The 242,359-nt window shown below is 44.8% G+C and overlaps 5 protein-coding genes and 1 long non-coding RNA gene across 8 annotated transcripts; 3 read left to right on the top strand and 3 right to left on the bottom strand.

Annotated features, from left to right (window-relative positions):
* Positions 1-45,954: 45,954 nt before the first annotated feature.
* On the bottom strand, positions 45,955-146,547 carry Dhx15 (DEAH-box helicase 15). 2 transcript variants are annotated; one of them, XM_037427394.2, is made up of 12 exons: positions 146,361-146,545; positions 137,376-137,457; positions 126,138-126,311; positions 118,809-119,201; positions 101,711-101,887; positions 96,418-96,672; positions 90,473-90,731; positions 83,399-83,590; positions 80,702-80,824; positions 69,123-69,313; positions 54,778-54,947; positions 45,955-46,291 (listed from the first exon to the last, which is right to left on the bottom strand). In XM_037427394.2, the coding sequence occupies exons 1-12, from the start codon at positions 146,411-146,413 to the stop codon at positions 46,171-46,173; spliced, it is 2,190 nt and encodes a 729-aa protein (XP_037283291.1). In that variant the 5' UTR covers positions 146,414-146,545; the 3' UTR covers positions 45,955-46,170. The 2 variants fall into 2 exon arrangements, with proteins under 2 accessions (XP_037283291.1, XP_037283292.1); XM_037427395.2 differs by lacking the exon at positions 80,702-80,824 and having other exon boundaries at positions 146,361-146,547.
* Positions 146,548-146,840: 293 nt separating this feature from the next.
* On the top strand, positions 146,841-163,862 carry LOC119176217 (transmembrane protein 127). The gene is made up of 4 exons (XM_037427393.2): positions 146,841-147,083; positions 149,337-149,698; positions 153,202-153,372; positions 163,397-163,862. The coding sequence occupies exons 2-4, from the start codon at positions 149,413-149,415 to the stop codon at positions 163,750-163,752; spliced, it is 813 nt and encodes a 270-aa protein (XP_037283290.1). The 5' UTR covers positions 146,841-147,083; positions 149,337-149,412; the 3' UTR covers positions 163,753-163,862.
* Positions 163,863-188,488: 24,626 nt separating this feature from the next.
* On the bottom strand, positions 188,489-195,810 carry LOC119176216 (uncharacterized). The gene is made up of 2 exons (XR_012886891.1): positions 195,441-195,810; positions 188,489-191,241 (listed from the first exon to the last, which is right to left on the bottom strand). It is a non-coding gene; the product is annotated as an uncharacterized LOC119176216 (long non-coding RNA).
* A 76-nt stretch (positions 195,811-195,886) lies between these two features.
* Positions 195,887-206,080, top strand: LOC119176215 (uncharacterized). 2 transcript variants are annotated; one of them, XM_075877264.1, is made up of 6 exons: positions 195,887-195,999; positions 196,085-196,173; positions 196,249-196,413; positions 196,497-196,610; positions 198,091-198,267; positions 203,548-206,080. In XM_075877264.1, the coding sequence occupies exons 2-5, from the start codon at positions 196,148-196,150 to the stop codon at positions 198,224-198,226; spliced, it is 441 nt and encodes a 146-aa protein (XP_075733379.1). In that variant the 5' UTR covers positions 195,887-195,999; positions 196,085-196,147; the 3' UTR covers positions 198,227-198,267; positions 203,548-206,080. The 2 variants fall into 2 exon arrangements, with proteins under 2 accessions (XP_075733379.1, XP_037283289.2); XM_037427392.2 differs by having other exon boundaries at positions 195,933-196,173.
* Positions 206,081-214,767: 8,687 nt separating this feature from the next.
* On the top strand, positions 214,768-217,233 carry LOC119176740 (neprilysin-1). Its single transcript, XM_037428099.2, has one exon. The coding sequence runs from the start codon at positions 214,768-214,770 to the stop codon at positions 217,231-217,233; it is 2,466 nt and encodes an 821-aa protein (XP_037283996.2).
* Positions 217,234-222,031: 4,798 nt separating this feature from the next.
* Positions 222,032-239,139, bottom strand: LOC119176214 (uncharacterized). Its single transcript, XM_037427390.2, has 4 exons — positions 238,878-239,139; positions 237,867-238,164; positions 234,715-235,652; positions 222,032-222,559 (listed from the first exon to the last, which is right to left on the bottom strand). Exons 1-4 carry the CDS (start codon positions 238,958-238,960, stop codon positions 222,325-222,327), a joined length of 1,554 nt encoding a protein of 517 aa, XP_037283287.2. The 5' UTR covers positions 238,961-239,139; the 3' UTR covers positions 222,032-222,324.
* Positions 239,140-242,359: the final 3,220 nt, after the last annotated feature.

Raw genomic sequence — 242,359 nt, 5'->3', positions numbered from 1 at the left:
CAGGAAAAATATTCACAGTATCCTCAAAAGGCACCAGCACTTGCTTGCCATGCTTGAAATAACCGAAATATTCTTCCGTTTTTTCGACAGAAAGAGTGCCGAAAACATACGACACCGACCGCTTGCGACACGTTCGCGCCGTCGCATATATTCACATTTGACCCTGGACTGATGAAAACCTTTCAAGACGTCTCACAGACTCATTTTGTATCTAGACTGCTCCATTTGAGACTAAATTCAGCACGCCTGAACTAAACAAACAAACAAAACGGCCGCAAGTGCAACCATACGAATACACGCGGAGACACGACACGCGCAGCTAGGCGGGTGGAGCTTCGCACGCTCCTGGCTTCAGTGAATTGCCAAACCACTCAAATATTATTTTTACGTTGTCGCCGCTTGACTAAAGGTTGAATGTGATTATAAAGGAATTCTTCAAAATTGTTTAAACCGCTCAAATTGTAATTAGCCAATTTGGTTGGGCATGTGAATTCTTAATTATGACTTGGTAGCAACTATGGAGGTTTATGGGGAAGACAAACATCTACTCGCCCTACCAGCTTTAGAGTCCAAATGTAGCATTAGAACTCCCTGCAGTCTGTTAGACGTCGGGACCTTGAGTCCCATGGGACGGCTTTAAGCTCTCCCATAGTAGAGTACCCTGTACTCTAAATCGTTACCCACTTTACCCATAGAGAAAGAAAGAGACAGGAGAAGACACTCCGCGAAACCTTGCCTCAGGAAGTGCGTCACGACTACGTATCGATTGATTGATTGATATGTGGGGTTTAACGTCCCAAAACCACTATATGAATATGAGAGACGCCGTAGTGGAGGGCTCCGGAAATTTAGACCACCTGGGGTTCTTTAACGTGCACCCAAATCTGAGCACACGGGCCTACAACATTTCCGCCTCCATCGGAAATGCAGCCGCCGCAGCCGGGATTCGAACCCGCGCCCTGCGGGTCAGTAGCCGACGACTACGTATCGAACTAGATTGATTGATATGTGGGGTTTAACGTCCCAAAACCAGCATATGATTATGAGAGACGCCGTAGTGGAGGGCTCCGGAAATTTTGACCACCTGGGGTTCTTTAACGTGCACCCAAACGTATCGAACTAGTGCTCTCACCAAACGTCAAAGGACGCAAGCGCAAAAAAAAACAGTTATAATCAATGCAACAAAATTAATTTTACAAAATAATAAATATACTCCCAAATTTGGTATGTTCTTTATACATAAAAACAATTTAGTCAACACACCTTACGCGATTATTTTTCTTCAGCCGTACTGTCATAAACACCATCCACCCAGCGACAAGCCCATGCATGACTGACAGCGGGAAGCGTTCGTCGCTTTCGTCAACGTCGGCTGCGTCGGCGTTTTCGTGCGTGAGATAACAGGTGAGGCACGTTTTCAAGCGAAGCTTGTTGAATGACATGTTGTTGGGCTTGTTGGGTCATTTTTTCAGAAAACGGTTACACCTGCGCGAATAAGACACCATGCAACAATCATAGAAAGATGCACACACACACGTTGCGCTTCGTGTGTGCGAGTTTGTTTCTTACGTGGCGTCTCATTCACGCAGTTGTAACCTTTTTCTGAAGCTTGTAAGGGCGGGGAGGTTCGCTAAAAAGAAAGTTTGCGGCTCTATGCGTCGGCTAGACGGGAACATTGTGCAACGTATGCAGTATAGCAAAGGCGACGCGTGCTGCGTCTGCCACGGACGCGAGCGTCTGTGCGCTGAGCATAGCTGGGCAGCTAGGTCATAGGCTCGGTGCAAAATATTGAGAAGCGTTCGCTGGGCCTCGCATGCTTCACGACGCGTTTCCCGAAGGCTCGGAACACGAATAATTCTTGGTGTGCCGGAGGCAAATCTGGACTAGCCAAGTGGCCATCATCTTCGTTTCTTCCCTAGCCTTGTGCCACTAGTGCAAGCTGCCCACAAATTTTTTTGACGTTTCCAATATAATTTTACCGCACAAATTTCAACTATGATTTTTCTTCCCAATGTACTGCTGATACTGCGTACGCACGAAGGTGTTCTAAAGTTCCCAGGCCGCGATGCCATTGCATTACAAGGGATAGCGGCCAAAAAACTTCTGAAGATCTTTGTACGTGGTCTTGACGTCTGTCTTTGTAAGTCAGAGTTTTATGGGTCAGAGATGTATGACTGGTTTTGTATTGTGCATCGATTAGCTAATCATTCAAAGGGGTTTGCTGGTACACTTATGACGTGCACATATCTTTTTCGTAATTTGACAGCGAAGCATCTACTTACTAACATTTTCAGACCACGCTGATGCCATGCCGTCCGGCGGTCCAAGCTACGGCAGCTACTGCTGTGTATCGAGGTGCTTCAACAATGGCAGAACCCACAAGAAGCCTGGGACGAGTTTCTTCCGCATACCACGGGACGGCAGGTGTGTTAAAGCTTTTGTATGGTTTGCATGTCTTTAGGCTTACTGTTCGTACTTGCTCATTGAGGGTAACAATAAAAAATTACTATTCAAGCACTTTCCCTTTCAACTGATAGTTCATTGCCAATGCAGGATGAAAGCATGGATGCAGTATGCTGGACGCGATGATCTCCTGAGTAAGCCGGCCAGCCTATTGTACGCAACGTACAGGGTTTGTAGCGACCATTTTACTGCTCAAAGTTTCATGGACCCTGGGCACACAAGGCTTACAAGAATGGCTGTTCCCAGTGTGCAACCATCTGCACCATGCAACCAGCTGCATCGAGCACCGGCTTTTCTTCTTGTTGGTGTTTTGAGAAAGTGGGTTCAACCGGTTGCTTTTACTACAGGGCACACATCAACACCATCATCTGTTATGCATAACTTGCTGGTGTTACTCATTTTGGAGCTTAGGAGCATTAATATTGCAGTGAAAGCAGTCATTTCTGACCAGGGCAGTTCAAGTGCAAGTCTCGCTAACTAACTATGAGTGACTGTAGCAAAGCCTTTTTTTGAAGTTAATGGTGAGCGGGTGTATTACATTTTTGATGTTCCGCATTTAATTAAAACAACGTGCAATAATGTCCAAGCACACAAGTTATACATTGGGGATGACATCGTTAACTGGTCGCACATTGTAAGCCTTCACGAATCCTCACATGAGTTGCGGTTGCGATTGGCTCCAAAGTTGACTGAACGGCGCAATCAACAGAAACCTTTTTCTAATATGAAGGTCAGCAGAGCAACTCAGGTCCTCAGTGCATCAGTTTCGATTGCTATCACGACAATGGTGTATGCGAAGGTGCTGCCTGCCTCGGCCATCACTACAGCTCAATTTCGTGATCGTATGGACAGGATTTTCGATGCCTTGAACAGCTCGAGTAAAAAAAGAACTTCGCAAAAGCTGCGGCATGCAATCATGAAAAATGATTCAGAGCTGATTGACTTCCTCCGAAGCCAGCTTCCCTGGATTGCATCATGGCAGTTTGTTGGCAGACGTCAACCACAAACCATCGTAGGTTGGCAAATTATAATTCAGGCTATTTGTCAGCTATGGGACGACCTCTCCAAAAATTACAATTTTGAATACCTGTTAACACGCAGGCTTCAACAGGATCCTCTGGAGAACATATTTGGCCACATTAGGCAAAAACAGGGTTGCAACACCAACCCCAATGTAGCACAATTTATTTGTGGCCTGAAGCACATCTGCATAAGAAAACTCTTCAAGCTGTCAGAATACGGAAATGTCGAGGATGATGAATGTGACCTCCTCCAGGAGCAGCTCTCGCCATTCTCCCTCACCAGTGCGTCTCTTGTGGATAATGAGGAGTGGGCACAGCCACAGCCTGACGACTTTCCCGCTCTAGACGATCTCTCTGAACTTGCGACCAACATTCACTCCCATATTATCGATGACTCCGCTGCATATTATGTAGCTGGTTTTCTCATCAAACACTTCCTTCGGAATGCATGTGACGGTTGCAGTTGCCCACAGTTACTGAAAGACGACAGTGAGACGCTTAAAGGTACCCACCAGTATTTCACAATGCTCAAAGCATACTACGTTCCCAGCAAACTTTTTGGGAATCTCGCTGTGTCATCAGAAGCAGCTTTTGCATATGTACAACAACTTGAATATCACTTTCTTGCCATGATTGAGGCCACTGCACATCACCTGAAAGTGTGCGATGTTTTGTATCACCATCTGTCAAGTGTTGGCGATTTTCATTTCTGCTCTGATGGGTGTCGCGCGAAGTTTCTGAAAATGTTTTGCCGGGTTCGTTTATGTTGGCTTGTGCGTTTTGTGAACCGAAACTTAGATAGGGTTAGGTTCCAGTCTTCAATCTCGGGCATACAGCTTGACAAGTTCAAAAGTTAGCAATTAGCGGAGGATTTACACTAAAGTATTCGAGTTGAGCTGAATCCTGCAATAGCTTCGTTATGTTATTACTTCGTTACAGCAGACTTCATTATGGTCTTATATGCTTATATTCAGTTCAACTGGACTAACCACTCCTTCGTTGCATACATTGTTTTGGTTACCCGCTATGAGGAGTAGGGACACTGTGTATTCGCTCGAAGTGATTTGCATAACCTTAAAAAGAATGTTGGGTATCCTGTCTGTATTTTTGTAGCAAATGTGGGCAAACTGTACACTTTACTGTGGGTCCCTTGGTCACTGTGTATGCTTTATCTCTCCAGCTCAAGTAATATATCGATAACAAAACCGCTTGTTGAAATGTCTTCGAGCGGGTAAGGAACACAGTATGAAGTGGGCACGGCTCACGTTATCACGCTTTTGGTATTTTAGCTTCTCATCAACCTCCTTATCTCGCCCATCAAAATTTTTAAAAGAATACCCAAACTTGTAGCGTTTGAAGAGGCTGCAGACGCTGCCATTTTATTTTCATATAGCTTGTGAGTGATAACGTACGATGTAGAGCCTTTGTGAAAAATAATGAGCCAAAGTGGTTTCCTTCTGCTATTTATTAGCCCTGTAATACCGCTCTCGTAGCACCAATTAAGGTCCACAATTCTGGATAAGTGATGACTACAATCTATTTTACCTCGCAAGCGTCACAGCAACACCCAGACGCAAATCATTTGGGATCTTGAGTTTTTGATAAAGGCGACGCATAAGAAGAGCCACAAGACCTGCCAGTGTTGTAGCATAAAGTTTGTCTTTCACGTAGTGAGCAAGCTGCAAAGCCCTACCTTTCTGAGGACAAGCAGGCATCAAGTCTGCTTTTTTTCATTTTGGGCTAGCTGTTCTTAACCCTTTCGGCCCTGGAATTTTTTCATCACACCTGCAATTTTTTCGGTGGGATATTCTGGTTCTTTACACCATAAAACAGTGGTGTTTATTTAAAAAATTTGCGCGGTTAGCTTAACTTTAAGTTTAGAACCATGTCCTCAAATGAGGACATCAGGGCCCAATGGGTGCAGTCGAGGCAAAAGTGAATGTTAGTGTAACGGTTTATTTTCCATTTTATACACCTACTTTGGTGCAGTAAAATAGTTTCTAGCAACGCGTGTAATGTTCAGTGACGGACATGAAATTCTTTGAAGCAGTTTCTCCCATTTATGATGCAGAGGTGGACATTGCACTTTTCACACTTGATTCTTGGCTTGCCCTGGCAGCCTTCCAGCATGCAGCGCTGTTGTTCTTCTTTCGTAACAGGCCAGTGACCGGTTTGGTCATACCTGACATCTTCCACTGGCCTTGGATTGCCACACTGAAGCTTTTTCAATGGCTGCATCGGGGAAGACGACGGTCTCCCGCGCTTTCGCGACGCAACAGCCACACCAGCTTTTGCTAGGGCATCCATAACTTGCAGCGTGAAATCTAGAAGGTCCATCTGATCGTTCACGCGTAGTCCTTGTTGCTCAGCATCGCGTCGATATTCCAGCCAGGAGTTCGTCACAGCCAAGTTCATGAAGTGTGCAATAACGCGAAGTGCCCATTTTCTAGAACGAATGTTGGTGCAGTATAGTGACACAAGAAAGTCGGTCTTGTCAACTCCTCCCATGCTCTGATTGTATTCTTGCACTATAGCAGGCCGTTTCACTTCAATGAAAGCACCATCTGTCTTACTCCATCGGGAGACACAATCTTCTTCTTCAACAGATAAAAAAGTTGGATGCCATGTTCACCGCGCGGTTATCCAACCACCACGTTATGGCAATCTTTCCATCACTGCTTACTAAAGTGTCATGGGAGCCTCTTCCAGCTTTTTTCAATTCTTTCTCCGATTTCAGTGGACACTTTTGCATCCTGTTGATGCGTATAGTGCCGGCAGCATATATCTTCTTCTTGTCGAGTTCTCGAATCACAGGCAAAGATGTAAAGAAATTGTCAAAAAACATTTTGTGTCCAAGTCCATCCGGAATTCTTGACGTCAAGTGAAGAACCAAAGCACCCGTGACACCAAATTCCTTCTTTTGGTCTGGATTCAGGCATGTCGTTGAACCTTGGTAAATAAGAAAATGGTATATGATGCCGGAAGCTCCGCACAACATATACACCTTGACGCCCCACGGCTTTGGTTTACCCTTGACGTATTGTTTTATGTCGAGTTTACCTTTGAATGGTATGATCTGCTCGTCAATGCATATTCGTTCCTCCATCGTAATATTGTGGCACCTTTGTTTGAAGTAAGTCAGCAGCGGTCTCACTTTCCAAAGGCGGTCACTGGAATTATTCTCTTTGGTCACGTCGACAATGTGGAGGCAGTTGCGCAGTTTTTCAAAGCGGTTCCTTGTCAATTCCGCCGTCGCGAACATTTTTGTTTTCAGAACAGGCTTCCAGTATAAACGCAGACGGGGGTATTTGACAACGCCCATAAGCAAATGCAGAGACATAAGTTTTCTTATTTCTTCTTCATTTGTTAGGACCGATTTGCCTTCTTTGAATATGGAATACATGTTCGCTTTGTCAGCCAGTTCAACAAAAACGCTCTTGGGCACGTAACGGGAGATATATTCGTATGGCGTTGGCAGCTCACCTTGAAGAGGTTCATTTTCATCGCAAACTCCCCTGAAATCGGCTGATGGCTTCCGAAAAGCTTTCCGGCACCACGATGTTTCTTGACATGCCTGTTCCTCGTCTGACTCGTCCGACTCATCTGACGCTTCCCGCGTTTCAAGGACTCCGTCATTGATGCTGATGCTGATGCCCTTTGATGGATGGCGCTTACCCACAAAGGGGGATGGGCCAAGAACCGGGCGGCAGGATACTTAAATGAAACTAAACTGAAAATGAAGCCAATCTGAAAAGTAGCTTAAAATAATACTACCAAAAAACAAAAATGTGTGCTGAGCAAGCGGTCAAACCATCTTTTGTTTTTGAAAGACATAACTACGAATCATAAACTAAAGATCTGAAAAGGTAGTGGTTCACTAGCATGGTAATCTTTTAGTTGCGTTGATGCAATGAAACACAGCGGAGCATACATCCCTGTGGCAGTAACCAAATGAAGTTCCGCCAAGTGATAAAATTACTGGTAAATTTACTTGTATTCCGAGCTTTTGTAATGGGGTTACTAAAAATCTTTTTCTCTGATAAGAATAACGATGACAGAATAAAAAGAAATGTTCAATTGTTTCAATTTCGTTGCACCAAATGCATAGCGGTGATGCCTTGAGCTGAGCTTTATTAAGGTAATAATTTAGTTGTGGAACTGCACAGCGCAATCTGGTATAAGTGACCTCTAACTGACGAGATACACACCACTGTTTATTCCAGCAATAGCTCAAATGCTCGAAATCTTTAAATTTATCGAAATTACCTTTTCCCCATTGCAGGCAAGCATTTCGGAACCTTAGCGTGGTTACGTAAGCCGTATCTGGCAAAACTGGGATGGTGGGCCCACCCAGGGATACTGCTGCTAAAGAGTCCGCCATTTCGTTCAAATATAATCCGCGGTGACCTGGTACCCATAGCAAATGCAGTTTTTTTACGTTTTTCGGTACTAAATGCCGAAACGTATTCATCAGCTCTGAATTTACTGCCGTAGAAAGTGCATTACAAACTGATAACGAATCTGTAATGAAACATTGCTCCCAGTCTCTTAAAAAACGAAGTCATCGTCTTCCTCATCATCAGTATAGCCGACATCCGATAGGTTGCCATTGTCCAACTGAGCGAACATTTCATCCGCGTCTTCGAGCGGCACGAATCGGGGCCTACGGGCTCTCGTTGCTGAGTAGAAGAATTGAGGTTTCATTCCGGCACCTGAAAAATAAGCAAAAGCAGCTGTACGGCCACGAGACGCCACACCATCACCTGCGAAACGTAGCAACCACCGAGCCCTCGTGTACTCAAATGAGGACAAATGCTCTTATGCACGCTATCACTGAAATGCGCATTTGCCGAGAATGTCTTGGGTGATTACATCTTCTATATAGAGTTAAAAACTTTGTGCTAAATTCTTATCGCGACAGCAACAGTGGGTTACGGGAAAAAAAATACAAAAATCCGCAGTTGGCCCAGCGCCCCGTTCGTCGTCTTCCATCTTTGTTGTTTCTCGCTGCTGCTCTGACCACTGTGGTGCAATTATATACAAATTCCAAATCCGGACGGAGGCGGTCTGTCGGTGACGTCAAAAAATGGGCGGTCCGCAGCGGTCGCGAGGACAAAGGGAAGTGAACAGCCAATGAGCGAAATGAAGCCTCGCGTCATCATTTTGACGTGGACTTCGGGACCGTATAGCAAAGTGAAAAGTGTTTGTAACGTGTTGAAAAATGTTTAACTACTATTAATCATTATCAAATTGTGTTGGCACAAGTTTTCAAACGTTTATTAAGGAATACGGCACAATATAAACATATTTTTCTTGTTATTGTTATGAAATAACGCTAAATTTAGCGGGACGGTACATGGTGGCGCTAAGTACAACCTCGTTTCAAGCAGTTACTGTTTTCATATATCCTCCACTATACAAACCTAAACGGCGCAACTTTCGAAGTTGTTGGCTCAGTCGAGCGCAATCGTGGCGGAGGTCAACTGTACCAGTAGTCAACAGCAGCAGCGGCTCATCGGCGTTATCCGAGGCTCAGCGCACGCTGGTGCTCGCCTTTATGGACGAACATCCCCAGCTCGTGGCGAATGCCATCGAGCTGCGGCACGGCGTCACTATCACCGACTGGTGGCAAGAGCTCAGCGACGCGCTGAACCATGAAGTGCCTTGCGCAGGAATGGCAGGCTTGGTGGCGCAGGCCGGTGCACGAGGCCCGCCGTGACACCGCCGCCATCAGAGACGCACAAACGTGAGTGACCGTCGAATGGCACGGGCAATTTGTTCTGTGACATTAGTGTATATTTCCAGGGGCACTGTAGGGGGTTGGCTGCCTGGCTTCCGCGGCCGAGTTCTACAGTTGACTGGAATGACACGCTTCAGTGGCGTTTTTGGTCTCACCTATCAACAGGTAAGCACTCTGCCGCCGCAGTATCACGGGTTCCTGAGCGGTACCATGACAGAGTTTGATATCTGAAGGGGTGCCTTTAGCAGAACCTTGTTAAACGGGAATAAAGCACAGGAGAAAGTAATCAAAAGTGGGTAGGTTTAACTAAAATATCAGTTTGCAGCCCTTGCAGTACAAGGGGTATTAATTTATCATAAAACACGCAATGACTGCGGGCAAGTGCATGCACTAAAATGGTAATACATGACATCAATGACCACTGAATAGCTCAGAACATTTTCGCAGATGTTTAGTACTTAAGGTTGCAAAATAGCCAGAGTAACGAATATCCACTTTCTGAAAGATCATGCTTACTACACTTTCCAGCAGGCGAATCTTCCCACTGCTGCAGTGGAAATGAATGTGGAGGCCACTGAAGCGGCTGTAGATGGCAGTGACACAGTAACACGCAAGCATCTGAGAACTTAGTGCTTTATTGAGTGCAGGACTGGAACCTTGAGCAGGGTGACAAGGTGCTCAAGGTGAGTAGACCCTTTGTTTACATTTTACATAAGGGGCATAAGCATTCTTCATGTTCTATTATGATGACTGAAACCAACTTGGGTTGTAAACAAGAACCATGCATTGTATTGAGGGCATGGTATCGGGTATCTGCAATGATAAACTGCCGGGCAAAAGGTTGGTTAGCCCTGGGGCTCTTTCATGGTGAGAGATGCATTTGAGGACATTAATAAAGAGCAGTTTCAACAAATGTTTGTAGGTCCGCACGAGGAGGGCATAGCTTGTACACAAAGCTTCCCACTTTCAAAGGATGCCATCAGGCCAGTTGATCTTCAAGTGAGGGGAAGTTGTTGTGTCCGTTGCAATTCTTGGCAGCAGGAGCAGCTTCCAGCCACGAGATGGTTAAGGGTTTACCAGCAGCTCACTTAAACATTTACACCATGACGATTCATCGCAGGTGCTGTGGGAGATGAAAAATCAACCACCCGCATCGCTTCTGCAGCACGGCGTGTGGCAGCGGCACAGGAGAAGGCGGCAGCGGTGCAGGAGGGCACTGGCCATGGCTGAGGGCTTTCTGCGAGAAAGGGATACGTAGTTTAGTTTAATTTTTCGTCATGTGTTCAATGTTTTTTCTTGTCATCATTCATTATAGATTTGTCGGTTTCAATGTGTTTAGGTGCTGCTGTTCATGTTCAATTTTATACGCTTCGGGAGACATACACATAGTTTAGTTTGTTTTTCGCCATGTTTTCAACTTTTTATCATTCATAATTGGTTTAGTGTTTTTTATATGTTTACGTGTTGCTGTTCATGTTCTATTTTATTCGTTTTTTGTTTGCATTTAGTACATATTACTAGATTTAGGTTAGCATTTACTTTGTATAAGGAGTGCAGCATTTTTTATGTTCGATATATGCATTTCTTAATGTATGTTCGAGCTGTTCTAGTGGCAGTGTTTTTTACCCACATTTCAAAGGTGTCTAGTCATTCACACGGAGACCACGAGTGTATAGTTGACATTTTCTGTTAATGTTTCTTTGATATTTGTATTGTCCCACTGTGTTTTCTAGCTCACTGTGATTTTTATTCAGCATTACCACATAGTGTAGTAATGTGATATCTTTTTGCATCACACTGTTTTGCAGTTCACTGTGATATTTTCATTTCAGCACAATGAGGCTAAGATGCAACAGCTACATTCCGAATCTTGTTTGGGAGCGCTAAGCTAGTAAGTGGTCATCTCGCACAGTTTCACAAAGGAAAATGGTCATCACAGCAACATGCCAGCGATTGATTTCATCTAGTTTTCATTGTAAACGACTCTATGCGGGAATAAATTTCGAACGTGGTATGGTTTGGGAGCCGCGAGATAACTGAGCGAATTATTCATGCTGTATGTTATCAAAACAACTCGCCTGTTGTTTGCCATCTTGATTTGCATGTTTTTTAGCATTGCAGCATGACTGCAGTCGTGCATTCAAATTAAATGTTATTTTAACATTCACACAATGTTTAGGACAATGAGCAAAAAAACAGCACAACTTGACAAGCACAATTGCTCGTCAAGCCTGGCGTGCACAATTGAATGCTTGTAGTCAGTCACTATGACAAGATATGGACTTATGTATCATGTGTTCATACAACATGTTACTAATAGAATCTCGATTTTTATGCGTTCTGGTGAAAAGAATTTTGAGACGTTGCTGCATTGTTCGCACAATTTTGTGATAGCAACATTCAGCACAGAGTGCCGCTCATATATGCTTGCTCCAATCTAGTCTGTTGTGACTGTGATCGCTAATATGGAAAAGGGTGTTTCTGTTGCATATTTCATGTGCCATTTAAAGAAAATGCAGCATTTTGACATTGCCACCTTGCTTCATATTGAAGCACAAGTAAGTACTTTGTGTATTCAAATGTGGCAAACACAGCCCTTTCATGTCTAGATGCACTAGAATCAGTGTAAATAAATTATGTGTGGGATATGAAAACATGAAAACTCACCGTTCCTGTGTACTTCAAAAAAGGTCCAAGACAGCGCTGCTGCCGTCTCTGAGCATCACGTTGCGTGGTGTGAGCATATGGCTCCCCCTTGGCTCTCCATCGTCATCCTCAGCTGGTGGCATGTCCACGACATACTCATCCAAGGTCCAGTCGCCTGCATGCAACGCAATGTTGTGGAGAGCAAAGCAAGCATAGATGATTTGCGCTGCCCGATCGGGGTTGTAGAGCATCGTTCGAAAGTGCTGCAAGCAGCGGAACTTGCTTTTCAACACGGCGATACACCTTTACACAACATTGTGCATGGATGCGTGCTGCTTGTTGTATCGGCCTTCGGAAGTGTTGCACGGTTGACTGCCAAGGACTGGAATTAGGAGCCATGGCTTGAGGGGATAGCCTGCGTGTCCTGCAATGTAAGCATAAAAGCTGAGTGCTCTGCCCAGATAGTACACATTAATACTTACCAAGCAGATATTCGCAAGGCTGTAGATGTGCAGCTAGGCGTGCACGCAGTGGGTTGTGTTCCCACACCCAGGAGTCGTGGCACGAATCTGGGAATCATGGGTATATGACAATTATGCGCAGCCACGCTTTGCACATCTGCGATGAGGAGCGATATAAAATAGTACTGCATTTATACTCAGAATAAATCCCTTTTTTCTACGCATATGCAGGAAACAATGCGTACTAGTACAGTCATTGGTACAAGGAGCTTCACTTAGAAGGAAACACAGGGTGTAGCACACTGAGGAGGGGGGCGGGTGGGGGCAACGACCCCACCTCTGCTGTACACATGGCTATGACTTCCACTGAATGATCGATAAGTGAAAAGCTACGCGTTGCTCTTGGGAAAGAACACTCATAAATACCAAAGCCAGCTCGTCCAATTGTGATTGTAAGCACTTTCGTGTTGGAAATACTTTCCTGTCGTGTATATACTTCTGCTACGTCTGCTTCCCATATTACCGATTACCTCTAAAATGCACAATTCAATTGCGTATGCATGCCAGTGCAAAAACGGCAACTGGCTCACGCACAAAACACTTGCCACTTATTATTACCGAGGCCTTGCGAGCCACCATCTAGCTCGCACCCAATTCCCTGCAGGTTCTTTTTCATTCGTTGCATTATTACTTTTTCCAGCTTTGGCGTCACAACTGAACAATTGCTCCGAAGGGCGAGTAATAAACGATCCTAACAGTACTTACGATCATGACGTTCAGGACATAATAGCCCCTTCTGGACATGAAGCTCGCCGTGTCGGCCAGTCTGAATCCCTCTGGCTTGCGAATGGTGACCAACGTGCCATCGGCACACGCCAGCACCGCTGGGATGCAACCGCGTAGCACAAACTCCACCTTTGCCTCATCCTTAGCAGCTGTTGTCAGTAGGAAGTCCGCCACCCTTTTTCTAGCAGCCGCGGTAATGATCGCCTCCGTCACCTCGTGGATGGTGTTGCTCACCGCCGGCTGAGACATGCCGATGTGTTCCTCGCGACCAATGCTCTTCTGGAAGCTACCGGTGGCAAAAAATCGCAGCGCGCACAACACCTTTCTCTCTGTGGAAAGGCCACTGGCTCGCTGGCATCCGATGATAGGGTCAAGTTCGTCGCACAAGCTACGCACTGTTCGTTTGGACAGACGAAAACATTGCCGGAACTCTTCTTCGCTGAACTCTTCAAATGCATCTTTTACCTCGCGTCGTCGCCTCTGCTCGGTTAAAGCTACCGCACAGGCAAGGCGAAGTACCGTGTCAGTGGGAAACGCCATGTTGTCTAAGTGCCCCGGTGCCGGAAAGTCGCGCATTTTTTCCATTTCAATCCAATCCAGGCTACCTTGCAGCCATTTCAATCCATCCGGTTGCTTTCGGACAGTCTCTCCGACCGTTCCATCGCCTTTCTCCGAAAACCAAAAAAAAAGAGCCACGTGACACCCCAGTCCACGTCACTCATAACGTCACAGCATTCGTCACAGCTTGTAAGGGCCAATCGCGTGCGACTCAATGGAAGAGACCGCCTTTGTCCGGATTTGGAACTTTTACATAATTGCGCCACTGATCTGTGGCTCTGACGAACGTGAGTGCGCGAGAACTGATGTCAATGCCACTGGAGATGTTTTGTGAGCGATACAATTTCGGTTTCAGTTTCGTTTTTCTTGTTGAAAGCGCCAGAAACAACTCTTTAGGACTTGTCCTCGTTTGAGGACACCAGGGCCCAAAGGGTTAATCACAGCCAGCACACTGCACCTTTGCCTTTCTGCTATATTGTGTCGTGTGGTTTCTGTGCGCTCTTTTTTTCTATGCGTTATTTCGGTTAACCCCAGGCGTGATTCGCGACTTCACAGTATGTCACTTCTTCCTTCTTCATCAGCATTGTGCGCTGTGTTTTTGCCATAGATCCTTACTTACCCACTGGCCCGGTGTGTCATACTTCACCAGCTTCTCGGCTTCTGCCAACTCTAGCGATGTGTGCGTTGTCTGTGTTCTCTCTGTATTTGTTGCCCCGCCGCGGTGGTCTAGTGGCTAAGGTACTCGGCTGCTGACCCGCAGGGCGCGGGTTCGAATCCCGGCTGCGGCGGCTGCATTTCCGATGGAGGCGGAAATATTGTAGGCCCGTGTGCTCAGATTTGGGTGCACGTTAAAGAACCCCAGGTGGTCGAAATTTCCGGAGCCCTCCACTACGGCGTCTCTCATAATCATATAGTGGTTTTGGAACGTTAAACCCCACATATCAATCAATCATCAATCTCTGTATTTGTTACAATATTTGTTACAATTTATTTGTAAGGTGAGATGCATTTGTTGTCTACCTTTGTCATATTGTGCTTTTTATATTCTCAGACTCTACCTTGCCTTTGAATAAAACATTGCGGATACTCTGTCTCTTTGACTGATATATACATTTATCACTTGTTCCAAAAGAAAAACACAAGCGCGATGAATAAAACCGTAGTGAATTATCATTACCTGCATCTCTTTTTATTATAACTTAATCGAAATAGAAATTACGTCACGACCAATTCGCACGAACCACTGAACAAAACAAAACAGGGAATCGCTAAATCAAAACGACCTACAAAAACTATCCATTTGGGCGATGAAAAGTGGTCGGAAATCATGAACTTCCGTCATAGCCAAACGTCGGTTACGCAAAGTAATTCAAAATTTGCGCTAGTGAAACCGAAACAGGAAGCGCACGCCACTTGCTCTCACCAACCACCAGGTGTGCTAGGGTCGAATTGGCCGCTGGGGTCTACAGGAGTTTCCACTCTTAACCTTTTTTTTATTTCTCTATGCTTTTTCCAACCCCCCCCCCCCCCCCCAGACGTCGGGACGGCTTTACGCTCTCCCATATGAGAGTGCCTAGCACTCCAAATCGATAACTTTTTTTAACACGCCAACCTTCTCCTAACCTTTAGGGACGGCTTTGTGCTTCCCAATGAGAGAGGGTGATTCTTAAGAGAGAAAGGAAGAGAAAAGTGAGCCCCGTAACTGTCTGCTTCAGTGAGCGACACCTCAACAGTAGCTCACAAGGGATGGGGGTGAGGAGGGATAAAAGGGGTAGGAGTAAAGGTGTAGAAAAGAGGAAGAGACGTGAGGTGGTAAGCCAGAAGAAGCGACAACAAACCGTGGGGATATGAGAGATAGGAAAGATGGAAACACGGTCACAGGAGTCCGAGCACGGGGCACCACTTGTGAGAGCTCTTGTCGGCGTCAGTAGATGGCGAAGAGCAAGTCAAGTCGGTCAGAGCTACACTGTCGTCGAAGGTCGTCGGCGTCAGGAGGTGACGTAGGGCGAGCCCAGTTGGCCAGAGCTACGCTGACGCCGGAGATCGCGAGAGAAGAGAGAAATAGACTTTATTGGGCAATCCTGCGTGGGGAGGGTGAGAGCACCGCGCAGGGTTCCGCACCCTCCTGTCTATTTAGACCTCAACGACGGCAGGCCCAGCGCGAGCTACTGGGAGTTTGCTCCGTTCGCTTTTGCCGAGCCAGGGCCGCGTCAAGCCGCTGGATGGCGTTGAGGGAGATCACGAGGGCACAACCGGTCGGCACGGAATCCAGCAAGCGAGAGCTTCCCCATGGAGAGTACGAAGTACTCTAAATCGTTGAGCATTCTTTCTGAAGACAAGAGCGAAGCCTATGGGACGGCTTTAATCTCAGGCATGTATATTTGAGTACTAAGTACTCTAAATTGTCAACAACTCTTTTCAAACTGCCCCACTTCTTCAGCAACATGTGTGTCACGTTTTATGTATTTTTTTCTGCATATTCAGTCGACTTGTCATGAGGTAGATGTGTTGTAAAATACAATAGTTGTCACATCAGCCGCTTTGATGCTCCCGTTAGTTGACCCGGCCCGCTGCACTCGCTTAAATTGTGTCTATTCGAGCATCGTTGCTCGTGTTTTGCATCGTTGCTCGTGTTTTCTGGAGGTCCATGCATGCTGGATTCCATGGCCTCGCAGTAAATCGCTTCGTTTCTTTTGAGCGTTGTTCGCAAGGCCGCTTCGCCTATCTTCTCGTTGTTGCTGGTACTCACTGTCTTTGGCACAATCACTGCGAGGGTGTTGCAGCAGGCCGTCGCGCTCTCTTCCAGATCTTGGTGGTGTTGGTAGTGTTTAGAAGAGGAAGAAGGTGCCTAATTTCTGCAGCCCGGTTGGAAGCACGCCGCAGCGCCTTCCCGGTCTTGGAGCGACTGTACACAGAGCTGCTGTGTGTTCCGTTGGAGGAGCTGTTCTTTCTAGGTGAGGAAGAATTCCTTCGGCACTCGTTTTGCCCTTTTGTGTTCACCTGTGAGAAACGCGTGAAGCTTGTTTTTCGGTCTGCCTGGTTTTGGTAGGCTAATGCTTGTTTAGTAACGGCAGAAATACAATGTAAATGCGTAACATATTCATGTTTACATTTTATTTCTGTTTTTACTTTGCCATGTAATGAACATAGGTTAACATATCTTTTTGTAACAAATTTTGGTGTGTCTGTACACGTTTTGTTCCGTCGCGATGTTCTGTTCGAATGATGATAATATGTCCACTGTTTGTGAGAATAAATTTCTCTAAACACGTCGAACTCTGTTTTTGGGCCGGCTTCCTGCCCTCCCGTAGTAGAGTACAGAGTGCTCTGAATCGTTAGCAGCTTTTTCTAAGCATATCCAAGTACTCTACGTGGTCACACACTTTCCTGAATACATTCATATGTGTTGCTAAACTCTTCGTAGGTTCCATGTCTCAGAAGTCGGACACGCCACTAGACTGTAACGCCACTGACCTAAAAGTATAGCAGTGCACGGAGGGAGAAATGACAGGAGAGGCAAGGCCCAGCTGGTGGACTGCGTGAGAAGTGTGGAGAAAACGACGTTATGACGGCCATACTCACTGGGCACCAAAGCGGCGTTGTTATGGTTGCGTGTTGTGCAGGCTACATGATCTAGCAGTGAGTGGCGTGCCGGCTGCCGGCGGCATGTGCCGCTCCGTATCTCGTAGTACGGGGGATTATCCAGGGGCGGAATGTTCAGGGTTCAAAGGGTTCAAATAAACCGAGCCTTCCGATTTTAGCCTCCCCCCCCCCCCCCGGGCCAGAAAAAATGATCAACTCCGCTGTTTTGTTCGAAAATGTTTATTCATCTATCTCTAGATTTCCCTGATAGAAACAACGCTTTGGTTTAACAGGAACGGAAGAAACACACACGGTGCTTGGACTGTACTACTTCTAAGTGTCGCATGCATTCCTTACTTCTCGCACAGTCTAGTCAACTTTCAGTATGATCCAACGAACCAGACAAATAATAATGCTGTCTGTGTGTCTTCCTCTCCAGATATAGTTAATTATTACGATGACAATCTCTCCACGTGCCCCGAAAGAAAATGCCCAGGTGATATTAAACACTCCGGAGACTTTGAATAAACGTGGTTTGTGTTGATTGCAGGTAAATCTAAAAAGCTTCACATCTCAAGCATGACCATATGCCAAGGCGGGAAAGGGGGCGGAGTGAGGTGCCCCCTTTATTTATTTATTTATTTTTTGAACCGGGCCTTCCACAATGGTAATCCGGCCCTGCTCGTACTGAGCCGTGGCGGACAATACTCGTGTCCTAGCTGTGCCACTTTGTAAGTTACGCAGTGTTCTCCCGGCAGGTATTGTACTCCTAGCAGCGTTTACAAAGCCTTTTGTTAGCCTCGGGGCCTCAATAGGGCGTAGAACAGGCGCATATGTACGGGCCGCATGACGCGGATGAAGTATTTGAAGTGTTCCGTGCAATTCCATTCGTGCACCACTACAAAGCGGAACCACAACGAACGCCTTGCAGGTCAGCGACGGTTGTGTTGTGTTCCTGCTTTTGACAACGGACCAAACTTTTGTGCCCAGCAATACGCAACGAGGACCATGTGCACATACGTAGGTTCGTGTTCGATATATGTGTACAATAACAACATGCACGTGCGTATTGAAACAAGTTGTCAGTTTCGCTTGCTATGCTCGCCCCTAGCATTGTTATCTTGGCGTTAGAGCAACCGCGTTCAAGTGTCGTGCGGAAAGTAACCACGGTTGCACAATGCTGACGCCAGTGAGTTTTACGTGGAACATGGGCACGGGCGCCGCGTCGGTCGCGTGCACGGTGTAATAGGATAGCTTATTTTTACACCGTGGCCGCGTGAGAGGCGAAATGCAATCGTAGAGGGCGGCGCACGGCCGATCACGTGGTCTGTACAGTGCGTGAACTAATGGCGTCGAAACGTTGACACCACATGTGATCACTAGCCGTTCTCTTGTGTTGGTGTCATTGTAAACGATACTCGCTGTTCGGTTTCTCCGACGGTGTCGTGCTGGCCCCCGCATGTTGAGCCCCGTTCCGATGGTTTCGGTTCTCCCCGACGCACGTGCTGTGCACGTAGTTTTCGCGCCGGAGAGTCGCACCTTCTGCTTCGCATTTGGATGTAAATAACGAAGGATAATTTGCCCAGTCAATATGGCCGCCATCCGGTATGGCTGCCGTGCTCCCAACTGGGCTGCAGAAATCATAGGTGCCTTCTTCCTCTTCTAACCACTATCACCGCTTCACAACGAGTGACGTCAGAGATCTCCTCAGCATGGATGATGAGGCACGGAGGAAGGAAAAACGTCCTTCATGCTCTTCAGTTGTTTCTGTCCTCCATGGTGATGAGCCTCTGTCGTTTTTATGTATGTTTGTTCAGTCAAAGGGCAGTCTTTCGGATAAAAAAAAAGATAGAATGCTGATAGATAGAGCGTAGGCCCTGTGCAGCATTCACCGGATGAACTCTTGATTGTTCACTACCAGTCAATTTTTGCCGCTGTGCGAAGGGTGGCCAGAGAACACGGATAGTGGTGTCAGTTGATTGACCGTGCATCAAGGATGCCATTCGTCATCTTGTGCTTGCTACGAAAAACTGCGCGAACTAGAATTGACGTTTGAAATGTACGGCACTAGCATGGGGTGATTCGCCCCGGGCCTGCCTGACGGATTTGCCGCAGTGGTAGGCCGCTACCGAGTGGCGCGCCATAGCGGCTGTATAGGACAGAATATTTAACATGCCTATGTTTTACAAGCATACTACGCCGTCGTCATTACTCGTGCTGTCAGCAACATATGGAGTTGCTTCTTCAACAGAACACACGTCTTCAACTTGCTCAGGCTCGAAGCGTGCGCAATTAACAGCGTGCACAGCCTTGCTCAGGCTCGAAGCGTGCGCAATTAACTGCATTCGGATGTTGCAGGTTTCATCAGCGCGACCAAAACAAGGATATCGAAAAGAATACACACGTATGCCTTTTGCAACGTAGAAATTGCGAAAATTTGTCGAACAACAACACTTTTCTGAAGGTACCGGTTGTAAAAAAAAAAAAGGATGTAAAAAAAAAAAAAGCCTAGACACACCGCTCGTCTGCTAGGGAAGGTCGTCAAAGCCGATCAAGCACCAAAACACGTGCAAAAGGAGCCCCCCCCTCCCCCCTCCGCTAAGTATATCGGAGGGGAAAAAAAAAAAAACAGACCCAGACGCTATGTTTTGATCGTGCGTGTGTGTCGCAGATTTGCGTTTCTTCTTAATTGTGGTGAAGGCTAGTGTGTATTTATCTTTAGAGAGTGCAATGTTGTGGATTTTGCTGCTGGATGGAACAAACACAACGTAAACACGTCTTCAGCTATCTGCAAGCCTGTTCGCTCGTCGGACAAAAGACTGTGCATGCATCAGCGTGCAGGTGAGTGGCATTTCCAGCAACATTTAATGCTCTTACAGTGTGGGTAATTACAGTCTAGCATTGGTTGGGGCGTTTTCAACCCCAAATTTATGCTTGTTCACAGCTTGTGAAAAATGTTGAGTTCTAGAACAGCTGGCTCATTGTTTTTTCTCCAAATACATTGTTGAGTGGTTGTGCTATCATGAGAGAAATGGTTTGCTCTTGCTTATTCACCGTATCCATTGCTAGCCATATCGGACTAACTTACGTCTATCATTACCGCCTGCGTTACCCTCTTGCTTCCTCTGTCATCACTGCAGTGCCAGTGAATTTTTCGGTTGGAAGGTCCTTTCGCAACAATACCTCGCTTGAAAAAACCTTGGGGCAGGGTTGTAGCTGCCTTCATACTGGTACTTTTCTATCATTGGCGTTATGTAACGTTAACGGCTGGGTGTTGCGGCCTTCGGCCGCATTTTTTAGAGCTGTAAAGTGTATGTAAATCAGTAAGTGAACAAATCATTGTCACATCATTTCACTAGCATAGCCAGGCGGTGGCGCACAGAATTTTTTTAGGCCGGGCGTAAGGAACCCCATATGACGACCATATTTGCTTGCCCGGCCTCCAATTCAGATAAGCGGACCCCCCCCCCCCCACTCCCCGCACGCCTAAAAAAAAAAAAAAAAAACTCTACCTACATCACTGCGTCACTTGCTTGACCTGTACGCTGAACGTATTATTCTATAAGCGCGAGCACTTTACATATGGCCAGAACAATGGGAGGGGGAATGACCCAAATCTTTCAGATTTCTTTAGTGATGCAAAATCTTCGCAAAACTAAATATTCTGAAAGACAATCATAAATGTTGTAGGTTCACGTTAGAGTTGTGATTATTCTGCATCATGAAATCTTTATATGCGCTGTGAAAACATGGCTAGCCGATGAAGTCACATTTTGACGTTAATACCATTCGACGAAAATTTCGACAACCTCAATAACGCCGTTTTGGATTTGCCGCATGCACATAATTAGGCTGATTCCCACTTGGCTGTTCTTAACCAGACTTCATTGCTACCAAATAAAACAATATTTGATGCATGTTCTTCACTACTTTTTTTCAGGTGTATGACACAAATTTGGTTATACTGCAGATAATGATTCACCCAATGATGCTAAAGTACAGAAAGCAAGTGGATTTTGGTAAGTGCAGACTTTTTGTACTACGTATATGAAAGCATGGCGTTTTGGGAGGCAAACTGCAAATGTGTTGGCCAGCGAATAGTCTATCATGCCACATGGTTACACTGGCACTGACAATTTGACATGGCTCTGCTGGCCCGTGTGTGTGCTTACACTGTTACCGTTAAAATAAAATGTTTATGTTTTCATTGCAGGGATTGCTGTTTGTACTAGAAAGCCAACTTCCGAGATTTGTTTACGCTGGTGCTACTAAAAGCACGCTTTCCCTATTTACACGGGTTTCGGCTTGCACAAAGCATAACACTTGGGCCTAGATTCACAAAGCTGTCCGTGCGCAGGCCTTCATAACAGCGTTTCTTGACTCGCCTTTACCCTGTTTTCTGCAGATGTTTCGTGGGTTTAAAAGTGCCACAGCATGTTAACCTCTCCCACTCTGAAACATTCTTCACAAGAGTGGGCTTAACTTTCTTGTGCATCTCCTTGCTGTTGTTACTAAAGGTGGCAGTGTACCTAATGTTTGTATTTCCATCACGTTGACCAAGTATGCGATGTTGGCTTGAATGGTAGCACATCCTCAACAAATGTCTTTGTGGCACATGTAAAAGGCAGTACAAAATAAATAGGCAGACATTCACACCGGGCGCTAACTTCTAATAATGCTTTTTTTTATGGAAACCACGGTGCGCTTATTCCAATTTGTCTAACAGAGCAGTAACCTGTTTGGCTGTGAACCAACGAGACGTTGAACTAATAAAAGCTTCACATATTGTTGCGCTCAGATATATATCTATCAGCAAGCTATCTGCGACACTGTCAAACAAAGAATCAGAGTATCTGTGCATGCCTTAAGATATATTGCTTCATTCACATATCTCGTGGCTGTGACTCGTCAACCGAGTGAACAAGTGCGCCCTAGTTTCCTAAATTTAAAGCATTTTTTGAAGGTAGCATGGTCTACATTTATTTGTCTCTAGTTTTGCCCAGCCGTTTGCGTCAAGCACTATGAAATATACTGAATATTATCATGTGGCCTCTGCAAATGGTTGCTTTCAAGCAGGCTTTGCATGCTTGGCTTGTGCCTACAGGTATTGCACAATTTAAGACGCAGCAGTGTATGATAGAACAGTAGAATCGAGAGCAACTATGTGCATGAGCTAAATATGTATTTTAACATGAACGGACGGTACCTGTTATTTGCCACACACGTGATCTCTCTTAGAATGCCCATTGGTGAATGGGCTCATAGAAATGTCACTCAGCTGTGTATAGGAAACAAGTTAACTGAACCTAAGGGTATCTTTAACTGCTTCAAATATGCCTTCTTGAGGTGCTGCACATTTTCTTCCAGAATATTGCTATCTGAGACATCATGTGAAGAGCGTCTACCACATCAGCATTTATATGGCTTGCCAAGTAACGTTTCGCCGAACCTGTCATTTTTTTTTCACATTTCATTTTGCAGTAGACATCCTAGAGTGTAAGCGCTGCTGCAGTGTGTGTGACTCATTGTTATGTATTGATTCTGGCATGTTAAACCTCACACTTCTATTTTTAGGGGCGAAGCTCCTTAGGGCGTGGGCTGTGCGTCCCCTGTAGCCTGTATGTAGCCACCTCTCGTTTAGTTCTTGCAGTGTCCACTAGATGGCGGTACCGTCTCCTGTATGTCGCCTCTTCTCGTTTAGTTCTTGCAGTGTTCACTAGATGGCGGCTCCGTCTCCTGCATGTAGCCACCTCTCGTTTAGTTCTTTCAGTGCTCACTAGATGGCGGGACTTGTAGCTGATGATGAAAAGATGCAAGATGTTATAAACTAGACGGCGGTACTTGTAGTTGATGATGAAAGATGCGAGATGTTATAAAATAGGAATGATGTCACATATGGCACGTGTCATTGGTGGAAGGCAATCGTTCGATTTAGTGCGGCGACGTACGCTAGGGGGAGCATTGTAATAAAATCGAGTAGGCAAAATGTACGGAAGATTCATGGTTTACCAGGTTTTCCTCCAGAGCTTCGCCCACTCATCATCATTCACTTCGTGGATATGGCGGCACTTTTTTTTTTCTTGCAGCAATGAGATGCTTCACATATGCCTGCGGTGACATTCCGCTGTGCTAGCCCGATGGAAACACCAGCGGCGAAACTCGAGTCCTTCAGAAATGGAGAAGTTGCCCTTCTCTCACGAATGATGACACAGACTGCCCTATGCTAGAAATTCAAGACTGTTTTTCCTTGGAAGACACAGAAAACCTTTGATGGCGCTTGAAAACCTTTTTTGGCGCTTGTTTAGTGCTGGCTGTGGTGTGGCGAAGTCTACTTCTACGTGTGCTCACACGTCGCCTCAAAAAAGAAAAGAAAAAGAAAAGAAAAACAATAAAGCATTTTTTTTCCTTTCAATATTGTCCACATTTTGTGTTAGAAGCACCCAAGCAGTGCTCTTCCAAGGAGGTCTCGCCATGTGTTAAGCGTGTGACAAGCATACTCGAGATAAATAGTCATTTCCACAAGGAGTAACTGAAAGCATGTGCAGTTGGTCCTCGGAGAGTAACTGCGAACACGCGGGAGGAACGGTGAAGAGTAACCGTTTGTCTTATGGAAGCAAATGGTGGGAGTAACTGTTCGTCCACAGGGAGCAACTGGATGGAGTAACTGTTCATCCCCCAAAAGAGGAACTGAAAGGAGAGCAACGGTTTGTCCCTCTGCAGTTACTCCTTTTAGGGGAGTAATGGAAGTGGCAATTCAATTGCTCCCTGAAAGGAGCAACACCTATACCCCCGTTGCTCCCTTTTGGCTTAGAGTGAGGAGTGTAGGCAGAAATTTATTTCGGGGGGAGCGTGAAGGCGATTCCTTGATCGGAAGGTGGTGTTGGGCAGGTAGATATATATGTTCGAGTGTGATTTTGTGTTTTCAATGCCATGGCAATAAAAAATATTAAAAAATAGGGGAGCGGAGGCAATATCCACTCTCCAAGGGCGCCCTGAGAGTAAGCTGCCATGATTCCTTTCAGAGATTGTGACAGCCCTTTGTAAGATTATGGTTCAAAATTTTTCGCTGTCAATAATGTTTCATCGCAGTCCACTCGGCTTAATACGGTCCGTATGCCGGATGATAGTATGGTGGCCATTTGCAAGGTCAAAAGAGGCGTTCTCGAATTTGTTGAGTTTAGTTCGTTGAATGCTCTTTTTTTTTCTTTCAAAACAACCTGGACTTGACGAGCTTTTTACAAAATCAGCTTGCTGATAGAAAATATTCCTCCATTTCTTTGTCTTTGTCAGGCAAATGTTTTCAGAATACTGTCACAGTGGTCATCGCAGTTCCCCAAGGTCAATTATTTAAAAAAATAAATCTGAATTGACCATCTTTTTCATGAGTGGTTTGAAAATGTCCAATTAATTTATGTGCGAAGAAGCTATATAATTATATGCGTTGTCATGGGATTTTCTCGAGAATTATTTCGTGGTGCTCACTTTCTCACAACTAAAACTAACTTCTCTTACTGTGCAATGCAAGTAGCGCTGGAAGTTCGGCGTGAATAAGTGCGAAAGCATTCGTATATCACGTCACTCAATCCACGCACTAACATATATGCATTAAAACTTCGCAATTTATGAGTGCCGTTTTATATGGCTACTTCAGAATCCAAACAGTAACCAGAAAGAGGCACCTCGAGCACGTGCCCCCCCCCCCTTTTTTTGTTTTCATTGTGCAGAGCCCTAAATGACACTCGATCCCTTCTGGCCGCCCAGTCTCCGCTTCAAATCAAAAAGGTGCCCCCACCCCTCCCCGAAAAATACATTAATGTTCATACATACATACATACATACATACATACATACATACATACACATACACACACATACATACACACACGCATGCATACATACATACATACATACATACATACATACATACAGACAGACAGACAGACAGACAGACAGACAGACAGACAGACAGACAGACAGATAGATAGATAGATAGATAGATAGATAGATAGATAGATAGATAGACTTCGTGAGGCGTTGCCTATAATCATGCTCAATTGTGACAGCCGAATCGCAGAAGTACTGGAGATTAAAAAAAACCGCAATTAAAGAGCAGCGTGTGTGGTGGTTTGTTCTTGCACTATGAGCAGTTAGCGAAACTCTTCTTTCTTATTCCGTCCATATATACTTCGTCACGGGGCCGTGACGCGGACAAAGGAAGCAGTCTGGATGTTCTGATTAAATTATTTATTCGACCGAACTTGTGCCCACGTAAAAGGAAAGACAGATTACAGCAATACACGGACACTGATAGCGGCAAACAGAGCGTCGCCCGTCGATCAACTGACAAGCGGTGAAGCGCGTCGGCATTTATACAGGTGCTGTCGAATATTCTGGCGTCATGGCTAGCGTCCACGTAGGTTCCAGAATAATCTGTAATGTTCCCGAAGTGGGAGTAATCTTAACAAAATGATCTACTGCAGTTCCGAAGCTTCTCGAATACTGCAGGCGCGGTTTATGGTGAGAACTACTGACAGTCGAAACGGGGCGATAACAAAACTTGATGAGTTAATGTGGCAGATGCGCCTGGCTAGATGACGTCGACTGCATCATCGGGCTGTAATCGAACCCGTGGGTGGAGGGAGCTTGCCGTGCGTTGCGTAAGACACAACGTTGCCGAGGATTGCGTCAGCCTGGCTCGCTCGCTAGTTTTGACGCTGGTTGCATTTGCAGAGGCAATGAAGTTCGATTTAGACTCCATGTCATAATAATTAAGGCGCACGACATGGACAACTTCAGGTCGTGCACGGCGCTGTTGAGAATCGGTAATGTCATCGGGAACATCATAGTCGAGTGTGCCGAGGTTTCGAACTACCCTGTAGAGTCCGAAGTATCGTCGCAGAAGTTTTTCACTGAGTCCGCGTCGGCACATAGGCGTCCACACCCAAGCACAGTCACGAGGCTGATATGCCACGAAACTTTGTCCAAGATTGTAATGACGGCGGTTGGTCGCCTGCTGATTTTTGATGCGCAGGTGGGCGAGTTGCCGAGCTTCTTCAGCGCACTGATGGTAGGCGACGTAGAGGTTCTCTTCGTCCGCGACGTTAGAAAACATAGCGTCGAGTGTCGCCGGCCTCCTTCCTTAGACCAACTTGTACGGTGTCATCTGCGTCGTTTCTTGGGCGGCCGTATTGAACGCGAAGGTCACGACGGAAGGATGGCATCCCCCGTCATGTGCTCGACGTCGACGTAAATGGCCAGCATATCGGTTATGGTCTTATTAAGACCCCGGTAACCACGGATATCCACTGGCTGTCCATTATGAATACAAATGTCCGGCCGTATGGATATCCAACACAGATAGCCAATAGACGTACTGTGAAAATCCATGTCCTGTGTGGCTGTTTTCTGGACACTTGAACTGGAAGTCTGACCTGACATTAAGTTTTGAACGTTGACTGGCTGCCATATAAAGACGTGCCAAGAATATATGTATTTACTCGTCAATTGTTGTAAAATTAAAATGTAGTGAAAACATATATAGATCTGCCAAATCCCGGGTGACAATCTTGTAAAATTTCATTAAAAATGCTACTATAAAATTCATTCAACTTCGGCACACGCATTTAATCCCAGGATGCCAAATAACTTCGCTTCATGCGGCAAAACGATCTGGTTCATTCAATATGTATCGTATGTGATAAGAAACAAAGTATTTAGTGTTGTTATTATCGCATATGAACTGACAAAAATGCAGATCGAGCGCATCATAGCAGTCATCATGTAGGCAAAATTTCACGCGCCAGCCTCGACACTTCTCAACAAGCGGTGCACCGTAGTTGCTCAGATTCCTCGAACGTACACGTTATGCATCCATCATCATCATCATCATCAGCCTGACTACGTTCACTGCAGGACACAGGCCTCTCCCATGTTCCGCCAGTTAACCCGGTCCTGTGCTTGCTGCTGCCAGTTTATACCCGCTAACTTCTTAATCTCATCTGCCCACCTAACCTTCTGTCTCCCCCTAACCCGCTTGCCTTCTCTGGGAATCCAGTTAATTCCCCTAATGACCAGCGGTTATCCTGTCAACGCGCTACATGACCGGCCCATGTCCATTTCCTCTTCTTGATTTCAACTCCGATATCCTTAACCCCCGTTTGTTCCCTAATCCACTTTGCTCTCTTCTTGTCTTTTTAAGGTTACACCTACCATTTTTCTTTCCATTGCTCGCTGCGTCGTCCTCAATTCAAGCTGAATCCTCTTTGTAAGTCGGTTTCTGCTCCGTAGCTAAGTACCGGCAAGATACAGCTGTTATATACCTTCCTCTTGAGGAATAGTGGCAATCTACCTGTCATAATTTGAGAGTGCTTGCCAAATGTGCTCCGCCCCATTGTTATTCTTCTAGTTACTTCAATCTCGTGGTTCGGCTCCGCGATTATTACCTGCTTTAAGTAGACATAGTTTTTTACAACTTGAAGTGCACTATTACCTATCTCGAAGCGCTGCTCTCTTCTGAGGTTGTTCTACATTACTTTCGTTTTCTGCAGATCAATTTTAAGACCCACCTTTCTGCTCTCCTTGTCTAACTCCGTAATCATGAAATGCATGATTACGGTCATGCATCCATGCCCCTCTAGATGTGTTGGGAGAAAACACACTCCATTGTGCCTATTGTCCCGAAACCTGCTTGACCAGCAGCGTTCATAGGGAAGGAGCGCGGAAAAGGAGGGTGTTCGTGTCGGGTCGCACGTATGCATGAGAGTTGCTCGGTGGATTTCAAGCTGAACGGTTGTGCCGCCCGCGATCACCTACGCCAGCATAGCTTTCAACGGCTAGTTCGCCCTCCGCGACCTCCTGACGCCTTTTTTTATTAAAAAGAATATTGATAGTTGTGTTAGTTCACCGTCTATATCACTGCTAGATTGCGAAATATCGTTACTGGACGACACCTGATCAAGGTGGAACCTTCTTCCCAGTTGTTTCCCTTTCTCATCTTTCTGGTATATAACTTCTCTGAATAAACTGAGTTTCAGTCTGCGCTTGTTTGTCTCTTCTCTTGTGTCCCGTTGGTTTGCGCTTCCAATTATTTCATTATAAATTTGTACCAACTAGCCCGCCTGTCAACCCTACTGCAATTTAGAAGGACGACGTAAAGACGTGCCGCGGTTATTGGCTAGAGGACTGCCATCTTTTTGCTTGCTAAACTATGCTCTCTATAAGAAAAACTTTTCACCAACCGGTAACCCGGACTTGCTCGTCGTGCCTGCCTCTCTTCGAAAAGAAATTATGGAAGCGTGTCATGATGAAGCAACTTCTGGTCATCCAGGCTACACCCGAACATTGTGCCGACTACGATGCAAGTACTACTGGCCAAAGTTACCTGCTGCTGTTAACAATCACGTGCGAACTTGCACCGACTGCCAAAGACGCCAAGCGCCTCCCAGCAAGCCAGCCGGTCTTTTACATCCAAGAGTGGCGATGTGGGCTTGTTGGTGAAACATTTGAAAGAAATTTATGTAGCGCGAGGCGAAAAAACGAACACAGGAAAGAATAGACTGAGAAGATCAGAGCGCTACTAGCAACAACATGTTTATTTTCGACCTCCAAGCCGCTTTTAAGCCATAATCGTCAGGCGAGCAAGCAGATAAGCACGTGTAATTCAGATACATGCACGACAATGCCATCTACCTACAAGAAAAAACGATAAATAGGACAACAAAAAAAACCTCACAGATAAAATCACCTATCACTGCGTACGCAGGAACGCCAGTTCCTTGGGTGACAAGGCAATTGAAGGCTTGCTAATACGTACATCTCCAAGAGCATCAATAAGTTCGGCTTCTATGATCAACCGAGTCATCTCATCCTTATGCCGACCAACAATGATTGTACTGTGGAACAAAGGCCGGCAGCCACACGCGTGAATATGAAGAGCGAGAAAACCTTCTGGCGGCAGTTTACCCGCCTTGTAAATGGAGGTCGAAAATAAACGTGTTGTTGCTAGTAGCGCTCTGTCTTCTCAGTCTATTCTTTCCTGTGTTCGTTTTTTCGCCTCGCGCTACATAAATTTCTTTCAAATTTTACATCCAGTCGAAGCACCAGAAAAGCCGTTCACCCAGATTGGAATGGATTTCTTGGGTTCCTTTCCAACTTCCGCAACAGGGAACAGATGTATTATTGTGGTCACTGATTACCTGTCTCGTTATGCGGAGACTAAAGCTATGCAGCGCGGCACAGCAGCAGAAGCCGCTCAGTTCTTCATTGAAAACATCGTCCTTCGGCATGGCGCTCCGACAACAGTGATCACAGACAGATTGTGAGAAGAGCCTGCACCACTACTGTATCGCAGGTAGTGATCACAGACAGAGGACCTGCCTTCACCGCAGAGCTTTTGGAGTCGATTCTCAGATTCAGCGGTACAGCTCACCGGAGAACAACTGCATACCATCCGCAGACAAACGGACTGACGGCGGCGCCTCAATAGGACGCTTACAGACATGATCAGCATGTACGTTGACACGGAACATAAAAACTGGGATCAGATATTGCCGTGCGTGACCTTTGCTTATAACACCGCTCGACAAGAAACCACTGGAATGACACCGTTCAGTCTGATCTATGGTCGCGAAGCCCCAAGAACATTGGACGCCATGTTGCCTCATGAGTGTGACGACATCCATGTAGACGCCGAAGAATTCACTCAGCGCGCCAAAGAAGCCAGACAGCTTGCGCGCGTGCGCATCTGTCATCAGCAGCGTCAAGATGCACAAAGCTACGACACCCGACACAAGTTTATTAGCTATACACCAGGCGACAAAGTGTGGGTCTGGATTCCGATACGTCGACGTGGACTGTCTGAGAAACTTCTAAGACGGTACTTTGGTCTATACAGCGTCACGCGACGCTTGAGCGACGTGAACTACGAAGTTGTTCCCGACGCTGATTGTAGTTCTAAGCGCCAAAAGCATTTACCCGAAGTCGTGCACGTCGTGCGTATGAAACCGTATTTATCGAGTTAATTAGCTCCCGGTTACCGTTTTCGTACGACCACTTCATACGCCTGGTAGAGCACCTAAGTTGCGCATTGGGACGATGCCTCTTTCGGGGGGAGGCAAATGTCACGTGCTTGCTCAAGAAAGACGATGACCGTTGTGCATGTGCCACGAAGGACTACGAAATGATCGAAAAAGAAGAACTCGCTGGCGCGTTCTAATTAAAAGAGATCGACCTGCTTCTGGTGTCTCAATCTCTGCGGCAAGACCTCTGTTTTGACGTCGTGACAATACATACATATTATATATATATATATATATATATTAATGAGATCTAACAGACAATAACACCAATGAATATATAGGGGAAGTTATTAGAACCAATGTAATGTAATAGAGAAGAAAGAAAAGTGGGTGAAGAAATAACTTGCCGTGAGCAAAAATCGAACGTACGACCTATGAATTCGTAGGTCATTCGAAGGTCGTAGGTTCGATTCCTGCTCATGCCAAGTTATTTTTTCACCCACTTTCTTTCTTCTCATTTACATTACATTGGTTCTAATAACTTCCCTTATACATTCCTTGGCATTATTGTCTGTTAGGTCTCATTAATATTGTGTCAAAAACACGGAAAAGCGAGCCCTCAGATATACACTTCTTTCATATATATATATATATATATATATATATTTTCTCGGAGGGCCTGCCAACGTCCGTGTTGGCTGTCCTAGATGGATGTCGAGCGAACGTACAAATTTGTTACCTTTGTACATCTGATGTACGTCCATTGTACATACAGTGTACATCCATGAACATCTGATGGATGTCCGGAACATCTGAAATGTACGTTTCGTCGTATCCCTACCGGATATCTGTGGTTATTTAGGGACGCTCAGTGAGGCCATTGGTCTTTGGATGGTAGGCAGTGGTTCGGCGGTGACTTGTCTGACTGTACCTTAGGATTGCCTGAGTTAGGTCGGTCGTAAAAACCGTATTCCTGTCAGTAATAAGGACCTGTGGAGCTCCGTGACACAGGACGATGTTCTCAACGAAGAACCTTGCTACGTCGACGACAATGCCTTTGGGCAGGTCCCTTGCCTCGGCGTAGTGCGTGAGGTAGTCGGTGGATACGGCGATCCATTTGTTCCCGGAATTCGACGTCGGGAACGGCCCCAGTAAGTCCATGCCGATTTGCTGGAACGGCCGGTGAGGTGGCTCGATGGGCTGGAGAAGTCCGGCTGGCCTGGTCGGCGGTGTCGTTCTTCGTTGGAACTCCCGGCATGACTCCAGATAATTAATGACATCGGCAGTAAGGCGTGGCCAGTAATACTTGTATTCTCGCGACCGTTCGGGAAACGCCGAGGTGTCCAGCCACCGGGTCGCCGTGTAGTACATTCAAAACTTCTGGACATAACGCTGAAGGTACTACGACGAAGCAGTTGGCCCTAAGTGGCGAGAAGTTTTTCTGCAGGATAACACCGTTCCGCAAGAAAAAACAACTCCTCGTTTGAAAACTTTTGGGACAACGGCGGCCTTGCCCTCCAGGTATTCTACAAGGCTCCTTAGTTCCGGGTCAGCTTGCTGTCGCTCGGCGAATTCGTCGGCACTTAAGGTTTATAAGAAGCAGTCATCGTCCGGGTTGTTCTTCGGCGGTAGTTCGACGGGGGCACGAGACAGGATGTCAGCGTCGGAGTGTTTTCTTCCAGACTTGTAAACGACGGTAACATCGAATTCCTGAAGTGTCCGGCTCTACCGTGCGAGGCGACTTGAAGGGTCTTTCAAGTTACCTAGCCAACACAAGGCGTGGTGGTCACTCACAACTTCAAAGGGGTTGCCATAAAGTTAGGAGGGGGAACTTCGATGTAGCCCAGATTATTGCAAGGCATTCCTTTTCTGTTGTAGAATATATGTAGTGTGATTCTGCCTTTGATAGCGACCGGCTAGCATAACTGATGACTTTTTCCAGTCAGTTGGCCCTCTGCACAAGAATAGCGCCGATTCCTACACTGCGTGCTTCGGTGTGTATTTCTGTCTTGGCCAATTCGTCGAAATGCGCAAGTAGCGAAGGCGTCTGCAGGCGTCGTTTCAGTTCTTGAAATGCTCCCTCCTGCGGCATTTCCTACTTAAACTCCACATCGGTTCTGGTAAAGTTAGTGAGCGGATCTTCAACACCGGCAAAGTTTTTGACGAACCAACTGTAATCGGCGCATATATCAACAAATCGACGAACGAACGACATGTGGGTGGGTGGCGCGAAGGAGGCGACGGAAGCTGTTTTCTGTGGGTCCAGGCAAACGCCAGACTTGCTAATCCCGTGGACTAGAAACAAGAGCTCCTCAGATGCAAAGCGGGCCCCGCCAAGGTGGTCTAGTGGCTAAGGTACTCGGCTGCTAACCCGCAGGTCGTGGGATCAAATCCCTGCTGCGGCGGCTGCATTTCCGATGGAGGCGGAAATGTTGTAGGCCCGTGTGCTCAGATTTGGGCACACGTTAAAGAATCCCAGGTGGTTGAAATTTCCGGAGCCCTCCACTACAGCGTCTCTCATAATCATATGGTGGTTTTGGGACATTAAACCCCACATATCAATCAATGAAATCATAATCGTATGCGAAACGGTACTTTTCTACCTCCAGGTTGAGTCCGCAGTTCTTGATTGCTTGAAGTACAGTTTCAAGGTGCCGGAGGTGTTCGTCGAAGTTTGAGGCAAATACCACGACGTCGTCCAGGTACACAAGGCAAGTCTGCCACTTTGAGCCGGCCAGTATTGAATCCATAACGCGTTGCAAAGTCGCGGGTGCCGAGCAAAGACCAAAGGGCATGACCTTGAACTCAAACAGGCCACCCGGTGTAATGAAGGCAGTTTTTTTCTCGGCCTTTCTCGTCGATTTCAATCTGCCAATAGCCGGTCTTGAGGTCCATAGAAGAAAAGTACCTCACAGTGAAAAGTCGATCTAGGGCATCGTCTATCCGGGGGAAAGGACACACTTCATTCTTTGTGATCTTGTTCAGGCAGCGATAGTCGACGCAGAAGCGTAGGGTTCTGTACTTCTTTTTGACTAACACAATAGGTGACGCCTATGGAGTCGAGGGAGTGGCGTAGATGCCTGATGTCACACATTCGACAAACTTATTTCTGTGTTTTACTTGGCAGTTGGCAACAAACTTATTCTTCCCGGGTTTTGACTGTCTGCAAAGATTGATGCTTAATAGGCGCTGAGAAAACAACATCAGTTTCGCTACGCCATGCAATTTTATCTAGGTTGTGCGACAACCGGTGGATATAAGAAATCACTGCAGTTCGTTTTTTCTCTCGTTCACAAGTTTCTTGCCTTTTTTCAGGGTTACTACCTTTTCACACTTCATTCAATATTCTGCTCGGTCAGACTTCAATATTCAATATTCCACTCGGTCTGACCACTCAGTCAGAGAGAGAGACGAAAGGACCGGCCTGCACACTACGTTCCGCGAACTGTGCGAACGCACACAATGGTGGCGCCGTTCGGCTGCGGGGCTCCTGCCATCACTGCGAGATGAATACGCTGTCCAGCGTGACAGCCGTCCCACGGACTCTAATCCTGATGGATGGGTGCCGATACACCGGCTGTCCTCACGTCGCCCGCCGGCACTTTGCTGGTCGGGGACCACCTAGCTGGATGTCAAAATCGGCGACCGACCGCGGTCTTCTTGCCAGAACGGGCGCCCTTAGGGCCGTCCCACGCGCTTCCCGAGCAGCCGCAACGCACGTGCCGGGAACCCTACTGCACGCAAGCGGGGGACAATTAAACCAATTGGCGACGATGCGGAGGGTGAAAGAGCGTCGCCAATTGGATCATTTGTCCCCCGCTTGCGTGCGGTAGGGGTCCCGGCACGTGCGTTGCGGCTGTGCGGGAAGCGCGTGGAACGGCCCTTATGCCGAGATTATCGTCTCCCGAGAATCGGCTCTTGGGGAAGCGCACCCTTTTGGGACAAAGAAGACTCAGTTCTAGGTGTCGTTGACTCACCCGCTTTGGCCTGTGACGCCAGACCTTACACGCCCTTCCAAAGATTCGCGCAAGCGCTCAAATGCAGCTACACGAATGCCCATAACATAAAGGGACGGCGCTGAACGTCCCCAGCCCTGCGGCCGCACTTCCCAATTCCTTGAACGCCAGAGGCGTTTCTGCAACGAGTGCAATATTCTCCCTTCTTAAACCTTGGGGCCCTACCAAACCGGCGGCAGAAGGAAAAGTGTTCGTTGTGGCGACATCATTTATGCATCGACTCCTATGGACTGCCGACGGGGAACTGTGAGTTTTTCGTTGAAGCGGCGTTCGTTGTAGCGAAGTTGGACTGTAGCTGTAGTCGCTTTTTCCGTTTGTTGGCCACAAGTTTGGTCCATACAAACAGTTTCACCTTCGGTCTATAGTCTGCTCTCTTCATCCACATCACGATCCCGTGACAATATTGTAACGGACTACTAAAAGGCAGAAAAAAGAAGGAGAGGGAGACGAAGAGTCTTGGCACGATTGCAGTGCGCTGCCGCGAGCGACCGTCGCTCACCTCTTGTAAACAAAACCATTTCATCACAGCTCGCTGTAGCAGTTGTGCTGGACGTGCTTGGTAATTGACACCCGAAGGCGGAGGTTGAACCGCAAGTTCTTCGACGGAGCCGTCGCTTTGCTGGACTTCCACCGAATCCATCTGGGCTGGACATGTCCCACAACGCAGGTGAACACCGACCCCTCTCGACTTCTGTGCCGACCAGTTCGGCTCCACAACTGAGAGATGCTCGTCCCTTCGCCGGCAGACCAGATGAAGACGTCGAGGCTTGGCTCATCCATTAAAAACGGGTGAGCGCCGCCAACAAATGGGATGCCGCTTCTCAGCTTTTGTACGTCACATTCTTTCTGACGGATACTGCATTAATGAGGTACGAGAATCGGGAGGAAACGCTAACGGTCGACGTGGGACAGATCTGTTTCCAAGATCAAAGAGCGTTTCGGCGACCCAACAACGAAAAAGAAAATAGCAGAACAGACGCTAATGCAACGCGCTCAAGTGGGAGGTGAAACTTGCTGGACCTACATTCAGGAAGTCATAAAGCTATGTAGGATCATTGACTACGGAATGTCTGAGGAAGAAAAAGCCGGGCACATTCTAAAAGGAATCGCCGAGGATGTTTACAGTTTCCTCGTCGCGAAAGACACCTTGACATCTGTCGCCGATGTCATTCGCCATTGCCGCACTTTTGAGCAACTAAAGACGAGGCGAATCACGCCGAAATTCGGCAGGCTAGCCAATGTGACGACTGTCGCGAGTACAGACAGCAACCAGGCGCTTGATCTTGCATCAACTATCCGGCAAATAGTACGTGAATAACTCGGCCTGTACGCGCAAGTGGCACCCCACCCAAGCACTTATCCCCCCTACCTGCCACCAGAGTTCGAGCGAAACGTTGCTTCATTCTCCTAGCACCGAGTGGCGGATGGCATTGAGGATTCTGATGTCACACCTCAGTATCAGCCACGTCTCTACGATAGAGGCCCTGCCTATGACGCTCGATCACGACGAGGACAGCCACGTTCTTATACTCGGGAGTCGGGACTCTCAGCCGGACTACGTCTTGCTGCGGCAAGGACAGTACCGACCCTACTACCAAGATGCAACTTACGACGAATACAATGGATTCCAGAGAGTGGCAGAAACCAGTTCTTCGCGTGATAACGAACTTCTCGCCAACAACAGCAGCGCAGGATTCGTTCCGATGAATTTAGTATAAACCGCGACCCTCCCGCGTGCTACAACTGTAGTTTCTCTGGGCATATCGCTGCCGCCAGTCACAAAGGACACCAGCCATGTCTTCGCCACCAAGACCCGGTGCTTCATATGACCTGCAGACAACCAACTTGTTTTCAAGGGACCGTTTTTCGCGCGAGACCAGACGCAGCGATTCGCCAGCATCCGAGCGGAGTTTGACACCACCATCCAACCGTTCTCGTCGCTCGCCGTCTCCTCTGCGTCCTTATTCTCCGCCGCCGGGAAACTAGCATCCGCGGCCAATGGAGGTGAGGTCGCCTGACGGTCTTTATAAAATATACCTCTGCCTATTGTTATGCTAAAAAACAAAGTGAATGTGATGATTGATGGAATACCGACGATGGCGTTAGTTGACACTGGGGCGACTGTGTCTGTGATGAGCTTCGCCTTCAGAAACCGCTTAGGTCGCAAAGTTATGTTTTCATGGGACGATACAATCACCTCCACTGTTGTGTCACTTCGATCCATCTTCCCGGACTGAGGTAGATCCACACGGACGCTAGTGGCATCGGCGTAGGAGCGGTGCTCGTACAACGTCACAATGGCGCAGAGCATGTCGTGGCATATGACAACCGTTGCCTGAGCAAATCTGAACGCAATTACACAGTTACGGAACAGGAATGTCTGGCAGCTGTTTTCGCCGTACAGAAGTTTCATTGTTATCTTTACGGGAGGCCATTCAAGCTAATTACCGATCACCATTCGTTATGCTGGCTCGTCGGTTTGCGTGACCTCTCTGGCCGCCTCGCACGTTGGGCGCTGCGACTTCAGGAATACGACTTTACGGTGTCGTACAAGAGTGGTTGTCGTCACGCTGACTGCCTCTCCCGTATTCCTCTTGCGACTACCGACTGCGATGCTGAGAATTTTGACGACTGCCTTGCTGCTGTTACAAGCACGTTCCCCAACGCGGCTGACTTCCAAAGATAACAACGCAACGATCTCAACCTGGATCCTCTTTTTGCCACCGCACGCGCCTCCCAACACAGCGGTCACTTTACGGTCCGAGACAAGTTGCTCTATAAAACTCCTCCAGACCTGGAGCACGTTTTCTTCTAGTTGTCCCCGAGAGCCTTTGCTCCGATGTTCTACGTGCTATGCATTACGATGCGACATTCGCTCATTTCGGCTTCATACGAACGCTGAACCGCACGCAGGAACGCTTTTACTGGCCCAGGATGTACAAACAACGAAGCGTTACGTCGCTAGCTGCGAGACGTGCCAACGTCACAAGCGCCCGGTCACCGCTACACCAGGTCCCCTTCAGCCATTAACACCACCCAGCACGCCTTTTGAACAAGTAGGAATTGACATTATGGGTCCATTTCCGTTATCAACAATAAGAATCGTTAGATAATCGTCTGCGTAGATCATCTTACGCGGTATGCCGAAACCGCAGCTATTCCCTCTTATACCGCTGCATCCGTGGCCATCTTCCTGCTCCACTCCGTGGTCCTTCGCCATGGCCCACCACGTGTTATTAGGTCCGTTCGATTCACCTGCACCACGAGAACCAGTTCACGAAGTGCTGCACCCTACCGTTCGATTGAGCGGTGCAGCCTAGAGCCCTCTGCACCCTGCCGTTCGTTTTAAGAAGTGCGAGAGAGGTGCAGCCTTGGTTCACGTTTTATTTCGCGTTTTTCTGCACCTCTGTTCGTAGTGGTGCCGGTACAGTGCCGGCGTGGTTCAGCGTGCAGCGCAAGCAGACGACGCAGACGATTGCAGCAGCAGCAGTTCTGGCATCGACGATGGCGGTGAGAACAAACTTAGACGGCGTGGAAACGCTCCTGACACCCATCCTTGGCGAAGACGGAGGCCGAATTCCACAGGGCGACGGTTTTGCCTACAGTACAACAGGTAGGCATACACCTGTTTAGTCTGCTGTCTAATTATTATTAATAGCGCCTGGGATAATAGAGTTCAATAAATATGTGAACGTTTCGACACCAAATTAGGCTGGATGCCAGTGCGCTACTTGGTGCTCGGACGGGCGTGTAATGTGAATCTCGCACATTTTGGCACCACAACCACTTTGCATGCACTCGTGTGGACAGCATTTGTTAACACAAGGCCATTTCACAAGGCCTTAAAAACGTGAACTGTGACGTGTTGCGTACGTTTTATCGCCTGTGCATAATGTTACTACGGGCATGTTGAGAAGTTTTAATGGCCACGTTAGAGATTTCAGGGTAAGAAAGTAAACCCTGAAATATCTCGCAAGCACGTGTACGCGGTCAAGAGTTTTGATGTTGCCTTTCGTCGTCTTAGTTTTCCTTGCATTTTCAAAGCCTTTCAAATCATTCCACTCTTCACGTTGCGACAGATTGTTAGGTCCTCCGTATTTTTTATCCAATATATTCGCAATCTTCACAATGTTGTGTATATTAAATGGCGGTTCAGTGTGTTAAAGAAAGAAGGTTTCTCCATGACCACATTGCTTTTTTTTTTTTCAACAAAATAATGCTCGCAAGTCAAAAGCAGTTCACTTACCCCAAATTTAGTATGCAGTAATACAAGTATTTAAAGGTGCAAAATATAACATTCTTTTAACATTTTGTCTTTCATGCACATCTGAGGTTTCATTGTTTCCTACAAGATGTACAATTTTATCAAATGAAATGGCATCATGCAACCTTTCAATCAGCAACAAAGCTTTCTTAAAGCACGACTCTTGCTACATTTTCTTTATAGATGGAACAGTAATCACATTGGTTTTTGAGGACAATGGGCCACAGCAACAAAACTCTGATGATGACCATGACTTTGCTAGTGTACTTTTGTCCAGAGCCTGAGCTGTGGAGTGGGCAAAAAACACGATTTTTAATTAACAAATACAAGAAGCTCAAGGATCTTGTCAGCAAAAAGGGTGGCTTTCGGTAAGTGTTATTTAGACTAATTGTGAAATGCACCACATATCTAACCTATACATGTCGTTTCTAACACATTCCAAGTCTTTCTGTTTGTGATCATTGTATTTTTACACGTATTTCTTGCAGCACGAAAAAGGCCCTTTGGCAAACACTTGCCAAAATGATTTCTAGAGAGTTCGAATCTCCGTGTAGCCCACGGCAAATACAAAACAAATGGAAAAGTCTCAAGTGGGCGTACAAACGCACCAAATAAAAAAATAACTCTTCAGGCAGTGAAAAGGTGTCTTGCGTATTTGAAGAGTGAGTACAGGTTATATTCAGCTATTCATCACCATACTACCAATATATTTTTATGTCTAGAGAACTGAGTGATGTTCTGGAAAAAGAACATCGCATCACCACGACGGTGTTGATCACCCCAGGAAGGGTGATTAAAAAGAACAGGTGAAGTTATTGTACATGAAATGCAAATATTTCATGTTTGTGAGGTTACATTCATTTCACGGACAGCCACGATGCAAGCAGGCTAATGATTGTCCACCAGTGAGTGCGCCTCAGGATGCACAACCTGCCAAACCAGAAGGTGTGGATGCTGCATATTCTGGTTAAGAAGAACCTGCCGAACATGAAGACCCAGCTGCAGCTGAAGAATCAAGCTAACAGCATAAAAAAAGGAAAAGAGTGGATGGCACTCCAATTCAATGTCTCCTTCAAGAATTTTAAAAAAGCCGGAAAGAGAGGGAGGAGCAGTCAAAGGCAAAAAAGAGCCTTCTTGAACGCCTAGTGACTGCTTTGGAAAGCCAATGTGGAAAAAATTGCGAATAAATTGAGATGAATCAAAATTGTTCTTCTTAGACAACTATATAGTCGACCCTTGAATACCACAAATTCTTCACAACATTCTCACTTCACACTATCGTTCATAAAATCCTCATTGAGGCACTAACAATGCTTTTGAGCAATGACCTTTCTCAGACATTCACTGTATACAGCCAAACTTCGGTCTGTGACATTTCCAACTTCTTCAATCTCTGCAGTTTCCTAGAGCTCAATAAAGAAATCCCTCTCTTTATTGCATATGTTGTGCAACACACAAGCAGCCATTACTATAAGGCAGCACTGTTTGATTGTAGCAGCGTCAACAAAGTAAAGCCTTCGAAACCTTTGTTTGAGATGACCAAAGGCATTCTCAATGGCAGATCTCTGCTGCGAGTGGCACTTGTTATAGCGCTTTTTCCATGCTGGAAAAGTCTGTTCATTATCCCGGTATGGTGTCAACAACCACGGAAGCAAGGGGTATGCAGAGTCTCCAAACAGGTAACTGTCTGCACACTTCGTCTGAGCTACCACGAAGAAAGGGCCTTCACGAAGCACCCTGGCATCGTGTGCAGATCCAGGAAATCCTATTCAAACGTCAATGAACTTGTTCCTGTCATTGCATATTCCCTGGAGCACCACAGATGGAAACTTCTTGCCGTTAAAGTACGAATGCGGCGACTCCTCCGGCTTCTTATTCTCTATGTGGCAACCGTCCACACAGCCTATGGTGTTGCGCAGACCTTTACCTTCGCTCCTTAGCAAAAAGCCAGTCTTGATCTGTTCTTACTCACGGCTGTCTGGCCATGAAATGACTTCTTCGCTTATACTGTGTAAAAAGTTCAATAGGCGCTCAATGCACGTGCGCACTGACGACTCAGATATGTCAAATCTGTCGGCAAGGGAGTACATACTCGACTGGCTACCGAGGTAGCTCAGCACTATTAAGCAAGTCTTGTCTGCACTAATCCGTGGGCGACCACCAGGAGTCTGGGAAAACATGGACGTCTGGTAGGGGGCAACGAGATTACCGAACGTTTCCCGTGACAGACAAAACATCCATTTAAACTCAAAACCAAAATACCTGTCAATAACGTCCTCACAATACCTTGGCATGCGATTTCGTTCCAATCTCGCCGATTTCATTGCTATTGCTGTGACTAAGTCGTCGTACTCTTTGTCACTGTCAGAATCCATCAGTTCCATGGCGACATCCATGACAGTTGAAAGTAGGCCAGAGTTCATCTCGGTAGAGAAAAGCGGCAGGCGGGAGAATGTTAATTCACAAACGAAAACAACACACACACAGGGACGCACACCTGACACGACACACATGCACCCGCGCCCTTGTTTGGAACACAGCAGAAGACATGGCACAACAACTGCACTTTGGCATTCGATTCTGCGTGGCGCTGCTATCCGGCTGTGTCGGCACCGCTGCTACTCTTCTGAACTAGCCACCCACCCATCGTGCACCTCTCGGGCACCAACCTAAACCGGTTCCAAGTAGTGCAGGTGAATCGAACGGACCTATTATTAGCGACCGTGGCCGTCAATTCACTGCTGATGCTGTTGAAGAATTACTACGCATGTGCACGACACAGTTCCGTCATTCCACACCGTACAATCCGCAGACGAATGGCCTTGTTGAACAGACAAACACAACGCTGACCAACATGCTTGCCATGTCGGTCTCTTCCAATCACAAGAACTGGGACGAAGTGCTGCCTTTTATCTCGTACGCGTACAACACGGCGAAACATGAAACAACGAACTTCAGCCCATTTTATCTGTTGTACGCCAAGTTGCCACTAAGCCCTCTAGACACTTTCTTACCCTTCATTCTACACAATGACGACTCTGTATCGAACACCCTGTGCCTCGCGGAAGAAGTCTGTCGCATCGCTCGTCTTCGGACTCTTGCCTCTCAACGTCATTCGAAGGAACAATACGACGACCTTCACGAACCGGTATTATTTGAAAAAGGCGACTTGGTGTTACTTTGGACACCGCAACGCAAGCGTTGATTGTGTCAAAAGCTTCTGTCACGATATTCAGGCCCATTTGTAGTTTTGGAGCGTCTCAGCCAGCTCGCTTATGTAATAGTTCGTCTTTTGTCTGATGGTCGACGATCGAGCAGAACGCAGCTCACACACATTGCTCGCCTGAAACCTTTCTACCCTCCTCGTGCATCATAACCCGCCCTACTGGCTTCGTCTGCTTGCGGGGGAATGTAACGGACTAGTAAAAGGCAGAGAAGAGAAGGAGAGGAAGACAAAGAGTCTTGGCACGATTGCAGTGCGCCGCCGCGAACGACCATCGCTCACCTCTTGTAAATAAAACCATTTCATCACAGCTCGCTGTAACAATATCATGAGCCATGCAAAGCAGAGAGATGGCTGCCACAAGCCATCTGCTGTGTCGAGTTCTAATGTCAATTACTTCACCTACCACAATGGGTTGTTGATTGTCATTGTAACAAAATAACCGTTAGACGGAGACGATCCGTTTATTCTGCATGGAGCCCAAGCTGTCCATTCCTAGCGCGTGCCTATTTCAACTTCGTCCACTTCGATAGTCTGGCCCGCTCTCAGAGAATATTCTGCAACATCCTCCCAGGGGGGCCAAGATGACTCGCACACTTCGATGAAGTCTGGACCCTCCAGGTTGCTCCGATCCAGATTATTATTCAACATCACCCCAGGAGGGCCAAGGAGAATTGTACCCACCACAAACGCAGTTTGTGTTGAAATGCACTTGCTTTGCTACCGGGAGTGCCCGTGCACTACGACCGTTGATTAGTTGCTGTCGCACTCCTTGCTGTCTCCTGGACCGATGCTGATGAGATGGAGTGTGTTCTTGACGTGCGTTACGCTGTCGTGCTTGGCAAGCAGAATTACGAAGACACGATGACTGTCGTGGTGGTCGCCCAAAAGTGGCTGGTATGAGACGAGTTGTTCAAGTACTGCGTCAATATGGACACGCTGGCGCTGACGACGCACACGGCAGTGACGAGCATCGACGTGCTTGTTTGGCGGCTCTGCGTCTTCCAAGTTCCTGCCGCGAGCAACCGCGTAGTCAGGCTGATGGCACTTCTTTCTTGAGGAGATACCTTGCTCCCATACAGATAGATCGTGGTGCTTGTTTGAGGTTCGTGAATGCCCTTTATCGCTCCGGATGGCACCAAAACGACACATCGAAGATATGTCTGTGTGTGTTGCAGAAAGATTGTGGCTCAAGGCGAACAGTGTGCTAGACGGGCGCTGGATGTTGGGGCGCTGGATGTTGTCACATGACAAGAGTCCTTGCACAATTCAGCCAAACATTGTCTCTATCGCTGTTAGCGTTTTAGTCACGCGGTCGATTTTGCCGGTGGTGACCTTCCGATAGGCGTCGGATCCTATGGTCACACTGATCTCGTCCGGTTGTCACGTACTCGGTTGAAATCGGTCAGCTGCGTTGTACTTCCGTTCACGAAGTAGGTGCGAAATGTTGGAGTCGAGTGGTGGGCTTGTGACAGAGCAAATTTCAGGGATCGTTAACGCTTCTAAAGTAATCGCTGAATCGTTGAACTGACTTCGAAGCCGCACGTTGACACGCTCGGTGCAGAGTTGCCTCCGTGACTTGGATTCTCCAAAAGTGACAAGGGAGAGCTCTTCTTTTCCCACAACGGAGCACTGAAACAGCCTTGCCATGTCTGTACAAATGTAGGTGCGCTGACTGCCGCTGTCCAGCAGTGCCCGCACGAGAAACCGGTGGTCTCCAGGCTCTGCCCAAATTCGACCTGCCTGTAACAATACGCGCGTGAACTCAACGTGACACTGGGCGGTAGTGACCGTTCACGTGGTTAATGGCGGTGATTGAGAAAAGGCTGGGGATCCTGCGTTGGGGTGTGGATCTTCGGCTGGGCGTGACAACTCGCAGAGTATGGTCAGGTGGCGTCGCTGGCAGGTACCACACCTAAGATTGAATGACTTCCTGCACATTCTAGCGATGTGCTTTCGTGTTCCACAGCTGAAGCAACAATTGGTGTTCTGTAGCCTTGCCCGCTTCTCTTCAGCCGATAGGTTGGCATTGCAAGCAGCGATCATATGATCCTTGCTGTGGCAGAGTGGGCACGCCAATCTAACAGGCAAGGTAGACCCCGTTAGGGCAGACGCTGACGGTATGATTTCTGTGCCGTACGTTTCTTCGGATATGTGGGTTCTGGCTTCGTCTTGCGCCACACGATGAGACTAAGCGGCCCTCTTCCCGGATTTCCACTTGAATGCGGGGAAACTTAAGTGAATCCTTGGCTAGCCGCATCGTCTTCGGGCATTTCGGCGGTGCTCGAGGCGCAGTTCGATTCCTTGGACTTCTGTCTATACATAATGGCGAGATCCCCCGGCAGACATCGCATTAGGACACGGTTTAAGACCACAGTGTACCGGTCGGGCGCAACCCCTAGGCCTTCCAAGGCACTAACGTGGAACTGCACACTATCGTACAGCAGACGAAGCCTTCGAACGTCCGACGAGCTTTTCAGAGGGCTTAGCGCAAGAAGATTGTCAACATGATCGTTCACAAGGAGATCCTGGCGTCCAAAGCGATCTGTGAGGGTCTTTATTGCAAGGTGGTAATTTTGCTCCGCTAGACGAATGCCTTCGACAGCTCGCTTCGCGCTCCCGGTCAAGTAGGTGAGGAGGTACTTAAATTTTTCGATGCGTGGCAGCTCGGTATTCTTGTGGATGGTAGCGTCGAAATGGTCCCAAAAAGACTGCCATCCACGGAGACTACCATCGAAAGTCGGTATCTGTAGCTTCGGTAGTTGAACTGAACGCTGACGGTGCGCTCTCTCACCAGGCCTGCTGCGTCCGCGGAGTTCGGAGATGCGAGGTAACTAGGCCCAAGCTCAATTGCTTGAACCTGCGTTCTGGCCGTCCTCTCACGTTCTTGAAGCCAGCACTTGGCAGGCGACATCGCGTAGACAATTTTCTCGTATTCTTGTGCCGTTCCTACTTCGTGGTCGAGGATTTCTTCATCTGTCGTCACAAGGATGACGTCATCGAGCTTCGACAGTGCTGCTTCTTTATCCTTCAGGAAATCCATGTGGCCGGTAATTTGGGAGGCATCAGAATCTGGTTGCTGTAGCAGGTCCGATAACAGTGCTAGGGCTCGGGTGACACCAGCTCTGATCGAGGCGCGCTTCTTCCGAAAATGGTCAGTGGTCGCCATGATCGTGACGTTCAGAGAAGTCTCCGAAGGGGCGGATCCCGGGTTTCGTGCACCAAATGTAATAAAATAACCGGTCCGCAGACGTTAGACGGAGACGACCCGTTTATTCTGCATGGAGCCCAAGCTTTCCATTCCTAGTGCGTGCCTATTTTCACTTCGTCCTCTTTGATAGTCTGGCCCGCTCTCAGAGAATATTCTGCAACAGCCATTAACACCTGTTTCCAAATTGGAAGAGATGTAGCACTATAGGTCAATGCAGTTTCATCCACATAAAAGGCTGCCATGCTGGTACAATTTAAATACACCTTGTTTTCAATATTTGTTTTCAATGTATTCTCGTAAAAGAGATCACCCATCATTTTTTATGCAGCATTCTTTCACTTCACTGTTCCACTAATTTTGTTGGTCCAGTGAGCATATCATTCCCAGCCACATGCACCCGATCCAGCCGTTCATCACCCTCTCCCCTAGCCCTTTGCTGTTCTCGCCCATTGCCTAGCCTTTGAGAGTGATTTGCAATCATGAGGAGAGAGATAGCCCATCATATAGTGTCTCACAACAGAAATCATATGAATTTTTTGTTCAGTTGTGTACAGATCCATGGGGTGGTGTCTTGAATTCCTCGTGTTCATAATGTTGGCTGTAAGACTGGCTCTGTAAAATATACGATGTTTTAGGATAGCGTGTTGTCGTTCGTGGCGCTATGCAGGCAACCAATGTGAAAGCGTCACTACAATGCTACTGCATGCGCTGGCTTTAACAGCGATACGATGCAGCAGTGGCATTACTTTGAGCCACAAATATGAAGCTAAAGAAAAAAACAAATCTGACAGACGTACGATATTGAAGTGGGAAACACGTCTATTGCATCGTCAAAAGAAAGGTAGCATATACAGTAACTCAGCTCATCGTGCCGCATCACACCTCCCTGAACTAAGGCGGACCAACGGCTCCTGTTGAGAAGCGTGCGTTTGCACTGGCATTGAAAAAACACTCATAGCAAATAAAGACCCCTGTGAAAGCCATGTTTATTAAAAGCAATACACAGGTAACCTTAGAGGCAAGCAAGGGTAGGTACTGGCAATAGGCCCACAGATAGAGCCAGAGTGCAGGTAGAACAAGAGTGAAAAAAAAAAAAAAAAATGATTCCATGATCTATGAAAAAAAAAAAGAGACAGCCATGAATAATCATTTTGTACAGATGCCAGCTGTGCACTATGTGCTTTAGAATCCTTCTTGGTATTGCACAGTCTCCATTTTGGCTATGAGAAATTCCAATTGGCGCTTTGCTTCACACTGGGGAAAGTTCGACATGTCATAGTAGTTGGGTGCAATCTTGACCAACCTGCAAAATGAACATTGATTAGTTTGCTGTTCTGATACATTGATAAGAGGGCACACCACACACCCACAATCACAATGAACCTGATATACACTGAAGAGGTAGTGAATTGAAGTCTGACAGCTAGACATTAAGAGGAGCAAAATGGAAACAATCGTTTAACCCTTTACTGCACGGCGTCCCATATTTGGCACATACCGTTTACCATTTTTTTAGCGGGTATGGGCTCTCCATTAGAGAATGTGATACCGTCGAAGTAATTTTCATAGTTATATGAATTTATAATGAGAAAGTGATTCCATATGTCTTGAGCGATAAGCAAAGCAGGGCAAGTGCATTTTGATATGCGACATGCAACTCGGAGGGGGGAAATGCGAGAAATCGGTATTTTTTTTTTCTATGTACGTTTTTCCCTCACAAATAGAGAAAAAATATTTTGGCATACTGTATGATCTCATAAATTAAAACCAATTATTAGTTCTTAGAAGTTGTTTCGCAACTACAGCAGAGAACCTGAAATCGGTGTGTGCCAAATTTAACACGGTGTGAACTTGCAAGACAAAATTAGTGTCGCAGTGCCATCTGTCCAGTAAACGGCAGGACAAATATATGTAATGCGCAGCCTGCGAGCTTCGGTAATTCAATTTCCTCTGCGACTGCGGCTCAGTACCGCAAACTAGCAATTACCATGCTGCAGATAGTAGGAAATTCAAGGGAGGGGATATAGGTGTCATGCGGTGAAGGTGTAGCACGGCAGCACAATGGATGCGTCTTCGTTATCACAGGTCACTCTACCACAAGATGGAATTTTGTCGCTCAGTATGGTGAGGGCGAATAGTCAACCAAAGTGCCACCTGAAAACCGAAAAGGAACTGAAATCTAAAGGACGTGGTGTTTCAGAGGAACTCGCAACCACGATATTTGATATGGAGTTATCGTGCGTGTGCTAGTACGACACTCATTTTCTCTTAGCCAAAGAGTTCCGTTAGAATGATTGCCCTAGCGTAGAAAAGGTCTACAACAGACACATGGGCAGAGTCTACCTGCTGGACTGACTGCATGGACTTCATCGCATGCATATCAAGTCGAAGAAGTGGCACTTTCGAATTTTCACGCATATGCTAGGCTTACCGGTAGTAGCAGCATGGCTACTGTTCCCGAATTCAGGACAGTGCTGTAAGTGCCATCTGCCCTCTTCTCTTGAGAACGAAACGAAACCAGTCTACATGGCACAGCATTTCAGGTGCTGGCTACTGGTTTTAGCCCTCAATCGACTATGAGTTCACAATTCTTTGTCACAAAAAATTTGATAAAGTGTATGATTACTTGAATGAAAAAGGAAAGCACTGATGCGAACCGGTTTTGTCAACAAGATTGACACGTGCAAAAGCACCGTCCTGCCTTCGTTCTCATTCTCCCATAGTTTACTTGACTTGTCAACAATATAAGCTTAGGCTGAGCGAGCGAAATTTCTATAGGCCCATTTCTATTCACACAGCCATTGCCCATATGTGACAGCATGATCAATGCACACTTGTGTACATTGTGCTCATCAATGTAAGCAATGGTTTGTGACAATGCGCATAAGACATAGTTGACACCTTAAATAAGCAGTGTACTAAATGTCTGTGACAAAGAGTTTGCCATGGCACAACCACATCATTGCCATTGCTGGACCAGAATGCTATCCAGTTTGTGATAAGTACATGTAACAATCCGAGTGCTCGACAGCTAGTCCCTTCAACATATACACAGCAGTCAACTATCAACCCAGCCTAACTACCCCATGTATGTCACATCGATCAGATACAATTGTGAGTGGCTATCATTACTGGCATTAATGGCATCAAAGAACTTTTTTGTTTCACAAAACTCGCCATGCCTTCCTCAGCATAGTTCGCCATCTCACTGATAATTACACTCGTCTTAATCAGGGTTCGTGCAGATTTAACAGGAAAAAATTCAAGTATATAGATTTTCCAGGACCTATCGCAGATTTTTCAAAACTCAGAGCCGCATCCAAAGCTGAAAATTTTCTCTCTATAACTTTGATTGATATGTGGGGTTTAACGTCCCGAAACCACCATATGATTATGAGAGACGCCGTAGTGGAGGGTTCCGGAAATTTTGACCACCTGGGGTTCTTTAACGTGCACCCAAATCTGAGCACACGGGCCTACAACATTTCCGCCTCCATCGGAAATGCAGCCGGGATTTAAACCCGCGACCTGCGGGTCCTCTCTAAAACTTTCAAAAATGACTCATTTACAGCATTCACAATAAATGAATATATAAATTATAACACAAACATCTAGTCTCTCAAGATCACAACATACACTTAAAGCTCACAAAAGTAGTTGGGATTTTTTCCAGCAAGGGCATGAAGTTCCTCAAATATATTCAAAATGTCCAGTGTAGTGTTATTTCATTTAGACAAACATAAACGTACACCTCAATAATTAAAACAATGAGTAGCCAGGATCACTTTCAAAGTCTTAAACGGTAAAAAAAAAAAAGAAAGACGCTCGCGACGCACAATTAACTCTTACAACAGTTGTTGAGATTTCTCTATGAGCACTGTGAAGTTTACCAAACATAATGAAAACATTCCACTTAATGTTATTTCACTTATACAAAGATAAGTAAATGTATAAAAGGCATGAACTTGACATCATCTGATGGCGGAGTCACCATTAGGCAGGTTTGCGCACCAGCACGTGAAAAAAGCATGCAGCAAGCACTTAAGCGCGTGCGTTATATATATATATATATATAATGTGTACTTTGAAAGCAAAATGCAGGAAGCTATCAGAAAAGTGCAAAACATACCGCTAGAGAGGTTCAAAAGCTATAAGAGCTCAGCTTTCACCTTTACCGCAGGTCTGTCTGGCTGTTTCAGACCTGGCAGCAGTAATGACATCGTGAGAAGGAAGCATGACTGATGCTGAGTGACAAGTTCGGTTGGTTCATTTAGCGCCCCTCTTCAGCGTGCACTGGACCTTACTTCTTTGTAGCACGCTCATGCTGCTTAAACTGAGCATTTCAGTGGTTACCTTCCACAGGTGCGGTGCTATGCACCTACACTGGGTAACCGTAGTTGCTCAACTGAGAGAAAAGACATCTCGATGTTACCACTGTGTGCACAGCGTGTTAAATGCACATTACGTTGTTGTGTGGTTCTAACCCGATCATTACTGCTGCACACAATGACCTGGACCTGACACTTCCATGTCAGTGGGACACCATACAGTAGCTCTATGTCGTACTGAAACTGCAGTGGCTTTCCTAGCGCTTGCATGGGCTTCCGTGACGCCTCGGTTGCAAGCGGCGCAATGTGGTGGAGTAAGCGATGCCCACTCGTGAAATTACGCCGTCTCCGTGCGATCGGGATAGCTGAAGAGAAACCTCCTGTCCAACAATCTCAGAGGCCATGCTCCTCAGTTTTCAAAAGCAAAAAAAATTCAGGAACGTTGGATTGTGCACAGTCGACACTTGCAGGGGTGCAACAGTCAAAATAGAACTTGGAGAAATTTTCGGAGCAGCAAAATCTTGCTTTTGCAGCACTAAAATCCAAATTTGGAGCTGGTAACAGGAGAAAGAACATTATACTTTTATTGCGAAAGATTAAATTTGGAGCAGTTTGGGAAACAGGCATTACATTCAGAAAAAAAAAAGCCATTCAACATTCCATAAATTACATAAAGGGAACGTAAGCACTGCCATTTCAAAAAACTAGTATTTTTTTTTAACCACCATACTCAGCAAACAATGATGAAGCCCACATTAGAATTTTCCACGCCTGTCAAATAGTTTGACAGGCTCAGAAAATTCAACTATGCATCGTCTAAGATGGTGACCTTGAGATTCGGGTGATTCATAAAACTGGGGCAGGGATGGTGAAAAAACAAAAAGAAAAAGAGAGCTGGTGCACAGTGTTGCCACAGTGTTGTTTGATTTGTTAAAATTGCACAAATGTTGTGCAGTACTCCAAATGATTGCCAGTTACTTTAGACACGAGCGATCATATTAGTACTCACGAACTACGCGGCGTATACACACATAAGTGTGTGTATATGCCGCGCAGTTCGTCCTGTGTCTACTGACTACTACTACAAGCACCTTCTAAATCTTAAAACGCTTTTCCGCAGGCCACTGGCATACTATGGGCAAAGGTGGCTTAAGTGTCATTCTGCACCAGGTTAGAACAAGGTCAAAAAATTTTCAGACCACTACCTCCCCCCCGCCCTTTTTTTCACAAAGGGGTTAGGTTTAGAGCACAACTTCTCAGCTCGCTTGCAAGGCGCATTTGACCAAATAAATTAATAACGGCATGCGCCCATTGGCCTGACAATGATACCGGATATCTATTGCTTGTGCCATTGCTATGGCAACGAACGTGGTCAACGCGTCGAGTTTGTACGCTTCCAGCTTAAGCCTCTAACATGCCATACGCGTTTGCTGACTAGGAAATTCATAGTTCCCACGAAGTGTGGTTGGCTACGGCAATGCATTTTTTTTTTGAAGTTGCATTGTCCTGCCGATAGATATCCGCTGCGGTCAGCGGACCGATGTGATAAAATCAATGCCTAATCATAATGTGTGGTGTCACCTCACCCGAGTCACATCTGAGAACTTCTGATAATTCAAACTTCTTGATAATTCAAACAAAATTCAGAGGTCCCTTCGAGCTCGAATTAACCAGAGTTGACTGTACAGGGCGTGTTTTCAGTTCTTCATTCGCTCACATATTTCTTGCTATTAGCCAATAAAAGACGCACTCATGATTGGTGCCTGTGCACGTTCTTTAGATGCATGTGCTACACAGGTTGTTTTTTCTCCAGTGCTTGTAGTATGTGTGCACGTATTGCAGTTACTAGAATACCACTGTTATAAACATGCATGAGCTTTATTTATTACTAATAACCTAATTTATAAAACCCGCAAAAACCAATTCTTGCCGCCGAAGAAGTCATCGCACTTGAATGCAATAGGGCATTGAACAGTGAAATCTTCAAGATTATGTCAAGACTTCCCAAGTGCAACTGTGGACTGACTTTTGTGTTTCTTATCCTTCATGTATAAGTTAAAGGTTTGACTGTTCTTAAAAGCCCGCTTCGCCCCCATTTTTTGAGAATTTATTTGCAGTAGAAAAGCTGCCGTGGAAAACAGACAGGCCTCCAAGTAGGCTGTGTGGGTATGTCGTACACATGCAGATTTCTTCAATATGCACTAGCTACATATACACAAACACATCACATATATCAATATATACCGCATTTACTCGCATAATGAACGCACTCGCATAATAAACGCACCTCCAACTTTAGTCGTCAAAATCTGGAACCCCCCCCCCCCCCATGTAATATATGCACACCCCTACATTCATTGGCTGTAGTCTCGCTAACCAACACATGGAGGCTTCTTGCCCCCTCGCCCGCTACTACGTGCCACATTTTTTTTTTTATCTGTGCGCAGCACGTCTAGACTTTTTCAATTATCTATGCGCCAAAGTGGAGTTCACAAACAGTGCGAGTGTAGAGACATCGCAGCTGATAAGCACAAGGCGAGTGAAGGTCACGAAACTGCCCGTGCCAACCGACGGCCACTTCCTGCAAATACGAAACATCAAGGCCCAACCACAAGCATGCAATTTTCGAGCAATGACGAAAGGATTTGCTGTCACCATGGCTTCTGAAAAACCAGAAAAAAAGAAAAAGCCTGTCCCCCAGAAAAGGTCGCGACTATTTCTGCAACATGGCCGTACCCGATTCTTGCTTCGGTTGCAATTTGCTCTTCATGCTTGTTATCCGCACATACTTCAAGAAAGGCAAGATGTAGGCTACCGTATCTTCAGTAAGTTTATATGTGGACAGCGAGGCGGCGTCCGTTTTTTGTCATTAATCTTGATATCGACGAAAAAACTTTTATATGGCGTGTGCGGGCGGCACGGAGACAACTTGCAAAAGATAGTGCCATCAACCACCGAAAATAAGTGAAGTGCAACATAGAAGCTGTTTCCAAACAGTGTACACTTACGTCAATTGCAAAAGGCTGAGCGAGCTAACTTTTTTCTTTTTTGCTCATCCAGAAAAAGTTTGCATAAAATTTTCCCCACATAATAAACGCACACCCAACTTTGATCCAATTTTTCGATAAAAAAAGTGCGTTCATTGCATGAGTAAAAAAGACCGATGTCGAGTGAACAAATTTGTTACCGTTGCACAACTGATGTACAGCGGACGTACAGTATACGTTCATAAACATCCAATGTCCAGAATATCCAAAATGTACGTTCCATTGTATGCCTACCGTATCCGTAGTTACTTGGGACACCAGGTGGGTGCAAGGAGTAGAGGCATAGAGGAGACTGGCTATAGGTGGGTAAAAGAGCGGGCATTTATTTGGGCCACAATCTTTCCGAAAACGGGCAAGACTTCTAATTCTAAGCCCTAGGAAGTCCCAAGCGGCAGCGGAAGTTTTCTCACGAGCACTTAGCTATGTCAACAGCTTTCAGTGCGTGCAAGTTGCTATACCGTAATTATTCGAATCTAACGCGCACCTTTTTTCCGGTTAAGAGAGTTCATAAATCGCATGCGCGTTGGAATCGAGTACGAAAAAAAAAATGGATACGGTCATTCTATTGCCGTCGGCATTTTCAAAATGGCCGCCCCCTACCTGCGTTGGCATGGTGCGACGGCCATTTCTGCCTATGTGTTTCCCATATGCAGTACTTCGTACGTGTGCTGAGGAGTTCGTCATCTTGTAGTGCATTAGCATTGACGACATGGAAGGGCCGACTACAAAAACTCGAGTGCACGACGATGCCGCTTTTAAACGAAAAGTCATCGCGTATGCAGAAATGGACAGAAATCGGGCCGCATCGGGGTCGTTCAGAGTTCCCGAAACGTGCGTGTGGGACTGGCGGAAACAAAAGCAGAAGATTGTCGACAGCAAAGATTCACGCAAAGGCTTCAGTGGACCACAGCAGGGTCGGTTTCCGCAAATTGAAGAGCTGCTTCGCGAGTATTTGATTGAGCAGTGAGCGGCACAGCGGCTCGTGACGACAGAACTGCTCCAAGTGCAGGCTATGCAGTTAGCCTTAAAAAAAGGGCTAATGCGGAGCCAGTTTAAAGCGAGCAGGTGCTGGCTAACTAACTTTACGAAGAGGAAAGGCTTTTCCCTCCGAAGGCGAACGGGCATATGCGAAAAGTTTCCAGAGGAGTACGATTAAAAGCTTCACAGTTTTCAGAGGTTCGTCCTAAACTTGCGGCACAACAACGGATACCTACTCGGGCAAATCAGGAATGCCGGTCAGACGCCTCTTTACTTCGACATGCCTAGCACCACAACCGTCGAGAAGAAGGGGGCGAAGCAAGTTCGCGTGCTGACATCGGTCCACGGTAAAACTACAGTGACGGCAATGCTCTGTTACACGTCAGGTGGGCACAAGCTTCCTCCGTACCTCATATTTAAACGGAAGACGCTCCCGAAAGGAGTCGTTTTTTCGAGTGGTGTGATCGTGTGGGCCAACGAGAAAAATGGGTGCGCGTTGCAATCGATGTCTTACTTTTTTTTTTTCGTCGTCGAAACCGGGTGCGCGTTACAATCGAGGGCGCGGTTGAATCGAGTAATTACGGTACTTTTCTTCTTGTTCATTTCACAATGAACTGCTTATGTAACAAGCAATTATGAGGGTATGGAGATACATGTAGCTAAAAAAAAGAGAGACCCAAAGAGACAAGAAGAGCATTGCATAGGTTGCACAGAAACAACATGGTTACAATCTCTGATGGGTGTTTAAAATCCCGATGGTTACTAAGAAGGGAAAGTATTTCACTGGATTCCACATTTCTTTCTCAATAGAAATTTGGCAGACACATCTCCACGACAGCAAAGAATTCCCCTGAATACATATCTGAGGTCTAATGCATGTCACTAAAGAACAACAGTTTGATATAAGGCAGGTTGTAAATTAGTACACCTTCTGAAGTTGCTGTATAGATGAGTTTATAAGCAAAAAAAAATACTGGAACATTAGGTTCATGTCTATTTGTAGGAGCACAGTGAGATCTGCTGACCATTCACGGCTGGATGTCAATAGAAACCGCTGCATTTTCTTGGTCTGAAAGCTCTGCGAAAGACTACAGCAAAAGACTACAGCTCAGCTTCTGCGTAGCCTTTCTTTATGTAGATGCTAGCAGACAATCCTGCGACTTCACTAACACAAAATGACAAACACACCTCTACTGTTATTGGAGCACAAAGCATTATAAATAGCCCCTATCGTTTCATTATATATAGACACATACATACAGCACTACCTGGGACAGCCCCAAGAAAGTTGTAAACAATAAACCAAAGGCTTCAGAACACATGCAGAGAGTAAACAGGTAATAATTAAAGACACTTCGGCACACTCACATAAAGGCATTTCATTCCCCCAAATAAGTGCACCCTAAGCAGTTGAGTTTGCTGTGGGCAATACTCACCATTCAGGTTTGATGTCTGTGACGGTACGAATGTAATTCTTGGTGGTGAGGACAAACTCATTATACACCACCCACTCAGGTTTGTGATCCAAACAAGTTGATGGATGGAGCTGCACAACCTGGTTGTCTTTGATTGTCAAATAGTGGCCAGTCCTTTCCAAGTGGGCCACCTGCACAAAATTTGTCACAGTATAGGAGGGTTGCACGTGACGTCACCCGCTTGAGGCGCTAGCGGCTATTGCTTCTACCACCATTTCAGTGGTCTGGGCGCGCCCTTTTTAAAGCGGCGAGCGGCAGTGAGAGGATGTGTGCATTCCGTTATGTACGGTACCAACGTGGTTAAATGCTACTGAGTGCTTACGCGAGTGACTTTTGAAATCCGGCGAAACTTCGCTACGAACATAAGGTTCACCATTGCGGCAGATATCGACCCGTTCGACTTCAGCAGCAATGAAGCTGTCTGTGATGTGAAGTGTTATTCCTGCATCGAGTTCACGGACATTAAAGACCAACTTGTTGGCGGCACAAGCTTTGCAACAAGGGACAAGCTTAAAGCCTATGAATCGCTAGACACCCACAGCTATGTGACTAGCAGATGGGTCTAACAGCACCGAGTTAGAGACATCGGAGACAGCCGCCGCGTCGTCGTCAGAAACGTGACTGGTTCCCCTTGCGCAGTGCTCGAACGAATAATTTTTGTTATCGCGGTGGTATTGCTTCACGAATTCTTTGTGTGGAAGGGCTTCACCGTTTGCAAGAGCATGTGAGGTGATAAAATTGGCGTAGTTCGTTTGTGGTTGAGCCCAAGCCACTTGTGATCAAAAGTGCTCTTTGCTGTAGGGTCCAACGATGTGCGTCGGGCAGTTGTGCACCCAGAGATCACATATCGTCTCGATTGTAACTGATCGACGTTAATGTGATATCACCGTGAGTGTATGTGCTTAGCTGACCATTCTCTTAAACAGTCAGCGCCGCAGTATGCTTTCGTCAAAGCATGGGTAAACGAGAACGCACTTGCGGCATGACCGCACTGCATCGCTGACTGTTTACTAACACACCAAAATCAGTAACACGCCGCACTTACCTGAATGATACTGCTGATAAGCAGCGATCGCAGACATAGTGCGTGCGCTCGTCTTCTGCTGCGTACACAAAGCTTCATAGCACGTCGCGAAAACCTAAGGTTGCAGTCAGAAAAGCAAACATCTATGATGTTGCATAGGTCCTCACCACTTACAGAAAATGAAATGTTTAATGTACACGCGGTACAGTGTGTGGCTGAGCCATCTAAACTTTTCCGATTGGTTCACAATCACTTTAGGTATGGAAAAAAAGCCGACATCAGACACATTCTGATGACCAGGCTTCTTACTCGAGTGGTTGTAGCAACCAAATACAACACAGTTCACCATTATGACCACAGGACTCTCGCACGAACGCCCGTGCGAGATTTCTGTGTCCGTGCAGACACCCGTGAGTGTACGTTCTGCGACTGCCGGCGACGGCCGGGAGAGAGACCACAAAGATGGATACGCTATCCCTTCGACGCTGGTGCCATCTCGTGGGGCACGCCCCTGCGCAACCCTCCTATAAATTACGGCTTGCAGCTGCTCTACAAGCAAGTCAGCGGAGAATCAAATGAATAGCATGGATGTTACCTGAAATAGGTGAAGCAACTATACCTTGCTGCAATGAGTATTTTTAATGTCTATTTGTTGCTACCTTTTGTCACTTGATCCTAGAATGTATATCAGTGAGCTTGTGCACGTGATAAGAGGTAAGGGTTCACTTTACACTCAGTTTTAAATAGCTGTCCTCAATGAGCAAGATAAATACAATAATTTAAATTTGTTACAATTGCTTTACACTAAACCACACTTTTTTAACGCTCTACACAGTGCTAAACTTGACTGCATATATTACACTGTACATGACGTGCACTCTACAGGACAAAATAAAACACTATAGACCTTTTCGCAGGAGAAAAACACCTCATTTGAGGGTTGTAGCACGGGAGTACAAAGGCGGATGTTGCAGCCTCGGCAGTGCATTTTTGGGGAGTCACGCCTGTTTAGCTCAGATCAAAGGGGATAATGGCTACGCCAAGACAGCCTTTTATGGAAAGGTGTATAGAAACTTAAGCATAGCTGCCAAGTTAAAGGATTCTGAATCCGGGAGATTTCCGCAACTGGGTGGGGGTCTGAAAGGCCGCTTTTCTAGCTTTCACTATGACTGTGCTGTGCCTTCCGCGCAGGCCTGGCGTTTTTTAGGCCCCAAAAGAAAACAACAACAAAAAAAGATATTGTGCAAAAACAAGAGGGGGTGGGGGAGACCCAATTGCAAGCGCCAACATCGGCATTGCGGTTTTATATTGGCTTGGAATGGCCGAGCACACGATCGAGGTAGGTTTCCCACTAAGGAGAGAGTCTCAAAAGGGAGCGCAAATACTGCCTAAGTTTCGCGTCATCAAAACAACTAGCAAAATTTATTTACTTCAAAACAACTCACGTGTGTCTTCCTGGGACACACATGAAAGAACGGGACGGCGCAGTGTCAAAACTTTGGCTTTGCTCGCTAATAGATTCTTTGGACAGGAACACCAAAATGTTTCTACCTTTTTTTTTTACGTCTTTACTGCCTTTAATCTACTGCTGCGTTAGGCACTTGCCCTCAGTGTTGTGTGCGGCGATTGTGGCCAACTGTAGTTCCGCTTTCAATCCGTGTACATTGGTTGCGCACGTGCCTGCAAAACTAAGACGCTTTATGCTATCTATGATCACATATGCCGCGGTCTTGTCCACAAAGTTTGCGGAAAGAAGCGTTGCCTTGACTGGTTGAGCGTCGGACGTGCGCACACTTTCGGAGTACTGTCACCGCGGTCGTTCTTGACATGATCATGTCAAGAACGACCGCGGTTTCGTACACAGAGGTTGTGGCAACAAACACATACACTGTAGAAAACAATGTGTGCACTAGTCGCACGCGTTCTTCTGAAGCTTCGAGCATGCTGCTCTCAATCAGCTTTCGTTGGATGGTTTTGGTACACAAGTTCATATCACACGCCGCGTTTTGAAAAAGTGTTCAGAACATTAGAATTTTCGCCCTATGAAAACTGAGTGGCAAATTTACCAAATTCGTATCTGCCACAGTTTATAATCCCTGAGACTACAGATGAATGCCTCCTAAATTAATTTATAATAAAATGCGGTGGGTTCGCAAAAAGCCTGGAGCGGACTCCTGGGACGCTGGTCTTTCAATGAGCAAAATCATTAAAAAAATCAATTTTTTGCAAGCATCATTTCTATCTAATCCACAGGCATAAAGTACTGACAAAGTTCTACACACTTTGGATTGATATTCTGGCCATAACAGCAATTTGTACTACCAAGATAGCCTATACAGTTAAACCCCTTTGAAAAAGACATGCTCTAGCCAGTGATTCTCGTCTCTTATGTGAGATGTCCCTTATAAGCAGGGTACCCCGTATGCATTTTCTTATCAACCCGCATTTTACTGTAGGCACACAAGTGTCTTATACCCATTCTTCTCCTAGATCAGTGCCTTTAAGATAAAGGTTCGACTGTATTCTAATTGGAAATAAAAAAAGCACGAAACTGGGCTTATTCATGCTGTGCTGCTGCTCAATGAGGTATGCTACAGCAGTAGGCATGCAGGTTATATCTCTGGCGGCTTCTTATCACTCACTGAAAAAATCTGAACTTCTTGTGGGACATGAGGTTCAAATTCTGCTTTACTTATTTTTCTCAATTTTCTCAAGATTTGACTATTTTGCACTCTTTATAATAATAATAATTGATGGGTTTGATTTGATTGATTTGTGGGGTTTAACGTCCCAAAACCACCATACGATTATGAGAGACGCCGTAGTGGAGGGCTCCGGAAATTTTGACCACCTGGGGTTCTAATAATTGATGGGTTTAACATCCCAAAACCACTCTATTATTATGAGAGACGTTATACTGGAGGGCTGCGGATATTTCGCTCCCCTTGAATTCTTTAGTGTGCACCTAAATTTAAGCACACAAGTCTCCAGCATTCTCCCCTCCATCGACAATGCTGCGTACGGGATTAGATCCCGCGACCTGTGGGTCAGCAGCCGAGCGCCTTAGCCACTAGACCACCTTGGCGGGCGATTTTATACTCTTTACAACCTAGAATTGTAAATCTTGTTGCAGTACTAAGCTACATGTGTATTGTCCACAAGGGTAGGAGCAGATTTTTGTATTTCAGTTTGAATGTTTTATTGGTGATTCATTGAACTAATTAGTCTAATTTTGGACAGAAATCTTTGATATGCTGTACAATTATTATTAGTAGTCATATAAAAATTCATACCCTTGTGAGTTGCATGTTTTCTAGTATCTAGCTATGAGCTTAAAGCAAGGTTAGGATGAATAGTTTTTGCTCTGTTATTCCTGGAAACAATGCTAATTATTTTCATTATTTCAGAACTATAATTGAGATATCTCAAGAATAATTGCATATGTGGTATCCATGAAGAAAACTAAAGAGATATGTGCAGTTTCATTAGATCTGGTAAAGAAAACCTAGATTTTTAACAACCCATTTTCCCTCTTGAATGTTTAGCTGTATGAAGTGCACAGAAAGACATAGTGGTTCATGGGCTAAGATTTTGTCTAAGCATCCCTAAGCCCCTCTCTATCCTGTTTAACCTGTCCTGTGGACAGAAAGGTTTAGTGATGCTCGTACAAAAATGTAAGCCAACGAACCACTAAGCCCTTTTCGACCAATCATTGGTAGACGCTTTCATTCTGTGGTGGACATAATTACCGCAAAATTCGGAGTGAGTGCCCACACCCGTACAAGCAACCCCCCCCCCCCTCCAATCCAATCCTGCTTTGCACTGCAGCCTGATTGCTCCACGCTATTTATTGCTTTGTAGTTGCACTGAGAGGTCAGCTATGCCTATGCAGTCCTACCCAGTGGCGAAGAAAATCCGAGGTTATCCGATGGCATTGATAAAAAACTGAAAGAATGTGCACCAAACGCCTCAACATTTCAAGCTCGACTAAAAACAGATACAGGAATAGAATAAAAATTTTGATAATTTGCTGCAGCTAAACTATGGGAAGCCAAAACTTCGACGGAAGCTCAGTAATGGTGCACATGCCTATGCAGTCCTACACAGTGGCGAAGAAAATCCGAGGTTATATGATGGCAGGCATCGACAAAAATCTGAAAGAATGTGCACCAAACATCTCAACATTTCAAGCTCGACTGGAAGCAGATACAGGAATAGAATAAGAATTTCGATAATTTGCTGCAACTAAACTATGGGAAGCCAAAACTTCGACGGAAGCTCAGTATTGGTGCACCAGTGCTCAGCGAACCCGAGGAGGATCCACTCTGAGTACCTTGAGCCCGAAAGAAGTGCAGGGCGTGCCACCAGCAACTGGCTATTCACACCATCAGACAATGGTGCGAATAGCCAACCCAGCCAACAGGACGAACAACATGGTCGGCGAAAGCACTATACGAATTGCGAACTTTTGGTGTGCCCAGCGAGGCTTCATGGTTTGCCTAGCTGCTTGCGCCACCAGCCACAAGCTCCCGGCTTTCATTTGACAGTTATAGTATACCAGGCTTACCGGTATACCGGGCGTACCGTGATACCGGAATCGAAGTACGCATGCGCAGGCATGTACGTTACCCGCACCGCTTACTGTACGCGCAGTATTCTTTAGACTTCACGTTACCGTGGTAGCGTAGGCATACGTAGTGTACGTAAACACGGCGGCGCTCTCGGACGCCCGCTTCAAAGTGATTTTGGCATAGTTCTTGTAAGAGTCACCTTGTTCGCAGCAAACCACTGTTTAAAGTGGCTTCACTTGCCTTCAGTTAGCTTCGACGACCGAGTATTACGGATAAGTTGGCGTAGTTTTTGAGATAACTTCCCATTTTGAACGTGTCTAGGTCTAACAGGAAGATCTGTGTAAACAAATCTGCAAGGTAAAATTTTTTACTTTTGGGGCACTGTTGATATTTATTTACTTTTATTATTACTAAAATAAACTTGTAACAACGCTTCGCGCGGTGACGCAGGCAGACATTCTCGTTTTCTTGTTATTTCCACTATTCTTACTTCTCAAACCTTTAATAGGTGGCGCTACCATCTGATGATGATGATGTGTGGCACTTTATGGCCCAAGGGCCAATTCATGGCCAAAGAGCGTCATTTCAATAACTAGAGATGTGGACAATGATACGTTCCGTGGCTGTATAGGGGCCTTAAAATTCCTCGCGATAACGCGGGTAAAAACATAAGTATTAAAATCATGACAGTGGCGTGATATGTATAGTAAAAATAGGTGACAAAAGGTTTTGATAATAAAAACATGTGTAAAAATATTTGGCACTAGCACAAAAGTGCTTTTCAATGTAGCCACTGCAGCAGCAACCTCTCGAGAGGTCGCTCTACGCAATGCCAGGGTATATGACATGGTAGAAGCGGGCATCTCTTTAAAAAGCTAGCAACGATTTATGAGGGAACAGTAGTTTCCTACCGACGAACATTGCAGGGTGTAAAGGTATATGTTGTCGGTAGGGTAACGCAACCATCCGAGCTGGGGCACGTAAACGCTATTCCGCTAAACTATATGATGCTGTTTGCAACGAACGTTTGTAGCCCGGTAAAGTGCTTCCCTTAACTTTCATCATGCTAACGGTGAACTATAACTGTCTATTATCTTCAAGGAGCAAAGCCGGAAATATTCATACTAGAGCCTTTGCGAGCCTACGCTTAAATAATTTTTTTTTTATGGGGGGCGAGGGTCACATTGCCACCTAGTTCGTTTCATCACAACGCCAACTTTTTTTCCATTCAAAGCAAACCGAACCGAAGAAACCAAACACGAGGAAAAACGGCTGGATGACATCAGATAAAATGCAAGAATGGCTGCCACGAGTCTGGGGCCCAAACATCGATGATGTGCACCGCTTACTAGTGTTGGACCAGGCGTCCACCTATAAGACACAAGCTGCCATATATGCCTTCGAGGAGTACGACACTGACGTGCTTTATGTGCAAATACCTGCCAACCTGGCAACAGAGAAAATCAAAGAAGGAGGGGGGGGGGGAGGTTACCAACTTTTTTTTTTTTTAAATTTGTAGCTGTGATAGATTTGCCTTTAGCGACAAGCATAATCATGTTTTGCCACCACCATAAGACAGATCTATGAGCTGAATTATTTCCCCCCATTTTTGGCAACAAAAGAAAAAACAACACACATAATAACATCGCAAAAAAAACAAGAGGGGAGGGTCCCAAACGCAAGCACAAACATCGATATTGCAGTCTCATGATGGCTTGGAGTGGCCGAACACACGAGGATAGGGTTTCCCACAAAGGTGAGAGTCTCAAAGGTGGAGCGCAAATGCTCCCGAAATTTCGTGTCATCAAAACAGCTAGCAAAAAAATCTATTTCCATAAAAACAACTCGCGTATGTCTTCACACAAGAACGGATGGGACGGCGCAGCTGGCTGCCGCAAAAGCGCGGGTTGAAGCTTTCTCTTTGCTTGCTACTAGATTCTTTGGACAGAAACGGCAAAGCACTTCCAGCCTTTTTTTTACGTCTTTACCATCTTTAATCTACCACTGTCTCAGCCACGTGCCCTCGAAGCTCGTAGATCACTACTGCATCGTGGTGAACAGTTTTGTGCACGGCGGTTGCGGCAAACGATAGTTTTGCTTTCAGTCCACGTGCCTTAAAGACTAAGTCACTTTATGCATTCTGGGATCGCAACTGCCTTGGTTTTGTCCAGAGAGTTTGCGGAAAGCAGCATTCTTTTGACTGGCTGGGCGTTGGCCGCCCACACACTTCTGGAGTTCTGTCAGTAACGTCGTTGCCATACATGATCGTGTCGAATGACCGCGGTTTCATCCACAGCGGTTGTAGCAACGAAAACCACATGCACTGTAGAAGACAGTGCGTGCGCTGGTCGCATGCGTACTTGCAAAGCTTCGAGCACGCTGCTCTCGATCGGCCTTCATTGGACGGTTCCGGAATTAAAGTTCATATCACACGCCGCGATCAGGAAAAGTGTTCGGAACATTCGAATTTTGGCCCAATGGACACATGAATTTGGCTGGGGAATTTCATGAATTCATATCTGCTGCAGTTACGTTTAGATTAACACCTCTCAAATTCATTTATAATAAAATTCGTTGGGCATGCAAAAAGCCTGGAACGAACTGACCAGCATTTTTGGCAATGCGGGCAGATCTTGCACACAAATTTCAATTTCCAGGAGATTTTCATGGCAACTACACAAATGGAACAAACGGTCGGAATCCGGGAGTCTCCCGGACAATGCAGAAGACTTGGCAGGTATGCGTGCCTGTGAGATGCACGAGATTCCTGCAGCCTGCTGACATGTACAGTTAAACCTGTAGATAACGAAATTGATAAATTTGTGGAAAAATTCATTATCAGAGGATTCCGTTATGAGGAGGGTCGGTATGAAAATTTGGAAAATAAACGTACATACCAAACAAAAAGGGGGACTGAAGGCAGAGCTAACCCAAAACACTTATTTAGCAGTAAAAAGCTGCACTTCTTCCTCGAGCGGCCGTATTTGCTCACACGAACGTTTTGTAGAAGTTCCGCGACATTGGATCCAAGAGTTGGCTGCCAGCCTTACTTTGTATAACATTACAATTTTCGATATCACACTCATTGCATTGCATTCAACGCAGCGAACTAATCGGTTAATTGCCAAAGCCACAAGTCTGCGAACTCGCGGTGCGATGCAAGACGGAAGCGCATGACGAGTCGACCTCCAAAGATTCGTTGTCACCATGGTCTCAAAGAGCTTCTATCAGCGCCCAATCTGACATCCCCTCAGTGGTGACAACACAGTTGTCCACATTTATATATAAAAAAAAAAGCAAAGCTGAACGGCGTCGGGGGCCACACCATGCAGGTGCGCATGGCATTGAAAACGAAGAGTGAACGACATGTACACAGACACGGATACTGCGGAAAACTATTAGCAGTGATGCCACCAAGGTCTTACGATTTGGAGCATTTTTTTAAGCAGCAAAATTTTCACTTCTGAGCACGTTGCAGCAGCAAAATTTTTCCTTTAGAGCACTTTGGAGCAGTAAAATTTGCTATTTTCAAGCACTTTGGAGGAGCGAAATTTTCCATTCTGGAGCAATCTGGAGCACCTAACTTCAAATCCTGGAGGAGAAGCAAGTTGCATTTACATTCAAGGACATGAAAAATTATTCTGAGGCTCTTGAAATATTTAGATTCATTGCGAATTTCACAGAGCCAATCATCTTAGAAGCACTCCCTATTTCAGTTGATGCAAGAATAATTGCATTATGCTGTTGAGCATACTGGAAAAACTTGTTCAGTAATTATTTCCATAACAAATCAAGAGAATACTGTCTCAATAAAATTTTTGTATTTCATGAAATAACAATATAAATACACTTATGTGGTTATCAGCAGATATGGTAGGCAAACACTGTGACGTACAACGCTAGAGGCTAACACAGTCCCAAATGCATTTCCTTAAGATGACTTCAAGAATAAAAAATGTGAAAAGCTATAAATATTTAGATTCATTGCAAATTTCACAGAGCCAATCATCTTAGAATCACTCCCTATTTCAGTTGATGCAAGAATAATTGCATCATGCTGTTGAGCATTCTGGAAAAACTTGTTCAGTGATTATTTCCATAATAAATCAACAGTATACTGTCTCAATAAAACTTTTGTATATCATGAAATAACAATATAAATACACCTATGTGGTTATCAGCAGATATGGTAGGCAAACACGGTGACTTCAACGTCCTCCTGCACTCATCTCTGTGCTGAAACTACACAACTTAATAAATTTAATTTTCTTATTGCAGCAATATTTTATGTGGCTAGCGCTTTCTGCCCATACCCCAAAAACCCTCTACCATGTCTTCTAGAAAGCAGTGTATAAAAAAAAAAATCTCACAGGGTACCTTGTGCATATGCCTAAGCCAACTTGAAGGCAAGATTCGTTTTGCTTTTAATGGGATAGCAATTATATGGACATTGTTTGCCGTTGCCAGGCGTGTAGCCAAAAATTTTCAATAATAGGGGGGGGGGGGGGGTAGCACTTTGATCTGAAGGTCTGAAAGAGGGGGAGAGCACACAAATGGCCGCCATTTTGCCCTATATATGCCATGGCGAAAAAAAAAAATTCGGAGATGGCAAAAGGCACGTTTTCGATGCCCCCCCCCCCCCCCCCCCCCCCCGGCGGCTACGCCACTGACCGTCATGTTTTGTGTCATGTCCCAATGGATAACATGCCCCGGCACATCACATTTTACATGCGGGTAAAAGTGCGCAAGCGGGGGCGACAAACATGGCTAAAGCACAGATAAGAAGAGCCAACCTATCTCCTTTGCACTAAGGGCGGATGCAATTATATCACCCTGCATGCCAGGCCTCCCATCTATTGTTACTCAAGCGGAGAGGAACCCGCCGCCCGTGTCCATGGAACAGGAAGGAGCTAGAAACAAGAAAGGGAGGGGAGTTTTTATGAACTTTGACTTTAAGGCTGTAATCGCTAGTGCCCGCCTAGTACTCTCAACACGAACAAACTGTGCGAAAAGTGCTTCGCTTTCTAGAGCGTCAATGAGCCTTGATTGCAAGGTGGCTACACCATCGTCGCGCCATTTCGGAGGTCGATTCATACGTGCCGTTTGTGCTGTACAGATAGAATCACACTGGTCTAAATGCCTGTCAACACCGTTGTTGAACGCGGCTTCTATCTCATATTAGCTACAAGCTACTGTTGATGCTTACATTACAGCACAAAGGTTTAACATGCAGTACGAACATGTTTAGTAGCATTACGGCGTCTATTTTTGCATATTTCTGAAGAAAACGCCAGCTGGAGTGGCTGGCTGGGTGCTCTAAACAAGTCTCATTCTATCTGTTCGTGCAAGAGATATTTCGAAGGTATTTCGAAGCCATATCGAACACCGCGCATGCAGCAAGTTGCTGCGAGTGCGCGGACCTTGGGAATGGCAACCCCGCTGCTAGGGCTTCTCACGGTTGACGTCAAGTCTCATTTGGTATAACAATACAATTTGTTGGTATGCCATTCACTCGTAAAAGCGCAAGTGAAACTAACACATTGTATCTTTTAGATCCGATATTGCGTAACTCAAAAGAACGCTGGCTAAAGGGACAATGATCACTCTAGTTGCCGAAGCTTTCGTGCTGTCAGTTACCTAAACCCGAAGCTGATGTTCGTAGCACCAAAAGTTCAAGAACAGTCTCATTATTCCTCGAGATAGCACGCGCCAGCTACATCAAGCGCCTCAGCAGCACCCCCCTCCACCCCTCCCTTCAAAACGAAGCAATAAATGTGATGTGATGATCAATTTTTTTTAACCGTCATTTATTGACCCTGGAAAGCGAGGGGCGGACTTGTAACAAGGCGTGGTCGCTTCACAGGCCTTCCGACACCAGAGCCACCAGCGATGGCCTCACTATGGCTGCACGTATTAAAAGCGAATTGCGGCTGCTCGGACCAGGAGGCATGCTTTTCTAAATGAGATCATATTTAAAAAGAAAGCACTCAAAGAGTTTTCAATTTGGATCCCAGCAACCTCGAGTTCTAAAGGGCAGGGTCTTTTAGGGGCTTTTACCGCTAGAGCGATTATAAACACGGATGTATGTGCTGGTGGACGGAATAATGAAACAGCTCTTCTGTATGATGATCCATGGATGGAGTATATTAGAGGAAAAGTGTCAACGCGTTCCCAACATTTACGTGTTCTTTTGCGGACGTAAGGCATGGAAAATTAGATTGAAATGTCCAGACATAGACGTGACAGACATTCTGGTGGCACGCGTGCAGTTATTGGTGAAAAGGCTTTATTACATGCCGTGCAACTATTCAAACAAGCTATCAGCTGCATTCCTAGAACGGACAGCGTCCGCCGATAAATCGCAACCAGTGTTACGCTACCAATTGGACTAGACGCCAGGAGCCCCTGCGGAGAGCATGTTTCGCCGTTAAGAAGATTTGCGCAACAGAGTTGCATCGGCACCAAACATAGCATCGTGGATTTTAGGAGCCACGCGCGACCGCTATTTATTCAGCGTAACAAAATAGGTACGCGATTGTGACTCTGGTGGCCCCAAGAACAAAGTGGACGTGTATTATTGCTGGTGATAGACCATCCCAAACCCGACTTTGGCGCAGTTTGGCACAATTTCTGTTGATATAATTAGGATGGCGCATTAAATCTGATTTGGCGCAGTTGGCGCAAGAGTGAGATCACTGCATTTTGCAAAGAGCCCTCTATAGGCAGCGCGGCCTCACATATGTGACGTTAACTAAAAGTGTGGCACTGCCAACGAAGTATTTTCTTTTTTGGTTTGCAGGAGGGAGGCACATCAGCGCATTCTCCCGCAGCGGCAAGGAAGGCGGCAATGCCAGCTTGTAGGGCGCAGGCTCACCTGACTGCCTCGCGCTCACCCACATGCAGCTCATGCACGCTTCTGCTGCTTCGTGCTTTATGGCAGGCTGAAAATGACGGTAAACACCTTATATGAATGCGGTTTTGCTTATATTAGGTGTGATAATGCCAGCGCTGCAAGAGCTACCAATACAGCTGAACTAAAGTAGGAAGAAATACTGTCCTCAAAAACTGCTGTATATAGATAGACATGTGGGGTTTAACGTCCCAAAACCACCATATGATTATGAGAGACGCCGTAGTGGAGGGCTCCGGAAATTTCGACCACCTGCGGTTCTTTAACGTGCACCCAAATCTGAGCACACGGGCCTACAACATTTCCGCCTCCATCGAAAATGCAGCCGCCGCAGCCGGGATTCGAACCCGCGACCTGCGGGTCAGCGGCCGAGTACCTTAGCCACTAGACCACCGCGGCGGGGCAATGCTGTATATACTATTCACACTTCACCAAATTGTGAAACTACCGGATGACTTGCCTACCATGACTGTTGATTGGATTTTTGAGAGTACAAAAAGCAAACTACTATAGTCGAACCCGCTTATAATGAACTCGAAAGTGCTGCGATAAATGGTAGTTATATCAGTAGTACGTTTTACATGGACCCAACCATAAAAACGTCCCCTCAGTGGCCAAAAGTGCGAACAGCCCCTCCGCTGACAAGTCAAGATTTTTCACATGTATAGCGATGCCCGTTCGCTCACAAGAGAATTCAACCACGTTAGCAATAAACTCATGCCGTTTCACTGTGGTTCCATTGAATCACGATATCACCACGTTGAACCATTCATCCCTGGCTAGTGTGTGCAGCACGTCGCTTTCTCAGCTCTTGCTGTCGCATGCCAGTTCGTTTGGAGACCAATGTATGCGCGCGTTCATGCTTTCTTCACGCATGTTTCACTCAAGATCATTCTTGGGTGCGGAGAGTAGCCTGTTTCTTAACACAAAGAATTTTGCGAACAACATGATCAAGCAGCCTCGCACAACGCGGTGGCGAACTTGCGAACAGCAGCATGACGCGCTTGTACCGCAGTCCACTGCGCAGCTTTCTGCATATGACTGTGACAAGGTTGCCGACGATGCAGCAATGGTACGTTCATCGCCACCGACCACCTCGGTATCTGTGCGGTTCTCGCCGCGGTCTACGATATCTTCCATCACATGTAAACTGCAGCAGGGCACACGTGAGCGCCCACCTATATGTTTTAGAATGCCTTTTTTAACACTTTTCTTTTCACTTCATATGCCACATATTACCACGACCATGTAGGAAGTGTTCGTTGTAAAAGTAGAAGGTTTTGAAAAATGTTCGCTTTATGTGGACTCAGTTTCAAATGGTAGCATAAAAAAAATCTTAAGTGCACCGAGATACGGTCATTATAACCGATGGATCGCTATATCTGGGATCGTTATAGGTGGGTTGGACTGTAGTAATTTAAGTGCTCACAGAGTTTTGCACCTTCAAAAATTGAACTTATGTATACATTAGGTATATTATGGCTTTTTCTTTCGTGATTTAATTTGTTTATGCTTGACTTTGAACATTTTAACAAATTGTGCATTACTAATTAAAATATTTTAAAAGTATGTTCTCTGTAGTATAACTTCTTGGCATGGGGCCATTATATAACTACTTTCTGTATGCAGACAACCAAATGTCACAAGAAGATTTTGCCCATGGTCAGGCAAGCTGCAATACTGGGCAAGTGGGTGAGTTTTACTTAGAATGCCATAATGCTTGCATGGACAAGGTAATTTTTGGACCCCAAATACAAAGCTAAAGTAACTTTCAAGTAGCAATGTTAGAGGAGATGCGAACCTGCATAAAGAAGCCGGACACAAGGGTCTTGCGAATATTGATGTAGTAGTCTTTGCTAGTGAATTCCGTAGACGTTCGACGAAGGTTGAAGCGGTCCATAATTCTTGACAGCTGCTGCCGCACATTGTCCGCACTCTTCATGGAACGGTAGTTGATGAAGTTGTCGTAGCACCACTGAGTGTCTTCATGGTCTATATCAAGTGAAAGAAGAGAACCAAAATGAACAAATATACAAAAAAGACAAAGAAATAGGAGGAAAGAGAAAACACAACACAAAACTACAAATCAGTCATGACAAAGAAGGTCTATTCATTGCTGCAGTACTGTGTGAAACACTCCAATCAAAGCCCCTTTTAGAAGCTCTACAATATTTACATATGAGAACTAATTTATAAATTAAAAAATATGAAGTGCAAAAAACTGGCACGAGAAGGAAAGACCATATCGGCAGCTTTCATTGATTTTTATGTCCCAAAGTAATCAAGCATTTTTACTAAAGCCAAGTGGATAGCCAACTTTTGGGTGTGAAGCGAATTCAAATACTTAAGTGTGAGTACGGATCGAATCGAACATTTTTTTAACACTTCGAAGCAAAATTAGAACAAGAAATGTTGGACAGATAGCTATGCATGTTCTTACAAAATGGCAACACGAAAGTGCTTCCTTTGGCTTCTTTTAGGCTGATGAAGGACGGAAGAGGTGGTGTTTCATAGTTGTCTCATCAAGAATGAGACAATGCAGAGGCTGAATTGTATTTACATACATGATTTGGTGCATACAAAGTGTTGCCAACATGTGAAAGGCAAAAAGTGCAATTCTCTCAGCTTCTCCACCTCTTTGAACTTCTACACAAGCCCAACTGACGTGGCCGACAATGATGTGCTAAATCTGTTTTATATATGTCAATACTATATAATAACATCTGAACTACTGGATGCTAAAAATCTTTGGCACTCTATTTTTTAGACTTCCTGCCCATACTTCATGCCCAAAGCGGCATTAATTAAGCCCCCACTTTTGCCACATCTATTATTTCCATGCAGAAACCAGTGGTTTCTTTAATGACAATTGTGACTTCAACGTGTGAAAGGCAGCTTTGCCACAATACAACGGGGTGATGGGGTGAAGCATATTGAAAATCTAAAGAGGCCACTTCAATTCGGATGCTGACTGTATTTGTCTTCGGGAAGTTGGATCACTTTGAATAGATATATTTTAGTGCGAATTGAATCAGAAAACAAACACTATTCGAAAAATATTCAAAATTTCGAATATTCGCTTACCCCTAATTTTTACTGCACCTCAATCTAAGGGTTTTGGCACACATGCATACATCTCAAAACAGCACTGCTGACTGTAGTATTACATCTCTTAAAGCGAATGAAGCTCAGCCAGTTGGTGTTGCATTATTTAATGTCAACATGGTCTTTATTGCAAACAGGCAATATGTAGAAAAGCCACACATAATACTCGACATGCGCATAACACAATGCCACATCAACCTGAGTGAAGAAAAAAAAACAAGAAAAACAGACAAGGCGTTAAAAGATGAAACTGGTTGATTCAAACCTTGAACACCATTCTAAAGATGCAATTCCTTTTCTACTAAGGGACAATGATGCTATGCCATGATGCCATTGATTGACCACACCTTGTGCAGATCACTTTCAATTTCGCCCTTGAAGTTCGATGATGAATATTTCAAACAACGTGCAACTTTTGAGATTTCTAAATCAAGATACGCCATAAGTTGGCACACACCACAACTTTGTAAAACCAGCCCTCAAGTCAATAATTAAAATGTAATCAACAAGTTTTTGTTCATTCGTCGTAACCATCATGTTACTTGCGGCAAAGTGCCTCTGCCTTGATGTGGACTTTGTGTGCAAAAACAATGGAGCCTTGTCAGAGGATTTTTACACAAAATCTGTGATGTAAAAAAAAAAATCCCAGCACCTCCGCGGAGTGAGTGAGCAGTGTAGTTTTGTATTATAAACAATGTTCTTCGGTCTTAAATGATATGTGTGTTGAGTTGTGCATTTCGTTTCCCCTTCGTTATTACTGCTTTTTGGTACATTAAATATAGAGCCAGTGGTTCTTTTATAAAATCTAGCCTGAAGTTGGAAAAGATGAGGTCTATGCACATTCCCCTGGTAGTTGTAGGTTGTTTCCGGTCATTCTAAATGCATCATAGAACGTATAGAGACATCATATACACTGAAACCTGGCTATAACGAAACATCGGCTTTAATGAAGTAAATGAAGAATAGTCTAGCAATATATATATATTGTTTGATTAGCAAACTTAATTTCGTGTAAGATGAAACTTCGTTACAATGAGGTACGAGTGCATACTGTACAAGCCAGTCATCCGCTTCCAGAGCTTTTGATCGTTTTTATTCATGGCAGAAAGAAAATGTTCCATGGCCGTCATCGGGTATTTTGCATGTGCTAACGCGCTTCTTTTTCATCGTCATCAACGTCATCGTGTATATGGGTACTGTGCATGTGCCAACGCACTTATTCAGCGTCATCACCAGAAAACGGATAAGTGCCTAGACCCAAAGGTGCTTTGCCTCTACAAAACACCCATAGCATGAAAAAAAAAAATCACCGCCATATCTACAAAGTGAATAATAATAGAGGAGCTTGCTCGGATATAATCGGGTAACCCGCAAATCCTTCGTACACCTTTCCTACCATCGTATATAGACGTACAATACATACACAATGTTTATTAATTTCCATTCCATTAAGGTGCACTACCGTATTTACTCGGATAACTTGCACCCTCGCATTATTTGCGCACCCATAATATTTTGCCAGCTTTGCTAAAAAAATATTTACTCCACATTTCGCGCTCCCCACCTGTCCAAGCCACCTCGCCGCCCACACCCACAAAGAGACTTTCCAATCCTTTGGATAGGCATGCGCTTCGCCGAGCAGACATGCGCAGTCAAACAGGCTGCAATTACTCAGTCCATTATTCGAAGACTTCCCCTGTACTAGGGTTTGATGGAAGTTCTCGTAATACCGTGCATGAGCACTCAAACCTACAGCTGTAGACATGTCGCAAGAACTGCTCGAGCATTTCCCTCCCTCTATCGCCCCATTTGTACCGCCGCGAGAATGCACGCTGGGGGCACGGCATGGACAACTTTCTGCATAGAGGCGTGCGAGTTCTAGGGCCTGTCGCACTGCAACACACGCTTGGTTGATTTCGGAAGTTTAGGTTTCACCATTTGGCCGCTGCGTTATCACGGTTCCCTTGTGATATGCTACAGTAACCATATAAACGAAGAAATTGAAGCTCGCTGTTGTAAATTTTGCTGAAGAAAACTGGAACCATGCCGCCGCAAAGCACTTCAAGGTGACATACTTCACCGTGTGACGATAGGCGCGATCGGTATGCGAAAAAGCATAAGAGTGCGCGCTTTCAAGTTTCCTGCTATTGAAGAAGGCTTTTTCAATTATGTGTGAACCATTAAAAAGCCAGTAAACAACCCCAAGGTCCAAGAATTGTTGTAAAGAGATATATGTGCACCTGTACTTCGTGAACATGCTGCCACAAGAATTTTGCGAATACGTGCTATATTAAGGAAGTTACAGGGGCTGAAATATCGCGCTCAGCTGGTTTCAAATTTTTGCGCGGTCTCACCACTCTTCCCCTTCAGAGGAAGAGGAAGGCATGGTCAGTAGTCGTGACTCCACCCACTTCGGCAATGTGACAAGACGTCGGCTTGCTGTCACGCCCGGTTGTTTTTCGTTCATTCGGTGCCGATGCTTCTCTGCAGACCAGTCGCTCGATTTGCAGCCGACAACGATTTGCAGCAAAACTGCGTTTTGAAACCCGGACATGAAGTTGGCCCGATTTTTCTGGAGTTCAATTTTTCGGGAGCACACTGCCACGCCATCTGGGCGCAGCAACACAAAATACAAATGATGCGTTTAATAGTTGGTGTGCTGGTGAATAGGTGGCACGACAATCTGCTCACTTCCAAAATCTGGGTCAGTGAAGTGTCCCGATTTCGATGCATGGAGCCTATGGAAAGTTTTGCAACTCGTATGATTGAATAGCTCTGTCGCAGCTGTGGGTGGGAACAGGAACTGTCGTTGACTTCATAACTAGTTGTTGAGACCTGGTTTAGACCAATCAACAAGCTGCATGCTGTGTCACGTCGCCGATCGTCGAGGTGTCGTCACTGTGCATGCAAGGAGCTTGGTCAAGCGTAGGAAAAAAGCGCGGGAATTGTTTTTCGAAATGGAGGATGTGTGCGGCGCACAGCTCTGTAATATTCAGAAAACGTGATCGCTGTGGTCTACTCTATGAATTACGGAGCTTGTTTGGGGGGTGTAAAAAAAAAAAAAGTCAGAGCCTGTTGACTGGCCTTTTGTATCGCCATGTCGTAGGATCTAGTTTCTCACACCATTGTTGCGAAGAGCTTCAAGGAAAGGGGTCAATCGAACGCATTTGACAGAACTCTGGATGATACACTTTGGGAAGGCGGTGACAGCAGCCGCAACAATGACTCTCAATCGGACTTCGCGATCAAAGATTCCCACTAGACAGCGCGTGACCAGATCTGACTGGTTAAAGCATGTGCCACTTCTAATGAATTAACAAGTACACTTCATTCGTGCTCCAATTTTTTTTTAGACGTATATACTGCATGCGTTAGGACTGTGACATATTTCGTACGCCCTCGCGAAATCCCTCAAAATATGCGCACCCCCTTCTCATGGCCCCAGAATTGCGGAAAAGTGTGCAAATTATGCGAGAAAATACGTTATATACAATCTATACCACTCTATGAGCTCTAGGACTCGTTTTCCTTTAAAGATGATTGGTTAATGATGCATGCACTACAATATACATTATACATACACCAAATTCCATGGGTGGCACTTCTGCCACAAAACCCCACTATTCATCATCATAACATACAAGCACGTTCCTCCACAAGCCTGGGGAGATAATTACTTTTTGATCACTAAAATATGTTGCCAAGGGATCGCAGATGATGGGACGCAATGAAAAGTTTGAGAAGGCAACATCGATACAGGTGCCCCTGATGGTGGTGGGGCGTTTGCAGTCGTACGATACACATCGACAAGCATAATGTGACATCATGTGTTAGACCAGCCAATCGCTTTCCATGATGTCAACGTTTATATCTCCGACAAATACAAAGGGACCATGTCTGAACTTGGTCCCGTATCAATGCATTGCCTTCATGACGTCATGTCAAGAGCGTCATCATGAACCAAGTCAGCATGCTGTCCGCCGACAACCTCAACATCATTGGATGCCCGCTCAGACACAGGCACAGGCTCCACGAATCCTTCAGGAAACTGGGCGTGATCATGTGCAGCGACTTGCATCTCACAAGCCAAGGCCGCGCTGCTGCTTTGGCTTCTGGGTTGTTCACGTGGCCGAGTGCTAACGATGATGCGTGTTCACAGCGCGATATCCCGGAGAAGAGAAAGAAAGCGGACGTGCAGAGAGTGGTGTGCGCTGCCACGAGCGGCAGCACGAAATCTACAGTAAAAGCTTGTTTATCTGGATCTTGTCAACTCAGAAATTCGGTCAACTCTGGCTCGCGGCCCAGTACCGGCAAAACTGCGTATATTTGTATGGTGTCAAAAGCTCTTTAATTCGGAGGGATTTAGACGTGCACCGATTAACTCCGCCGATATTCCAGAGAGGGCTATTGGGGCTCCATGCTTCCAGTAGCAGATTCCGGTTACTGAGAGAATGGTGTCTCGTCTCCTATGCCATAACCAACGGCAGAACCTAAGTTTCGGAGAAACTGAAACTGAACAAACAGCAGCAGAATATGATCACGATGATATAGTCACCACCCAGCAGAAGTGCTTGGGCCGCCGGTGTCTCCAGTGTCTGCGAAATGCGCCGCGCATGTCTTCGCGTGCGTTGATTGATTTGTGGAGTTTAACGTCCCAAAACCACCATTTAATTATGAGAGACACCGTAGTAGAGGGTTTCGGAAATTTCGACCACCTGGGGTTCTTTAATGTGCTCCTAAATTTGAGCACACGGGCCTACAACATTTCCGCCTCCATCGGAAATACAGCCGCTGTAGCCGGGATCCGATCCCGCGACCTGCGTGCGGTCAGCAGCCGATTACCTTACCCACTAGACCACCGCGGTGGGGCGTCGCATGCGCGGGAGACGGGACAGTTTACGCAGCCGCCGCTACTCTAGTTGCCCACGACGCCTACGCTGCTCATTTCTTTGTGTCGTGACTTCGCGCATAGCGTGTGCAGCTTGGGCACATAAAAAAAGTTGACTGATGGCCGAGTTGGTGCTTTGACATAGAAACCGTCGTTACGTTTTCTGGCTGTGTTTGTGCAGGTTTATAATGGTGTGGCCGTTACTGGTCTGCTGACTGATGATAGCATATTATCGCAAGTGCTTGAAGAGGATCGAAATCACTGTTCCGATGATGACATTCAAGGTGAGCAGACGCGACATCGCACCGTGCAGGAGGCCGCCGAAGCCCTCGCTGTCCTCGTGAAGTTCTGCATCAGTTTTCGGGACAGCGATCGTGCCCACCATCACATTATGGGATTGAAGATCCTTCTAGCACTAATTCCGATGACGAGCCAGACAAAGTTGATGCAGTTTTTAATGAAATAAAGGTTTGTCTATGCAGAGTATGTTTTCTTTTTGTTTTGATGGTCCATGTAACAAAATAACCGGTACGCAGACATTAGGCAGAGACGACCCGTTTCTTTGTCATGGAGACCAAGCTGTGCCTTATCACCGCGCGTGCCTGTCTCAACTTCGTCCTCTTCCACAGTCTGGCCCGCTCCAAGAGAATAATCTGGAATTCGCTTAAATCGAACATTTCCACCAATCCCGTAAGATCCGGGTTAACGAGGTTTTACTGTAGTGAGCATTCTCGAAATTATCGGAAAACTGACGCCTTGGGTGGTGGCCCGCAATCTAGTGGGCAATGTTGGAATTCCCAAAGACGACGCTGTGAGTGGTAACAGGAGAAATGTACACTAGAAACACAAGTGTACACGCCGGCCTTTGGACAAGCACGAGCATTAAAAGCTTGTCGAGCAAGCTCCTAAAGCTGTTCAAACATTACAGGATATTTTGACCAAATATTCTTAAAGCCCACCTCTGTAAATAGTTGTACCACACCAATACCATGGCAAACCCAAGCTCCCAAGTCTCTTCTCACAAGTGTATGACATCAGATATTAGAAATACTTGGCTAATTTTAAAAAGTAACCTGTTTTGTAAAAAAAAAAAGCACTAACGAAAACAAACTGAACATTACCACTTTGTGTCACACACAGGAGTGTACAAGCTCGGAAGGCACACAAATCATGCTGATGTGGCCAGTGCTGAGATTGCCAATGGTGAGGGCAAATGAACACTAAAGCAGGCACTGAACACGGTATTCCTTGACACTACTGCTTGCCATCACTGTTGCTAGCTAATCCACAGCATACTTTGCCGTGCATGCGTAGGTAAACAACAAAAATTATTTTGAGAAATGTCTACCCTTCACTTTAGTCTCTCATTTAACATAAATTATTGAAGTTTGCAAGGGACAATTCAGTAAATCTCATTAAGATCCACGGGCCTCAAAAAATCGCCGGGTTGACCTTTAATTTACAAGAAGAGAAACCACCAGAGATAAAAGTTAACCAACAAGATACAAAACAAACTTGCAAATGCAGTAGTGAATGCACATGTTTAATATGCAATGGAGCTAACATGAAATTTGGTCCCTGGTGCATGATCACCAAATGTACATCTCGCAAATATTGAACATATGTGAACTCTATCATGCTAACAAAAGGACATGAGTGAACAATTTTTATTGTACAGCACTTTTCTTGCTGCCCTGCAGCTTGTAATAATAAAACAAATAATGATTGTAAAGTTGCCTGCCAACTCTGAGAAATAAAGCAAAGTACAGTCAAATCTCATTATTTTGAACACACTTAATTCGAACTCACGATGAGGTCCCGCCAAAGCTATGTGTATTCCAATGGGTGAAAACGCCCGGTAATTCGAACGCCCAAGCACTTCTGACGGTTTATTTGAACATACCGTGCTCTGAAAATACTCTCAGCACCCCGTCCGATCCCGCGGCGGCATTTGCGACACGTTAACACCTTAACGCTGCCTTTGAAGGAAACGAAAAGGAAAGAAAAGGCTGCGGTGGAATGTTTGCTCTCTCTCAAATGCCGATCTGCAACGCGCCCGTGTCACGCTTCTCCCTTTTCCGTCTTTGCCACATAAAGACCCCACCCCTTTCAACGCTGCAGGCGAAGAGAGAGAGAGGAAAAAAAAAAAAAAAAGAAAGCCGTCACTGGGTTGAATGATTGTGTGGTTGAAGAAAAGGAAAATGATGCTATCTTCTGCAGCCCTAGTCCCTTGCGGGAGCACGGCTCTGCGCCTTGGGAAGGGGGGAGGGGGTCCTATTACACGCTGGTGCCACGCTTCCCTTTCCCTCCCCTGCCACGTAACCGTTCTCCTTTCAACGACGTGCGCTAAGAGAGAGATAAAAAAGCTGCAGCGGAGTGTTGGTTTTCTCTGAAATACCGGTCTGCTTCTCTCCACGTGGAGACGCTCCTTTCTCGTCACATGCTGGCCATGCTGCGGATGCGTAGCCGAGAGGCTCTGCTGCGCAGTCGTTGTTGTCGTCGTCTTTAGAAAGTGTCGGCGCTGGACATTTTCGCGCGCAACTTCTCTTGCCAGGAGAATGCTGAAGCCGAAGTAGAAATGCTTTGCAAGCTGCGTGCGGAATTGACTCGCTGCAAGGCAAACGTGTGCAGACGCGCATCACCGATTACTTCAATTAATAACGGATGTCCTGTGATTTGTGAATAAATGTAAGTCTTCTTAAACTTCCCCCTCGTGTGTTAGCTCAATGCACACGCGCCACTGCATGGAGATTCCTCTGTTTATTTAGCTTTCATTAATTCGAACTCCTTTTAATTCGAACAAAGTTTTGGGCCCCTTCGAGTTCGAATTATCGAGATTTGACTGTATTATTTTTTTAGGAAGGGGAGGGGCAGGCTTCAATAGACGCTTTTCGAAAAAGGGTGCCCCTAGCTCCGCAGACGCGAACTACAGTCTGCCGCCATTGTGAAGGCACCACAGTAGACGGCGCAGGCTGTGTGTCTCAGCGACGCTGATGCGCGTTTCTTGCTGCGCACATACACACCTCCTGCGTTCCTGCAGGACACGGACCGCGTCAGGAGGGCACGCCGACGAGAGTTTCTTGCAGGCCGGATCCATGCATTGCGAGTCATAACAAGCCAAACTGCTCGTCCAACACGTTGAAGGGCACAAAATATTGCTGATTGTGCAGCGGAAGCAGCTCAGAAATCTTATAGGAGAGTACTAGGAGCTTGTTCAAGCTAGAAAGCTGTGCAATCGCAGCGGATGATATGGAGAACTGCACTCGCTCATTTGACAGCTTGCTTTTCATACCCTTATGATGGCACTAGCTATCCCACGCTCCTTTGCGAAGCGAAACTGGCGAAAAGCTCACGGTCTGGTGGCGTATTTATGAAAAGGGTCTATTGTGAGCAGCGAGTAAGTAAATTAAATAAACTAACGACATTCACTTTGGCAGTTATTCTTGTGAGAAATTCATTTTCACAAAAAAAAATGTACACCAATTACTTTGCACAATTAAATTTAAATAAGTCACACATGCGCTTAAGTGCAGCCATTATGCTCTCTCTAAACTTGACAATTGCCGACAACGAGCTGCGCAGGATGTGCATTCATCTGCAATATCTGACTTTCACAGCTTCGACGATGAGCCTAGACTTCTCCTGAAGTGTGAAAAATTTGAGCTTTTCAACAGAAGGAAGAATCTTTCCAAAAGGAACACCGCAGCACATAAAGAGAGAGGGATTTAGGTGTGCACACGAAGAGACGTGCGGCAGTAAGTGGATAGGCCATCTACAGAATGACCGTCAGCTAAATATCACTTTCATTAAAGTTGTCACTTGAAATGTCCCGTGCCGATGTAGTTGCCAACAAAGGTGCTGCTATTATTATCATCTGATTGCATGTAAACACAGTATACTGATGCTTCTTGGCAAAAATGTATGTGCTCAACTTATCTAAAGACCATTGCCGCTATTTTTGAACTTCTGGGTTCCCAAGCAGCTCATCGGTTGAGAAAAAAGCATGCTGCGGATGACCACTTGAAACTTTCATTAGTGTGGGAGTGCTTTTTATATATTTTTTTCACTGGGGAGAGGGAGCAAATGCCTTGAACTCAAGGGACATTTGTCGGGGATGCCAGGTTTTTTTCATTGCCACAAAAATTTCATTCTTGGGAGCTTTTGTTATTGAGGGGTTCAACTGTAATTAAATCCAACTTCTTGAACCGCAGATGTTTAAAAGAAACATGTACAGAAGTTTGCACAAGACCCTTGAGGGAATACCGTATTTACTTGCATTATGGACGCACTTCCTTTTCTAAAAAAAATCGGAGCAAAGTTCGGGGTGCGTTTCTTATTCGGGGCAAATTTTATGAAAACTTTTTGTATGAGCAATAAAATTCAGTAATGCGAGAAAAAAAAAGTGAGGTCGCTCAGCTTTGTTACACTTCACTCATCTTTGGTGGTTGAAGGTGCTATCTTCAGCAAACTGTTCCCGTGCCACCCTGTGCACGCCATAAAAGCGTTTCACGGCTATCTTTCCTTGCAATCGTTTAACCACAACAGTGGTATCTGCTGCGATCTTAAGGGGCATTCAGAAGCGTGCGCTACAATGCCATGACGTATTTTGCCAACTTTGTGGCAACCTCGCATGACGACCGGGACGCCGCTGTTGACATTGTAGCAAGCAACCAACATTGCAGCAAGCTACTACCGAAGCATCAAAACAAACCATTAATCACAAGATTAGCGACAGAATACGGCGGCCGTCTCGCTTGCAACTAAAGCGAGAATAAGAGACCATGTTGCAGAAATAGTCACGATCTTTTCTGAGTGAAAAGCGGTTTCTGGTTTTCCAGAAACCTGTGATGCGATGGCGACGAATGGCCCTTCGCGTCAGCAAATCGTGTCGTCGCTCGAAAATTGCTTGCATGTGGTTGGGCCTTAAAGTTTCATATTTGCAAAAAGCCGGTCGTCCGTTGGCGCGGGAAGTTTTGTGACCTACGCTCGCTCTGTGCTTGTCAGCTGCGATTTCTCTACAATCGCATCCTTCGTGAATCCCGCTGCAGCGCATAGATATTGAAAAAAGACAGGGTATTGCACATGATAGAAAGAAAAACTATACGGCGCGCCAAAGGGGAAGGAGCGAGCAGAGGTGGCCGAGGGGTGGGTTGGAATAATAATAAAAAACAGGAGTGATTTAATGAGCAAAGGAGGTGCCAGGTGTCGGTTAGTGGGACTGCAGCGGACGAATGTATGGGGTGCGTTTATTATGCGGGAAAAGAAAAATCCAAATCTTGATGACTGAAGTGGAGGGTGCATTTATTATGCCAGTGCGTTCATTACACAAGTAAATACGGTACTTATAATAGCTAGAATTTCTGAATGAGTAGGTCAAATCAACTCACTCTGCTTGAAGGCGTGGTACACATTCAGCAGGGTCAGGTGGTCTCCATCAATGTGGGCGAAGCGCATCTTGGACTCGTCAGCAGCCTTTTTGGCCTCGTTGGGGCGCACAAAGCACTGCGGAACTGAACAGTGTCGGATGGGGGGGGCCGCAGGCGGGCACAGACGCAGCCCCACATCCACCTCTGCTTAGTTTCGTGCCACTAGGCTCACCCCAAACACCTCCCACCAGGGTCCCATTTAGATGCCCTTCTGCCTCACCTTAGCACTTCTAAAGCTTCTTGCAGAAGCAGACCTGGCCACAAAGTACTGTGACATTGGTTCATGTCATCTAAAATATTCCATACACTACATGATGCCCCAACTTCAAGAAGACTTCCCGCATCTCTCAATTTCTACAAGGTTTTTCAGCTACAATGAGACAGTCAGTTCCAAAAAAGCCACACCAGAATGACTACACAAACACATTCCCATGCACTGAAATAAATATTTACTAAAACTAATGCAATGAAACAGACTTTTATTCCCCAGATCATTTCCGAATGGAGTGCTGTTCCCAAATGATTTTTGAGAAAGCATAGTAAAAGATGTGTAGTCTTTTTTTTCTTGCTGTAAAGTATGTACTACACATGCCGTGATATACATACAGAAGAAGCTCATTACAACAGACCTCCATTGCGAAGAGTATTCCGCATTCCCCTGACGTACCTGCATGGGAATGCGGAATAGCTATGCACTAATCGTAGTACACATTAACCAGCAAGTACAAATTCCTGCAAGCCCCATTGCCGCCAACAACGAAATGAGTGCAGTGGTACAGCACATATGCCTACAGCGCCAATCACAAAGCTATTTCTTTCTTTTTACCAAAATGTAGAAAAGATTTTCAGATTCTCACACGACAGTCTGATAGCATGAGGTGAAGATGCCAAGGAGCATTTTAAAACTATACAGGAATGCGTGCCCAAGAAATGCAGTGACTGACACACCAGCAGAACGAATATACAATCGGCTGTCCGTGATACATGCGTACCGCGATCTGCATACTTAGCAAAAATAGCCTATACCCTGGTACGGTTGCATGCAGCCGATCGTCTACTGGCTAATTGCATGCAGCCTTCTCGACACTCGCCGTGACTGGCGAGCCACTTGCTGTACAGTACGTCCACTTCAGCTCAGAATGCATATATGCGGTGAGTAGCCTGTTGGGTTAACACGGCGATGACTATAACTGTCCTGACTGCGGATGGAGGTGAGCTTGGGCTGCTGCCTAATACAGTCGAACCCCTTTATAAGAGGCACTGATTTTAAGAGACAAATGGGGATAAGAGACACCAGTGTGCCTACAGTAAAATACAAGTTGATAAAAAAATGCATACAAGGTATCCTGCTTATACATTTCATATAAAAGACAAGAACTGCTGCCCGGAGCATGCCTCTTATATTAACGTTTAACGGTAAAAGCATGCAAAATGATTACCACAGCACTACGCTCACTGTGCTGCATGCGCGTGCTTAGCGCGATACCAACAATGCACCGGAATTTCTCTAGGCTTATAACCCACAACGCTCAACTCCGCGATAGCGAGCTGCTTTTGTTTTTGCAAACGCGGTGTGTGCATGATCGCGGTCCTGCACAAAGAGGCTGCAGCGATAGGCTGTCTAACACGTTGAGGTAGTCTCCTCCTATTAAAAGCGTACAGTAGGCTTAAAGTGGCGCCACGCTACAAGCATGCTCAGGGGATGTTGAGGATAGTTAGCGTGATAAGGCTTTTTGTCGAAGGTAAGTCTTATGGGTGCATTTGTTGGTGGTCACCACCACGCCTTCGATCTCTCCCTATGATTACCCGCAAAGGCACCACCGCAATCACGCGGAAGTTGTAACAATTGACCGACCGATCTTCGCACTTTCTGAAACAACAAAAAACTGTTTGCGGCACGTTGCGGCGTCGAAAGTTCAGCGACGCAGTCAACTTTTATGGCACAAGAAGTGATCGCTGTGCGCAGCTGGTACGTACTAACAGGTAGGCGTAGGAAGTGACTTAATTAGTCACGAAAAGCCCTAATCTATATGGTCGGGGATTCATCACAACTATGTTTTAGCCGTTAGTATGTTTAAAGCAGGTACGTATTAACGAGGTTTGACCGTACTTTGCTGCACAATTGGTAATTCTTAAACACTCAAGACCACTTCATTGCTACTATGATTGGTTACAACATAATAATAATAATAATAATAATAATAATAATAATAATAATAATAATAATAATTTGGGGAAAAAAAGCTCCATCAATGGCACCATGGCATGCCTGCTTTCCACTTCTGTATAAAGGTCATGCCAGCTGGTTCCAGTTCGAATTGTACATTATCTTGCTTTTAACGTCAATTCCAGGCATATTTGAAAATAAAAGTTTATCTTTGCCAAAATATTTTGCCTTGCTGAGAATTTATCTCTCAATTTCAGAAAAAATTTTGACCAGTAGCAGGACAAGCAGAAAAAATTGCAGCTAACACAGCTAGCTCACAAATCTACCTAACAGCTACCTAAATCTCTCCCATGGCACATGTTTGTGATCTCCTTAAACAGATGCTCAAGCCTGCATTCCTAGAATAAAACAATCGCTGTAATTGAATTCTGTGTTTAGAAGTTTACTTTACACATTCTCAAAAGTAGTAAAAGCTCACCGAAATTCCATACCTGATAACATAGCAGTGATGGAGAGGGCTTCATTGGAACAATTGTATTCACATGACGTGATTAACATCTTCGCTAGTTGAGGATCTAGGGGGAACTCTGCCATTATGGATCCCAATTCAGTGAGTTCACCATTGTCATCCAAGGACTGTAGGTAGTTGAGGAGCTCTAGCGCACGCATCAATGTTTCAGGAGCTAGAACAGAAAACAATATCGAAGTACTTTAAAAAAATGCTATCAGTACTTTAGTCTGACAATTTAAGGGACATTCTCATCTACAAATACTTATGTTCACAATATTTCGCACATACTACACAGAATATTGTGCATAGTCTGGACTTTTCAGGTGTTCAGGCTTTGGAGGACACCCCTTAAAAGTGTCCCACTTGAGATTTAGTTTTTTAGCACATGATATAACTGAAATAAATGCTAAGTGTAGCGCAATCAACTTTTTAAAAAGCTTTTTATCTTTTACTGCGTACCAGGGTTAAATGCCCCTCAGCTGTGTGAACTATGAAAACCGAAAAAAGATGAAAAAAAAAGAGACTGAATAGAACAATGAAATTGCTCGAGCTCAGACCCTATGCTAGTTTTTTTCCAAATTTTACTTGAAAGCATGATTTATTTCCTATATAAATAAAAATAAAACCCTTATTAAAATACGAATTTGACACCACGGCCTGATATATGTCACCCCTTGAGATTTTTCTGGATTTATGCCATTGAGTAGCATACTAGGATGGTAGTGTATACAGCTTCCTTTTGGTTTCACTTATGCTCACGGGATGGTCCCATGGTTCAACTTCATTCTTTTTAGCTTGCGAACGTTATTTTGGAGCAGGTTTGGAGCAGTTACTAGCAAATATTGCACTTTGCAGCAGCATGGAGCAGCATCTCTCTTTTGGAGCAGTTTAGAGCAATTGGAGCAGCACTTGCATAACTGCAACAATTTTCACACATGGGCTACAAAACAACTAATTGTCGAGCACGGGACGGCGCAATTGTGAACAAACATTTTAGGCACAAGGTGGCCAGCATTGCTACATTTAGAAAATGCGTTCTCGATTGAAATAATTTTTTAAAATCCTTAGTTCACTTCAGACATACTTAATATATATTTTTTAAACTGCACAATGAAGATTCACAAGAAAAGCAACTAGAGATGCAATTAAGATATTTCTGAGAAAATCAAACAGCACCAGCTGAGCCCCTTGTGGCAACTATTACAACTTTGTCATTGCCGTGTGACATTGTCACAACTCCATCTCCGTTGAACTCCCAAAGGGAGATTTACGTTGACGGAATTTCTCTGAGAGAGTTTGATGGTGGCCTGGTCACAGGGGTATAAGAAGTTCCATGTTGTGGTAATGTCAGGTGGCACTTTTATGAGCTTTAAATAGAAGCCACAAGGGGCATTTCAGTGCTACCTCACTTTCGCCCACATGCAATATTGGCTATCAAATCACACTGTAAATATATTGTGTGCCATACTCATTTTTTCATAGATCCCAATTTATCATACTTCAAATTGTTTAGGTTCATTAACACAGAAACATGTATGTGTAGCATATTAACAGTGGTCTTGACAGGAATGCTGGCAACACTGCACTTTTGTTTTGGTATGTATTTTCTGAACATACCAAACATATGCATTCGACTCAAGTAAAGGAGAGACAAATTTCCATCTATTCCATTATAACTCCAAGAGCCAAAGGAGCCACTGAAATTCTTGTTGTCAAGTTCAAGTCTGGCAGAGCTCAATGCAGTGCCTATCGGCAACATTACTTTTCAAACACTACAATTACACGTACAGTAGACTCTCAGTAAACGGAAATCTGTTAAAAGGAACTACTGCTTAAAACAGAACTACTGCCTCTGCAATGCTTGGTTTCGGGTTTGCATTCTGCACCCATGTTCACCTCTCAGTAAACGAAAATCCTGTTAAATGGAACATATTTTCCCGGTCCGTTCAGGTTCCGTTTACTGAAAGTCGACTGTACTATGTTTACACCACAGCAAGGCATAATGTGATGTCACCCATTTCAGTTTGTGATCTCAACCGTTTCAGCAAAAAGAAATAAAACCAAAAATCGATAATTGAGGTTTTACTGTACAGTCGATCCAGGATATATCAAACTCAAATATATCAAATTATTGGCTATATCGAAGAGCTGAGAAAAGCCCTTGAATTTCCCGTGCAAAAATATGGGACTGTCGCACCCATACATCGAACTTCCGCACAGCGGAACATTGGCTATATCGAACGCTGTGCCGCGCCAAAGCCCTAGAAGTGCAATTTCTTCCGATCAATAATGATAAATTTTTGACCGTGTTCTAAAAAGTTTCGATCTCTGTTCGCATGCAGGTGATGAACAGGCAATGTTATTCCATCGCGCTGAGCTGCTTCGTTGCGCAGCGCTTGCGAGTGCACAGGTATGTTTGATGCGCAATCAGCAGGCTTTAACACGCGGCATACAGTCGAATATGAATATATCGAACTTGAAGGAGATCGGGAATTAGTTCGATATATAAAAAATTCGATAAACAAATAGAGCTTACCTGTAGCGGATCATCACCTACAACATGCAGATTCAAGAATTACAACTGATTCCGCACACACTCCGCAACAAAATGACTTATTTGCGTGAAAAAAGAAATTGCTAATTTTGGCCTTCTTCTTCGTTTTTGAAATGTTGAAGACGCTCGTCTCGATCTTATCAAGGCTGTCCAGGTGAGACAGCCCGGTTCCTTCCATATAGCCAATACAACGGAGAATGATGCCGAATGCTGCCGCCACTTCAGTGGCGTAAGCGCGTGTAGCCAGCCCCTCCTCCGGACGATCCTCCTTGATTGTTGCATGAGTTGTGGGCCTGGACATTGCAGTTCACTTCCCCGAAGTCGTCCACAGACACTTTATGTAGAACTGCTACCGGGAAGCGGGACGACAACTCTTGAAAAGCATCTATGCGCTTGTCATAGTTGTCTTCACCGGCTTTCGCAAGTTCCGCTGTCTTGAATCCCGCCTTGCGGAAACAGTTGACCACTGTGTCCGTCTTCACGTCTTGCCAGGCATCGAAGATCTCTGCGGGAGAAACCTTCGCGGAGATTTCCGGAAACAGTTGACCACTGTGTCCGTCTTCACGTCTAGCCAGGCATTGAAGATCTCTGCGGGAGAAACCTTCGCGGAGATTTCCGGCCACTCCTTCGCCTTCAACTGCTGGATGTCCTGGCTACTGACAGCTTTGCTTTCGCCAGAATTGGTTTTGCCAACGATGTTGTAGCGCTGCTTAAATCGGTAAAGCCACCCGGTGTTGGCGGTGAAGTTGTTTCACTGAGTGCAGTGGCAAACCATTTGGCCTTGGCGATCAGCATCAGGCTATCGACCGGAATGTTCTTCGCAATCACTTATAAAAACCAGGTATAGAGTGCCTTTTCTACATTCCCGTGGGCAGAAGCGTGCACAAGACAGGCCCCCGACATTCGCTGCTCTGCCACCTTCACCTTGATATCTGCCTTGTTTTTCAACAAGGTACTCAGAGTGCTCCATGGTATCCCAAAGTCGTCCGCGACGGTCAAACGTTTCTCGCCCACCTCAACACGCTGAATAGCTTTCAACTTCGTTGTAAAGCCAAAGGTCTTGCGCTTCTTGACGCTGGCCAGAGCTACACCAGAAGTCGACAATTCAAGGAGTCCGCAGCGGCTTTGCACACCACACACGCAAAAGAGAGATGCTGCACATGCAGTAGTACGTAGGAGACACGACAGCAGAAGCAACTAAGCGCTCGTGAGGCGATGTCCACCCGCGAGGGCAACAGCAAAAGACGCGCGCCGTGTGTGGTTGGGTGATTAAAACTTGCAAAACAGCAACAAAAAATAAAAAAAACGAAAGGAGGAGGATGTCGGCTCCTTCGTTTCTGCTCTCCAAGCCGATGGGTTTGCGGAGAAAGCATGAGAGAGAGAGAGAAATAGAAACGGAAAAAAAAAAAAGAAAGAAAAGCTGTTCCACAAGTGAGAGATTTTGCAGTCTGAGCCTTCTCACCTTTACCTTCAGCGCACCTTCAGCTCACGCAGCCTTCGATATATCTAAAGGTGGGTATACCGTATGATATAAACATGCGGATTTCTATACTTTTACAAAGGAATTTCAAGGGGATAACTTGCTAGTTCAATATACCCGAAAATTCCATATATGTGGGTTCGATATAACCGTGTTCGACTATAGTGTTTTTTTAAAAAAAAAAAAAAAGACATTGTCGAGGACACAAAAATCAGAATTTGAAGTGACTTGGCGATCTAGTTGCGATGTTCGCATTCCCTTCCTCATTTATTGTCGCACAATGGCATGCCAACTTGAAAAGCATGGCCTTGGATATCTGCAACCTTGTAACATATTTTTGTGTTTTCGGTTTTAGAATGCATGTCTCTGAGGCTACGCTTTTTTTTTTAGCTTTTCGCATCAAAGCAGCTGAAAGCAGCGGCTGCCTGCTACAGATCTAAAGGTAACAGCGATATCACCAACATGTCGATGATGGAACTCGGCGTTTTCTTTTGCACCTAGTGTACTTCTCGCCCCGTTCCTGATAAATCCTCATTCGCGAGTTGAACTGAATTTTGACTCGCATGTAGCGCTAAAAAATATGACTGGTGCTGAGAGTGACGTCAAGTAAGGCACCGTTGTAAACTTTCCTTGTGGGCCAGGTGATGACTTCTGGTGAGTCGTGAACGCCAACAACGACATACAGTGCCTCTGTGAATGCTGGGACTACGCGTTTTCGGGCATCATCTAGGACAGTGGGTAGTGAGCAACTACATTGGCACAGATGAAGAAGTTGCTGTTTTGGGCTGCATCGATGCTTCTATCAAGGCTGCCGTTACCGGTGCCGCGGATGTGTACTCGTTCGGTTTTGCATATGCCAACGCCTTCGCTGCCGCCGCTAACCAACCTTTTGCTGCCCTTCAAAGCTTGCATCGGCATTCTGCATCAAACAATGCTGTTGTGACTAAAGGACCTGAATTCGCTAATTTGAAAAGCTTCAGTGGTATTGAGGATGACTCGGACTTAATGGCGCGCAAGAAGCAAGACAAGTTTACGGACTACAGTCGAACCCTGCTACAACTAAACTGACGGGGCGCGGAAAACATTTGGTTGTAGCGAAATGAAAAAAAAAAAAAAATAGAGCTGATCTGAGCTAGCAAAACAAAGGAACGCTTGTACTCAAGATTCAAAAAATGTACACTGCTTCTTATTCTTTCCCAGCAGCACCACACGTCATTCTCACCAATGCATAGCGAGGCCATGGTGAAAAGCACGCTGAAACATGCCTAAAACTGCCTTTGTGTTTGAACTAAACAGTTGCATTAACACGTTAACACCAGCAGTTGTCCACCGTCAAAAGTACCTGACAACGGCGAGATGAAAGCAGGGTATCGTGGAGCGGCGAATTTTGCATTATTCTATGCTGTTCTTATCATCCATCACTCGCAGCTAGCTGATTTCGTTGATAATGTGGACAAACAGCCGCTCTGATTAGTTACCACACTAGCCAAGCGCGAACATTATAATAAGCATCGGAATCTGAAAAGGCATTGTTCCGTGGTTGCATCCAGCAGCTGCGTGAAGGAAACCATGAACTGAGCGACTGAGCTTCAGCTTCGGATCGTCTGTGGCTCAAAATAAGCCAGTGGCAAAAGCAGGGCAGTCTCATTGCCATCGCTATCGTGAAATGGCAGTGCCCATGGTTGTTGAACAGCGGCGGTTTCTGGTGGTGCCAACGCGTATTTCAGAGTATTTCATACTCTAAACATGCATCGAAATGTTAAAGATTGGGTGTACTGCATAGCAATAAGTACTGAGCCTGGAATTGCAGCGTAAAATTTCGTTGAAGCGGGAAGATCGAAGAAAGTTTTCGTTATGGCGACAATATTTATGCATCGACTCCTATGGACTGCTGACAGGAATCACGAATTTTTCGTTGTAGCGGAAATTTAATTGAAGCGGCGTTCGTTGTAGCGGAGTTCCACTGTACAACCCCAGGTGGTCGAAATTTCCGGAGCCCTCCACTACGGCATTTCTTATACTCATATGGTGGATTTGGGACGTTAAACCCCCACATATCAATCAAGTTTACAGACTACAGTCGAACACGGTTATATCGAACCCACATATACAAATTTTTGGGTATATCGAACTCTCGAGTTATCCCCTTGAAATTCTTTTGTAAAAGTAAAAATTCGCACATTTATATCAAACGGTATTCTTACCTGCCTTCGGATATATCAAACGCCGCGCGAGCTGGAAGGTGCACTTCAGCACTTGCCCCCCCCCCCCCTCATTGGCAAACATCGTTGGCAAAACCATTTCTGGCGATAGCGAAGCTGTCAGCAGCCAGGACATCCAGCAGTGGATGAAGAACGAGTGGCCAGAAATCTTCGCAAAGATCTTCAATGCCTGCTGAGACGTGAAGACGGACACAGTGGTCAACTGCTTCCGCAAGGCAGGCTTCGAGACGGTGGAACTAGCAGAAACCGGCGAAGACGACGATAACGAGCATATAGACGACGCCTTTCGAGAGTTGTGATAAGATCGAGACTAGCGTCTAGAGTCTTCAACATTTTAAAAACGAAGAAGCAGGCCAAGGATAGCGATTTGCTTTTTTCATGCAAGTAAATCATTTTGTCGCGGCATGTGTGCGGAATGAGTTGTAATTCTTGAATGCGCATATTGTAAGCTCCCGGGGCCTCTATTTTTTTATATCTAATTTTTAATATATCGAACTAATTCGCAATCCCCTTAGAGTTCAATACATCCGTGTTAGACTGTATCAACGTGTGAAATAAAATACAGTAACTTGCAGTTCACTTCTTGTTCATTGCATCATTGCACTGGTCACAAATAGAAATAAGATGTCATTTTGAAGATTAATGCTGCTATGAGCACTAGTTCATGAACTTTTTGGACAGGCTGAGTGCAGCACGACTTGCCGAGTGCATGCAGCATGAAATAGCAGCCCCAAAAACGTCTTTGATGGAATTACCAACAATTAACATCACACCAAAAGCACCAGAAAGGTACATTACCTGGAGGATCCATGAAATCAAAGTGCACTAAGTCATCAATGCCCAACTTCTTCAATTGGAGAACAACTGAACCAAGGTTTGAACGAAGAATTTCAGGATACGTTTGGTCCTGCATCTCTGTCTTGTACGCTTTTTCTGTGTAGAGTCTAAAGCATTTGCCTGGCCTTGTGCGGCCAGCACGGCCTGCTCGCTGCTGTGAGCTGGCCTTGCTAATGGGCGATACCAGGAGAGACTCAACACGGATGCGAGGATTGTACACCTGAAAAACATTGCACAAGTTCACTACGGGCGTTCCTCTACAAGACCACATGAGATTCACCCTAATTGATGGCACACTGACAAGACAGTTAAACAATGCTACCAACTGAGGCAAACACACTAAAACCTCATACACATATTGTAAAAAAAAAAAGAAACTTATCGTACAGTAACAAGAGAATGTTGGTGTTCGGGTGAAGGAAGCATTCATAGAAACAACAAAGCATTTTTCTACTGCAAGAAGTAAGGCTGGTCCTTTTGCTTCTTGTAATAAAAAGCCAATGCAGCATGTTAATGTCTGTCATTACAGCATTGTGACACAACATTACTTTAAGGTTTATGACCTCCGTATCACGCCAAGAGATATCCTTTGCTGCATGCTCAAATTAGATGCCAGCAGCCTTGGTTGAAGCAGACGTAAGCTACACAGAACCGAATTTCCAAATTGAGATAATTAGGGTGTTACGGCTCCAATTGCAGCTATTCAGTGCTTCCTGCTTTCAGCGTGACATGTCACCACCGTTTTTCTAATATTGCCGAGCGAAAACTGCTTTCTAGGGCGCAATTCTCGTGGTGTCCATCTCGGTGTAGCACATTCGGTTACGGGCAAAAAAAGAGAGAAAGTTGCGACATCATGGCACTCTTGACCACATCGACGCACTGAACATGCTAGCACAATCCCAGTGTAAAAGAGAAAGAAGGTGCACGAAATGTACAGTAAGAGTACTCTTTAAGGGCCAGTAATTAGCCCTGATGTTCAAAAATTTTTTAAAAGAGATATACATGCAGTTTTTTTTTTTTTTTTTTGCAAACATGCTGCCACAAGAATTTTGCGAATACGTGCTATATTAATGAAGTTAAGGGGGCAGACTGCTCTTTGGGACCAAAAAGTGACAAAAAAAAAAACCATTTTTTAAAATTGACATATTTGGTATCAGCAAGTATTTCGCTATCTCTCTGCAAATTTTCACACACCAGGAAGTGGTAATTTTTTTGTAATGTCATTCTAACTGTCCAGATACTCGGTGCTGTTAACATGCAGAATCTGCAAAAAATGGGGAACCAACTTCGAGGCCTCTTTATAATTTGCTGGCACATGTGTTAAAAGCTCTGATACGAATTTATGAGCACTTTTATGAGGATTGCAAAACATGCACACCATGATCGTTGCTTTTTGAAGAAGCTGTGTGTTTTCAGTTTTTTTCATTTTTTTTTTTCAAAAAAGTAAATTTACAACTGTTCAATTTTGAGGCCTCAACATCTCTGCAGCTAGGGCAGGTACAACAATAATTCTTTTTGCAATGGAAACCTGTATGTGTGCAGGGTGCAAGTATGGGAGCAGAATTTAAAGAACAAGCCTTTTTAATTACTCATCAAAATTTTAACACAATTCCAACTGCTTCTGAAAATGGATAGTTCATTTTGCTGTAAAATAATTAAGAAAGGCTGAAAACCAAAAAACTCTTGCATTATTTCAATCTATAGTCATTAGTCTATATTGGGATATTTTAAATATCACCTTTAATTGAGCACTTTTTTTGTATGACGGCCTTAAACAATAGGGGATGAACTTAAGTTATTTCAGGAATAAGATGAGTTACAGTAAAACTAATTAAAAATTTGAAATCAGCAAAAAAAAAACTGCATAATTCTGAGCAGTTTGATCACGATCACTGAAGAAATAAACAAAAAATGTCTAAGAGCAGTCTGCCCCCTTAAAGCGGTTAGAACATCGTATTAAGCTGGTTTCAAATTTTCGCGATGCCTCGCCCCCCTTCTCCCTTTCACGAAGGGGAGGGCGTAGCCCATCATCGTGACTCTGCCCACTTCGGCAACGTGACACATCAGCGATTGACGTCATCTGCGAACTCGATCAGTCGTAACGCACTTCCGCTTGCTGCGAAGCGTGGTTGTTTGTTTACCGTTTGCCGCACCAGCTGCGGGTCAACCGTGTAAGAGTCAGGTGCAAAGTGTCGGCCACAAACGATAAGGTCCCCGACGTACGTCGCTGGATTGCCGATTCGCTTCAGCCATGCAGCGCGCAGGGCCCTGTAGTGAGGCACCCGGTGCCAATGCTTCTCCGCTGCCAAGTCGCTCGATTTGCAGCCAACGACAGAGCAATGCTTTTTACCCGTGTTGCTCATGTCAAGGGCGAAGTAAGTTTGTACGTGCGCACAGGCGCTGTAGTTGAACGAGGAGTGTACACGTGCACGCGACAATAGCGAGGCTGGTTCTTTCAAGCAGTGACAAAAAAAACAAGGAGCAGTTTCGTAGCTGTGGGTGGGAACAGGAACTGACGTTGACTACACTACTGTTTTTTCACCCCTGATGCAGATCAATTGGCGAGCTGCGTGCTACGTCACGTCGCCGAGTTGACGTCACTGTGCGTACAAGGGGTTCGGTCAGGCGTAAGAAAGATGCGTGGGAATAGTTTTTTGAAATAGAGGCTCTGCACGGTGCGCGGCGCTGTAATATTCAGAAAACGTGGTCACTGCAGTCTAATCTACGAATTGCCGAGCTTGTATGGGAGGGTGTAAAGAAATGTCGGAGCCTGTTTACTGGCCCTATAAACAAACTAGACAGGTCTGAACTTGCGTATTAACATGCAGAGATGCTTGAAGAATGATGCAGAATATGCACGCAGACCTTCCACGTGTGTCAGACAGGTGACCACATTACACAAAATGGAATGGTTAACATGATTAGAGTTGATGCGTGACCTCAGAGATGTGCGTCCAAGAGCTCTGGAGGAAGCATTTATAGAGGCTAAACGCACTCAGTCTCTCATTTGTGCAGGAGAGTTGTGAAAGCTGCATGCCGTCAAAATCATGTTGCGGAAGAAAGACCGAAAACGGGTGCCGCGCTGCTTGCCGAGCTCCAGCCAATTAGTTGAGGCCGAAGTGGAAATATCCACTCCATGGACACCACGAGAATAGCACCCCCCCATAGTGCACAATGCACTGTCTTCGCTCAACTCACTCAACAGGCCTAACCCAGGCTGCAAACTAACAACATTTTGGATTAGTTTTGTCTGAAACGAAAGCCTACTTGAATGCTGTCATACTAAGCACATCAAACAAAGCTTGCCTGGAACACCCATGCAGTGTCTGAAACTCTGTTGGTCAAGAAAGACATCCCACAAACCGGACATAATTTGTTACTTTGTACTGCCATCAGTGTCGGCAAAGCGTGAAATGATATTTTCCCCCCTCCCCTCTGCTGTGGCTCTTGTGCCGATGCATGTGGATCATGACGTAGGACGCTTCCATCAAGGCATTGTGCAGCGAGAATTCACTTGGGATTGAAAAGTAAGAAAGTCTCTACCAGCATAGCCCTCCAAGTTTTCTGTCCCCTTTTTGGAGCTGTTTGGTATGGGAAGTATAACGAAAACAAGGGTGTGACAAATGTCCAAGAGCTTACATGGAGCCATACAAAGAACACTCTCTTCATTCCATGGCTTTATCAGAGCCAGGTAACAGGAAACGTCCGCCCACTTTGGACTCTGTTCCAAATTTAAAGCAACTGGAATGCTTTTGGCTTCTCTACACATGAAGGTAAGGTTTCCCACTAAGGTGAGAGTCTCATAGGGTCAACACAACTAGCAGAATTTATTTCCTTCAAAACAGCTCGTGTATGTCTTACTAAGGCACACGTGAACGGACGGAACGGCACAGCTGGCTGCCGCAAAAGCGCGGGTCAAAGCTTTGCTCACTCCTGTATTCTTTCGACAGGAACGCCACAACGCGTCTGGCCCTTTTTTTTATGTATTTACTGCCTTAAATCTACAGCTACGTTAGCCGCGTGTCCTTGGAGCTCGTAGATCGCTATCGCGTCGCCGCGACCGCAGATTTGTGCACGACAGTTGCAGCAAACTATGCAGTTAAACCCCTTTAAAAGAGGCATGCTCCACACAGCAATTCTTATCTTTTATATGAAATGTCTTTTATAAGCAGGATACCATGTATGCATTTTCCCATTAACGTGTATTTTACTGTAGGCACACTGGTGTCTCATGCCCCTTTGTCTCATATCAGTGTCTCTTATAAAGGGGCTCTACTGTAGTTTTTTTTTTCCATCCCCGTGCGCTTGGCTGCGCATGCACCTTCATCGTCTTATGCCATCTACGACTGCATCTGCTACGGTTTTGTCCGCAGAATTTGCGGAAAGCAGCGTTGCTTTGACTGGTTGAGTGTTGGAGTGTGCACATTTTCGGGGTTCTGTCAGTTACGTCCTCGCCATACATGATCGTGTCAAGAACAACCGTGATTTCGTCCACAGCCGTTGTGGCAACGACAATCATATGCACTGTAGAAAACAGTGCGTGCGCCAGTCGCACGCATACTTCCGAAGCTTCGAGTATGGTGCTCTCAGCCTTTGTTCAACAGTTTTCGTACTAAAGTTCGTATCACCCGCCGCGATTAGAAAATGTGTTCGGAACATTCAAATTTAGGCCCAGAATTTGGCTAGAAAATTTCACTAATTCGTATCTGCCGCGGTTTCGCATCAGTGAGATTCTCTGTCTAGATGAACGCTTCTTGAATATATTTAAAATAATAAGGGGTAGGTACAAGCCTGGAGCGGATTGAGCTGCTTTCTTGTCAATGCAGCCAGATCACGCACAGAAATTTCGATTTCTGGGAGATTTTCATAACAACCATACAAATGGAAGAAACGGTCGAAATACAGGAGTCTCCCAGCCAATCCCGAGACTTGGCAGGTATGGTGATTGAAAATATTTTTAAAGGAACTGCTGCTCAAACAGAAATATTGACATTAATATGATTGGTTTTGATTTGGCTTTCTCACTCCGACCTCTCTCTGTAACTAGACCACATTTTTGCGGTCCCGTAGGTTATGCTTAACGTGTCTACTGTAATCGTAATACAGTTAAATCTAGATATAATTAAATTGATAAATTCTTAAAAAGTTAATTAAGAGGATTTCGTTATATGCATGTCTGGTACAAAAATTTGAAAAATAAGCGCACATTTTAAACAATAGGGGAACTGAAGGCAGAGCTAATCTAAAACACTCATTCGGCAGTAAAAAAAACTGGGTTATCATTAATGCGATAGCAATTTATGGACACTGCCGGTGAGTTGTTGCCATCGCCACCATGTTCTGTAACGGGGGGGTCTCGCGCGCCGATGCCACGCTTCCCTGTTTTCCGTCCCTGCCACGTAACCCTCCCCCTTTCAAAGATGGGTGCGAAGAGAGCAAATAATAATAAAAAAAAAGCTGCCGTGGAATGTTGGTATTCTCTAAAATGCCGATCTGCTTATCTCCGCGTGGAGGCGCTCCTCCTTTCTCGTCACATGTGGGGAAAGCCCCACTCGGTCGTTGGTTACATGGCTACGACGTATCACGGACGGCGTGTTACATTGCCGAAGTGAGCAGAGTCAAGGCGACGGGCTACTCCTTCCCCTCTCTATGGCAGAGAAAGGTGGCAAGCAGCAGCGCAGAAATTTGAAACCGGCTAAAACGGATGTTTTAACCCCTGTAACTTCTTTACTACAGCATGTATTCGCAAAAATTCTTGCAGAGAAGCATGTGCACATAGCAAAAGTGCACACATTTCTCTTCATTAAAATGTTTGAACCTCATGGTTGTTCAATAACCCAGTCCAGGGTGCAGCTTAAGCACTATGAATGACACATCAAAGAGAAATATCATAAATAGTTAGGTACCTTTTGCTTGGCAAATCCAGGGTCAATCACGAAAACCACACCATCAATGGTCAAAGATGTTTCAGCAATATTTGTTGAGACAACCACTTTTCGCCCAATGGCTCCATTAGCCTTGGCAGGCGGCGGTGGCTCAAAGATACGTTGCTGCAGATTTGGTGGCAATGATGAGTAGAGCGGAATGCACTTCATTTCTCCCACATCTGGTCCCAAGTTGTCAATTTCCCTCTTCAGCCTTTTACATGCTTCCTCGATTTCCTGAAACGACCAGAAAACATGCATAACCAGCTCAAAAGAAAAGACTAGCAAGCTTAGTGAAGTGCAGCCTTTCCCTGAAATAACAAACATAACAAAATTATTATATACCTCAGCAATGCACTTTCTCAGCTATTATGTTATTTTCGGCCATTTTTGGCATGGCTCCCACGGAATTAGCAATACTACTGAGAATCTGACTGCTGTTACACTGTTATTGTGGAACCGTTCCCATATATACGTTGAGAAGCAAGTTCTGACCTGGCTGAGAGGCCATGTGCCCTTGCATGAAGCTTGGCTTCGCTTGACAATGAAATTAGCTGTACAAGTGATAAGCGACACACGTAATGTACCTTTGGATCTTACAAGAACATGTAGGATATCTTTGTTGCGATTAAACTAGAGCGGGCACATGGCCTGTCTCCTGCTTTAAAGAGAGCGTCAGAATTGCTTTTTCACTTCCTAAGTCTACAGTTATCTATGCTCACTGGTGCACGTCTAACAGGCTTTTGGATACAATAGACCATTATTCAGAAGTGTGGTCTGTGACTTAAATGAAGGGAGAGAAGTTTGCTTTCAAACGGACTATCGGCAACAGACAGTGCAAAAAATTAGCGGCCTTTTTCTTCGAATCTGGGTGCATCAAGCGTGCTTTTTCTGCGTTGACAAAGGTTAACTTGATCACACCCCTTCCTGCACAAAAGCAACGTTCATTTCAAGTTGCAGCTGGCAACATTGGTAGCTTCTGGCCTAGCCAAGCCTCCAGCCAAGCCTGTCTGACAGGTGGTTGGTCCTGCCAATGGTTCAAATGTTGCAACTGACTGAAATGCAGCACAAAGTTATTACATCATTGCTCAAGGGTGCTCCCCATCTCTCATACGATTTTCTTTTTGAGCTAAGGGTAAAAAAGTTTTTGATGGTAGTTTGCATTAAATGTTCGTCCCTCATTGCGATAACATTGTTAGGCATCTTAACCAAAGTTTTGACAGTACGACGTTCTGCTGCTTAGAGCAGGTGAACATGTCAAATCATAATATTAATGTGAGATGTGCCTTGGTGCTTCTCTGGTCACTTTCAGACCAACTTTGGACCGTCCAGCGAGTTGCAGAGGCTGCACAGGAGCAAGAGCTTTTATTGACAAATAGGTGGCTCCATAAGGCGATATGCTTTCCCATTTGCACAAATATGAATGAATCTATTCCAAGGCGATCAACAGAAGTGGATGAAAAAACCTGCAGAAACGCTTAATTATCGGGCCAAGCTATGCTGCTGTACAGGGGCCACCCACATAGCGTCCCTGCTCTTAGTATAACCGCACTCACTCATCTATTAAAAATTATGATTCAATTTTGTGAATAACCACTGCTGGTGGTTGAAGACTTTGGTAATCATGTTGTGGAGTACACTGGGAATGTATCAGCGGAACTAGCCTGCCCCATACTGCTGAGTAAAATCGAAACAATTATAACACGGCAACGTGCACCTGTTTAGTTAAACCTGTTTATAACAAATCTCCATATAATGAATTCTTTGATATAACAGAGTTTTTCTATTCCCCGCCATTATTCCATAGAAGCATGTGTATCTGCAACCTCTTTTTAACAAAGTAGCAGGGGGAGAGAACTTTGATATAACGAATTTTCCCCACGGACAATCTAGGAATTTTGTTCCGCATTTTAGTATTTAGGTACGAGCATGCATCTTCCGCGGCTGCCCCGCCGCCGACGAAGCACACGGCGCACCTGGCAAGAGTGAGAACGCGGGTGAATGCGAGGCGGGCAGGAGGGCTTGCAACCCACAAGCCGGCGTTGCCGGCGTTCTCGCCACTATAGGCGCATGTGCAGGTGCCCCCCCCCCCGCTCCCCACAAAAAACTACTTTTGCGCGTTCACAGTGCCACACTTTTAGTTAGCCTCCCAGACGTGGGGCCGCACTGCATATGCAGGGCGCTTTAACAAATTGTTTTCCGCGGTGTCCGTGTCTGCGTCGTTCGCTTTTCGTTTTCGAAGCCATGCACGCATGCATAGTTTCACTGCGTGCGCATGGTGTGGCGCTCGACGACGTTCCAACCTTGCTTTTTTGTTTTTATTGCGATAGCACTTACATAAACAGTCTCTGCTCGTTTTTTGCCATCGCCGCCGCTGCGGCCGTCATTCCCCGTTATACGTATTAATGAAATCTCAAGAAAGAAAAAAGAAAGTCACTCGCACTTGGCGCCCAGCTCCTCATGATGCGCCGACATGAGCGCTTATCCTTCACTAGACAGAATCGTGGGCCTTTGACTTTGACCGGAACGACCGCGTTTAGTTGCCGGGCGCACAAAGATCATTTCGCTTGCTGGACCAACGGCGTTTGCGAAAGAGTGCGCTTTTCAATCACAGCGAAGTAACAACTGGTGCAATTGTTAGTTCGCACTCAAATCTGTACCTGTGATTACGTTTCGTGCCTCGTTTTTGTTTAAACAGCGCATTAAGTGTTCAGCGGTAAACAATGTTAGTTCCCTCTCGTCCTGTGTTTGTTGTTTTCACGCATCAGTTGTAAGTGAGCAGTGTGCTGCGTGTTTCCATCTGCTTGCCCTTCTCAGCATTACATTCCAAGTTTTGCCATCGCATACATTGCTTTGCCCTAGTGGCGAAACTGACTTTTCTTAATTTCGGACAACCAAGTCGTCATCACCAAGGGGATGTCAGATTAGGTGCTGATGGAAACTCTCCATGACCACTGTGATGACGGATCTTCGGAGGTCGACTCGTCACGTGCTTCCGTCTTGCGCAGCGACTTCGCAGGCTCGTAGCTTTGGAAATTAGCCAATTAAATCTGACAATAACAGTATGGCACGTTTATTGCAATGCAATGAACACGATAGCAAAAAATTGTTATGTTGTAAGAAGGCTGGCAGCCAACTCTTTTGGGTACGATATCGCGGAACTCCTACAAAATGCTGGTGTGAGCAAATACGGCCGCTCCAGGGAGACGTGCTCTTTTCACACAGTCCCTTCACGTTGAAACTGTACTGATACTCGCCGAGATAGCAAGTGTGCCAGCGATCACGACCGCCATGAAAATCTAAGTTCATTAAAGCTACTCAAACAGTACCCCCCCCCCCCCCTGACCTCCTTCGCATTGTTTTCGTTCAAGACGAGCAGTTTGCTTTCCGTTTGAGCATTCGTCAGCAGTTCTAACAAGCAGAAGAAGATGTTATTTTGCGCACTTTCCAGGCGATAGGAATGGGCCGACTCATTTGATCTCTGCTTCAACAGTGCTCACGCGCTTTTACCCGCTCTTGAAAGTTACGATGCGCAGGGGCACATTATCAATTTGGGTTTGTTACGGAACATGGCGGCGACGGCAAAAGCCTACCGATAGTGTCCATCTAATTGCTATCGCAATAATAACGCAGTATTTTACTGTAAAATAGGTGTTTTGGGTTAGCTCTGCTTTCAGTCCCCCTTTTGTTTAATTTGTGCTGAGTAGTATTGAAGACTGGGCAAGTTGGTAACGATTCATTTTAAGAGGTAAATAGTGCGGAAAACAAAGACAAAGAAATAGAAATACACAAGACAAGCACTGACTTTCAACAGAAAAATGTAATGAAGAAACATCACATATATACAATTATTCACACATGCTCTTGCATGGCAAGGAAACTAAACGAACTAAAAAAACGCTGCCTAGACACGAGGCATCTTGCCCTAACAACGTTAGTGGCAATAATCTAAAAATGATATTTCGTTATCAAGGAGAGCGATTGATGGTTCACTAATGCATTTTTTGCCTGCCTTTTGAATTATGTAAGCTTGAAACATTTCTCTTGTCAGCTGGTCACGATGACGGAAAAGAACCCTCGAAGTCGAAAAATCTGGAGTGCATCCGCAGTCCCGGCAGTGCATGGCCAAGTGAGCCGAAGGTGCGATACCCCGAAGAGAATTTGGTGCTCCCTCAGTCTATAGTTGACACACTGCCCCGTCTGGCCAATATAAACGCATCCGCACGAGAAGAGTACACTGTACACCACTCCAACGACACACTCTACAAATATATTTTTGTGCTTAATGGAGCATGCATTTCTCGTCAATGGGGCGGGGCGTTTTTGACACATTTTCGCACTGCCGCGCAAACATTGCCGACATAATTCTTGGCAGCAAAAACCACTTCAATGCCATGAAATGCACCCACTTCTTAAGCCTATGCGAGAGTTGGTGAACGTGAGGTAACATAACGAATTTCTTCTTTTCCTTTTCTTTGGCTGATGTTGTGTTACCTTTAAAGTCACTCATCAAACTGCGCATAAGCTTATGGCAAGCGAGCAAAACAACACTTTCTAAATAATTAGCTTCCTTTAGCCTCAGGGTTCGCGATTGTACACTCGCGGCAATCTTGTGATCACCATGACTTGGTTATCGCAGACTTCAAAGTGGAAAAGGCGATACCATTTTTTATGATTTTCGAATGTGCAGAACCAAAGGCAAGCAAGGGCTTGGAACTAAGAGAGTGGTATTGCCAGCACACTTGCTTGTCAATAAATAATAAGCTTAGGTCTAAGAATTGCAACGCACCTTGCAACGGCATTTCACACGTAAAATCTAAACCTAGAGCGTTCTCCCTGAGAGCTTTCAAAATGTTAATCACGGTGTTCATGAGGTTGCTCCTATCAATGAAAATGATATAGTCTACATACCTGTAAACCTTTCTCCCGAGCCCATTCAAGTTAGCTTCAATAGCCCTGTCAACCTTGGCCAAGACGATATAGCTGAGAACCGGAGCAACTTTTGACCCAATGCACACCCCCGATTTCTGTACATTGACGCTCCCTTTCCACTCTATGAAAGTGGACTTAAGGTGAAACGCCAGAAGCCAGAAGCTTAAGGAAACCTTTGACAGAAATGCTGCTTGAAAATCAATTTGCGCATTAATTTTCCAAATTTTCGTACCAAATCTGCATATAACAAAATCCCATGTATAACAAATTTTTCGGGAATTTATCAATTTCATTATATCCAGGTTTAACTGTAATACATTTGAATTATCAGAAAGTGACGCACCTCTTGGCCTGTCAGGAACAGCAAAATATCGCCTTCAATTTCTTCACACATATGAATCTGGATGACAGTCCTAATGGCTGCTTCAAGGTAGTCTCGTTCAGGTTCTGGTGTGTAGAATATTTCCACAGGGTGTGTCCGACCCGGAACACTCATCAGTGGTGCATTGTCAAAATAATTCTGTAAAGAGAATGATAAAAAAAGGTCAACAGCGCTAACAAATGGAAAGAAAAGGACAGTATTGTTACAAAGTAAACTATTTAGTATTCTTACAAGGTAATAACATCTTTTTACCCAGAACCTTCCACAACTGTTTTAGCCTCATAATAAATAATGCAGTATTTATTTCAGTAAGGCAAATGAAAAAATTATCAGTAAACTTAAGTTTTTTTTGTTTTTTGTTTTTTTTGGCACAGCAGCACTTTGGTTCTGTAGCTTGCAGGGTATAATAGGGACCCATGCAGGCCCCAGTCATTGCATATGACAGCACTCACACACGGCTGTTTGGGAGAGCATATAACGGAGGCACAACCCCTTGGGAAAGGAGGCTCTGCTGTTGGAAGAGGATATAGAAGAGAAAAGCACCGAAGCAGAGGACAGTGTCACTACTTTCTATATCAAGAGAACTTAGGTGAAGGTTCATCGCAGTGCTCCAGTCAGTACTAAGTCGAAGTATGGGACCGATTTTACACTCCCCTTTAGGTGACGATAGGGGACGGGGCTTCTCCCACTAACCCACCACCGTGTGCATGCCTATGGTTGAGTGATGAGGTCAAGCACAGAGAACGTGAATCATGAGTTGGCAAAAGTTCCTTCAACCGAATGGAGGCTACCCTGAAGACAATGTTAAGTACCTATGCTCTTTCATTCATAGTTGCACATATTTTTACTGTACAAAAGAATTAGGTGATTCTTTGAACTCCCCTTTGTATTTGTGAGACATCTTTCTAAAACAATATTTTAAAATATTCTCAAGAATGGCAAAATTCATTATGGTTTCATTTCTTTTGGGCATTTTTCATGATGAGTATACTTGTTTGCTCAGTAGCATCTGGCAACACTCAGCACAACTACGATTGTTGACAACTAAAAACTTTACCGTCAATCATTCAGAGCTGTTACAGCATTGCTGCAGCCCCGAGAAAAAACAAAGGCAGACATACACTAGCCCCCTTTTTTTTTTTTGCCACATACTAGTTTTCCACGTTTCTCAGCGATATGAATTTCGGATGATACGGATGTCTTTTGTGACCACACTATATTCATATCATCGATGTTTTACTGCAAACGGAAAATACAGCAGGCCAGCCAAAATTTTAAATTTGTCTGGCTTGAAACAAAGTGAATTATTGTGAGTCTATAGTACAAACATTCATATGAAAAAAAATATTGCATGCTGAGACAACAATGCTACTTTTTCAGGTCCATATTTGCATTACTCCACAATTTATTGGCTAACTCAGACATTTCCCAATGATTATGTCTGGCAACAATGCAATATGCATTGTGATATATTCTATAATTTTATAAGTACAAATGACAACTTTCGTCTAATTAGATTGTAGCTACGTGACGGTGTCTGACATATACGTGCCGTCATCGCTGGTTTAATGAAAGTATGCTATCCCAGTGTCACCAGTGCCACATGCAGGAAAGAATGAAATGACATGGGTGCCACGATATCAGCCAGGGTGATACATTACACATCCTCCAGCCAAAATTTCGATCTACTATAGAACGCCTACAATTAAAATGACAGGTGACACACTCGCGTACCCTGTCTCCACTAGCAGTGAAGATGTGTCCTGTTGTGCGGCGGCCTTACCGGTTTCTGCCGAAAATCATCGTCCTGTGTGGAGAGACATTCCAGGGCAGCTTCAACTACAGTGGTGGTGCGGCGAGAATGCTGGGCCCACGGACCTAATACCCTTTAGACACCAGACTACCCGAGGGTCGATTACAGCTGGACCTGCCGCCTCCTCTGGGTTGTACAAAGGACTATAGACCTCGCATCTGGACTTGTTCCGCGAGAACGCTTTCCACATTCCTGGGCCAGCGATCGTGCCTTAGTGCATTGTGTTCGGGGTCTGCAAGGAGCTAGCAGTGCCAGACGAGTCAACCTGAAATCTTGCCAGCCGGAGGAGTCTACACGAAGAGTTCCAGGTCATTGAACTGAGCCAGTGGTGCTGTATTGCTCTTCCCTGAGCAACCAGGTGTGCGTGCCCTAGCACTTTTCTAGAAACGGGTTTGACTGCCTGCTCGGGGGCGAAGTGGAGGAGCACAATCCTATTGGAGGGACCTGAGCTCGATTGTCTTCTCTCACAGTGAATCTTGGGAAAATGTGAACGCGGTGTGCTTCATCTGTTTCATGTTGTTCCATGCTATTCTAAACATGTAAATATTGTACATAAATGCTTCTTTTTATCTACTCCGGCTCCTCAACTCGTCTTCTCCTGAGACTAGGATGGCTCCAGCCAGGAACACACTACCCAAAGTCGCCACAGTCACAGACATGGTGGCATATCCTGACACCTCATTCCTAACAGTGAATGGCAGCTCGGTGAGATCGGCCAATGTCAGCTACCCTGGTGTGGTGAGTGCTTGAAGTTTACCTCTCGTAATGCCCGACCAATAGCACTTTTTGTGTGTAGGTTTTGGTATTGTAACTTTGTGGGCCGGCCAAGAATTGAATGATTCGACCGCACAGTTTCTGTAGGGGGTACACAAGGCGTAGTGAAGTGCTCATAAGTGCCTTCGCTAGGCCTCGGAACCAAGTAAGTGCCAGACCTAGCTAGCGCTCTTTGTTAGTAGGTTTTGGAACTGTAACTTTGTGGGTCGGCCAAGAATTGAATGATTCAACCGCACAGTTTCAATAGAGCGTAAACGAGGCAAAGTGAAGTGTCAATATGAACAAGTTCAAAGTGCCGGACCTTCTCTAAATTTGCAAGGAGTTGGGGCTTGCGGTTGGTTCTGCTAAGCGGAAACGGCAGATCATAGCATTTATGGAGACAGAGAAAGTGACTGTGGAGGAAGCCCAGGAATCTCTTGAGGACATTCGAGATAGAAGGGAAAGAGAGTGAGAGGAGCTAGCTCAGGAGGAGATTCGAGCTAAAGAGCAAGAGCGAGAAGCTCAGGCAAAAAGAGAGCAAGAAGCTCTTGAGGAAAGGGGAAAAAGAGAGTGAGAAGCTCTGGAGGAAAGGGAAAAAGAGAGCGAGAAGCTCTGGAGGAAAGGGAAAAAGAGAGCGGGAAGCTCAGGAGGAAAGGGAAAGAAGAGAGCAAGAAAAAGCTGCCAAGAGGGAACATGAGCTGAAACCAAGAGAGCTGGAAGTTAGGGTATCAGCTGGGAACCATGCTCCCATAGTGAGGGGATCAGGAAACACAAACAAGATAACAGACCTTGTGCAGCCATTCAAGGTTGGCAGAGACATTGCACTTTATCTTGTTCATTTTGAGGCAATGTGAGAAAATGGGATTCTCTTTCGAGGATTGGCCATAAAAATTGCTAGCACTTCTTCCCTGAGAGGCCACCGACGTGATAGCCAAACTTAGTAGAGAGGACGCAGAAGTGTATGACAAGGTTAAAGGGGCATTGTTGTGCAAATATAAATATCACTTGTCAACAGAGGCATTCCGACAGCGTTTCAGGCATGCACATAAGGCTAGCAAATCACACCAGGACTTCGCCTATCAGATAAAAGCTAACCTTGAAGAATGTGGCTGAAGAGTGCGGATGTCTATGGAGACCACGATAAAGCAATAGAATGCATTGCCATAGAACAGTATTACAGTGGCATTTCAGAAGAAACAAAGTTGTGGCTCCAAGATAGGCTCAGAGAAATATATTTGAGCAAAGCGGCTGAGCTTGCCGATGACTATGAACTGCGTAGAAATTTGTGCGGAAAGGCAGCCCAGCCTGAGAAAAATCAAAAGAGATTCGCGTCTAAGCAGTTTGAAAGAAAGAGGTTGTCTCCAAGAAACAACTTTCGAAAGGCATGCGCAAGAGCCTCCGAATGAAAGGCGTGAGAATAAGTCGAAAACAGGGGGTACTTCAAAAGCGTCTGCTAACGTGAACTGCACATTTGATGCGCAAAGATCCGCAGTATGCTACAACTGCAATGAGCAATGCCACTTTGCTAGAAGTTGCAAAAAGACAATCGCATTTGCAAGCATACATAAAACGAGAGCGTGAGACTTTTGCAGCAGTACACGCAGGAAATGCTTGTCTTCAACAGGGAGAGGAGGGTACTGCGCGACTCAGCCGCCACGATGTCGCACACTCAAGTTGCGTTTCTCCTTCGGATTTTACCAGGAGGACTGGCAGCTAACACACACACACACACATACAAATTGAGGTTCCTCGCCATCAGGTTGACTTGGCCAGTTGCGCACATGAAGGGCCGATCTCCCACTGGGTGGAGAATTCCAACAAATAAAAAAAGGAGTAGACGGACAAAGGCCCATGCAATGTGGCAGTCTTGATTCTATTGCATACGCTCCACAAACTTTACTGTCTGCGACATAAACAGTGCTCATGTAACAGGTTGAAAGCCGTGATAAGACCAAGAGGCACTAAATGCATCTTACAATATCTTGAGATGCTGCTAACTCGGATGAACCCACATGCTTTAAATTAAAGAGGCCATGACAAGGTCACTCAATAATTTGCAGTTTTCAGCAGAAAACAGGAGTACAGGGTCTATGATGTGTGGTGTCTTATGGCGCAGGGGCACGAGATGGGTACAGTTGGCACGAGACGTGAGCATGCGCAGTCGGGGTGTCGACGACCACGCCGATGCCAGATTTGAAAGTAGGTGGGACTATAAAATGCTTCACATTTAAAAGAAGCTTGCATCATGCCTGCACCTGGAATCCAGATATGGACGACTGTACATATGCTGAACAGGAATGACGGGACACTTTTGACAATGTACTCTGACTGCTTATGTCACGTATTTAGGCGTACTTAAGTACGCTGTGCCTTTCTTATTGCTTTTATTGTGAACAAGCCTCCCTCCCATATCGGGTGCCAAAACATCAGTAAACATTGTGTTCAATGGGTCGATGTATCCTTTCGCATTTACATGAAAAAAAAAAAAAACAGGTATGCAGTCTTTTTTTTTTTTTCACACCTCTTCTAGCAGCTCTCATTGTGGTTACAGTTGAAAGAGCGACTTTTTAAGCTTTTATCAATGGTAATGCTTATTTTTATGACGGTAGCACTGAAGTCCTGTCGGTTTCCATGACCTGGCCAGGTTTTTCAGAAATTCCCCGACTTTTACACGTTTTCCAGGTTCGCAAACACCCTGTTTTCTGCAGTTTCACGAATTTCGAGAGCGGTATTTACAGTGTCGTGACTGCTCTCTTGTTTCCATATTTGCTTGATATGTGGGGTTTAACGTCCCAAAACCACCACATGATTATGAGAGACAACGGCGGCTGCATTTCCGCCTCCATCGGAAATGCAGCCGCCGCAGCCGGGATTTGAACCCGCGACCTGCGGGTCAGACGCCGAGTACCTTAGCCACTAGACCACCGTGGCGGGGCGTTTCCATATTTGCGTGCGCTATCTATGTTTCATCAAAATCATCCCATCTAAACTACCATTACATTATTAGCACACTCCCTCATGTAATATCCTAACTGGGGCCTTTGAGGTAACAAAAATGGATGAATGAATGAATGAATGAATGAATATAAAGGCTTCAAGGGGAGATGTGGGTCGAAAAACGTGCGTTTTTTTCAAAATTACATATTTTTTATTTTCACCTGTTTTGATAAGATTAGTACCTCTACTGTTATGAAAAAAAAAAATACAGGTCGAGACTTAACTGAAAATGCTTTAAAATTGCATCTAAAGAGCACAAGGCGCCTGTTAAAAGGTCGAAAGTGTGCAGTCTTCGAGCACCTTGCTGCCGATAATGCGCCTCCACTCGCCATTGTTGATCGCATGAGTCAAAGAGTCAAGCCTCACTCTTCAAATAACAACAGTTTCTCTCGCTGATGCAGCACAAGAAATAATAAAAGGAAGCACTCTTCTGCACCTTTTTCGAGCGCTGCGACTGGCTTATCACATGGTACGAGTCTGGGACCGCCATTGGCCGCTGCGCGCCTGTATGTGCTATGAAACCTATTTGCGTAGTCCATGTCTTGTCGAGCAGCGCAGCTGAACAATGCTTTTCTCGTGTAATTATCTCCGTTGTGAATGAAAAAATTGGCAGCATATCCACGGAGTGAATGATGGAGAGTGGGGCGAAGCATTCGTCCGTCCATTCGTTCTTGCTTCCGTCCGTCCATGCGTCCGTCTGTGTGACCCAGAAACAGATGCCCGCCCGTCCGTGCGTGCATCTGTTTGTGCATCCGTCCATGCGTTCATCCAACCGTGCAGCCGTCCGTGCATCTGTCCATGCATCTGTCTGTGTGTCCGGTTGTCCGTATAGTCAGCACTCCAAGTACACCATCTCGCATCTTTTCATCATAAATTCCCCATATAGAAGCACCGCCATCTAGCGGACATATCAAGGACTAAACGAGAGGTGGCACACTTTCTTACGGCTTGCGCTTCGGGTCTACTTCCCACCTTTAACCACCTCGAGTTCATAGTATATACTAGTTCACTGTATTCATGGCACTGCGGCCCAACGCTCGCTAAACATTTCTAAAACCAAGGAGGTTACGCCCAGCGAGTATAACGTAGGAACCTTTTCCTGTCAGATAGTGCTCAATGTACATGCCAATGGCTGCTAATGGGAAATGAGAGACAGGATAATTCGGCTTTTACTTTCTTACGGCTTGCGCTTCGTATCTACTTCCCACCTTTAACCACCTCGAGTTCATTCATGGTATATACTAGTTCATTGCATTCATGGCAGTGCGGCCCAACGCTCGCTAAACCTTTCTAAAACCAAGGAGGTTACACCCAGCAAGTATAACATAGCAACCCTTTCTTGTCAGATAGTGCTCAATGTACATGCCAATGGCTGCTAATGGGGATCGCAACGTGCGCGTTAACTAAAAGCCGAATGCTCCTGTCTTTCATTCCCCATTAGCAGCCATTGGCATGTACATTGAGCCCTATTTTTTATTGTTCAACAACGCACAGAAGAAATCTCTCACCGGCACCATCTTGGAGGTCAAAATATTATACTTGTTACACACTACAATGGCTACGAGGGACGAACAAGTGCCGCTATAAGGAGCTTCGCCCCTAAAAAGGCATTGCTCGCAAGTGAAAGCCATTGTGCGGCGCGCTCTGTAGGACTAGGCTACGAGCAGCTGGTCCGATTTGCGGCAGTTATTGGCTTGCAAAAGCCAACAACTGCCGCAAACAACTATGCATCAAAAGTCATTCACACCTGTCAGCCGGAAAGTTCGTGATGCGACAATGACGTCAGCGCCAATCTTGAGAGGTCGAAAGCTCGCAGTGAGAAAACTTAGCAGGGACAACATTGCCATTATGTACGATGGTATGTGGCACAAACATGGCTGCAAAATGGCATGACACTAGACTTAGTTTCCATTTCGCAGTCCTGTCGAACTTCTTCCTAGCTTGCAATTGCGCAAAAAACATTGCTTCAACTCCCAGTACTTCTTGCAGAACACTTGTATTGCAGATGTTGGGGAGGACAAGTACTTGGGCCTCACTTTGAACTCTAATTTATCTTGGTCATCCCACGTAAAACGTATTTGTTCTACTGCATTTACTAAGCTGTGTTTTTTGAGACGAAAATTAGGACATTCTCCAAGTCACGTTAAGCTTTTAGCCTAAATGAAACTTTTGTTAGAGCTAAACTTGAATATGCTTCCGTGATATGGGATCCGCACTTGAAAAAAGATATCTACATGCTTGAGCTCGTTCAGAGAAAAGCGGTGCGTTTTACTTTTAACAAATATGGGCGTTACGATTCTCCGTCGAAGCTCATGACTGATAATGGCATTTAAACCCTAGCAGTTCGTAGACGCTTGGCCCGTTTACTCTTCCTCAACAATATTGCTACTTCTAAGGTGAAAATAACTCCGTCAACTATGATTAAACCGCTAAGCACAAGAAGGACCCGTCACATGCATGCTCATTCCTTTCAGCCTATCTTCGCCAAAATTAATCAGTTTAAGCACAGCTTCTTCCCACGTACAATTTCCGAATGGAATGCGCTCCCGGAAGCAGTGATACAAGCCAAAAATTTTTCCCAAGCGCTCCAGGAAAGCATCTGTTGCTAAGTATATGCATTGTATGGTGTGCTATGCCTTGACCAATATGCATTGTACTCCTTTTTATTGTTATTATTTTTATTCTTTGTATGTATGTGTAACAGTGTTATGTGTATTGCCAAATGCCCCTCCTGCTTGAGCCACAAACTGGCCTGCAGTATTCGCAATAAATAAATAAATAAATAAATAAATAAATAAATAAAAATTGGCACAAGGCTCTGCGAGATGGAGCGGAAGTTTGGCAAGCGTTTCACGGCCCTGTCTGTGAGCGAAATGTCTGTGAGGAGTCTGCTCGAAAAAGCCGAGAGGGACAAACTCATGGTGCTGGCGTATTTTAGTCGCAGTCGCCACTACAAGAAGGGTTGTTCTTTTTGGTGTGCAGATTTCATCTGATTTAATGATATCTTTCATAAATAAAAACTCAATTTTACCTTTAAAACTCGTTTTTCTAAAACACAAATTTTGCCATTTTTTTCCAATGTGCCCCTCTTTTTCCGGGCACTTCTAGCACTCGGATCTGCATGAAATTTTGCCCAATTTTTTTCCAAAGTATGACAAATGCAATTATCTAGTTCAAATTTCAATATTTTATAGTATAATAAACAAATTGTATGTATACCTTTACTAGGGTAGGTGAAATACGGACTTTTTACATCTATTATTTTTCACTCGTATTACATATTTTGTATATGCTTCCTAATTAGTTATTTGCACTCTACACTTTATTTGAAGCATTATGAACTATGAATAGTAAAAAATTACAGAAGTTTAGAGATGAAAAGAGGGGGGAAAAAGGATTAAGGTTTTCACTTTGTCATGTTGCTGAGCTAAAAGTGTGTAACTTGCAAGAGAAACTAATTATATATTTGAAATCAGCATAAAAAGTTCTATAAACGCGTCATGTTTCATTGCCCTAGGATCCTATTAAAAAAAAAGTGTCTTCAAGTAGCATTACCCATTAAAACATCTTCTGAAGATACACAGTCGAGCAGGTTATTCTATCTTGGCGTTTCTCGTTCTTTTTTGGCACTCTCGTCACTTCAGAACAGTGATTCATGTGACATGATTAGGGCAAATATTCTAGAATGGTCCATAGACGAGAAATACGAGTTGTAAATCGTTGCCTACCCTGCTTTGACATGCATTCCCCATCCGCCACCCCCGTTCTGCCTCGTGTCTCGCAGGATCATCATGCGCGATAAACTTGTGATTTCACTGAATTTTGTGAGTTTTCGATTGCGCAAGTAGAAATAAAAAGAGAGTAGCCGAGAAGTTAAGCCGGGAAGAACGAAACCAAAGGAAAAGGCTCCGAACTGTTTCATTCTTCTAACGGACGAATTCTTCACAGCGAAGACAACAGAGCTCTTGATAACAAAGGCCAGCCTGCTTCGACGATTTTTGTATATTTTTTGATTGCGAGAATAATTCTATGGACACACTCTACAGGATTTATTATCCATAACGTTCCGTATAAAGTTCAAATAAACTACTTTTGTACGCACACTGCATGCTGTTCCCGCGGATAAAATCTCACGAGCGCTATGGCGAGGAACACTGCTGAAGCATAGATGAAACAAGCTGCCCATCTCTATCGCAAGATGGGCGCATACGATAACATCACTCTGCGTGCAATAACATCAATTGCTCTCCAACTGTAAAAGAAGCCCTGTCCGTTTTTCGCTGGACGAAACAGTATGAAGGGAAACTCAGGTGGGTCTACCATGCCCTCCATGGCTCGCGGACAGCTGCATGACCATTTGGCATTATCTACACTTGAGCATGGTTTACTTGGTTTTCGGGTTTTGGTTTCAGAAGTTCTACAAGTGGGGAACAATTTAGTTGAGAGAACATTCTGCCAGCAACTCCCCTTTCTCCTGAAAGAATAACACTCCTCGTTCGTTTGTCACAGCGCGACAGACATCGCAGCTAAGCGTCGCTTCTAGCGGGCATCCATGTTGAATACTCTCAAACCGGTCTGCTGCCAGCGGACGCAGGTGAGCGCCGAATCTGCTGTCGAGGGTAATCCGGCTGTTTTCTCCTAGGACACTGTCCGCCGTGTGGATGCGCCTGCAGGTGGATCATCCGCGGATTAGCCGTCCGCGTCCACGACAAATCCGGATTCGGTCGGTCGTCTGAATGCACCATAAGCAACTAGACAAAAGAATGCGCACTGACAGTGCTAAGATTTTGGCCAAACTAGAATAAGGTTTGGTTGTTTGATGACCTCCCAACAGATGTGACATAGCTATGCGAGAATCAGTTCGAAAAAAACAATAAGGTTCATATTTTGTTGCTATGACCAGCGTTTCTTGTATACACTTCCAATGCACATGTTTTATCGCTGCAGCCCCTCTCGAAAATCGGCGCACTTGCAATCGTGTAATTCTGCATAAATAAGATGGTTCACACTGGTTCCAGCGTTCTAGCACACATATCCTTCGTTGCATCTTCTGCACACCATAAGGGGTGATTTGATCCTCTAAGTACTGTGCCTGTTAGATCAAGTAAGAATTGTTTTAGTTTTCTTTTGATTGTTGTTAGGTTTTCTACGGAACGTGCATTTTTGGAATGAGCTTGATGGGTACCTGTGCAATCGGTTCTGAGCAATTAGAAAAGAGAATTGCGTGAACATGTATTTTGTTAAATTGTATTTTTTAATGTACTGAGCATTTGTATTTACACCTTCTATACGCCTCAAAAAATGAAAAAGCAGCATTTGTCAATAAATAACATTAAGACAAGCTGCTCTTGGTTCATATTGAAGATTTTGTTGAAGCGCACTAAAAAACGGACGGATAGAAGAGGCTGACAAGGACAGTGTTTGCTTCTGTCCGTCCGTTTTTTAGTGCGCTTCAACAAAATTTTCCATTATGAACGCAATCCAACTGGCCCAACTTGCCATCTTGCTGCTATTGGTTCAACTGTTCTTGCCTTTGGGGGAAACAGTTTTTTTTTTTTTTTAACTCAAGAAACAAGTTGCTCTAACTCTTAAATCGTGATCCCACCCCCCACCCCCCCCCTCGCGCCGCGCTGCCGCCAATCCGATGGACCCCGTGCCCTTGACACGTCGCCGTCGAAGGTGGAAACACTGGCGCACCACCACCGGCAATTTTGGTACTGGCGCACAGGTCTGATTATGAGTGTATTATGAAATGTGTGTAGCAAAAATGAGCGGCAAACGGTTATGATAATGAGAACCTTGAGACATGGTTATGACCACAGATGTCTCGTGAACCACCCTTGTGTCTAAGAGCCACGAGACAAGTGCTTTTTGTGGTATAGCTACAGCAGCAGCGACCTCCAGTCAGAGAATGTGCCATGAATTGCCAGGATAAATCACGCGAAAACAATGAACATCTTTTAAAAAGGCGAGAAGTGAATCAAGCTTGAAAAGCGGATCCCTACCGATGAACATCGATTGATGATTGATTGATTGATATGTGGGGTTTAACGTCCCAAAACCACCATATGATTATGAGAGACGCCGTAGTGGAGGGCTCCGGAAATTTCGACCACCTGGGGTTTTTTAACGTGCACCCAAATCTGACCACACGGGCCTACAACATTCCCGCCTCCATCGGAAATGCAGCCGCCGCAGCCGGGATTCGAACCCGCGACCTGCGGGTCAGCAGCCGAGTACCTTAGCCACTAGACCACTGCGGCGGGGCTACCGATGAACATCGCAGAATGAAGAGGCATTTGCTCTCGGTAGGGTAATGAGAAGTGCTTTTTTCTTATAGGATTTAATGCACTGCACTAAATGAGGATATGAAGAACATTAGGAGTTTCGCTACATTTCTCACACATGGGTGGGTCACCACTGGACAATAGGTATGAGTGTGTAGTGTATGTGTGTTTTATTCTGAGCATGGTAGGTGTTAGGTGGTGGCCATTTCCAAGATTTGGTTTGATGAAATCTAGCTTATTTTGTGTTTGCGTGTCCCATGTGCTCTGCCAATTAGTTTTCAGCTTTCATTTTAGAATGGGTTTTAAATCTAGCGCCGAGTCAGCTATGAATGTTTCAGCAGCGTTTTCGCAGGCGGTTGCAGCTAGCTGATCTGCTAACACGTTGCCTTCAATCTCGCGATGCCCCGGCATCCAGCATATTACAATATGCTGTTTATATGTACACTCATACCTTGTTATAATGTAACAAGATATAACAGAATAATGATTATAACTAAGTAAATAAAGTTCCCCTTGAAAGCTCCATTGAGAATCATGCATTTTAAACCTCGTTGTAACGAAGTAAAATTGACCGGTAAATGGATATAACAAACTAAATTAGTCAATCAAATAGGCTATCAAAAAGAAAAACGGCCTTAGTGTGTTAAGTATATCATTTTCTGCAAAGTTTGACACTCGTTCGGCGCGGCTTTTTCAAAACTACCGCGCCGACCTTACAGCTACGCCACACACGGCCAAGAGCCGTCCTCCTCACACAGCCAGCGGAGTGGATTGCGGAAGCGCTCAGCGGGTCAGATGGCTGAGCAGCGCCGCGGTGCAAAGCGATTTCCCTCTCAGGACGGCAAAGACTGCGTCTCCGCTGCTACCCTCTGCACAGAGAAAGGAGGACTCTCTGCGACCGCTTTTCGTCTTTTTTTTTTCCCCTCTCTCTCTCCACGCACGGCCTTGAAAGGAGAAGGGTCTCTACGTGCAGAGACGGAAACGGAAGAAGCGTGGCACAAAAATATTGGCATTTGAGAGAGAGCAAACAATCCGCCACAGTCCTTTCTTTCCTTTTTCGTGCGCAGCGTTGAGAGGTGCGCCGCGGGATTGGGCATTTTGCTGGGAGTATTTTCGGAGCGCGGTATGTTCGAATTCACCGTCGCAAGTGCTTGCGTGTTCGAATTACAGGGGGTTTTCGCCCATTGGAATACACATAGCCTTGACGGGACCTCAGCACGAGTTTTTTTTTATTTATTTATTTATTGATACTGCAATCTTTTACAAGATCATAGCAGGGGTGGTACAAAAGCATAAACATCAGTAGAAACAGGCAAACAAACAATCAAAAACAAATGTAATACAAACTTGTGTAACTGATAGCTGCAGTGATTCTTCGAGACAAGAGAATATACAATGTATATTTGTGCTGGAGTTCGAATTAACCGGAAGTTCTAATTAAGCATGTTCAAACTGTCAGCGATGTCCGAATGAATGTAGTCAAGGCAAGGTTCAAATTTTAAGAAAAACTGTATTGTGCTATGTTACAGGTGAATCGGCAGTGGTTACATGTATAAGGAAACTGGACTCGGTGCAGGGGCTTGATCGGATACGTCCGACGCCACTCGCGTCTCGGCTCGCTCTGCGGTGCGTTGCTCTGCGGTCCCGGCTCGAATCTCGGCTCGTTCTCCCTCTCTGGCGATGCGTTGCTATGCGGTCTCGCTCGAAGGCTCACTTTTTGTTTTTTGAATGTTCGTTGAACCAATGGGCAACCGCGTCGAGTGGACGCGCTCAGGGCTCGGAGTCCACGTTAACGCAGTGCAGCGTTTCCCGAGCAAGCACGGAGACGCTCCCGGAGAAGGAGGCGCTGCCGGAGAATGAAACGCTGCCGGAGAATTCAGCTGTGCGAACTCGAGTGCCGCTGACAAAACTAATGAGGTTCGACTGTGTTTATTTTCTGTCGCACGCGTGGTCGCGTAGCGGTACATTGAGCCGCGAGACGGTTTCCTTCTTTGGATGCTTATAGGTGTGCGCTCATCTAAGCAAACATTGCCACAAACTGTTATAACTGATATATGGAAATAAGGGATATAACGAAAGAATTGTGGCTCCCCTTCAACTACGTTATAACAAAGTGAGTATATGAAGTATGCATAGCAGTTAGCAAGGTGAGACGATTGCAATGTTTTTGTGCGGTTCAAGAGTTTTCAAAGCTTTTACGACGCTTAAGGAGTCTGTATAAACAACAGTGTGGTATTAGCTTACTTCTTTAATGCGTTTAACTGCCGCCAAGATTGCATACGCCTCCGCTGTAAAAATGCTTGGGTTCGGGTGGAGGGCACCAGTAGTCGAAAAGGACGGACCGACTGCGGCATAGGATACACTGGCGTGAGACTTCGTTGCATCTGTGGAGAATTCGCGGCAGTTATATTTGTATATTTGTGCTGGAGAAGTACGTGTTGGCATTTCTCATTTCGTGTCCAGTTTCTTTTCTCATTAGTGTAGAGTTTTCTCGGTTGTGATGGCGTATACCTCCACCGCTTTTTCTCTCCACGCCCGGGGATCCGCGGATCCCTTGGGCTGATGAGAAGTTCATTTTTGAAGCATACATGGACGCACGCAAGCCAGAGCAGCAGAGGGCCCTGCTGCTTAATGCGTTGGGCCATGCCGACCTGAAACTATCAGATGCCGAGTTCCATCAACGCGTCAGGGACGCCTGCGTCGTCTGACGTATTCCAAGTCGAAGTCGCATTGTTCGATGACCATTACAAAGATGCATCCTGCGGTCATGTCGCGTGCCTCCGCCCATTGTAGACACTTCATAAGCGAGTCTCCAGTCACTATCCCTGTCCTGTGGGTTCGGTGCGCTCAAAAATGACATGATCAGGCACCAACTGTTTAGTGGTGTTGCACCCGTAAATGTTTGTTGCTGGCTACTTCAAATAGGTTCGTCCGTTACCCTCTCAAAAGTTCTTTCGATTGCACGAGAGGGTGGACTTGTGCGCTTGCGGTTAGAGCAGTTCACTCTGCTTTTGGTGCAGCAAATTTCAGCTGCGGGGCCTCATGGCGCCCATTCGTTTGGGGGGTGACGCCAACATGGCGGCCCTTCTTAGTTTCGTCGGGAAGGCCAAGATAGCTCCCCTTCTTCTCAGCTTTAAAGCGGCGCGCAACATGGCCGCCTCTTCACTTCACGGGGGCAAAGAAGCCGCCAAAATGGCGCATCCGTGTGTTTAACGTCGCCTTTTCAAGGCCAACAGCGAGCTTCTAGCTCAATGAAACCTTCTTCTGCACAGTCCCCACCCGCTTTTTGTTTCCGTTGTGGAACAGTTCGCCACTTAGCGAATTTCGCTCAGTGTCTGACTCGGAACCGAACTTGTCTCGCGTGAGGTAAATGCGGACATTATCAAGCCGTGTGCAGTTCTGCTCCACTTCAAGATGTAGTCTCTTCACCTACTTCGAGTAACGACCAAGCAAATACGGTCACCATTTTCAATGTGGCTGGTTGCCACACAATGTCTGAGCCTTCTCCTGCTTCGTCGCCCAATAAATAACATTCAATGTTCACTCGTGAACTGGGTTGTGTGCACGACTTTGTGAATGAAGTGGTGCATCCACCTGATGTGTGTCCAGTTCCTGCTTAGCTTCAATACCTTCCTCTATTGCTCCGTGAGGAACTTTCTGCATAACTGCGTCGTGCTCCCGATTCGCCTGCTCTTGACCATACTTCAGTTGAGCCAATGACCCAAGTTCCGGCTGTGCTTCCTACGAGTGGTGAGGACTTCCTGGAGACTGTTGCTGTTCTACATTCATCAAAAGTGCATCAGCCGAGCATGCCCGCTGGGCCTCCAGAGGCAGTCCCTACTCTGTGTGCTTCAGACGTGCTTCCGCCGGTCGCGTTTGCGCCTAGTGACTCGATGTTCGCTCCTCCGCTCAGAGTAAAAGACATCTGCGTCGTCTGCCACTGCGGCCGCCATCATCACTGCCGCTCTATACTGGTTTCACTCTGGCTGGAAGTGGTTCACTAGCTCAACGCGAATGGTTGTAGCACTGAGGAACGCAACATCCAGGCATACCAGGCTGAAGAAAGCGGCACGTGAGCCCTACAGCTGGGTGAAGACGCTACAGGCACTACCGCGGCCGCTGGATAAAAAACAAGGTGGGGCCTGTTATGTTGTGTCGCTGTCAATGGGTGAGCGTGTTTGGGCAGAGTTGACAGTTTTGACCACTTTTTTGGGAGGGTGTTGACACTCCATCAGTCGAGGCAGATGGCACTGCGTGTTTCAATGTGGTTGTGCGAGGATTTGTGCATGTCTGTGTGCTTTCTAGTGCTTATTTTGTGTGCGAGCGTGTGTGGGGGCAGTTTGCCTCATGCATACCTGCCAAGTTCAAGGATTCTGAATTCGGGAGATTTCTGTAACGGCGAGGGGGGGAGAGTCTCACCGAATTATTGTCCTCGAGTTTTTTGGCACCAAAAGGAAACAGAAAAACACCCTGAAAAATAAGAGTGGGGTGGGAGAGGGGGTGTCCCAATCGCAAGCGCAAACATCGGTGCTACGGTCTTGTTATAATGGCCTGGAGTGGCAGAACGCACGATGGTAGGTTTTTCCACGAAAGCGGGTCTCAAAGGGAGAGCACAAATACTCCCAAAATTTCAATTCATCCAAACAACAAGCAAAATCTATTTTTGTCAAAACAACTCGCGTATGTTTTCCTAGAACAGTAAACGAACAGGACGGTGTAGCTGGCTGCCGCGACAGCGCAGGTCAAAGCTTCGCTCGCTGCTAGATCCTTTGGACAGGACATACACATTTCGTGGGAATCGATCCAGCAGGCTAGTTCTGCTACAAAATTTTGTGTCAGCAGCTTTTAATATTTCCTGTATTTGTAAGCGTGTCAACCTCCTCCTCAATGCAAGTTTTGCTGTTTCTCATACTCCTGCTCCTACCTTTTCTGAGTTTCCAGAAATGCATGGTGCTGGTTCCATGCAGATGCTACTTATATACTCAATCCTTTTGTGATGGGCACATTACATAAACGACCTGCTAAATTTACAGCATCACAAATAAAGCACTGTGAAATGTGTGACAATCTTAATTAAAAAAAAATTCATGATCATCAAGGCTTTGCAAAAATTTCAGCATTTTTAAGGATGTCAAGGACCCGCATGATCCCTCCTTACACAGGGGTGTAACATAAGAATATAAAGTGTATGATGCCATGGTCTGCTCACCTGAAATTTACCAGCGTCAAGAGTGGCACTCATAACAACAATTTTCAGGTCTGGTCGCTGGGTGACAACTTGCTTTAGGACTCCCATGAGGATGTCTGTAGCTAAAGTGCGTTCGTGAGCTTCATCCAAGAGCACAACACCATAGGCTTCTAGCAGTGGGTCACTCATCGCTTCTCTCAGAAGCATACCATCGGTCATGTACTTCAACAATGTCTTCGGAGAAGAGCAGTCCTCAAAACGAATACTATAACCAACTTCCTGGCCGATAGCCACATCCATTTCCTCTGCCACTCGTGCAGCAACACTCATGGCTGCTACTCTTCTTGGCTGTGTGCATGCAACACCGCGGCGACCTCCTTTCTGGCGCAGAAGCTCCACACACCACTGTGGAATCTGCAAGAAAAAATTTAGTTATTACCAATGACATCAAATATGAAACCCCTATGACTCCGATTACAGCTCTAAATATACTCGCACTCAATGGTGCACCAAAGTTACACAGCAGTGAGACCAGCAGACATGAGAACAACATTGTGAGAGATATCACATTTCATGATGCGTATTTATTCGAATCTAGGCCAATAGATTTTTCAAATTTCTTGTTATCAAACTGTAGGGTCGGCTTAGATTTAAAAATTTTGACAACCGCATAATTCTTTAATGAGAAATTTGCACAACTAGCGCCACCTAGATGATACTGTAGCCATTATCAGTGGAGCCAACATCTGGTCTAAGTATACACGTGAGGCCGCCATTTTGACCTTTGTGGCGAGTGTCGAGGCAAGCCATTTGTCATTTCAAGTAGCACTTGGAGTGCTCTGTGTGTGGCAAGCTCAATGGCGCCTAACAGGCAGTGTCATTATAGTGCCACTTATAAAAGGAAAGGTGTCCTAGCCGCGGAGTCGTCGTACAACGTTCAAGCTCAGCAGGACTTGGACTTGGAAGGGACGAAAAAAATGTGCGTTGCTAGAGGGGCTGCAGCGTAGGATGACAAACCGCGAACTTTAATTGTGTGCTTTTTTATGAAGTGCGGCAATCCAATGAGCTTAATGGCACGGATGATTGCGCACTGTTTGAAGACGGCGACAAGAATTCAGCAACGAGGATTCAGAATGAGCCCGGCATCTTTATAAGCAGCGCGAAAAAAACAGGTACACGCAGAACAGGACTAGTGGCTGTGTTTTTCGAGTTATTTGCATTGTGAACCAACCGCTTTGTTTCATCTTTATGTATGTTGAATAAATGTAATCTCTTTGTAGACGCTGTCTTCGAAGTTTCATTCGGCCACAGCAAGCCGCTGTGGTGGTGGTGGAAGCGCTAACTATTCTATTGTCCGTGCATTCTGGTGGCCTAAGCAATTTTGCCAGGTGATAACTAGCACCACCTAGCCACTTTCCCCTCATTCACTATTATCATGATCATATTCTGTTGCAGTTCATTTGCAGTCCAAAAATATGAATCTGCCGTCGCTTACAGCACGCAGTGCTTGAGCCTCCAAGCCATCGGGGTAGCGCGTTCTAAAGCATGGAGTCCCGATAGCCTTCTCTGGAGTAGTCCAAGTTAACTAGTGCATGGCTAAAATTTCCTGGATTAACGAGCACTTGCATACCTGCCAAGTTCAAGGATGCTGAGTACTGAATATTCTCGCAACGGGGAAGGGTTATTCCCACCCACTTTTTTTTTTTGCACCAAAACAAAACATAGCGAAAAAAAAGGGGGGGTGGTGGAGGGCTCTGTGAACATTGGTGTTGCGGTCTTATAATGACTTGGAGTGGCAAAAACACGAGTGTAGGTTTTCCCAACTACAAAGCGAGATGCGAGTCTCGGGGGGGGGCAAAACTACTCGTATAAGAACAGCTAGCAAAATCTATTTCTGCAAAAGACCTCGTGTATGTTTTCCTGAAACACACATGAATAGACGGGACTGTGCGGGTCAACAGTTTGCTTGAGACCAACAGTAAACTGAATGCCAAAGTAAAGCCAATGTACACACATCGACAGAAACAATGTACACCATATTTACTCGTGTAATGAAACCAGTTTTTTTTCCTCGACAAATCGGAGCAGAGTTGGGGGTGCATTTATTACGCGAGATAAATTTTATGAAAACCCTTTTGGGAGGGTGAATAATGCGGTAATGCGAAAAAAAAAAAGTTACGTCACTTATCTTTGCGCAATTGACAAACGTGTGCACTGTTTGGGAACAGCTTCTTTGTTGCACTTTAATCTTCGGTGGTTGCATGAGGGCGCCATCTTCTGCAAGCTGTCCCCGGGCCGCCCGTGCACCCCATAAAAGTGTTTTGCAGCTATTTTTTCTCGTAATCGTTTAACCGAACAGGGGTATCTGCTGTGATTCTACTGCTGTGAGTAGTTCCGTTCTCAATCCGCATGAGCTGGCTTCACATTTGCTTCAAAATTAAGTCGTTTTTTGCTATTTACGATATCATCTTCCACAGTTTTGTCCGCAGCGTCTGAAGGTCTCTGACTGGTCGAGCCTCGGACACGCACACACTTTCAGAGTTCTGTCAGTTACGATGTCGCCATATATGACCATGTCAAGAGCGATGCTGTTTTGTCTACAGCAGCTGTGGCAACCAATAACCACAGTTCTGATAGTGCATGCGCTGGCCGCGCGCATCCTCCCGAAGCTTCGAGCCCGCTGATCTCGGTTTCCATATTCAATGGTTTCGGTTTTAAAGTTTATAAAACGCACTGCGATGAGGAAAAGTGTTCAGAACATCTCAATTTTGGCCCAATGAACATAGTCGAATTTGGCTGGGGAATTTCACGGATTCATATCTGCTGGTTTTGCATCACTGAGATTCTACTGTACGTTTAGATGAACGCCTCCTAACATTCATTTATCATAAAATGCAATGGGTTCACAGAAAGCCTGCCTGCGTCAGATTGAGCTACATTTTTGTCAATGCCGCCAGATCACACAGAGAAATTTCGATTGCCGGGAGATTTTCCAGACTACCGTACAAACGCAAAAACTGGTCGAAATCCAGGATACTTGCAGGTATGCATTTCACACAACTGAAGTACCGTATTTACTCGCATAATCCTCGCACCTTTTTTTTCGCGAAAGACGATTAAAAGTTGAAAGGTGCAAGAGTTACACGGGGTAAACTTTCTGCGAAAACGCACAGAGCCATAAGAAAAATAAGGAAAAAACAGAGCTGCGGCAAATCGGGGTTCTCACACCAGTATGGGATGTACTAATTCAGACTTACCTTAACAATAACACCACGGGTTCAACACAAAGCAAGATTTATTTGCAGCACTAAACCCACTAGCAAGTAAAGTTTCTTGGATGCAAATGAAGTCTCCTGGCCGAACTACTCGGAGTCAGAGTCAAAACTGGAGTCTCTGATAGCCACCTCATGCGAGTCACCGCCAGCTTCAACATAGTCTCCATCACCACTGTTGCGCACCATGTGGTCATTCGTCCCGTCTAAGCGATTAGAAATCCTAGTTGTTTTGAAACTGTGGACTATGATTTCTGGGGAAAGCCGGGAAATCATGGACCGTGCCTCCGTAACCCACGTGCGATGGAGCTACACTGACGGTTTCCTTATTTTGCCTCCAGGAGTGATCGCATGGTTGCCTTCGGCCATCCATTCTGCATACAGCCTCCGAACATTACCCTTGAACGGTTTGTTTCTAGGAAACGTCATGAGGCTGCAGCATCGATGTCAGGCCGCCAAGAATAATGGCCAAATGAGTCCGCAGCTCCTCCAGCTTCGTCCGAACAGAGTCGACGAGATGACTGAGGAAGCTGTCGACGACCAGCAGCAACGGGTACAGACCCAAAGTACGCCTGGGCGGCGTCCCCAAGCGGTTTTCGCCCAGCCAACGTCTTTCTTTTAAAAATTACAAAAGATGGCAGCTTCCGCCCGCCTGCTAAAACAGCGAGCATGACTGTGCGCCGCTGCTTTTCTGTACCTGTTGTCCAGATGTGCACACTCCGCCAACGCCTCCTTTATTAAGATGATTGACGAATGGTTCATGTTGCCAGCTGAGTCGCCCTGCCTGGCGCGTCAGTCGGGAGTTATTAGAAATGTGCACTTATGCACGACCATTTTTGGAGGCTATGCTAAATATACAGCTGATGCACCGTCTGCCACAAGGGGCGCTAGTGACCGACAATGCTCCAAAATGAAGGAGGGAAAAGGTGTGGCAGCTGTTTTAATTCTAGAAATGTACTGAAGCGCAACTAACGAGACAATACTATCGTTGACGCTTTTATTTATTTATTTTTATTTGAACATACTGCAGACTTTTCACAGCCCATGCAAGAGTGGAGACAACATACATACTAAGCATCGAAAGAAAATACATACCGGAAGAACAAGAAAGAAGATATAATGTCAAACAGCTCATAATTCAAAATGGACACAATGTATTATGTTCATAAATGATTGAATAGTGTTACAGCACACAATATTGTTGTCTAGTCTATTCCAATGGTGGATAGCCGACGGGAAAAGGGAATGTTTGTGAGCGTTAACACGACTGAAAGGTTGGTGGATAGTTTTGAAATGGTTCAGTCGCGATGAGTGTTTGGGCGGGTCTAGCAGGTAATGAGATCGAGATATGTGGAATTGACCATGATATAATAGGTAAAGAAATTTTAGTCGCGAGATAATTCTGCGATGCGAAAGAGGTTTTAAGTTTGCCCTTGCAACCAAGCCTGCAGAACTGGATGGCCTCGAGAAGTCTGTATATACAAATCTAACTGCCAATTTTTGAATTCATGCTTTGAAAAAATACTCAGCTTGAGTTTCTTTCAATATACATGAATAAATTAAAAGCTATAAAGAATACATTTCTGTGCACCACCAACGCCCGGCATAGGAAATACTACGTTAGAAAAATATCTAGATTGCTCACGCATCGCTAAGTTCTGTGGACAGAGGGAGTTAGTTGCTTGTGTGCGAGCGCTTATCCTTCGGTGGGGAGAATCGTGTGCTTTGGCCTTTCACCGGAACGATTGCGTTAGTTGCCTGTGCCACAAAGGTCACTTCACTCACTGGGCAGGCCCCGTTTGTGAAAAGAGCGTGCATTTCAAACACAGCGAAGTAACAACTAGGACACTCGTTAGTTCGCACTGACATCTGCACCTGTGATTACATTTCGTGCGTCGTTTTTGTTTAAACAGCGCGTTAAGGGTCGAGCTGTAAACGTTGTTAGTTTGCTCTCGTCTTTTGTATATTGTTTTCGTGCGCCATTTTTGCCTGAGCAGTGCGCAGCACGTTTCGGTCTGCTAGCCGTTCTCAGCGTTACATTCCAAGTTGTTGCTATCTCATTCATTGCTTCGCCCTTGCAGCTAAACTGTGAATTTTTTAATTTACAAAACAGCAACTGAAGATGATGATGATATGTGGGGTTTAACGTCCCAAAACCACCATACGATTGTGAGAGACGCCATAGTGGAGGGCTCCGGAAATTTCGACCACCTAGCGTTCTTTAACTACACCCAAATCAGTGCACGATGTTACAAAACAGGAAACACTGCCACCCTAACTGGAGGTAGTACTGCACTTCAGGTTGTCCCCTTCCTTTCATGCAATTTTAGACCACAAGTATTTTGTTTTTGTGGTGCGAGACAATTTTCGATCTTGCTCATTCAACAAAACAAATAGAAAGCAAGTGGTCAGGTTAGTTACACACGATAGCATTGGCGTCGCTCCCCTTTGGGCAATACCCAAGGTTCTGATGATAAGCCATAGGGGCAGGAGAGAAGATGGCTGCTAAACCCGCATTAAAACAGCATGTTTGGCTCGCAATTCTCTCAGTATAACATGTGATGTATGGGCACAGTGAAGTAAACTTTACAGGCGTGGCATCAAATCATCGCCACTGAACCTCATGTTCAAAACCTTTTTTTTTTGTTTTGCTGAAGTAAGTTTTCTCTTACTGCTCTAGTATTGTATTTACTCACATAATTTCAGCACTTTCACAATTCTGGGGCTTCGAAAAGAGGATGTGCAAATTATGCGAGGATTTCGCAAACGCATACAAAATGTGCAACAGTCTTAATGTGCGAAGTATATACATTCAAGAAAATAAAGTAAATTGGAGCACAAGCAAAGTGTACTTGTTTATTTACCTGAATTGGCATGTACTTTAACCCATCAGATCCGGAATCGCTGATCGAGAGGTCCGATTGAGAATCATCGTCACAACAGCTGCCAGTGCCCTCCCAAAGCGCATCGCCATCGGTTCTGTCTAGCGTGTTCAAATGTCCCATTTTCTTGAAGCTATTCTAGACAATGCTGAGAGAAACTAGGTCCCCCGACACGGCAATACCGGAGGACCTAAACGTTCGCACATAATTGAAAAGTCCTTCTTCAATGGCAGTAAACTTGTATCAGCAAGCGAGCCCTCTCTTTCTTCCATACCGATTGCGCTGACCGTCATACGTAGGAGAACTTCACACTGAAGTGCTTGGTGGTGGCATTATTCCCATTTTCTTTGACAAACTTCCCAACTGCGATCTTCGATTTTGCCATATATATAATTACTGTAGCCTATCACAAGAGAACAGTAAAAATGCGAAGGACGGATGGCAGAACCTAAACTTCCGAAATCAACCAAGCATGTGTTGCAGCGTGGATGCAGAGAATGAGGGGAACAATTGGCATGACAGGCCCAACAGACCCTTGCACGCCTCCGGCGCCGAAAGTGGTGTGTGCCGTGACGCAAGCGTGCATTCACACAGTGGCAGAGATGGAGAGATAAAGAGAGACAAACAGTCATGCAGTTCCAACGACTCGTCCACAAGCTTGAGTGTTCGTGCACGGTGTTCTGGGCACCCTAGTTTAGGGGAAGTCTTCGGAAGAAGTGACTTAGCATTTGCAGCCTCTTTGACTGCGCTCACCTGATCGGCAGGGTGTGCGCTTGGCATGCCCCTCCGAAGAGTTGAGAGATCCACAGTCTCTTCATGCGTACGCCGGCGAGCTGGCTCAGCCGGGCCAGCGAGCACAAAATATGCGAGTAAATATTTTTTTTTCATAAAGCTGACAAAGTATCAGGGGTGTGCAATATATGCGATGGTGAAATTATGGGAGTAAATATGGTATTTGAACAGTCTTGTGGCACTTTCCATGCACAAATGAATCCTTCATCCACTACACTTGGCATAAAAAATCGACTTTCAATTTAACAACTTTCTGAGGAACTGCTCCATTAAGCAACTTCAAAGTACTTAACTTCATCTGAATATAAATTTTGCAGTGTAGTAGTTCAACATTTCATTTAGTCGGAACTTGGTCCTGCATTTTTATAAATGAGCCGTGCTGTTCTTTAAAAAATAAAACTTACCTGAGTTGTTTTGCCAGATCCAGTCTCTCCAACCAAAACAAGAATTTGATGGTTGTTGAGGTACTGGAAGAACTTGTCTCGATATTCCCACACTGGGAGTGCTATCCGCTTACGGAATAGCTCATAGTAACGGTTTGAATAGGGAAGACCAGTCAGGGCATTCAACTGCTGCGACTGGTAAAAAAAAAAAAACAAAAAAACAGAAGTCAAATCATTGCAAAAGTACCTTAATTGACAATATATGGCCAATATATGCACAAGAAACTGCAACACAAACTATGAAAAAAAAAGTTCTATGGTGCTAAAGCAGCGAGACATTTTGCTGACCAAATTATGCAATCATAACACATATGTCAAATTAGCCATAGCACTACCATAACAGCAAGATTTATTTTGTCAAATACTTAAATTACTAGTACATATAAAACCAAGATGTGAATACAAGCGTTCCAAAGAAAAAAACAAAATCCAATGCACGTCAAACATTCGCTGAATTAAGTAGGTAGTCAATTTCATGCAAAATTGCACATCAGAATGTGAGCCTAGTTTCCAATCAGAACACACCCCACCCTTTGAACCTGGTGAACTTATATAAAATGTTTGGAACACATTGTGGAAAGGAATAGAGTTCCGGGTATAAATACACCATACAACTATACTAGGAGTGGCGATGGCGTAGTGGTTAGAGCATCCGCCTCGCATGCAAGAAGTCCGTGGTTCAAATCCCGGTGCCGCGCAGTTCCCAACCGGATTAAAAAAAAAAAAATCCGCGTGTTGATGGAACTGCATTAAGAGGCCTGGGGTGCGGCCTCACCGGTAACCATCGCCGGGAATGCACTTCCTCACCAAAGAAGGACTGGCCACCCTGGTGCAGTATCTGGCCACTACCTCCCACATGCATACGTCAATTAACTCACGGCCCTCAGTCCCCAGCAGCTAGCTGCGAAGCAACTGACCACGATGGCGGATCTGCAACGCAGCAGAGGGTGCTAAGAATCTCTGGATCCGGACAGGCCGCCATTGGAAGCTGAACTTGGCAATGTTTAACGCTAGAACCTTATCTAGTGAGGGAAGTCTAGCTGTACTATTCGAGGAGCTAGAGGGTTTTAAATGGGATATAATAGGGCTCAGTGAGGTTAGGAGGACAGATGAGGCCTATACGGTGCTACAGAATGGGCACGTCCTTTGCTATCGGGGCTTGGCAGACAGAAGAGAACTGGGAGTGGGGTTCCTAATTCACAGAAACATAGCTGGCAACATAGAGGAATACTATAGCATTAATAAAAGGGTGGTAGGTATCGTAATTAAACTGAATAAGAGATACAAGATGAAGGTAGTACAGGCTTAAGCGCCTACATCCAGCCATGATGACGCTTCAGTTGAAAGCTTCTATGAAGACGTGGAATCGGCAATGAGTAAGGTAAAAACACAGTATACTATAGTGATGGGCGACTTTAATGCAAAGGTAGGGAAGAAGCAGGCTAGAGACCAGGCAGTAGGAGATTATGGCATCCGTACTAGAAACGCCAGAGGAGAGCTACTAGTAGAATTCGCAGAAGGCAATAATTTACGGATTTTGAATACCTTCTACCGAAAACGAGAAAACCGCAAGTGGACATGAAGGAGCCCTAATGGTGAAAATAAGAACGAAATAGACTTTATAATGAGAGCACACCCAGGAATCGTGCAGGATGTGGAAGTGGTTGGCAAGGTACGATGCAGTGACCATAGAATGGTACGGTCTCGAATTCGCCTAGACTTGAAGAAGGAATGACAGAAACTGATACGCAAGAAGCAAATCAATGAGCTAGCACAGAGAGGGAAAGTACAAGAATTCAGAGTGTCGCTGCAGAACAGGTACTTGGCTCTAAGTGAGGAAACCAACCTCAGCGTAGATACAATGAATGATAATCTGACGAGTATCATTACGGAGTGTGCAGTGGAAGTTGGAGGCAGGGTAGTTAGACAGGACACTGGCAAGCTTTCCCAGGAAACGAAGAACCTAATTATCTAAGCGTCAAATCATGAAAGTGTCAAGTACAAGAGACAAAATAGAACTGCCAGAGCTTTCAAAGTTGATTAATAGACGTAAGGTATGCGATGTAAGAAGGTATAACATGGAGAGAATTGAACACGCTCTGAAAAACGGAGGAAGCGTCAAAGCAGTGAAGAGGAAACTTGGGATAGGCAAAAGTCGGATGTATGCACTAAGGGACAAAGAAGGCAAAATAACTACCAATATGGATAGGATAGTTAAAATAGCGGAAGAGTTTTACAGAGATCTGTACAGTAGCCGAGACAACCACGACCTTAATACTATAAGAACTAGCAGTAACCCAGATGACACCCCACCAGTAATGATAGAAAAAGTCAGAAAAGCTTTGGAGAGCATGCAAAGAGGCAAAGCTGCTGGTGAGGATCAGGTAACATCAGATCTGCTGAAAGATGGAGGACAGATTGTGTTAGAAAAACTAGCCACCCTATTTACGAGGTGTATCCTGACGGGAAGAGTACCAGAGTCTTGGAAGAACGCTAACATCATCTTAATACATAAGAAAGGAGATGACAAGGACTTGAAGAATTACAGGCCGATCAGCTTGCTCTCTGTAGTATACAAGCTATTTACAAAGGTAATTGCTAACAGAATAAAGAAAACATTAGAATTCAATCAACCAAAGGAACAAGCAGGATTTCGAACAGGCTACTCAACAATTGACCACATTCATACTATCAATCAGGTAATAGAGAAATGCTCAGAGTATAACCAACCACTATACATAGAATCAATCAGGTAATAGAGAAATGCTCAGAGTATAACCAACCACTATACATAGCCTTTATAGATTACAAGAAGGCGTTTGATTCAGTAGAAATATCAGCCGTCATGCAGACACTGCGGAATCAGGGCATAGATGAAGTATATATAAACATTCTGGAAGAAATCTACAGGGGATCAACTGCTACCATAGTGCTTCATAAAGAAAGCAACAGAATACCAATCAAGAAGGGTGTAAGGCAGGGGGACATAATCTCCCCAATGCTATTTACCGCGTGCTTACAGGAGGTCTTCAGAAGCCTAGAATGGGAACAGTTAGGGATAAGAGTTAATGGAGAATACCTTAGTAACCTGCGCTTCGCCGATGACATTGCATTGCTGAGTAACTCAGGGGACGAATTGCAACTCATGATTACGGAGTTAGACAAGGAGAGCAGAAAGGTGGGTCTTAAAATCAATCTGCAGAAAACGAAAGTAATGTACAACAACCTCGGAAAGGAGCAGCGCTTCGAGATAGGTAATAGTGCACTTCGAGTTGTAAAAGACTATGTCTACTTAGGGCAGGTAATAACCGCAGAGCCGAACCACGAGATTGAAGTAACTAGAAGAATAAGAATGGGGTGGAGCACATTCGGCAAGCACTCTCAAATTATGACAGGTAGATTGCCACTATCCCTCAAGAGGAAGGTATATAACAGCTGTATCTTGCCGGTACTTAGCTACGGGGCAGAAACCTGGAGACTTACAAAGAGGGTTCAGCTTAAATTGAGGACGACGCAGCGAGCAATGGAAAGAAAAATGGTAGGTGTAACCTTAAGAGACAAGAAGAGAGCAGAGTGAATTAGGGGACAAACGGGGGTCAAGGATATCATAGTTGAAATAAAGAAGAGGAAATGGACATGGGCCGGGCATGTAGCGCGTAGACAGGATAACCGCTGGTCATTAAGCGTAACTAACTGGATTCCCAGAGAAGGGAAGCGGGTTAGGGGGAGACAGAAGGTTAGGTGGGCAGACGAGATTAAGAAGTTTGCGGGTATAAATTGGCAGCAGCAAGCACAGGACCGGGTTAACTGGCGGAACATGGGAGAGGCCTTAGTCCTGCAGTGGACGTAGTCAGGCTGATGATGATGATGATGATGACAACTATACTGAACAGTTCATGGCTGCACACCAGCACAATTCGAACCAATATATGGTTTGAGCAGTTGGCAGGTCATTAAAACATTGCCAAACCACCACTGCCTCCTTGGTTGGCACCCCATAAAAATGTGCAGACACTAAATAAGTTGCAAGGTAAATGAAAGTTTCATTGTTTATCACGTGGTTCTTGGATGATGTGGTTTTTACCCCTCACTCCTGGACTCAGCCACCAGCCGAACTTGATCCAGAGTTGCTAGTTGTCCCCCTAGGTCCGAAATGGGTATGTTTAGCTCCTACGAATTATGTGTTAGATGGTTACTACTATGCTAACCTAATTTATATTTGAGCACTCGGGGTTCTCTGTTGCTTTTCCATGATATGTGGCAGTGTGGAGCTGCCCCCTCCAATGGCACATGTTTGGATACATGGCTAGTAATATTCTAAGGCAGCTGTCTCAAAACATGCAACCTGCAAGTGGCATGTGGCCCGGGGGACTCGCTTGTGCCCTGTGACCTTTACATGACTAGCTTCGACCCATTTTTTTAAAGACGATAGTCTTTCTTAGGGACCTTCGACGAAAAAATTTTGGTGTGTCTGACTGTCTGTACATTTGTCTGTTTGTCCGCCCTAACGATACCTTAAATGGCATTAAACAGCCAACCCCATTTGCAGTGCCCACCAATATTGCTCAATGTTTAGCTTTCATAGTTGTGAGATTGTCAATTAAAAAGCAATTATTGCACATATCTGAGGCCCCACAACAACGATTCGATGTTTTCTATGTCTGCCTTCATACTAGAAGAGGCAAACACAAGTAACTCTAAGGTGTGTAGAGTTTAATCGCGCTGCGCTGACAGTGCAACGCGATGCTCAAAAAAGTGTTTCCAACGCTTTGCTACGACGTCACGGTGTTGGCACCTGGCCGTCGCTTTGCGTTCTACACCTTATCACCTGCGAGACTGGCGGGCATCTTTCTCCACGGGCTGCACGCCTTCGTTTTCGAAGATAACTACCAGATGGCACTTGTGTCTAACGTACCTAGATGCGCTCGTTCCCCTCCGCCACACGCTGGAGGCACTCTAACGCAGTGCCTGCAGAATACCATTCACCGATTTTCTTGCACAGAACATCAAATAAACGTTTTGTTCACTCTCTCCAGACGCGAGATTATCGTCTTTCGACGACATTTACAGTGTAACATGTAGATTCGGGCCAATTTTTTTTCAAGTCTTCTTCATAGACTATCCATGAGCCGCACAGGCGTGATTGCTTTACAGCACTGTTTTCGTGAGGCACTTCAAGTCGTGAAACATAACTGAGAAACAAAAATTCTATTTCAGAATCATCATCGAAGTTTTAGTCATTTTGGAGATCAGTACCCACAAGTTGAAATTCTGGAACCAAATCTCCTTTAGATATGGCCTGTGAAAAAGATATTCGAAAGGATTGCGTTGACGTGGCAGTTTTCTGACAATTCGTGTAGACCTCACTTCCACACCATGCCGAGCCCTTTTACCCGGAAGACACACACTGATGTCCGCAACTCCAGCCACTTCGTGCAGCTAGCGTCAGAGGTGAGCATCGACGGTGACGAGAGCCTGGTCTCGTTCGACCAGGCTCTCGTCACTCGACGATTTCATTGCTCCCCAATGTGCCAGTGCCCCTAGCTGTGTCCTCTGCCCATGCTGCGCATGAGGGTGACGCAAGCCTGACTGAAAGGACTCCTATGGCTGTTGAGGAGCTCTGCCGTCTACTGCGATTCTGCCTATCTAGTACGTACTTCTCTTACAAAGGAACCTTTAGACAGAACAGTAGAACCGGGATGGGAGCTTCCATCTCCGTCACGATGGCAAACCTGACCATGCAGCACATAAAAGAGAAAACACTCATCTCCTTCTCGCCGCAGCCCAAGCTGTTTCTTCGTTATATAGAATATTGTTTCTGCGTCATGAAGACGTCTGGAATTTAAAACTTCAGACAGCATCTAAATTCCATGCACCCAGTCTAACAATTCATGGGCCAAGTGTGAAAGCGACCGCAGCCTGCCCTTTCTCGACGACCAGGTGGCAAGAAAGCGCAACGGCTTGAAGTTCTCCGTTCACAGGAAGTCAACGTACATCGGCCACTACCTTCAATATAATTCATCTCGTCATTACTCCAGTGACCCAAGAACATATGCTCCAATGACATGGAGCGAAAGAATGAAGAGGCCCACGTAATGGCACACCTCAGAAAAAACGAATACCCAAAAAACTTCATACGAGCAGTCACCCGTCGTGCAAAGCACAACCAAGGCTATGGAAAAACCAATCTGTATTGGCAGCCCTCTAAAACGTGTACCGGTCACATACATCCAAGGAACCAGTGAAATGTTGGCACAGGTCTTCAGAAGAGAAGAGGTTCGCGTCACGAATGTGCCTTCTTGTACGCTGGGCTGCCTTTCCCTGTCCTGAAGACCGGCGAACAGTGCACAGGACTCTCATTATGCACGCGCCTTTCTCGTACGCTGGGCCACCTTCTCCTCCGTCCTAAAGACCAGCGAACAGTGAACAGGAGTCTCGGTGTCGTTCACTAAATCCCGTGCAGCGAGTGCCCTTCTTTGTATATCGGGAGACAAAAACTTAACAGAACGACTCAAACAACAAGCCAACAATATCCGGAAGCTCTACAAAGAGCGCAGCGTCGTTGCCGAGCACTCAGAGGCATATGACCACCAGATAAACTTCGCCGCAACGACCATCCTTGAAAGCGAGACTAACTGGAAAAGGTTACTACTCAAGTCGTGCCATATACAACAAACAGCCAAAAACATCAACCGTTCTCTTGACACCCTTCTCCCAGTGTATGCACACGGACTACGCTCCACGGCGAAACGGAAGAAGGGGGCCTAGAGATGTGCACGGGCTGCAATTTCGCAGCACGGCCTATCCCGGGCACGATGCTTGCCGGAGGTAGGTTAGCTCGGCGTCTCATACTGAAGGCCTGGCCCGGCCCGATGAACGACACAATAAAGAACATGGCAACAGAAAAATGAAAATGCGTTTATTAGGAAAAAAAGCGTGCCGTTCATTCCTGTAGGCTTTTTTTGCATTGTTGATAAAAGTCGAGACTGAATGAAAAACCATTCACAAATTATCATGCAGAAACAAAAGGTTATCCATCGATCCGGGCTTCAATCGAGTGCGTCATTCCTGCATTACGAATCCTGCAGCCCTGAAGTTGCGCTCGCTGCTGGAGCTTGTAGCTGGAATCGCCAAGATCTTCCTTGCAAATTTGGCAAGTGTCGGATAGTTCTTTTCTTTCCCTTTCCAAAACTCGAGAAGTTCCGATTCGGAGCATGCGCACTTAGTGATTCAACTTCATCCCGGTTTCTTTCTAAAGAAAGCACACATATGAACTACAAGAATTCCAGCACATCATCTATATTTTTGGCTTTATTTGGGCTTTTCATTAGGCTCGAGCCCAGCCCGATAATTCAACAAGGAAGCTCGAGCCCGTCCTGGCCCGCGGGCCGGGCTCGAGCTTTCGGGCTACGCGGAGCCCGTGCACATTGCTAGGGGGGCCCACTAATCGTTCGTGAGTGCCTTGAAGACGCCGCTGCAACGTAGCCCCAGTCCCCCCCCCCCCTCCCCCTGAGGAAGCAACCAAGTATGTTCCGAAACGTTGGGTTTGCGCATTTTCACAAATTTTTTAGTTGGGAGTTAAAAACATTTCCCACTCGTTCTTTATTTCTGGCCAGCTGTGCTGCTCAGTTCCAAATGTGCTGGCTGGCCACTGGTTTAAGTTGGTTTCACGATCGAAATAAAGACGTCCAACGAGCACGGCGAGACCTGCACAGGCAGCAGTTTCACCACATCGTGTCAAACTCATTCAACGTGGGCATTTAGGCTTAGCTTTACTGTAAACATACCCAAGAATGCTGTGCAGCACAATTACGGGGCATCTACTTTTACTGGGAAATATCAAACTTTTGCACGGCGAAATCTTCATTTGTCTGAAGACGCTGTTTGCACTGCGCAATGCCAATAGCTGCAAAGGCTTGGTCGCAATGTCTACATAAGGGTACACGGAGTTACTCACAAAGGATAAAAATCACTTTTCTAGATGTTGTCGCCAGTTCCCTAGTGAATCAAAAGACTACAAACGGCATGCTAAACTTTCAACAATGGAGGCACATGTGGTGCAGCAATGCAGACTTGTTGGGCTGAATATAATGACAAAATGCGCGTCACTGGAACAGATCGAGGGGCATCAGTGGCATTATAAAAAAGCTCTATTAGTGTGTGTTGTGATCAAGAATATTTTTGGGCCTTGAACAATCCAATGCCATATAAACAGGTGGACTAGTGAACTTCAGTTAGTGCAAGCTGTACTCGAATGTGCGTAACAAGGCTCAGGAATAAGCAATTGTAGCAAAATGGCACAACTGGCGCAGTTGGACCACCACTGTGAGTTGGGTATGAGCTTTCTGGTTTTCACTGTGACTATAGCAACTGCCCTCGCATTTAGGGGATTAAAGTTGGTTTATATTAATACATAAGACTCCACTTTGCCTTCCCCATATGCCACAGATAATTGATTGATATGTGGGGTTCAACGTCCCAAAACCACCATATGATTATGAGACGCCGTAGTGGAGGGCTCCGGAAATTTCAACCACCTGGGGTTCTTTAACGTGCGCTCAAATCTGAGCACACGGGCCTACAATTTTCCGCCTCCATCAGAAATGCAGCCGCCGCAGCCTGGATTCGATCCCGTGACCCGCAGGTCACGGGATCGAATAGAGTACCTTGGCCACTAGACTACTGCGGCGGGGCTTTGTTCTTGCTTGTGGCCTTTATTCGAACAAATCGATGCATATTACAATGCTGTTTAGCACTCGTTTCATGCAATTTGTTTACCAAACAATGTGACTAGTTTTTTCCCTTTTTCCCCTGAGATGCTCCCTGTGCATTTTTTCAATAATGATGCTATCGTAATGTTACATCTGCTTTTATGTACTAGGTCCCCGAGCTTCTCGTTGAGGCAGTGCATGCTTAAAGGGGCCCTGCAACACTTTTTGAGCATGGTCAGAAAACGCTGCCAATCGGTAGTAGAAGCTCCCGAGAACACGCGAGCTAAATATTATAGTGCAACATGCAGCCTGGAATTCACAGTTAGCTAAGAACTCCTTATCTCGAGAAATGATGGAAGAGGCTCAAAAATCACATGTAGAAGGCCATCTATCAGCCATTGGCTGATTTGAACATGGTGCGCTCGGTCGTTACAGGGAAAGCTGCACGTTCGATCTCATGAAAAAACAACTGTGTATTCGAAGAAAAAAAAAAGGAAAAACTGCTTAAGGTCACGAGGTGCGTGTGAAGTATTTTCTTTGCCCCTGCCATGCGATTGCAGCGCATGACAATTCTTTGCAACTCCTCTTGTACGAGACGGGTGCTTAAAATTTTTGTGGCGTTGAGCTCATGAGGCAATAAGCTTTTTCAGTGAATCCATTCCGTGGTTACTTGAAAAACTGTTTCAGGGCCCCTTTAAACATAGAGTTTATTACACACTTACCTAGAGGTTAATGTCGCAGTGAGCTGCTGGATGCAAGGGAATGACAGGATATGTGAGCTTTGTTTGACCTTGACTCGTATCTGTTTACTTTGAAAACGCATCTGGCTTCGTGTTAAAATGATTGATTTCTAACTAAAAGAGCACGTAATAAGCTATTTATTTTTGTCATTGCACAGAAACGTGTTTTATCTAACACTGGAACCTTCTGCGTCGATGTACATTTTTACGAAGCCTAAGAAGGAACCAATGGCCGCTAAACTTCGCAGGCAGACGACAAAGCCCGTTCGCTCTGCCACTTTCATGTCATCTGTTTCTTTCACCTTTTGGTTGTGCTATCAAGGTGAGTCGACTTTTATTTTAGAATACACGTGAATGAGATCCGCTTTTAAACGTTTTGTTTTGGAGATCCTTTATTTACACAGTCGTATTTGCTTTTGAGCCGAAGCCTTGCTCAACAGCAGCCAACACAAGCCTTGCAGACACATATACAGTCATTCCCAGCGCTCCGAGGCCCTTTAAGAAATTCGCATAGACAGTGCATTCGCATTTAAGAAATTCGCATAGACCATCTATCGGCCTGGCACAAACAAGAACATAATCGGTCCCTACCCGCCAAGCGCTCGCTAAGCGGCGTTCACTCACCTAAAGTATTCTTGCATCGTGCGCACGCGACCGCAGTTTATTCAGCGAAATTAAATTGTGACCTTGGTGGCCCTGAGAACAAAATTCACATGTATTGACGCGTCGGCGTGGTTATTGCGGGTGACAGACGCCCTCAAATCCGACTTTGGTGCAGTTTGGCGCAATTTCCGTTGATATTATCAGGATGGCGCAGTAAATCTGATTTGGCGCACAGGAGTGGGATCACTGAGAAGCGATTGGCTCCTCTAATGTTTTATGGCGACAGCGTTAAAGAGCTTGTTTCGCACAAATTCCAGCATGAGCGTCGGTGTCGTTGGTTGTGAGCGAAAAATCATTCTGTCCATAACCAAAAAATTGAGATACAAATAAAATTTTTAAAACTAAAAATTTCTGTGTTCGAGTGAAGATCGAACCCAAACCGCCTTGCATGGCAAGCAGGTGTCCTACCACACAGCTGCGGGATCTGTTGAAACTGCTTTGAAAAAAAAAAAAAAAAAAAAGCCACACAGCTGCGGGATCTGTTGAAACTGCTTTGAAAAAAAAAAAAAAAAAACTACATGAATGTCATGTGGCGAATGGAGTCCTTTAACCCATTATATAGTGCTCAACAAGCGTAGAATCGCACCAGGCATCAAGATGTGAATTGAACAAGTGGGTGTTTCAAAAGCAAACCCACTACATAGGCATTCAGACATCCTTAATCATCATCAGCAGCAGAAGCATCAACAAAGTGAATGGCTGCAAAGGTTTGCGTGTTGTCCTGCAGCCACATAGTGAGCCCTTCACTGATTTGCAGAAGAAATACTCATAGCATAGAAAGCACTTAACAACAGTGCTTACAATCAGCATTCAATATTACTTTAAAACTGCTAATGTTACGAGCACAGTTGTTCGTTTCCTTGAGGCACGGTTGAGGCATGCACAGAGAACAGAAGCAAGATTGCAGTTCAGAAGGCAATGCGCACGCCTAATTACATTGCCGCGACATACTCTTTAAGGAAAAGCTCAAGCGTCTTCCTATTTTTCCCAATCATTATGCAATATTTATAAACTAGGTGACTACCCAGCTCCACCACGAACAGTAAAATACACACACAGCAAAAATAATATTACACAACACTTACCACTGGCACTGTCAGTGAATTATGGCAGTTGTCCACCTTCTCTTTGCTTCGGTCCTCCCGATCATAATCAATATCCCGATCTCTGCATTAATGGTGCAAAAAAATGAATATAAACTAGAAGTCACAGTACACTGCAGGCTGAATTCTTATATAGCGATTAACACGGCAAACATGACTTTTTAAAATTCTTGCACCTGACATTGCTGCTACTTTCGGATAACATGTTTTATCGATACATTTTTTTTTTTTTAAAGAGCAGCTGGTCAAAGGGATGCTAAAGGCAAATGAAAATTTATTTTTGATGCCTAAAACATGAATATTGCCAACAGCAGTGCTCTGCTAATCAAGAAATTAAGCTAAATATAAGACTCCATATGCACCATGAGTGGGACAATTTGGAATGATTCCAATGACGTCAAAAGTCCCAAACACAACTGATCATTTGTAATCAAACCAGCTACAATAAAAAAGAGCCTTCAGTGGATTTAGAGACAATAAAATGCTGCTTGTTCACTTCTGTTTGATTAATGGAAATAATAATGGCTTGGCGTAACCATAACAAATGGTGCGAGTAGTTCACGAGTTTCGTTTTTCCTGAACTATGCTTCACTCGCGTGTTCGCGTCTCAGTGGTAGTTTCGGTATCGCATACTGCTGCATGTGCTTTGTCCGCTCACTAAAGTCGCTGTGACAGAAAGTTCTACTAAATGTCACGTGCATGCGATGTAGCCAGACGCCAGAATGTTGCACCCCACTTGAGCTGCAGCAAAGAAACCAGCTTGACCTAATGGGTGCCACAAACTGATCCCCCACACTCCAAGGAACCGAGTACCATTCTTCTGTGCCAGTGTGCAAAACAGTCAAAAATCTGCATTTGTGCTTGGTGCACTTTTATGTGGAGGATTACGAGATCCACCGCAACTTGGACAAGGCTTGCAATGTGCCCTTCCAAGCAGTGCTCTGCTGCTACTAGTGTCAACAGCCACGCCGTAAAGGTGGACGTTGGGCAAGGACACTGCCATGCCAGAAGGCCTGTTGAGCAGGTGAGGTGAAGTTCGCTAACACCGTGCAAACCACTGAAACGATACTTCAACATAAACTTTTATGGAAAAAAACAGACTACGAGGTTCCTGGACCTCGATTTCCACAATCAGTCTACTTAATATTTGCCTGTCCCTTGAATGAGCAATAGCATCAAACTTACTGATGTCAAGATTTTTGCATCCACGAGTAGATATCGTCTTCCTAGTAACAATTTATGAACCAAAACACAACTGAGGGACAAATAACTATTCGTTTTATTGATTTATATCCCCGCTATCTAGCAATATTCAAAACGGCTGGCAAGCCCGCCACATTTAGTGCCGACAGTGCTTCCTCGCGGTCACCTCTAGATCATGCCCCAACTACCTTACCCCAGCTGACCCCTTTTCCACAGAAAGGAGTGACGTGAGGCTAATATTTCATCTGCTAGGTGCACATGTCCAGTTATTCCTTGTAACCAGCATTGCCATCGTCTATCAGTGTTGAATACGACAGTCTGGAGTTTGAAATCGCCGTGATTTGCAATGTCACGAATCATTTTTGCTTCAATTGACCCTTTGTAGACCAGCAATTTCAAAAGTAGCAACGAGGAGGTGCCCCGGTACACATGCTACAGCCATACTCGCTCATGTGTTTAAATTCGCTATATTAGAGTTTTGATGTGTCTAGCATTCCGCCATACACTAAGGTGTCTATAGTATATCGGCAGAGAGAATACACACCAACAGAGAAATCGAATACGTTAAGTTTCTCTATAAGAATTCTGTGCTTTCCAGGTTCTTCACGCCTCCAGATGGCCCCAATCTGGCCTCTCACGGTTACGGCGGTAGTAAACCGGTATTAAGTGAGCGCAAAGAACTAAAATTCACGATTAATAATAACTGCACGTTACTAGTTAGCAATAATATTTGTCTATGCACTACTACACTAACATGAAGAGAGAAAGAGCATTTGAAGAAGTCGGCACCACGATAAGAATACTCTGATCGTCGACATCATCGCTACTTGCCCCGCCGCGGTGGTCTAGTGGCTAAGGTACTCGGCTGCTGACCCGCAGGTCGCGGGTTCGATTCCCAGCTGCGGCGGCTGCATTTCCGATGGAGGCGGAAATGTTGTAGGCTTGTGTACTCAGATTTGGGTGCACGTTAAAGAACCCCAGGTGGTCAAAATTTCCGGAGCCCTCCACTACGGCGTCTCTCATAATCAAATGGTGGTTTTGGGACGTTAAACCCCACAAATCAAATCGACATCATCGCTACTAGCGCATAGTCGCTCAAGATGGTATGTGTAGAATGTGTCGCAACGAGCACGTAGCACTAGTGTTGACGTTGCAGGGCACTAAATATCCCCTTAAGCTTACCTATGCTGTTTGCCGTCGAAAGAAAATAACTTCAATGTGATGGACGCCATTCAATTGGCCAAAGAAGACCTATGCATATCAAATAATCAAATTGAGGGCACAGCTGGATTTTAAAGTTCAATGTCAGTACCCCTTAAACAGTCAAACAGCTTTTATTTCCCACATCTTAATTTACAAGCGTCTTTTTAGATCCCTGTCCCTACAAACAACGAAAATGTCTTAAAGGGGCCCTGATACACTTTTTCAAGTAACCATGGAGTGAATTCACTGGAAAAGCTTATTGCCTTACGAATTCAAATTCAACGCCGCTAGAATTTTAAGAATCCGTACAGTGCAAGTGGAGTTACAAAGATCGCATGCTGCAATTGCATTCTCTCTGCTCTCGTCCCGACGAAAGCGCTGGAAGCTAAGCAGGGTGGGATGGCAGGGCCACAAAAAAATGTCACGCATTCCTCGTGGCCTTGAGGACTTTTTTTCTTCAAATGCACGGCTTTTTCAGTGTGATCGCACGCGCAAGCGTGGATAAGTAGCGGCCTCTTGCGGCAATCTCTGTAACGAGTTAGCGCGCCATGTTCAAATCACTCAATGGCTGATAGATCGGCTACGAGTGATTTTTGGGCTTATTCTGTGATTTGTCGAGAGAAGAGAAAGCAATTTTCAGCTGACTTGGATCATTTATTGTGAATTCCAGGCTGCGTGCTGCGCTATAATATTTGGCTCGTGTGTTGTTGGGAGCCTCTACTATCGATCGGCAGCGTTTTCTGACCATGCTCAAAAAGTGTTGCAGGGCCCCTTTAAGCATGAGGTGTAGCTGCATAATACATGTAGAGGCAGCCTTTCTACAGGCACAACGAAACAAATGGTAACAAGTACACAGCCATGACACTTTGAAAGTGATGGCAATTTTTATTTCCTGATGCATTAAAGGGACCATGATACCAAAAGTTTCATGGGTGAATCATGGCTCGCCAATTCATACACTCTCCACAAGCTGGCAAAACTTGAGTACATTCATTGTGGTCGAAAACTTGAATTTTCTTGCTGCTGTAGTTCAATGGTACAGTAGTGCTGCAACTAGGATGGGTGACAAAATCAACAGACACCTCCTGAAAAGACTTCATTGGGTAACATAAGCAATTACCAGAGCCATGCTTTTAACAAGCTCGCTGCAACAAGCTATCTCGAGGTCTTGTTTTACGTGCTGAGTGACCCACCGATGGGCCACTCCGCATATCTTTCATTACAAGCAGGTGCATGGTCGTAACATCGCGGCCACACAGGAGGAGCACAGCCCGTGACCATTTCTGCAGTGAAAGTTGAGAGTGCAAAAAAACAAAGCAGTTGCTAATATATGCCATGGCAGCCATGCGAAATCTCAATATTTCCTTTAAGAACCTAATACAGTCGAGCCCGACTATATCGAATCCGTTTATATCAAATTATCCCGAATATCGAACAATTCCTAAACACGGTAAGTTTACGTTGATAATATAAAATAGCAACGACAACTGATATATCAAACTCCATGTGCCTCAAAAGTGCCCCAGCAGGTTGGCTTTCTCTCGCGGTGGCGGGGAAAACTGCCGGCGCCATCCTAGAAAAAGTTGGTTAGACCCGGTTGTGCACGGGTGAACACCCCTCTCCAAGAAATGATCCTGGCCAGCTCGCAGCGCTTACAGCCAATCAGAGGCCGTCGTGCTTTCTCCGAGGCGCGGAGGCGGTAGAATTGAGCGCCATTTTTTCTTTCTTTATGCTTGTGTGCCTGCTGCTGCCGATTCAGCGTGGTCTGTGGTGTTGCCCGTTGGTGCTCTGTGAACTGTATTGGCGCGCTGTCATCATGGCTTGCGCAAAGAGGCGAAATTTGCCGTTCGCCGCGAAACTCGAAATCATCAATCGGGTTGAGCGCGGTGAAAAGAAGTCCGACGTCGCCGCCGCGTACAAAATTCCAAGGAGCACCTTGAGTACTATCCTGAAGAACAAGGCAGACATCAGGGCCAAGTCGGACAAAAGGCCAGGTGCCCGTGGCACCCGACGTGTGCGCGCTGCTGTGTACGAAGATGTTGAAGCGGCCGTTTACAAGTGGTTTGTGGACGTTCGGTCACGAAACATCCCAGTGTCCGGCCCTATGATCGAGCAAAAAGCCAAGGACCTTGCTTTACTGCTTGGCAAGAATGATTTCCAAGGCGGTTCAGGCTGGCTTCAGCGGTTCAAAGAACATCGTTGGCAAAGCTGTTACAGGTGAAAGCAGAGCGGCGGATCTGGACAGCGTAGAAAAATGGCTTGAGGAAAACTGGCGAAATATCGCAGCAAGATATAGAGCCCAAGATACCTTCAATGCGGATGAAACCGCTCTATTTTGGCAAATGTTGCCAAACAAGACGCGACAAGACAAGTGGCGGCAAGGCAAACAAAGCTCGTGTGTCCTTGCTGTTGGCAGCTAATTTAGACGGATCGAAAAAGCTTCGACCTCTGGTTATCGGGAAAAGCACGGCACTGCGGTGTTTTCGAAATGCGCTGTCGCTTCCACTTACCTACCGAGCAAACTCAAAAGCGTGGATGACCGGGGAACTTTTCAGCAGATGGCTATCGTCGTGGAATGACGATTTGGTAGGCGAAAATCGCAAGGTGTGCCTGTTTGTGGACAATTGTTCATCGCACCACTACAGTACGGCCTTCAGCAACATCGAGCTGCGTTTTTTGCCCCCGAACACTACGTCTGTACTGCAACCACTCGATCAAGGCGTTATACGCGCAATGAAAGCCGGCTATCGGAAGCGCCTGGTGGAGAGGCTGCTGCAGAACCTTCGTGTCGGCAGGGAGCTTAAGATCGACTTGCTCGGAGCTATTTCTGTGTTGAGTAGATCGTGGGCAGATGTCAGGAAGAAGACGATCCAGAACTGCTTTAGGCATGCCGGCTTCCGCATGCCTGGTGATGACACCCCAAATTCTGACAGCACTGAAGACACCGCAGGTGTTTCCGCCGAATTTTGGAACGAGCTGGCAGAGTTCCCGGGTGCTATCGCCATTCAACGAGTTCGTCAGTGCGAACGATGATGTCTCCATCATAGGCCAATCACAGGATGAGGATTACATTGCAGACGTCGTGCCGACCACGAGCCAAAGCGACAGCAATATGGAAATCGACGACGGACCATTGCCTACATCCTCCGAAGTGATTAGTGCACTTGCGTTGGTCCGGTGCTATTGCTTGAATGTGGAAGGTTGCGGCCTCAGCTGCTCCGACTCGTTGGACAACGTGGAGGCGTGCGCACTGTGGCAGGCAGCGAAGTCGTTGACACAGAAAAAAATCCGGGACTATTTTGTTCCACAGTAGGGCACGTAAGTAAGCCACCATATTAATAAATTACTTCTAGTTTGTTATTTGCCTTTGTGTCAAAACCTATGCCGGGCCTATATCGAATTATGCAATATTTCGAACTAATAAACGTTTTTTGGCGAGTTCGATATACCCGGGTTCAACAGTAGCAGTTTTCTGCAGTACTTCAAGCAAAAATTAGGTTATTTGAGACACAATGAAATTGGTAGGCCTTAACTATGCCTTTGGACACAGGGACATGCAGAGAAATACGTCCATTTTAGTACCATACTCTTTCAAAGCATGACACAGCAGTGGCTCCCCCATTTCTTGATGTCTCAGTGCATGCCAAAATGACTGTCACTAAAGAGGAGTTTAGATGCAGCACTTCAAAATTGAAATTTGAAGTTAAAACACACACTCTGGGCCTAGTTTTGTGTCGGACTAAGACTAACCATATTGGCCCTTTACCTCAGTTTATAATGATAAAATGAAAGAAAGAAGTGCAAAATTAAGGCTTGTTTTTTATGTTAGACAATATTAACAAGAATTGCCTGCTAGTTCTCGTTTATGATAAAATTACATTCGTAGGGAGACAACATTCATCATTAAAGCAATGACGAATCTCTGCCACAGTACACCAACAACATCCATCAACCCTGTGCCAGAAAGAAGCCAATGCACGCATCAAACATATACACATCAGTGGAAACTTCGAAAAAGAGACATGAGAAATTTCAGCACCCAACCTTTCTCGTGTCTGTTGCCTCTTTTCTCATGCCTTTTTGTACCTAGCTTGCGCTAATATGTATCTTTTTGGTGTCAGCTAACTTGTGCAGCAACAAGTCTGACTCGGAGCACTCTTGGCCAGGCCAAAGAAGGCTATGTTGGCATAGCCTTCCTTAGCAGCTGGCACTTGTATAGTGTAAAGGTTGGTGCACACCGGCGACTAGCAGCGGTCGCGCGACCATTTGCGATTGGCGACCAAAGAGCGACTGCTGTTTACACCGGCACAGACTGCATGCAAGCGACCGGAAGTCGCAAAATAGGAGAGTCACGTCCGGATCTCGTTATCAGCGAGAACTCTCGTTGTCAGGTGATCACCGCCATCTGAGTGAGCGAAGCAAACCAAGCGCGCCGCATTTCTTGTTTTTATCCGTTCTCACCAGTGCAATGAAAAAACAAACAGCAAAATTTGAGCATCGCTGATTGGTTCCAGCAGCTTTGCGACCGCAGTCGCGCGACTGAAAGATCGGTTAGGAAGCGACTAGCCAAAGCAGTCGCTTTACGACCGTTTGCGACCAGTCGCATATGGTCGTGCGACCGCTGCTAGTCGCCGGTGTGCACTCGCCTTAACACAAGTGGCTTTCCACAGGTCCTAAAACCCAACATTTAAAAGACAGGTCAGTAGCTCCAGTGTCATGCACAAGTGTGTTCATTCCAGTGACAAACATCTTCGCAGAATCACTTTTTCAGAAGACAACACTTAAGTACTCACTGAAGAAGCTATACAGTAGGCTCTTGATAATTAAAACTAGAGGAGACCGAGAAGTTTGAGGCATCAAAATCCTCAGGAAATCAAATCCTCAGTCGTCAATATCAGAAGTTCTCATAAATATGACTGGGCAACATACCTACTTTACTTGTAATTTTCAATTGTAAAATTTAATTGTGAAATGTAATTTTTATTTCTCAGTGCCACAGGAACATCATGGACCACTCTGCATGACTACCAGCACAGTTTTTAGATGTTAGCGATCATACTGGTACTTGTTATTATTCGGCATGTGTAGCCATGACCAATAAAGGACAAAACATGCTGCATTCCACGAGAGCTGGTAAACCCTTTTCAATCTTGCTACGCTTTTGCACATGACCCGAGTGTACTGCAGCAAAGCAACTTAACGAGTCTGTTTCACAGTTAATCAGTCCCTCTCTTTATTTTTTTGTTATATCTAACACTAAAACAGTACCGCTCAGTTGGCTTTCAGTTTGAATGTGGTGCTTTTTTGCTTGGTTAATTTTTTTTTAGTTTTGCTTAGTATTTCTACTGTCTGGCGCATGACAGAAGCATCATGAACTAAATGATAGAAAGTAATAGTACAGTATGTCAAATGCTCCCGTAAAATATACGCACATTGGCTGCGATACATTAACATGTTCTTATCAACATTTGCACTGTTCACTTCCAAGCTATTCTTGAGTACCTCAGCACAATCATTACTAGGATCAATTTATAATAGAGCACTAGTTTAACTGCATTAATGTGGGAGGGAACATAGAAACCTGACTTTCAGGTGGAAAAATATAAATAATCATTAACCTGCAATAAACATTTTTCATTAGGAACTTATGAGGTAATCTGCCTTAAATGCCCCTTTTGGTCCATGTGAACTTCATCGTGAACTTGTTTACAGTGCAACACTACACACACAAGGAAGGAGCAAAATAGAAGGAAAGATGGCACTGTCTTTCTTTCTCATAATGTCTAGTCATTGATGAGTTTATCACCTTAAAAAAAGTTAAATTTGAGAATGAGTAATCCACAGAATGCCTCAGCGATATGTGTTATTCTCACACCCACGTAACTAAAAATGAGCATTTATACACCCCGCGCTACTGTTAGGCTATCTATGAATGAATTAAAACAGCCGTCGCATGGGCAACATCACCGTCCACGAGGCGCGAAGCGGCTAGACAAGCTTCAGGAGCAGCTTAATGTACCATTAAAAGGCATGGTCATGATGCATGCGCTGTCCATGAGCTAATACAAACGCAAGTAGAACGCTGCAGCTACCGCGAGATAGCGGCTGCGCGGCGTGCGCAGCCGGTCATTCGACCACTCCAGACAAGTATGGTAGACCACAGCCATACAAGTGCGCTGCAACACCTGGACCATATTCACTGTTTCGCGACCACTGACAACACAAGTAAAGAATATATTTAACGATAACGCACGCTCTCGTACCACGTGCGTGAATACGAACGCATTCGTTTCAAATAAACAGGAACCACCGACACGAAAGCGCGGCGCAGCAGTAGCATGTCTCTTAATGGCAACGCAACAATAACTGACGAGCAAAATACATCGATTGCGTTATTCTACCCGTTAATATAAATAAAACATTTACGATCACTAAGTGGAACGTTATCTGGCATAAAAACAGAGATTTTACGACTTTAACCACGCAACAAGATAGGCCTAATAAACAACAAGCGATATGCCGCGAATTTAGCAAAAGATGACCAGTAGAATTAGCGCAAACCTTTTTTTGGTTACCGGGGAATCTCCCACGTCTATTCGGTGTCGTTTGGACATTACAGGCGCAAAAAAGGCCCCTCAAACGGCCCCCGCAATTACTGCGAGCGTACTATGGCGCTACGGCCTCAACACACAAAAAGATGCAAGAAACGACGATCGTCAAAAAGCGCAGGCGCAGCAGGCGGCATCCATGGCGGCGTAGCGTGGTGTCGATGGCAGTGGTACTGTAGCAGTGGTTTGCAGAACAAAGCATAGCGTAGTACCACAGAACACCTACCATAGAACATATGTGGTAGCACCTCGTAACACCTAAACTTTAAAAAAAAGCAAGAACTTTAAAAAGATTGAGTGAGTGCTACAGTTAGCGAAAATGCCTTAACGGGCAAAAATGTTATGGTCCACTTGACTGCAAGTCAACGCCACACCAACGTTAGCACGAAGCGCTAGCTCGTAGATCCACAGAACACCTACCACTGACTACCAGATCTGTGTGCTACTTATGTTGCTGTACTTATGTACTGCAGTACTTCGCTGATACTTTGTAGTGCATTCTATTTATTATTTGAGGACGCCTTTACATAAGTTGTGTTCATGATGTTCATTTAATCTGCAACGACTGCACCTTGCATGTTGCAGCAAAGTGTAGAATAGTCTTCGGAAGTCGCTGCATCCAACACGAAGTTCATCTGTACGCTTCACCGCTTCCAGCCTAAGACTGCAAGAAAATGTAGGCATGCTGTGTGTAATATATTTTCGTGCCGCCCTTTAGATACGCAAGACCTAACCTCGACATCGTGGTGGTGTTGTATATTTTTTGTCGTGAGTCATACTCCAAGGTCATGAATACTTTCATTTTACAATGTGTTATAGCTATGGGAGCGACCATGAAGCAGCCCAAGCCTATGTATTAAACTGTGTTCGGTAATCTGCACATTTATTTAGGTTTACCGTGGATGGGGCTAACTTTGAAATGATCGTATTTTGCCGTGTAGTCTGTTCAGCTCGTTTGTCACACGCACTTCTTTGGCTTCACCTGCGGAAGTGAACATCTGGCGTTTGTGTAACAGCAATCAATAAATCGAAATTGATTTAACGAGTATACTTGCATCATAGCTTATATTAGCTCCTTTTGCGCTCCTTGTATCACGACAGACGGGCTACAGTGCAAACCCTCTCAGCAGGATATGCTATCTTAATTGAATGCAGGGGCTGTAGACAACAACATATCTGTTCGCCGCTTTTGGTTTAATGTGAGCACTGGTGTTAGCATATGCACCGTTGCACAAACTTAAATGCGCACCACGATTCTCGCGCGAATTTAACTGTCAGCAAGGGACTAGAAGTGACCTCAAAAGCAAACTTTGTCAGGACAGGTGCAAGTTGCTGCTCACTGATCTGTGCACTGCGTTTCTCTGTTTGTTTGTTCGCGTTTTTTTTTTTTGTTCTGATTTTTTTTTTCATCTTAAGTGCATTCGTAAAGTGCAACTTTAGCCATGCTGCATGATAACCTATATGTTTATTCAAATTATGCCTACTTTTCACTGAAAAGTGAGCCTCACACCATGAGGCTTTTGTTCCAGAAAATTGTTTCAGCGCTGAATTTTTCGTTGGTCTTCGTGCATGACCTCTCACATTTCAACTGTTCGAATGTAACATACCATTATTATGTGCCATGTTCATTTAAGAGTCACATGAAAGTGTATGCATTAACTCTTAAAGCATTCTGCCAATAGATATTCTTTATGGGAACAAGTATGAGTGATTATTCAGTGAAGTACATTATGCTACTAAAATGCAAATCATCCTTTTTTTTTCTTTTACATGGCACATTTAAGAGCTGTTAGTAGTAATGCCAGTTGTTTTCAATGATATGTTGAAAGTGAAACTTCAGAATTTCTAATGCAGTGGAAATTCCTGTAAGCTGACTAGTTTTAATCTGACAAATGTAATGTATACTAATAAGTGAGTAATTAAAATAATTCGAGGTTGGGTAGTTGATGATGTTGAGATGAAAATAATTTCCACATATTTTTCTGGTGCTTAACTTCGATAACTGCACAATTGCCTGAAAAACCATGCTACCCTGTTTTGTGTGTAAAGCTCACCTGCTCTAATACAAAGAAGCAGAAGGTAGCTAACCACTTCAAGTGGTTGTATAAAAAGCACCTGTTAAAGTGATACAAAAAATGTGAATAGCCAAAAAAAAATGAAAGGGAATAGTCTTTGTTTAATAAAACTTCAGCAATACTTTTCCATTGAGAACTGACTGAATGTAGTGGGAGACACTCAATAATTCGTAATGCTGTCTGAAAAATCAACAAATTAACAAGATTTTTTTTGCAAAGCAGAAATGCAGTGTTTTTTCCTTGAACCTGACATAAAGTTGTTGCTCACTGTAAGCTCCACTTGTACTGATGCCTACATTGTTTTGTTATCATTTGTAAAGTTTGCTTTATCAGGCTTCTTTTGTATGCAGTTCTCCATACCTAATGTTGCTGTGTAATTTGATGCTCCTTGTGCTTGCTTTATTTTAGAAATCCCTTGTGATATCTTAACCTATTACTAGTACTGTAATTAGGACTTTATTTTATGTATTACTGTCAAGTAATGTTTTGAATAATTTTACTGGTATGGAAGAGGAAGCATGCTCTTCTTTTAAGTATGCTCTTAGATGCAAAAGTTTTTCTTTTTCAAGTTATTTATCTGGCACTTGTACAACTTAGATGTTTTCTGGTCCTGCAGGAAATTGAGCGTGTTCACTGTATCGATTGCGGGTTTTCTAGCTACATGTCAGTGATTGTCTAGAATTACTTTTTGCAGGGTAGTTGTTTTACGTCCCTGCATAGGCCACAAAGATATGGCTTTTTTCTTGTCTCGCGAAAACTGCCATATGATTGTAGCCTGTGAATGACTGCATACATTTGAGCGTGTAATGGATGCCGAGAAATTTACAGTCGTGCGCACCTTATGGTCTGTGCAGGAGGAGCTAGTGGTGACTGCAGTATGTGGATGGTGCCTTAGGCAAAACGCAGCTAGAGGTGCAGACTGTGTGCACCATGCCTTTGGAGCGAGCAACAGCGAGACATCATCGGCCCCATCACTGGCGCCTCAAGGAGCGCGAGCGGAACTTATTGGCAGCAGTTCTCAGCATTGTTGTCATTGCCACACTTTCCACAGCCTTAGTCCATCCACGCTGGTTTTATCTTCAGGGCGGTGGCTGTGGCCATAAATACCTCGGGGTGCAGAATTTCTTTTATGTTGGCTACTTTGAGGTATTTCCCCGGCACTTCGTCAACGGACCGTCACGATTGCCTTCCTATGTCTATTATGGGTGGAATGAAGGTAAGTTCAGCTGGTTTTGTGTTTGCTTATTCTTACGCAACCAGAACTTTAGGAAACAGACAAGATGAGAGGGAATGTTCTGATATCCAAAACTTCAAGCTGTTTGTGTCATTGATGAAATGAAGGAAATGAAGCTGGAATGTGTGTGTGTCATTTATCACCTTCCAGAAACTGTACAGATATGCACTTCATGTTTTTTATGCTGCCAGGTAGCTTAGTTTCTTTAAACCAGTTCATGTTTGTTTGATGGATGAAAAGTTTGATTATTATTGACAAAAATCCATCTCAAGTGAAGTGGTATTCAAGCTCATACCACCTAGAGCACCAAAGTCAATACAGGCTGGTTAGGTAGGATATAATATAGGAGCAGATTGTATATGGGCCATGATATGACATACATGTTGGTCAAGCCACTGGTGCGCTTCCGTACGAGAAAAAAAAAAAAAGTCACTGGGAATGTTATCTACATTCACTCTCCTATCATGACGGTGGTTAAGGTAGTCTCTATGGAGCATATGCTAACTGAACAATTGATGGAGCTCATTATTCAAGATAGTCTCATCTGTATAGTCAATTATGGATCCCAAATAAGATGAGAGCTTATGAGCAACTGCTTTTTAGCGGCCTTTCTTTTACTATTCTGGTGTTTACGATGCTTGATCTTGCCTTTTGGATTCGATTTTGTTGCTTCAACTCAATTTCCAGCCAATGCATTCACATCCCAACATTGTTGCATTATTAATTTCATGTTTGGTCTGCAGTAACTGATCAATATGAGAAGAACGGGATGTTATATCCAGAAAGACATAGTGTATTGATCAATTGTAATGACTATGGACTGTAATTGCATTCTTTGCCGAAGAGAAACTTTCCCTTGTATATCTGTAAATTCACACAAAAAGGACAAATATGTTTAGCCAGCCAGCCCTCACTTGGTTTTTCTTATAGCAGGAAGTTGCTTATTTCCATATGCGTGCTTTGCCAATGACAAACGTTCAATATAACTTCAGCCACTGGGGAACGTGGTACTATTATAGGCACTTGTTTTTTTTTTCTTGACATGATTTTGTTACAATGGTGTCATGTGCAATGAATTTGTTGAGAACTTTCGTGTGCAAGTCATAAAATTGACACCACAATGATGACCGAGCTTCTTGATTTTCTTCTGAGATATCTAGAAATAGCATCCCATGGCACATGACAGGGCTGTGTTGGCATGTCACAGTGCTTTTTCTTTTTGTTTGCCAACCTACACTACTAGATCAGGTTTCTCACTGAGGTTGTTTGCCGCTTAAAAAAACTACGCCATTTCCTGCGAAAGGGAACCATGTGTACATGCGAAGCACTGGGCCCTAAGGCTTACACTGGCGGTGACGTTGACGCTGGCGCTCATCACAGCATTGCACAGCAGAGAAACCTGGGGAGGCGCAAAGCACACTGTGATAGACCGGTGTTTCCTACTGGAACATGCCAATCGCTGCTAATAAACAGTGAGAGACAGGAGACTCTGATTGAACACAGAGACCTGCAATCCTATATTAGCTAACACGCTGCGAACTTTTATTGTTCAACTACACACAGGAGAAGTCTCCCACTGGCACTACCTTGAAGGTTAAGATCTAGTGGCTATATATACAGGGTGGCCAGTGAACGGTTGTGCAGCGCGAGCTGTCGGTTTTTTCAATCAAGAAACTCGCTAGCAGACGCTGTCTACGTCGGTGTTGCGAGGCAAGAGAGGGAGTGTAGGAGATCAGAGAGGGAGGGGACAGGCATGTGCAATGGCAGTGTAAACTAAGTCGGGCTGAATGCCTAGAGAAGAGGGGGGAGTGAGCGTAGACGCTCCCTGCGTCGGCGTTGCGAGACGAGAGAGGGGAGAAGACGCGCATGCGCAATGGGGGTGTTAATGTCGTTGGAGGGATGCCTAGAGGAGAGAGAAGGGGAAAGCGAGCGCAAGCAGGTGTTAAGAGAGAAGTGGTGTGGGTAACGCTCAGCTGTTAGAGAGGGCGAAGGAGGAGAGTTGCCAGTGAGTTGCGGAGAGTTGCCAGTGAGTGCGAGTGCCAGCGCCACGGGACATAGACCCGAAAAAGAGATGCTTCGCATCTAAAATTTTGTTGTAATGTTTCAGCACAGGCCTTTGTCTTTAGTGCACGTAACAAATAAGGTCATAATTGTTTCTGCAGTGATATGGCACATATTGCTTTTGTTACTTGCCACATTTTTTTATGGGTGCACTGTTGCAGCGCTGTGCCCACAACTGTTGCTACAAACACAGTGACTGATAGCTGTTTGCCACGCATTTGACACTTGCTCAAGGTTATTCACAGATTGAAATGTGAAGCAGTTGGAAGCTTCTATCTGGTTTCATCTGTGTTCGTTGCTTTCAGCAAAGAATCTGTAACTTTGAATGATTGTAAGCTACATTAGCTTGTTTCTGTCCTCAGTTTTAGTGTTAAATGAACCTCTAATAGTTTCTGAAATAGATGTACACAACAGGTCAGCTTGGTTGTGAAATACTACTTAATGATGCTAATTTCTGGAGTAAATGTAGACAAGTGATCAACGTGTTTATGCCATACTACTTGATAACACTTTGTTCATCAGGGTGGTATTCATATCGATAGCCTTAAAGTTGCTCTGCCTGTAATTATGAAATTATTTAAGCTGACTCAACTTACGTTTGTCAGTTCTCAAGCTATTTTCTTTATATCTTTTTTTCTTCATTGAAACAGCATTGATCAGATGCATCAACAAGTACAGTTATTCTGTAGCAGTGCCTTTAAATCAGTTTTCTGACTTCGTTCGCCATTGGCCGATCCAAATAATGATGTGGGGGAAGTGTTATTCTGGCCATTGAGAAAGTTTGAAAAGAGAAAAACATTAGAAAAGACATGGCTAAAAATTGTGGTCTAGTAATCTACATTTCTAAGGAAAATCTCCAGTATTGGTTTTCTTCAAAAGTTGCAGTGCTGCTCTGCAGAGCCTCTCTCTTTTTTTTTTTTTTTTTTCTTCTCCAATGAAAGTTAGAGGGGGAGGGCATAAGGTAAGGGAGTTGTAACGGGGTGTAGCAGTTAAACTAAAAGTAATTGAAGACTAGTTCGCTGGAACTGCTTACCATTAAATGGTGCAAAACAGGCATCCATCTGTGAAGTAGCCTAGTACTGGAAATTACACAATTCGAACATGCCTTTATGCTTTGGTATTATATCATGTGATGTTAGTCAGGGATACAGTAAAATTATTATAATTGCTGGGGTGTTTTGTGCCAAAACTACAATGTAAAATTAATATGTATTTACTGTGATATATCCAGTGTGCTTAATACTCTAGAGCTTCGCAAAATGATGTGTAATAGCTTTTCCCTTGAAAACAGCACTATAAATTCAGGCACTGCAATTTGCTCAGCAAGGCCAGCAGTATATTCCGAATATTTTAATTATAATGTTTGGGAGGATAGTGAGACCTGTTTGCAAGTTTTCTAACCTTCATTTTACATTCTCTTGCAGTGATGAAAGACTGTGTCACACCAACCATCGTCAGCCTCCAAAGAGTGCTCATAGTTTTGTGTTTTCTGGCTATTGTGAGCAGTTTGCTGCAGTTTTTTATGGATGCCCTTGGTGTTACTTACAAGTGGTTGAGAACCATTCGCAGAAATGCTTTTTGCAGCATTGTGACAGGTATGTATGTCTGTGTGTATGTATGTAATAGCATGTGGCCAAGCTGCTGGTTTTTATTTAGATGTACTGAGAAGGTCTCAAAAGTTTCCAGACCATGCTCCCATAGGGATACATGGCATAGTGGCCTGGAAACTTTTGACCCCCCCCCCCCCCCCCCCCCCCGTACATGTTGAAGTCTTGCAGGTACCTCTTCTCTTTTTTTTTATTGTGTGAGATGCAGTTTGGTGGCTTATTTTCTGAAGACATAAGGGCCTTTGCAGCACTTGTGGTCTTCATTTCATGCATTTCAGATGAGCATAATGTTATTTGTATTTTATATGCATATCAGCTAATTGAATATATGTCTCTTTGGCAAGTTTATTTGAACCACAGATTAGAAAATAATTTTTCATTATATGGAAAGAAGACGGAATGCTTGCATGCAATAATCAGCAGTACATGCAATGGCAATAGTTGGCATTGGAGGCACTCAGCACTCTAAGTTTGCATCGCAAACACCCTGGCATTGCATGCACTCTGACTTGCAGAAATTAAAACAATGGGAAATATGGAAATATCAGAGGTCTGTTGGGAAGGGGTGTTGCAGAGATCTGTAATACTCACGAAAAAGCAGTGTGCTGAACCAGATACTACGTTTCCTATGTTGCAACTGCAATTCTTGGACGCGAGTTGTGTAAACTTGCATTCAATAAAACTTCACTTGAATGAGCTTCAAGGGACCTCATTAAAAAGCTTGTTGAAATGAAAGTTCACTGAACTGAACCTGCTACGTTACAGCTTCTTATCACAAGCTAAAGAAAACATCAAGTGTTCGAATGAAATTTCAACTTATTTATTTGTCACACTGCTCATCCACATGTGCATTTATGCTTATTTAGCATCTTGTGTAGAATGTGGTATTCTATTCCTGGCACTTGTGCACTTAAGACTGCTTGGCGGCAAAGTGCTTTAGTTTATCCAAGCACTTCAATGCTTCTTTAGCCGAAATGTTTAGTGCTTCTTCAAGTGTTACTTCTTCCTTCACCTCTATGAACAGCAGAGCTGATAAAGCCTATCGTTGTGCAAGGTAGTATGAATGGAAATGAACCAGCAACTTGCTCACTTCGTCTTCTTATTCACGTTCTGTTTCGCTCCCTTAATGCATGCCAATTTGCCTGCCGTGGAGTGCTATAACTGTTCTGTGGCTGAAAGCCATGTAACATCATGTAAATAGCCACGGAGCTAACATCACGCAACTTCTAGTCACATGAATAAAAATAATGCAACATTGCATAACGACTAGTCATGTGACCAAAACCACATCACATCACAGCTGGTCATGTGTCACAATTCCACTCAAGCAACATAACTGCTAGTGACGTGACTAAAATCACGCAACATCTAGTCACATGACTAACTGGTCTTGTGACTAAAAATTGCGTTACAGCTTGTCACATAACTAGTGTCACAAAGCAACTGATCATGTTACGTGTTCTTGCCAAAAACCAAGTAACAGCTAGTCCTGTGGCATGTTTCCTCCAAAAACACGTGACACATTTGTAGACTGGGGAACCAAGCAAAATTGTAGAAGTACAGCCAAGCCTAACAATACTTAGTATTGCTTGCAAAAGCTTCGAAAAAGCTTTTTCGAACACTAACTCTGCTGTTAGTTCCAGCCTTGTGGCACTAGTGCTAGCTGTACACATTTTCAACAGAAATTCACCTGCATCCCATTTTTTATCCGAAAATATTACAAGGTAACGAGAGGAAAAGCCTGTAAGGAGAAAGAGAGGATGTTTAGATTGTGTGGCATTATCCAATTCTACCAAAAGTCGAGGGACAGGTTTGTGCTACCTAACTCCTAGTTATATCTCGGGTCTTTTACTGGGGCCGACTTCAAACCAGAATTTTCCTCAATGCGGTACCCCAAAATCGCATCGACCCTAAGCTCTATGCATGTACTCACTGACACACATTTGATGGGAATGTGCACATTTACAGGATGAAAATGTGATCTCCTGAAAACAGCTTGGGTGCGATGGAAAGCCGCGCTGACGAGGTCAAATCAGCAGTGATCATATATGGGCCATCCAGCGAGCACAAGAGTTGGCTGGGAGACTGGGTCTCTTCCCCTCTTCTGATGTGGCCTATGCCCATGCCTTAATCCGCTGGTTTCAATGAAGTTGTTCACACACTCACTCACACACTACAATCGAAACATGCTCCACACTGTAGTCGGTGTGGTGCACGTCTCGATGTGAGTGTCATAGGTGGCCAATTGAGGACCACTGTTAACACTTAGTAATGAAGCACCATTTTCAGTGTAAAATCGTGGCCTCTGCAATTAGCCCTGGTGGCATCACCATTGGTGGAGCTGATTGGAGAAGCGACCGTAAACCTATGCTACAAAAAGCGTGGTACTTGTCAATGTGATCAGTATGACTGGGAGAAATTAGACGGTGTCACAGAGTACATTCGTAAAACCCAAATGCATTTTGCACTGAATTTGTTTAACTGAAGTGCATTAGCACTGGGTTCTGTGAATGATACCTTGGTGGGTGATCTAGAGAAAATGTTCATTCAATTCAATAGTTCATTTAATGCATGTTCATCCTAGCGGTATTTTATTGTATTAGTATTTATTTCATATAAAGCCAGAAGCACACTGTTTAATTGAGAACTTCTAATGAGTCTGAGTCTTGCACGAATCAGGCCTACAGCTGCCAACCAAAGCCCTGAATTTATTCAGACTGCTATACACAATAAAGCAACTAATGACAGTCAATTATGAACACTTGTCATGCGGGACGCGAGCGCAGCTAGAAATCACCACAGAGAAGTGAGTAGTGCGTCCCTGAAGGTCAAAGAACAACTAACTTTATTTCAGCAGCTGTGCGGCCGCTATAGCTCGATCGCGCACCCTTCCCTTTCCCACACGTAACACGATAAAATTCCACTGAAAAGATAGGAAAGGGTGTCTAGCTGCTGCTGTGCGACCGTGAAGCTGCCCCATCACTTCCCCTCCCAGTGAGGTAATGAGCGTTCATAGCACGATTCACATTGTTCACAAATCCATACTACGGAGCGCCTTGAAGACCTGTCCTCTGTGTGTCTTTGTGACTTGGCGTGTTTGAACGAGCAAGCGACACCACGGACCCGAGCTAACGGGGGAGTTTCGGCTCCCTCCCACGCCTAGCCGTGCGTGGCTTTGCCGTGTCCGGGGAAAAGGGGATCCTGGGGGTTGAGCCAATGCTGGGTGATTGGACCTTTAAGGCCCCCCGGCAGAGGCAACACACTTCTTTGGCCCCGGCTTCACGTAGACGGCACCCCTGGGCTGACCCACCCAGGGGAAATCGGCAGTCGCCTTTTCCTATCTCTCTCTTCCTACATCTTAGTCTTTTCTCGTCTTTAAATCTATCCTGTCTTCTTCTCTCTTCCATTTACTTCCAATTTTTCCTGGCAGCAAGGGTTAACCTTGTGTAATTACTCAACCTCGAGTAGTTATATTTGGTTATAGTGGCAATGTACGGCTGGCGTCTGCAGCCTTATGCTATTAAGTGCTTCAGCGTCCCCTGGTTGGACTCCATGGTGGGTGGTCGCCATTGCTGCCGAAAAAAAAAGTACACTACTATGGGAACACCTGAATTTCCCCATCTCCTAGATCGTCTTCCGCTTAAGAGGGGACGCACCGATGAAATATTACTTTTCAACCAACCCAGACAATGCTTTCCGAAATTCCATGTAGTGCACAGTAAAAAGCCAACAAAACAAGCCAGAGCCATATCTCCATTTCTTGTTGCTAAATCTCTGACTGAGCTCTTTGGCCAAGGATACAAGGTTACAAAGATGGCTAGCGGAGACCTTCTCCTTGAGCTGCCAGAAAAACACCACTATGAAAAACTTGGCAGTCTCAAAGCATTTGGCAATATCCCAGTATCTGTTTCACCTCATAGATCAATGAACACCTCACGCGGAGTTGTTTCAGAAGCAGACCTTCTTGAAATGTCTGAACAGGAACTGCTTGAAGGGTGGAAAGAGCAAAATGTCACGGATGTGAAACGAATCGTCATCAGACGCGACAACAAAGAAATACCTACCAAACATATAATACTCACTTTTGCATCTAGCACACTGCCTTCATCTATAGACACAGGCTACATCAAACTCTCTGTCCGTCCCTACATTCCCAATCCGAGACGGTGTTATAAATGTCAACGATTTGGTCATGGTTCGCAGAACTGCCGGGGTCAGGAAACTTGTGCAAGATGTGGTGGCCGCGGCCACCCATCTGATAACTGTGTTACCACGCCTCACTGCGTGAATTGTGACGGGGAACACGCCGCGTATTCGCGTTCGTGTCCTAACTGGAAGAAAGAAAAAGAAATCATCACTCTTAAAGTCAAAGAAAACATCACATTCAAAGAAGCAAGACGAAGAGTGTCGCCATTTTACGGCGCAACATATGCTGATGCGGCGCGTCAGGGGGCAACGCCGCACCAGCCCTCGCCACCCCTTCGGCCTGCGCAGAGCGAGCCGTCGGCTGTGGCACCTGCCCCCAAGGCGGCTGTAGCCCAGGCTACACCGCCTACTCCCAAACAGAGACCGGAGACTCCAGAGTCTTCGGGTCTCAAGGCCTCCCCTCACCAGGCGAGGCCCAAAATTCGAACTAACAGCCCGCATGTGCGGGCATCCAGTGCCTCCGAGGAGGCAATGGATACATCGGCACCCTTGGTGCCGAAAGAGCGGCGTGGCTCCTTGGAGCGCGCCAAGAAAACAAAAAAGCAAATAACAGGGCCTGGTGATGGCCCTGTTAAGTGAACTCAAACTCCCCGTCTAAGCAGCCACTCGCTTTTCGTACACACAGCACTATTTCACATTCACCATGAACACTCAAATTATACAATGGAACGTCAGGGGCCTTCTCAGAAACCTTGACGACATCCAAGAACTCTTACATGAACACTCGCCAAAAGTGCTGTGTGTACAAGAAACACACCTTAATTTAAAACACACAAATTTTCTTCGTAAATATGTTATTTTCCGAAAAGACCGTGTTGATGCTATGACATCATCCGGAGGTGTTGCCATCATAGTGAATCAAGGAATAGCATGCACACACTTACAACTCCAAACACCCCTTGAGGCAGTGGCTGTTCGAGCGGTTCTTTTTGATAAACTGATCACAATCTGCAGTATTTACATTCCTCCTAGCTATCAGCTCCAAAAACGCGATTTACACTCTCTAATTGATGAACTTCCGGAGCCTTATGTTATCCTTGGAGACTTTAATGCGCATAGCAGGTTATGGGGTGACTCTCGGTATGACGCGCGAGGTCGACTGATCGAACAGTTCCTTATCTCGTCGAGCGCGTGTCTCCTAAATCGAAAAGAACCAACCTATTATAACCTCGCTAATAACACCTACTCCTCCATAGACCTGAGCATAGTATCTCCATCTCTTGTGCCTCTACTCCAGTGGAAAGTCGTCAGTAATCTGTACGGAAGTGACCACTTCCCCGTAGTTTTGAGCACAACGACAGTAACTGAGTGTCCACCACGTGTTCCCAAGTGGCTCATAAACAGAGCCGACTGGGAACAGTTTCATACTATCGCTTGTCTAGGTTGGAATGACATCTGTACTTTGAACATTGATGTTGCTGTGAACTACTTCACAACGTTTTTGATTGATGCTGCAACAAAATGCATCCCACAAACAAATGGACACCTTGGAAAACGACGTGTGCCATGGTGGAATTCTGAATGCCGAAACGCGCGCAAACAGCAAAACAGAGCTTGGAGGCTGCTTCGGAACTCACCGACAGCCGAAAATCTTGAAACCTTCAAGAAAATAAAGTCTCAAGGCAGGAGAACGCGTCGGCAGGCCAGAAGAGAAAGCTGGCAGAAGTTTTTATCAGGGGTTAATTCATACACACAGGAGGCTAAAGTCTGGAACATGGTCGATAGGATAGCAGGAAAACAAGTACACACACTTCCATTCGTAAACACTCAGGGTGATACCTTGGAAGATCAGGCAAACTTCCTCGGTGCACACTTCGAACAGGTATCCAGCTCGTCCCACTATACTGACACTTTCCAAAAATACAGAACAAGAATAGAAAAGCAGAAACTCGAACACCCACTAGATACGAGGCATATAACCAAGCTTTCAATCTAGCTGAGCTCCAAACATCTCTAAACTCCTGCAGTACTTCTGCCCCAGGTTCTGACCGTGTGATGTATGAAATGTTAAAAAACCTACCAAACGAAACCCGAAAAACCTTACTTTGTTTGTACAATGCTATTTGGTCTTCTGGCACTATTCCTACCTCCTGGAAAAAGGCTATTGTTATTCCCATTTTGAAAGAGGGCAAGGACCCTTCTTTACCCTCGAGTTATAGGCCTATAGCACTTACAAGCTGCTTGTGCAAAGTCTTCGAAAAAATGATAAACTGCCGACTTGTACATTTTCTTGAAACAAATAATTTGCTCGACCCATTTCAGTGTGGGTTTCGAGAAAGTAGATCCACCACAGACCACCTTATTCGTATCGAGGCACAGATCAGAGACGCGTTCGTCCATAAACAATATTTCCTCTCTGTGTTCCTCGATATCGAAAAGGCTTATGATACTACATGGCGTTACGGAATTCTAAGAGACCTGTCCCACCTTGGTGTGCGCGGAAGAATGTTTCATATAATCGAAAGTTACCTGTCAAACCGGACATTCCGTGTCCGTCTGGGCAGTGTGCTCTCCCAAACATTTGTCCAGGAAACAGGCGTGCCACAAGGTGGTGTGCTTAGTTGCACACTTTTTATTATTAAAATGAATTCTTTGCACTTGTCCATTCCCCGCAATATGTTCTATTGTACATATGCCGACGACGTTCAGCTTGGCTTCAAGTCATGCAACTTGGCCATGTGTGAGCGACAGGTTCAGTTAGGTTTAAACAAGGTCTCCAAATGGGCAGAGGAAAACGGATTCCGACTGAACCCACTAAAGAGCACGTGTGTCTTGTTCTCCCGAAAGAGAGGCATGCACTCAGAACCTGACATTGAAGTGAATGGTCAACGTCTGTCTGTCAATGTGGAGCATAAATTCTTAGGATTAATCTTGGACAACAAGTTGACCTTCGTACCGCACATCAAGTATCTAAAAACAAAATGTTTAAAAGCCATGAATGTTTTAAAAGTGTTGTCACGTACTACGTGGGGTAGTGACAGGCAATGTCTCATGAATCTGTATCGAAGCCTCATTCGCACCCGCTTAGATTATGGGGCCATTGTTTATCAGTCTGCAACACAAAGTGCTTTGAAGATGCTGGACCCCGTGCACCATTTGGGCATCCGCCTTTCTACGGGTGCTTTTCGCACCAGCCCCGTAGAAAGCCTTTATGTTGAGTCGAATGAGTGGTCGCTTCATCTGCAGAGAACTTGCATGTCCTTTGTTTATTTCCTTAAGGTGAAAGCAGATAAGAAGCACCCCTCATACTCCACTATTATTGATTTGTCGAGCTCCATTCTGTTTCAAAACAGGCCTTCGATGAGGCAGCTCTTCTCAGTTCGCCTGAAAAGTCTAGCTGAGGAAACTGGAGTCTCACTTGAACATAGTTTAATGGCTCCTGTAGCATATCTGCCACCGTGGCAGTGGCAGACTATAGACTGTGATGTGTCCTTTCTTGAAGTTACAAAACATGCGCCTATTGCCCATATCCGAACATACTTCCTGGAACTTCAACACAAATACACACGTCCTGAGTTCTTTACAGATGCCTCCAAGTCTAACTCCTCTGTGTCCTACGCTGCTGTCGGCCCATCCTTTTCGGATGCTGGCCCTCTACATCCAGGCACAAGCATCTTCACAGCGGAAGCCTACGCGATACTTGTGGCGGCTAAACACATCAAGCAATTACAAATACAAAAAGCAGTAATTTATACAGACTCCCTCAGTGTAGTAACGGCTCTGCACAGTCTTAAAAAACACAAAAACCCAGTCCTTGTCTCACTTTACTCCATTTTATGCACACTATACACACTCAAACAACATGTTGTAGTGTGTTGGGTGCCAGGGCACCGTGAGATTCAAGGCAACGTGAGGGCGGATCAGCTCGCTGCATCCGTCCATAAAAGCACTGCCCCTACACCCATATCAATCCCGGCCGTTGATCTTAAGCCGTCTCTCAAACGAAACCTCAGAGTATACTGGCAGAGCAAGTGGGATACACGCACACAAAACAAACTACACGTTATTAAGCCACACCTTGGCCATTGGCTGCCTGTATCGAAATCGCGTCATACACAGGTAATACTAACGAGACTCAGGATAGGACACACATACACGACACACACACACCTTTTGTCCGGTGGCGATCCACCATTGTGTAACAGATGTGGTGAAGTATTGACAGTCCTTCACATTTTAATTGAGTGCAAACAATTGGACACTGTAAGAAAACAACACTTTCCATTACCCTACCGACAACATATACCTTTGCACCCTGCAATGTTCGTCGGTAGGGAACCGCTTTTTAGTCACAAATCATTGTTAGCGTTTTTTAAAGAAATTCATAGTTTTCACATCATATACCCGGGCATCCCGTAGCCTGACCTCTCCAGAGAGGTTTTTGCTGCGGTGGTTACACAAGAAAGCACTTGCCTCACGGCCCTTGGACGCAAGGGTATGAACGTGCGAGGCACTTGTGCTAATGCCATACATAACCACCATCGTCTTTTATTATCACCAACTTTTGTCATCTATTCACACCGCACACACCTTTCACGACATGGTCATGATTTTATTACTTGTATGTTTTTACCCGCCTTACCGCGAGGAATTTTATGGCCCTTATACAGCCGCTTATCACAATCATTGTCCATGTTTTTAGTAAGATGAACTGGCGCTCTTTGGCCGTGAAATGGCCCTTGCGCCATAAAACATCAAACATCATCATCATCATCTGTGTTTGAACGAGCACTGCCTTGCAGGGTGGAGTCATAGATGAAGGCACATGTAAAACGGTGTCTGCATTTTCAATGTGTGCTGGTTTCAATTGATCTAGTGAGATGATTTCGTGATGACCACGCACATCGATAGTGAACTGCTTTTCACCTCAACGTAGCGCTCTGAATGGTCCGTCGTATGATGGTTGGAGTGGCCAATGAACTGCGTCATGGCGCACAAACACGTGTGGACGCGAAGCAAGTTCTGATGGTATGTGCACCGTGCTGGCACTGCTCGCCGCGGTGGCGTAGTTTGAAGTTTTTTCATTATGTCTCGAAGCCTAATTGCGTTTGCTGCGATGAGACATGATCCTGCGAATAAGTGTTGCCTTCAACGCCTCGTAGACCTTGTCTGCTGGTGGGGAAAGCAACGTGTTTCGAATTTCGGTAGCAGTTGATGGCAACAGACTGCTCACCACGTAATGGTATTTCGTGGAATCTGCCGTGATGCGGCGTGCAGCAAATAGTGACTTTACTTGAATGAACCACAGTGCAGGATGTGTAGTCCAAAAGGGAGGCAGTTTGACGTCAACGCTGGAGAGTGTCGGTGCGCCGGTGCCTTGAGAGGTGCCCATAGCTTTTGCTGCTCGTCTGGCTCACCAATGTCGTGCGTGATGCGAGCACAGCTGAAAATCAGCACAGAGAAGCAAGTAGCGCATCCCTGAAGGTCAAACAACTAACTTTATTTCAGCAACTGTGCAGCTACTACGGCTCTGTCGTGCACACTTGCATCACTTCCTTTTCCCAAACGCAATGCGTTAACATTTCACCGAAAAGATGGGAAAGGGTGTCTGGCTGCTGCTGTGCGACCGTGAGGCCGCCACACACCCGTACAATCACCACCCGATATTTCGGACAGTGCAGTACTGTTAAAATGTCAAAATAACTGAGCGGTCTAGGAAAGCTCATTACGATGTTGTTGTTAAATAGAGTTAGGAAATTGTTTCTTGTCTGAGGTAGATAGGGAGTTCAGTGGCCTGGCTTGTTGCTTGAAAGATACATGCATCATTTCATTTTGGAACAACTGACTTCTATTTTTTATTGTGCAGTGGGCCTCTGTCTTGGAATTGTCGGCACATGCTACTACATCTCAACATTGATGGAGGTGCAACAAGAAATGACAAAACCAAGTCGGAGTTCACGTGTGGAAGTCAGCTTCAGTGTTAGTTACCACCTTGTTGCAGCAGCTGGAGCTGCAGCTGTCCTGGCTGCAGGTGCGAACCTGTTGGCTCGTCCTGTGCTCGTGACACGGCTGGGTGATTCAACCATTGACAGCTTGCTGCTGGATGATGACTTCTCACGAGAGACCTTCGTAGTGGGCATCTCACATTCAGAAATGTGGCCTTACCGACAGGACTTGACGCACTTGCATAGCCTGCCTCCTTTGCCACCATACTCACCATGAGAAGCAACTAGGGCATCTGCCACTTCACCAAATGAAACGCTACAGTCTGGTCACATGGAGACAAATGTTCGTTTTGGAAGCTGCTTCCCAGTAGAAATATGTGCGTGTGACAGCTACAATTACAAACATTCTCCGCAATTACAGACAATCTCCGCTACTGAACCGGTGCAACGCCTCATGTCTGCCGGTAATGCAAGATTTCCAATGTTTTGAAGCCATTATAAGGATATGAAAGGACATCGCGAGGAACTGGTGGGTGATCACTGTTTTCATTGTAAAATATTAACAACAGTTTCAATGTTTCTTCAATATTCTGCTGTTAGCAGGTTATTTCAAAGGGGGTGCACTTACTACGTGCAAGTTTGACTGTTAAACAAATTTGTTCTTTTGTACGTAGTTCATTATGCACATTTTCATACCTTGAGCAGCGCCTGTTGCTACTATGTTAAATAACACTCTGAAACATTTAATTTATGTGGCAATGAAATACTATAATACATTGATATTATGCTTTGTATCAGTTATACCAGTTTGTATTGAATCTATAGGCTATTCTTGCTAAATGTCCATAAGTAACAAAAGAAGGCGACAGAATCACTCCTTATTCCCAGAATATCTAGCTGGTAAATCTATAATACTAAACTGTACCAGATACAGCTGAAATTTATGTCCGCAAATACCCATTAAAGCAAGTGCAGTAAATTGTAGCAACAGCATTCATTAGCAGCTTTACCTTAACAATAATTAGCTTTTCAAAACATTGTCTTGTACTAATGCAAGCATTGAATCACTTGGGGAACCATCAATTGCAACAAGTATGTAGCTTAGCTGATTTACTCTAGCCACTGTCTAAGGCATAACATAATAATGTAAAAAGTTCTGTGTAGAGTAGACATTTTTTTTTTTTTTTTAGTACAGGCTGTGTTGAAAAGTGCATTTAAAGCTGAGCTGTTTTGAGGCCATCCGACAGTAGAAATTAAGCATTGAAAATCATTCAAACTAGCTGCACCTTCCCTTTTTGGTTTGTGAATAGGCACTATATCTTGCTCATACATACACAAACCACTTTTGGAATATAAGGAACAAGAAACATAAATGAATTTTGGAACATAAGGACACCACCTTCTGCGGGACACCTTTCTGGATATTTTTAACCAGAATTGTTCACCTAGTTAGAGTGAAACCAGAGACATCTTTGCATCAATCTTTGAAGGCTAGCATCTCTGCAAATAATTGTTCTCTGTGGTTACCTGAGGTTCACTGCAAATGTTTTGTCATTTTAGAAGTTTACGAACTGCTAAATATTGAAAGGAGACTTGCAAGTGAATAGATGAATACTGCAGTGGCATGCTGTGATACCAAAGTGCTTGAGCAGGCTCTTGCACCTTCTGGTTCTCGTTTATTTCATCTGTTCAGTGACACAGTGATTTTTCTTAATTACATATGTTAGTGGATTTGACCTTCTTTATTATTAATTTTCCACAATTTTTTTTCTGCCATTTAAAGCATGAACTTTTGAAAATTGTAATAAATTTTTACTTGGTGAGCTGTTGGGGAGTGAATATTCTCTATAATGCTTCCTATCATCCATAGATATTGTCACTTTAAACCTTTCCACATGATTGAAGGAGATTATTTGTGGAATTGGAAGCTTGTAGAAAATTTCAGAGGCGCATCATTGCTTATTGTATAGCTTTCTCATTGGGGCAAAAATGGACTTATTTCATGCAGTTCAAAACAGGTAATCTGTAATGCATAAGGGATTAACAAAAATATTGTAAATGAGTAATGAATTTTAGTGAAAATAGCTTTAAAGAAGCATGGCAACTTTTCTGAAGCATATATACGTATTTCAAAATTTGACAAAAAGAAACTAAAGAGAGCTAGTTCAGCTTGAAATAAGTCTCGTAAGGCTGTATCACAGCCGAGCTGGTTGGCGCGATTAGGCTTCTCATGTTGACCATCTGTACAGTACGCTTGAAGGGTCAATGAGCGCGTGCCAATTCATGATGGTGATAATTTTTTATCTACGACACATGGTAAACCTCGACCATAACAGCTGTGCTGTAAAATGTATCTTGTCAGGCTGGATTAGTAGAAGACAACTCTGCCCTATTCCAGAATAATATTTACAATGTTATTAATGATACAGGTTATGGAATGCATGATTTCTTAGTATGGTTAAATTGCAAATGTATCAGTGATTTCAAAAGCAGAAGTTTGTTAGTTTGAGACATGAAGTGAATAAAAAGCTACCAACAACAATATATACACATATTTGATCGAAGTCCATGCAGTGTCGCAGCTTTTGGCATTAGCCAGCCAATGCGAATAAATTGCTGACTGTGACATAAAAGTTTTGCTGCTAGTGAAAATTGAGAAACATTCTACCTGGAAACTTTTTTGATACTTGCATAAGATAATAAGATTAAGCAGGGAGCTGTATTCAGCATCACTACAGAAGACTGTAGAAGTTTCATTTTCGGTCACCAAGATACTGGATAAAATTAACAGTTGTGGCAAACTTCCTGTTCCACACAGAAATTTGCTCATCTCTAGATAAAGAATACCTGGGCATCCTTTGTGAAAACTTCATTATTTCAAGCAGTAGAATGCTTCACAGAAAGTATCAGTCTTTTGAAAAGTCGGTAGAGTCTCAACAGTTGTGAAATTTTGGGTGTCTTGGGCAGTTGTGTCATATTAACCATGGTTCATGCTTCGGAATCTGAATATAAGAAGGGAAAGTGATTCTCAGATGTAACCTTCATTGCTGATGTGCTTTTTTTTTTTTTGTCAGATAATGCTAGAAGGTTTGTGTAAGGTCACTATACCATTTAGATTGATTTAATGTTTGCTTTCAGTGGGCCTGTTGAAGGGGTACTGACACGAAAATTTTCAGTTGCAATGTTTTTATTTTGTTTTTTGTTTTTTGTCAAATGAAGGCCAAGTCATCAAGAGTCTAAAAAATGTACTGCTAAGTGTGAGTGCAGCCTGAAAAAGTAGTAATTTCTCATCAGATGCTCCCGCAAGATACTGTGACATTTACGTAGCTGCTCAGTGCCGTGATTCCATTGGTAACCCACAAGCGGCCATTTTAAATGTTTTGGTGACGCACAATAAGCCATTTTGGTACACGATGTCATCACAACTAGCCAGAATTCCGCATGAAGTCGCCAGAATAATTACTGTAGCCTGACGTCAAGCCAGTGTCAGTGGCAGTAGGTGCACTATGAGAAAATTGACTTTAAATCAAAATAAAGTATCAAGATTTTCTGATCTTCACACTTGCTCGTATCCGTCTTTGAAAAATGGTGTCAGTACCTCTTTAAATACAGTTGAATATACTAACAGCTGTCATCCAGTGGATGATGTATAGCCTTTCACCATGATGGCACATTTGTAGCACATTATGCGATACATTGACTTTATTTTTCCTTTGTTGTGCAGCTTTAAATTACATGTTACATAGGGCCTACCTGGTATTGTCCGTCTTCAGCATTTTTGGCGCGTTCCACATCTTGCCATAGCAATGCGTCACAATGGTCAGGGCCATTGTCAACTGGATGCGCTAGGCAAGTATTGTAATCAAATGTCTGTGGAATCATTGTGCTCATTTTTACCACAAAGGAACCAGCGGTCTGCCTAAAGTGATGTTTCAGGAATTTTCATGTAACTATGCAAGAGTATGTGTATCATAGTTTTATCTATATCTATTAGTGGCTTATGTGCTTTTTGTGAGATTCTGTGTGTTTCCAGCCTCAAGGAAATAGCTGTGAATATACAGTTTTCTTCAAATGGCTGCATGATCAAGACATATTTAAGTATTGTGAAGCATTTAAAGAAGAAAGTATCTTTACAAATGATATATATGTAACACCACTAGTCTGTGCACTGTGTTTGTTGAGTGATGAGATGACTGATTTTGATGGTGCTTTTGGTTCCATTGATGTTAGAAGTAACCAGTTTATATATATTGGTAACTGTAATTCTTTACTGGCCCACATGTTTTATAGACACAGCTTTTGACATATTTGCTTTTTAATTTTTGTAAAAAGGCCAAAATATTTTTTTCTTATTGCAAATTGTTTATTTAGATAACCGATACTAAGTGCACAAGTAGGTTATGCAGTGGACACAAAGTACATATACAGGTTGACTTACCAAACTTTAACTCGTGTTTTGAGAATGTGCAGTTGCACTATATTGTGATGCAGGTAAAAGCATGTTGATGGCCAATTTATGAAGGACTAAGTTATACTGCTTTTTTTTCACAATTGGCTTAGTGTATTTACTGGTTCACGCTATTACTTGTGTAACAAAAAACACTGATGAGAAGAGACAGACACCACGGGCACAAATTTACAACTGATTTATTGAAAACAACCAAATAGCCATGAACCAGTACCAACTCACCCAACTTTCGGTACTCTTGTTAGTGTAGTTAATTTTACAGGTACTAAATTCGGGGGAAAAAGCTTTGAATGAGACATTTGAAAATTTTTTCACAAAATTTAGTCTAATGGCCACCCACTCACCTTCATTCATGGTTGGTCCCAATATTGTGTTTAAAAGAGGCAGTTTTAAGTGCACAGTTTGCACTTAACCAAATACCTTTGATGCAATCACAACCAATATGCCGCAGCAGTCGCGTGCGCGCTGCGGGGGTGGCCTGCTCTGCTGTTTCGAATGCATTTGGGGTGTATCGCTTGACTGAGATGCATGTGGTTTGCAGGAGTGGAAGTGCTGCGCCGATCTGACTTGCTGCGCCAAGCCGCGCCTAAGCGGCAATTTGCACGTGCAACGACAAATTTAGTCGGTTGTTGAATTGTGTGGCAGTGATTTTCAGCCATGGTCAAAAAATGTAATCTACATTGTGTCAATTCATGATCCAAAGTGACCATTTGAAACCATTAAGTGTTCAAAATTGTTTAATTTTTTTTACTGAAATCCATTTGTTCAAGAAACAGTTCAAGAAAAATTGTATGCTTTTCATCTCAGATTGTTCATATAGTTTATGTTCTCTCATTGTATACTAGCATATCTTTTAAAATCTTGGTTAGTATGAGCTGGGGCACCTTGTATTTTTTTAATGCTGTTTTTTGTGATGCAGTAACAAAAATTAAATATTAAAGTTACAAACAATTAGAATTCAGCATTTTTTTCTGAATTATTGTTAAATGGGTCAACACTAAGTCCTGAAATTTTTTATAGTCATCAAGTATTTGTTAGACAGATGATTATGTACCAAGCTGCATTCTGCACTGTCAACTTTCATTGCTCAAAGATGCAGCTGTTGTCTTTGTCTGTACTTGCTGCCTACTGTGTGCACACTGCATGCACATTCTTGAGTGCGTACTGTACACCTTGTTACGCAGCATACACCTTTGCCAAGGTAGCTAGAATAAGCATTTATTTTTTTCTTATCCGGCACGTACAAATTGGCTTGTGTGATAGGTCTGTTGATCTAACAGAAGCCAAAAGACATACATGAACAGCATTTACTTCTAAAGGCAGAATGGAACTGCAGAATTACAAGTTGCATAAGACATTGAAGTAAAACGTATATCTTGTATGTGAGATTTTGCTTTGTTAGACTTAGCAAATTTCTTTTCACAGACTTTAAGAGTCTATAATTGAATTGTAAAATCTGTGAAAATTCGTTCATTTATCCTACGCTACTTTGGACAATATTCTTGAAGTCAGTAACAGATTTAGAACACCATATAATGCAACTTTCCTGTTGATGTGTAACAGATATGATACATGGTATATACAAACTGTTGGTAACCAACATAGTCAGGTAGAACATTGTACTAAATGAACTCGCATATTTGATGAACTGTCCAAACATACATCAAAGCTCTGTATAATGTCTATTCATGCCTTGAAGGATGTTAACTGTGTTCATGCTAGCTGCCCTATTTGAATTTTTAACAAGCACTTGTTCAGTGCATATGTAAAAATATGTTAGCAAATATTGTTATTCTAAGAAATGAATAAATAAAGAGGTGACAAACTTGGTTTGAACAGGTGCTTTCGCTCTACAAATTAGTGGGGAATACCAGTGCTTTATGGAATAGTAGTGCTAAAACCTGCTCATCAACCATTGTATTTTTTTTTCTTGTTAGTTTAATGTTTCTGCTGCACTTTGGCAGTGCTTGATATCTTTCTCGTTCTGACACACCAGTGGCTGTCATATAACAGAGGTAAGCACATTGCAGGAAGTTAGGTCGCTCAGGAAGTGGAACGTTTGTGAGGCTTGTTGTTACCCTGTTTTATTGTATTTTGGGCCTTGCCATGCCAAAAACGTCCACGCTGAAAAAAAAAAAAAAAAAGATCTAGTGTTTGTGGGTTGACCGAAAAGCCAAGGGTGGCCGTCCTTGGAAAGGAATACAAGGGGAAAGAAGTGCTGCCCTCCCTGGCCGGCTTGCTGATGAGCCTGCTACCGCAGGTTCTATTTTCGGCCTCCGCGACCGCATTTCGTGAGGGCGGAACGCAAAGATGCCCGCCATGCGCCTGTTTGTGTTAACTGACACGATTGTTCCGACGGTTCATTCTCTGCGCTGATGGCCCTGTGGTTCGGTGTCATATCAAAGTGTCTAGCAACAGAGCCCTAGGTCGTAGACTCCGGTTTCTGTGGCTCATATCTGTAATAACATGCCAGGTCATGCCGCAGCAGTCGCGTGCGCGCTGCGGGGGTGGCCTGCTCTGCTGTTTCGAATGCATTTGGGGTGTGTCGCTTGACTGAAATATCAAAGGCAGATGCATGTGGTTTGCAGGGGTGGAAGTGCTGCGCCGATCCGACTTGCTGCGCCTAAGCGGAAATTTGCACGTGCAACGCCAAATTTAGTCGAGAGTTTTATCATGATTTGATTGATTTATGGGGTTCAACGTCCCAAAACCACCATATGATTATGAGAGACGCCGTAGTGGAGGGCTCCGGAAATTTCGACCACCTGGGGTTCTTTAACGTGCGCCCAAATCTGAGCACACGGGCCTACAACATTTCCGCCTCCATCGGAAATGCAGCCGCCGCAGCCGGGATTCGATCCCGCGACCTGACAGTTTTATCATCGACCGCGTAACACGCTCGGGCTACACAAAGGACGCAACCGCGTCCATAAAAACGTCTTATTTGCGATCATGCATGAATCTTGCGCCACGTGAACACAATGCACGATTCAAGGTGACGATTGTGTGAATACCTCATTATGCGACTCATATTATATATGTAGTAACACCAAAGCTGTTAAGCAAACTAATAAGCCGGCAGTGCTGTGGCAAAAAACTCGCCGCATTGTTACCGGGCAACCGCAGAGTGCGTGCTAGGCTCGGTAGTTGCTCGGCAACGGTGCGGCGAGTTTTTTGCCCTATAAACTAAAAAAAAAAGTGTTACCGGCGAAGCGATGACTGCATTATCAACAATTTGAAATGTGATGCCGCACGCGCTCCTTTCTTTCTATTTTTGTTACCTCACCATTAGGCACGCTGCCTTGCGCAAACCGCGCCCGAATAACTGGGGACTGTTTCGTGTTTGCGCGACCGCCGCTGATAGTGAAGCCAAGCCTTGACGAGAAGAACCCATCGGTTTATTCGGCGGACAGTTTTAAGCCATAAATTGGGAAAGGGCGGAGTGCACAGGAAAGGTGAATGCACACAGCGAGCATGCATGACAAGAACATTCCACACGCGCGGGTGGGCTGACGCGCGGCTATCGATACAGGGACCATCCAGATAACCTTAAACCTTCTGATGAGGTTACGCGCACAACGCGTACATCACAGGTTGTCCTGGAACTTACGCGGCCGCTACCGATAACGCTGGAATCTTTGAACACACATGTATAAATGGCGACAAACTTTGCTGCGTGGCAGATTATCGACGGCCGACGATCTATGTTCGCTGCTGGCAGTCTACAGCGTGTATTGCTTGTAGAGTGGCGTTTCGTTCTCCAGGCACAGGTTAGCCCAAGTAAAAAGTTCACTCATGAAAACAGCGGCCTTCGTCGGCATCACGACTCTGTGACAATTCGAAGGCGGACATCTCTTTTGGATCCGACATCGCGACACTCACAACTACGAAACGCTGGTGTACGTCCGTTCCAGGGAGAAATGCTCTTATCGCGCGATCTCTTCCCGTTAAGAGCGCACCACGTAGAACGGTTTAACGAGCCGCGCTTGCGGATATTGCGCGCGCAAGCTATTGCAACCACACCCTTGATTAGGATCGAAGCTGACGGCTGCTGCTCGAGCCCTTTCCTCACGTCTTTTCATGCTCGCTCAAGACGGGTGGCATGTTTCCTCTCTGCTTGAGCATTCGACGCCAGTTCTAACTCGCGGTGGGATGCTAACGTGTGCACCGTCCGAGATCGCCCGTCTCGTTTATTCTCTGCTTGAGCAGCGCTCATCACGTCCCCGGCTTGCGCAATTTTACGCATGGGTCGAACGTACAATGCGCGGGGAATGGTACCAACTAGTAGTTTGCGCGGAACATGGCGGCGACGGTGAAAACTCGTCGAGTGTCCATATAATTCATGTCGTAATAAAAAAAAATCGCTTAATTGCCTAGAAATGGCGCGGCGAGCGCATCTAAATTTGATCGTGGTTGTCATGTCGGCCGCGGCACTTCAATGAACGGAACATAATTTTTTAGAATCATTTTTATAGAGCCCTATTGGTTTAGCATGAAGGTAACCTTTGTTATATTAGCGCTAGTCTTGCGTTGCTGTTCATGTTGGGTGCGGTGTTTTAATCACATTTTGAGTATTGCAACATTTTAACATTCAATTTTTTCATTCGTCTGAGGTCTAGTAGCTGTCCAGGACGCCACATGTTTTCTTTTTTTTTTCTTTGAGTTGCTGTGCTTTTCACCTTTGATGTTGTAAGGTTTAATATATATGAATTTTGGGTAAGTCTGGTCCCTTGATCAGCATCGCGTGCTTGGTAGAAACCACAGAATTTTTTTTTGTGTTAATCAGGAAGCAAAGCATTCTAATTAACGGTGATGCATGGCCCGAGAAATCGGCTCCGAAACACACCTTTTTAATGCTCCAACACTGCTTCAAAACCTCATTATTCCTGCTCCCAAAGCTGCTCCAAAAGACTGAAGCCCGCCTCTACCCCTGGGTTTGTAGTCGCCACCCTAGTGGTCGCTTCCTATAGACAGCATGCGTCACCATGGATAGAGACATGAAAACGAAGAGGTGATATACTGCTGACAAAGACCTGCCTTTGGCCTCTGTGGCTTTTCGGGAGTAAAGTTGGGAAGTGAATAGTCCTTGGAATGCAGCACCAACACCTAGTCTGTCATAATGAGGTGTTGATGCATCTATTGAAGTCTAGTGTTTTGTCTATCTCTCCTCTCTCTCTTTTCTGCATACAAACGTTATTTCTATATACTGTTACCTGCACCTCTAATAATTCCGGTTCCATCAGTCACTTCTCTCCTTTCTTTTTTTCATCAATACTCCGAAATAAACACACGGACGTCTTACTTATTTGAACCACTGACTCGTTAATATGCCCGTCTGCTGTGAATGACAGCGCCTGTGAAAGGTTGAAGCAATCTGACATTCTGCTAAAATGTACTGGGCCATTTCTGGGCTTTTAGGGGCGATGCTTCTATTAGGGACTATTAGGAGTGTCGCCCCTATTCTAGGGATTGCCCTAAAATAGAGTGACCTAGAATAGGTCACTCTATTCTAGGGCAATCCCTCGTCCCTCCGGCTTACCCAGTAGCGTCTTCCTTATCATACAATAGATGGCACTGTATGATAGAGGGATGCATGCAAACTGCAGTTGAGTGACGATATACTAGATGACGCTGTACGCATTCTGTGCTTATATAACATATTCTGTGGCTATATTAACATGCAGGCTGGCAGGAATAGGTTAAAGTGGAAAGAGATAGAAGAGCACTTAAGGCAGGAGGAGCTGATGGTATATGGGGTTGTGGAGACACATCTTCGGGACATGGAGAACTATCTTGCAATCCGGACTACGTATGGGAATATTGCAATAGAACAGAAGGCAGCAAAAAGGGGGGTGGAATTCGTGCGTTTATACATAAAAGTATGAGTTGGCAAAGAGTCAAGCAGCGATGCATGGAATATTTATGGTTAAGAGGGAAAGTAGCTAGGCAGATGACACTCCTTGGTTTGGTGTACTTGTGGACGGGAGCAAAGGCCAGAGAGGAAAGACAGGCAATGGTGGAGTGTATATCAAAGGACATTGAGGAATTAGGAGGAGAGTGCGAGATAATTATACTAGGAGATATGAATGCGCACATAGAAGATATAGATGGGTATATCGACCCAACAGGCAAAATGATCATGGACATGTGTGAAAGGCATGATTTGACCATTTGCAACAGTACTAAGAAGTGTGAAGGGCAAATAACATGGGAGGTAGGAAGGCTGCAATCGATGATAGATTACGCAATGATGTCACATAGGATGTATGATAGGCTCAGGGGAATGCACATAGATGAATGTGGCTCCAAAAGTCTGGGTAGTGATCACAAACGTATCAAGCTAAGTTTTGGAAGAGCAGTGAAAGTGGGAAGGAGACAAGATGAGCAACTACAGGAAAATTTTTATACAGAAAAGCAAATAAAAGTAGCTACTAAACAAATTGAGAAAGTAATCACTGAGGATAACAAAACAGTGTGGACATATACAAATCTAATTAGACTGTTTGAGCTAGAACTTGCTAAGGCACGTGATAAGTCACCCCGGAAAAGAAGACACAAACCCAAGAGTTGGTGGGATGAGGAAGTTAAGAGAGCCATAGCAAAACGTCAGGAAGCCTCTAGGGAACACAGACATGCTAAGCAGCGGGGTGAACCAACAGATGTTGTTGAAAGAAAATCGGACATCTTTCTAAGCTGTAGAAGGAAAGGATCCCTTCTGATCAATGAAAAGATTAGAAGAAAGGGAGCTCAGTGGCTGGCAGAAGTACATAAAAAGGATAGAAAGGCAGCTGCAAAATTTTGGAATCTACACTCCCTAAGAAATGAGACAAGCCTAGAGCAGAGGTTTATAACTACAGCTCAAGGTGCTAGGCCAGAAGGGGACGAACCTATTGAATATGTAAGAACAAGGGTGACAGAAAAATTTCAACAAAGACGTGTCTTATGCACCACAATAGACAAGGATGAATCAAGTGGCACAATGGCTCCATTTTCACAACGACAGTGGTAAAGGGCTGGTAAAGGGTTCCTAGTAGTACATCAACAGGCCCAGATGGCATTCCAATTATGCTGATAAAGACATTGAAGTCTGAGCAGACTTTGAGAGAGGCAATGAGCAAAATAATAATCGATGGTGAAGTCCGAAATCGATGGAAATTTAGCAGGATGAGCATGATCTATATAGAAAAGGGGGACAAATCTGACGTAAACAACTATCATCCTATAACAGTGACATCAGCGGTATACAGGCTGGCGATGCAGATTATAAAGGAAAAACTGCAGGCATGGATAGAGAATGAGGGGGTGCTGGGGGAATTGCAGAATGGGTTTTGGAAACACAGGAAGTTGGAAGACAATCTGTTCTCCCTGACTCAGTGTATCAAAATAGTAGAAAAGGAACACAGGCCCCTGTGGCTAGCATTTTTGAATATCAAGGGAGCGTACGATAGCATGGTTGAGGAGAACTTGTGGGGAATACTGGACACACTAGGTGTGGAAGATGGAGTCACTAATCTTTTAAAGGATATCTATAAAAGTAACTAGGTAGTTATAAAGTGGGAAACCAGGTATCCAAGCCCACAGAGGTAAAGCGGGGGCTTAGGCAGGGGCATAGGTCGGCACTTTGAGAGACTACTCACTCACACTCACTCACCACAATTTTTTCAGCCTTCACCCTCACTCACGTCTACTCCCACTCATAGGCCCTCACTCACGTTCATACTCACGTCTACTCACACTCACTCCTACTCACTCAGTTCATACTCACTCCTTCTCACACTCAAAGTACTCACTCACGTTCATACTCACTCCTACTCGCACTCATGAGTACCCACTCACGTTCATAATCACTCCTACTCACACTCATGAGTACTCACTCACGTTCAAACTCACTTCTACTCACACTGAAAGTACTCATTCACGTTCATACTCACTCTTACTCATACTCATAAGTACTCACTCACGTTCATACTCACTTATACTCATGCTCAGAGTACTCACTCACGTTCATACTCACTCATACTCACACTCATTAGTACTTACTCACGCTCAAACTTACGCCAACTCACACTCTAGGCCCTCACTCACGTTCATACTCACGCCAGCTAGCACTCATAGGCCCTCAGTCACGTTCATACTCACGACTACTCACACTGATGAGTACTCACTCACATTCATACTCACGCCTACACACGCTTATTGTTCATGGTTCACGTTCATACTCACGACTACTCACACTCTTAGAGAAACACGGACTGCTGGGCGAGTTGGTAATTCATTTTAACTGAGGTGCGCGAAAAATTGAAGTACAAAAGAAAGACACCTCGAGATAGCGCGCCGTGTCTAGGTGTCTCCTTTTTGTACTTCAATTTTTCATGCAGCTCAATTAAAACTCATAGTTACTCCTCACCTTCATACTCACGCCTGCTCAAGATCCTAGGCCCTCACTCACCTACGCACTCTCATAAGAATTCACCTTCATACTTACGCCTACCCATACTCAGGCGCACTCACTCAGGTACTTTTACATTCACATACTCATCATCATCACAGCAGGACAAAGGCCTCTCCCCTGTTCCGCCAGTCAACTCGGTCCTTTGCTTGCTGTTGCCACTTAATACCCGCAAACTTCCTAATTTCATCTGCCCACCAAACTTTGTCTCCCCTTTTCCCGCTTTCCTTCTATTGGAATCTACAAAATAACTGGCAGAAAACGAAAGTAATGAACAACAACCTCGAAAGAAAACAGCGCTTCGAGATAGGTGGCAGTGCACTTGAAGTTGGAAAAGATATATACGTCTACTTAGGACAGGTAGTACCTGCGGAGCCGAGCGACGAGACTGAAGTAACTAGAAGAATAAGAGTGGGGTAGAGAAGATTCGGCAAGCAGTCTCAGCTCATGGCTGGTATATTGTCACTATCCCCTCAAGACGAAGGTATATAGCAGCTGCATCTTGCCGGTACTTACCTACTGAGCAGAAACCTGGAGGCTTACAAAGAGGGTTCAGCTTAAATTGAGGATGACGCAGAGAGCCATGGAAAAGAAAATAGTAGTTGTAACCTTAAGAGTCAAAAGAGGACCGAGTGGACCAAGGAACACACTGGGGTTAAGGATATCATAGTGGAAATCAAGAAGAAATGGACATGGGCCAGGCATATAGCGCGTAGACAGGATAACAGCTGGTCATTAAGCATAACTGACCGGATTTCCAGAGAAAGCAAACGAGTTAGGGGGAGACAGTAAGTTAGGTGGGCAGATGAGATTAGGAAGTTCGCGGGTATATAATGGCAGCAGCAAGCACAGGACCGAGTTGAGTGGCGGATCATGGGAGAGGCCTTTGTCCTGCAGTGGACGTTGTCAGGCCGATGATGAATATTAACATTGAGGTAGCGTTACGTGTACTCAGGTTACTCAAGAAATAATTGAGCTGAACAATTGCGCTTTCTTTAAGGGTCGGTAGGCTCCACAAACAGGCAATGACTCAGCACAATCACGACACACCTGCACATTCATTTGTGTGCCATGACGCATAGGAGACGCTGAGACATCGTTTAGAATCTCGGTAATGTGTTACAAGCACACAAAACGCACTTTCGTAGGCTAAGACGCACGCGCGTGAAATAGAAACGCTCTCAACAGCTTCAGTATACTACACCGCCACCGCTATGCTTACCTGCCAGAACCCAAGACGTTGCCATGCCATCTGGCTCGGCCGCTTCGTTCGTTCCACTGCCCCTAGCCCCTTCTGACTGCACTATCGGGGCAGGCGGGCGCCGGGGCCTTGCCGCCACGTTGGCGCCGCGGCCACCCGGCCACTGGTAGGTGTTCTGTGGCCCGGCACGACCATCGAGACGGCGCCTCCCCTCTCTGTCTCGCCTTCACATGGAATGCGTTGCATACAGCAGTTTTGCATTCGAGGAATTGTGCGCATCTTAGGAGATGTTTTCCTTCCTCTGTGGGTCGCGCTCACGCGGAGACTTCGTTGGCTCCGTGCCGGCACTGACAATTGCAGGAAGCCTTTATGAATCTGCGGACGCGGTTAACGTTTATTGGCAGTGTGCGTACGCAGGGTTATCGCGGACAGCCGAATGGAACTGTAATTACCGAGTTGCGTTATGTGTGTTTTTGTACTAGCCCACGTTATGTGAATGACAGAATAAATTATCAAGGGTGATTGGGCGCTTATTGCACATTGTGTCTGCACTGTTGAAGGCATAATAAGCCGCCTTTAGATGCGGTTTTGTCTAACCTTTAATAAATTTTGTGTCAATAATCATGGTGCAGCGTGCGTCCACTCGTGCAAATGTGGAAAAAATATAGACCGTGTGGAGAACACATCGACGTACTAAATAAATATAATGATTTTATTATTATAGGTGATATAGCTCCAGGTGAAGACTTAGTAGGGCATAGTAAGTATGTGGAAAATTGAATAAAATGAACATGCCTAGCAGGGAAAGTAAAAAACTTTGATTATGCAATTATGCAATAACGGCGGTGCGTGGTGCCGGGGCCGCCGCCATGCACGTTATTACCCTCGTTTGTGGTTGATGTTTTGGGGGTTTGTCTGCATCTGTGGTGACTTTCTGCTTGGTAATGGAACAGAGTGAGTGAAGGTGGATCGTGCATGGTATGCACAGTGATTCTATAGTGTACATAAAATGATGATATCCGAAGGGCTCTAAAGCGTGATGGGGGAGGGGGTGGCAGAATGGCGGAACGAAAGGCATATATTGCTAAAACACATAAATTCACTTTTAACAGGGGAGCTGTTTTAAGGATGGAGTAAGTCCGCGTAGTGTACGCCATGGTCTGCTGTCTGGTAACTTGCGCGGGGAAAGCCACAAAGGGCCGTTCGCCCCATCAACCAGGCACTACACTTTCCTTGGTTGGAAAACACGGCGGAGGAAGAAAAACAGTTGGTAAGGAGCCTCAACAAGCCTCGTTTGTTATTCAAAACAAGCCCATATCAACGTGTCCTGCAAATTTGATACCGGTTGGCATGTTCCAAAACTACAATTTTCAGGTTGTGTGTCACCCGGTATATGAGTCATGCCTCACGACAATACATAGTTGCTTGCAATGTCTGTTTGTTGTTTTGTTTTGTCTTTTTATTGTGTCTAAGTAAAGTTCCTAGAGTGAAATATTTTTAAAACTATTGCTACAGTTTCGTTTTTTCGCTAAATTGTTACGTCCAGTTCTACACACTTCATTCTTCATGGCTGCTTTCAGTGAGTAGGAAACACAACAGATCAAGTCACAAGTCTAATGCCTCCAGCGATCACCACGTTATCATTTATCCATGATGACCATAAATAAATGGAAACTTCATGCAGATTTCTGCCATGTCTTGTGCAGCATTTGACACGCACATCGCAGTCGCACTTTATAATTGGCTATGCTGACACACGTGTATATAAGCAATCATACCGTGACTGCTTAATTTAAAATTGCACAAAATCTTTTTGCACTTCGCATTTTACTCTGTTGAATAGCTCAATGAGTTATTTGAATGTGTTTTGTTAAATTAATGCCGAAATTGAGCTCTTTCTCTCTATGTCACTCTTTTTGCAGTAACTATAGGCAGCACGGAAATTGTTATCGCACTTGCTCACAATGAATATTTCAATATTTTTAACAGTACTCGCGAAAAGCTAGCACATGAGTCAGTTGAATAGCTTGAAACAGATGTAGAACCACTTGCTACCTAACGTGTGTCCCAGCACACAAAACTTTCCAACCATCAAATGAACGCTTGAGTGCCGCGGGATCCGGCGGGGGCTCGTGAGCGTGAGTGCTGCGAACTCCTTCCTGCACATCATTTTTCTCCAACAGATTTCGAAGCCGACAGTGCCAGCATGGCGGCAGAAAGCCAGAGCGCACGCAAGCCGCGCAGGCGGGCTGTGAGCGCCTTTTCCGCCGAAAAGGGAGGTGGGAGAAAAGAGAGAGAAGGCTGGCAGGTTTTAATTTAGTAGATGACGCCGCAGTTTCCTCGGCAATAGGGTGCCTCGATGTGATGCGCACGCAGAGGCGAAAAAATGCGTCGAGGATTCGAGGCACTCTACTCGGCAAGTCACCCATGTTTTTTTTCACCACCCTGATTACGCTTCAACGTCTTACGCTTCGAAAGGTCTAAGGGGGAGCTCACGCAACCTCGAAGCATTGTCAACAACATTCAGGCGATACATAGGCCCTATTCAAGTCACATTAATTACCTTACCATTAATTATACAATCACATTATTTAACTTCGGAGGTCTCAAGTTCATACTCACGCCTACTTGCACTAACTGCTTCTTACGTTCATACGTCGACTATCACTCATGACTGATGAGTATCCACTCACTTTCATAGTCGTGTGTCATGTCTACTTACCATACCGACTCATGCCCATAAGTACACAGTTACGTCTATTCTCACAACTAAGCCTTTTAAGTGCTGATTTGCGTTTATATACTCAAGCCTATACTCACCGTCATCTGTGTTCACCAGCATAGGTCGGCACTTCAAGGGCTACTCACTCACTCACCACAATATTTCCAGCCTTTGCACTCACTCACGTTGATACTCTCATTCTCTCACAGTCACCAGTACTCACATTCACAGCCAAGTCCACTCACTCATGAGTACTCACTCATGTTCACACTCACATCCACTCACACTCATCATTACTCACATTCACACTTACGATTAGTCACACTCATGGTAACTCACTCACGTTCACACTCCCGGCTACTCACACTCATTATAACTCACGTTCGCACTCGCGACCATTCACACTCATGAGTACTAACTCATGTTCATAGTCACGACTACTGACATTCATGAGTACTCACCCACGACCACTCACACTCATAGTAATGATTGATATGTGGGGTTTAACGTCCCAAAACCACCATATGATTATGAGACGCAGTAGTAGGCTCCGGAAATTTCGACCACCTGGGGTTCTTTAACGTGCACCCAAATCTGAGCACATGGGCCTACAACATCACACTCATAGTAACTCACTTATGTTCCTACTCATTGTTACTCACACTCACAGCAACTCACTCACCTTTGCAGTCAAGTCTACTAACACTCCTGAGTACTCATCCACGTTCGTACTTACTCCTACTCACATTCATGAGCTCTCACTCACTCCTAATCACACTCATGAATACCCACTCACGTTCATACTAACGAATACTCACTCATCAGTACTCACTCATGTTCAAACTCATTTCTGCTCACACTCAGAGTACTCACTCAGGTTCATACTCACTCCTACTCACACTCACAAGCTCTCACTCACTCCTACTCACACTGATAAATACTCACTCACGTTCATACTCACGGATACTCACACTGATGAGTACTCACTCACGTTCAAATTGACATCTACTCACACTCATGAGTACTCACTCAGGTTCATACTCATTCATACTCACACTCAAAGTACTCACTCACATTCATACTCACTCTTACTCACACTCACAGTACTCACTCAGGTTCATACTCAATTCTACTCAAGCTCAGAGTACTCACTCACATTCATACTCACTTATACACACACTCAGAGTAGTCACTCACGTTCATACTCACTCCCATTCACACTCAGAATATTCATTCACGTTTATACTCACTCCTACTCACACTCATGAGCACCCACTCACGTTCATACTCACTTCTACTCACACTGAAAGTACTCATTCGCGTCCATACTCACTCTTACTCATACTCATGAGTACTCACTAACGTTCTACTCACTACTACTCATACTCATCAGTACTCACTCATACACTCACCACGTTCAAGTGAGTATGAATGAGTGTGAGTGAGTATGCCGAGCTATGGGCAGGGGTGTCCTTTGTCTCCCTTGTTATTCATGATTCATGGTAATAAGTGCTGCAGCGCGAGCACGAAGGTGCTAGAAGAAACGTGAAACGAAAGGCGAGGCAAGGAAAGCAAAGAGGACAACACGAGCGCTGACTACCAACTGAATTTTATTTTTCGCAGCACACATGAAAATATATACAACAGGCAACCGTTTAACAGCAAACGTGAGCAACGTGACATATTTCTGGGCGTGAGTGTGCTGGTATGCCACATGGACAAATTAACCCGTGAAATAGCTGAGGCCTATTATATTAGAAAACATGGTGACGGATACGTGAGCCAACCTTCAGTGGCCTTGCATGACAAAGAGTTCGCGTTTTTAGATAAGGGTTAGCCATTTTGTCATTGAACTTTCTTTTTATCAGACCCTTAATTCCCCAGAATATGTCACGTTGCTCACGTTTGCTGTTAAACGGTTGCCTGTTGTATATATTTTCATGTTTGCTGCGAAAAATAAAATTTAGTTGGTAGTCAGCGCTCGTGTTGTCCTCTTTGCTTTCCTTGCCTCGCCTTTCATTTCACGTTTTTTCTTGCACTTTCGTGCTCGCGCTGCAGCCCTTACTACCATGAATTCCAACCAACTAGCCCAAATAGCTGTTATTCATAATGTACCTACAAGATTAGAGGCCAAATTAGAGGGAAGTGGACTTCGATTCAACCTCTCTTTTGTCAAACAAGGAAAACTCATTCAACAGGCACTACCAGCATGGATGTACGCAGATGATATAGTGTTAATGGCCGACAACAAGGAAAATTTGCAGAGATTGATGGACATCTGCGGTAATGATGGAGATAGATTAGATTTCAGATTCAGTAAGGAAAAATCAGCAGTCATGATTTTTAATGATAATGAAGGTAGTGAGCTTAGGATACAGGAGGTCACACTAGAGATAACAGATAAATACAAATACCTGGGCGTATGGATAAGGAATGGGACCAAGTACCTAATGATTGATTGATATGTGGGGTTTAACGTCCTAAAACCACCATATGATTATGAGAGACGCCGTAGTGAAGGGTTCCGGAAATTTCGTCCACCTGGGGCTCCTTAACGTGCACCCAAATCTGCGCACACGAGCCTACAACATTTCCACCTCCATCGAAAAATGCAACCGCCGCAGCCGGGATTCGATCGCGCCACCTCCGGGTCAGCAGATGACTACCTTAGCCACTACCTTAGGCACGAGTAAAAATTAAACCCTTCACTGCAAAGTACGAGTCCTCTACCTCACTATTTAAAGGGAAAAAAAAGATAAATCTAGTTTTTGGTTCACTAAGTATTACGGCTTGGTGGCGTTAGCCGCCACCGGATCTAAAGGGTACAGCGATATCAATCCATCCATCCATCGTTTTTGCACGTTTCTGGCAGTTTCGTCGGGCGCATTCGTCTTCGATTTTTTTTATTGCGGTGGCACTCTCACACCAATGCTTATGTATGTACTCTCATGGCGCGAAAACAATGTCATTGCTTCGTCCCGGGGTGCACTACAGGCTACAAGTAAGGTTGTTCGGTGTTCTAAAGGACGAAGCTCTGCGCAGTGGTGGAGAGCGATCCCGCGCGCTGACAAGCTGCTTCAAGAAAATTTGGGTGTGTCAGAGCTGCACTTCGACGAGAGGTACATCTCCTGGCACTTCAAGCTCACTCTGAACGGCGAAATTGTCTGCATTCAAAGGGGTAGGCCCACAGGAGTGCTTGCCGTTCAGGGGGAGGGGGGGTTTGGACGTTTATTACAGGGCGCCCTCTCTCTATTAATTCAGTGTATGAGGCAGATTTTGCGCCCCCCCCTTTTAGATGACTAAAAGAGTGCCCCGCCGCCTAGTCAATGTATAGAGCAGATTTAGCGCCCCCCTTCCAGGCGAGTTGGGGAGGGGGGGGGGGGGGGGGGCCCGCTTCTTTTGTTTCCCTCATGCGGACGCCTATGAGTAGGCCTTTCGGAGAAGCTCTTCGCATTTGTAGGCGCCCTTGTAACCCCTTTTTCAAGGTGGCTTAGCTACAACGAGCGTCAAGGTGACAGCTTGAAAGAGCTTGTTTCCTGATTGAAAAAAAAAAAAAAAAGATGTCACATTGGGCTGCGCACAACATGGTCTGAGCCTCACCAATCAAGTGAACAATTTTTTTTTTTCTGCTCACCCATTTGCACTCCACAAGAAGCGAGCATCTTCTTGAAGCACCTGAACCTCAGGCGCGTCACCTAGGCTCTCAGCCCAAGGGAAACAATGTTCTGTGAGGTGCTTGTGGATTATAAAACTTTTTGGGGGGGGGGGGGGGGATAAAAAAAGACGCGCGACCAATCATTGAGAACGCATTGTTGTAAATAGATAGTGAGTCACTACTTAGATATGCGTTGTACGACTATTGTGCAGAAAAAAAAAAAGGCTTTCATCCAGATAACGCTCGTGATTCTCATCTCTGACTTTGACATTACGAATGATGGGGCTTTATATATAGATTAGTCCTTGAGCAAATGATGATTCGCCGTTGAAGGTGTTGCAAGCAATGGCTCACAACTCAGTTCATCGTTCCACTCTTCTACCACTTCACACCGATAAAAGGCTTCAGTGCCTTGATGCGCTCACTTTCGGTTCCCTGTCGATATTTCACTTCAGTCGCGCACCCGCGTAGGCATCCAGTGATTCCAGAAGCTAATTAACATATTTTCTCGGTCGCCATTTGAAAACATGCACGAGCAACAAAATATATTTTAAATGTATCACATTGCCCACTCGCGTGATTGACTCCCATCTCTTTGCAGCGCATGCTAGCTACGGTGACGTTGCATGGATAGATGGATGTGGCTGTACCCTTTAGATCGGGCGGCAGCTCCACCACTTAGCCGTAACACTTAGTGAACTAACCACTAGATTTATCTTTTTTTTTCCCTTTAAATAGTGAAGTCGAAGACTGGTACTTTGCAGTGAAAGGTTCAATTTTCACTCGTGCCTTGACTTTAGCTACCAGTAAGATAACCTTCTAGTTAATTCTACCCGCTTATAGTCTATTTTGCCCTCTCTGTCCCTAAACCCCAGAGCTTTGAAGAACTCTGCGCCATCATTCTGAACTATAGGGTGAAGCCCTTTACAGAACATCATCAAGTGTTCGGCAGTTTCCTCCACCTCTCTACATGCACTGCATACCGCGTCTACCCCTTCGTATTTGGCCCGATATGTCTTGGTTCGCACTACTCCTGTCCTGGCCTCAAACAATAGAGAACTCCCCAGAGTATTATCATAGATCCTTTCCTTGGCAATTTCCTGCTTAAAAGTTCTATAGATCTCTAGTACAGATTTCTTAATCATGCCAATTCTCCACTTGTCAGTCTCCGTTTGCTTCACTTTCTTTTTAACCGAGAGTTCTTTTTGGTTTAGCCACCTGCTGTTTTCTGTTTACCAGCCCATTTCCTGGTTCGCTTCCTCCATTTTGTATCGACATTCTTCATGTACAAGTAGCTAAAAATTTTCCTAGCCAAACGCTTCTCCCCCATTTCTCTCAATCACGTCTCAAATTTTTGTCTTGCTGCTAGCTTCCCTGCCCTCAAATGATGTCCATCACATATCACCATGAACTCCCTGTTTTGGTGTATTCCCGTGAGCTCCTAGAGCAAGCCTACCTATTCCACGTTGCTTAATTTCTAATCTTGCTTGAACTTCCGATCTCATACACAAGACCGCCTTGCCGAACGCCAGCCCAGAAACCATGACCCCTTTCCATATTTCTCTCACAACATCCTACCTATTGTAATTCCACAGTGCCCTATTTTTCATCACTGCTGCATTTCTGTTACCTTTAGTCGTCACGTATCTTTTGTGTTCCCTTAGGTACTCGGTCCCATTGCTTATCCATACGCCCAGATATTTGTATTTATCTGTTATCTCTAGCGTGACTGCCTGTATCCTAAGCTCACAGCCTTCATTATCATTAAAAATCATGACTGCTGATTTTTCCTTACTGAATTTGAAATCTAACCTATCTCCCTAATTACCGCAGATGTCCACCAATCTCTGGCAAATATTCCTTGTTGTCGGCCATTAGCACTATATCATCTGCGTACATTAATGCTTGTAGTGCCTGATCAATGAGTTTTCCTTGTTTCACGAAAGAGAGGTTGAAGCCAAGTCCACTTCCCTCTAATTTGGCCTCCAATCCATGTAGGTACGTCATGAATAACAAGGCTGACAGAGGACACCCCTGCCTAAGCCCCCGTTTCACCTCTGTGAGCTTGGATACCCGTTTTTCCCACTTTATAACTACCTTGTTACTTTTATAGATTTCCTCTAAAAGATTAGTGACTCCATCTTCCACACCTAGTGTGTCCAGTATTCCCCACAAGTCCTCTTGAACCACGCTATCGTACGCTCCCTTGATATCCAAAAATGCTAGCCACAGGGGCCTGAGTTCCTTTTCTGCTCTTTCGATGCACTGCGTTAGTGAGAACTGATTGTCTTCCAACCTCCTGTATTTCCGAAACCCATTCTGCATTCCCCAGCACCCCCTCATCCTCTATTCATGCCTGCAGTCTTTCTTTTATAAGCTGCATCGCCAGCCTGTAGACCACTGATGTCACTATTATAGGACGGTAATTGTTTATGTCAGCTTTGTCCCCTTTTCCTTTATAGATCATGCTCATCCTGCTAAGTTTCCATCCATCGGGGACTTCAGCATCGATTATTGTTCTGCTCACTGCCTCTCTCAAAGTCTGTTTAGACTTCGGACCCAATGTCTTCATCAGCATAATTGGAATGCCATCTGGGCCTGTTGATGTACTACTAGGAACCCTCTTCTCAGCCCTTTACCACTGTCGTTGTGAAAATGGAGCCATTGTGCCACTTGATTCATCCTTGTCTATTGTGGTGCATAAGACACGTCTTTGTAGAAATTTTTCTGTCACCCTTGTTCTTATATATTCCATAGCTTCGTCTCCTTCTAGCCTAGCACCTTGAGCTGTAGTTATAAACCTTTGCTGTAGGCTTGTTTCATTTCTTAGGGAGTTTAGATGGTTCCAAAATTTCAGAGTTGCCTTTCTGTCCTTTTTATGTACTTCTGCCAGCCACTGAGCACCCTTTTTTCTAATCTTTTCATTGTTTTGGAGGGATGCTTCCCTTCTAGAGCTTAGAAGGATGTCCCATTTTCTTTCAACATCATCTGTCGGTTCACCCCGCTGCTTAGCATGTTTGTGTTCCCTAGAGGCTTCCTGACGTTTTGCTATGGCTCTCTTAACTTCCTTATGCCACCAATTCTTGGGCTGGTGGTGGCAGTAGCACACATGCAAATGTGTGCCACCACCACCTAGCGGTTTCCTGCCAACGCGTTACGCGCTAGCCGGCGCGTTCATCACACTTCCCTATTCTAACCACTGTACCAAAACTGAAACTGATAGATAATGAGGGGCCTGTAATTATCTGTCGCGTGCTGCAGCAAACGACATGCCATGTCATGACTAACAGGCCCCCAGCAAAACATTGCAGCAGAAAAACGCGAAGCCAAAGTTTTTGTGTCAGTACCCCTTTAAGCACAAGGCCATATATGACAACCTAAAATCTTCGGCATCTTTTATTTTAGCACTGCTCCTATATCTATAACAGCCCACCGTTCCTTGAACACAGTCAGCGGTGTGATATCCGACAGTGACCTCCTGAAACTCACAAAGGCTGAACTTTTTGATGGATTAAAAGACCATGCAGAATGTCATCCAAGTGCAAAGAATCAAAATTAGGAATCAAGAAGGACACGCGTCTTTCGTGTTCTTCTTGTCTCTGTGTCGTCGTTTTGGTCTCGCGCTATAACTAACTCTCCCGTCAAGGAAAAAAAAGTGGAAGGGGGTATGCGCAGCGGTTAAGGATTTTTCGGCCTTGTTCCATTTAACAGAATTCTGCTTAAGCCACCTTCGCCGCATTACACTTATGTCCCGCAGAAAAGTGTCTTGTGATTTGGAAGGGGCTGTTAGCACTAGTAACGAAAGCAGCACATTTTGTTAATTTATGCATGCCTGTAAGCGCCACGTTACTGTGAGTACTCAAGTGATCGCTTGCGTCTAAAAGAGTTGCTTGTAAGCATTTGGAGCAGCGAATGACACTTCTGCTGCCCACCCCCTCCAAAAAAAAAAAAAAAAGAAAACCTTGAGAGCCAGTTTTTTTTTCGCCATCCCTACGCCTCGGTTTTATGAATATTCTGAATTGCAAGCTCGCCAGCTTGGCAGAGCCACATTTAAATTCGCAGAGTCTGTCAAAGGATTCGGCTGGCACAGCAAATGCTAATGTGGACTTCATTGTTTGCTCAGTGGGGTAATTCAGAATACTACTTTTATTCGAATACAAGTGCTCATGTTCACTATGCAAGGTTTAAGTGATTTGAATGTTTTGTAAATATATTCCTTTGAATGTAAGCCTTCCTTTTCATAATGCTCCAAAAGTGGTCCTTTATACAAACAATTTTCCCATGATCAGCTCCAACATTAGATTCTAGTGCTCCAAAAGTAACATTTTGCTACTCCATTTGGTGGAGAGTAAGAGGAGGCACTGGCTCAAAGACTTGACTAATTGAGAGAAACACCTGTTATGTTTTTTTTTTTTTTTGTAAAAGACCACTTTCACCAAAATGTGAAAAGTGGACCGAGACCCTACAGCACCTCCTTTGGCTATGGACCTGAACATAGGGTACGCAACGGCCATCACATGCTGGAAAATAGCCATTTATTTATAAAATCACAACGCAACGATACAGTCATACATAACACTTGCAGCAACTTGCTGCAACAAATTGGATTGCCTATAGAACAAGGTGCGTAGAGTTGTTACTTCATTTTATACTTTATCTGGTCGACCGCGATTCGCGAGTGTCGTCACCTAACAAGTATATATAACTTGCTCCGTGCTTTATGGTTCGGGTCTGTTGCTTGGTTTGATTGATGACGCAAAGTGCAGGTGGCCAATGTGGCCTCCATTTCGCGCTAAATTTAACGCATGTGAGATAAGTTTGAGGCTGCATGGTCGGGCATTTTGGCACAGCGTGACGCAATTTCAGCGAATTTCGTGGTTTTGGCACAGCTCGGCGCAATGAAGGGGAATTGTATCAAATTGGCACAGCTGTTGCACCCCTTTATTTGTCAGATGATGATAGAGTGACATGTAAATAGGGTATTTTAAAGGGACTGTTAGCAAAGAGCATTTGCTGACATTTAAGTACAAATGCATATCATGTAGCCAACTTTCTATGGCTGTTAAATATGCCTGTAATATGGTGTATAGTTTGTTGATATCATCTTCTGATGCAAAAAAATGCAATGTCATCAGCATACACATATGTCTGTAAGTCCGTATGTCGTGGAATAGAGCTCATTAAGATATTGAATAACACTGGTGAAAGGACTGCCCCTTGAGGGATGCCTCTTGTGTGCGAATACGTGTAGCAGATGAGATATCCCGCTTTGGAAACAGAAGAACGTTCTATCTCGTAAGAATTTCACAATCCATGCCTGAATATATCTCGGAAAGTTACGGTTTTGGAGCCGATTATTTAGAACTACGTGCTCTACACTGTCCAGTGGGACTAACGCAGCATATTTCCTTTCACACCTAGCCAACTGAATGCGAGTCTTCAAGGTCTATATGAGCCTGACATATAGAGCATCCTGCTGTGAAGCCAATTTGGTATGAATTTAGTGTTGCATGTTCATTAATTAAAATAAGGATGCAAATATTTTTCTATCAATTTTACAAATTTCGGAGTTAGCACGATAGGCCCAATGCTGCCCAAAACATATCCCTTACCCGGATTTTTAAGTAAAGGTATCACCTTCCGAATCTTTTACTCTGATGAGAGCCACGCCATTCATAATAAGTAATTATACACATCTAATAAATATTCTTGGCATTCCTTATTTAGCACTTTCAGCATAGCCATGGTGACTCCGTCCAGGCCCGGAGCGGCTGATGGAAGGCTAGATAACACCTTCGATAATTCAGCCCCAGAAATTTCAGTGAATTCCTCATCACTTATTGCATTCATTGTAGGAGGTGATAATTGTGAATAAAAATGATGATCTGACCCCCAGTCAATTATACTTCCAATGAGTCTTTTATTTATTAGAGAGACAAAACAAAAGAATCTGCATTTACAGGCAGCGGAATCAATTCATTTTTACGCAGAAACCTATATAGTGCATTTTTATAGTTCGATTTGGAGAGATAGTCAAACTTCCGAACATCGTACTGAGAAGTGGCTGACCTAACCCAGTTTTTTCCTCCTCCTAGTGCTCACCAATATCACGCTAATGGCTCACTGTAAAGCACAATAAAGGTGAAACAGAGACTTGAAAATTCAGGCAAAAAAAAACAGCAATTGAAAAATGGTTAAAAGCTATAACTACCACAGAATGGTGGATCACCCTCCCCTTTGTCGTCGAAGTCTAGAAATTCAAGCTGACACTTTGTGGTCAGTGATGCAAACATGTCATTACTTTCGTACGAAGTTTCATGCCTTTCGCCGCTTTCTAGAACTAGAAATAATTTGTTCCTTATCTTTTCATCCAATGTTATTAGGCTAACCATAGATGTAATTACTAGTACGTATATCTGCCTCCCGACTGAGGGCCACTGTCTACTTCTATATCTATTTACCAGAGTTTTAATTACTACTCCAAACCACCAACAAAATAGGATACAGCCTTAAAGGCAGCACCTGTCAGCACTTGGAAACTTTTTGCATTTATTTTCATGCACATCAACTGCCCGTAAAACATACTCTCAACATAACAATCACATAGAAGTAGGCAATCAGACAAGCTGCTCATCAGTTGTCAGGAAACGTCAGAGTGGGAATGCAACAGCAAAACTCCGACACTGTGGACATTTTTAAGCCAATAATGTCAAAATTCAGCGAGACAGGAAGAAGTTAGGAGATAATAAACGCATGAGAAGGAGGGTTTATCCAGGGCACTCAGCTGGGCTAAGCTCACAAGGTTAGAAGTTCGAAACTTTGCTGTTTTTTTTTAATAATGGAAATAGGGACTTTCAAACAGTTGAGAAAAAAACCAGATGAACTACGAATCATGTGAAGTTCAGAGCTGATAGGCAGTAAGGTGGTATTCTACAATGCTAAGAAAGTGCAGCAGAACCCTCTTCTTAGAGGTAGCGCAGCAACCTAGCATGGAATGACAAAATTCAGCTCGAATGCAGATACCGAACCATTCCCAATCGCATACTTACTTAAAATGCGTGATAAAGTATCGTTAAAAAAAGAAAACAATAACAAGAGGTCTGCAGTGCGGCATCACTGGCGACCAGCTGCCGGTAATGGACTCCTTCACCAGAGCAGGATTGGCCACCCTGGTGCAGTACCTGGCCGCAACCTTCCGTGAATACAGCAATTGACCCTTGGCCCTCAGTACCCAGTGGCTGCGAAGAAATTGTCCAAGGCGGCGGTGAGACCTGCAACGCAGTGGAGGGTGCTAAGAATCTCTGGGTCCGGACAGGCTGCTATTAGAATCTGAACTTTGCTACCTTCAACGCTATCTAGTGAGGCTAATCTAACTGTGCTATTCAAGGAATTAGAGGGTGTAAAATGGGATCTAATAGAGCTCAGCGAAGCTAGGAGGGCAAGTGAGGCTTTCACAGTGCTGAAGAACGAACAGGTCTAATGCTACCGTGAATTAGTTTACCGAAAATAATTAGGGGCGAGGTTTTTTTACACACAAGAATATCGCTGGCAACATAGAGGAATACTATGGCATCAGTGAGAAGGTGGCAAATATCATATTTAAGTTTCACAAAAAGTAAAAGATGAAGGTGGTAAAAGATTAAGGCGGTACAGGCCTAACATGCATAAATCGAGCCATGATAATCATTTGGTTGAACGCTTCTATGAAATCGTAGAGTCAGCCATTTATAAAGACACAGTATACTACTCTGATTGGCGACTTTAATACCAAAGTAGGCAAAAAAAAAGCCGGAGGCCATGCAGTGGGGGAATATGGCATCGGCTCTATAAATGCCAGAAAGGAGTTATTAGTAGATTTCACACAACGTAATAATGTACGGATCTTCAATACCTTCTTCAAAAAACAAGCTAACCGTAAGTGGACGTGGCGAAGTCCTAATGGTGAAACTAAGAATGAAATAAACTTCATTCTGTGTGCACACTCGGGCATTGTACAAGATGTAGAAGTAGTTGGCGAGATCCAATGCAGTGACTATAGAATGTTAAGAGCTCGTATTCACCTAGATTTTAAAAAGCAACGACAAAGACTAATACGCAGAAAGCCAAGTAATGAACTAGCAGTGAGAGGGGAAGTACAGGCATTCAGAGTTTCGCTTAAGAATAGACTCGAGGCACTGAATGAGGTAACGACATTAGCGTTGACAAAATGAATGCTAATCTTACCACTATCATCAAAGAGTGTGCTATGAAAGTCGGATGTACAGCCACTAGACAGGACACTGGCAAACGATCTCAGGAGACGAAAAATTTTATTAAGAGACAACAAACCATGAAAGCCTCGAATGCAACCGACAAAATAGAGATAGTGGAGCTTTCGAAGTTAATCAACAGGTGTAACGTAGCCAACATGGAGAGAATTGATCAGGCTGTAAAAAGAGGCGGAAGCCTAAAAGCTGTGAAGGAAAACGTGTATACAAGCAAAAATCGGATGTATGCATTAAGGAACAAGGAAGGCAATGTCATAACTAGTATGGATAAGATAGTCGATGTGGCGAAGGAGTTCTGCAGAGAGCTGTACAACAGCCAAGAACAAGGATGATATTGCAAGAAACAATAATAGAACAGAGGAATTTGATATCCAACCAGCAACGACAGGGGAAGTAAGGAAAGCACGAGAAAAAATGCAAAGAGGCAAAGCCGGTTTAAGGATAAAGTAACAACGAACCTCCTAAAAGATGGTGGAGGAATTGAGTTAGAAAAGCTTGTCAGCTTATATACAAAGTGTCTGTCACCTTGTATACAAAGTGATTGTGGTATTACAATCTTGCAAGAACACCAACATCTTCTTAATCCATAAAAAAGATATCAAGGACTTGAAAAATTACAGGCCGATTAGCTTACTGTCTGTTCTCTACAAACTATTTATAAAAATAGAATTGAGACGACATCAGAGTTCAATCAACCAAGGGACCAAACAGTATTTTGTTTAGGCTACTCCTCAATAGACCATATTCATACTATCAATAATGTAATAGAAAAATGCGCGGAATACAACCAACCCCTATACATAGCCTTCATAGATTATGAGAAGGCGTTTGACTCAGTCGAGATATCAGCAGTCATGCAGGCACTGCAAAATCAGGAATTCGACGAAGCCTATATAATCATAGTGGAAGAAATCTACAGCAGGTCTGGAGCCACCATAGTCCTTTATAAAGAAAGCGACAGAATCCCAATTAAGAAGGGTGTAAGGCAGGGAGGCACGATCTCTCTAATGTTATTCACCACGTGTTTACAGGAGGTTTTCATGGTCCTAGACTGGGAAGAGTTAGGGATAAGAGTTAATGGAGAGTATCTTAGTAACCTGTGATTCGCTGATGACATTGCCTTGACGAGTAACTCAGGGGACGAATTACAGCTCATGGTTACTTATCTGGACACGGAAAGCAGAAAAGTAGGTCTAAATAGAATATGCACAAAACTAAAGTAATGTGCAACAGTCTCGGCAGAAAACATTACTTTTCGATAGTGGAGAGACGTTGGAAGTTGTAAAGAAATATGTCTACTTAGGACATGAAGTGACAGTGGAGCCGAACCATGAGAGTGAAATGATTAGAAGAGTAAAGGTGGGGTGGATCACAATCTGCAAGCATTCTCAAATAATGAGTGTTAATCTACCACTAACCCTCAAGAGGAAGATATATATAACAGCTGCGTCTTGCCATTACTTACGTACGGAGCAGAAACCCAAAGGCTTACAAAGAGGGTTCAGCTTAAACTGAGGACGACACAGTGAGCAATGGAAAGAAAAATGATAGGTGTAACCTTAAAAGACGAGAAGAGAGTAGAGTGGGTCAGGGAACAAACCGTGGTTAAAGGATATCATAGTTGAAATCAAGAAGAATAAATGGACATTGGCCGGGCACGTAGCCAGTAGACAGGATAACCGCTAGATTCCCATAGAAGACAAACGCACGAAGGAGAGACGGAAATTTAGGTGGGGCAATGAGATTAAAAATTTCGTCGGTATAACACGGACGGAGAGCACAAGACCGGGTTGATTGGCGGATCATGGGAGAGGCCTTTGCCCTGCAGTGAGCGTAGTCAAGCTGATGATAATTAATTGTGAAGTATTGTTTACTAGCAAACACAAGAAGTGATGTCCTTTTGAATATAACCTTCCGGATCGGTACTGTACAGCACAAGCTTCCAACCAAGTTATCAACTTATAGGATTAAAAAAAAAAACAGGTGCAGTGCACATGAGGTTAGAATCTAAATACTCTCCAGAGCGTAATGCGAGACGTTAACGCAGCGGTTATGCTTGTGAATGACACAATCCCAACAAAAAAATCTGATTTCACGCATAGTGGCAATCCATATATTAGTAGTAGTATATTATGAATTGTAGTATTTATTATATTACCCCCGCCCCAACCGGAAAAAAAAAAGTGGCCGACAATTTCGACACCGACTAATGCGAATTCTGAGCTCAGCTGTTCATATTTTGCGATAAGTTGAGGCGCGACTGCCAAACCGCGGTAGACCGCGGACAGCGGCACTTGGGCGCGTTCCACAACAGCCTACCCAGGCAAACCTTCGTTTATGTAGCGCTTTATTTCCATTGTTGGTATCGGTATACGCCCTCGCTTCAAACCTAATAGAGGATTTTAGTCTGGCCGGCCCACCGCTATGGGCAAAACTGTTTGCGGATACCGCTTCACCAGGTGTGATCTGCGCATGCCTTACGTACGTTTACCGGACACGCTTAAACACCCGGACGTTTCCATGTTCGGCTGCGTTGACAGAATAACGTTGGCCAAGTTGAGAAATTTTTTGGCGAGTAGAGTACGTGAGACAACAAAAGTATTGTGTAAATTTCTGCAAACGATACTCCACCTACCGTAAAATTAATTTAGGTGCCGTCTTTCGACTCCTTAGATTAGATTTAAATGCCCCAAATGTACTTTATTTAGTGGCTTCTTCTCTTAACCACTGTGACGAGTAGGTTACTGATGCCTTGTAGGAGTTTGTTAGACATGGGCGAGCGAGACGGCTGAGACTAAATTGGGAGCAGTTTTCGGAGCAGCAGAATTGCTTTGGAGCAGTTAGCGGCATTTAATATAGATTGATATGTGTGGCTTAATGTCCCAAAACCACCATATTATGAGAGACGCCGTAGTGAAGGGCTTCAGAAGGCACCTAATGTGTTGTCTTCGGAGCTTCTAAAATGACTCATCTAATAGCACCAACGCCTACCTTCACTAATTCAATGGGAAATGGCGCACGTGCTTACCTAACTATCGCAAGTAAACTGCTTTCACACTTACCTTTCGGAGATTTGGTCGACTGTCTTAACGTAACCAGCGAGAACATCCCCCTCCGTAGTTTCAACACGAACGAGCTTATGCACGTACGACATTAGCAACAAAGGAGCGTCATAAGGTAAAGTGTCACCACAGAACACCTACCAGTTCAGTAGTTGTCACAGTTTCACTAGTTGGTTGGGAAAATTGTTTCCTTCCTCCATGGATGCTCCATGGTTCGGAACTCCGTGGTTCGGAACAAACGTTGATCTCAGTGGCCATAACGTTGCCAGTCGGCTAAGTTACACGCGATCACAGTAACCGATAACTCCTCAAGTTCTCCATTCTGTCTTCGACGTACTATTAACTGAAGTATGCGGTACAGCAACCACAAGCTGGTGCTATAGTCACCTAAAACGCGCACAAGCAATCAAAGCAATCAAAGCGTCTGGAGCCTACATCACAACATGCGCTCCAGCATGGATTGGCCACAGAACAAGATTGGCCTGAAAGTTGGCTTCGATTTTTTTTCTAACTTGGCTCGGCTTTTTGTAATCTTATACTGGCCAATCAAAAAAGCAGTTTGGGTATGGCTGTAGGTACACTCTAGCTGTAGCTTGTAGCATGGGGCATGTGACAAAAAGTCGGCCAATCAAACACGCCCGCGGCAACCGTTGGATTTTTCGTGCATCGACGCCCGCGTGCCCGCGTTGCTCGTGCATTGGTTCGTGTGTTCCGACGTGGCGCTTTGGACGTGAGCAGTCGTTTCGTTAAAAGATATCAATTCGTGTTGTTGTTAATCTTTACAGTGTGTGACCTCCGAAGTCTACCTGAGACTGACACCACTCTCACAGTCGTTGTAAACTTTGGCCATGGATCACGCTGATATCGACTTGACGTGAGTTGAATAAGCACCGCTCTTGGCGTCGTGTTTGGTTGCGCACGCTATGCCTGATGTCTTGTGCACTTTCAGATTCAGCTGCCCGGTCTGCCTGGAACCGCGTCAGAGCATGGTTTTCGGCCGATGCCAGCACTTTGTGTGCGCGTCATGTTTATACGAACCCGTCAGCGGATGTTTGAAGGCTGCTTTTCATTGTTGTCCTTTGTGCCTAGCAGAGAAAGCATTCCCAGACTCATGGTAATTGAGTGCGGTGACTTTGGATACGCTAATAGCTATTATAGTCCGACAAACTGCGTTAACCGAGTTTCGTTTTCATGCAGCCCGGAGATTCGAGAAACGACTAAACGGATGATGAAGCTTGTTGGCGTCGTGCAATGCCCTCGGAAACGGTGCGGCGAAGAAATGTGGATTTGGGACCAGGAGGAACACGAAAAGTAAGTCGTACTTTAGCTGCGACAGCTTGTTAGTTGGCGTGTTACTTTTGCACGCTACAGTTGCCTTGCCCATTGCTCATATGTAGATGCGTGTTGTGCCTTCTCTTTTCATTCATAAGACGTCCCGTGCTTGCAGAGTTTTTAGACGCGACTCTTTCCACTGCGCGGTAGGCAGCGGGGAAGATAAAATTCCGATGCGCAAAGCAGGCATAACGCGAAACGTGGGGAATTCGTAGTGTTTCTGCGTGCTCACGATTTTCCGTTCACGTTTTCATTGTGTGTGTGAGAATGCGATTTGCAGTTTCATTCTAACCAGAATCCGCGCTTGCTCGATGTACTACTGTCGACAGTGAACCGGAGCACTTGAACTGAACTTAGGTGCTTTTCTGGTTGTTGTCAATCATCTTATTGAACTTCGTTTTGAGCTGTGTTAACATATAACACGCTCTGCTTAACTTTAATTGGTGCTATTTAATGCTCCAGGAGCGAGAGTAGCCCTCTTATACCACTGCAGGAGTTGTTCAGTGACTAATGCGTTGCATCGCCGAGCACAAAGGGTACCACCGGTTGGATTCCAGACTTCAGGATCTGCACTTCAGTAGACTCGAAACACAAAAACAGTTGTGTTCTGTCATGGGCATTCTAAATGGGAACTTTGAAATTTCCTGATGGAGTCCATGTAGTGGGAAAGCATAAAACTTCAAAGGGAAAGACACTTTTCGAATACCAATACTGCACATTTGTATGTACACTGCAAGTAATCGTTCCTGAAATGTGAGTTCTCTGTTCCCTTTCATATTTCTCCCGACTGTAGTTGGACGTCGAAGAATGCGCAATAGCCCACTCTGGTGTGCCTTCTAACAATATTGTGGTTCTGGTGTGTGAAACACCAGAAGGTAACTTTTTTTATTGGGGCATTGTGTGTTCAGCTTGTTGTGGGCAAGTTATTTTACATTAGTCGGTAGGTCCTGTGTAAAGAACAGTGTCTATCACGTGGGTTTGTTATAGCCGGGCCTTTCCGCATCTCTGAAGCGTAAGCTGAATTTCAACGAAATGCTCTGCCCACGTATGTAGATCTACATGTGCTATAAACAACCCCAGGTGGTGGAAATTCTCCAAGCTCATCACTGCGATGTCCCTCATAATCATGATACGTTTTTAGGACATAAAACCACAGAATTTATTATCTTCTCCTGTGTCTGTCTGCATGCTTGCCCTCTTTCACAGTGAATCCCTACCAACTGACTAAACAAATTAGTTGACACTTGTGACACGCTGTTTTAACACGAAAAAAAGACATGAAAAGCACAGGTAGAACACTACACGCTTGTTGTGTTCTTCGTTGTGTTGAAATAACGTGTCGCAAGTGTCAACCATATGCAACCAACTAGCCCATACTCTGGCCCTTCTGGCTAAACTTAAGTTGATTTATTAAAGTGTGGCCAGACCAAAAGCACGCTTGTTACAATGGTTGTTGCAGATCCTGCCAGGGGGTGGTGACACGGTCATCATCACGGCGCTGTGGTTTACCCGAAAGTGCCAGCACTAGTCGGGGTGTCACCACCCGCCAGAGCAAGCAAAGGAGATGCAAGAGCTCTGCCCCGGTCGACAACTGAACGGGGCGCCATGCTTGCCCTACTTAAAAAATTCTTCATTGGTAAGCAGTTTCTGAAGAAAGTTTGCAAGTATAACCTATCCACTACAAGCGTCCACATTTGTGGACAAGGTTTTTTAAGGTGCACACTGTATCTAAAATTCGTTTTTGAAATTTCTTTATCAATTTGATTGAATATTGTGAGATTATGAATATTTGTGTGCTGATTGTAAATATTTTCTTTTTTCTTAACACAATACATATTTATTAAGGAAGGACACGGGTCTTAGAAAGCCAGAAATCGCAAAAAAATTGACTGTTTGAAGCTGACATTTTCGGAATCTGTACCTATTTTTGCACCTATCTGAGAAGTTTCTAGCTTCTCGCGTCATTATTTTTGGCGCAAAATCAATTTATAACATCCCTGTGAGATGAATGTGAGCGCAAATTGACGCTAAAATTGTGCTTTTTCCGCGCCGAACTGTTGCCGTTGCACACGAGCTATCGTGTTAATCTTGGTCACGTTTGGAAGGGTCGTTCTTCATCTTCAATTTCCCGCCACCGCTGGCTCTCCTTGCTCATTAGTTTTTCAACAAAAGCACTAGCGTGCAATTCTATTGGTTGCTTGGGGGATGTGACAAAACTAGGCATCCGATTGGCCTAATGGCGTTTCCGGCGTTTGCTTCACCATCGTGACGCGCACGGACATGCGCTATTTTGTCATGGTGCTGCTGACTGCCTGCGGCAGTAAAGAGGTTCCGTGCTACAGTAATTTGTGAAGCGGGTGTGGCGATAGTTCGTTCGCTGTGAACTTCAGAATGAGGATAGTTATAGCACGAGAACAAATTGACGACACAGAGACAAGAAGGACACGAGCGCTAACTTCCAACTGAGTTTATTGCGTAGAGCGAGAAAATATATAGAGGAGATAGTAACCATGTGACAAAAAATCATGTGGCACAAAGAGCAAAACATGAGTAAGAGAAAAACAAAAGCACAGAAAAAGGCAAAGAAAGGTCTATAAGGAAACGAAACAGAACAGTAAAGATAATATAACTACTTGCACCGAAACCTTCGAGAAACCTTAGTTCCTTCTCAGACAGAGACACGGAGGGCTTGCTAATGCAAGACACCTGTTCGCGTGCCATCTGCGCGGCCTCGACAATGACGCGGGTGCGCTCATTTTTGTGCTTGTACAGCGTCGCTGTGTCCTTGAAAAGGGGCACTCAGTGCAGTGCTGAGCAAGAAAACCATCTTTCCCATTTCTAACATTGTTAGCGTGTTTTCTCAGTCGATCGTTCAGACACCTTCCGGTCGTTCCGACATAACAAGCACCGCATGAAAGGGGGATCCTATAGACAACTTCCCGGGAGCATGCCGCGTACCTGTTTCTAGGTTGAACTCTGCAATCCGTTGATGACTGCGTTTTCAGGGGGTTTGTAGATTTGGTGAGGCTGATTAATTTGAACGGTGCCGAGAACAGGACACGGACTCCAACACGTTTTCCGATTTTCTTGAGCCTGTGTGATATTTGGTGTTTGTATGGAATCACGGCTATCCTTTCACCTTCTGTATTCGTGTTGCTCGGATTCTGTCGCTGCCTCTGCTCTGCCTTATTAGTCCGCAGGATAGTCTCAGCAACAGAAGCGATAAACGCCTCGGGGAAACCCGAAGCCTTAAGCCGGGAAACTTTAGCTTTGAAGCTCGCAGAGATATTGTGGGCGCACGACCTATTTAAGGCATTCTCAAGACGGATTCGTGCTATGCCTCGCCTAACTAACTTGCTGTGAGCAGAATAAAAGGGAAGAAAAGGTTTCCGCGCACGTTGTTCATAACACCAGATGTGCTGTGAGCTAAAAAACAGTCAAATCCAAAAAGCGTAATTTGTCATTCTCGGGCATTTCTGAGTCGTCGTTTTGTTCTCGTGCTATAACTATCGTCATGCGATATCGACTAGCCCAAGCTGCCACACTTCGGATTGAGCCCGGCTATGGCTCAGGACAACGTGGATAACGAACTCGCCGCGGTCAACGGCGGTCGCCGAGTCACCGGCGTAGGCATAACTCATGTACGAGCCTGTTGGTTGCCGACAAGGTTAATGTTTTGCAGCCTCATCAGTTAGAGGACGGCAAGTAAAAAGCAGAAGTGAAGCTACGAGGGATATCAATCTTTGTAGTGACTTTGTACGTAGTTTGCGACTCAAACGCTAGGTGTGTTCGAAGATTGTCTAAAGGCTCTTGTGTTGACACATGAAATGCCCGAGAATGACAAGTTACGCTTTTTGGATTTAAGACTAGTTTTTAGTTCACAGCACATCTGGTGTTATGAACAACGTGCGCGGAAACCTTTTCTTCCCTTTTATTCTGCTCACAGCAAGTTAGTTAGGCGAGGCATAGCACGAATCCGTCTTGAGAATGCCTTAAATAGGTCGTGCGCCCACAATATCTCTGCGAGCTTCAAAGCTAAAGTTTCCCGGCTTAAGGCTTCGGGTTTCCCCGAGGCGTTTATCGCTTCCGTTGCTGAGACTATCCTGCGGACTAATAAGGCAGAGCAGAGGCAGCGACAGAATCCGAGCAACACGAATACAGAAGGTGAAAGGATAGCCGTGATTCCATACAAACACCAAATATCACACAGGCTCAAGAAAATCGGAAAACGTGTTGGAGTCCGTGTCCTGTTCTCGGCACCGTTCAAATTAATCAGCCTCACCAAATCTACAAACCGACTGAAAACGCAGTCATCAACGGATTGCAGAGTTCAACCTAGAAACAGGTACGCGGCATGCTCCCGGGAAGTTGTCTATAGGACCCCCCTTTCGTGCGGTGCTTGTTATGTCGGAACGACCGGAAGGTGTCTGAACGATCCACTGAGAGAACACGCTAACAATGTTAGAAATGGGAAAGATGGTTTTCTTGCTCAGCACTGCACTGAGTGCCCCTTTTCAAGGACACAGCGACGCTGTACAAGCACATAGATGAGCGCACCCGGGTCATTGTCGAGGCCGCGCAGATGGCACGCGAAGAGGTGCCTTGTATTAGCAAGCCCTCCCTGGCTCTGCCCGAGAAGGAAATTCGGTGCGCGTAGAGGTAGTTATTATTATCTTTACCTTTCTGTTTCGCTTTCTTCTTAGTTTTTCTTTGCCGTTTTTCTGTGCTTTTGTTTTTTGTCTTTGTTTTTCTCTTACTCATGTTCTGCTCTTTGTGTCATGTGGTTTTTATCACATGGTTACTGTCTCCTCTATATATATTTTCGTGCTCTGCGCAATAAACTCAGTTGGAAGTTAGCGCTCGTGTCCTTAATGTCTCTGTGTCGTCGTTTTGTTCTCGCCCTGTGACTATCGTCATGCCATACCAGCTAGCCCAAGCTGCCACACTTCTAAGTTACACTTCGAGGAACCTTAGTTCCTTCTCGGACAGAGACACGGAGGGCTTGCTAATACAAGGCACCTGTTCGCGTGCCATCTGCGCGGCCTCGACAAGGACTCGGCGTGTGCGCAGTCAAGCGCACGGGGATTGAAAAAGGCACCACCATTTGCCGCAACCGCCGCGCACAACATCGCGGTTGCGGCGGCGCGATAGCGATCTACGAGCTCCGATGGCAGGCAGCGGTAGACTAAAGGCAGTAAATACGCAAAAAAAAAGTTACGTTTTCTCCCCGCAAGGGCGAAGCAATAAATACGACAGCAACAACTTGTAATGCCACACTGAGAACGACAAGCTGCTCGCGCACAAATGACGCACGAAAACAATACACACAAGACGAAAGCGAACTAACAATGTTTACCGCTCGACACGTAACGCGCTGTTTAAACAAAAAAAAGCGATGCTCGATACGTAATTACAGGTACAGATAAGTACAAACAAGTGTCGCAGTTATACCTAGCTGTGTATGAAAGGCGCGCTCTTTTTGCAAACGGGGCTTGTGCATAGACCGAAGATACCTTTGTGGGCCCCGGCAACTAACGCAATCGTTCCAGTGAAAGCCGAAGGCACACTAATCTCCCCACCGAAAGATAAGGGCGCGCGCGCAAGCATCAACCCCCCCCCCCCCCCCCCCCATCCGCAGGGCAAAGTCGCGCGTCGGCGCATTGCGACGAGCTGGGCACCCAGTACGGGCGGCTTTTTTTCGCTCTCTGAAGTGATAATATATCTAGATAAGTATACATATACGGTGAATGACGGCGGCCAAACACCAGCCTAGACTGCCAATAACCAAGAGGCGAGACATGTTTTTGGCGTTAGTGTTCAAGAGAATTTAGTAGGGAGCAAAGCTTTGACCCGCGTTTTTGGGGCAGCCAGCTGTGCCGTCCCGTCCGTTCACGTGTGTCCCAGTAAGACATACACGAGCTGCTTTGAAGGAAATAAATTCTGCTAGTTGTGTTGACCCTATGACACTCTCACCTTAGTGGAAAAACCCTACCTTCGTGTGTTCGGCCATTCCAAGCCGACCGCAACGCTGATGTTTGTGCTTGTGATTGAGACCCGCCACCCGCACCCCCTCTTGTTTTTCGCGATGTTTTTTGTTTGTTTGTTTGTCCTTAGGTTTTTTTGATGCCGGGAAAAAAAAGGAGCAAATAATTCGCCCCCCCCCCCCTCCCCGCTGCGAAATCTCCCGAATTCAAAATCCTTGAACTTGGCAAGTATGCAATCGAGTTCTGCCAAAAAAAAAAAAAAAAGCTGCAGCCGAGTGTACCTGAATGGCTGCCGAGGATTAAACCTGCAGGAGACGTCCATCCCGATTGCCGCCCAAACGTGAACTATACGTACTCACTGATGTTTTCCGTGCGGCCTCCTGGCCCTGCCACCGGGTGGCACTGGTGCCACTATCGCACTAACCGTAATGATGACGACAACGATGAACCCGCATGAGCACTGCGCAGTTGTTTTCAGTTGTAACATAAACTAGCTTTTAAAAATCGTGAAATACTATTTAAGGGTGTGCTCATACTTACCAGCAGATTGCCTTAACTCTTGAGGGCTTTGCTTTTCATTTGATGCCTGGGAACAACTGGAAACCTTCATGTCCCTATCCCTTTAACCTACTGCACTGAGATCTCATTGTAACATTCATCTTGCACGAAAATAAGTTTGTTATATCCATAAATTCATTATAAAGCTATATTCCTTGTATCTCTTTTGCAAGACTATTTTTCATTTACTTTGTTACAATTGATATTTCGTTATATCCAGATTCCTTATATCGAGTTTTGACTATATTGTGAAATCATCGTTGATAGAGTTCTCGAAAAAGAATATACCAGTTCTAGCTGACTTTTTAGTTTTTGTTAATGTTGAATGCATGAAAGCTTTGTCACCTGAGACTTTCACGATTATATAATTTCAGGTTCCTCTGCTAAGGCGTACCTGAGATGAGTACAAGAAGGAAGCAAGATCTTCTATGCATTTAATAAAAGAATACTCAGCCATTATTTTTTTTATTTGTGTATGTTAAAAACATTCTTTTTGTGGCAATGAGTGTTTTGCGCTAAACTATGTTTAAAACTTTATTTCGAGGCTAGTGTCCCTTGCATTAGTAAAGCGCACTATCAATGTAATGCACATTGTGTGAAATGTTGTTCGCGTCCGGAACAATTGTGATGTGTGGAAAAATGTGCTAAAACTGTTTTGTGTATTGCGGTTCTCCTTTTGTCAGTTTAATTCCATTTCAAAACATTACGTTTAACGTAATAACGTACTTGCAAAATTTTTGGGGCTACAAGGAACAATATGCCAAGTGTTCGGGCTTTGAAGAGTCGTGGGGTACTATAAAAGTGCATTTTTTTTTATTAATGGCAGTTGTTCATGTTTCTCTTAATTTTGTCCTAAAACTGGCATCTTTCATTTTTGTATACTTAATTTGTGCTTAATGCACCCAACATATTCAGGTTTCGATTGGTCATGATGAACGACTAAAGCACAGCTACGAATGTTTCATGTATGACAATTTGTGTCTTTTTCATTTTACTGTAAAACACTGTTTTAATTGATAAGAGAAAATTGTTTCACATTAAATGCACAGCATGCAATGTCCTGGTTTATGAACGAAGATATACAGACCAAAATTATTTGAATGTGAACGTTTTTTGAGTGAGATTTTTTTGTACTCCATTCTCTCTATAATTCTCTCTAAATTCTCTTTATAATTTTGTTACACATAATATTAAAGCCGCAACGAAAGTGTTTATGCGTGATAGTTCTTCATGTGCATTCAATTCTCATTGTCGAAGCTGCAAATGTTAACACAAATGGATTGCATCAGTGATAATCTTATTGAATCTCATTTTGCATATTTTCATCCTAAACACAATTTTTAATGTTGTGCATTTTGTTACTTTCTGAACACTTAATGAAAAATAATTGTTTTCAGTTTTCTGACCCTTTATTAGCCCTTAAGACTTTAACAACCACAATGTTAAAGGTAAAAGAAAAGTCGTGTGTTGGCTATCTTTTTTGCAAGGCAGCTTTCCAAGTGGTTGCATTCTGAAATGGGCATTTCTAGTATTGTGCGTGCTATGTTTTCCATGCACTTTAGGCAAAATAATTGCCCAGTTTTCATCCCTTGCTAATGAAGGTGAATACAACTACCATACTCTTTCAAAAGAACAAAGGTTGTTTGTCAGTGATTGTTATATGCATAAGAGTTTAGTTTATTTTAACAAATCAACCAATGGCTGTGATGAGCGATTTTTGAGCTGGTAGCGTGATTTGTAGAGAGAAGAGAAAGCAATTCTTAGCGGACTTTGAGCACTTATTGTGAATTCCAGGCCGCATGCTGTGCAATAATGTTTGGCTCGAGTGTTCTCGGGAGCTTCCGCTACTGACCGGCAGCATTTTCTGACCATGCTCAAAAAGTGTTGCAGGGGTCTTTTAATGAGTGCCATATGTAAAATGTTTAGACCTCGATTTTTTTTTTGTGCACATTTAGTTTTCACTTAAAAGAATTGTCTTCCTTTTTTTTTTTTTACCCTTGAAGAGCCCCTGAACCACCCAGAAGTTTAAATTCAGTTCTGGTGGGGAAGTTGTGCACAAGTGTACAAAAACCAAAGAGCCACGAGATTTTTTTCAAAATGGTGCTGTAATAGCATTTGATTATCGATGTGCGGCAATCACTACTTTTGCTCTTTCCTTTGCTACCCTTCATTTGTATCCTCTCACAAAGGTGCCTTGCCTGAGTGACCCTCCCAATACGTGCTGCTCGAAACGCTACTACTGGTTGCTACATTCTAATGCCTACAGTCTATTTTAAAGGTTGCTGCGTAACGAATACTTGTTACACGTCCAACTGATACGAGATCACATGTGACTAGATACACGTAGGACATAGTGCTGCAGCCGGAGGGTTTTCTGGCTTTATTCATTGTCCTTCTCACGCTATCGACAAGTCTCTAGTTTGATTTGTGCGTCACATACATCCCAAGTTATACAACTAATATTGATTGTATCATTCAATCCATGTAGGAAAAATGGTGTCCTTCTGGCACGGTACTCTAGTCCCGAATGTACGATAGAAGGGTGCTCTACCTCCCTCCTGGCCGATGCCTGTAAAAACTCTTGTCATGATGTACTGTTCTCGTGGTACGCAACATCCAAACTTGTATAACAAGTAATTTGTGATATTATACGAGACAACCACATCATATTGCTACGAATCTGGCCCCCAAACAAGTTCTTGGCACAGATGTAAGTGTACAAGCCAGTATTACGTGCATGTGCCACAAACTAAAGCCCATTAAAAATGAAGTATGCGCATTTCGTCATGTGAGCACCGTACAACCTCACTTTGTGGATGATCCATTTTGTTGCCAAGTTCCTGCAAGTGTTATGTATGACTGTATTGTTGTGTTGTGATTTTATAAATAAATGGCTATTTTCCAGCATGTGATGGCCGTTGCGTACCCTATGTTCAGGCCCATAGCCAAAGGAGGTGCTGTAGGGTCTCGGTCCACTTCTCAAATTTTGGTGAAAGTGGTTTACCAAAAAAAAACATAACAGGTGTTTCTCTCAATTAGTCAAGCCTTTGAGCCAGTGCCTCCTCTTACTCTCCACCAAATGGAGTAGCAAAATTCTACTTTTGGAGCACTAGAATCTAATGTTGGAGCTGATCATGGGAAAATTGTTTGTATAAAGGACCAATTTTGGAGCATTATGAAAAAGAAGGCTTACGTTTAAAGGAATATATTTACAAAACATTCAAATCACTTAAATCTTGCATAGTGAACATGAGCACTTGTATTCGAATAAAAGTAGTATTCTGAATTACCCCACTGAGCAAACAATGAAGTCCACATTAGCATTTGCTGTGCCAGCCAAATCCTTTGACAGACTCTGCGAATTTAAATGTGGCTCTGCCAAGCTGACGATCTTGAAATTCAGGAAATTCTTAAAACCGAGGAGTAGGGGGATGGCCAAAGAAAAACTGGCACACGAGGTTTTCTTTTTTTGGAGAGGGGGGGGGGGGGGGACATCAGAAGTGTCATTCGCTGCTCCAAATGATTACAAGCAACTCTTTGAAACGCAAGCGATTACGCTAGTACTCACAATTACCTGGCGCTTACACGCATGAGTAATTTAACAGAATGTGCTCCGTTCGCGACTAGTGCTAGCAGCCCCTTCCAAATCACAAGACACTTTTCTGTGGGACACTAGTTTAATGCGGCGAAGGTGGCCTTAGCAGACTCCTGCGCGGATTAGAACAAGGCCGAAACATTCTTAAACCGCTGCGCATACCTCCTTCCACTTTTTTTTTTTTTTCCCTTGACATGAGAGTTAGGTTTAGAGTCCATCTTCTCGGCTTGCTTGCGAGGCGCGTTCGAACAGACAAAGTGACGACAGGTGCACCCGTTGGCCCGGCGAATGATATCTATCGCCGGGACGACGGAACATCAAGCCAGAAAAATTATTTATATGCCGTTGCTATAGCAACAAGCGAGGTGGCTGGCAATGACGGCGTTCGCGAAATGTCCACCTTGTTCGCAAGCAGAAAACGCAGTATACGTTTTTAGCATACCCACGTTTGCTATCTGGTAAATTTATATTTCCTGCGAATCATTGGTCGCTGCGTTAACGATTTTTTTTTTTTGTGGTTGTTGGTTTGATGTTTTGTCGACCCCACGATAGGCATCCGCTACGGTCCGCTGACCGGTACGTGCGCAGAGTTGGGAGATGCTCCTCCCCCGCCCGAAAGACCGGCCAACAAATCCATGGACAGGACCCCCGGTGTCGTTCACGAAATTCCGTGCGTCGATGCCCCTCTTCGTATATCGGCGAGACGAAAAACCTACCGGAACGACTGAAGCAACACGCCAACGATGTGCGGAACCTCTACAGAGAGCGCAGCGCAGTCGCAGAACATGCTAGCCGTTGGATCACCGGATAAAATTCGAAGCGACGGCCATCCTTAAAAGCGAGCCGAACTGGAGGAGAAGGTTATTACTCGAGTCGTGGCACATACAGAGGACAGCCCATAACATCAACCGCTCTCTCGGAACCCTTCCCCCAGTGTATACACATCGGCTGCGCTCCACGACAAAACGAGAGAGAGATAAGGGGGGGGGGGGGGGGGGTCATTATCCACCCCGCGAGTGCTTTGAAGACGCCGCTGATACGTATAGTCCCATGGTCAGGCACTGCGCCGTGCTCCCGACCGGGCTGCAGAAATTAGTTACCTTTTCTCATCTTCTAACCACCACCACCCCTGAGGAAGGAACCATGTCGGTTTCAAAACGTCGGGTTTCTTCAAAACTTTTGGTTGGAGTCCAAATCATCTCCCAGTTTCATACCCAACCTGACAGACTTCTATCGAATGTTTACATTCAAGTGCGCAGAGTTGTTACTTCATTTTATACTTTATCTGGTCGACCGCGATTCGCGAGTGTCGTCACCTAACGAGTATATACTTGCTCCGTGCTTTATGGTTCGGGTCTGTTGCTTGGTTTGATTGATGACGCAAAGTGCAGGTGGCCAATGTGGCCTCCATTTCGCGCTAAAATTAACGCACGTGAGATAAGTTTGAGGCTGCATGGTCGGGCATTTTGGCACAGCGTGACGCAATTTCAGCAAATTTCGTAGTTTTGGCGCAGCTCGGCGCAACGAAGGGGAATTGTATCAAATTGGCACAGCTGTTGCACCCCTGCATTTGTCAGGTGATGATAGAGTGACATGTAAATAGGGCATTCTAAAGGGACTGCCAGCAAAGAGCATTTGCTGACATTTAAGTACGAATGCATATCATGTAGCCTACTTTCTATGGCTGTTAAATATGCCTGTAATATGGTGTATAGTTTGTGAATATCATCTTCTGATGCAAAAAAAAAAAAATGCAATGTCATCAGCATACACATATGTCTGTAAGTCCGTATGTCGTGGAATAGAGCTCATTAAGATATCCAATAACACTGGTGAAAGGTCTGCCCCTTGATGGACGCCTCTTGTGTGCGAATACGTATAGCGGATGAGATATCCCGCTTTGGAAACAGAAGAACGTTCTATCTCGTAAGAATTTCACAATCCATGCCGGAATATATCTCGGGAAGTTAGTTAGAGCATCCTGCTCTGAAGTCAATTTTGGACGGATTTAGGGTTGCATTTTCAATAATGAAATTGTATGCAAATATTTTTCTATCAATTTTACCAAATTTGAAGTTAGCGCGATAGGCCTATTGTCACCCAAAACATCCCTTACCCGGAGTTTTAAGTAAAGGTATCACCTTCGCAATCTTCCACTCTGGTGCGAGCTACGCCACTCTTAATAAGTAATTAATCACATCTAATAAATAATCTTGGCATTCCTTATCTAGTACTTTCAGCATAGCTGTCGGGTTTGGCGGATCATGGGAGAGGCCTTTGCCCTGCAGTGGGCGTAGTCAGGCTGATGATGATGAATAATTGTGAAGCAAGAACTTTCTGTGGCAATGAAGTTTCCGGAGAACTACGTGGACGCAGCTACTGCTCCTGTACTCCTCCTCGAAGTACAGTGCGGTTCGGCTCGCGTTTCGAATGACGGCCGTGTTCAAGTAATCTCACTGCACACAATTTGATACGTCTGCCTACACAGTCATTTGTAAGTGAAATTCAATACAAGCTTTTTCGGCGAGTCTTTGGAATAGCTGGAGGCCTACGACGCCATTCTGGCCAACGTTGATTCTGACTGCGAGGTGCACGTAAAAAGTGCGACTTTTTCAGACGCGCATAAACATGAAATTACTCTTCATAAATCAACAGAAACCATGAATATGTTCTCGGTGCGAGCAGCGTCTCTTTATAAACAGCATCCAGTAGAAATGTTGTTCTTTTTTAATATTTTCACGCAGAAAACACGGACGCATTTGTTGCACCATATTCTACAAGCGGTGGCACACGCCCACTTTGGCTCCGTAGCCTTTCCTTCATTGCCATAGAAGTTGAAGTGATGCCCTATTAAATAATCCCCTCCCCCCCCCCCTTTTTTTTTTACAGCGAAAGCTGTCACGAAACCACAACTCGGGTCACGCGCACTTGTCCGCCGCCACCGGTGTCCGTAACCACATCGCGCGAAATAATAAAAACAACCCAGCACCAATTACACAGTGGGGCTCGAACCTGGGTCCGCTGGGTACCAGCCCAGTATTCTATCAATGAGCTACTCCGGTGCTTGTGACCTGTTGACAAACTTGCCTTAGGCGGGCTTGATGTCGGGAAAGCAATCGAGTTATTACGACTTACAAAGCGTTTCAAAACAGCGAAACAACAACCAGTCGTAGCACGATGCGAATAGCGTAACGAATGGGTCGTCCAATGCTCCAACCCATTACAGAAGCTTGTTCTTGTTCCCCTATTGGGTCTCGCTTGCTGGATTCCGGGCCGACCGGTTGTGCGCTCGCGCGCTTGCGATCTCCGGCGTCAGCGTGGCTCTGGCCGACTTGGCTCGCCCTACGTCACCTCCTGCCGCCGGCGACCTTCGACGACTGTAGCTCTGACCGACTGGACTTGCTCTACGCCATCTACTGACGCCGACAAGAGCTCTCGCAAGTGGTGCCCCGTGCTCGGACTCCAGTGACCGTGCTCCCATCTTTCCTGTCTCTCCTATCCCCTCGGTTTGTTGTCGCTTCTTCTGGCTTACCACCACACGTCTCTTCTTCTCTTCTTCTTCTTCCGCTTTCCTACACCTTTACTCCTACCCCTTTTAATCCCTCCTCACCCCCATCCCTTGTGAGCTACTGTGGAGGTGTCGCTCACTGAAGCAGACAGTAACGGGGCTCACTTTTCTCTTCCTTTCTCTTTTAAGAATCACTTCCCTCCCCTATTAACTGTGGCGCATACTCACTTCAGCCATAATTCCTCATCCTCGGCAGCCACTGCATGAACAATTGACACAAAATTCCTTGCAAATGTTCAGCGTATACCACTCTTCTCAGAAAATGACGAAAAATAGCATAGCGAATACTGGGTTGTGACTGGCGCCCGAGCTGACAAGGGAGCGGCGCTCTTTGGATCTTCAATCAAGTAGCCGACCGGCTCCGTAGACTGCACCAAGAAGCCGAAATCAAGTAGCCGAAAGGCTCCGTAGACGGCACCAAGAAGCGTGCAAAACGGAGAAAGCGTCTTAAAGACAAGCAGGTGAAAATCGTGACGCATTTGAGTAATGTGTTCAAATGGCGGAGCGAAATTTCGAGAAAGTTGCCGTATCACAAGCGTCCGAGCGGCCGAGGAGCAAGGAAAAGAGAAACGCATTGTGCGCGGTCGAAGGGCAGGGAACCCTTCTGTTGTCCTCGCGGCGGCTTGGACGGGGCGCGTTCTAACCACTACCACCACCACCACACAGACGTCGGTGGTTTTCGCGAACTGACGAGAAGGGACGACGGCAAATAAGCTTCGAGGAACGTCGCGAGGTTCGGTAACAAAGGGATTTACCTTTACGCGTGTTGTACACCCCGCTTGACGAGAAAAGCCTTTCGGGCGCGACCACCACGAGTTCGACTTAAAGTTGTTGAGAATAGCAGTTAGCTTATTAAAAATGTTGACTCAGGACTGCTGGAAGGATTTTTTTGTTTACTTCAGTGATTTTGTAAATAACTAGTTCGAGCTTTGTTTTGTTTGCGCTCTATTGTTTTGGTAGCCAATACGCGTTGTATATATATATATATATATATATATATATATATATATATATATATATCGAAAGGATAGTGATATATATATATATATATATATATATATATATATATATATATATATATATATATATATATATATATATATATATATATATATATATATATATATATATATATATATATATATATATATATATATCGGAAGGATAGTGATACGCATTAGAGCGAGTTGCAGGGCTTATGAGATGAGCATTTTTGAAGGAAGGGGACGGTCCGCCTTTCGTCACTCTATCGACAGCTTGTTTGATGGGCCGCGGAAGTGCGAGGAGCTTTGCGGGGGTCGGAGGCGAAGCGAATGGGTTTTGCCATTGTTCCATTCCCGGTTCGCCAAGAAAGAGCCACAGGATGCGACACCGCGCGTTCGTCTGAAAAGGGAGTAGTCGACCGTAGGCTTTTGACGATGGTCACTAGTGGATTTGTTTTGATTTGACGTTTGCTTTTGACGATTCAAGTTTGTTTGGGTTTTAGAATGTGGTATTTAAGTATCTCAACTACTAGATAGTGTTTAGGTAATTCATTGTTAATTTTTTTGTGCGTTGTACGTTTCTCTAAGGTAAGCGTTGTGCGATTGCATAAACGACACACATAGGAGCCTGCGTCATGGTAGCTACGTGTAAATGAGCAGGGGCGACGTTAGGAACTAAGTAGGACTGAGCGCAAAGACGCAGAGATATTCCTTGCGAGTTTTTCAGGGTTCATGCGAAAGTTTTTTGTTGTTGTTGATATCATGTTTTGTTCGCATGTATTGGTAAGTAAGAAAAGCTAGTTGATGAGCTAATGTGCATGCTTTGTGAGAGTAGAAACCGCAAGAAGTTAACTAGTAATTTATCCACGCAGAAGCACGATGCATTTGCAGATGTGGATGTTTCTGATGCAGGTGCAGCATAACAGTTGTCTCTTCGTCAGCTCTGAGGGAATTGACAAGCTTTGGCGGCACAAAATTTTGGGAACTAAAAGATAGCGTGAAGCACAAGGCTTTATTTTATGAGTATAAGGCCTGTTAAGTTACAGCGAATTGCCCACGCTAGCACACAGGTATGCCACGGGGAACGCCTCATTTGGCAGGTAATTTCTAATGGAAGATAATTCTCGAATCAGGATTGGACTTTTGGCGAAAGTTCAGACAAACTTTCCGATTGCTGCTTTGTGGTGTGATACTACTTAAGGAAGGTTGGAGAATTTTTAGAACTCGATGTGTCTCAGTGCGGGCAGGGCGCTCTCCCGTGCCTGTGATGGTGTGTGTGAATGCTTTTCCCAGAAGAGAGCCACAAGGAACGAGCGGGAAGGAGTCATTGGCTGGGCGTCATCGACGGTTCGGGCAACCTGTGCAGCTGGTCGCCCTAAGGTCGAATCTCCCGCCGGCGGACGAGCTGTTGTGACTGGCGCCAGAGCTGACAAGAGAGCGGCGCTCCTTTTAATCCCCAATCAAGTAGACGACCGGCCGGCTGCCTATGCCCGACAGGCATTGTCCCTGCTAGCGGGAGGGTGAGACGTCGTGTCGCCACGACGCTCCAAGTCGTTCGAGAGAGGACAACAAATGCAGCATCGTCCTTAAAAGAGACCGCGGCGGTCGCCGCAAATCACCCCGCTAATTAAGCGAGCAGTTTGGCGGACCCTTTGAAGTATGCTGTCGTGAGCTTGGGACCCCTCGACTAGCGGCACACACACGACGAGGAAGAGCCCCGCTGGCGCCACCTTGGATTGCAGTGATCAGGGCTCAATATTGGACGTTCACGGGGGCCGTGCATGCTCGTCCCCCCTCGCCAGTTGTGTGTGATGTGTGATTGGACAGTACCATCTGCACGTGTTCCCTGATCTAGGGATATGGGGAGCACATACCCTTTATAATGAGCCACCCGGCTCATTCGAAGGAGCGCCATGTAGATGAGCACGAGATTCGAAAGCTCACCATGTAAGAAAGAGCTCGTCATGTACGAGAGCTCACCTTGTATATATTGTAAATAAACCTCCTTCAAGTCTCTTCCTCATGCCCCGACAACTTCATCCCGGACCTCCGGTGCCTGCAAACCCCGGTCGCAACACTACCCCAAAAAATTATTATTAATGCCCTAGTGGGTATCAAGCAGGTGTGCTTAGTTATCCAATGAGTGTTTTGAAAAGGCTCTGAAAGGCCGCTCTTCCAGCTTTCGCTGTGACTGTGCTGCGCCTACCGCGCAGGCCTGGCGTTTTTTGGCAAGCCTAGCTGAATGATTGAAATTAAGAATTCTTGTACAGACATGCATAAATTTTCGCTTTTTTTTTTCTCAGGATCGGTACTGTACAGCAACAACTTCCAATCAAGTTATAAACTTATACGGATCGGTACTGTACAGCAACAACTTCCAATCAAGTTATAAACTTATACGATTAAAAAAAAAGCAGGTACAGAGCACACGAGGTTAGAATCTAAAAACTCTCCAGAGCGTAATGTGAGACGTTAACGCAGCGGTTATGCTTGTGAACGACACATTCCAAACAAAAAAGAAAAGAAAAAAAATCAGATTTCACGCAAAGTGGCACTCCATATATTATTAGTAGTATATTATAAATTGTAGTATTACTCCTCGTCCCAACCGAAAAAAAAGCGGTCGACGATTTCGACATCGGCTAATGCGAATTCTGCGCGCAGCTGTTTTTATTTTGCGATAAGTTGAGGCGCGACTGCCAAAGCGGGAAACCGCGGACGGCGGCACTTGAGCGCGTTCCACAACAGCCACCGCAGACAGGCCTTCGTTAGAGGATTTTAGTCTGGCCGGCCCCCCGCTATGCGCAAAACGGTTTGCGGATACCGGTTTACCGGGTGTCCGCTGCGCATGCGCGTGCCTCACGTTCGTTTACCGGATCCGCTCAAACACCCGGACGTCTCTAAGTTCGGCCGCTCTGACATATACTAACATTGGTCTAATGGAGACATTATGGGCGAGTAGAGTACATGGGAAAACAAAAGTATTATGCAATTTTCTGCGAAAGATACTTCACGTAGCACAAAATTATTTTAGGTGCTGTCTTTAGGCTCCATAGATTAGATTTAAATGCCTCAAATGTACTTTCTTTAGGGGCTTTTTTTTCTCTTAACCACTGTAACGGGAAGGTTACCGATGTCTTGTAGAAGTTTGTTAAAGGATCAAAGAAATTTAGATCGTAGAATCAATTGATACGTTTTTTTTTATTTTCCACACAGTTTTTTTAATTGTCCACCTCAAAATTTACATGCGGGCGTTTTATTTCTCTATTTTTAATCATTTCATTTTTTATTATTGCTTCTTTCAACTTTAAATAGACAAAATCTAACTTAATATTTAGGAATTTTCTTTTAAAACTACCCGGTTCACGGCCAATCCCCCAACGTGGGTCTGTGCCACGGTTTCAAGAGCCTACTGCAAGTGGACAATACTAGCGCGCACTGTCGCGAAATGGTTGCTATAGAAGAGGAAGACGACGTAAGGCACGCGCAACTTTTGAGCCTCCGGAACAACATGGAGCCGAGTCCAAGTGCCCTGTATCAGGAGTCCGGCGAGCGGAGCAGTTCTTCCGAGGCCAAGTACAGAGTGGTACGCACGCAATCTCCCCCGCACATCGTCCAGACGACGCACACCCGGCTTCCTTACGTGGTCGTGTGTACGGTCGGTGTGATCATGGTGCTGGTGGGTGTGGCCTTGTCTACCTACAAACTGCAAAACGGACCCACCTTCCTCGAGCTCTTCAACCGCTCCATTTCGCTGCTCGTCTACAACAACTCTACAACAGCTCAGCACGGCAGCGAAGCAAATGCACAGGCGGCCAGGCATTTGCTGAAGCACGAGGTCAAGCTTGGCGGCTCCGACGCGAAGTGCAAGACAGACGCATGTATTTGGATGGAACGATACCTGCGGGGCAAGCTCAACACCAGCGTAAGCCCCTGCGTGGACTTCTACGCATACGTCTGCTCGTCAAAGTGGTACGCCAAAGACTTAGACATAAGGGACAGACCTTACGAAGAACGCAGCACAGGCTTGTTGATGCTTGAGGTAGAGAAGTTTTTTCGCAGCTACCTGAAGCAGAACGAAGAACGCTACCATAAGTATCCCGGAGTTTTTTTGCACCAGGCTATTTCCCTCCTTCCAAAGTGTCAGTCCGAAGAGAAAGAGGACAAAGATTTCACTTCACTGAGAAGCTTTCTTGAAGAGTACAATTTGGGAAGCTGGCCTTACAGAAGGGCGCCGCGGGGCGTAAATATTGTGACCATTTCTGCATTCGTCGATCGGGACATGGGTGTGTTCCCTTTTGCGCGAGTGTACGTAAAGAAGCCATTCGAGGATGATCGAGGCTACACTGTTCATCTGGACAAGCCTAGTTCCACACTTGAGAGACATCAGCTGGCCTTCTTGTCTGAATCCGTGGAAAACTACACAGACAAAGTGGCGCTAGCACTTTCACTCTTCGAGAAGAGGCGAGATGTGAGTGAGCAAGCTGATGCTGTAGTAGCGCTAGAAAAAAAATTGGCTTCTGCAATGCCGCTCTCCAAATTTACAGAATTCCAAGACAGAATTAAGCGCATTGGACAGCTTGACCGCAGGGGCAAGTGGGACTGGAAAGAATACTTGAATATTATCTTTCAAGACATCGAGGTATTTGACAGTGAGAAGCATGTGTGCATCATGCACCAGGATTATCTCCTCAAAATGGCGTCAATTGTCAATGAAACTGAGACTGTAACTTTGCTAAATTACATCGGCTATCGTCTAGTGGTGCACATTTCTCCTTTGCTGGCCAAGCCTGCCGGTCATCTACTACGACTGAGCCATGAAAACTACCGAGAATTCGTGCCTGATCGACTCCAAGCTTGCATGCACCTTTTGGAAAGAGTTTACAAACAAGGTATGCGCTTCTTTGCTAGGATGACTTTCAGCAAGGATAACTCTACACTGCTACTCAAGCACTTCGACTACAGCATGTCCAACATTGAAATTCAACTCAAGAGCACTATGGCAGATCGACTGCTCTCGACGTCATCCTGGCTAGATCGTTCAGCTATAGGAATAGGTGTGGACAAGCTAGAGAACATGAGACTTGCTTTTCTAGGAAGCACGGAAGACATCAACACTGTCGCTAGGTACTATAATTTCAACGCTCAGCCACTGGACCCCACTCATCTCCTGGAGAGTTTCCGAGAAGTTCAGGCAGGCACGATGAACATCTACTGGGAATCCAAGCCTCCGAAGGACGACTTGGACGCGAAATACGACCACTCAGCATTGATCCCTGGTTATGAGTACTTCTTCGGTCGGAACGTGTTGTTTATTCCGCACGGAAATATAGCTTTTGCTAATGGGATAAGCAAGAACATCGACCCTATCTTGTATCCTCTTCTGCTCCCCAACGTGCTTCGGGGCATGTTTTCAGCTGTAGACCGTCGAGGCGCGACTGTAGACCACAACCTGGCCGTATCAACTTGGTGGAACACGGATGAATTGAGCAAGTTCTCTCAGATGGAGCTTTGTTTCCAGGACCAGTACTACATTGAGATACGGGAGCTTGTTGGCGACACTTTCGACGCGCGGATAAGGCTGGACGAAAATATCGCAGACAACGCGATACTTGCACCGCTGCACGACCTTTACTTAAAGACTATGGTATCACAGAGCATCACGATCGACAAACAGAAGCTTACTTTAGACATTGGCGACATAGACATGCACAAGCTGTTCTTCATCACATACGCACTTGGCCTCTGCGATAATCCAAGTAAGCAGTCGTCGATGCGCAAGGTGAAATATGAGAGGATTCCTGGCAGGCTTCGCATCAACATACCACTGATGAACTTCGCAAAGTTCGCAACAACGTTTAACTGCCCCGTGAACTCCCCGATGAACCCTGCCAGAAAGTGTACAGTGTGGTAGTTCACAGGCCTCTACGCAAGCAACACCGGTCATGATTCGGAGCAAGGCACGCGGAAACGTCTCACTTGTTTGCATCATTGCTCACCATGCACAAATTCATTGACAGACATTGGAGGCGTGAAGAGCGCTACTTCTGAGGGAAAAAAAAAAGTTATAGAAGTGCAGTAGAGTGGTTGTCATCTCTTTCTTTATTTTTGCTCTTTAATGTGTAGAATTGTTCGCCAAATCGGTCCGAAAATTCTGACCGACTGTGGCCTAAGACAAATGTACGCCGATCGCGGAAATTGTGCGAAACCGGGTGGACCTGCGGCCGTCTTTTCCTTTGAAGTGAGTATTCTGGAGTTGTGAAACATCACATATCACAAAAGCCAGCGGTTGTGGCGAGATAACGACGCATACCTGCGAGTCATACGGCCTAACAGGCACAACAGGAAGCGAGAGTACGAAATACTAGACACACAAGAGGTAAAGGGAAGTGTATGCAGGGAATGTGGGATAGCACAGTGCTGTCTTTTATACCGTGAGCAATTGCAAACTTACGCGTGCAAAGCAGCCACAAGGCCAGCAGAAGTAAGCAGCACGGATATAATGCTAAGCATATCCCGAACGAGTCATGAGATGTGAACTATATTTGCGAATCAAAAGGATTCGAGTCCGGCGGTTCTGCTTAGGGGAGGTACTTTAACCGTAATATTCCCATCACTGTTCAAGGCCCCGCTTGCCTTGGCAACCTGTAGCCAAGCAAACTGTGGCGATCGAAACTGATCATGCAAAGCGCGCACTAGCGCGACCCTTCTACTACGTCAGACCAGAACTACCCGTCACATGGGATGAATATACATTCGAATGACATAGCGCCTTCATTCAAATTCATCATTCAATTTTCAGTCAGCCTACCACTATCCGTGACGAGGTAGTGACATAGGAATCAAGGCACGTCGACTCAAATTCTGGCCAGCAAAAACTGCAAGTTGTCTGAACCACGACATGTATAAATGTGCTGGCGAGGCACAACAGCATGGTAATGAATTACAAGAGCCGAACAAGTTTTTTATTTTTATTATGTTGCCAACTAAAGACCCGACGTTTAATTTCACAGGTTCATTTGTAGCGTTTCGGTGGTGTTGTCAAACGATTCGAATGCACAGAACATTGCATGCTAAAGAGAAATTTATTGTGCGTGACTGTAAAATACTATCAAATCTCGTTTGGCACTGTAACATTACCAGAGCAATAAGGCCACCAAGACTAAAAAAGGGTTTAAGGCACATTTACTCGGTGCAGTGCCTCCATCCATGCGCAGCCTCTTCAGGGGCGATGCCACCGGGAGGCATGGGTAGTTTGGAGCCCCCCTCCCATAGAAAGTACAGTCAAAACACAACGCATATGTTTCTAGCCTAACTGAAAGAACTCACTTGTCGTGAGTTCTTTCAGTTAGGCTGGGAACATATGCGTTGTGTTTTGACTATAAGGCTACCCCCACCCCCCTTCCGCAGTAAAAAAAAAATCCTGGCACCGCCCCTGAGCCTCCTACGCGGACACACCTACACATATTACACAACGCTGTCGTCGAGAAGGGCTCAAAGACTGGCCTAGAGAACGTATAACCTGAGGTTCCGGGTTGCGTCCTACCGCATAAGGGAATCTTAGACGCGTGCACAAACAAGGTCATCATAATATAATAGTTCACCATGGCTCACTATAAAGACATGCTGCTTCAGCAGACAAAGTCAGCATCGGAACACAAAAGAAACAACGATTGTGCTGAAGAGACACGAGTAATAAACAGCTCATTACTTTACTTTGTATACAAAGCAAATTTGCATGTGTAAAGGGCGGACTTTCGAAGAAAAGAAAACCACGAGTAAATTAGAACGACTGTAATATCTGAATACCACTCTTTTACCAATTTTTAAAATCTCAGTATTGTTTGCCAACTAACCTAAATTTTATGGGCAATATTTACACAAAACGAATTTCACTTTTTTTTTTTAGTAAGTGCCATCGGAGACTGTCATGGCGACAACTTCTTGTTGTTTAACGCGACGAAGCTTGCTTGGCTAAAGAATATTTGGCAGGCGGTGGGACCTGTAACCACAGATTTCAGCCCTCCCCCTCTAGTTTGGAAAATTAGCATCCTGTTGCTGACGTGTCCGACAGTTAGCAAAGCGTGCAGCCGTCATCGACACCTCTTGTCAGGAGGTTCGAGGAAGTGATGCAGAACTATCAAGAAATTCAGAATCGATAACATCGATGCTTTTTTTTTCATCTATTGATAAACAAACCATTGAAAATTGATAGTACGATTGACTGCATATTATTTGTAGTAGTATTACTAGCAAAATTACTATCGATAGTGCTGTGAATAACTATGTGGTTGCTGGACGGCGACATTACCAAGGCATTTATTTACGATAGCCTCACCAATATGATAGTCCCCACGGCGAGATAAGTAAGCGCACGCGTGAGCGTCCACCGTGCCCCTCTCCGAGGGGCAAAGTACGCGTGGGAGATGAGAGCGCGCGCCGCAGCGTCGTGACGATGTGGTATGCGCTCATTCCGCCATCTTGCGGGTAATGCTGAAAACACAATAGCGGCCCACCCCTTCCCCGAGATGCCCATCACCAGCGATAAGTGCTAGACATAAACAGCTTGCGGTTCGAACGTTGAAGGAGATGCTCCTTCGTGGCTCAGTAGCTAACGCTTGCCGCACACAATTTACAGGTCCGACGTTCGATTCCGCGCGCCGGAGTCTTCTACTAGACTATTTTTCTTTATTGTGTTTTGATACATATAGATACATATACGGCGAGTGCTGGCGGCAAAATACAGCCGAGAGAGTCCATATAACTGCTGTCGCAATAAACATTTTGGGGGGTGTCAGAACCCTCTCTCTTTAGTTACGGCCCTGCCTGAGACGTGCTTTCCCGCTTCAGTGACGCTGAACGAGCTCTATTCAAATAGAAGAACCCGTGGGCGGTGAAGACTGAAACAATATGGGTGCTTTGAGCATGTCCTTCTCAGGCAAAAAAAAAAAACACGTGGCGTAAGCAACCAAAGCCCGACAACAGAGCGAGAGAGGTGACGAACAATAGCCTTCGCCGGGAGCCAGTCGGGGTATCGTGTATGCCCTGCAATTGTTCTCTGATGTCGACAATACTTGATTGACCGCCCGGGGGCCCATCTACGTCAAACCACAAAAAATGTCGACTGGACCAAAATTACTCGGGTGAATCCACACCCTTACTTTAAAACCAAATTTAATATCTCATAGGCAGCACTCGCCACTAATAATCGGTCAAAAGTGCCCCGCATGCAAAACTCGTAAAACAACACAAGCATCTCGAGTTTCCATATTTGTTGTCAGGGGTCCTTTACCATGCACTGACAAGAGCACAGCATATGGGCCTCTACCATTTTGCCTCTATCGAAATGTGACAGCCGTGGCTTTTATACAATCGATAGTACTATCAAACTTACTATTGAGAGTGTTATCGTGTTTTTTCTTTTTATCCTTGACGGTGACATAAGTATCGATGGCATCGAAAGCACCATCCGTAGTTCGAGGAGAACACGCCAGATTATTGGACTAGGTGCTTGTGCACGTTCTGTGTGATGTGCTTTTTGTCCCTTTCCTCTCCTTTCAATCTCTCCCATTTCTTTCCCACATGTAGGGTAACAAACCGGTTATCCTGGACATCCCTACTTTTCCTTCTCTACCATTCTCTTCTTCTCTTGGCCTCCCAGTAACAATAGGTTCGTTCGATTCACCTGCACCAGTTGGAACCAGTTCACAGCTGTGCAGGCAAAGTTAAGAAATTGTGCAGCACGAGTTCAGCGGTGCAGGCACAGCACGACAACCGAAACGAATCACGATGTGCCGACAAGGTGCAGGACTTATTTCTGTTCGCTTAATACACACCGTTCAGCTAACACCGACCGATGGCGAATCGCACATGCGGATGCAAACATCTTGGCAAAACAAACCGCATTAGTAGTTGCAGGTACGGCGCCTACACCAAGTGCTGCGTCGTCTGCTCAGCTGCACAAGTAGCTGCACCAAGCCGGCACCGTCAGCGTAGGAGGGATAGGGAAATCGTGAACCAGTGCTGCACCTCTTCTGCACCTTTCGAAACAAATTGCAGGGTTCAGAGGTCGTCAATGCTGCACCACTGAAACGAATGGCAAGGTGCAGCACCTCATGAACTGGTTCATGTGGTGCAGGCGAATCGAATGGGCCTAATGTTTAATGCTTCTAGTTTGGATGCAATGTAGTTTTTTATTTTTTATTTTACCTGCCTGATTCCCATACTAGAGGTTTCGCACTCAGGTTAACTTGTCTCTGTAATTTTTCTTCCGTTCTTGAGGTAGTTATTAATGCCATAAAAAAGTGGGCACGCTGAATCTTATTCATAAGCAATGGTGACAGTAATGAGAAAGTTTCTTGAAATTACTTACTTGAAGTGCTTCACATTAATAAATTACCAGCACACATAAGTAATTATTTGCATTACTCAATACAGCAAAAAAAAAAAGACTCAAGCACTGCAATTCCATTGCTGAATTGTCACTTTTACCAAGTCTGCCACTAAGTAGCACGGTAGTTGCAAAACGGATTCACGAGGTGGGAGTAATCCAAAAGTGCCACGAATGTAAATGTACGTGACGTTAAAAAAAAAAGCATGAATCAACCAACATCATGCGCCTCTGGCATTGGGCGAATGTTGCAGAAAAGGGGGAACGTTCAGAGCCTTGATTTCAAAAAAAATAAATTAAATGAACTAATCAAATGCATATGTCGTATGGCTTGAGCATTGCGCACCATCGCCAGTAATTGTATTACACATCATCAAGGACACAACCGAATGCGGACACGCACGAAGCTGATGGCGAGTACAAAAAGACAGGCAGTCTAGCAAGAGATAACAAACTTCACACCAGTTTGACAAGATGTCTAAATTAAGCAATTTGTACAAAACTTAATGCCTCGCAATGTGAACACACACACAGATACACATGCACACAACAATAAATAAAGCAGTTTTGAACCTCCCACGCAACCACATACAAGTGTGCACTGAAGCAGCGTTCTTACACAGCGCCTTCCTCGGGCTGTTCAAATATCTCTTCATCATCCTCTTGGCCTTGAAGAGCATCTATAATAGCATCAAAGCGCGCATTTATACGCTCTTCCATTTCCTGAATTTTCCCGTCAAGTTTCTCGGCCATTTCGACTTTCAGTTCTTCAAAGCGTCGGTCGACCAGGTTCAGCAACTGATCTTGCAGACCTTGAAACAAGGCTCCGACCACGTCGCCTGTTTCGTCCCTGCGAAATCCCAAATAAACAGCAGGTGCACACAGTTACTGTCATGCCAACCTAGTCTTCAATTATGGATTTTCTATGCTGCTCTCCTACACAAAGCACCAAGATACACCTTTGAGTTCCGAGTTTTTCACGGACATTCCACCCTAGTCTTTTGAGTTTGTTCGTGTTTTTTTTCATTTCTGTTTTCTTTTTCAATGCTCCTTTTCAATGAAATATTAATAATGAAAACAAAAAGTCTGCGAGATGGCAGATTGCGTTACGGCTCATGATGCCACCTGCCCATGCATCGTACAGGCAAGTCCCCTCAACACCTCTGTCCTTTTTCCTGACCGCGGGTTCAGCTCTGTTTCCCTGAAACCCAATAGCTGACTACCAAGATACAGAGACCTACAAACTGGTCAAAAACCAGCTAAAGCCCGACGCTAAGCTAACAAGGAAAGTTGGACGAACAACAGCCCGCCCAGCCCAAAAGAAGAAAAAAGCCCAGGCATAGCCCCACCTGGGCTTCAGCACTTTTTCCTTAACTAAAGGCGGAAATAATTGCCCGGACACTTGAAAGGCACTGGACATGATCTAGAGAAATTGATGTTTCGCTTTCTACCACCAGAACAGACTTATGTTCAGTTTTTTGCAGAAGCTAGTAGTAGCCGGTTGAAATTTACGTTCTAGTGGAATCAGTAACGTTAGTTGCCATGTTGGATGTCACTTTATTTGGTTCCGAAGACGGTCAGCGGGAAGTACTGCACATTGGGCAAGTAGGTGCACTATAATAACGTATTGCTACAGCTCAGTTTGAGCATGAAGAGCAACATTTAGCATTCAGTGGGACCATGCGCTTCACGGGAAACTAGTTACTCCACCGTCGTCACCCCGTCCACAGAGTTAAATGTCCTGTGAAGCACTGTCACTGCCCGACTCCGCGACAGAAACTTGACTATAAAAATGCAAATTAACCATGCTCTTTAAACAATGACGGTACAGGTATGACTCAGTAACTGTTTGTTATTGCCGCATGATGAAGTTACGTCGCATGACGAAGTTACATTGCAGAAAAAAAAAAATGTGAGGGTAAGCTCATGCCCACAAAGCGCCCTCAGCGGAGCCCATCGTTCGCTAGTGTTATGACCGTCACCATTATTGAAGTTCTTTGGCCTTTGTGAACTGGACTAAAGTATTTTGACGCATTCCAAGCAAGGATGTGCAGTCAAGACAGGTTGATTTCCTGTCAGCAAAACGTGAACAAAGGGTTCCAGGACCGGTTCGCGCAAAAAAAATGCACGAGCCAAGAAAGGCCATTGTGAGCTCGACTCTATGCAAGGCTTTCAAGGCAACCAAGGAGGCAGCTGGGCCATTTTCAAGGTCACCGTGGATCTGGAGAGACCGGAACCAGCGTGGTGTTTGCACTTTGGGCTGAAACCCAAAACCCAAACAGGTTGTGGCTGCACCTTGCGAGGAGAAGCGAAGTCCCGGAAATTCGCAGCTATGCCGCACCTTTTAGCAAACAACGAGGAATGGAATGTGTGATTGAAGGCAAGGAAAAAGGCACTATTTGCTGCAGCCCTTGCGGGAGCCCGCATCAGCGCCTCGACGACGAGGGATTAGTCGACTACTCCTCCTTCTCTCTTTCTCCATAGGATCGGCTGAATGGAGTGGCATGTTTTGGCGATAAGCTGGCGGACCACTACATTGTCCTACCCGAACGCAGTAAGGCAAGTTTGGCACGTGTACCGGGAGGCGGTTCTTTGAACCTCACCCAACTGCCAGAAGAGCTCTTGGAAACCAACGTCATCTAAAATCATTGGACGTGCGCGAAATCTTGGTGACGGTTGCGAAACGTTGGTGCAGTGCATTTGTGACCATATTTGGACATCGTGTAGACTGTGCCCTCTCCACGTGCATTGTGTAGTGTCTTTCTACGCCTTCGCGGGTGGAGCACCTAGACCATTGAGCGCCGTATTGGCTGAAGCCGCAGACAATACGCCCAGGGTTGGCAACGTGACGCTATATAAGCGGAAGACTTTTGTATATTTTCAGTTCAACAGTTCTCCTGTACAGTTCTTGACTTCTAGTTGATACTTTATCACCTCCCTTCGAATTCTCAGTTACTAACCATGTAAATAAATTGTCGTTCTTACGAGCGCCTCATTTGACTTGTTCGACGATGGGTCCTAGGACGGGGGCCCACTACCAAACTGAGACCCGCAGGTCCCAGAGTTGCAACACTAGGCTCTTCCTCAAGTTAGCGAACTTCAGATGAAGCATGTTCTACGGCTCATCTTATGGGAGGCGTGTCGCGCACTTCTAAATTTTATTATTTCCTCGGTTGCTTGCTGCAACGTTGCCGCTCGCGCATGTTAAAGCGACGCTAGTCAAAGTGAAATAATGGATCAGTTTAGATCGACAAATTTTACTTTAAAAGCTTTGGTGTTGTTAATTTCAATGTCATAGTTTTAATAATAAGTAAGAAAATTGCGATCAAACTTTCAGTTTAAAATTTCGTGCCATATTCTCCGTGCGTGATGTCACGGATTTTAATGTGTACTTCTTATTTCGGCGACATTTGATCAACAAAATTCTTTTAAACTTGATATTGTAAGTATCAGGCTACCTTAAAGGAGAGAGAACTTCATTTTTACCGATTAAGAACAATGTAGGCCCAAGTAGGTGCCGTTGAAATCTAAGACGTCATGGCAACTGGTCTGGGAATTTCAAAGTGACGTTGCCACCCTTTTTTTGTGTGTGTGTGTGTGTATGTGACTGCGTTTTCTCGCTTACAGCATCTTGAGTCTTTGTTGCATCACAGATGCACCACACCCATGCTTGAGGTTTGGTGCTCAGGTTAACTTGTCTGTTACTTTTCTTTGCTTTCTTGGTCAATTTTTCATGCCATGCTACATAGAAATGCTATATCTCAGTCAAAAAATATTCGAAACTAATTTAGATAAGAAGCTAGTTGCCTCAGCATCACCAGTAAAGAGAAGAGGCACAAAAAAGAGAATGGCTTTCTTTTCTTGAGCTTCCGATTTCCACTGGTGGTGCCTTGGCATTTCAAGTTTTCTCGAAGTTATGTACCAAGTAGCCCAGGAACAAGTTCTTCTCAGTGAATAATTTCTTTTAATTAGTTGTTTCAAGTAAAACATTAGATTACTAAATTGGAAGCCCACAAGAGCAATCAGTACATTACTTATTACAAAAAAAGTAATTTACTATAATTTCATTACTGCCAAGTATGCTATCACCAAACCATATATCCACAGGAAGGTTTAGTCAAGCGATTTTTTTTTTTTTCATGCTCAACAATTGACCACTTCAAAGAAGCTTTCCACAATGTCTGCTGCACCAGGGGTTTGCCTTCTTTATCGCTTTAGCTTCACGCTTTCGCAAAGACTTAAGTGTCCCCAGCTCACACCATGCCTGAGAGGTCATGTTATTTTTCATACCGTGTACCTCGGGCTGTGCTCATGACAACTTTTACTTAAAGGCCACACGGGGCATAAAATACTGCCACTTTAATTCTGCTTCCTATCATGTCCCGCATGCAATAAATATTGACTGAAAAATTGTCCATAATTTTAAAGGGACACCAAAGTCAAATAACAATTTATCTCAGTGTGAACGCACAATGCATGACAACATCTGAAACGACAATATTATCAACAATAGTGCCCCACTTAACGAGAAATTAAGGTAAATGCTCAAGAACACATCCGCTGCAGTAGGACCTTCTCAAAATGATCCCAATGACATCAGACGGACCGCCTAATATTAATCACTAGTAAACGATCTAGCTGCATTAAATAAAGAACCTTCCATGCATCAAGAGACCTAATAAAATGCTGCTTGTTTGTTTCTGTTTGATTCACAAAAAAAAGAACCATCTAGCAGGGCGTAGTTAAACAAAAAAAACCTCTGCAATTTCGGAGCCAATGGTGGGAGATTGATCAATGGCAATTGTTGCTGCTGTGGCTCCCGCTGCTTTCGGTATGCTGCTTCTAGCGCAGTAAAGCCGGGCAACATCGTGCACAGCAACAGTGAAGTGAGTCGGCCTGGTCGGTCCACTTCTTCAGGCGGGCAATTTGAAGTGCGCTAACCTGATTCCGACCACTAAAACGTAATTTTATTTAAAAAAAGGTACTTCCTTGGCACAAAAGTAACACTACGAGGTTTCTGGACCGCTACTTCAACAATCAATGTCGACTTAATAGTTGCCTTTGGTGTCCCTTTAAGACTGCTTGTCGATTGGACAGTTCATAGACAATGCCAATGATGACTTTAAGTTGCATTGTCTTTGCTGATGATGGCAAGTCTTGTAGACAAACAGAACGGAGGCAAATTCAATACCACTGCACATTTAAATAACATTTTAAAACAATACATGCATCACAGGCAATTTCTTGTATCAGCTTTTAATTATTTAATTATCATTCCTTGCAACTTTCCCTTCTCACCACTGTTGCATTGCAAGTACAAATTGCAAACAATAAGTGCAAAATCCAATTTAAAAACTCATTTTTCCTGAATGCCATAAAACCAGCATATGAAAAGAGGTTAGGGGCCCAAAACTTTCAGGGCCCCAATTTGAAAACTAATCATTTAGTATAGTAAGCCCTCATTAATTCAAACTGACGCCCTGTTCCTGGCACAGCCCCGAGAATTTCTATGAGGGGAAACTCCTGGTAATTCGAATGTGTTGGAAATCACAATGGTTAATTAGAACTGGGAGCCCCTGGTTGTCATTAATCTTTGCAGAACTCGGCTGAGTGATCACAATGTGTTGCGAAATGAAACCAAACTAAATTTACTAGAGATGCAAAACAGCAGCATTTTTTAACAGTTGAGATTTCGGATGCTGTGCTCAAGCTCTTGAACAGCAAACAATGCTCATGGGGTAGCAATGGCAAAAAACACAGGCAAATGACCGACATTTCAAGTAATTCCTTATCCTGACAAATGCCCATACTTTGCAACAAAGCGATATGAATATTAATGCTAGTGAATCTACTTACACTCCCTATAGTGTGGCAATGGCGTAGTGGTAAGAGCATCTGCCTCGCATGCAAAAGGTCTGTTGTTCGAATCCTGGTGCCGTGCAGTTCCCAACCGGATAAAACAAAAAAAATCCGCGTGTTGATGGAACTGCAAAGAGGCCTGGCGTGCGGCCTCACCGGTAACCAGCGCCGGTAACGCACTCCCTCACCAAAGAAGGATTGGCCACCCTGGTGCAGTATCTGGCCACTATCTCCCACATGCATACGTCAATTAACTCACGGCCCTCAGTCCCCAGCAGCTGCGAAGCAACTGACCACGGCGGTGGTCCAATCTGCAATGCAGCAGAGGGTGCTATGAATCTCTGAATCGGGACAGGCCGCCATTGAAACCTGAACTTGGCAACATTTAAAGCTAGAACCTTATCCAGTGAGGGAAGTCTTGCTGTACTATTCGAGGAGCTAGAGGGTGTTAAATGGGATATAATAGGGCTCAGTGAGATCAGGAGGACAAATGAGACCTATACAGTGCTACAGAACGGGCACGTCCTTTGCTATCGGGGCTTGGCTGACAGAAAAGAACTGGGAGTGGGGTTCCTTATTCACAGAAACATAGCTGGCAACATAGAGGAATACTATAACATTAATGAAAGGGTGGTAAGTATCGTAATTAAACTCAATAAGAGATACAATATGAAAGTGGTACAGACTTACGCGCCTACATCCAGCCATGATGACACCTTAGTTGAAAGCTTCTATTAAAACGTGGAATCGGGAATGAGTAAGGTAAAAACACAGTATACTATACTGATGGGAGACTTTAATGCAAAGGTAGGGAAGAAGCAGGCTAGAGACCAGGCAGTAGATGATGGAATCGGTACTAGAAACGCCAGAGGAGAGCTACTAATAGAATTCGCAGAACGCAATAATTTAGGGATATTGAATATTCGCTATTGAAAACGAGGAAACCGTAAGTGGACATGGAGGAGCCCTAATGGCGAAAATAAGAACGAAAAAGACCTTATAATGAGTGCACACCCAGGCATAGTGCAGGATGTGGAAGTTCTTGGCAAGGTACGAAAGTGACCATAGAATGGTACGGTCCCGAATTCGCCTAGACTTGAAGAAGGAACGAGAGAAACTGATACGCAAGAAGCCAATAAATGAGCTAGCACTGAGAGGGAAAGTACAGGAATTCAGAGTCTCGCTTCAGAACAGGCACTTGGCTCTTACCGAGGAAAACAGCCTTAGCGTTGAGGCAATGAATAATAATCTGACCAATATCATTATGGACTGTGCAGTGGAAGTTGGAGGTACTGCAGTTAGACAGGACACTGGAAAGCTTTCCCAGGAAACGAAGAATCTCATTAAGAAGCATCAAAGCATGAAAGTCTGAAGTACAACAGACAAAATAAAACTGGCAGAGCTTTCGAAGTTGATTAATAAGCGTAAGGTATCCGATATAAGAAGGTATAACATGGAGAGAATTGAACACGCTCTGAAAAAAGGAGGAAGCGTCAAAGCAGTGAAGAGGAAACTTGGGATAGGCAGAAATCAGATGTATGCTCTAAGGGACAAAGAAAGCAAAATAACTACCAATATGGATAGAATAGTTAAAATAGCAGAGGAGTTTTACAGAGATCTGTACAGTAGCCGGGACAACCACGACCTTAATACTATAAGAACTAGCAGTAACCCAGATGACACCCCACCAGTAATGATAGAAGAAGTCAGAAAAACTTTGGAGAGCATGCAAAGAGGCAAAGCTGCTGGTGAGGATCAGGTAACATTAGATTTGCTGAAAGATGGAGGACAGATTGTGCTAGAAAAACTAGCCACCTTGTTAACGAGGTGTCTCCTGAAGGGAAGATTACCAGAGTCTTGGAAGAATGCTAACATCATCTTAATACATAAGAAAGGAGATGACAAGGATTTGAAGAATTACAGGCCGATCAGCTTGCTCTCTGTAGTATACAAGCTATTTACAAAGGTAATTGCTAACAGAGTAAAGAAAACATTAGAATTCAATCAACCAAAGGAACAAGCAGGATTTCGAACAGGCTACTTAACAATTGACCACATTCAAAACATGAATCACGTAATAGAGAAATGCTCAGAATATAGCCAACCAATATACATAGCCTTGATTGATTACGAGAAGGCGTTTGATTCAGCAGAAATATCAGCAGTCATGCAGACACTGCGGAATCAGGACGTCGATGAAGCATTTATAAGCATCCTGGAAGAAGTATACAGGGGATCAACTGCTACCATAGTGCTTCATAAAGAAAGCAACAGAATACCAATCAAGAAGAGTGTAAGGCATGGGGACACAATCTCCCCAATGCTATTTACCTCGTGCTTACAGGAGGCTTTCAGAAGCCTAGTATGGGAACAGTTAGGAATAAGAGTTAATGGAGTAATTAGTAACCTGCGCTTCGCCGATGAAATTGCACTGCTGAGTAACCCAGGGGACGAATTGCAACTCATGATTACGGAGTTAGAGAAGGAGAGCAGAAAGGTGGGTTTTAAAATTAATCTGCAGAAAACGAAAGTAATGTACAACAACCTCGGAAGAGAGCAGCGCTTCGAGATAGGTAATAGTGCACTTCAAGTTGTAAAAGACTATGTCTACTTAGGGCAGGTAATAACCGCGGAGCCGAACCACGAGATTGAAGTAACTTGAAGAATAAGAATGGGGTGGAGCACATTTGGCAAGCACTCTCAAATTATGACAGGTAGATTTCCACTATCCCTCAAGAGGAAGGTATATAACAGCTGTATCTTACCGGTACTTAGCTACGGAGCTAAGTACCGGTAAGATACCGGTACGGAGCTGACTACGAGCGCGTCTCCGAGACTTACACATTATGAACGCTGGCCAATGTCTCAAGCAACCGCGTGGGAGGCGCACTCATCGCCATGAAGACGTCGTTCTGTCAGCAATCGGTGACTTAGATGAAGACACTGGCTGTCTGAAAGCTTCCGGCATGGGCATCAATGACTCGACCTTACTTCAGCCTGCTTTCGCGCTTGTTTTCAACGCGGCGTCGCCTTCAATGGCCGACTTTCCAGGCAACCAGTTTCCATCTTGGTCGTGCCTACGCTTCGCAGACAGGCCTGGCAGCCCCTGTGACGCGGCGGCCTACTTGCCCGAGCTCGACAGGCGGGCCGACATCAAGTATGAAGAAACACCGACTTTATGCGGTTACACCAGTGCTCTGTTGAAGCTGAAACGAGCTCGACTCCAGTTGTTCTCGCAGACGGCTTGTAGACCGTACGTCAGAGTGAAAGAAAATATCACCATGCTTGAACCACACACTGGGCATAGCAACTACAGCGACGCCGAGCAGTACGCGAGAAAGAGAGACCCGTCAATCGTGAAGCTTGCTCAGGCGGTGGGCCCACATGGCGTCCGTCACACTCCTGAAGACTTACAAAGAGGATTCAGCTTAAATTGAGGACGACGCAGCGATCAATAGAAAGAAAAATGATAAGTGTAACCATAAGAGACAAGAAGAGAGCAGAGTGGATTAGGGAACAAACGAGGGTAAGGGATATCATAGTTGAAATCAGGAAGAGGAAATGGACATGGGCCGGGCATGTAGCGTGTAGACAGGATAACCGCTGGTCATTAAGGGTAACTGACTGGATTCCCAGAGAAGGCAAGCGGGTTAGGGGGAAACAGAAGGTTAGGTGGGCAAATGTGATAAAGAAGTTTGCGGGTATAAATTTGCAGCAGCAAGCACAGGACAGAGTCAACTGACGGAACTTGGGAGAGGCCTTTGTCCTGCAGTGGACGTAGTCAGGCTGATGATGATGATGACACTCCCTATATCATCTAAAAGTTGCACTTAGCATCCCGTTGTTTCTGGTTATACCTTTTGCTTCAAAGGGCTACTCACCAGGCCCCATACCAAATTTTAGTTAAACCGTGGAGGTTGTGGGGTGTCCGATGAGAAACATTTTGCCCCAAACATTTTTTTAATCGGTTCATTACGAACTAAGAAAACTGTTTTTATGAAGCGGCGGGAAATGAGGATGAGATGAGGCGAGCTCGAAACACTTGCCGCTCCTCCGCATAGCCTTCGCAAGCCAAATATTTTCCATACCCTCTCCAGCATCCGACCAACAGATCACGTGTGCATGACGTGCCTGAACAAGCCAAACCCCCATGCATGTGAGCGTTCTCTTCTTTCCTTTTTTGTTTGTTGACCAGCATTGTTTTGAGGTCTACTACCTGTTTCTGCTGGATGGTTTGAAAACGCTGGCTTAGACGCGGTAGAATAGACGAGCAAATGAGTGTGCGATCCGTAGGAGCGTTCCATGGCTGCCGTCTGCTCGATGCGCTTACCGCGGGGACACGAATGCATGCGTAATGCCAGCACATTAACCCCGCATATGTTGAAAAAATGAAAAAAAAAAAAAAAAAAACAAGAATGCTCACATTGTCTTATTGTGTCTCATTATTTGTCTAAAAATTTATTATTCTCTTCAAGCAACAAATACATAAACTACGCATGTCATGTAAAAATAATTTTCTCCTTGACACGTGCCACTATTGGCAACGTCAGAGCACAGTCGTCTACGTAGAGGACCAACGTCACTGTATTGTTGAGTACGTAAGGCCATTCATATGCGCACGTAATGCCCTCATTCTTTCGGCCCGCCCCGGCAAAAGGAAGGGGGAGCAGGGTTCATCTTGAAGTTTGACCCATTTACGCGGCATGTAGTGTTGCAAATTTTGGCAGATGTGATCATGAAAGCCTCATCTACGAATTGCGCTTGTCAGCTCAAAATTGTCAAACCTGATGAGTGGCCCTTTAAGAAGGCTTCCACGAGGAGACTGAAGCATATTTTATAATAAAGTTGATTTGGTCAGTGTCTATTTTGTTTATCACCATATGAAATTCCTAATACATATCTGCAATTCCTGTCAATTTGTGTACATTTGTAAAATTTACTACTTAAAAATTGTCAAATCACCATTTAGGTTGAATACTAAAAGGATAAAAAAAACACACATTCATTGGGATCTCAAACGTGATGCAACACAGGACGTGAAGACTGCTTTTGAATTGCCCAGAAGGCTAGCTGCAGCTACTGTGCAAGAGCAGCAGTTCCTATGGGACCACATGACACAGTTTCAGAGGCCTAGAGAGCTTTTAGTCCATAATTTAGTGAATAAATCAGAATGGCTCACTGTTAAATAGCCTATATAAAATTTGAAGTTTGAAAGTGCCTTCATGACATGGGTTGCAGAAACAGCATTTGTCGATGAAACAAAAACTTGGGCTTTCATTCAGACTTCTCTTTTGCAGTGGGAATGACATTGTACTATGATCACCTGTTGACACCCTTTTCCTCCCCTTGTTTCATTACGGTCATTGATGTGATGCGTCAACTAACCAAGATAAAAAAAATTTTAAAAACCCTCAGTTATTCAGGCATCAAATTTAAAAGGAATCACTTGCACGCATCAATTATAGCAATTCAACTAAATAGACCCCACATAAATTTAATACTAAGTGTCACTTAATTAGTAAAAGGAATGTTCAACATCCAAATAAATTATTGCAGATCATCATTTTTCTCAGCATGTTTTAGTACACTGTAGAATGAAGACCTCTCCCAATAATCTCCAGTTTACCCTACCCGGTGCCAGTTGATTTGACTGTGAATTTCTAAATTTTGTCATCTCATCGGACTCTCTGTCTCCCCTTACTGCATTTTCTATCCCTGGATAACCGTTCTGTTGTTCTTACTGTCTACCAGTTGTCTACCCTACGCACTACATGACCAGCCCACATCAATCATTTTTCGTGAATGTCCATGTACGATTAAAAAATTTCACCATTGGCATCCTCAGACCCAAGGCCATCTGTGGGGATAACTACTTCTGTAATCAGCTTTCATTATCAAATGGAACATTATCAGCACAAACAGCCCATCGAAAAAAATCTCAGATTTTTAACACGTACATGACATTTTTTGCACACACATGATAAAAGTAGCCATCTTTTCAAGTTCACCGTTTTCCAAATCATGTTTTAGGCTTGAGCCCTCAAGTTGTAAAATTACATCAGCGGCACAAGCTGAAGCTGCATTCCAGATTTTCATGACAGCTTGTGGTATTCAAGGCGCTTTACAGGCACTTTTCGTAGTCTTTGAGTGTAAAACGGTGTACACAGAACTAATGTAGATCTTTACAAAAGCTGGCAAAAGTAATGCTTTTGAACCACCGCCATACATCACTTTATGCACTAGGCATTATAATGAGAATGATCATTTGTCATAATTGATATCGACCAAATTTCAAAAAGTACTTTAAACCTGTTAGCCCATTGGATAACTGGGAAATTAAAAGATTGGAACATCCATGCTTCAATGACTATTCCCTTCAACTTTTCTATACTATAAACATTTACCCTGCAGCATAATTAAAATGTGATCAGTTTGAATAGTGAGCGTGTTGCTTTGGTACTCTTGCAATTGAAGCCTGCCTGGAAATTCACCAATCATGTGACTCTTTCTCAATTAATGGTTATAAATGTAGCTGCAGCAATGTCATTATGGCAACTGAACCAAACCTGGGCACAATAGCGTAGAATCCTGAGCAAGCATCCCCTCTTCCCCTATTCAGGAGATTTGTAGGCACATGCCAATGACCGAGCAAACGCGCCTCCCTCTTCTTTCATTTTTTTTTTTTTCAATACAGAACTCTGCAGCCGCAGTTCTTAAGAAAACCAAGCTCTAAGTGTTTTTAAATATGTTCATGATTTCTGAGTACTTTATTCAGTGTTGTGCCTCGGGATTGCATTCCGAGTTCTCACCAATTGTCAGAGCATTGGAAGAACATTTCTGCTCTCTTGTCATAAGACATGAAATTGCACATGAAGATTCACTCCGGCTTTGTAAAAACAGTAAATGCTTGCATACTCGATGACGCATTTCAGTAAAAGCACTTCTTGGCAGCCCTGCCAACACCATCTTGAATTTTGGTCTGTGACAGAACAAAGACTCGCCTCCCAATTTTGTCCAATTATCTTTCACCACAGAGGAGGTGGGGGGTGGGGGTGATGATAAATAAAATGGGAAATGCAAAATTGGAATCACTGCACCAAATTTTAATATTTAGAACACTTTGTATGACACAGAAACACACTTTACCTCTGTTTTTGAAGGACTTCCATTGTTAGTGGTGCTGGTACCAGCTGCAGTTCTTGGTTGGCTGTAGGCTCAGGTTCAGGCTGATCAGTCTGAGAACCAGTCTCCTTGGATAGCTTGTTATCAGTCCCGGTTGCCCTCGACGCTGTCTCGAGTATTTTATTTTCAGCTGCAGCCTTTGGTTCTTCAGATGCAACATCTGGAACAGGAATACCCGCGGACTTTTTTTCAGCATCCCCGTGGGACTGGTTAAGCTGTACTGTGGCGCCAGTTTTCTGAATTATTTCTTCAAGAAGTACTGTGGCAGTCCGCTGGTTCAGGACACCGGATTTTTCAAGAAGCTCCAGAATAAATTCCTTGTCCAAGGATGCCGACTTGGAGGCGCCTACTTTGGCATTTGGTACAGCCTGAGGTGGAGGTGCATGCTGAGGTTGTTGCTTAGCAGTGTGATTTTCCAGAAGCTTGAGTATGCCTGCAAGCAGACCATCCTGGCCGCTCTCGACAGCTGCTGTGCTGCTCGATCCTGACAGTGCAGTCTCTTTTGTTGACTCGGCAGCAACTGGAAGTTTGGGTTCCGGCTTCATAGGAGTTTGTTGCGTCTGAGATTTGAGACCAGCGTTTTGGAACATGTTGTAAAACTGCGCCATACCATCTGGAACTTGCTGTGGTGCTCCATGTGATAATGCTGAAAATCCAGCAAAAACAGGCGACATCGCAGCTGCTGAAAACATACCGCTGCTTCCCTGAAACAGTTCCATCATTCGCTTAAGGCTCTCGGCTTTTTCACTCAGCTGTGCTCCTGAAGCTTCCAGTCTCTCTTCAACATCTTTTAGAGGCATGGAAGTTGGAAACAACTGCAGTGTGTCTGCCCTTGGCTTTTCCTGAACCACCACTTTAATTCCATACAGCCACATGGAATCTGTAGACTTAATAGGGATGAACTGCAAGTATATAAAGTGGGCACAAAAAAAAAAAAAGAATTACACTGCGCATAGTGCTAAATAATTTCCATATGGTACACTGAAAAACTTATATTGAATTATTGCTTATCAGAAATCAGAATATGAATTATTATCAGAAAAAACTGTTTTTTTAATATCAATGACTGATGCTTTACATTTGTACGTGGTGCATGGTGGTTCTTATTTATTTACTTATTTATGATACCCTCAGAGTGGTGCAGCATTACAGAGTGGCATGCTTACAAAGTAAAAAAAAAACAAATACGACAATAAAAATACTCATTTTTAACTAGCTGCCTGTTTATCTAAAAATTTAATGCTATGCTTTATGCAGACATGGCACAAGCTAAGTGGTAAAATACCTGATGCAACCTCTGACTTGTTATGACACTCTCTTTAAGATATCCAGAGGTGAAGGATGGGGGTGGGTGGTGCTCTGTTTTTTATTAACGAGACAGATTTCTTAGAAAAGACAATGCCCTTGCTATCAGAAGCTTGAAAAGAAGACTATGCACAACTATTTCTAATCATATTACCCATAACCATTCACAAACTACTCAATTTTATTAGCTTCTATGCCTCCTTCTTCATGTGTTATATAGTTTTCACACACCATCACAAATATTGCTTGTCATGGTACTAGCACTCCGACTTAGCAGCTGAGAGGACACGAGTGCACAGTACTACCACATGCACATTATTTCAATTTTTACACAGACTGTTTTTTGCAGCATCAACAGTTATCAAAGTATTCCATTACAGATGTGCCTGTCATGCCTCCTCCCCACCAGCCTGAAATAAAATTCTAACTACACTTATACTATTATCAGAAAAAAACTGTTTTTCTGATATCAATGACTGATGCTTTACATTTGTAAGTGGTGCATGGCGGTTCTTATTTATTTACTTACTTATGATACCCTCAGAGTGGTGCAGCATTACAGAGGGGTATGCTTACAAAGTAAATAAAAACAAATATTACAATAAAAATGCACATTATCCTAATTATAAAATGTTAGCTATGTATACTGAGGATATAAATTATAATAGGTAAATGTACAAATGTAAGTTGTTACCTTTCTTGTACAACATCAGCTAAATTTTGTCATAAAAGCTGGTTATCAGTAAGTTACAATGTCCTTTGAAAGGTGGTTCCAGTTTGAGCCAAGAAAGATCAGTAAAAGGCTGGGTGTTGCAAGATTCAACGCGAACATTACGATGGTGGTGAATGCTGAGCTGTAAAGGTTAGCGAGCCGTGAAATGTAAGATGGTGGAAGATTTGTGAAATATGAACAACCGAGTTATGTTGTGGCTTGAAGCAAGAGAAGGAAGGGCTGGACTAGATTTCATTGATGTTATACTGGCAGAACAGCTATAAATAGAGAGATGAAAGGCATGGAGTTATTCTGCACATATTCACGTAAAGTAATCTTGGTAAGTATGTCGCCTAACAAAGTTCTTACTTTAAGCAATATATTAAATGTGAAGTGGCTGAGATAGATTAGAAGTGACATGAATACCCAAGTATTTATAACTGACTGAATTGAGGGGACTGTTGTTAAAGTAGTATGCTAACAGAATCTTAGAACTTATAGCGGCACGCATTTCTTTACATTTCTTTGATTTAAACCCATTTCCCATGCGCTGCACCAAGCTACATTAAAAAAGAAGGGCAAAGGTTCAGGAGAAAACGGAATCTTGAAGAGACGAAAAATTCTTGAATACGTGGTCACTATACGCAGTGTTGCTGGAGCCAGCATTACGAGAAGCCGACTTGTCTTTTTCGGACTGCAACTTCTTTATTTAAGAGTGGCAGCCTGGAAGAAGACAAGTCCACTTTTTGAATGTTGACTCTAGCAAGATACCTGTTCAAGAATTTTGCACGAAGCTACACAGATAATTAGATGGAATTGGAGGCATTAACAGACATTATCATCAGTTATTGAAAAATGACGTAACTATCAGCAAAAAGGTGAATGCTTGAAGAAATTGAGGAAGTGAGGAAAATAAAAGAGGTAGAAAACAAGCATACTAACTCCTGTGGCACATCCTAATGCTTTAGAGGAATTGACAAGTTATGAGGGTTATATTATGGACACAGTAATATGATCAATATTTTATACAGAAGACTTGATGTTTTGATCTCGCAGGCACTCTAAAAAAATGTGAAACCCAAGAAAAAAATATACTTACCTTCAGGCAGCATTCTTTAAGAGGTCTTGTAAGGTTAAGGTCACCTCGGAATACAGACATGCCATCCACTTCTTCTATAAACTCATTTTTAAGGGTGCTTAAGTATTCTCCATGGTAACCGTAGACTTCTATGACCCTTGCCTCGGATAGAACAGACACACTACTCATTTGATGTGTCTCACCACAGAACAAGAAGACTTGGCAGGCTGGGACAATGTAGTTACCAGTGACATCATCCGCAACCGGTGCTTCCAGCTGGACACAATTTTCAGCAGAAATCGCATCCTCGAGGTCAATGCTACAGAGTAGGCAAAAGAGAAAAACACGAATGGGCTTTGTCGCCATGGTTCCGGACATAACGTATAAGTTAGGATATTACAAGGACATATTCCCGATTGTCACACAAGCACACGCGCATCGGCATGGAAGCGTATGAAAAAAATTTTATTCAGGTACCTAGGAAAAAATTATTCAAAAAATTTAGCCTTTCCTCTTTGCTCTCAAATGCATGCACAGTTGAATTAATTAATCATAAATGTCTACACAATATTATATAGGTGAGTGCTCTAAACTCTAGAAGAACCTCTCGAAATAGGGGCGAAAATAAACTTTGCAAATCGCGGTCGACCCTGTGCATTAAGACAAAACAGCGTATTACTCTGATGTAAACACACTACTGCAGAAACGGAATGTATGTCCCTGCTATAAAAATGCACACTCATCTCAAGGACAATTATTTAGCTCATCCATTCACCCCAGGCTTCAGGGCTTAGCATCGCCGCGCCCGCCCAGAGATGAGATAAAAATAGACTATTCGCCACGAGACTAGCCAGGAACCAACTTTGTGGCGCACCAACATCATTTCTGTCTAGTGCTTCCCCGGCGATCACCTACAAAGGATAAACTTACATTTAATCATTGATAACACTTGCTTTGCTTCACAGCAGATGACACACGCACATGACCGAACACGAGGAAACGCAGCGGACGATGCACAGCAGTCGAACTTACTTTTCATTGCCTTCGAAGTATACAATTGCGTCAGACACAGGACGGTCGCCTTGAACCTTCCAGGTGCACTTTGCTTTAATCATTTTACGAAAACTGAGCTCTTGGCGGCCTCTTCGCTACTGGAAGCAGACGCACACTGTACCTGTAGGCTTCTTTCACGCCAGTCAATGACGAACGCGAACTTCACAAAGCAACGAGCAAAACGTTTAGGCTCAGTAACCTATTCTGGCACCATAGAACACTTGACTGGATACTTTCAAACTTCATGCCGTATCAGTCGGCAAAGACTAGGCACATATAACTGCGAAGCACTGCGTCGGCTACGCAAGATGCCTGCACCCCTGTATCTCGCGCTCCGCTACACATCTCACCCGCGGCCGACTTTCCTTCGTTCTGACTCCCGTTAGCCACAAAACCAACTGGTAGGTCAGGTAGGTGTTCTGTGACAGAACCCTCTCAGTCATCATCATTAACACCTAGCAAGCCTGATGATGATGATGACGCAGAAGACGTGTTCCTTTTGCGCATAAAGGCTGTTTCACATGCTGCCATTGCAGCGAAAAAAAAAATCGTTCTGTTCGCTCCAATCGGTCTGTTCGCAATCGTCGCTAACACCTAGGGTATCACCACGTAGCACATCAAGGAGATTCTATAGAACCTCTGGAGTGCCAGTCCCGGCCACCACCAACGGGAGGAAGTGAAGCTGCCAGCAGCCATATTGCTAGAGGAAAAACAGGGCGGAACCGCCATAGATCGCAATGGAATACGCGCGTTGCGCGCGTCGGTTCGCAGTTCTACGATAAAAAAAATGGAAACCACTTTTAGGTTACACCGACGAATAAATGCCTCTTCTTATTTATGAAACAAATTATCTCATGCACCCATTGTCAGCTGCACGCTTTCAGATCAATCTGTTGTCAAGGGATGCTTCGCATATCGAGCTTGCTGGCGCACTATTGCGGTACAAAAGGGTTGTAATATATATTGCGTGTTTTAAGAAATGTGCCTGCTGATACTCAAGATCAAGGGGAACGCGACATTTGCTCGTCTCTTTCATATATGTGCTCGTGTGTGTGTCGGCAGATTACCAATGAATATATATATAAGGAAGTTGAAATAATTAAAGCTAAATTTAGAAGAGAGAGGTAATTAAGTAAACTAGGAGTCACCAGTAATTTTTCTAGAGTTATCGAATGCTAACCAATTTACAGGTATGACCAAAACCGAAGCACCAATGTCGCGCGCAACTGACAAAATCTAAAGTTCCTCTACTTCGTAAGGTACAGGGGCTTTAACAAACTCCAGGAGACGTACCCCAAATAAACCGTTCATAAGAACGATTGCAGTGGCGTTAGTTATGCATAATATTTATCAACTTCCGTTGGCGACGTGTGTTGTCATGACAAGCGCAGTCTTCAGAGCCTAGAAACGAGGTAGCTCGATGTTTTATATAACGCCACTCACTCATTTTGGCAACTTCGTCTATCGGTGTTCTGGTTTCGTCGGCAAGATAGAACGGAAAGGTGTTTCATCTTGTTTTGAATGCAATTGCTTATTTTTGGGACAACATTTTTATTGAAGCTAGGTCGAGGAGGTAGAAACTAACAGGTTTTAGGGGCGAAGCTTTTTAAAGGCACCCGTTTGTCCCTCGTCGTAGTCGTAGTGCGTAACCAGTCTTACGCTCTGACCTGCAAGGTGGTGCCGGTGGGAGATTTCCCCTGTGCGTTGTGGAACAATAAAAAATTTGCAGCGTGCGCGTTAACTAAAAGCTGAATTCTCCTGAGTCTCATTCCCCATTAGCAGCCATTGCCATGTACATTGAGCACTATCTGACAACAAAGGGTTGCTACGTTATACTCGCTGGGCGTAACTTCCTTGGTTTTAGAAAGGTTTAGCAAGCGTTGGTCCGCAGTGCTATGAATACAGTGAACTAGTATAAGCCATGAACTCGAGGTGGTTAAAGTGGGAAGTAGACAAGAAGCGCAAGCCGTAAGAAAGTGTACGTGTGCCCCCTCTCGTTTATAAAGTCGGCTGGATGGCGGTGCTTCTATATGCGGAATATATGATGAAAAGATGCGAGATGGTGATACTTGGAGTGTTGAGTAGATTGACGAACCGACACACAGAGAGATGCATGGACGGACGCACAAACAGTCGCATGGACGGGCGGATGGACGCATGGACGGTCACACAGACGGACGTATGGGTGGACGGAAGCAAGAACGAATGGACGGACGGATGCTTCGCCCCACTCTCCATCATTCATCCCGTGGATATTGTTATGCCAGCGAGTCCTCGTCAAACGTCCGTGCCTCTGAAAAAGGCAATCTGGGTCAAGGCCAGCCCGCAGTCCGCCTGGCGCGATCAACTCGACGGCGCGAACACGCGCGGCGCCCCTCTGGCCCACGTGCATTGAGTCAGCTGCGCACGTGACAGCGAGCCGGCGTCCTCGTGTCTGGTGGTCTGACGCATGGCGCGGCGACCCCATTGGAGGAATCTGCCATGACGACCAGCGGCGCTTCTGATTGGACATTTTGGTTGGACCCGGTGCAAATAAAAGAAGCCCTGCGGCGCGTCGCGATCGGCGGTCCTGAGAGAGGAGTCCCCATGTCGGAGAGCCGACATGTGTATGAGTCGGCGGTCTTAGGCGAAAAGTTGACCTATGTATTAGAGAGGAGAGCTCGGCTCTTCGAGTCTCTGTCGGCCCCAGTGCCGAAATTGTAACGCCTCTGTATATATGCTGTACATAAACCTTGTTTAACTCACCGTCGTCTCGTCCGCTCGTCTTATCAGCTCTGCGCAGAAGCAGTCGCGAGCTGATAAACATACGCTACGCAACAATATGCTGCCATTTTTGCAGATGTGCTCGGAAAGCAGGAAAAATTGAAGGTGCACTGCCAGGCCGCAGTCTGGTTATTGTCTGTCCCATTCTGTCGAAGCAGCATTCTTCGAAGTGAATAGAACAGAGGTGGTAACCGTCCATTGCCCTCCAACTATTTTTTCGAACAGCACGTTCCCAGGTAGAACGCAGCACACTATCTTTCGGATACCTGTAACACGGATATAATCACGACATTGAATTAATCTCAACGCTTGCGAATTCCTGGATAAGCATGCACCGAATTCGATATTCACTCTCCAAAAAAAAAAAAAAAAATCCGCATGCACGCCGTCAGTCTTGCCTTGTAAAACAACACCAGGAAACTTGGAATTCAAAGATGTACAGCCGTAGATCGCAAGTGCTTCGTACATAAACTTAAAACTTACGGACAACGTTGCGTCAGCGAGCGTTTAAAGCTTCAAGTTACCTTCCATACAGCTATACGCATGTATTATACGCACGCGCACCTTTCATATTGTTTCTAATTTAACAGCGTACGCAAAAAAACAAAAACAAAAAAACAGGTGATTGTCAGCGAACGAAGCGAGAATACTTATACGTGAAAAGTGATCCCAGGCGTCTTCTTGATGCGATATGTGCA

Source organism: Rhipicephalus microplus, chromosome X (assembly GCF_043290135.1).
Source record: "Rhipicephalus microplus isolate Deutch F79 chromosome X, USDA_Rmic, whole genome shotgun sequence".
In the NCBI taxonomy this organism is placed as follows: Eukaryota; Metazoa; Arthropoda; class Arachnida; order Ixodida; family Ixodidae; genus Rhipicephalus; species Rhipicephalus microplus.
The sequence above is the reverse complement of the archived record's forward strand: the minus strand, read 5'-3'. Positions and strand labels throughout refer to the sequence as shown.

What these genes read in the sequence shown, in the direction of transcription:
- LOC119176214 (XM_037427390.2), bottom strand. Translation starts at nt 238,960, where the DNA reads ATGATTAAAGCAAAGTGCACCTGGAAGGTTCAAGGCGACCGTCCTGTG. An exon ending in TACTTCGAAGGCAATGAAAA is followed by an intron (nt 238,165 to 238,877) that starts GTAAGTTCGACT and finishes CCTACTCTGTAG; the next exon opens with CATTGACCTCGAGGATGCGA. An exon ending in GAAGTCCTTCAAAAACAGAG is followed by an intron (nt 222,560 to 234,714) that starts GTAAAGTGTGTT and finishes GGGATTTCGCAG; the next exon opens with GGACGAAACAGGCGACGTGG.
- LOC119176740 (XM_037428099.2), top strand. Translation starts at nt 214,768, where the DNA reads ATGGTTGCTATAGAAGAGGAAGACGACGTAAGGCACGCGCAACTTTTG.
- LOC119176217 (XM_037427393.2), top strand. Translation starts at nt 149,413, where the DNA reads ATGCCTTTGGAGCGAGCAACAGCGAGACATCATCGGCCCCATCACTGG. An exon ending in CTATTATGGGTGGAATGAAG is followed by an intron (nt 149,699 to 153,201) that starts GTAAGTTCAGCT and finishes ATTCTCTTGCAG; the next exon opens with TGATGAAAGACTGTGTCACA. An exon ending in TTTTTGCAGCATTGTGACAG is followed by an intron (nt 153,373 to 163,396) that starts GTATGTATGTCT and finishes TTTATTGTGCAG; the next exon opens with TGGGCCTCTGTCTTGGAATT.
- Dhx15 (XM_037427394.2), bottom strand. Translation starts at nt 146,413, where the DNA reads ATGTCCAAACGACACCGAATAGACGTGGGAGATTCCCCGGTAACCAAA. An exon ending in GATCTGGCAAAACAACTCAG is followed by an intron (nt 119,202 to 126,137) that starts GTAAGTTTTATT and finishes TTTTTCTTGCAG; the next exon opens with ATTCCACAGTGGTGTGTGGA. An exon ending in TGTTCCTGACAGGCCAAGAG is followed by an intron (nt 96,673 to 101,710) that starts GTGCGTCACTTT and finishes TGGTCGTTTCAG; the next exon opens with GAAATCGAGGAAGCATGTAA.
- LOC119176215 (XM_075877264.1), top strand. Translation starts at nt 196,148, where the DNA reads ATGGATCACGCTGATATCGACTTGAC. An exon ending in CACGCTGATATCGACTTGAC is followed by an intron (nt 196,174 to 196,248) that starts GTGAGTTGAATA and finishes GTGCACTTTCAG; the next exon opens with ATTCAGCTGCCCGGTCTGCC. An exon ending in GACCAGGAGGAACACGAAAA is followed by an intron (nt 196,611 to 198,090) that starts GTAAGTCGTACT and finishes TGGTTGTTGCAG; the next exon opens with ATCCTGCCAGGGGGTGGTGA.